Source organism: Pithys albifrons, chromosome Z, assembly GCF_047495875.1.
Source record: "Pithys albifrons albifrons isolate INPA30051 chromosome Z, PitAlb_v1, whole genome shotgun sequence".
Classification (NCBI taxonomy): Eukaryota; Metazoa; Chordata; class Aves; order Passeriformes; family Thamnophilidae; genus Pithys; species Pithys albifrons.
Window position 1 is genome coordinate 59,973,912 of NC_092497.1, and position 288,358 is coordinate 60,262,269.

The 288,358-nt window shown below is 37.6% G+C and overlaps 1 protein-coding gene across 1 annotated transcript; it reads left to right on the forward strand.

The window, feature by feature from the left end:
- The first annotated feature begins 10,804 nt into the window (after positions 1 to 10,804).
- On the forward strand, positions 10,805 to 128,632 carry MAN2A1 (mannosidase alpha class 2A member 1). Its single transcript, XM_071580285.1, has 22 exons — positions 10,805 to 11,088; positions 23,317 to 23,577; positions 33,329 to 33,473; positions 36,849 to 37,020; positions 38,667 to 38,794; positions 40,347 to 40,520; positions 41,458 to 41,644; positions 47,042 to 47,219; positions 51,042 to 51,244; positions 63,422 to 63,607; positions 64,961 to 65,075; positions 71,773 to 71,840; positions 89,216 to 89,381; positions 91,231 to 91,461; positions 91,575 to 91,697; positions 98,837 to 98,951; positions 101,311 to 101,444; positions 102,470 to 102,611; positions 105,320 to 105,453; positions 119,466 to 119,660; positions 124,708 to 124,818; positions 125,666 to 128,632. Exons 1-22 carry the CDS (start codon positions 10,954 to 10,956, stop codon positions 125,816 to 125,818), a joined length of 3,456 nt encoding a protein of 1,151 aa, XP_071436386.1. The 5' UTR covers positions 10,805 to 10,953; the 3' UTR covers positions 125,819 to 128,632.
- Positions 128,633 to 288,358: the final 159,726 nt, after the last annotated feature.

Sequence of the window (288,358 nt, forward strand, 5' to 3'; positions counted from 1 at the left end):
CACCTATTTTTGAGGTCCCGGTATGCCTGATGTATATATTCATGCTCATCTGCTCCTTTTCACTTGTTGAACTACTCTAAAGGACAAGTGTTGTCACCTCTGTTTTCAAGCAAGATTCACAATTTCTGCTAAGATGTTCCAGCAACAAGACAAACATAGCTATGGAAGAGGAAATCAACACAAAATCCTTGAAACTGATAGCCTTTCTGCAAGGCACTGATCTTGATCCTAATAACAAAGTCAAAGGTTCATACCTTCAGCATTTGATTTCAGTGAAGAGACTTATGAGGTATCCCTCTGTGATGACAAGCATGAGCAGGCAAATTATATGCAATTCTTATAAATGCAAAGAATAAAATTATACAATGTGAATTTCTGTGAGCAGATCAGACATCTGTGTTCTTCTCATCACGTCACAGAGTGCCAACAGAATCTTGTGCTTTGCTGACACTGGCAATGTGGTCATGGAGCAGACATGGTCATATTGACAAGCATGTGATTGCTTGTGATGAAGATAGCATGCTGTGAAGATAAAAAGCTATAGAAGTCAATTCTCTGCTTGTTGCCTTCAACCCAGAGCAGAATGGGAGATAATTTCCTCCTCCTCATTCATGTATTTTTTCTCACAGCAGAAAGAAAGAGATGAAAGGGCTAAGGAGGTAGTTAATCATTGACTGAAGAAAGACAGCATCACCAATAGAAAAGGAAAGATACAATGCCAGCATGTTATCATAACTACTGAGTGATTCCTGCTTAATGCCTCGTGATAATAGTCTGAGGACCACTTGAGTTGAGGACAGTTGTAGTACATTTCTGTTAGCACTTGCTTCCAATCTTCTGTGCTGTGGTGGTGAAGGACACTGCATTTATTCAATCTTTATATGACAGAGGACAATGATTTCTCAGGAATCTCAGCGTCGTTCCTTATTTAATGAGGGAAACCAAAATTCAGTAACAAGAACACTTATGTATCCTCTCCTTTAAAATCACTAGCGAATATCAACCACATATTACAGAAAAACAGTGATAAATATGTTGCGGTCTTGTAGAATTTATAAAAATGGGCAATGAGGTAGAAAACAGATATCTGATTAATGCCCTTCTGATGGAGAAGTTTCACGGCTAGCTTAACATTATTAGTAAGCTTATTTAAGCCTATCTTTTCTGAAGGGTAAAATAAGCTAATAATGCCACTATTGTGAAAAATAGTGCCTGTCCTTTATTAAATTACTGCAAATCAAAGAAGAAGGAGAAAAATGATAGGAAACAAAGCCTTACTTCCTCTACTGTCAACAGAACAGCTGTTCTTCTTCCTGCTACCTTTCCCTTTTTGCTTTCAAAGTAAAACTCTAAAATACTGTAGCTGTGGAACACCATGTGACAAAATTCTTCCACAGGAATTGTGGGGACATCTTCACCAGAACTGTATAAATAATGTTACAATCTTCCTTTGTTTTTCTTTCTAAATTGTGACATGAAGTAGTGGAGCAATGCAATCAAGTATTATGCCTACCTGCTATGTAGGTCATGTACAGCAACAGTCTTGTAAGCTTGTTGCAAAATGTTCCAGTTTGCAAAGAATTTGTTTGGTTTGTTTTTCTGTTTCTTCTTGAGGTAACACTTCAGCATCCCACAGAGTTCTTGCCCAGGGGTATTGCTGCCCAGTAGCCCCTAGCAGGACATCTATCTCCTTGCTGACAGAGCTGGATATGTGACAAAACAGTTTAAACTCAAAAAATGGGCTTCTGGGAGGAAGTTGCAAGGTATTTGACAAGGTAATGGGTATTCTTTCTGTTTTCCAGTATCAAGCAGCATTCTCATCTTGTTAAAGTTTTTTTTGGGTTTGTTTTTCTGTATATTTTTTCTTCAGATGTTCATTACTTTATAATGCACACACAAATACACATATTTACTGCAAAATTTTCTGTTGAAATACCAACCAGTTAAGCAGTGTCAAGGCTCCCAATACCTCCTTCAAGTCCAAACAACCCAGAGCAGCAAACACTGAATGTGGAAAGCACTTCTCTTCTATAGGGGCACCTTAGGGAAGATGGGAACATGTTGTTTATTACTATCCTTAATGTAATATTGTAAGCATTATTTAGTTAGGATTAATCTTTAGCATGTTTTTGAAATACATATGGGACATCATAAAAGCTAGACATTTTAGAGATTTCTAGGGCAATTTTCAGTTGAATTGAAAAGAGATCAAAGGAAAAAGTAGGAATCGAAATGTCATCTGAAAGCACACCATACTTTTTTTTTCCTCTGCAATTTGAAAGTTTATTTGCAATAGGCAGTAGCCAACAATAGACATGCAAATTTTGTTCCATACTGTCAACATTATTTCAAGAAAAGCAAGTTTGTAAACATATGTTGTGATTTAATTAGTTTGTACCCCAAAATTAGAAATACATAGTGAAGTTACAGTAAAATACCCTTACAAACAAAGATCTAGAACTTCCATAGACATTAACAGTTATTTTCTATTAAGGTGGGACATGAATTCACACGTTCCAAGGCATCACTTCAAAATACGGTAAAATATTCACTATTAAATGGAGTTCTGGGTCATCTTGTCTCTTTAGGCCATTTCTGTATAATGTGAGAGAGTTGGGGCTATGTTCAAGTTCTTCCTTACAGCACATGGTTTAAAACTGGTGGATTCAAAACACGCATAAGAACATTAGTGAACTTCCAAAATAGTTATCTTTTTTTCTGCCCCAGGTAAATGTTCAAAAAGAGTGAAACATGTCTCTAAGGTAATCTTTTCATGAGTATAGGTGACTGATAATTGATTAATTTTTTATACTTTAGAGGTTAACTCAAGTGATCAAGATTGTATTTTAAACAAATATTTCACAGCAAAACACAAGTTGACTTTGGTTGACATTTATTTCTATTGCTAGACTTACAGACTTTCTGAAGTAGACAGTAAAAATTCTGTACTTGTAACAGCTCTTTTTAACAAGTGAAATTTTTACTACCCTGATGAATGTTTTTGTAATTGTTTCCTTTTTAATATTCATCAATATTAGTTAATTAAAAATATAAACTGATATTCCTATTAACCTTATTACAACATATTGGAGACATTGCTCTTTGATTTGATATTACTAATGCAGAATTTTATCTCTACCCATTAGTTGTTGCTTTATTTTCATTACACTATGTCTGCCCTTAAATATTTGCAGTTCACAGAATGGTTCCACAGCTGTGGATAATTCTGAGAATAATACTATATTTTTTAATTAAACACTTCCTTTATTTTTTTTTTCTAGAGAGGGAACTTAGTACATTTGTGATACTTGGAGATGCAGAAAACTGACTACACCTGATTCAGAGTTGTAACTGTAGTATTACATAATAGTTCTGATCACTGTGTTGAGAATGGAATGACTCTGGAAGAAGCCCCCAAAATTTCTGTTCCACAATGTTCAGACTTTATTTAGCTCAGCCTATGCATTACTTTTAAAGCCAGTGCTTCACTGTTTACAGTAGAAGCTTCTCCCTCTGTGCTTCATCCGTGCTTTGCACTGAAACAGTTTTTATTTTAAGAACAAAATACATGTGTAGCTGATACATTGTTCATTTTTTTCTTGTGTATTTATTCTATTTTTTAAGGATATGACTACATATTACAGAGTATACAAATAAAAACCACATATCCAATAGTATTCAGCAAAGAAAGAAAGCATTCTTTCACTTTGTAAAAATACATTGACACATTGCATAATGAGTAGATTCATCATGAATGAACAGCCTTGTCCAATAATAATTTTTTTGTTGTTTGGCATTTAACATTTTGATTTGAGCATTCCTTGTTATAGAATGGCATATTATTAGACTGTAATAACCTCAGGAAGCTTTCATAACACACATTGAGCCAGACTCAACAACATGTGACTTGGTACACCTTACTTCAAAGATCTTTTTGGTATTTGTCATTCCATGCTCATTAAATTAACATTTGTTGGAAAGCTCTTTGCCCTTTAGAATCCAGCTGTTTTGACTCAGCCCATCTATGGTTTGAGCAGAACTGCTTAGTTCAAATTCGTCCAGCTAGTGGGAAAACTGGTCATCCATTAGCAAAAATCAATTTAGTGGTTGAGGAAAGCATCCTTTATACAGGTTAAGACATACGGTTCATGAAAAACCTTGGAAAATAGTGTCAGAGAGCACTTGGCAAGAGGGATCATACAGTCCTCAACTGACTGGTAAGAATGGTTAGCACTGTTGTTTGCAGAAAAACAAAAGGTCTTCCATGGGTTTGAAATAGAGATTTGTAAATCTGAATGGACATGCATTCTGCACTGTTTCAGTCTATGCTTTTGCTGGTTATTGCAACCTGCAGTAGATTAATATAGTGGGTTGCTTAGCCTATCAGGATAACAGAACAGAAGCAATCAACTGCCAGTTTCTACACTGGTTTTCTGCATACATACAGCTTCAACATTCTGATTTTAAAAGAGAAGCATCACACCCCTTTGCCCTCTCTAAATGAGGTATTGTCAAATAAAGACATAAATTGTAAACATACATTTAAAACAATGCACTCCAAAAGCAGCTGGAGGCAAGTTCTGTATGTTAGAGAGTATACACATACATATATATATACACAAGTACCTTATAAAAATCAACTTTCTGCAGCAAATCAGCTCTAAAAATGTAAGAGATCCAGCTAATTGCTTGATGCTTCACTCTGTTTCAAGATCTATACTGGGTCAATGCAGCCTAATTCTTAAGCCATGAACATTTAACATAAAGTTATATATAAAAACCAAGGAAATAAATTCAATGGAGGTGAAAGGAATGTCTTATTTTCCTTCACTAGTTACTAATATTTTAGAGAAGAATGACCTGACTGCTTGGAAAGTGGATTGATTTTTTGCAGTCTGGAGCCTTACACCTTCAATAAATGCAAAGAGTGGCAAGTACTGCAGCATGATACTAATAGTAGGCAATGAGGCACTGCTAAACCATTTCCTGGTTGATTTTTCATTTGTATTTAAATAGAAGTGATTGATCTGACATTGAAGAAACATAAAAATTAAGTGGGCTTAATATTACATCTTTGTCAAATGTAGGTTATTGCATCCAGAACTTCAAAAGCTACTGACGCGTAAAACAAAAAGGGAGTGTATGCTCAGACAAGCTAAATTTCTTAAAAAAATGAAAGTAAGAATTGTTCCTCCTTTTGACCACTTGTACCAAATCTAATTCCTAAGAATACATATGCTTAACACTGGTGGAAAAATAAAAATCTTGGAGGTCCTCTGCATCATAGTGCAACACATATATACATATATGCATGTGCTATTACCTCTGTTGTTTTTGCACTATTAAAAAACACTCACTACCCCACCCTCCACCACCACCGCCCCCCAAAAAAAAGAGAAAGGAAAAAGAAAACAAAAAATTGGTATACAACAGAACTTCAGAAAAAATAAATCTGAACAACCAGAGCTGTTTTTGAGTGTGTAACAAGAACACTGAGTTCCATTTCCAATAAGAAATATCTCAGGCAAGCTAAAAATGTTCTAGTCCTCTGTACCATACTCAGAAATATAACTACCCACCAAACGCAGTGCATTATGGATTTAAGAAACTGTCTCCCTTTCTTAAATTGCAACTGTTACTACAAAGGATGGATTTATAAGCTTTATAAGCCTTTGAATGAAGCAAATGATAAAAATCAGTTTCTTGGAGATGAAATGCAAAGCTTGCTAAATTCCTATGTTCCTTCAAAATTTCTGAGGATAGCTACAGTTTTCAAATAAGCAGCTATTGATAATTTGTTGTCCAATCCAATAATAATGATTTTATATCATGATGATACACTTACAATACCAAAACAGTCAAACTTGAACTGGAAATATTGTAGTTCTTTTGTCTTTGATAGCACGCATACCAGATTTATTGATGATAGACTAAAAGTATCAATCTTAGACCACATAAAATGAGTGTTTCATTCTACAGAAGATACATTCTTATGTATCAGCTATTAAAAATTAGAAGTTTACAGTGTACCTGAGACAACAACCAGCATGTTTCTAAATAGCTAATAATATCTAATCTTAAGCATTGCCTGAAAAAATTCTCTAACCACAAGAACAAGAAGAGTTGCAAAATCAAATACAGAGAAACCAACATGAACAGGTCAATTTGTAGATTGTGACACACTTACAAAAGCAACCTGCATTTGTCCCCTCAGGCAAATATACATTATAACACAGCTTTAAAGTGTAAGACCAGGTACTACTCTCCCTTTGACCCCTGGTTTATTTAGACTGCTATGACTGAAACTATTATGACTTAAAATATGGTTTTACTGTAATCGTACATTATGACCTCTCATACTACTCCATATCCAACACTGAAACAGTGAAGTGACACGAGAATTGTTAATTTCCTTACAGTTTAAAAAAAAAACCAAATCACAGTTCAATAAAACATTACAGTTTTATGTGTAAAAGATCCTTGTAAGAAAACAGATGAACTGGTTTTTGCTTTCATTAGCAAACACAGGTTCTGTATATTTCTACAATGTAGATCACCTATATCTTGAGAAGAAACCTAAAAGCAAAGAATCCTTAGGAGCTCTCTGTAAGTTTTTCAGTTCATATGACTTAATATCACTCAGAAATCCTCTAACAGAGGGGAGAACAGGGTCTCCTTGTCTGTGACAACACTTGCTCACTTAGCCACCTGATAACTAATGTCCTTGTGTGGTACCCTCTTCTGTCTAAAGCCATTCCCCCTTGTCCTATCACTACATGTCTTTTTGATAACTTCATCTCCAGCTCTCTTGTAGAGCCTCTTTAGGTACTGGAAGGCTTCTGTAAGGTTTCCTTGAAGCCTTCTCTTCCCCAGGCCAATACCAACCCCTGATGAACACCGCAGGCCTCCACCTGGGCATGGAGCCATGGGCTAGAACTCTTTGAGTGTGATCATTCATCTGATCCAGTTTAGGATGTCATGTGGGATAGTATCAAAAGTTTTGCACAAGTCCAGGTGAATGACGTAATTTGCTCTTTCCTTGTTGATCAGTGCTGCAACCCAATTGTAAAAGGACACTAAATTTGTTTTCCACATGCCTCAGCATACTTTTAAGGAGGATCTGCTCCATGATCTTGTTGGGCAGTGAAGTGAGACTGACTGGCCTGTAGTTCCCTGGGTCTTTCTCACTTCCCCCTTTTCAAAATGAGGTTTACATTTCCACTTTTCCAGTCAGTGGGAACTTCACTGGACCACTGTGACTTTTCAAATATGATGGGTAGTGGCTTAGGCATTTCCTCAGCCAGATCCCTCAGGACCTGTGGATGCACCTCATTAGGTCCATTGTCCTTGTGCATCTTCAGTTTCCTTGGACATTATTGGACCTGATCTTCACCTACAGTGGGTAGTTCTTTACTCTATCTATGTCTGTGTCTTGGTTTGAGATAAGCAACTGCCAACTCCCCCAAGCACAGAGAGAAAAGCCTCCCTCCTAACACCAGGGAAAGGGAGGAAAAGAGAGGGGAAAGAAAAAAAAACACTTCAAACCGCATTTGTACTAAACCTACATATATTTTTCACAGAAAGAAAGAGACATTTAGAAGAGAGTACAAATATACACTCACACAAGTCTGCAACAACAAGTTCCCCACCTCAACTTCTTAACGAACACACAAACTTTACTGTCTTAACTACACATTACTTAAGAAGAAGCTTATTCCCCAGGGAGACAAACCCAAGCAGAAAGGAGAGACCCAGAACAACATATTTTACTTTCCTGAGGTACCCTGTGAGCCAGCGGTGGGCCTGGTCCTCTCCATCCCCCCTGGGGCACCATCGTGCGTCCTCCCAAGAGGAGGGCTGAGAAGCGACTGCCTTAACCACTCCCACACAGGTTCCTACTTCCCTGGAGATGATGTCATAATGTGGTATGGAATACAAAATTACTGGCTACAAGAGGTCAGCTGTTAGCTCAGCCCAGCTCAAGTCAGCTGACAGCTTCGGCCTAGTCTGAACTCCAGAGCCCAAATTTAGGCCCACCTAGGTGACCCATAACAGTCTGCCTTTACCCTCTGTGACTCAGGCAGTGTAGCTGAGCTCTTGCCAGTAAAGACTGAGGAAAAAAAGGTATTTAAGTACCTCAGTCTTCTCTATGTCCCACATCCCCCATTTACTCTTGGAGAGTGGCCACATTTACCCTACACTCCTTTCACCACTGACATACCTGTAGAAGCTTTTGTTTTTGCCCTTGAAGTCCCTGGCTAAGTTTAATACTAGCAGTGCTTTAGCTTTCTTAGCCTGGTCCCTGGCTGCTCAGATAAATTCTCTGTATTCCTCCCCAGATACCTGTCCTTCCACCATTTGCAGGCTTCCTTTTTGTGTTTTATTCAGAACATTTTAGGGTTTTATTCAGAACCATCTTGCTTCTTGTCCAGAAATTCATCCATGCAGGTCTCCTCCTGCTCCTGCATTTTTGCTGAGTTCCTCCTTGTTGTAATGCATTGCTTATGAGTTTGGAAGACGTGATCCTTGACTATTAGCTAGCTGTTTCGTGCTCCTCCTCTGTCCAGGGCTTTACTCCATGGTAGTAGATGAATATCCCATGAAGTAGATTCCTGAAGTGGCCAAATCAGTTCTTCTGCAGTTCATTGCAGTGAACTTACTGTGCTACCCCCTCATTGTCCCAAGGATCTTAAGGACCATTTCATGATCATTTCACCCTGGGCTACCCTTGAGCTTCACATTCCCCACCAGCCCCTGCTTGTTGGTGAGAATAAGGTCCAACACAGCATGTCTCCTCACTGGCTTCTCTATCACTTGGAGAAGGAAGTACTCATCAACACATTCCAGGAAATTCCTAGATTGCCTGTGCCCTGCTGTGTTGCTCCTCTAAGAGATGTTGGGGTGGTTGAAGTCCCCCGTGAAGACCAGGGCTTGTGAACATGGGTGTGTTCCTGTCTGTCTGTGGAGGGACTCCTCTGCTTGGTCTTCCTGGTTGGGAGGCCTGGAGCAGACCTCCACTATAATGCCACCTGTCACTGTCCTCCCTTCAATCCTGACCCATAAATCTTTGATCAGCTCCTCATCTCATCCCCAGGTGGAACTCCATATACTCCAACAGGACAAGACATCCATTTGCACAGAGGCATTTAAGTTGCAAAGGAACTTACTGGCTTGAGTGGCTGGAATTCCTTTGTGCTGCCCTTCAGGTGTTCTCTGGCTGGCCTGTGATCCCTCTCCAGGCCCTGGGCATCTCTTGCTGGCCCTGGCATCAACTGGTATGATATGGATGGACTAAGGTTCCTCTCCCCTTGGCAACCTCAGTAGTTCTTAACATCCATACTCAGTGATTGCAGCGGTTTTGTACTGCCCTTCAAAGACAGATTACCACACTTCAGTTTTTTGTCCAGTGGGAGAAATGGAAGACATTATGAATATTCAAATACTCAAGTATGTTCTGTAAGATATTCAAAGACACTCCAAACTTTGGAAGACTTAGGAATAATATAAGCTTTTTGGCTCCTGAAAAAGTCTACTAAATTTTGGTACACGTTTGTGTACTATTACAGTTTTAACTTTTTTTTAGAGAAGAGAATGATTTTCGTGGAAAATAAAAATACAGTAGCAATGCTAACACACATACATCCTGACTTTAAGGCATAAAAGTATGTCTAAATGACAGGCATTAAAAAAGAAGCACACACAGTGGTAGAACATGATTCCATGATGAGCCAGGAAATACTGGGCAGGAGCAGATGACAGGCATGATTACATCTGTAAGAATTAGAATCTAAAAGCTACAAAACAGAGAAGTAATGCAACTTGAAGGACCGTCCTGCTCCACCAGTGACCTATTCCTGCATCCCATGCGATGCTTTCCATGAAGACTGATACTTATTTATACACAGAAAAACCTGACCCAAACTGGACCTTGTCAGGGGCTCACAAACGAGCTTAATGCTGTTAGCGAGCAATCGGGTTCGCTTATGGGAAGGTGCTACGAGGTTTTGTTGAACAACGCGGATGTCGGAGGTCGCTCGGTGCCGGGGGTCGCCGCGCTCTCCGCACTCCCCATCTTTCTGCTCCGGCCACAGCAAGGCCCGGCCAGAACGGCGGAGTTCCACGGGAGCCCTCCCGCTCCCCCCTCATCCTGCTCTCTTCCCGCGGCCGAGGCTGCCACACACCGACCGCCGACGGGGCGGCGGCGACAGCGGAGCGCGGCGCCTCCGCGCGGCCGCACCGCCCGGGCGGAGGAGGCAGCGCCGGAGCGGCCCCGCCGCGCCGAGCCGGGGTGGGCAGCGGGACTCCCCCTCCTCCTCCTCCTCGCTCTCCCCGGGGCCAGCGGGAGGGGCGGTGGCCGAGGCTCCCGCGGGGTTGGAGCGCTGGGGCGGGCGGGGGCGGAGCGGCGCCCGTGACGCGAAGCTCCGGCGGCGGCGGCGGGGTCGGCGCGGGCGGGCGGGGGCTCGCTCGGCGCGGAGCTTGTGCGCGGCGGCCCCGGCGGCAGCGGCGCTCCGGCGGCGGGAGGAGGTGCCGGACCCCGAGGAGGAGCGGGGCGGCCGCGGAGGCGGCCGGGGGGCGGAGGAGGAAGAGAAGGAGGAGGAAGAAGGGAGAAGGGAACAGCGCCTCTTGGTCGGCCCCGCAGCGCCGCTGCCACCACTTCCCCGCTGGGCGCGATCCTGCCGGGGAAGTCGATCCACTCCGGAAACTCTCGGCTCTCCTCTCACCGCGCCGGAGAGGTCTCTCCGCGGCTACTCGCCCCGGCGCGGCGGGCGGGGGAGAGGGGGGCAGGCGGGGGGCAACTTCTCGCACTTCTCCGGAGGAGGGTTCGGGCCGCCCCGCCGCGGGGGCAGAACTTTCGCCCCCGGGCGCGGGGCGGGGAGCGCGGCCCGGGTGCGCCCGCCGCGGCGGGAGAAGCGCGGGGGAGGCGACGGCGGGGCCGGCCCGGCGACCGCGAACATGAAGCTGAGCCGGCAGTTCACGGTGTTCGGCAGCGCGGTCTTCTGCGTGGTGATCTTCTCCCTCTACCTGATGCTGGACCGCGGCCACTTCGACCACCCGAAGAGCCCCCGGCGGGAGGGCACCTTCCCCAAGGTGAGCCGGGCGGCGGCCGGGGCGGGGCAGGGGGTGGCGGCGGTGCCGCCGCCGGGGCTCTCTGCTCTCCCCGCCGGGGTTCGCGGAGAGCGGCGGGGATGAGACTGAGCGGCTGCGGGGCCGCCGGGGCGGGGGAGGGGAGCGGAGCTGCCTCCGGGCGGCGCTGCCGCCGGCTCGGCCCGGCTGGGGGCTGAGCGGGGCTCTGCCGCGCTGAACGGCGCTGTGCGGGGCACAGCCCGAGCAGTGGGGCTGTGCGGGGCCGTGCGGGGCCGAGTGGGGCTCGCCCCGGGCGGGACGAAGCGGCGGCCGGGCGAGCTCCCCGGAGGCAGCGGAGCGGGAGCGGGTGCGGGGCTCGCCCCGCAGTGTGGGAGCTGAGGCTGTGCACGTGTAGGAGCTGACAGGGAGAACTGGGAACCTGAGGGTAAACCTCAGGTGTGGCAACAACAGGTAGGTTTAGGGAAATGCTGACTTTGCCGCTGTTCCCCGTTCCTCTAATCTGCACTTTGGAGCCGTAACCGGCTGACCTGACTGCGCCGCGTGGTTAAAAGACGCAGTTCTTCACTTTCCTCTGTTGTCTGTGTGATGGAGAAATTTAAAAGCTGTGCATTGTGGTTGTGCTCTAATAAGAGATGTTTGCCCCTGACAAGAAACGTGTGTTTCAGAAAGGACGTGGTATGTGGTACAGAATGGCAGAATACTGCTGGGTATAAACAGCTGTGTGTTCTTACAGTAGTGGACAACAAAGCCCGCAACATAGAAAATGAAATTGTAACCTATTTACGCTTACACAGTACTTATTTTTATTGGACACAAACCAAAAGGAAATTTATTTTAGTACTTCAGTAAGACTTGAAGTGAATAGAGGAACTCCAAATGCTTATTTAAAAAGTAAGTTATGTCTCCCTTAGAACCACTATTATTTCATTTAATGCAAAAGTAAGTATTGATACCATTTTGTTAATGGTAAAGATAAAAACCGTGATTTCAATGGGAAGAAAGGGAGCAGATCTGTTCTGCTATTATTCCTTCAAGTTACAGTTCAGAGGTCAGCCACTAGTTTTTGCAGGAGTGAAGAGAACAGGAAAGAAGCTTAGGAGAAGAAAGCAAGACAAGGCTGGCTACAGCAGCTGTGGCTGTTGAAAATGTAACTCCAGCAGGTGAGTAATGCCACGTGTTACACTTGTAATAGCAAAGTACAAGTGCTGCTTTGGTGATATGGTCAGTATCTTATGTAAAGAAATCACTTAATGTGCCATTATTCCACTAGGTGAATTTAAACCAGGTGAAGTATAGAACTGTAAAGCTCATCCATTGGTGTTTGGTGTTTTTTTATTTTTTTTTATTTTTTTTAATGTTAGATTTTAGTTTGAAATACTTAAGTGAACAAGACAGATTTGTTAGACACGTTTTGTTTTCCATTGTCGGTGTCTTGCATTTGAAGTTCTTGTGTGTAACCTACAATGTGATTGTGATTTGAGGGGTAACATGGTCTTTTTTTCTTGTGAGTAAGGGTATGGGATCTTAATCTGTTTGCAGGCCTCTTCCTTCTGTATGATCTAGTCGGTCAGATAAAACATTTCTCCTTCATCCTCCTACCTTCCCTCAGTCTTCTAGAACAGTCTGTTAGTGTTCACAGACTTGACTTTTCCATGTCTAAATTTCTTTGAGGCTTCTGATTCTCATTGGACAATTTTCTGCCTATCACTACTCCTTCCTTTGGGTGTGCAGTTACCTTTTCCTTTCTTACTGCTTTATCCTTCAAGGAAGTTACAGACGAATTTGATATGATTTTGTCACTTGCTTTTGCTACTCATATGGTAGAAACTTTTCACTTTGTTCAACTATGAAATCTCTAAAAACCTGGCAAATGCTTTCAGAGTCTTATACTATCAGTGTAAATTAAATACAAAAAGTGGAATAGAAGTGGAAGAGAAGCCTCCAGAAACAGCTTCAAAACTACTACCTCAGATGACAAAAAGTTGTGTCAGAGCAGTGTTGCCAAAGCTTAGAGTACTGTAAGAGAAACTAGCCACATATGTGAAACCTTCAGGCTGTTTTTGTTTGTGATAAACTATTGTAGGAGTTCGTAGATTTAAGAAGGTATTCTGGTGTCTAATGGCAAAGGTCAGATTTTTTTTTTGCGTAGAAAGAGGAAGTAAGTATTTTTTTTCTTTTTAAATATATGTTGTTGATTTACTTCATACCCCCTTCTGTTCTGGCAACGTGTTGATTTCTCAGCTTTGCTGTTCATTTGTGCAGTTCTGGTTACAAGACACGTCACCTTTCATGTCCCGACAGTTGCATATTGATTAGTTTCTTCTTCCTGACCTACACTGAGCTTGCACTAAGCTCAGAGAAAAGAAATGGCTACTTCTGGAAGGAGCCTCCTGTTTACCTTTATAAGCATTTGCTGTTTGGGTATTGTATTTGATTTCTACCAGGATTAGTGATGGGATTTTTCGACTGGTAGTGCCTGTTAGTCTGCATTCACCTCAAGTGTCATGGTACCTAGTGCTGGTAGTAAAATAAATTACTAGAATTGCTGCTTCTTTTTCATGTCCATGTTTTCTTTCAGACAAGATACCTTCATTAAGGTAGTATACATCATATTCAGTTGTGTGAACCTGTCTTCTTTCAGGCTAATCATTGTAGGCTGGTGTAGTCAAGAGTTGTCCTTACAGAACTTGCTTGCCTGTCTGAGAGTTCAGGTAGTTATTCAGGCTTGGGACACAGCAGAGACATTGTGCCTTTCTCAGTACTTGGTTGCAAAAGCTGGCATCAGTAGTCAGTTTTGCAATAGGTTTTTTTCCACACCTATCCATGGTGAGGTGGCGTTGAGGCAACTGTAATAGACCTTGAGCTACAGTGATTTATAGCCTTGTCATCACTGGTGGTGGATTTAAATCATAAAACAAGAAGATCTGTATGTTGCCATAGAATGGAAGTCCTTGTTAATTTGGTGAAGAATATGTACTTATAATACATGGAGATCAGACTTGCAGACTTACTGACCTCTCCTCTTGAATTCCAGCATCTATCTTCATGAATCCTGCTTGTTTGTCAGGCTTATATTATTCTTATGATGGCCATATCATAAGCTCTGTCTTTCTGAGTCTGTTCCTAGCCGCAGACACATCTCAATATGATGTGTCCTTGTGTCTTTTTTTCAGGCTAGGAACCATGTTATAACATTGCACAGGGATGAGCTTAAGGTGCAGGACCGGCCTTAGGTGCATTTTAGGTTATTATTGTACCAGTTGTCAGTAGAAATCATTGTGTAAGATTCTTCTAGTGGAATGTAGTGGAAAAATGGTGGAGTGTGTTGTTTATGTCTGCAGTAAGACAGAATTTTCTGAGAAATTTTGTGTGGTTGTAGAGTGGACCAAGGCTGAAAGTGATGCTTAGTCCTGTGACATCTGCTGTGCAGCAAGTGTCAGCCACAAGTGATTTGTGGGCCAAATTGATAACTACTAAGTGAAAACTACATTCAAATAGAGTTTAAAGTGTAAGTCTGTAAGCAGCTTATATTGAAGAACTTTTGTAACTGTATACAGAGGAATACCAAATACTGATAGGCCCATATTGATCTATTCTGGATTTTGGACTCACACAGAAAAAAAGAATCGTTAGCCTAATGGCTTGGTTTTTTAACTGACTTTACTTTGACTTAGTTGTGCCTATCTGTGAAAACTGTTTGTTTAGAGACTGTTTTGGAATATTTCTTTTGATTCTACTTTCATATCTAAACATGCTTGGCACATATTAAGAGTCCAATTAAAAAAAACAAAGTTAAGTGGAGGATTTATAAGAGAATCTTGCTTCAGAAATATATGGTCCTTTTGACATGAAAGTTAATTTTTAGTTAATTTTATGGCTAAGCAAGGCAAACCAGCAGCACATTGCAGCATTCTCTGTTACTACCTGACAGGTATTGCTTTGAACTCAAGCTTTTTCCCCTAACAGCTTTCCCTTGGCCTGGTTTAGCTTTCATGGGATGTATCTCCTCACTGTGTGTAGGGTTGTTTCTGGGAGTAACATTGTTTGAAAGTCGAGTCCACCATTATTCTGGTAGATAACTGGATCAGTAACAAGTGATTGCTTTATTTTATCTTTCTTTTCTTTAAACTTTGTTGAAAGGCAAAACACAAACATACAGCAACTTGCCTGCTTACTATTTTCTTTTGGGTAAGCAATTGTTTAAGAAGAAGCAATTGTTATTTAAAGAAGATCTTTCTCTTTGCCCCCTCTGTGTTTTTTTCTCCACCTCCTTCTGTGATCACCATTATTTAAAGCTTACTCTGATCTCATGTGCTAACAGCTTTTATGGACTCACTAATTGTGCTGCATGGAACTGAGGTGATTCAGTACAGTTCCTGTAAAAGCAGCTGGCTTGGTATGTATTTTCCTCTTTTTTTTTTTTTTGTTTGGTTTGGTTTGGTTTTTGTTTTGTCTGTTTTTTTTTGTTTTGTTTGCTTGTTTTTGTCTGTTTGTTTGGTTTTGTGTTTGGTTTTGTTTCCCAGAGTCCCTCCAGCAAAGCATTAAGTGTTCTGGCTCTTGGTAGTACTTCTTCAATGGATTCATGCTTTCAAGGCATCTAAACAATGTATCAAATACTTCCGCATAAATTGCACCACGGGTGATTGTTGCTGTGCAGAGTGTTACTGTATCTGAGCTTGCCAGTAATTTGACAACAGTACCTCTTGGCCAAGATGTGAAGCACAGAAGGGTGGAGCAGCAATAGCAGGAAATTAGGACCAAATACATGGCACAAACACCAGCAGTCCTTTGATTTGTGTGTTGAACAAAGGCGCCTTGTGAACTTCATTCTGGAGTACTGCTGAGGTAGCACTTCCCCTACTGTAAGAAGTTCTGCCTTCAGTCAGCCCTCTGTAGCTGCATTGTCAGCTCTTGCTTGGTGGGTACCATGGCCATGAATACCCTATAAACACCTTTTCCAGCTAGAGTTTTACTATGTGCATTGCTATAGTGAAGTAACTGGAATCAATGGCTCACATGGACACGCTTTGATGCTGCATGTTCTTAGTAACTGGTGTGTTTTTGTCAGGTCATTTGGGAGCTTTCTGACCCAAGTTGTATAACAAAGAGCAGGACTTCTGTTTGAGGAACTATTGGAAGCAGCATAGTCAGGCATTTAGGAAGTGTTCATTTTACTCTAAAATGTAGTGATAATTAACTTATGCTTAATTTTGAAGCTGTAATTTTTTGACTTCTGAGCCCTGAGAAATTGTGGTCATGGTGACTTTTATTAGCCTTCTTATGAGTTTTATATCAGTGGAGATTCAATGTTAAGTAAAGAAATCCAGAGAGGGAATTGTCATTTTCCTGGATTTGAAAGATGTTGGCTGATTTAAAAAAAAAACAACAAACAAAGCCCTATTAACAACACTTAGTAAGTTCACAGTCTAAAAGCCTTTAATGTCACCTAAATGATCTTGAGTGTGAAATAATGAAAATTTAGGATTAATTCTGCTGAGCTTGTACTACATTGCAAAGGAGAAGCAGCCGTCTTTGTGAACTTATTTACAGGTCAGTAACAATTCTTTGTTTTCCTAATGTTCACAGAGCAGAGTATTTGTTTTTGTTGCTTGCACATTTTGTGTAAAGTTCTGGCTAAGTAGCAGTCAAGCAGAAGGTAATAGCCTCCTTCAATTACAGTCTTTAAATCTGGTGCAAAATGTTGAGCAAAATGTATTCTACAGAATAGTAGCACTAACTATAGTTGAGCACTTCCTTCTGCTACCTAGAGTCAGTGCCTAACTTAACTGTATAAACTAAATGGAGAGAGGTTTTCTAGTTAGTTCTTACTTGAGCTTTTATTTTCTAACATATTACTTTGTTTTGACTTGCTTAAATGAAAATAACCATTATTAAAATGCTCATACTCTTAATGGCATGTAAACTATGTTTCAGTCTTGTACTACTACCCATTTAAATAAGGATTTGGCATAGAGTAGGGAGTGGAATCAAAAAGGAAAGGAACATGAAATGTATCAGTCACAGTGGTATTGGACATTTTTCAGCTTAATTGACTTTGAACTGAATATTTCTTGATTTCTCTCCATCATCCTTTCCTTTCTCCTTGCCTTTAGATCACTGATACTGGTGGCAAAGCTAGTCCCTAACAACATGACTTATGTTTGTCTATCTAAATTACAGGAAACTTAAATCTAGTATAATAATACATTAAACATTTGTGTTATTGCTGCCTCTGGTAAAACAAGTGTGGAAGTCCATCATCTTAAAATCTATTTATCAGTCTGTTGCATTTTTGAATCAAAATTTTCCTAATTTTTTAAGAGAATATACTTTTGTTTTGTAGTTAGTTAATTCAGTAGAGTTCCAGTGTCTTGGTAAAGTGAGCTTCTTTTGAATTATAGTTTAAAGGTAGGAAATTACTAACAAGATTACTTCTGTACTTTTTGTTGTCACAAATGCACATCAGCCTTCTGCCCAAATCAGTAAAGTCTTCAGACCTTGAATTGTCCTTTTAACTGATGCAAAGTATGCTTGCTTTTTGTTCTATACTATACCTTGCAAGTTGAATACCTGCTGAAACAGTGGGTTCAAATATTAAGCTTTGATGCTACACAAGGTTGCGTTTTTAACTTTTACCTGCTTGTTTTTCCTGTGCAGAAGGTGACCTTTTAATTCTATATTTAGTATGTTCTGTTCACTCTACAGTGCTCTGATAGTGCATGCTTTCTGGTCTTACCATCTTGATATGCTGGCATCCCTTCAGAGGATTATATCAAGACGTTAGCAGAGTTAGTACATGATTTCTAAAGATGTACCTGGATATAGTCATTGCCAAGACTAGTGCAAAAAACTATTAAGAGGACTGCCATTCAGTGCAGCCAGAAAATGAGACTGAGTCCAGTTTCCTCACTGTCTACTGTAGTAAATGTGTTTAGGCAACAATCTTGAATCCACATGCTGTGGAGAGCTCTGTTTGTTGCAGTACTCTGCTTTCTTCACCACGGTTCATTGGTGCACCAGAGCCTCTTACACAGGATGCTTCCAGCTGCTTTGTGGTCTCCTGCTTGTTCATGTGGGTGAGGAAGAAAATCGACTCTCTGGTTTGGAACCAAGCACTCGGTGGTTGGTGGCTGAGTCTGTATACAAATAACCAAATTCCAGCTGATGTAACATTAGAAGTCTCTAATGTGGATTTCTTCTCTGCCACCCTGTGAGATCTCCTGTCATCCTCCCTCTTCAATTATTTGAGCTATCTGTCTTTTTCCTGATGAAATGATTTTTAGTGGCCTGTTGGAAAGACACTGCATTTAGAGAAGGAGTGAGGGTTCACTCAGGAAATGAAAGTTACAACTAACGTCTTTTCTACACTTATGATGTTTAGATGGGAGAAACTATCCAGTCTCCACTTCCCCAAAATAAAACACTCCGTGTCTCCTTGTGTTGCTGGACTTCCCTTGTGTGCTGAGTGGCAGCATGCTCCTCTCTGGAGAGTCTTTGCTGCAGCTCAGACTGGTGTCAGAAGCCAGGAGAGGACAAGCAGAGGGCAGTGGCAGAGCAGACTGCGTTGGAGTATTTGGGGCATGAAAACTCCTGAAGGGTTCAGACTGACTGAAGCATAAGGAACTGTTTATGTAGCTGGCTCATGTGGTGGTAGTGGCAGGTTTCTCAGCACAGCTAACAGGTATGGACAGTTTTTGTTCCAAATGGGAGGAGAGTGTGCTAATTTGTGCTGCCCTCACATGGAAGGATTTTGTTGGTTGAGTCCAAGCCTCTGTTACCACAGAGTTGGCTCCTGTGATGCCATTTTTCTACTAATAAAGCTGCAGCTACTTCCAGCACTGTTGGGTTTGCTGATACTTTTCACTTCTTGTAGAAATACTTCCTTTGCTGAGAATTGACAGGAGGATTGCCTTTCTTGCTTTTTGGTTTGCACACTCATCAATATATAAAGACAGAGAGAAATGAAAGAACCTTACACCAAAGTATTTATAAACTGTTAATTGGTTGTCTAGTGATTCACAGAACTTTACATTTAATTTCCTTATATTAAAACAAATGTGTAGATTAACAGAGCATTCTTTAATGTTGTTCACCCTTACTCAGACAGGGTACCTCCAATTTTCCTTTCCATTAGGCAGTTCTCAAAGTCTTGTATCAGGATTGCTTCTTTTCTGAGAAGACTTGTTGCTGTAAAGTCAGGGATAGGTTTGCTGACGTTTATGAATTGTGCAGCTAGCCCAGCTTTTACTACCCAGTATTTACAAAGCCATGTAGAAAACAAAATTTCAGACAGTACTTGTTAAGTTAAAATTGGTATATCTCTGCTCAGTTAAAAAAAATCTCCTTGTTCGGCTCCAAATGTGTGAAAAAGTGGAAAGCTTAATTTAAAACAAAACACTGGAAGATGATTTTCATAATGGAGAGGATCTGTGTGTTTTATTTTTTAATTAGGCCTATTTAGTGTCCCCTGTAACATGCTTTTAATCTGTTTTACTGGTAAGTCAACATCTGTTACTAGCAATTAATAAGATGAAAGAGCTTTAGAGTAACTTCACTGTTTGGTACTGTTTGGCCTTGACATTTGAAATAAGGCAGTTACCTTTCTTTAAAAATGTTGACACTGAATTCATTTTCATATGTTAAAATTATTGTTTTGAAGAGTTGTAGTGTTTTCCTGGTTTAGCTCATATTTTATAATTACTTTACTGTTGAATCAGCAATATTTATTTAAAATGAGTAAGGTGAAAAGATGAATGTGCAATGAAAGCAAACCTCATTTTTGCGTAATTTGGATCCATGAGAAATTTTCATCTTGAGAATGGTTTCCTGACATTAATTGTTCTCATACTGAGTAAAGACTGGGATCCATTTCTAGTCTGTGACTGTTGTTTTTAAAAGTTAATTCTCATGGATGTGGCATTTCACAACAAAAATTGAAAGTACTTTGATGATCTCAAAAATTTGGTTGCCTGTCTGTTTTAACTTGAGCACTGCATGAGGTCACAGTTACATGTTCTTAACTGTAGCTTTTTATTTCATGTTTTGTATTCAAGAGGGAGTTAGCACATGAGAAGTTGAAATGCTTTCAGAGAGAGGCATGAGGTATCTCATAGTCTTCAAAAAGAAAGCAGGTTGTTCTTTGTGAATAGCCTCTGTTAAGTTCCAGTTGGGAGGACTTTGTCAGAAGTTCTTTCTCCAAATAACAGAAGATCTACCTCCAAAGTTAAAATAACAAGCTTTAATAGACTTATGAAATAAGTGTCCTAGGTAGGCTTGGACCTTGCAATTTATAGGTTATTGCTGGATGTATGTAGCAACATGCGAAGTCATTGTTGTTTGAAGGTCATCTGGGAACAAATCACTATTTTTAGACAGGGAACTTGATTTCCAAAGAAAATGGTTGAACTTGTTGCAGATGTTTGAAGGTTTAAAGTGTAATAAGTTAATTGAAAGGTCTGTCTAAAGATATGAAATAGGACATGACCTCCAAATTGGAAGTTTATATCTCTCTTCTAGAGATTGGCAGTATATGGCAGTGGATCAATCTGAACACACATTTGGTGAGATTTTTAATTTTTTATTTGGTTGGTTGTTTTTTTTAAGTTGGTTTTGTTTTTTTTTTTTTTTTTTTGGTTTTTTTTTTTTTTTTTTTTTTGTTTCCTCTCAAGTCTGTTACTGTTCTGGGGAGACTATCATTGGTTAGATGATACAAGTAAGATTGGTGTTGTAATATATGACCAGGTAGTGGACAGACTATTGCTAAGCAATACAAAATTTTTTAAGAAAGGTAAAGTATTTCTACATATAGATGAATAAGAATATAAATTTTAAGCAGGTGTCTGATTTTATAGTTGTAGAGACAGTGTATATAATGGTGAGATAGGTGTGAACAGTATTTCATCTGCACACTTGGTAACTTCAAACTACAGTCATGTGCAGGGAAGCAGGTAATAATTTGTGTAGATGGCAGCTGTACTGTAGCTTCCTTGGAATCTACAGACAGACTTATGTTGGGCAGCCTGTAAAGCCTCTGTCAATTATTGTTTTATATACGTTATTTTTAGAGTGAGTGGTATATTAGGCTGCTAGTTTTCTGTGTAGAGAAACTTTTCATACTTTCAAAACATCACAGACATTGGAAGGGAAAACACTAATTTTATGCAGAAATATGCACACAGTATTTTTAACGTAGCATTTGAAAGATTTCAATCTGGTTGTTTCTTTTGTACCACCAGGGGGCATGGGACTACAGTCTGTTCGTTTCTGTATTTTGCTTTTCTGTTTTTTCTTTTTTTTTTTTCTGTCCAGTATCCCATCATCTGTCGCACATTGATTTCTTGTTTTTTTTTCTTAGTTCATCTGTTTTGTAAGTTTGTATCATTTATCTTTAAACTGCTGGGATTCTAGGAATTTGGCCCAAGATCTCAATTGTCTTAATGTGGTTTTGTTGTCAAAATATATGTCTGCCTTTGGGAAAGTAATAGTTGTCTGACTGTGTTGCATTTTAAAATCTCTTTCTGCTTTCAGGATGTGTCAATCTAAGAAACAAAAATAGCAACAGGGTAGTGGGTCAGCTCTTTACACAGCCCATAAAATGAGAGCACAACCTTACCACCATGTTAAAAAACCCTAAAACTTATTGTCTGCAAAATTACAAAGAACATTCATAAAAGAAAGAATCAGAGGTAGAGTTACCCTAAAAGGTAGAATTATCCTAAAAGGTAGAATTATAGAAATGGCAGTTTGGGACCCAAAAGGCTGACAGGTGTCCCTTGGTAAGGGGTGTCTTTTTATTCTTACAGGCTTCTCAAAGTGAAAAGAATTTAAAAGAATGTACACATCAGTGTAGAAAGGAGTCTTAATCCTTTGCAAACTACAGTTGCTGAAAAGGAAAATGCAAATACTTGCAAGTGAATTATTGTTAAAATGGAAAAAAGTGTCATGTAGAGGTGTTGTTTCTAATATTATACCATAGTCCTCAGAAAATAAGGCATTGGTGCTAGGAGAAAGTCATTAAAGTTGTAAGTCACAGAGTAGCTGTCTACTGAATCAGTGTTACTTGTGTTGAATGTAGTGGTAAAATGTAAATGCCTGAATCTGCAGCAGCTTTTGTTTTAACAACAGCTCTTGGCAAAAATGCCTAATCAAACATTACATATTTTGGTGTGTGACCACAATTTTACTGATAGGAAGTGATTGTTCTTTTCTTCTCTTATAATTTCTTATTATTGTTTATTAAAGTCATTATGTGGAAATAAACAAATTGCTGTTTAAGATGAAATATCCTTAAAATAATGGTAAATAATTTAGCCATTGGTGATTCTGTAAAAGCTAACTCATGCCTGAAGAAAAGCGTACCTCAAATAATTTGGAAGGAGTGGCTTCTGCCATGAGAAGGCAGTAGTATTTGGAGGTATCTTGTTCAGCTATGCTGCCTCCTGTGTTCCAGAAATGCAGTGACTAGAGGCTATTAAATTGCTCTGTGGAATCTGTCTCTCCTTCCCAGTTGCTTCTTTCAGTTCACGCTGATGTTGTTCTGCAGGCTTCCTCTGGCAATGCACTCTAGATTCATCTACACAATCCTGTTGTTTGGCAGTTGGGGATGACCTCCTGACTAAAAATGCTATTAGCTTTATCTCTCTCTTACAGGATTTTCTTGATGTCTGTAATGCTCCAGTTATACAGATTATTCCCTTGATCAGGCTGTTAAGGCATCTTTTATTCACACTAAGTGCTTTTGTTTATTTCTCTCTCACTGAAAGCAAGAACCTTGTTATATATTGAAATACTGTTTTACTTGTACAGGAAAATCCTAAAATGTTTATGTCCTGTTAATCCTATCATGATGTGACTGACTTGTAAAAACTGCCTTTCTGTTCAATGTTCTGATAAATTAAAAGATCAGATTTTTGCAAATCTGTGACAGATATAAAAGAAATTGATGTAGGTATAATTGCTTCTTGAAACAGTGTGACGTTTAAAGAGTATTTTTACATCTGTGATTAAATCTTATGATGTGAATTCAAGTTCATAGAGGAAATGTATCTTTTACTCTTGCCCCTTATATAGCAATGGAAAATTTTGTATGTTGGGTGAATTCCTTATTAGTTTGTCTTTATATAAGATCACATGCTATTGTGAAATTGTTCTTTTTTTTTAATTTTGTCAAGAATTTGTCTGAGAAATAATTAAACTTTAAATTTTACCTTTTTTTTCCCCCTCTCCTTCCAGGGCCAGCTTTCAATATTGCAAGAAAAAATAGATCACTTAGAACGCCTGTTGGCAGAAAATAATGAGATTATTTCAAACATACGAGATTCTGTGATCAATCTCAGTGAATCTGTAAAGGATGGTCAGAAAAATCCAGAGGCTATAAACTTCAGTCAAGGATCTGTTTCTGAGCTCTTTCCTTCTGCTTCGGTTTTGTTTGCAGTTGATTCTGAGGATTGTTTGTTTGCTTCAAAGAGTGGAAGTCATGGTTCAGGTGTACAGGTAAGCAATACGTCTTTCTGTCTTATTCTGCTGGAGTCCCAGCTGCCATTATCTTTTATGTCTGAAAATGTCAAATTACAGCTAAAAGCTTGGTACTAAGATCCTAATTTAAGACCTAATAGAGTTGTTCAAGTGACTGTTGTGTTTAACAGATGTTATGAAACTGTTCCTTTTCACCTTTCTAAAAAGTTGTCTAGAAATTGAATAATGATTATGAAGAGCCAAGTTGAAAAAGCTTGAAAGTTCTTAAAATTCAAATAAAGGGATTTTACTGAGATTATTGTCCTATCAGTTCTTTGGAAATAATTTGAGAGTCTCATTCAGTTTCTCCAAATTTTTCTAAAACTGATGAAAAGCAAACTAGAAACAGTGGATAATATTGATTTAAATAGGTTTTACTTTTTAGGACTATATGTGTAGAGTCTTGATGGAGAAGTAAAAAGTGTTCAAGAGTTAATAATTTAAAAAAAAATCTTGGATCCCGTGTTCCCTTTTGAATGTCCTTTCTGTGCTTCCGCATTCCTGTGTGTCTCTAGTTTGTATAGGGATTTTGATCAGAAAGAAGGAACAATTACCATGTTGACTGGCTGCCATGAATGGGGAGATTAAAGTTTTTAAAGTCAGATACTTCAAGTTGAATTTATTTTTCTTTCTGGTGATGCTTGTGAGTTCATGGACTCATATATATTCAGTTTTAATGGAGTGATTCAGGAGCACTGAGAATACCCTGTGAAGTTTGTGATCTGCACTGTTTTTGTGAATCTAGTGGGAGTACTATAAATATTCATAGTACTCTAAAGTAAAGATTAAATTTTGAAGTCCAGCTTTCTCATTTTAGAATTTAAAGTACTTCTATTGCAGGAGAAAGACCAGACTTCAGAAGAATAAGTACACCTATTAGAACAATTGTAACCTCTGATGTATCATGCTTAGTGCCTTTCAACTCTTCAGGGATAGGCAACACCTTAATACGTCTTTTACAGAGAATGTAGACTTTTTAAAGGCAATATCTGAATATCTGTTCCTGTTTCTAATGTCCATTAAGACTGCTGTGCAGGGAAGTGAAGCATGTGGATCTACAATTGCAAAGGTTCAAGTTAGTGGATTGTTAACAGATTATTCATCATACAGTTTGTTACCATACTAAGTGATGTGTTTTTTATGTGCACTAAGCATCAGTTCTAGTAAACGAGAATCATGAATATGTTGTCTTAAGTTCTTGGACATGTTAACTTGTTATGAGTGGGAAGTAAAGACATTTTTTCTTAAACTGTTCTGGTGTTTTGCTTCACAATTGCAGAATGTCAGAACTGCACCTATTACCTGTTAATGTGCCTGCTACTTACCTAATGGGAGGCTGTAGTGGCTAAATTGCTTTTGGATAATTTTCTTTACTTTTAAGGTTATTTGCATGTACTTAAGAAGCAAATGTATTGTTTCTCTGTTCACACTTTCTTTTCTTCCTTTCACGGGGAAGGAGGGCTCTAATGATCTCCATGTCTTTGCATTAGTACCCTGTACTCAGCAGGTTGTCCACTGTCATCACTAAGTCTCTTTAATAGATTCTGTGTACAGCTTCTCATCCTATGAGTCTGACCTGCATCTCAGTTATGGAATCTGAGACAATGAATTTAGCAGAATTCCTATTGCACCACATTAATGAGCTGATCTAAATAACTGTATTTGAATATGGTATTACTATTTAATCCTTTGCCAGCCCTGATGGATTCTGTATATTCAGTTACTGTTTATCGGAGACATCTTGAATAGTTTTTTTTGAGCATTTTAAAAAAAAATTGAATTCTAAACCAGCTTGTAAGTGTTAATTGCCTGCTATTTGTAAATGTTAAGTTAAACCTACAGATTTGGACATTACTTTTCCCATGTTTGTCGCTTAAGGGGATGTATGAGAGACTAGAAAGTAATAAGTGCTAATATAGGTGAGAGATAGTGTTTGGATAAAAATAACTTTAGAGAACGAAGGGAAAATGATCTTTACTGAATAAATTATGGAAGTTCATTACAGTCTGCCACAATGGAGAAAGGATTGTGAGAAGGCATTCAAATAGGGATTAATAAACTTTGATATTTCAGTGAGAAATATTACTAAGATTTGCTGCTCAAAGAGATGTAATTTCTTTTAATAAAACATGAGACCAAGAGATTCTTGGATGGGGCAGTGAAAAGACTTGTTTTTCATGGAGGAATTTTGAATCAAGAAATTGTATGCTTACTACTTGTGATTTTGTAAGTAGGTAGGAAGTTGTCATACTAGAAACTGAAATAACACTGACTTGAGGGTGCTATAATTCAAATCAAATAAAAGACTAATGTGTACTTTTTTTCAAAGTATAAATAATGGAGACAGGTAATAAACCCAACAAAATGAAGAACACTTGATTAAATATGAATATGACCTGATGCTTTTTTAGTTCAGTAGTTCAAGTGTTTGGCACTTGTACTCAGAGAAGAGAGAATTCTCAACAGCCACTGTGCTGAGCTGGCCTGTCTTTTATGTAATACAGTGAGGTGTCTCCTGTCTTGTCCTCTTCAACTACTGAAGCATCTAACGTTGGGCTTAGTAATGTTGCTACTTTTACAAGTGAGACATGAATCACTCTTTAAAAAGGTGGTCTGAAGAGCTACAAACTATGCATTTATTTCTTCTGTACAATAGTTTAGTGTTCACTGGGGTAAATATTGTGATGTTTGTACAAGACTTATATTAGTTCACCAGTTTGAGTCCCTGAGTATAGAGAAAGATTAAGCCCACATAGGAAAAAAAAAAGATAACTGATAAGTTTTCAGGTATTTTAATGAAAAGTTTGTAACAACATGACTGTCTTCTGAAGCAACCACAATAAAGACAGGCAGCATCCTTTTAGAATTTCTGTTTCTGTTTTCACAAAATCCTTGCTTTCTGTACCAGTATTTTATATTTAGGCCATGAAACTAATACATCCATGAAATACTTTCTTTAACCATTTTTCTTTCTACTGACTAGGGACTTGGAACTTAGTCTTCAATTGCAGTCATGTAATTTGAGTGCTGGTGTAGTTTGTAATTAATCCTTTGCACAATTCATACTGATGATGGTGTTGTATGAAAGATGAAAATGACTTCTGTCTTTTGGATTTCTTGTCATAAATGTAGTGATTTCAGCTTGATCTGGCTTTAGTTTATTACAGTGGAAGTTTTTGATCTTTTTTTCCTAGGCTTTCTTTAACTGCTTCTGATTAACATTTGAATCACAAAATGACTGAATTTTTGAGGTTGGGAGGGATCTCTGGAGGGCACGTGGTCCAAACCCCAGCTCAAGCAGGGTCACCTATAGTTGAGTGCCCAGGATCACCTTTGGGTGACTTTTGACTATCTCTAAGGATGGAGATTGCACAGCCTCTCTGGGCAGCCTCTGCTTGGTCACCCTCACAGGGAAAAAGTATTCCCTGATGTTCAGGAGGAAACTCCTGTGTTTCAGTTTGTGCCCATTGCCTCTAGTTCCACCACTGAGCACCACTGGAAAAAACCTGGCTCTGCCTTCACATTGGTAAGATCCTCCCAAGCCTTCTGTAGGCTAAACTGTTTCATCTCTCTTAGTCTTACCTCCTGTGAGAGCTGTCCCAGTTCCTTCATCATCTTAGTAGCCCTTTCCAGTGGGTCCATGTCACTTGTGCTTGGAAACTTGGGACTGGACACGGTTGGGAATGGCCTCATGACTGCTGAGTAGATGGGAAGGCTCACCTCCCTAGACCTGTTGTCAAAACTCATTAGTGCAGCCCAGGATGCTATTGGCCTTCTTTGTTATAGCAAGGAAAAAAGGGCACATTTGTGTCTCATGTTGAATTTGGCATCCACTCAGACTTTGGTAATTTTCTGTGAAGCTGTTTTCCACCTTCCAATGTATCAAGGATGAGGCTATTCAGACCATAGTTTTCTATGTGCTTCTTCTTGCCATTCTTGAAGAAAGGAATGATGTTACTTTTCTCCAGTCTTTGGGCACTTTCCCTAATCACCATGTTCATTCTGAGACTCTTAAGTGTGGCCTCATAGTGCCAACAGCCAGTTCTTTTGGGTGCATTCCACCAGGGTCCACGCACTTAGGGATGTCCAATTTTTTAAAGTATTTCCTGACCTGGCCCTCTTTTAAGAAAGGACACATCTTCCTCATTCCACTTCTTTCCCTTGGTCTATGACACCCAGGATTCATGAAGGCCAGTCTTGCTAGTAAAGACTGAGGCAAAGAAGGCATTCAGTGCCTCAGGCTTTTCCCTGTCCTGTGTCACCAGGTCCCTTGTCTCATTCAGCAGCAGGCCCTGGCATTGCTTTTTGTCACCTGTCTACTCTGGATGCTCAGACACTATTTTTGTATTCCTCCCTGTATTGGGTTTGTGTGGCTATGCTTTGGTGTGGGTGGGGGCTACAGGGGTGGCTTCTCTAAGAAACTGCCAGAAGCTTCCCCCATGTCCAACAGAGCCAGTGTCAGCTGGCTCCAGGAGGGATCCACTGCTGCCAAGGCTGAGCCAATCACAATTGTAGTAACACAACTGGGATAACAGATTTAAGATGGGGAAAAGAAGAGGCTGCGTAGAAGTGATGGCAGCCAGAGAAGAATGGAATGAGGAGATGTGAGAAAAAGAGCCCTGGAGACATCCAGGTCAGTGGAGAAGCAGGGAGAGGAGGTGCTCCCAGAGCAGACGTTCCCCAGCATCCCTTTGTGCAGAGGCTGCTGTGCCCCTGCAGCCCAAAGAGGTCCATGATGGAGCAGGGATACACCTGCAGCCCATGGAGGACCCAACACTGGAGCAGGTGGATATCTGAAGGAAGGCTGTGAATCTGTGGGAAGCCTGCACTGGAAGAGTCTCCTGGCAGGACCTGTGACCCTGTGGAGAGAGGAGCCCACTCTGGAGCAGCTTTCCTGGTAGGACTGGTGACCCTGTAGGGGACCCATGCTAGAGCAGCCTGTGCCTGGAGGACTGTATTCCATGGAAAGGACCCATGCTGGAGCAATTTGTGAACAACTGTTGCCCATGGGAAAACTCACATTGAAGAAGTTTGTGAAGGACTGTCTCATGTGGGAGACACCCCATGCTGGAGCAGGGGAAGGACTTCTCTCTGGGAAGGAAGGGGATGCAGAAAAAATATGTAATGAACTGACTGTAATCCCCGTTCCCATCTGTGTCCCTGTGCTGCTGAGAGGAGGAGGTAGAGAATTAGTGATGAAGTTAAGCCCTTGGAAGGAGAGATGGGGTGGGGAAGGTGTTTTAAAGATTTACTTCTCATTATCTTACTCTTGATTTTGATTAGTAATAAATTAAACTAATTTCCCTAAGTCAAGTCTGCTGTGCCTGTGATCATAATCAGTGAGTGATCTCTCTTTGTCCTTATCTTGGCTCACATGTCTGTCATTAAATTTTCTCTCCCTTGTCTGGTTGCAGAGGAAAGTGATATAGTAGGTCCATTTCCTATCTGGCTCTCACATGAGCTGTGTCAGGAAGTTCTCTTTGACACACTTGAGGAATCTCCTAGACTGATTTGTCTCCACTGTATTGTCTTTCCAGCAGACATGTGGAAACTTGAAGTCCCCCATGAAAACAGTGGCTGGCAATTGTGAGACTTCTACTTGGAGAATGCTTTATCTGCCTCTTTGTCCTGCCTGTGGGATGTGTAACAGACTGTCACCACAGTAGTCAGTTTTTCTTGGCCTTCCCATTGATACTTGCCCATAAACACTCAATGACATTGCCATCATCATAAAGCTCTAGACAATCAAAACACTCACTCACCTACAGGGCTATGCCACTGCTTTTGCTTCCTTGCCTATCCCTTTTTGAAAGGTTATAGCCATCCATTGTAGCACTCCAGTGGAGTAAGTCATCCCACCATATTTCTGTGACAGCAACTAGGCCATAGTTTTTCAATGGCTTCTGCCTCTCCTGTTTGTTTCCTCTACTTTGTGCAGTGGTGTAGATGCATTTCAGTTGGGCTATTGTTCCTGCCACCTTTTTGTAGGGAGAAGTCCTAATTGCTGTGTGACCATTCTTTTATACTCCTGTGGTTTCCACCATAGCACTAACTCTCGTATCTTTGCTGTCACATGGATCTCCATCCTCTGCTCCACTGAGATTGCAGACTGAAGGATCTCATGAGCACACCATCCCTCAAACTTTGGAGTGCTGCGTGCAGGTTAGCAAGCCTGGGTTTATCCCTTTCCAACTTCAAATCCACAGGCAGAGCTCAATGCACAGCAGCTGCTCTCTCACATAAAGGCTAATGCTCTCCTCTTTGTCTTTCTGGCCTGTCTGTCCTTAAGGTCTTAAGTCCCTCCATTGCAGCTTTACAGTCATTAGTCATCCCACCATGTCTCCATTATCCCAACGAGAACATAGGCTTGCAGCTGCACAGAGCTCTCTAACTCATCATGTTTATTCCCTGTGATGTGGTGCTTTAGTGTACTTCAGAGAGGCACCCCAGCATGCAGATTTCCCAGAAGGGATTTTGGGGATTTCTCTGTAATTGTGCCTTGTAGACACTTCCTTGCCTACCTACAAACATTGGAGGTGACCCTATTTAAGCCCTGTTTTGTGGATTTCTTAAAGTATTATATCTTTTTAAACTCCTTTCATGTCACATCATTCCTGACCATTGTTCCCTCACAGGGCTGCTGGTATCTCACTCTGTCCCCCTTTATTCTTAGCCAGAATCTGTCCTTGATAGGTCAGCTGTCCTTCTGGCAAAGGTACCTCTGTGCACTTAGTGAGTTTGAACCTTATCTCTCTTAAGCAGACACACATCTGCAAAGAGGTTGTCATCATCATCAAACCCTAAAACCTGTTTCAAACACCAGCTCTGAGGCCAATTATTAAACTATACAATCAGTGTTCTCTTTTAACAGCCATACCACTCACTGGTGGGGTAGACAAGAACACCGCCTGGGCCTCTGTGACCCTGATAACTATCCGCAGAACTCTGCAGTCACTTTTGATGCAGTCTGGGTTGTCTCTGACAGTATCATTGGTACTCACATGGAAGAACAACAAGGGATAGTAGTCATCGAGTTAGATGAGCTTTAACAGTTCCTCTGTAGTATTAAGGACCCAGGCTTCTGTCAGGCACTAAAAATCTGTACATTGTGGGCCAGGTCATTGAAGCAGTTATTTCAGACAACTCCATGATGAAGATTCTAAGACCTATTTTTTGAATTGCAGTTTCCATCTCGAGCTCATGATCGTATAAGCATTGAGATAACTGTAAGTTTATAGATGTTAGGGGAAAAACTGTATGTTATGAACTGTAAAAATGGTATCTTGCAGGTTCCAGAAAGTTTCTTGTTGAATTCAGGCTCCATCCCTGAGGAAACCTCATAGGAATGTGTGGAATTCCATGAATTATTGCTTATTAAATAAATGTGTTTTCATGGTTGAAATGTCCAAAAAGTTTATGAGTCTAAGGTCATTCATTTTTAACTAGCAAATTTACAGAATATGCACTTAAATTTTCTTCAGAATGTTGCATTGCAGAGAAAAATGATTCCTCATCAAACTCATATTTCAGAAACTACCATGTTTAGAAAATGTATAATAACAGCATAACGTTGTATATATTTATAAATGTAATGATATATAATTTAGGTTACCTATTATATGGTGTATATTATTTATATAATATATAAATTAGCCTCAAATAGTGTATTTAGAAACTATGCTTTAGGCTAATTTCAACATAACCCTTAACTGGGCCCTTTAGGCTGACAGTACAGAATGCACATATCTGCAAGTATTTTACCTGTGTTTTCCATAAATCAACGATGTCTAAAGATTTTTTATTATTGTTTCAAGGTAGAAGGAGTGGAGTTTTACCTTGTATGTGTGTATGTGTAAAAATTCCCACTTTTTATTTTGCCATTTTGATTTTAGTGCAGGGATTTTTTTAAAAATATCAGTGAAGTTTGTGAAGAGTACATGATGAATGTATATTTTATAGACTCTTCTATAGTGTTCCTAGAGGTGAGGGTGGAATGCAGTGGGTGCAGATGTCCAGGTGTTGGCAGTGAGGGGCTCCAGGGGTGAGGAGTGAGTGGCCAGTGCTGCCCTGTGCCAGACACATCTGTTCTAATCAGCTCCAAAATAGACCCAACACAAGATTCAGCCAAGTCCTTCATCAGCAAAGGGTGGTGCTGCCTCTGGGAGAATGTTTTAAGAAGAGGGAAAATGCTGTGTGTCAATGTGGTATCAGGTTAGAAAAAGAGAAGGAACCAACCCTACGAACACCAAGGTCCTTGATGAAGGAAGCACTGAAGGTTTTCCAGTTACTGGAGCAGGTAGGGGAGACCACAATGGACCAAGTATTTTTCTGAAGCCTGTGGAGGGCCCATCCCAAGGCAGGTAGATATTTTCACAAGGGTCTTTCATAGAGGACCTACAGTGGAGAAGTTCCTGAAGTACTGTAGCTTGTGGAAGGGACCCCATAAAGGAGCTGGAAAAAATGTGAGGAGGAAGGAATGACTGAGAGTAAACAATCGGGACTGACCTCTCACTATCCAATTCTATTTTAATTGGCAATAAATTAATTTAATGTTCCCAAAGTCAGGTCTGTTTTTCCTGTCATAATAATTGGTAAGTGATCTCCCTAGTTTTATCTTCACACTTCATATTTTAATGTTATTGCTCTCTGTGTCCTGTTGGTGAGGAAGAGTGAGAAAGCAGCTGGGTGGTGGCCAAAGTCAACCATCACAAGGACTTAACTTCTTTAGTCAGATTTGTTTCAGATGTCTGTAGTTTTTTCAAGTTTCCTAGCAGGACAGAAACCAGCTCACCACTGGAAAGTTTTAACTCTTGTAGTGTTCAAGTAGTAAAGGACTCATACAGGCTTTTTTGTGGAGAGAAATTGTTGTAGAGAGCTTGTCAGGTATACAATTGAGTTCTTACATGAGATTAGATCTAATTAAAATTTAGTTTTTAAACTAGAATTTTGGGAAAAGGCTTTTCCAATGACAGTTCATGCTCATATCTTCCCTTCTTTCTTAAAAGCAGAAAAGAACATTAAAAAGAAAACCCCCAAAACCCCACACTAGTAGACTCTCTTTGAAGCTATGTGGTGTTCTCTAAATTTCCTAGAAACTTGTTAAAGTATCTCTAGATCTGCTTAATTTACCTCTAACCTTCTTATTTGCATAGACAAGTGAAATATATCCCTTCTTGTACAGTTACTGTACTGGGCAAACGTAAATATAGAAGGAGACTTGCTATAGCAATTGGCAACAGTTATGAATGTTTTTTCTCTTAGGGGTTTCTTTCAGTACCCTTTTGTAAGCTTGACTTTTGCCTTAATCTCTCTCATGCTGTTCTTCCTTCTTAATGCTTGCTTATTGCTTGTTTTCTTCATTTTCTGTATACCTGTTTAGTGTACTGTGCTATTCTGTGTAATCCTCTTCATACCCTCCTGCCCAATGCCATTGTGAGCTGCCATAATTTTTGTGTTTTAAGGCCCTTAATCCTACTGTTTGTCTAATCAATTTCAGCTTCCTCAGAAACGAGCCTGCCAAATGCTCCTCTTCCTGCCAGCTGTGTCTTGGGTGTCCTAGTGTGACTTGAAACTTGCTCTCATTTGTCAGTTTTCTATTCATTTGGCACGTTATCTCTCCGGTAATGAACAAGCTGATCCCTTTTTGTGGAAAACAGCTTTGGTTTTTGATAGCAGAACTGTTTTTGTGAATTGGTGTTTTGTAATCCTTGATTTTTTATTTTTTTCTTAGATGCTGGATGTCTATGACATTCTTCCTTTTGATAATCCAGATGGTGGCGTTTGGAAACAAGGATTCGATATCACATACAATGAAAATGAATGGGACAGTGAACCTCTTCAAGTTTTTGTTGTGCCTCACTCCCATAATGACCCAGGTAATATTTTGACTGTAATAATTTGAGTATCTGGATGCTCATGAATTAGGAAATATATTGCCATTTTTGGTAAGATTTGCGTTTTTTTGAAGCATCCTAGTTAGTATGTTGGATTTAAGTCTAATGAGCCAGTTAAACAGGAGTAGAATTAAAGTACCATTGATTTCAAATGACAACTGTTATGGTACAAGTTGTACATCTACCTATGTGTTAACCAGAGTAGAACTTCAGTCTTGAAATGGAAAGGTAATAGGAATTTTCTGTGTTCATCTTTCTGGTAACCTGTTTAGTTTATTCATTGCTGCATTAAATATAGCCTGTTCTTACTGTGACTTTTTGGACTGCCGCAGATATGTAACCCTTAGCCTGCACTAAAGAAGTGTGCTTTTGGAAGATGTGACAGTGGCAAATCTGAAGTTTTTGACTGTAACACTTCCCTTATGTGCACACCCCCAAACTCCTGTGGGATAATATACACTCTAGGTTTAAACAGAAATCTAGGTATACCTACATAATTTCACTTCTTCTGCCCAAATGGATGTTAACTATGTAATAAATAAAATGGAGAAATGTTCCTTTGTTTTGACATTACTGTAAGATTTACCAAAAAGCAGTGAGTTATACTGCTGCAGTATAGTCCTGGTATATGTATACTGAACATCAGAAGCTGCTGACACTAGTTGTTATTGTAGAAAGCCACAATTTCAGTGATATTAAATTTTGCTACTATGTATCTCTCTAACAATGTAATTTGTTGTTTGAAGTGGATGTAAGTAAAGATGTGGTTGTTTGAACATAAGTGGCTTTTATTTGGGCATATCTAGCATTTTCAAAGCAAATGAACACTGGAATGTGAAGGTACTGCATTGTCCAGTTATGACAGCTGAATTAACAAAGTATGGATATAGTAAAAATATTCAAAGAAAAGAATCATAGTATTTACTTTGATCTACCTATCAATAGAACTATCTTGAAACCTGTGTCCATTTATTTTTTCTCTGGCTGTAATTCCCAAAGTTTCCTAGAAAGAATCAACTCTGTATAGGCACTTAATGAATCCAAAGGGATCCCTAAGGAATATACAGAACTTCTCATTATCTTTTTACTGCTTCACACTAGAGAACAATTGCCTGGTGTCACATTTGTCCTTTGGGAGTGACTTGAAAGACCATGTGCCCTGTGTAGGCTCAGGTAACTTTTCAGGAGCATGAGACTCGTGAGCTTCAGGGGAATGTCCTGAGGAAAGGAGAAAACTTCACTAGTGTCTATTCCAGTCATGAGGTTCTGTAGGAGCTCAGTGTTATGACACTGATTCTTTCATTTTTTTATATTTTGTTTCTACCAGTACCTTTTCTATAGGTTCTAGTAATTTCATTTTTTAAAAATTACTTTATTTTAATTTTATTTACACAGCTTCTGTAACTGTCTTCCAAAACCAGAATACATTTGGCTGGTTTCCTTCAGGGTCCCTGGTCTGTCTCATTAGCACCCATACAGAATTTACCAGTTTCTATTGCCATTATGGAAGGACTCTTTGGAGCTAACCTTTAGCTTTCTGACCTCCAGTGTTCTCCTTTCTTCTTCACATCTAGCTTTGAGTCATGCCTCCTACAATCAGCTGTGGTAGATTTTCAAACTTCTGCACTGAGTGCCTTAATAGTGTTTGGTTTGTCCTAGACCATCAGTTCTACCTCCCAAAAGGGGCCCATTGAATGTACATTCTGAGGAATTTGAGAAATTTGAGTTTACTGAACCTCTTCTCACATCAAGAATATTGCTCTGTAGGGGAAACTGGACAGGCTGGATCTATGGACCAAGGCCAGTTGTATGAGATTCAAGAAGGCCAAGTGCTGGGTCCTGCCCTTGGGTCACAACAACCCCCTGCAGTGCTACAGGGTGGGATAAGAGTGGCTGCAAAACTGCACTGAGGAAAAAGACCTGGAGATGCTGGTCAGCAGCAGCTGAACACAAGCCAACAGTGCTCAGGTGGCCAAGAAGTCCAAGGGCATTCTGGTTTGGATTAGAAATAGTGTGGCCAGCAGGACCAGGGCAGTGACTGCCCTGTGCTGGGCACTGGTGAGGTCACACCTCAAGTTCTGTGTCCATTTCTGGGCCCCTCACTGCAAGGAAGACACTGAGGTGCTGGAGCATGTCCAGAGAAGGGCAACAGAGTCGGGAAGGGTCTGGATCACCAATCTGACAAGGAGTGGCTGCTTTTGAAAGATAATATTCAGCTATGACCCAAGGGGTGCAAAGACACTTCCAGCATCTACTTCTCTGTTGGTGGTGATGATTTTGGTAATGACTCCTCATTAAATAATTTAAGAATTGAGACTTGCAAGTTTTGTAATATGTGTCTACCAGATGAGAGTATTTTATTGCTGAATGTGGTGGTTACAAACCTAGTATAAGCAGCACTTACATGTTATTAAAAGTGACTAGAGTAGATTTTTATCTAGCCTCTCCACCCATGTGAAAGTTTATGGGCACACATGTCAGGACTAAATACTACTTTTTAACACTTCAGTAATTGTTGGTAATGTTGGTAACTTTGCCTTACTAACACTCACATTAACCACTTTTTATTATTTAAGACAGTCTCCATTTTTCAATTATAAATCTGTGTAGCATTATGAAGTTAATTACAGTGTTAAGATAAAAGAAAAATTAAGCATAAAACTTTGGTGCTGTTAATACATCACAGAGTTTCAGGTTTGTTTTCTGTTGGCCAGATCTGGATATGCTTTTCATGTGACATCTTAGTTTTTCCTGACATTTTTGTAACACAAATTGTTTAGACTGTTGTCTGACCCACTGAAATGTAAGAAATAGGTAACTCGGAAGTTTTTCTTGACATGATGAATTAAAGATATCAGAGGCTTATTTCTCAATATTTCTGGCTTATTTATCAATATTTCTTTTTATTTTGGGAATAGGACTTGGGCTGGGAAGATGGTCTATTAGTAGAAGCTACAGTCCTTTTGATATGAGAGAGAAGGAACCCTAATGGAACTTCTCAAGGAAGATCAATTTGCTGTTGTGTACATTTTCCTTTTCAACTACTTAATTTGTCCTTAAATTAAATACAGAAAAAAGAAAAGCCATGATTGTTTGAGTCCATGGAGTCTGTTGGTCCAACTTTTATTTTACAAAGTAGAAAACTTAATAATTCATATATTCATAAATCTAGGAAATAAAAAATCTAAATTTTTTATAAGGAAGCTCCTGGAAAGTTTAACACTTCAAGCTGTCCACAACACATAAAGTTCAGTTTTTTAAGAAAAGACTTCAGTCAACTTTTTGTGGGGAGTGGGAAGAAGACAGTTTTCTGAGGCTGGTGAATGCAACTTAAATTGCCTATTTTCTTTTTCTTAGGTTGGCTGAAGACTTTTGATGATTACTTTAGAGATCAGACACAGCATATTTTAAATAACATGGTTATAAAACTGCAAGAAGACAACCGAAGGAAGTTTATATGGTCTGAGATTTCTTACTTTTCAAAATGGTGGGATGGAATAGATAGCCAAAAAAAGGATGCTGTTAAAAGGTTTGGACACTGAACTATATCTTATCTTCCATGTATCATGTTCTGAGACTTTGTGTACTTGTCTACACTGTAAGCTTGAGATTTTGCTTGCTGAGAAGCAGAATTGCTAGAATAATCAACTACTTCAGTTCTGACATTTTGGCCTTGGCTTGGTTTTTTCCCAGTTACAAAATAGAAATCTGTTCAGAGAAGTGAAAACAAATTATTGAGTTGCATGAAATTTAACTAAATGTTTCTGTGTACAGCCATGAAAATATCATTCAAGTTGTAATGGAGTTGTGATGACAGACTTTATTTGAAGTCATATTAAAGTATTGGCAAAGGAAGACATAAAATCTTTCATGTTAGCTATTTATATATGTTTTTTTCCCTTCAGTTATAACAATTATGTTAACAATTATGAAATGCTTTTTTTGTGTTTTTAAATATGTGGGTTTCTTATAAACATTCAGCTGCTTTAAGAGTAAAGTAGTACATACTCTAAACCCTTGTCCTTCTTAGTTATTTTGAATATCACAAGTCAAAGTGTAATATAGAAGCAAAAGGTTTGCCTTGACATTGAGATAAGAAAGCAGGTGTTTGGATTTTTTTCGTTGTTTTTACTTTTTACTTTGCTTAAAGGCAGGATCCAACAATTCTTAGGTCATCTTTGTGATGTCCTGCTTCACATGCCTTGCTTCAAGTTGCATGTGTTGCAGGATATGTTAAGTCTGTTAGATCTTCACAGCTGCAAATGTTAGGTAATGCTAGAAATCTGGGAATTATGTAGGAAACTATCTGGGTAAAATTTAATGTACAATTCATGAGTATTATAGCACAGCTGCTGAGTTTTTGACATTAAAAAGATTCCTTGTAGCACAATAAACAGTAAATGATAGTCAGTGGGGAACTGTCCTCTCTTTGGAGGAATCAGGGATTGGTTAAGCTTCTCTGTGACTTAGAGAAGTGCACTGGAGGATTTTGTATGTTTCTCATTACTCTTTTGCATATTATATATGATGTGATAGGTTTTGGTAAGTTTTCTGTATTTCTTTCTTGAGTTCATTAAAGATTGATATGCTGGTGTACAATGTAAGTGCTCAAACTGTAAGGACAGCCTAATGTTGGGAGTGTGATCATTATGTTCATTAACAATAGAGACTGGATGATCCTGTGATCAGTTTCAAGAGGGCATTTTAATGAGTGAGATAGTGTGCAGCCTTTGTAGACACAATAAACCTCAAAGATCTATCAGCTTTCTAAAACTCTAAAAAGAATGTTAGATCAAAGTTGGGGAGATAACAGTAGTGCATGAAATATTCAATGTTGAGGCATCTTGCTCCATTTGCCTTCAGTTCCATGGCACATACATTTTTATTTTCATAATCGTTGCAGGAAACAGCCTTCTTCCTGATTTAAAAAAAAGGTCTAATATGACATATGCAGTAGAGCTGGTTTTCATTGCATAGAGGCATTAAAATGTCAATGTTCAACCATTCATTATTCCCCATTTGATTAAAGAAGTGTATTGCAGTGATGGAAGTAGCACAAGCAATTTAGATTTTGGTGTCACTTCACTGGTAAATACCTTCTGGGTGTACAGAAATTGATTTTTAAGAGTGTCTTTTCATATGGAATGTTCTGAACAAAATTCACATATTTTTCAGGTTAATAAAAGATGGACAATTTGAAATAGTAACAGGAGGATGGGTCATGTCTGATGAAGCCTCTTCTCATTATTTTTCTATAATTGACCAACTGATAGAAGGACATCAGTGGCTAGAAAAGAATCTGGGTATGTATATGGTTCTAAAATTTAACTACGTTAATACAGGAGGTCAATTAGAAAATAGCTTCCTCCCCTCCGTTTTTGAGGTGCTTAGAAGGCTCTCTTTATTCTGCTTTCCTGAAACACTAAATCAGACTACTTGCTGGAGGCCATAAGATTGAGTCCAGTATTTGCAATTCCTGTTTGCAGATAGATCTTCCTGCACAAAGTGAATTTGAACAATGTTGTGTCGTAACATTTTGTCTTGATCAGTGTAAGATGTGCATGGTATATTGGCATAACAAAATATTAACATTAGGTTATGCTGATTTATAGATCCCATTCCAAGTATCAGAAACAGTTTCCAGTTGCTATTTCAGTCTTTTGAAAGTCATGATAAAGGTGTTAAAATGAGTAAAAATTTTATATTTCTTTCATATGTTTGGATTTGTTCTTCAGTCTTCCTTATTCATTGGGTTTTCTTATGTAAAGGTTTCAAAGAAATAAATACAAAATTAAGATGTCGCAGTAGTATTCATTAGCTTCTCTTATGTAGAGCTTTCAAAAAAAGTGAATATGAAATTTAGATGTAGTAGTAGTAGTTATAAAACCTAAACTGATTGTAATGTTAGAATTGGTTGTTCTTTGAAAAATAAAAAGGCTGCTATAGCAACTTTGAGAAATTACTGACTGCAGTTGTATTGGCTGAACTGTTTTGCTGGCTTTGGGATTTTTTTTTGTTCTATAAGCAGAGATAAACCTTTTATATATAGAAAATATTTGTACAGTGATTTTAATAATAGGTTAAAGTTATTTCATGCAATTAACTGAAATTATTTTGGAAGGCTGTTTCACTGTTTTTCTTAGATTGCAATTTCCATAAACACAGCTTGACATGATTGGGTTGGGGAGGAAAGACCTAATAAAAGGGTAATACATTCCTTACTGGTTTTTTTTTGAAAGACAGCAAAAAGTTCCAGTTGAAGAACAAGTTGAACAAGAGATAGATGTATCTTCTTTATTTACTAGGATGAAGTTAATTGAGAAGAGAGTATTAATCTACATGATTCTATTGATCACCAAACTAATAAATCAAGAGAAAAGCCAATTCTGAAGGCAAAAAAGACTAATCTTATTTAAATAACAGTTAAAGTTCAGCAAGCTACAGCATCAATCCATCCACATCTGTTCATTTTCCTTCAGCTTTCTTTTTCAGTTGTAACATCTGTAAGCTGGTTGAAGTGAATAAGGAGATATATTTCATTATGATTCCAAGTAAAGGTGTTTGATGCACATTTGAAATAGTGTATCAACAAGAAGTACTAATCTTAAGGTTTTTTATGTAGTTAGACAGAAAGCTTTGCTTATAAGATACTTGATTTGGTTTTTTTGTTTATTCATTTATCTGTGTAATTCTATCTTGTTACTTCCAGGGTGTGTTCTGCTGGAGGCTTAAAACTTTACTGCATAGCTTCTTGGAAATATTATCTTTAGTGCTCTGATTTGAATTACTGGTAAAGCTTTGTTTGGGTGAAAAATAAAACTTTCTTCACTTTTTTATTTTTAATTTTGCCTCCAGGGGTAAAACCAAAGTATGGTTGGGCAGTTGATCCTTTCGGGCATTCACCAACAATGGCTTACCTTCTGAAACGCACAGGATTTTCCAATATGCTTATACAAAGAGTTCATTATTCAGTTAAAAAGCATTTTGCATCGCAAAGGACACTAGAATTTTTTTGGAGACAGAACTGGGGTATGTATTTTTCATTTATATCAATTTATTTTGTTAATTTACCCAGGTAAAATAAGAAGAGAATTTGAATAAATACTGTGGAAGTTTTTACAAAACAGGCTTAGGAGGAGTAAGTTTAAACTTGAAAATTTGAAACATGCTGTTCTGAATTAAAAAAAAAAAAGCCTTTCATCTTTCATCTAGCTTAACTTTGGGGGATATATTTTCCATTATTTTTGTTTTTTTCTCTTTTTTTTAAGAATAACAGAAAGGGAATGAGAATACCTGTGAGGTGGAAAGGTGTTAAAACGGTGTTATTGCCATTGTTCCTCCGATCTTCTTATTCAGTCACTTTCATTTGTGCATTTACTTTCCCTTATTTCCATTTTCTCATGTTCCTTGCATGTATGCAGAGAAAAAGGAGTGGAAAACTGTTTTCTCTTTTCCCTTGTTTTCTTCCTCCTTCTCCTTTATTTCCATCTATTTGGAACTAGTGTGTAGGAGAGGGAACATGACAAATAATACAAGAGTTGTCTTAATGAGGTAGCAACAGTAGGGTAATTAACTTTTTTATTGTTTTTTTCCTTTGTTTTTTGGGTTTTATTTTTTCAATTGTTGTTTTGATTCGCTCTAAGTATGAAAGATGTGTTTTGTTACCTCTAAAATTCTGAAAATCAGTTTTATCTGGGTAAAAAACCCCTAACATTTTGTTCCCATCTTTCCTGATCACCTGGTGTTTGATTAGAACATTCCAGTCTTGGTTGAATCTGTTTTTACCCTCTGTGTATAAGGTATATATGAAGGTACACTCAAGATATGGATATTCAAAATAAGAAACTGTCTTGCTCTGATGCTTTTAGCATTTCTTGAATTAAGAACATGGAGCTAACTAATTTAGTTTTGACTTTAAATATGAGAGGGTTTATTTTAAAGGTATACTCTATGTATTTAATTCCAGATTTGGGATCCAGTACAGATATTCTTTGTCATATGATGCCTTTCTATAGCTATGATATTCCTCATACCTGTGGTCCGGATCCCAAAATCTGCTGCCAGTTTGATTTCAAACGACTTCCCGGAGGAAGAATAAGTTGTCCTTGGAGAGTTCCACCAGAAGCCATTCATGCTGGAAATGTTCAACACAGGTAGAGTTTTTACATATTTCTCAAGTGAATAATTGTTAAAAAAACATAATTGTTGTGGCCAAAGATGGTATCTAGAATAGCTTCATTAATTTATATAGTTCTGTTGTGGTTTGGCAGCACTGCTACAAACAGCTGCTCCCTCACTGGCTGCATGGTGAGTTTATCATAGAGAATTGGAAGGGCAGAAGTGAGAATATTCATGGCATGAGATAAACACAGTTTAATAGGTAAAGCAAAATCTGCAAGTAGAAGCAAAGCAAACCAAAACAAGGAATTAATTCCCTGCATGCCATGGGCAGGCAGATGTTCAACCAGTGACTTGGGAAGACAAACACCATCACTCCAAATGTCCCCTCCTTCCATGAGCTTTGTATGTTGAGCATGACATCTCAAGTTACTGGATATTCCTTTGGTCCACTGGGGGTCACTGTGTCCCACTCCCTATCTCCTTGTGCACCCTGAACCTATTTGTTAGTGGGGTGGGGTGAGAAGCAGAAAAGAATTTGGCTCAGTGCATGCGCTGCTCAGCAGTGCCTAAAACATCTTTGTATTGCCAGCCCTGTTATCAATGCAGATGCAAATCACAGCCCCATACCAGTTACTGTGAAATTAACCCTCCCCAGCCAAAAACCAGTACAAGTTCTTAAAATAAGCTTGTCATAGGTAAATAATACCTATTACCTAATGTAGTGTTTGCTCTGTAGTTCAGAACATAATTCTCTGTGAAATTTGAAGAAAGGTTATAGTTAAGGAAGATGCATTTTTTAAAAATTTTCTCTTCTTGATACATGAGTCAGTCTCTGAGTGACAGCCAGAACATTGTCATCTGTTTAGCAGAACGTGGTCATCTGGTTGTAGTCATGTTACTGGTTTACTGTAGTTTCTGTGAATTTTATGAACAGTAATCTGTTTCCTGCAAGTGAGACACTTCAGGGGCAGTATAGCATAGAGTGCTCTAACTACAAACAGGGGGATATTTCCTGCAGTATATCCTTGAAAACTTGGCAATCTGTGACCTTGGTTTCTGAAGTGCACACCTTAAGTCAGTCTGAGTCCTATGTCTTAGGTGTCCGTGATGGGAAATCCTATTAGCCTTGGTTTTAGTTTTCAAATAGAAAACCCTGTGCTGTTGTGCCACAGTGAAGAATCAAGTTTAGGGTTTTATAAAAACTATTTTTCAATTTTGGGAGGAGGGGGGGACAAAATAAAAAGAAGAAAAAGAAAAGAAAAGGTAGCTAGAATTGCAAATTTTTTTCCAGAAAATGTTTGTATTCTGTGGTTCTGTAGCTATCTTCAGGCCTTCAAATTATTCCAAATTTCCAGATTTAGCAATCTGGTTAGGTGCTTACAATTAGTGAAAATTTCTGAGTATAATAGACATTTCAAGGATAATGGGGTGGTTTTTGGCTCTTGGTGCTCGAGTTTTAAAGAGATGATAAAATGATGATGCATTGATTGTCTACTTGTCAAGTATACATCTCTTTTTTTTGAGTATAAATTTTGAAAAGCATCATGAAAACTTCACTGTATCATTAAAATTCAATTATAAAATGTTATTGAAGATAAAACCAAAATAAAACAGCATACATTAAAATTGTCATATTTTAAGGCAGAAATTGGAACGATGATAGAAAAAATAATTTAAAAAGAAATCCAGAAATGAAAGCTGACAGTGACAGGAGAAAAGTAAAAGAATCATTATGGAACATCCAGTGCCTATCAAATATAAAGGAAAGTTTATATGTCTTTAAATCAAAGATGTAAAAAGAAAAAGGCTGTCTATCCCAATTAACTGGGACAGATATTTGCAGAAGAGTAACAACTACTTTAACAAATAGCTGAAACATAGAGGCTATAAATGTAATATAGAGAGCCTGCTTAGAATAGTTTTTTAAGGGGCTTGTTTTTTTAATTAGATCTTATTTTATCCTTAGGCTTTCTATAAGCAACCTTTGCATAACAATTGAAATTAGATCTTGCAAAAGAAATGGTTCTTTCACATGTCAAAGGATATAAAAAATAAGATAAATGGGGCAGATTTGGAGTGAACATATGAGCAAGTTGAAGAGATTGTCATCTCAATATGGTTCTCTGAAACTTAATCTTTTGCATCAGTTTTTGATAGATAAAAACAGTTTTGGTGTCTAACAGAGTTGAAACAGCAGTATGCTGATACCTCAGGGAAAAGTAAAAGTAACACATTATCTTTGAGCTGGAAACCTGGATTATTTGCATTTGGAACACTGGAACCACACTTCTAGTGTATCGTTTCAAATAAATCCACTGAAATATAGGAAGTAATGTTTTGGTGGAGAATGCTGAAATGCCACTTCTATTTTATGAAAAAAGTTGGAATATTGTAGAGAACCAAAAACTTCATTAATCTGTCCTCTTTAATAAAACACTTTACAGTTGTTATGATGAGGAGAGGTATGACTTCCAGATGTAATTGGAAAATTTATCTCCACATCATAAGCTTTCAAAGGTTAAAGGTTTGTAGAACACTAATTAATCTGTCTCTCATCTCTGATTGCTTTAAGACTGAAAAAATACAGGAGATCTACACTACATGGATTTGAAAAACGTTGATTAAATTAGAGACTAGGTTTAGATTGCTATCCCTTCTTCAATTGCTAAAATTAATAAAACTGAGATCTTGAATACTCATCTGGGACTGCTGCTTTTAATTTCAATGCTATTATGGCCTTACGTATACATTGAAGAGATATTGAATTGAAAACTGCAGGGTAGTAGTTGCTGGATTTTTCATTGCCTTGCCACTTAAGTTGTGACTTGGTAGGAAGAAATGAAGCAGCAGCCTGAGAACCTGCACTTGTTTAATTACACTTTGTAACAGCAAAGATTACTATTGCACTTGCCGTGATTTGCAGCTGTATCCTTGTCCATATACTTGAATGCTGAAGATTTTCACACCACAAATTAAAAAAAAAGCTGTTGGTTTTTGTCTGGTCATTTTTAACTTCGCCCTGCAGTCCCTGTCCCTTGAATGGGAATCAGATGTTTTGTTAGTGGAAGCACAGTTTGTTTTGATGTCTGTCTGTCTCTCTCCAGTGCATGGAAATACAAAATAATTTTTCTAGCTGTGGTACTTGCCAATGAGTGAATCCCTGGTGAAGCCATAACCATGTCAAACCTGTCACACAGGACATGCCATAGCTGCTCAGAACTTCTAGTGGTTCCCACAGACTCTGGGTGGCTCTTGCTCCTCCTTCTTTGACACAGGAAGGGGCAAAACCAGCCATATTGTTTTGATATGTATTAGACCAAATGCTTGAACTTTTTGCATTAAAAGAACACACCTGTAACACATAGGGGTTTTCTTTGTTTGTGAAAGGTCTCAAGCATTCACTGATAATCTGAAAGCCTGGAAACAAAAAGTTTATCATCGCTGATCTCCTGCTTGGTTTTCAAATTTTCACTCAGGAAGGCAGGATAAACATATATCAAAATGTATCTAATGCTGTTTCACTGGGGAACAGTAAAGGTAAAAAACCAGTGAGAGTCAGTGGAATATTTATTTTTTCCTAGAAGTGTTTTTCATCTTTGATGAATTCTGTCTGGGACTTTCTGCTGACTCTTTCACTCCTTTCTGAAGTAAAGATTTAGGAAGTTATTTGAGAGAAACTTAAGAAGCTATGCCTGACTTGAGACATCTAACTTTTCTTTGGTGTTTTTGCAATTGAAATTGGTTTGCAATTGTGGGAAGGTCCGCTGCCCCCTTAAAAACATCTAATAAGATAACTCATAGATATGAGTAGAAAGGGAGAACAGCAATACTGATGAATTTTTGAAGGAGATTTGTAAAGAAAATAGAGGAGGACTTTGAAGAGAGATGTCAAAGTCAAGTATCTTCTTAACTGTAACCTGTATTTTTCAAGAGGCTCAAAAATAAAGTATATTTTCAATGATAGACTGCATGTGGAAAGTCTTAGACTGGTCTGGCAGAAAGCATTGTGAAGTCTTGTGTTGTGTCAATTGTTCTGGTAGCTTTGTGGTGACGGAATCTTTGTGTTTAAATCTGCAACCTGTTCAAAGATGGAAAGTATTGATCTGAGAACAAATACTTGGTAATCTGAACTAAAAATCAAGTAATAGAGGGGGACCAGAGGAAGCCACTTGTCTGGTAAATTCTGGTGTCAGTAGAACACTGTATATTTCTAACTAAGTTTAGTGTTGTGGCCCCTTTCTCACTCCAGAATACAGGGAGACCTTGTGTTTATTCAGTACTTCTGTAATCTGTTAAATAACTAAGCCTGTTCAAAGAAATATGCCTTTCAAATATATTTGGCTAGAATTTCTGCTTTATATAGCAAATCTTCAAGAGCATAAATTGAAACCTGATTTTGCTAGAGCATCCATAAAAAACTCCTGTAGAAGCAAAGAAACTTACTGGAATCTGGATTTTACTGTTTTGTCTTTAAAACATTGTATTGCTCTTTTCTTAAATGTGTTACTAAGGTTTGTATTTCTTAAGAAAATTATTTACATCATTTCCATTAGAGGGGGCCAGCATCTGAAGATGTTAATAGTAATTGTGAATTGGTGGAGGGGGAGTAGGGGAAGTGAATATTAGACTTGTGACTTAATTTATGGTTGCTTAATGACAGAACTGATAGTTTACCCAAGAGTTAGTAGATGGCAAAGAATAATTCTGCATTTTTTCCTGTGTGTACATGTGTGAGTATTTTTGTTTGGTTGGTTTTTGTCTGCGATTTTTATTTGTTTGGGGGCTTTTTGTTTGGTTGGTTTTTTAGAGGTGAAAACCAGTGGGTTTATTTTTTAGGGACTTAAGATTAAAGAGGGCTGGTTTAAGACATAAGAAGCTGGCTGATGGGGAGAACACTGATTTTTGGCAGTAAACTTCCTCCAGGATTTTTTTTTGTTGTTGTTACTTGCAAGGCTGGAGTTCCTCAGAGATTAATTTATGGGCAATTTTTCTGTCAAGGACGTGAAGACGTGAAGCAAAGTATCAAAGCAAATTACCGGAGGGGATGAGAAGAGCTTTCTTATTATTGAGCATAAGGGCTGGAGAGGATTAGGATTGTTATCTAAATATGAAGCAGGTAAACATAATTTGAACCGTGGGTTAGTTTTGGCACGGAAACAAGTTGATCCAGACTGCCCTACTGTTTGAGATGGAACTTGATAAACTTATTGAAGGATTTAATTAGCACAGTGTTTGCAACAATAGTAGGTTGAATATGGTGTCCCTGTGGGGAGAATTGCATCCTGCTTTTTGTTACCAAATGTGATAGAGTTTTGTGTCTTGTTTATGGTCACCCAAATTCACAACTTCATATATAAGAATTTTTTTGCCAAATGCTGACTTTTCTTCTTCTGTTTTCTGAATTGCTCTTTCTTTTTTCTCTCCTCAAGGGCTTGGATTATTTTAGATCAATACAGAAAGAAGTCAAAGCTTTTCCGTACTAAAGTTGTGTTGGCTCCACTAGGGGATGATTTCCGCTATGTTGAGAGCTCAGAATGGGATCAGCAGTACCAGAATTATCAGAAGCTCTTTGATTATATGAATTCTCGTCCTGAGTGGCATGTTAAGGTAAATAGAACACATTTTCTGGTTTGTGGAGAAAACAGTATTTCCCAGTATTCTGAGAGTCTTCATGGAAAAAGAATTATAGTTGGGTTTGGTTTTTTCCCAATTGTGAAGCTTTATATCTTATTTACTGCCGATTAATTTGTCTTGTTAGATTACATTTTTTACCTTTCCTATCTTCTCTCCCCCCAAAATAAAACTTTTCCATTAATATTGAATTGAAAACTATAAATAGTTCCCAAATCAGAGGAATTTAGAGAACAGCTATTAGGTTTGATTGCTTTCTTAGTACTCTTTTTTTCACAGGCTTCAGGCATTGTTGTTTGAGGCTATTAGGCTTTGTTACTTAAAACTATTGCATTTTCTAATTAGAAGTTCAAGTAAAAGTTTCTACTCTTTTTGGGTCCTCTTGGATTTATGTCCCAAAACAAACAAACAAAAAATCCTAAGAAGTGCTATTTCTCTCTCATTTTTTGTGGGGGGTTAGTTGTGGGTTTTGTTGTTGTTTTTTTCTTTCTTGTATGTTGTCTGTGCGTTAGGGTTTTTTTAATGTTTGTTTTAGTTTGTTTACTTTTTTATTCTAAATTGATGTCATTTATCTTTGAAAATATGAGCTTAAATGGAGAACTTTCACAGTTTTCACTCTTCTGCACTTTCCCTAGTGGAAAGTAACTCCACAGGCAAGTAACAGATCATGCTCAGCTTCGTAAGAACAAAGATTATATAGAGGAAGAATTCACATTTCTCCTTAAGTGCTGAAATGCCTAGGATATTACTACTTACACAAGGGACTGCCTACTCTGCCTTTCTGATCCTACAAGAGATTTACTGTTTCAGAGAGCTCTTTAAGGTTTTTATCTAGTCGATAGGTCTGTTGGCATTGAGATTCTCCTGCCAGCAACTATTCTATAGTTGTAAAAGTATGTAGTAAAAGATACCTATTTTGCTCTTGGGGAGTTCAGTCTCCCATTCTGAGACCTCCTTTACATCTGTTATACATAAATTAATCTGAGTCCTTTTGTATGCCAGTAGAGGTGTCTGCCAGATTATTTCAATGTTTCCATTCACCTGGCTTTGATGCTTGCTCTGCTGAGGTTTTATTTCTCTGATGTAATGTAGCCTGCAGAAGTGAGATCACCTGTGCCTGACTTTTCTTGGTGCATAAAATCATCGAATCATAGAGTCGACTGGGTTGGAAAAGCCCTCCGAGATCATCAAGTCCAACCCTTGGTCGAACTCCAGTCCCTTTACCAGATCATGGCACTCAGTGCCACGGCCAATCTCAGGTTAAAAACCTCCAGGGATGGGGAATCCACCCCCCTCTCTGGGCAGCCCATTCCAATGCCTGATTACTCTGGAAAGATTTTTTTTCTGATATTCAACTTAATTTTCCCCTGGCAGAGCTTGAGCTCATGCCCCCTTGTCCTATTGCTGAGTGCCTGATTTTGTTTTCCACTGGATTCTTTCTTGTAGATTCCTGAGATAGTGAGGGCAAAGACCAAGTGTCCTAGAAATTCCTGATAAGACAAGGTTTACTAATGATGTGATTTCTCAGGCAACATTTATCTTTCTCTGCTTTACTGCCATTTGAAGTGGCAAGTTGTGATAGAGTACCTACCTAACAGATACTTGGATGTTCTGAATCATTTTGAAGTGAAACTGTTTTGGTTTTTTACTTAATGAAAAGGTGTGTCTTTATTGTCACAATGATAGTACTTATATTGCAAGTCACTTTTAAAAGATTTTTGCCAAATGCTTTGTTTTGTTGTGAATTATAACGTGCTACATGTATACTTGTTAAAAAATAATAATAATAGGAAAGAAGTGTGCCCAGGTGGCCAAGAAGGCCATTGGGATCCTGTCCTGTATGAAAAATAGCGTAGCCAGCAGGACCGGGGCAGTGACCCTCCCCCTGTACTCTGCGTTGGTGAGGCCACACCTTGAGTACTGTGTTCAGTTCTGGGCCCCTCAGTTCAGAAAGGATATTGAGGTGCTGGAACGGGTCCAGAGAAGAGCAACAAGGCTGGTGAAGGGACTGGAGCACAAGCCCTATGGGGAGAGGCTGAGGGAGCTGGGGTTGTTTAGCCTGGAGAAGAGGAGGCTCAGAGGTGACCTCAGCACTGTCTAGAACTACCTGAAGGAAAGTTCTGGCCAGGTGGAGGTTGGTCTCTTCTCCCAGGCACTCAGCAATAGGACATGGGGGCACAGGCTCAAGCTCTGCCAGGGGAAATTGAAGTTGGGGATCAGAAAATAATTCTTTGGAGAGAGAGTGCTCAGGCATTGGAATGGGCTGCCCAGAGAGGTGGTGGATTCACCATCCCTAGAGATTTTTAAATGCAGATTGGCCGTGGCACTGAGTGCCATGATCTGGTAAATGGACTAGAGTTGGACCAAGGGTTGGACTTGATGATCTCGGAGGTCTTTTCCAACCCAATCGATTCTATGATTCTAAGTGACTTGATATAAATTTGAATTATCATCACTTTAGTTTGTTTTCAGGATTCTTTCAAGAATCTAATCTTCTCTGCTGCTTCAACTTCTATTAAATTTGTTTTTTCACTTTCATTCAAAATCCAGTTTACCATCTATGCCTTCTGTAACAACATCTTTCAATACTAGCAACACTGACATCAGTCCCTTTCACTTTTTAATTTTCCTTTTATTTTTTTTTGTGCCCTTCAAACTTTCAGGTGTCATCTTTTGACCTACCCTGCAAAGTTCTGCTATTGTTTTGTCTGAGCATTTTTTTAAAAAAGAGGCAAAGATAATAAATTTTTTTTGTACTCCCACATGTTACATCTCTAAACACAATTTATTTTTACATAGTTAAATAAAAAAAACAAACTAAACAAACAGCTTCTGAAGGCAAATACTAATTTTTTCAAATCAGCACTTCTCTTGAGTTAGGCAAGATCTGCAGCACAAGAAAGTTAATTTTGAAGACCCAGGATTAAGACAACTATACTCTTGTTATATTGCATTAAGTTTCTTACTTAGTCCAGACAGCTACTTAGGTGATAGTGAGGTATGAGTTAGTTCATGTATTAGAGACTTACTCAGGAGACATGAAAGAATGCTTCACTCACTTCTTGACATTTAACTAGTATTTAAGATACTTATTTATACTTTAAAGAAGAAAAAAGCCATCATATTTCATGAATCATAGAATGGCTTTTGGTTGGAGAGGACCTTTAAAGGTCATCTAGTTCAACTCCCCTGTAATTAATAGGGACATCTTCAATTAGACCAGATTTCTCAGAGTCCCATTCAATCCAATCTTGAGTGTTTCCAATGATGGGCCGTCAACATCCTCGGGCACCTTGAGTGTATAACTAATCTTGTATTAAAAGATGTCTTCTTTGTATCTATTCTGAATCTATCCTCTTTTTGTTAAAAACCAGTATGTCTTGTCCTAGCACAAAAGGTCCTACTAAAAAGCCTGTCCCCATCTTTCCTATAAGCCCCCTTTAAGTACTGAAAGGCTGCAGTACAGTCTCCTCAGAGCCTTTCTCCTCTCCAGGCTGAATAACCCCAACTATTTCAGCTTTTTCTTGTAGGAATCATTTTTGTGACTCTTTTCTGTACTTGCTCCAGCTGGTCCACATCTTTCATGTACTGAGTTGAAATGCTTTTGCAAGAGCTGTCGAGCTTGTCTGAAAAGTGTGCAGGGAAACTTTAAAGTTCTTTAGGACAGGATATCTGCTATAATTGTGATGGAAGAGTGGCATATTTCTGAAATGTATATTAAACCAACCGCATGCATTCTCAGTGTATTTCTAAATGAAGAAAATGGAACTTGTTACAATCATTTTAATTTTCATTCAGGCCCAGTTTGGAACTTTATCAGATTACTTTGAAGCTCTGCGTAAAGAAAGCAATTTGGGTGAAAAGAGCAGCAATTCATTTTTTCCTGTCTTAAGTGGAGACTTCTTCACCTATGCAGACAGGGATCATCATTACTGGAGTGGATACTTTACATCACGACCCTTCTATAAGCGCTTGGATAGAGTCCTGGAATCCTACATACGGTAAATTGTGCTGTCCACTACATTAATAACATATTTCTTGACACAAAGGAGAGATGAATTTGTAAGTACTTGTCATGGTGTAACATCAGCCAGCAACCCAACTCCACAAAGCCACTCCTTCACTCCCCCACGAGTGGGATCAGGGAGAGAGAGAATTGGAAGCGTAAAAACTGGTGAACTCGTGGGTTGAGATACAGATAATTTAATAGGGGAAGCAAAAGCAACGCAGAGAAGCAAAACAAAACAAGGAGGTAATTCCCTGCTTGCCATGGGCAGGCAGGTGTTCCGCCATCTCCATCATGTGTAACAGTGACTTGGGAAGCCTAAGCACGTCACTCCAAATGGCCCTTCCTTCTTCTTCCCCCCACTTTGTGCACTAAGCATGATGCCACATGGTCTGGAATATCCCTTTGGCCTGTTGGGGTCACCTGTCCCAGCTGTGTGTTGTCCCAGCCTCCCATGCACCCCCATTCTCCTCTCCAGAGTGGCAGTGTGGAAACAGAAAAGGCCTTGGCTCTGTGTAAGCCCTGCTCAGCAATAAGAAAAACATCTCTATATGATCAACCCTGTGCTCAGCACAAATCCAAAACACAGCCCCATGCCATTCACTGTGAAGAAAATCAGCCAAAACCAGAACCATACTCTCTAACTCTATTGGACAGATGGAAAAGTGATTTTGAAATGCACTCTATAAGTTTAGTTTCAGTAAGAATAGCCTAAATGACCCCCAAATGCAGGGCTTGTTACAAAGATTAGTTGATGTATCTATTTTATTAGTAAATCCACAGAAATGCAGTGGTATTTTTTCCTTCCAAGCAAATAAGTTGTTCTAAAATACTATTGAAGTGATCCGCAAGTCCTGTTTCCATCCTTGTGATTAATTTTTCCATGGTATTTTTGAGCCATTTTGAGTGTATGTATATACATGTGTATGCGTACATTTGTGGGAGGACTGCACCATGAGCAGGAGGTTAGTACCTGTGTGTGTTTGTGTGTGTTCTTTACCAAGGACAAATACTTTCAAATTCCAGTAATATCAGAATTAAGTAGTGTCGCAGTCTTGGTGGCTGGGAAGGGACTAGACCAGCGACGGGGGTTCGCAGACCGTCTGCTGAGCTGTCGATCGCAGGTTCCCAGGCCCCAGGTAAGGTTTGAAACAAACACCTAGGAGGCCAGGGATGGTCTGAGCTGATCTACTTTATTAACAGAACAAGGGATTGATATAACCTCGGGTAGGGAATGTTCTGGAAAGGGGGCGGAGTTAGGGCGGAGCATGCAAATCCACTACATACTACTGGGTGAAGGAACTGAAGGGGTGTGAACTGGGGACAGGCAGGATCGGGACCGCCCCTTGGAAGGAGCTGACCAATAGTAGCTACACCTGTTGTGACAGCTCCTGCCTGCCGCGGGGGGAAACTGCTAGAACAAGAGAGAGGCAGTAACAGGCAAAGTCCTTGGTATAGGGATATGGTCTGGGTCAGGAATGGTCCTCCTGGACCTTCCACACGTCGAATTCGGTCCGACGATCCCTTGCCCTCCTCCATTCCTGCATGTTCATGTACTCGCCATCTCCAACTTCTCCTTTTTTGTTTTGTATTTTGCTGGAAAAAACTTTCCTTATGATCAGATTCTTTGCGAAGGATAAGGAGTAGGTAAAGGCTGAGGAAAGGCATATGAGCACTACTTGTTTAAGCCAATTTGGCATGAATGGGATTTGGACGCTTTCGAATATATCCTTGGAATAGAAATTTGAGGGGGCTCGAGCTGCTGAGAGGAGATTTTTAAGCTCTGCAACATTGTAAAAAGCAAATTTGGTTCTTTCTTGGAGTTTATCGAATTCTAAACAACATAGATTGGGCTTCTCCGAGCAACCAATCATGCGGACTAACATGAAATAATCGACGGCTGCTCGGTAGTTCAGTGAGCCGGGGGTGTTTAAGGCGGCTTTGGTTAATACACCGGTAATTGGATCGACATACTTATCAATGAGCCCATACGACTTTCCAGCGAAAGAAAGGTTAATGAAGCAGTCTAAAAGGTTAAGATCAAAGGTGGTGTTAATTGAAAGAAGGGACACTAGCGTGGACTTCAGATTGTTTGGGTCCGGATCATCGTTAACGCGCTTGGGCATGGTAGGGGTGGCAGGGTCGAGGAGGACCAGCCTGCCGATAGTACATGGACCCCCTACTGGCAGTGATGGAAAGCCTGTCCAAGCGCGGTCGCCACAGATTAGGAACCAACCTTTTGGGAGACTTTTGGGTTTGGCGAAGCTATGAGACTTTAGATGTTCTCTGTACCAGTGGTGTGGGCACCAGAAGGATACGTTGCGATAAGCGGGTGAGTCAGGGGTTAGTGTATTGTTAATTGTGGCAGAGGTCTTGCGGAAAGAAAAGCAAGCGTTTGCTTTGGGAGAACCTAAAATTTTTATTTTGACGGGCTCCAAGTCTGCTGGAGACAGGAAGTAATAGTCGTTGTATAATCGGCGGACTTTGGAGCTGTCAGGGAGAGCGGTTAAGTGCGATTTTAGGGGATCATCTACATTGGTGTTAGTGAGACAAACCTTGCCAGAATTCATAACTTCGGAGAGTTCTGCCCAGATATTACCTCTAAGGGCTGTTTTTGGTGGTGAATTGGGGAGAGATGAAGGAGATGGGATGGGGCGATGTTCAGCGGGCGAGATGAGGCTTAGGATGATAAGAATTGTGCAGGGGTCCGTTAAGGAGATGAAGGTGGCGGCAGCGATGAGGGCGAAGGGTCTTGAAAGACTTTTATTCTCCTGGAGGGCACCCATTTCGTTCCGGAGTCTGTTAAAACACAAGCATAACCCTTTCCCCATGTTATTAGGGGAAGGGGGCCCTCCCACTTGTCCGTTTCCAGGTTCTTATACATGACTTTAGGTTTATTTTCGACCATGTTATGGTTCTCAGCGAAATGCTTTTGGGTAGGGGTCAGATTTCCTTCTTGGCGGTTCAGGAGATTAAGGACGTACAATGCCTTAGCTAATTTTTCTTGGGGCGATAAGGATGCGGTACTCTTCTCTTGTTTTTTCAACATGTTTTTTAAGGTTTGATGAGCACTTTCCACTATCGCTTGCCCCGTAGGATTGTGAGGAATCCCAGTGATGTGTTTGATGCCCCACTGTTGGAAAAAAGCCTGCATGTTGGTCGATATATAAGCAGGGCCATTATCTGTTTTTATTTGCGCTGGCACTCCCATGAACGCAAAGGCTGCAGTTAGGTGCCTTTGAACATCCTTACTTTTTTCCCCCGTGTGGGCAGGCACCATCATCAATTTGGAAAAAGTGTCAATTGACACATGAATGTACTTTAGCCGGCCGAATTGAGGTATATGAGTGACGTCTGTCTGCCACAGCTGTAATAGCCTCAGCCCCTCTAGGATTAACTCCTAAGGGCTGAAGGGGGGAAACTTTCTGGCACTCGGGGCAACTTTTAATAATTTCTTTGGCTTGATTCTGTTCTAGTTCAGCAGGAGGGACCAGCTAACCCTGTGTGGGGGTGATCAAAGCTGTGTATTCTACCCCCTCTATTCATTCCCCAAGGTCAATGGGCCATTAGCAGCAGCTGCCCAGGGAGCCATTATCACTTCACACCCAGCCTGAGGGGGGCGGAGCTGCTAATGGGCCATCAACAGTTCAACACCCCCTGGCTCCCAGAGTTAATCACCCATTGTGTGAGTCCCCGCCCAGGGGGAGGGACTGAGTGCTCCCTGAGGGTACATAAGTGGTGGGTAAGAAGACCTTGGGAACTTCTCGTCGGATCCAGAGCAGCAGCAGGACCTCGACAGCAGGAGATCACTGCTCTCGCCCAGACCACAGCCCTCGCCTGCACCAACAGGTTTTTCTTTTCCTTTTGCTCCGGACTTGGGGGAACCACAGGGGTCTCAGCACAAGGGCAAACAAACCCCCTTGGGTTTGTGCCCCAGGACACTGGGTTATACTGCTGGGGTTTTGTGAGCTGAAAGCAATCTCCCTGGTGTGTCAGTGTTGTTATTGTAATATTATTATTAAATTTTAGGTCTGACTTATAATCTCTCTCGTGGTGAGTTCATTTCCCCTGCTGGTTCACCTTCAAACCAGCACAATTCTGAGTGAGGTGGAATTGTTTCTGCAGCGATTTTGCGCTTTGGTGGAGAAACTCATGGGAGGCGCGCGCTTGCTGCAACAAGTTAGGGACAACAGACACACCTGCCAAAATGTCAGCTTGGCGGTTTCCTTCGGCTACAGGACCAGGGAGAGTGGAATGAGAGCAGGTGTGGACAATGAAATAGGCGTGCTCTCTCTGGCCAATTAACGTTATCAATGTCCGAAATAGGGTAAATAACTGTTTATTGCGTAATTTTTTCAGGTAGGAGCGTTCTGCTCTCTTAACAACTCCTACTACATAGGCCGAATCACTGACGACGTTCAGGGCCTGGTTGGAAAAGATGGTGAAGGCTCTGACCATTCCTGAGAGTTCTACTACCTGAGAAGAGCCTGCGGTGACGTGGCAATCGTGGCACCACTCACCTTTGACTTTCCATGCCACCACAGCTTTGCCTGTTTTTCCCGACCCGTCGGTGAACACGGTGACGGCGCCGGGAACAGGGGTCAAAGACCGCATAGTTTTTAGTTCTACGGGGATGAATTTAAGTTTTTGCATAATTTTCTTACCCAGAAGGGAGAATTGTACCTGGCCCTTAAAGTCCTGCACTGCCAGTTGGAAATCTGTGGAAAAAAGGAACATATGGTCATAATTCTCTGCTGTAATGGGAATAAAGATGACGTAGGGGTCTTGGCCTGCCATTTCCCAACACCGCGTCCTAGCTCTGACAATGACTTTGCTTAGCATTTCAGGGAAGGTAACTAAGGTTTTAGGAAAGCAGTGTGGGAGAAAGACCCATTCCCATATTATCACTTCATCGTGTTGTGGTTCAATTTGCCCTAGGATGGCAAAGGGCTGTTTGAGACCATTCAGTACAACCAGAACAGGCGGGACACCTACCAGCTTCCTTTGAGATTGCATTTTTGAGATCTTTTGTTCCACAATTTGGAGGGCTTCCTGGGCTTCTTTTGTTAAGGAGCGAGGGGAGTCAAGGTCAGGCTCCCCTTGTAACAGATCGAATAGTGGGCTTAGTTCATCGGTTGTGATGCCTAATTGTGGCCGAATCCAATTGATATTGCCTAATAATTTTTGCATGTCATTTAGTGTTTTGATATTGTGGTCAATTTTAATTTTTTGTGGGGTTATAGAAGAATGGGATAGTTTCCAGCCTAGGTAATGCCACGGGGAATCCCATTGGATTTTTTCTGGTGCTATCTCAAAATGGAAGGCCTGCAGAGCTGCTGTGACCAAATTGAGGACTCGAATTACATCATTTTTGGATTCAGCACAAATTAAAATGTCATCCATGTAATGGTATATAATAACTGCAGGATTTTGGAGCCGAATCGGGGATAGGATCCTTGCAACATAAATTTGGCAAAGTGTGGGCGAGTTTTTCATGCCCTGCGGCAAAACCTTCCACGCAAACCTCTTATGGGGTTCCCCGGCATTTCTAGTTGGGATTGAAAAAGCGAACTTGTCCACATCCTCCGGGTGCAAGGGGATTTGGAAAAAGCAATCTTTAATGTCAATGATCACTATTGGCCGATTTTTAGGAAGCATGGATAGTGCCGGCATACCTGGTTGTACTGAGCCCATAGATTCCATAACGCTATTGATTTTGCGGAGGTCATGCAATAGCCGCCACTTGCCGGATGCTTTTTTGATGACAAAGATGGGGGAGTTCCGTGGACTGGTCGATGGGGTGATGTGTCCTAATTTCAACTGTTCTTTTACTAGCACTTCCAATTGATGCAGCTTTTCATCTGGAAGTGGCCACTGGTCTACCCAGATAGGTTTTTGAGTTAGCCAATTAAGTTTGGGTAGCAGCTGCTCACTAGTGGCCAATGTTAAAAATTTGTCCTTAATTTGGCACCCCACTGCCCCAGTATGTCTCTCCCCCATAGCGTCATTGGCAGTGGCAAAATTAACGGCCTGCAAGAGGCCCCATTATTATCTGAGTCGGTGACGGTTAAGACATGTCGACTTTGCAGTGGTTTTTGCGTCCCCCCCACCCCAGTCACGCTTAGAACTGTCTCCTCCTTTGGCCAGCCATCAGGCCAGTCCTTAGCTGCGATGATGGTGATATCTGCTCCTGTGTCAAGTAGCCCTTCGACTTTCATTCGCCCCAGGGGCGAGGCTACGACCACGAACAACAGAGGCTGACTGTCCGTCAGGGCCGTGGACCAGTTGACGGCCTTCACTGCTAGTTGCTGGTGCTGCAGTTGAGAGATCGGGAGAACGACAGCAACCGGATCTGAGGAAGAGACTTCAACTGGGGGAAGAAGAACTCGGAGGGACAAAGTCAGTTCACTAATATTAAAGTTATCGCCTTTGTTGGATAAAACAAGTTCCGATTGGGCAATAATACCCCTGTGGGAGGCTTCCGTGGCCGGCTGTAGCAGGTACTCCTCCCCTTTTATTAACGGCTGCTTGGGTGTTACCTTTATTGTACACTCCTCTCCCTTTAAGATGACATAAGGATCACTGGGGTGCAATGTGATGCAGCGAGCCTGGTCTAATGTAAGCTCGGCTCCGAGTGAGCCCGTTGGAGGTGCGCTGGGGAGGTACTTACTATCGTCGCGCCCCTCCTGGCGCTCGATGGGGAGTTTTCCTGCTCACTGCCCTCTTCGCGTTGTACGGGGGGGTTACTAAACGTGACCTGCTTCCGGTATTGACTTTTTGGCGATTTTGGGGGAAGCGGGTCACCGTTGAGATCCGTTACCGATCTACATAAGGAGGTCCAATGTTTCCCCTTCCCGCAACGCTGACAGTTGTATTTAGGTAGGGTCTTTGGTGAGGGTGGCGGTTGATTGTTTGGACAGTGTCTTTCTAGGTGCCCTTCCTTACCGCAGTTAAAACAGCGGCCCTTGACCGCGCAAGCCATCAGTTCCAGGTCCTTTTTTGTGTAGTCCACATTGCGGCACGCTTCTATCATTTCTAGCAATGTGGGGCTCCTTAGGGGCCAGAGGATCCTCCGGCACTCTTCATTAGCCTTTTTAACCACTAACAATTTAAAAAGCACGTCTTGGGCTTTGGGGTCGCTGACTTGCTTAGTGACTGCCTCCTTTAGTCAGGACGCGAAGTCATAAAAGGGCTCCTTCGGGCCTTGGAAAATTAGAGCATAGGATGGTGTGTTTGTGCTGGTTTGTGCCACCTTTTTAATTGCTTCAAACGCCAGCTCGGCTGTTTTGTGAAGGACAGGCAGGGGAGTCATGGCCTGCTTGGCATTGGTGATATAAGCTCCCTCCCCATACATTTGGTCTATAGCCTTCTCATGTGTTAGGTCCCTTGGAATAGGGATGAAGTCCCCTTCTTTGACGTGTTTTCTGATCAATGCCTTCCACTCCGCCTCAAAGGCCGAGTACTGGAGGGAGGGCAGCCAGGCGCTCGTTGCCTGCCTGATGTCATTCGGGGTAAGGTCGAACGCCTGGAAGAAGGACTCCAAGAGGCTAAGGGTGTATGGGGAGCCGAGGTCATGCTCAACAATAGCCTTTTTGATGTCTTTAAGCACTGGATAGGAAATAGGCCTCCACTGTGGCGGCCTACCTCCTTCTATGTGCACTGGAAAGGCCTTAAGCATATCTAGGTCTCCCGCCTGGGTCGCCTGCTCATGTACGGCCTTCCACGCCTTCTCCTGCGCCTCAATGATGTTGTGGACCACCTCTACTTGGGTAGTTGTGGAGGCGGAGAGAGCGTGGACGGTGTCGGAGGCCCTGATGTTAAAGGTGTTTGGCCGGGGCGTTGAAGTGTCCGGCATGTGAGTACAGTCACAGTCCGGAGTGTGTCCTTCGGGACTAGTGAGGGGAGAGGTATATAATTTCCCTTCACTGTCCATCTCAGAACGACCCTCGCCTACCGGTGTTATTGGGGCAGGCGGGTGTGCGCACTTTGGAGGCTGCGTTGTCACTCGGGTGATATGGCGGCACTCCTGTGATGTTTTAACAGACAACTGTCTGTGCGCTACGGATTGCCGTAGGGCCTGTGGCCTGGCCAGAGCCTCAGGCCTACATGGCTTCTCCGGAGCTGGAGCACTGGGCAGATCGGGCAGATCACGGCTACATGGAGGCTTTGGTAGTAGTGGCGGGTAGGCCTCCATCGAGTGGGTCTCGGGCCTAGCGGCATGGGTGCGGCCATGTTGTCTCAGGTGGGCGGAGCTAGAAGGTTGGGTGGAGGCGTGGCCACCAGGTGAGGGCGGGGCCATGACGCCATGAGGGGTGTGGCTTTTAGGCGGTGCTTCTGGGGGCGTGTATTCGGGCGGTCCCTCCCAAAGTCCTCCATCACTGCCTCCGCTCATAGCTCCCCCCTCAGTGTCCCACGCCACAAGATGTTTTGCGCCGCCGCCATATTCGCCGCGTGGCATGCAGTGTCCCCCCACCGCCATGTCGTCCTTCTTCATGACCTTGGGCTCCCCGTAGTTAGTATGGGAGGACGAAGACCTCGAGACACCATCTTGTGCCCGGGCCGAGTTGACAGTTGGATTGCTAAGTCCAGTCTTTTGGCGGTCTTGGAGTAACATATAGACCAGCCTCCATGCGATAAGCGCTTTCGCCGCCATTTTATCGCACTTCTTCTCTGCTCTCCAAAGGGTTGCCCCCAAATTGTCCCAGTGTTCTAGATTTAACTCCTCTGGGATCTGACATTGATGGCTGTTAATCCATGTAGCTAAGGCCTTCAAGGAGGCTTTATCATACTTATGGCCTTGATACTCGATCACTGCTCTTATTTTCTTGTAAACTGGGCGCTCGGATTTTCCAAGAGCAGAGCCCATGTTGTTGATGGAGAGCGCAGAGTATTCCGGGGAATTGGAGACGGGGTTAGGAGGGGAAGGGGCTACCCCGACAGCTCACCTCTCTCGCCGGTCGCCTGCTTCAGCGATGAGGAGGGGCCTATGCCCAGTCTCTGTCGGGGGAGACTGCCGGACCGCAGTGTCTCAGATACTCCCGCGGCTATCACCGACGCGGGACAGTTGCGAGCCAATCTAGAACGACAGGCCCAGCCGACAGGTCCCGGGTTTCGGCACCATCTGTCGCAGTCTTGGTGGCTAGGAAGGGACCAGACCAGCGACGGGGGTTCGCAGACCGTCTGCTGAGCTGTCAATCGCAGGTTCCCAGGCCCCAGGTAAGGTTTGAAACAAACACCTAGGAGGCCAGGGATGGTCTGAGCTGATCTACTTTATTAACAGAACAAGGGATTGATATAACCTCAGGTAGGGAATGTTCTGGAAAGGGGGCGGAGTTAGGGCGGAGCATGCAAATCCGCTACATACTACTGGGTGAAGGAACTGAAGGGGTGTGAACTGGGGACAGGCAGGATCGGGACCGCCCCTTGGAAGGAGCTGGCCAATAGTAGCTACACCTGTTGTGACAGCTCCTGCCTGCCGCGGGGGGAAACTGCTAGAACAAGAGAGAGGCAGTAACAGGCAAAGTCCTTGGTATAGGGATATGGTCTGGGTCAGGAATGGTCCTCCTGGACCTTCCACACGTCGAATTCGGTCCGACGATCCCTTGCCCTCCTCCATTCCTGCATGTTCATGTACTCGCCATCTCCAACAAAGCAGTACTTCACTGCTACTTAATAGCCAGGAAATAGTGTTCAGCCTCAGTGTTTAATAGAATAACTAACATTTTAGACAACAAAGGAGTTGGTTGTTCAGGATTTTCCTGTTTTAAAAAAGTTTTAGGTATGTGTATTAAAGAAGTCCTTGTAATCTTAAGTATTTTATAATGGAGATCGACATAACTCCTGATTTGAGATATAATTGATTTTTTAATTTTAATTGAGAGATGGAGGTATTGAAGTAGTTTAAAGGATGATAAAATCAGTGACCAGAAAAGTCTGTTTAGAGGAATGAAAAGATACCAAGGACAACAGCACAGCTGGGGACAAGTTCGGAACACATTCTGTTTTTTTTATTCTTTCCTGATGAAAACATGGGGAAAATTACAGTCAATTTGCAAAAAAACCCCAAACTGTTGAAGTAATTCTGAAGCAGGACAAATGATGCAGTGATACTTTGAGCTATACAGATGGATAGAAATTACTACATCTTGAAGTTTAGAAACTTGGAAAAATTATTCATTTATGTTACGTATGAAGTGGACCTAAACATAGCCTACTGTAGGCTTTGAGCAACCAGTGGTGCAGATTTGGGTCTATTTGCAGTGTCCCATCAGGGAGAGAGAGTGAAAAAATACAACAAAGTGGAAAATTCATTGAAACTATTTCAGGTAATCTGCAGTAGTTTGAAATAGAGATGAGAAAGTTAAGGCTTTATACAGCTTTTATGGAAAGTATCAGAGAGATTCTTACCTATCAGTTGAAGTGTTCACTAGTACAATGTTGTATTTCTCCGTGCCTGTCATCTTTGACCATTGAAACATTCTAATATTTAGAATAATATTGAGACTTGAAAGGATTATTCTTTATCTGAGAGACTTCCCTATTAATAAAAAAGCAAAAATTAAATCCATGTTATTGGTGAGATGGAAAATCCAACCTGTAGATTGAGGACTATAATTTTTTTTGTTCTCTTTTTTACAACTGTTGTTAGGTTAGTGTTTAGGAGCTAACTCAAATTTTGTAAAAAAGGTGAAATGCTTTTAGAGAGGGTCTATTCACTAGATGAATGTGCATTTGCTGCCTTTTCTTTCAACTAAATATTCCCATTTGCTTTTCAAATTAAGCTGCAATAGAAAAAAGTAGGAGGGATTCATAGATGTAGGAATTTCTACTGAATAGCATACAAATCACAGTGATTAAACTAAAGTGTCCAAGTAGTTGAAAAGAAAAGAATTCTGGCTTTCTATCACCTTGATTTTGTGAGCAGTTACCTAACATGTAAGACCAAAATCTTATCCTATTCCTCAAATACTGACAATACGAAAATAGATTATGATGTTACATGTACAATGTGCATTTCAGTTTAGTTGGATATGTGCTAGTTGCAGTGTTTTCATAATTGTCACCTATGTGTTGCACAAAGAGACTGAACTGAAACCAAAGGTATTTTTCATGTTAACAATTAATAGTGTGAACAAAAAATTGCATATGTTTATAAAATTTGTTGTTCTACCTAATTAAAAATTGAACACATGAACTCACTGGCGGCTTGGATAAATGTACAAGTTAACATATTCTCATCTTTCTGTTGGTTTATTTTTTAAAATTTTATTTATATGCCTGCAAGTTAGCATTACAAGAACAAAGGTTATTTTTCTTTCTTTGCTTTTTATAACATTAACCTGTATCATCTTTGTTTCTTCAAATGCTTGAAAAATCTTCATTAATCTCAAGTAAATTTTAAAAAGGATTTCAGACGTACAAAAGTAGAACTGCAACATTTTAGGAAAAGAAGATAGGAAAAAGAGTAGACAGATGTTTTCCTAGAATTTCTGCAGGCATTTTGATTAGTCAAATAATCATAATCACTGGCAATTATGGGGATATTTTTTGTAAAATAAATTTAGTTTCTTATAAAGCATGTGTGAATGTAGTGGTAATATTTTAGTGCTAGGCTTTTGCATCAGTGTGGAAGAGATGGGCTCTGAATTCTGTTCCGTCTAAGGGATTTTGGATCCAGTGTTGTTGCCATTCAGGTGAATGTGTAGTAGGTGCCTGAAGTGCTGAAGTCCTTAGAATAATTTAGTTTGCTTAAAATGTAAAAGGCAGAATAGATTTATATACTCTACTGATTAATATATTTACTCAAGACAATTTCATTTGATTAAAAAGTTGCTTTTTGAAGTGGAAATTGTACATTTCCTCTAAGGCAGTGTATCCATACTGTGACATTTTAAGACCAGATCTTTACACCTCACACATTTGTGAAAATGGTATGTTAGTTTGTACTGTCATATTTTTATTTTAAAGGTCTATTTTCCATCACAGAAGCCTTGGAGGAAGCTACTGAGTGAAGCTCAAAACAGGCTAAAATGTTCAGGATCAAGGTTTAAAGCGATAATGGAACTAGGCATGAGGAAAGAAATAAAACATCAGTTTATTGTTTAGGTAAAATGTGTGTTGCTTTTTACGTTTTAGCACTGTGTAAATACTTGATTATTCTTTGCAATTACAGGGCAGCTGAAATTCTCTACACCTTGGCTTTGGTACAGTCGAGTAAATCTGAGAAGGTGAATGTATTTCCTTCAGTGGATAACTATAAATTGCTGACAGAAGCCCGGAGGAACCTTGGACTCTTCCAGCATCATGATGCTATTACAGGAACAGCCAAAGATTGGGTAGTTGTGGATTATGGCACTAGGTAATTAATTATAAATATATAAACCTAAATCTTAATTTCCATTTGCTGTTTTAGAACAGAAGTGTTTATTTCAGAGATACAGATTTGATATAGGAACATACTCAGTACTGAAAGTGTATTGATGCTCTGCAGAAGTGGATCTGCTTCCCATGCTCTTCATTTATGAAATATTTTATTTAATGCTCTAAGCAAGAATTTGGAGTTTAAACAAAATCTTGGAGATTTCAGAAGAGGTCAGGTAGATGCAATACCAAGCTTTCTTTAATAACAGCAGTTATTTTTTGCAGTAACAATTATATAGGATATTATTTTTGTGTCTCTTAAGCAATGATCAAGAATATGTGCTTATTTAAGGGTATATTCCTTGGAAAATCCCACACTCCAACCTATCTTTCTTCAGTGTGGGAAATCTTTTTCATGTTGACAATCTTCTACTTGTCTATTTTTGTTTATTGTTGTTATAGCTGGTGGGTAGTTGCTTTCTCAGTATTGACAAATTACTCTTGATAGCTCCTTCATAGAATTTTTTCGAATAAGATTGTTTGATATATGGATGTCTGTATGTACATGCTTTAATTATGGTTTCTTCAGTATGATTTGTTCAGTTTGATTGAAGTAGGTGATGGTAGACAGTTAACAGTACAATATTTTCATTAAATAATAATTGTTTTAAATGCATCTAAAATACTTTTTCTTGTCTTAATCTATTTCATGACAAGTATTTTTAATTTCCATAAATTCTTAATCTCTTAAAGCATAGGTATAATCAAAATGCCAGCATGTGCAATGGACTTGCTTATTAGAGAGTAAAATAAAGGGGTTTTTTCACTTTACTAATAAAATTAGCCAGCTCTCTGTATTTAAGAATTGGTAAGCCGTGTGTGTTGAAGCAATGGAAAACATAGTAACAATTTAAATTTTTGTTTCTGATGTTTTCTTTTAATCCTCTGTAAATGTAATCTTGACTTTGTGACCGTCATTTCAGCCTTTGCTCCACTATAGAAACTGGCAATCAAACATAAATCACAAACTTTCCTAAGATTAGCATTTTGAAAAAGTATTTGAAACAGTATTCCAAGGGTATGCCTTTATAGTATAACAGCCATTAGATGTACCTCATTTTCAGTATACCAGGCAGGAATATAATGAAATTCAGAATATTTCTGCATTTTTCAGTCTGGTCACCCATTGCAATTAGCTGGTCTTGTTTCACGCTATATTGATATTAAAAATTACATTTATTTTTCTGCAGCTCATGTTGTTGAGTTCTTTGATTTTTTTTTCTAAATTTTGGTGCTACCATATTGAATAAAAGCAACTGAAAACTAATTAAGACTTTAAATGTTTTAACAGACTTTTCCATTCAATAATGAATGTGAAGAAAGTGATAATTGATTCTGCTCATATTCTTGTCCTAAAGGATAAAAGTGCTTATAATTATGATACATCAACTCCATTCCTGAAGATGGTGAGCTGTCTTTCATAATTTTTTCTGACAATTAAATGTGATCTTTGTCTTTTCAATACAGTTTGAGTGGCCTGGGAAAAGTCAGAACTAAATTTGCAGCTAATGCCTTCTCAAAAATCTTCTACTTATCATTGTTTGTATTAATTGAAGATATAAGAAAGCAAAAAGTGAACATTTCAGCAGTTACTGCTGAGAAGAAACCCATGCATCTAAAGCAAAGGTGCTTAGTTTGTTCCACTTTGTGAATTAGATATTAAAACTAGGTGTTCTAATTTTCTTGTGAGCATAAATTTGTTGATGACTTTGATGATATGCATTTGTCAGTGAATATATAAAAGTGTGCTGTTCTGTAATTTGATTGTACTAGTAACTTGAGAAATATGGGAAGAAGAAAATTCCCATCCCAAGTGAAAGTCTAAGCTGAATTTGCAAGACCAGGTCTAGACAAAACCTATGCTTTTTGTCCTTAGCTGAAATTATTTGAAACAGGAAAACAGGAATGTTCAATGAAATGGATTATAAAGTCAATTAGCAGCATTTCCCCATATTTCTTTTTGAGAACCTGTTTTACAGTGAAGAGCACCTTGAAGGAACACTTACGTTGAGTTACTCTTCCAGTCACATGTATATACAAAAAATTGGTAGAATAGTTCTTTATACTTTTTATGAGTTTTGTACCCCTCCCCACCTCCCCCCAAAAATTATATATCTATCTATAGCTATATATATATATATATATATATGCATGCTGCATGTGTGTGCTATGTGGTGTGTGCCACAAATACATCCTTTTCCTCCTGCTTGGAAGGCTACCAAAATGAATGTGCATCTTCCGAAAGTAAGAATATTTTTAGGTCGTTCATGGAATGAAGTTTTTACTTCAGCTCTGAGTTATATTGGATGATGTCACAATGCTGCATTTTACTAAACTTTCGTTGATCCTCTTCTTTATGAATCTGAATGTAATACCATTGCATTTTAGAAGTACTAATTGCTGTTTAAACTGTATATTGCCTAGGAGAGTACTAAGTCAAACCTATCATCACCATTGTGAAAGCAGAAATTAAAATGAAAGTTCTAATTTCAATGAGTTTATTCTATATATGTAAAACAAAAAAAATGAGGTGATTACAAAAATAGATTATGATTTATCTGTATGACAAACAGTATCTGCAGCATATCATAAATCTAATGGCCCTGCAGTACACTGCATATCAAACTAAAGGGTTTTAGTGTGAGATTTGCAAACTTCTAATGGGAGACCTTCAGTATGTTTCCAAAAGCCTTTGCAAATCTTGAGCAAGTTGAAAGTTCAAAGGCACTTGTTTGGAAATACAGAATTGTGGTATTTGGTAGCTGATGGAAGCTGACACCTAGAATTGTTCAGAGATGGACATTGAGAATGAATGTCAAGAGATTTGAGAAAGACAAATGATGAAGACTTTGGGATTGAAAATGGCTATTGTTTTTGAGGAGGGAAGAAGGAAAAAAGCACAAAGAGGAACAGATCGAGAGATTGTAGCAGCAGCATTTCAGAAGGTAGTAGGTACAACTTGAAGAAGGTTTATCATCTTTGTGCCAAAAAAGAGGAAGCTGTAAATATGACATAAAGGAAGGATTCTAGAATGGCATTGCTTGCACTTTTTCTGCTATTTTTAAGTATTAGTTACATGCAAAAGCATTACAGTTTTCTCAGTTGATGATTTAATACTTTGTACTGCATGTGTTAAGTTTATCAGACTCTACATTAGTAAACAAATGAATCATTTGGAAGGCAATACACTGAAAAAGAGAAGAAACTTAGAGATCCCAGAACAATCCAACCAATAGGATAAGATCGCAACTGAAAACTTAAAGCTGTGCAACCATTCCTGTACATTAGTCTTACTTCTTAATGTGCAGAAAAAGTTTTCATATAAGTGACCATAGCTGGATGTGTAAAATATGATTTTAAGGATGTTTTATGGAACTGAGAACTTTGCACTTCAGTTTTAAAGTCTATAGTGGTCACCATTACATGAACTAGAAGAAATGCACTGTGCATCAACAGCTTTGCTGTTCTCTTACACCAGTGCAATAGTGACAACAGTGTCTTTGTTCTACTTTTTCTCAGTGGAAGTGAGCTCTGGTTCATGTTGTGTTTAAAAAAAGAGGGAAATCAGTGAAAAGTAAGAACTCCTTAATCATCATCATCATGGCTAGGCTTCGCGAACGAAGATTTGAGAAGAGCACTACCCACGCTTGCTGCAAGCGTGCTGGTGGCTAAAAAGGCCGATACGGGATAGGCAGGTCTGGTCACAAAAGGCACAGCGGAACGTCTCCCTGGGTGACATTGGCAAGGAACGGTTCTTTCTGCGTTGTCTTTTCTCCTCCAGACTGACTCTCTCCGTGCATTCTCAAAGGAAGCAGCAGCGTCGTGAATGGTGTGTCTCCATGAATCCCGATTGGAGGCCAGAGTGGACCATTGGTGGCAGTCAATATGGCCAAGGCTGAGGTGTTGTTTCAGGGAGTCCTTGTATCTCTTCTTCGGGGCTCCTCTCTTGTGGCAGCCAGTGGCGAGTTCACCATAGAGCACAATCTTTGGGAGGCGGTGATCCTCCATCCTGGAGACGTGCCCGGCCCAGCGCAGCTGCGTTCTCATCAGCATGGCCTCGATACTGCTGACCCCTGCCTGTTCAAGAACAGACACATTGGTCACGTAATCAGACCAGTGGATGTTTAGGATTGAACGAAGGCAGCACTGATGGAAGCGTTCGAGAAGCTGCAGGTGGTGGCGGTAGATGACCCATGATTCAGACCCATATAAAAGAGTAGACAGTACAATGGCTCTGTAGGCACTGATCTTTGTACTTTTCTTCAGGTGTTTATTGGACCAGACTCTTTTATGGAGTTTTCCGAAGGCTTTGTATGCCTTTGCTAGCCTGTTGTCTATTTCTTTGTCGATCTTACCGTCTGAGGAAATGATGCTTCCCAGATAGGTGAACTGCTGGACTGACTTAAGCTCTGAATTGCCTATGGTGATGTGAGGATGATGGAAGACTTCTTGAGGTGCAGGTTGGTAGAGAACTTCCGTCTTCCTCAGGCTGACTTCCAGCCCAAAAAGCTCTGCAGCCTCTGCAAAGCAGGATGTTAAGCGCTGCAGAGCTGCTTCTGTGTGAGCAACGAGGGCGGCATCATCAGCAAAAAGCAGCTCACAGACGAGGTGATTCAGGGTCTTGGTGTTGGCCTTCAGTCACCTTAGGTTGAATAGGCTTCCATCGGTACGATATCGGATGTAGATGCTGCGGCTCTTTGGAGCATCATGCTGAAGAAGATTGTGAATAGAGTTGGTACAAGAAGGCAACCTTGTTTCACACCATTGGTTATTGGAAAGGGCTCAGAGAGTGCATCGCCATATCTGACTTGTCAACACTGATCCTCATGTAGCAGAATGATCATTTTGAGGAACTTGGGGGGCCATCCTAAACGTTCCAAGATCTGCCACAGGCCTTTTCTGCTCACAGTGTCGAAAGCTTTGGTGAGGTCAACGAAGGTTACATAGAGACTACACTTCTCTTGCAGTTGTCTGAGAACAAACACCAGGTCTGTGGTGCTCCTGTTGGCTCTGAAACCACACTGGCTTTCAGGTAGAAGATCTTCTGCAATAGTGGGTACTGATCTGTTCAGAAGTATTCTTGCAAGGATTTTACCAGCAATGGAGAGCAAAGTAATACCTCGGTAATTTGAGCAGTCTGATTTTTCTCCTTTCTTCTTGTACAGGGTGATAATGACTGCATCATGGAGATCTGGTGGTAGTTCCCCTTTTTCCCAGCAACGCACAACAAGCTCGTGGAATTTGGCATGGAGTGCTTGACCTCCATGCTTCCAGATTTCAGGTGGAATTCCATCAACCCCAGCTGCCTTGCCAGTTTTCACCTGTTGTATGGCCTTGAGTATCTCTCCCATAGTAGGGGTTGCATCCAATTCATTTTTCACTGGTTGTTGTGTAATGTGCTGAATTGCTGAGCCTTGGACTACACGGTTGGCACTGAAGAGAGTCTGAAAGTGCTCAGACCATCGGTTCAGGATAGAGGTTTTATCTGTTAGAAGCAGTTGACCATCTGCACTGAGTAGGGGGCTTTGAACCTGGTGTGTGGGTCCGTACACTGCTTTCAGGGCCTCATAGAATCCTCTTTGGTCACCCAAATCTGCGCATAGTTGTGTCTTTTCTGCTAGGTCGAGCCACCATTTGTTCTGGATGTCTCGAAGTTTCTGTTGGAGCTTGCTGCATGCAAGACGAAAGGCGGCTTTTTTTATATGGTAAGATGCCTGAGTAGGTGTGCTTGGTGAGCAGTTCTCTTCTTCTTCAGCAATTCCTGGATCTCTTGATTGTTCTCATCAAACCAGTCTTTGTTTTTCTTGGAGGAGAACCCTAGGGACTCTTCAGAGGACTGCAGGATGCAACTTTTAATATGTTGCCACAGTGCTTCAGGAGAAGGATCTATGGGATTATCTTTAAGTCTAGTTTGAAGGTTTACCTTGAAGCTGTCTCTCACTGTGGCTGTTTGAAGATTGCTGACTTGGAGCCTCCTCCTTGGAATGCCGCCTCTCTTAGGTTTGGGCTTGAAGTGGAGGTTAAGTTTGCAGCGCACAAGGCGGTGGTCTGTTTGACATTCTGCACTGGGCATCACTCGAGTATGACGGACATCACTGACATTTCTCTGTTGCACCAAGACCTAGTCAATGAGATGCCAGTGCTTGGATCGAGGATGCATCCAGGTTGTCTTCAGGCTGTCTTTCTGTTGAAAGATAGTGTTGGTGATGGTGAGCTGCTATTCTGCACAAAACTCTAGCAGGAGGCGTCCACTGTCATTGCAGCTTCCAACGCCATGCTTGCCCAGGACTCCTTTCCAGGCTTCAGAATTCTTACCTACTCTGGCATTGAAGTCACCAAGGATTATGATCTTATCATCTGCAGAAATCTTTTGGGTGAGGCAGCGCAGGTCGGTGTAGAATTTGTCTTTTTCTGCTGGGTCAGCTTGGAGAGTTGGGGCATATACGCTAAAAAGAAGCACATGTTGCTTGTTGTGTAGAGGGAGGCGTAAGGACATAATGCGATCAGAATGACCTGTCGGCAGGTTTGGAGGCAATGGAGTTTTTAATCATGAAGCCAACTCCTGAAAGGTGTCTTTCGGTTTTGAGTTTGCCTGACCAGTAGAGTGTGTAGCCAGCACCATGTTCTTTAAGGCTGCCTTCCTCATGAAGACGAACTTCACTGAGAGCAGCAATGTCAATGTTGAGCCGTGACCGTTCGTGGGCAATTAGAGCAGAATGACGCTTAGGACGTCCACTATCCCCAGTATCAAGCATGGTTCTGATGTTCCAACATGCTAGTGTTAGTTTGAGCACACCTTTGCAGGCAGGTGTATGCCTTTGAAATCTCTTTGTTTTTGTTTGACCGCATGGAAGATGCCGGTTGGCCGCGGTTATCCAACCGGGTGTGGAGATGAGCTTTGTTTAGGCCACCTTTGCTAGGCCCCTCTCTGTGTGGAGTAAGCAGTGCTGTCCCTAGAAAAGGCTGCTTGGTCATTTCAGGATGCTACCGCAAGAGACTGTCATCTCTGGGATCAAGTCTCTAATGACCCATATCCTGAACCACCTGCATGCAGGGTTGGGTCTGCGGCTTCCAGCTGCTTCCTATCACCTGCCGTTTTCGACCCTCACCTGTCGCTACAGGGCTTTGCAATGTGGGTGAACCCTTTGAGCCTGCGCAATGGATTTTTTAGGTGAGGCACAGCGTGCGCAGAACTGGCCCCACCCTTTACTCCTAAGGTTCATCTGCCACGGCCTAGCGAGCTTGGACGGTGACAGCGAATACCTCAGGACGTAGGTTTGGTTAGAGTATCCTTCTCTTAGATGGATGACCTTACAGGGCTAAACGAGGTCCATCTGCCCGGGTTTGGGGTTGGAGTTGTCCTTCTCTTAGGATGGTTGCCAGATGGCTAGCGAGCCCATCCTGCCCGTGGACATACTTTGTCTGACCCTTCAGCTGAGACCTGTCTGGCATGGGAGACCCTACCGGCGGCACAAACCACCTCCAGCATAGCTCTCAACCTCATGAGGGCACGCAAGCTTCTCCCCCGCGACAAGGGGGTGTCCCCGGAGAAGAAACTCCTTAATACTGTGAAACAATTTTTCACGTGACTTATGTCACATAAAATTCATACCACAGCCCAAATTATGTTTTCTTGAAATTTTTCTCTGTGTACAATATAAGGTAACAATGGTAGAAGAGTAGACAGTGTATCCTGGTGATAAATACACAGGACCGTGCTGTTTCAGAGTCAGCCTTTAGCAATGGAAAATTAATAAAAGTTATATAAATATTGGCAAAATTTGAAGGAAGTTGGTGATTATGAAGTCTTGTATGCAAAAATGAAAAGAAAGGGGTAAAAATTTGGTAATGGACTCAAATAAAACCTTTATTGAAAACAAATCTTTCTCAATGAATTGCACAAAGTGAGCTTCTTTCTTTTACAATCTGAAGTGCTTCATATATGAAGTTTTGTGGTTCGTCTTCCTGAGTAATGTGCTAAAATAGGCTTTAGTTTACAGTTTTGTTAACATAGTTTTCTACTTCACAAAATTAATAAAATAGAGCTCGTATATTGTCCATTTAAGTGTATTCAAAAACAAATTCAAAGATGTTCTCTTGTAGGATGATGTTCAGGCTTCCCAGGATTCTTTGCCTCACAAGACAGTTATAAAGCTGACTTTGCAACCAAGGTAAATAATTTATATGTTACTTGGTGTCTAACTATGTGTATGTTTTCACCACATAATAGGTAGTTTTTGACGCCATTACCTTCTTTGGTTTGTTGTTGTTTTTGTTTTGTTTTGTTTTTTATTTCTTTATTTTCCCTCAAAAATAGAGGTAAAAGTTAAAAAAAATAGTCTGGGATATTATGCTAATACTATTATGTCTAATTGAAAGAGGACACAGCATGTTAAAGATTTAGGCATTTCTCACATACCACAACTGAAGCAAGGATTTTGTTTCTATGTGCTTTCAGAACATTGTAATACTAAATAAATTATACTTGAGAGAGGCAGTAGAAAATTTTAATTAAACAGGATTTCAGGTGCTGCAATTGGCACTGTTAGCAAAATCTTCAGTTTTTATAAGGCCTAAAGGTCACAGTTTATAAATAGTCTTTAAAATTCAAGTTAAAGTTAAACTACAGCAACGTCTTCTCTTAACTCCAACTTTCTATTATATTAGGAAGGCTTTTTTTTTGTTTATATGTGATTGAAACTGGCATCCTGCTATTCCCATGAACATTCAGTGTCCAGTCTGAAAAAATTTAGACATTCATTAAAAGTTTATTAATCCCTATAAAGTAAGAGATATGGGTGTGAGAGCTGCTGTGGGTAAATCAAGTAATACAAAGTTTTTGCTTACAGAACAGAAGATTGAAGATTCATTTTAAAAGCATTGAACGCTATTTTTGCTGATGTTGGTATTTAATTTCTTTAGTTCTAGCAAGTGGCAAGCTGATAAAACTTACTTGCCTAATTCATGAAAGTGTCCAACTATTCAGACTAACTGCTACTGTTAAAAAATTCTAATTAAGTCTTTGGAAAAGTGAATAAAGTTTGGTCCTTGTGAGCTTTTGGATGAAGCTGGTTTCAGTTCTCTAGCACTAAGTGCACATAATCTGTGTATATGTAGTTTTAATATAAGCTTCTCTCTAGAGCATAATCTATTTTACTAGGACTTTTATTGTAGTGCTAGAGAGATGCTAATAGATTGTCTTAAACTTGTCCAAAGTGGCAAAGGACTCAGGTGCTTGGATATTTATTTAACTAAAATATTTTAGCTTTTTCAAAATTATCCCCTCATGTTTCTTCACTGGAAGAGGATTGTATATATAAACATTTGGCTGGAGGCAAATTATAGTGCACTTTCTTTGCCATTTGAGGATAGCTTTATTTCTTTTGCTCTCCTTGCCTAGGTTAGCAGATGAAATTTTCCCCTTTCATCCCCTGATATGCCTTTTGTTTGCATCCACTGTTGCACTTATCTCTCTGCATAATATACTGAGTAAGTTTCCCCCTTTTTGGTGTTTATTCATTTCAAGCATTTGCTTTTTCTTTCCTTTTTTTTTTTTTTCCCTCTTGTACATTAAATAGATACACTTGACATAAAATTAATATTACTGTAGCAGCCTTTTCCTGTTGTTCTCTAAACCAATCTTAACTTAGTAAGAAGATAACAATGATAGAAAATTGCTACTTTAGCCTTGTCTGGTATTATGATAATACCCTACAGTAATATAAGATCTGGTGGATGTCCCAAGAACTGTGTAATCAGAAATACACAGGAAGGAATAAAGAGGGGAGAAAAGTGAGGGAGAAGGAGTGGAGAAATATTGTAAGAGAGTATTGATACTGTTGACTGAAACCTTGTTTCTTTTTGTGGTGATTTCCTTTTTGGAAACACTTTGAAAGTAACGCTTAAGTGTACACTACTTCATGTTTCCTTTATTGTTAAAATTTTCATTTGAATATCTGTTTGTTAAACTGCTTTCTTTTATAAAAATGAGTCTATTTAGACTTCTAATGTTATCTCTGGTTGTAGTCTGAATCTCCAGTAACATTATTACCATTGGGAAAAGTGGTATGTAAGCTGACACTGTACCTTTTGCTTAAATTTGGTATGTGATTTTTATGACTGCGCATCTGAGTTTTCTAGTAGCATTTTGTGTAAAATGTTGCAGTAAAAGCTTAAAATCTATTATTAAGGATTACAGTGCTTAAACTTCAAAGTTTGAGAATTCTAACAAAGAAACTGATTTTTCATTTAAAATTTTGAAGCATCAGCGGATTGAAAATACTGATTTTCATAAAGACTTTATTATTTGCTTATCTTCTGTTCATAATAGTCTTTATTGTTCATGTGTGTGTAAATGACTCGATGATCTTGGAGGTCTTTTCCAACCCAATCGATTCTATGATTCTATGATTCTATGATTCTAATTGAATTTCTAGATTTCTTTCTGTTAGTGTGTTCTAATATATCATTATATCACATAGACATTAAGTCAATGTAACTGGCAAGATGTTACTTTTCTTTAATTGGCTATTTAGCTTCTGGTATTTTTTGCATTCCATGTCAAGATTTTTAAATATAGCTGTATTGTAAATTGGATATTCTTATAAAAGTTTTCATTCATTTCATCATCTGTCATTTTAGAGGAACATTACTAGTGGAAAGCTCATAAGATAATGACTTTTTAAAATCTGATTAATTACTCAATCTTTTTTTTTCTTCTTATTTTACTGACTGCAAATGTAACACACCTTTCTACAAGAAAGCAGTTTGTAGTGTGTTTTTGCCTCTTTCAAACAGCCTTCCTTTTTGGTGTTTTTCAGTTAAATGTTCTGTCACTGCTCATGAAAGTTGTAGTCAGTAGTGAAAACTGATCTGAGAGACTGTACAGGAGAGCTAGTAAACTTGGATGATGTGGAAAAAAAAAGAAAACAGAAAAATAATCTTTCAGTCTTTGTTTTTCTTGTATGAAGTATCTCCATATTGTTGTGTAGTTGAGAAGTATCTTTTAAACTGCTTCTGAGTAGGTGCCACTTGTAATATATTTGATATTGTTTCTGCCCCCTCCTGAGCATCTCTTCTCTGTAGTGCTGTGTCGCCATATTTTTATGAATCTTTAGTTTTATTTTAAAAGTTGTGTTAATGCCAATGAAATAGGTATGCTGAGTATTTTAAATCTTACTGTGACTCGTACCTAAGAAAAACTAAGTGGTCTTCTGATCAGTCTTTTTAATACTGAAATTAGAGAGTCTTTAATTGCACTAAATCCCTTTAAACTGATAAATGAAGTTGCATGCTTTTATAAAACATTTTTAATCTTAGCTAAAAACCAAAGCTTTCACAAGACAATATCCAACTGGGTGTGGGAGTACTTCTGTCTTGTTCTAAAATGTAAAACTACTGCATGTTTTGGAGACAAAACCCATGAGCGTGCTGATAAATTGGATGCTGATTCATAATTATGTGAATGCCCAATCCTTTATTATAATAGTTTTTTAGGAGTAGTTTGCCAGAGTTTATACTTCTGAAATGGCAAGAGTTGCACTCACTGAACTTGGGTGTCTGGGGTGTGTTGAATCTCTTGTCATCCAGTTTAGGTGTCAGCAGCAGGTAAAGGGTATGTTGACAGTGTGAGTGAGATTTTAGATCTAGTTCTATCTACATTGTTTCCTGAAGACATCATTGTAGGGGAACGTGATACACAACCAAATAACTGAATTGACTCGGATTTTGTAGTAGTGTTGGGCATAACTTGGTGAACCTAAGAGTGGAAAAACCTAATAGCAAACATGCTTTCCTTTTTTTTTTCCCTTTTTCCTTCCTCTTTTTTGCTTTAACTTCTGTATCTTCATGTACCTGACTGGTAAGTGTAGTACTGAGCTCCACTGCACTTGATAATCGTGGTGTAAGGCATCCTATCTGAACTGACAATACTGTGATATTGAAAGTTGTTTTAAAATCACTGACTCAGGGTTATTTTTAGTGCTAACCCAACGATTCACATAATTTTCCCACTAATAACGTCTGTCAGCTAGTCTTTGAGGATAAATGTGGTATAATACCCTTCTTATCAGATTAGTTTAATAGCTTAGCAGGCACAATTTCCACAAGTTGAAATGTTTAGGTTTCCTGGGGTGTTAATTATGAGGAGGGTGCACTTTAATTAATAATTTCTTCAAAGATCTGTCAAAGCACCAATCAGTTTATTGATATCCACCTTATAAAAGAAAGTTTCCTATTTTCAATTAGAGGATACAAAATCATCTGGGCTATTATCCTTAATTTGATGCCTATGAGCAGGTTTTGACATAAAGTTGTAATTAATGTTTCAGTGATCTTTTTTGAAAAAGAAAATCCTGATTTAAGATTTGTCAAGCTCCTTGTCTTTTCAAAAATTGGCTTGGCAGGGGTCCCCATGCTTTCTCAACACAGCACTATAATGTAGACTGTAAAGCTGTGTTACTAAGTTTAGTGTGTGATAAAGAATAATGTACAAAAGTAAAAAATTCTTGGCAGAGCTGTGTCCATGGTTGGATGATGACAGCAAGGGTAATGTGTCTGAGAAGGAAAATTTTTCGGTGTGAAGTGCCATAACTGTGTCTTTTTGAGCTTAGAAAGTGACTGGATGAGGGTAATACTCTCATTTGGTAACTTTAGGTTCGGTGGTGATTTTTTCATTGGTTTTTTTTTTTTTTGGCCCATGTTGCCTTTGTTGGTACAATCAATCTAAACTTAAGTTACAAGGAAACGGCACTCCAACAGCATTTGACATTTTAATAATATACATTTTAATTCTTTTCAGGCTTGCATGATTTCTTAGGCATACATATTCCTAGCTATATTCTGAAACAGCTGAAAACAACAGATAGATGAAACAAGAGTATTTTCAATTGCCAATGAGGTAGAAAAAAAGTTTAAGGAAAACGAGAAAGAATACAGTAACATTTAAGATGAGTTCAGAAATATTTGTGGCAATTCATACATTCTTAAAATGCACATTGTTCCCCAGAGGAAAAAACATCTCAAAAAAGCAAGCAAACAAATGAACCCTAACCAAACAAATAGTTTTAGTTTTTCATTGTATGAAATAGTGATAGCAATATGCACAGCCTTGTTATATTTTTGTTAAAGTGAAACCTCTGTATTAGTGTCTTTAAGGAAGATGGATAGAATGAATGGTCATTCATTCAAGCCTTAACACTCTCTCCTTTTGCTGTGCTTAATTAAGCACTTATATTAAACACATGTTTAATATAAATGTTAATAAAGTTAAAAAAATCAGAAAACACCTTTAAAATTTTGTGCGAATAGCCTGCACTTTTAGGTTCCAATATTTTGGCTGCTTTGGTTGAATACAGCCTAACGACTTTTTTGGAATTACTTTAAAGTGTTAATCTTGGTGTTCAGCTGCCTGATTAATTTACTAGATTTCAGTTGACCTGTAACTGCCATGAACATGTTCTGCTTGTAGTAAACTCAAGGTCATTCTGACTAAATTGAAAGCGTATTTAAAATGCATTCTTGATTTTCTGATGGAAGAGCTTTTGCAAAGACAGTGAAATGCTTGGCTGACTCAGGATAATTCAGACATCTGAATCAAGAAACATCAGTTAATGTGAACTTGGATATTTCAGTAAAACTGATTCTGGTAAAAGTGGTGACTTCAAAATGAACAGAACTAAAAGCATGATGCATTCATTCTGTGTTGTAGGTGGAGTTTACCTGTCCAGCTCTCTTTATAACCAAATCCAGCACACCCTCCACTGACAGTGTCTAATGAGACAGGAACTGAGGGATATGGAAGAGTTCACAGCACATTAATCTCTTTATTCCTGCTCTTTCTTTAAAGTCACAACAGTTTTTCAGAGGCTTCCATATTTACTCTGGAAGTTTTCTGCTTTTTGTGTGAACTATACTACATGCAGACTTATCTGAGAACTGACTCTAGGCACTGGTAGTTGACATTACTCTAAAAGACTATCTGTGAACTCCAGAAACAAAATAAATAAGCCAAGAAATCAGTGCATATTTGGATGTAAGGGGCAGCTTTTTTGAAACAGAACCAAGGTACATTTTTTGAGTTATTATAAATTGTCATTATGAAGGTGAAAAAGGTAGCTTTAATTTGCAATTCATTGTACTCCAAAGCTTTTTGTGGAATTAATCTTTATTTTTCAGAACTCAGTTTTTGAATGTTACTCTTCTGAATTCAAATTATTCTAAAGATTGTTAAATTTCAAACTTTTAATCATTACTTTGCAGTGTATAGAAATTCTTATAAATCGACCTTCTTTTAGTTTTTAGTCTTATTGTTGATGAACCAATGACAGGCTATTCTAAATGTTTTCATTTTCTGACTGTCTTTGAAATTGCCATTGGAAAATTAAACAAGTAAATAAGTTCATAGTTTGTAGCATTTGTAGAATCTTTGCAGTTTTTCAAAACTACACAACTTTTGGCTTTTCGTTCCAATGCACAGAATATCAGCAGTTTTTTGTTGGGATCTGCAGTACCAGTGCAGTCAGATCATGAAGGTGTTTGATGCTTCAGTTGCTATAAAAAATTACAGCATTAAAATGAAATATGACATTTAGGTCTTACAGAAATTTCTGGTTTCCTCTGAGAACACTGCAATGGAAGTATCATATGAAACACAGAAAAAATAGATTAACTAAACATACTTTAAAGGAAAGAAAAAAAAACAACCCTGAGTTTCTTTTCAGGAAAAAAAAAGTTACCATTCTGAAAGAATATGCTAGCAAATAACTGAATACAACTGAAAGATCCATATTGTATGCATATACTTGTTGAAGCTGTTTTGGAAGTAGAAAATACACATTTTCAGTTTTAGTACATTTGTGTATTATTTCTTTTTTTTCCAGGCACTGGCCCCCACTTCAGCCTTTTTACTGGAGTTACTTTGAGGCAATATTGTAGTTAGTCCAAGGCTTTCAAGGCATAGACTGAAGTGATATGGAATACTTAAAAGTCTTTCTGCTCTTCTGAACCAGATCTTTTTTCCCTTCTAAATGCAGATTTATAAAGCCTGCACTACAAGAGGAACAAGGAAAGGATTTTAGTGAAGGTACTTCCTGATCCTGAAAAAGTCAGGGGGCTTCAAGCCCATCCTGGACCTCAGAACATCTCACAACTTTGTGGTAAAAGACAAATTTAAAATAGTGCCTTTGGACTTAATCCTTTTATCCTTAATTGGAGAGTAGTTATGTGCTCCAGATTAGGATATGTGTGCCACTACTATCCATCTAAATCATAGGAAGTATATGTATCTGGCATATGTAGTAGGTACATAACATTTAAAAGTCTTGTCTGAGGTTGATGTTGATTTTTTTGTGTTTCCAAAATTTATAGTTCTTGCTGTGCTATTGTCTGTGTTTATTGTGATTGCTGTTTCCTTGAGGGTGTTCCATGGCTTGTTCTTGAGAAAGCTACACAAAGGTCCTGTTCCTGTGAGAGTGAAGGGATGGATTATGTGCCTATTGTCTGCCTAATTCTGTGCCTTTTGCATGACCAATGGATATTATAAAGATTTATCTGTAGGGTTATACAAAAGAGAATTGATAGGAATGCATGTGCGTGAGTTCTCTCACCTTCACTAATTAGTTTAAAGTTCAGCTTTAGGTTTGTCATTAGGAAGGATAATCCCAGAGTGGTTCTGAAACATCAAGCTAAGATAATGGAGCTTTTTTTAAGCATAGGATCATTGGTTTTATTTATTTGTATGTTAATCCAGACTGTTAGCCACTACTGCCTTTAGAAAGAATACTTAATTTTAACATAGCTTTATTTCTAAACTATACATTTAACTTCCTTCTCAAAGGCTATTATAGTCATAACATTATTCTACATTGTGTTAGCTGGAACTCTAATGAATTCTTGTGGATTTACTTATTTATTGATAGTATCTCTTTTTTATTTCTTGATGTCACCAGTCTGGTATTGAAATGAAAAGCTTATCTCTGGATAATAGATTCTGTTTCCACCTTTTTATACCTTATTAAAGCAGCCCAAATTTATATTGTGCACTTGTAGTTTCAGGTTGAGATCAACTTCCTACTAATTCTTCTGCAGGATATTTTTCATAACCTGCAAAAGATGTCTTATTTTAGGAGGATGAAAAAAATCTTAGTATTTCTTCATATATGATAATATTTTATTATATGTATTCAAGATTAATATTCCACTCCATAGTAAAGAATTTAATTGGATTACAATTTGCTCCTTAGATGTAAATTGATTTTTTTTTCTTGCTACATCTGTGACAGTATTGATGAATTTACAAGAAGCTTATATGGATTCGATGCAGGGGAACATATTACCATTATTTATTTTATCTAGTTAGATAAGCTGATAAATCTCCTTAGACTTTATCCAGTTAATGAAAAGCCCCTTGGGAAGGTATTGGAATCTTCTTTTGGGGTAAACCTGCTTTTCTCTGGCTAAATAGGGAACTGTTCTCTATAACTTGATTTTTATTAAACCACTCATATTCCCATTGCCTCAAGTTTTGTGTTTACATTTGGCACTATATCTGAGAGTGTAGCTCTTCAATTGTAAGTTTTTCCTCACAAAAGACTTCTATATTTAATAAAATATCTAGGATTGTATAGTTATGAATGCTAATGGTTTCAGTATCTGCTGTATCTCAGGGGAGGTCTTCATTAAAGCTGCAGCACTTATTGAAATATTTATTATTGAAAATATTGAAATATTTTAATATAATTAGATGTGTTGATTCAGTTTAAAGTACAATTGCACTGGAGTTTCATTTGTTGCTTTGACCTTAACTTTGTGCTACCTTCACTCAGTTAGTAGGCAGACTTGCTGACTGCCTAGCTGTTTTTTAAATGCCCATTGATAAATGCTGGACATCACATATTATTCAAATTAAATCCTTTGGTATCTGGGTACAGTGGATTTTTTTTTTTAATTATGCAAAGTGAGGCCAAATACAATCAAGGAATCCTTTAGGTCAGATAACAAAATCACAAGTTTCCTTTTCTATCACTCGTGCTAGTAGAGTAGAATGTAAATAGATTGTAAAATCTGAAATCATACTGGTAACAACCGCTCTATAGGATTGTTTTTAAAACTATCTTAGTAAACTGTACAAATTATTACATAGTCAAAGAATGAAATGAAGCAGGCAAGTGGAAGAATTATATGTTGACTAACCAAATAGACAGTAGTGAAGCAGAAGACAAGGCATTAGAGAAGATCGGACTGAGTGTTACTTGTATGGTATCAAAAGCAATTTTGCTTTTGGATGATTTAAATGGAAATGTTCTGTGTGAGATACAGCTGAACAGTGTGTTATTCAGAGTGATGAAGAAGAGTGATAAAAATATGCTATCTAGTTTCAGAAAACATACTTTGAGAGATAAGACTTGGAAAGGGTTAACAGGAAAACAAGAGTACTAAGTCAAAGAAAACAAACAAAGAGAGATTGACAAAGCATCATCTGTTTAGTTTGAAAAGACAATAATGAGGAAGATAAACCTGTAAATACATACAGGTTTATTACAGAGTCATATTGTACTTGCAATGGAAAAAAGAAGACATACATAGGGAAAAGTTTTAAAGTAATAAAAAATTTTATTGTATTTTAGCAATAAAATTTTGCTTCAGCTACACAACAATATAATCAGTTTTGGATCTTTTCAAGAACAGTGATTGCAGCATTTGTCAAAGTTTTTTCTACTGAATTCTCATTTTGGTTAAGAGACCAAGCTACAACAACCCTCTAGTCCAGTGGGGTTTTTGTTCATATCTAGATTTTTCTTTCTCTCTTCAATTAAGTCTTGAGAGTCACAGCAAACCAGAATATTTTGTAGTACCTGGCATGACCTAAGATTATAGGTTAGTCTGTTTCATACACAGTCTTCTGTTTGACTAAATGGAATAAGAGAGAAAAGTGGACTGGTTTAAGGCATAAAGGACCTTCCAGTGATATGAAATACTGCCTGATGTTTATATGGGGACTAGTTGCTCTAAGGAGAGAACATCTCTTAGAGTTGCTGTCTCTAATGCACAGGCACAACAATTTGCACTCCATTTATTGTACAGGCAAACAGAATTTCCTGTTTAGGATAAAAAGGGATTTTTCCTCTGACAAATGTTATTTTGTCACTTGGTAGATCTGCTATAAAAGGTAGAATGCTTTATGTATCACTTTTGATAAGAGAGTTGTCTGACTACTGGATATTTTAACTGTTTTGTGCTTTAAATGTTTGCAGAGTAATGCTTGGGAGGTTTTGAAGAGGGCTTTTGTTTGTGGGGTTTTTTTTCAGTACTGTGGATAGGCAGATTTCTGATGAGATGAGGATTCTTGAGTAGTGTAATAACTATGTAGATTAGTAGCAGCAGATCAGTTCTGTATGGGAATGCAAAGAAATTTCCCAATACTGGAATATCCTGCTTTTGCCCTCTGCCTCCACACCCCTCCATCACCTTCTCCCCCAGAAGTTCTACCTCTAAAAAAAAAAATCCTAAATCCCTAACATCATATTTCTGTAAATTAGTTGGTATGGTTTGACATGGAAGTGTATTTTCCCTTCTGTAAAAAAATAACCAACACAAAGCTCTGATGCAAAATGATCCCATCTAATGGGTATTACTGATTTTATTCCCTTGTGGAATATGAACTAGGAAGAAAGTAGTTTTTATATTATTGGACAAGTATCCATGCATATATCTTCAAAAATACATTAAGTAATTCCTCAAGGGACTTTTTATGACAAAATTAACTGGCAAATTGATTTAGACACTTTTTGTTTCCTTCTTTATCTTAAGGTTTGCCATTATTAAAAGAAGATTGTGGGCCACATGTCACTGATAATAGTTCAACGTACACAGAGACACAGAGCTCAGTGTTTTGAATAGCATAATAGGAAAAGTATTACTTGGATGAAATAATGAGAACCTTTTACATTTCAGAAATAAATATTCATGTTTCAGAGAGGGAAATCTGGATAGTTTAAATACCTTCAGAGACAAATTTTCGTTAAAACAAGCAGGAATCAGACTTGAATATGTTTCAGAAAGTGGATTTGTCATGATTTTCATGCAAGAGGGCTTGAATGACTTTGTCCAAAACCTTATCTGTTACCTAACTTTCTTACTAATTGAGTTTTGAATAAGACTGAGAATTGTGTTGAAATGCAGTGAAATGTACAGTTTCTGAAGCTCAATTTGGTAACTGATAGAAGAGTTTTAGCAAAAAATCATTAATGTGCTGTCGAGGAGAAGTGTCACAGTCATGAACCTGCACAGTTGGCTTCTGATGAAACCTGTTCCTAATGGAATATTGAGAACAGAACATGGACTGAGATACTGGAAAATGTCTAATTTCTGTATAACCAGAAGGTCAGTATGAATCCTGAATCCCTTATTTAAGAAAAGTATAGTAAATTGTATATATGACATTTATTTTCAGGAGAATTATTTTATAGTCTCTATCTATCTTTAGGAATTCATAGCAGATAGGCATGCAAAATGAATGAGTGGATCTGTACTTAAAATCTCATGTTAACCATACTTTTGACTGAGGAGGCCTTGACTCTTATGTGAGGGACCATAAGAACTTTGAGGAGAGCTGGGTAACTTAACATAAGGTGGGGTTTTTTGCTTAGTATTTTGAGTATATTGGGTAAATATTCATCAGAATTTTCAAGAATTGTTATGGTTAGATTTTATTCAGTTTTCCCCCATGGCTCTCTAAAACAAGGGGAGAGCTTTTTAAATAACAGGAGAGGAATTTTTGTGGGGTTTTTTGGTTTTATTTTGTATTAAAAAATTGAGGAAAATAGGTATCTACATGTTTTCTTGGACTTCAATGGAGGAATCATGAAAGCCTTTTCTTCAGGGGATGTTGTACATATTTGCAATGCATAGATAAATACCTTGTTTAAATAGATGGCCTTTGTTCTCTTCTTTCCATATACCTCCATCCCCAAAGACATGGACCACCCCAGGCCTGTGTATGTCAATTCATAGCATTTTTTTAGGATTCTAGATTTCTTGGACTTTTTGGGATTTTTTTGTTAAGCTTATGACATATGTCAGAAGTCACATAATTCAGATTTTTTAATGGTATTTTTGGAAGCTGCCGTGGCATGCAGTGCTTTCTGCCCTGTAAATACTAAGCCCTAGTTTGTTTCCACCTCATAGACATCAGTGTTCAGTAATTAAATGTTACTACTTATTGATTCTTCTCACATACTGCAAAGTAATTTTTCTTGCAATTTTGAGATACAGAACACTTTTGATTTTCTTTTTAACATCCAAGTGATTTTTTTTGTCTTTTTAGAGAATTGCAGATTTGTTTACAATTCTAAAATATTAATCTATCAAAGTCCACCTACTGCCAAAATCTCAGAATACATTTCTAGCTGAATTCTGGTTTCTAACTCTAGTTATTTTGGTGACCCTTAACATGTGTAGTTACTTCAATTCCTTTTCTCAGTAGCTTAGAGCATTGTAATGTGTTTCATTACTCCCCCTCATGACATTTCAGAATTTATGTGCATCTGTTTTATTTCTTTCATTCTTCAGTGGAAGACCATTGATATTCTGTGTCATTTGGCTTCATGGCTTGTACCTTTTCTCAGTTTTGGTTGTACTTGTTGCATTCTTATTCTCACCAGTTAGATGTTTTTCAGCTTAGCCTCTATAGAAGGGTGAAAGAAACTATTCAGCTTTGAATGTCTTGTTCATGTAACTGCATTAAAATTGTGCATATGACTCCAGTGAACCAATTCTGATGACAGCATTTATCATGTGAAGTGCTCCAATCTGTCTTGGGGGTTGTTGTCAGAGAAACTTTAGTAAAATTGGTCAGTCTGAGCTAAGCGTTCCTCAAGGCTTTGATTCTCAAAGCATATTTGAATAAAGGTCCTCCACAGAGCAATGAAAGCTGTTGTCTTTAGTTGTGAGATGAATCCAAGTGTCTTAAAGGAATGATCTGAAAAAGCCTTTGTCACTGATGATCCTCTGACTTTTACTGGTAGTGAGTTGTGATTTCTCACATTATTTGAATGCATCCCTTGTGAAGGCAGCATAGAATGAACTTGGAAAGAAAGTGGTTTTTGTGTTGCAGGTGTTACCAGTAAATATGTATGTCAATGCATATGCCCATATGTTTATGCACATCAGTGAAATCTTTTAAAATGCTGAAACTTTTAAGTTTAAGAAAAAATACTCTTCTAGTAAGCAAAGATTAAAGTTTTTAGGGATCAGAGTTATCTTTATTTGTATTTTTGCCCATAAATAAAGCTACACCAGTTTATGTGTTTTCTTGATAATTTAATGAAGAAAGTATTTGAAATAACAGGAAGTGGCTGTTTCTGACTTGGGCTGAAAATGTCCCACAGTAAGTTAAAGCTTTTACTACAGGAAAGACTCGTCAAAATATTCTTTGGTACTTGAAGGTATGCTTTTAATAGCATTTATTAATGGTATATGGTAGGTTATCTGGGTAGAGTGGTCCTGTTTGTATGACTAAGAGACCTTTGTTCTGAGTTTGAGACACCCAGAAAAGTATGGGATAAAAAAAATTCAAGGTATATCTTTTCAAAAGTATCTGAAAAACAGGTGTCAGGATTTGTTTCCTGAATTTGCAGATATTTACAATGAATCTAATTTAGGATTAAGAGCTCAAATCTGCACCCATTTCTCATTTTTGATGGGCTGAGAGCAGCAAACTCCTGCTCCCTGTGCACAGATGAAATAACATGGTCTCTGTGTGAGTAAACTTGTTGTGATTTTACCTTTTGAAAGTTACATTTTTTTCTTTTGTGTCAGTACATTTTATAATAAAATAGTTTCAGAATTCTTAGATTACGTGAATAAATGAAGGAAATCGTGGCTGACACTCAACCAGAATGGAGCATCTAGAGTAAAATATTTCAGATAAAATTTTTGATATGTACTTTACCAATAAACATTAACACCCACCCACTCCCCTTTACCTGGATGAAAGATATGAACTTTAATATTTTACTTGGTGCTACTGCCATAGACCTGTGATCTGAATAATGAAAGGAAAATATTTGCTTGCTGTTTCTGAAAGATAATAATAGTCATGTTTTTGCCTTAAAAATGGGATAGAAAACCTTTTAACATCACCAAGTTGCTTCTCTGTGTAATGTAACTGCAATGCATTGGGCAATCATACTCAACTTTTTTGTAAGACATTCTTTGCTATGATGCAGCTTGAGTGAGGTGTAGCTCTTCTGTTTCATATAAAATTTAAAATTGTTTTAGTGGGATGTTATTTAAAGGTGGGGATTGAATGGTACTCCAGAAATAATGTGATTTAATTACATTAGTTAGTGCTTTTGTATGTACATAAGAATTATATCTTACTTAGTATAAACACTTCAGTCCTGCAGGAATGATAGCTCAAAATGAAATATTAGCATCTAGGCAAAATTCCTGCATTTCAAGTGCTGAAGATCTGCCCTGTCATTACTAGCTTCATCTCACTGCCTTATTGCTCTATACACACATAATGCAGTGATTCAAGAAGGTATAACACGTCTTTATCTTGGCACAACAAGGACTTTGTTTTATTCAAATTAAAAAAATAAATAAATGTAGTCTGGTGAAATATAATAATAACATGGCAGTTCCTAAGGTCTTTTGTCATAGGTGAATTTGTCATGCAACTAATTAAAGTTGTGAAACATGTTTATATCTGTGGGAAGGTGAACAAGGTTCCTGGAAATATTTTCGTACTAATACACTTTTGCTTGGCAGATAATTTGAATTTAATGAGGATGTGCATCATTACTTAAAATTTATTATATGCATAGGCTCACATTTTACTTGGAGGCATAAGAATTGAGGAATTCCATTGTATAAACAAATTGAATAAATTTTTTGTGATATCTGTTGATGGGAGAGAATAAGGATTTATTTTGAGGTTTGGTGTTGGATCACCTCGTAATCTGTATTGTTTCTGACAGTTTCTTCTTTGACAATATATGAGAAGTCCTTAAAAATTGTCTTATTAATTTTATAATTTTTTCTCTTCCTACTTTCTGATTGGTGAGATTGAAAGCAACGTTGGTTTAGTTAGGTTTTGACTCCACAAATGTTATTTAAACAATGACAGCAAGAAGAACAACAAAACCCCCTATTAACATTAACCAAAACATTTCATTTAAAATCTTACCCCTAAAGAAGGCAATCTCCAGTTAAGGAGGAGTGTAAAATTACCTACCCGTATTGGAGAGGCTCTCAGAAAGTCTTGCACAAGTTCTTAAAGACTCTGAAAGCTGACACAGAATATGGTTATTTATTACATTATCTGGTAATAAAGGAGTCTTCAACATGAAACAGGGTGGAAGAGACATACCAAAGCACTTTTTGTTATGGCTACAAATATACGTTGAAAATTGTTGTTGTGCTTAGAAGTCAGATTCAACAATACTTCATCACAGGGATCTAAGGAGTTAAAAGGGAAATAATTTTTATAGGAAGATCATTCTATATATGGCAAGTCATCCAAAGATTCCTGATATAAAAAGCTAATATAGCCTCTGATTTTTTGTTTATTCAACTAATGAGAAATTTGAGTTGACCTTTCATTTCCTACTGATTGTGAGGTAATAGAGCAGCAGTGAAGTGCTGTGAAATTTACCAGCCCAAGTTTGACACTGGAAAAAAGTAAAGCCAGTGAAAGATAAGGAGGAAACAGTGGCCTGCTTAGGATTCTATGTATCTGTAGACCAAAACTTCTTTTGCTAAAATTAGGGAAGCGTTGCAAAATAATCAAAAAGCAGAATGGAAAAAAAGTAGTCAGGATTTTTCAGGACTACGGAGAAAAAGGAAGGATTTTCTTTGTTTATCTGTATTGCATTGTTGGTATAGTTGTACGTTAATTGAAGTCTGATGTTACAGCAACACTGTGTGGCAGTCCTCAGTCTCAGAATAAGAAGTTAGATATGTACTTCCTTATTACCTCCAAACAGTTTGCTGCTGTTCCTCTTCCCTGAAGTTTTGCTGTTTCTTTATTTCCAAAGGGTCATCTCAGCAGTTTTGTCCACTGCCTGCCAGAGTTTATGGTATGAGGGACACTTTACTCTCCTCTGACATGTATGTGAAGGAGGGCTGCCCTCAGTCTGTACACAGCTAATGTTGGGAAAGAGAAAAGGGTTTAGCTATGTAAGCAACTTGTTCACAGGACCTTAGTGCAGTGCAGGATAGCGGATAATGGAGCACAGAACATCTAAACGTGCAGGTAAGGAACCTGGAATAGTTACAATCAGCATGTGAGATTATGGAAAGAGGCTCAGCCACAGGTCAAAGACCTGAGTGGCAGAAAGAGATTTGTAGTTTGGGTGAAAGGAGACAATTCTATGCGAAGTGGTTTGATCTGTGAGGGCGGTAATTGAATTTGAAGATTAAGATGAGAAAGCAAAGGAAAGAAAACCACTGACAAACCCCTGAGGAATCCACAAAGAAAATGGAGCAGAGAATGAGGAAGAAATGCTGAAGGAGTGATTTGATAAATAAAAAATGGGTATCATGAAAACTGCTGGAAGATGCTCATGAAGTAAATTGTGCTTCACAGTGGGAAGGATCAAGGAGACAGAATATTGGTTCTGCTGTATATAGATAAGAAGTTATGGGAAATTTTGACTAGAGCATTTCATGCTATTAAAAACTTTAAATAAAGGGTGACATGAACAGAGGGAAACTTCAGGGAACAGTTGTAAATAGTGCATCCTTTGAGCTTACTAAAAAAAGGCATGAAGTACAATGATAGTCCTACAGATGGATGAGGCACAAATGCAAATGTAACTTTATTTTTCTGTACTCAAAATGTAAGAACCTGTATTAATAACTAAAAAATATATAAGCTAGTAAAGTCACACGATTCAGGTCAGGACTTTTTTTAGTTAATAAAATAATATGTGTTCAAATGGATGAAAAGGCATAAGATTACCTAAAAATATAGTTATTCCATATGTACCTGATAAGAAGATATGCAAACAGTTGCCATAGTTGGTAAATTATGGCTTAAATAATTTTGTACTTTATCTTATAGAAAAGAGAAACTGGCTCCTTTAATGAATACATGTCATATATATATATATATGTACAGCAAGTTTTGTTCATTATTTCATTGTTTCTAAACTATGTTAAAGGGAAGGCAGTTGTGGATAAGAATTTAATAGTTCAGCCTGAAAAATACATTTAAAATGCCCTTAAGTATCGTGATTGTTCTTGCAACTTTAATAGAAATACTTTAGTAGTAAAGGTGGGAAATTAATGTATTTTTTGTAAGGTATTTTCAAAATTTCTTGGAGAAATAATAGTGTTAAGAAAAGAAGATCTACAAAGAATTGATGTTAAATATCCATCGTTTCCTTGCTATGTTTTGTATATTTATTTGTTGTGGTATGTACCTGTTGTTCTAATGTTGTTTTAATGCTCTGTATGTAAAATTTATGTGCAGTAATATTAAACCTGAAGGAGGAAGCTCGGTTGCCAAAAGATAATTTAGTAAAAATGTTTTTTTCAGATACCTTCTGATATATAATCCTACAGACCAAGAGCGATTTTCAGTGGTTTCAGTCAATGTGAATTCACCCAAAGTTAAACTGTTGTCTCCTTTGGGAAAACCTGTTACTGTCCAGATTAGTGCTGTTTGGGATGGAGCAACTACAGTATCACATGAAGCATATCAGGTACACTACTTTAAGTAAATTAAAGCATTTAAGTTTTTTTCTTTTTTTTTTTTTTTTTGGCAGATATTGTAGCTTCATAGTTGAAGAAAATAGAAGGCATATTTCATGTATTGGCAGTTCTGTCTTCAGTAGACAGTGGCATTAATTCAGTCATCTTAAGTAAAAATGAATAATTTAAAAATCAACCTAAGTATTTAACATTAGTGTTTCTAAAAGTGGTAAGTTAGTAAACCTTTGTGATATGAAATATTCTATTTAAAGGATGAGTTTTGGCTGCATGAACAGAAAATCCTGGATGCCTATCTTTCCCCCTAACTTTCTGAGGCTGCATCTTTCTTCAAGTGATAGTCTATAGCTGCAGTCTGTATGTTCTTAAGCTGGATGGTCTTGTAAGTGCAATGATTTAAGGACTTAGATTCAGGGTTTTTTTTCTTTTCTATACTTGAGCTCGACATGTCTTTGTGTCCACCCTTTGTTTTTTGTTTGAAGCAAATGTTCTGAGAATTATTTGAGTCATACATCATTATATAAGATTGTCCTCAATAACCCCACCACACATCACAAATTAATTTTGTTAAATTCTTAGTGACACAGTAGTAGTGTGTTATTGTAATAATAATGTATTACTTTCAGGCTTACATTCTGATTCCTTTTGACGTAGGAACTTCTTTCAGGGTAATATGCCTGTGAAGATCATTCAATAAGTGTCTCTCAGTTGTGTGATAAATATTGGGGGTAAACCCTGTTAAGCAGCTAGACCCCACACAGCCACTCACTCACTGACCCAGTGGGACAGGGGAGAGAATTGGACAGGTAATGGTGAGAAAATTCATGGTTGAGATAAAGATAGTCTAACTGATAAAGCACAAGCTGTGCACACAAGAAATAAAGCAGATTCTTTCACTTTATCCTGTGAGCAGTAGGTGTTCACCCATCTCCAGGAAAACAGGGCTCCATTACTCATAGCGGTGACTTAGGAAGTGCCATCACTGAATGTCCCACCCTTCCTCTTTCTTCCCACAGTTTTTATTGCTGAGTGTGATGCCACATGGCCTGGGTTATACCTTTTGTCAGTGGGGGCCCACTGCCCTGCCTGTGTCCCCTCCAAACTCCTTGTGCACACCCAGCCTGAACATGGGAGAAGCAGAAAGGGCTAATGCTGCATAAGCACTGCTCAGCAGCTTCCACTGTCATCAATGTGGTTAATACTAAAATCAAGCACCATATGTCCTACTAGGAAGAAATTTAAGTCTATCCCAGCCCAAACCAGCACAATAATTAACACTGTTACTGTCTGAAGAAGAGGAAATAAAATAACTTTTCTGGACCTCAAATTCTAAGTAAATTGCTTTGGAGATACACATGGCCTATTACTCTTCTCTACAGAGTATAGCTTTTAAATAACTAAAGATTAAAAATGAGACACTTGCCTTGTATTTAATTATTTAAATTTGTGCATTTTTAAATGTAAATTTTGAATTGAAGTGGTGACCTCAGTGTGCACTTGACACAGAACACATATATCTCTGAAGAACAGCAAATATGCTCAGAACTGCACATCACAGCTAATATTATTTCTCAGCAAGATTCAAAATCATTATTGCATAAATATAATGGTGATCTTGATGCCAAGCAAATTAGTGATGCAAGTGTTTTTGTTAATTCTTCTTAACATTCAGCTATTAATTTTGGAATGTCATTTGTAATTTCATATTCATTTGTGTACTGTGGGAAAAATTCAGCCAACCTAAAATTATTCCAGAAAATGGGATTACTCTGAGCATGAATTCAGTATAAAAAGTTGTTATTTTGCTATTTTTAATGATGGCTTCTTATTTGCTCCCAACAGATATCTTTTGTGGCACATCTACCACCTCTTGGGATTGGAGTTTACCAGCTTTTGGAGGATGAGAGTTCAGAAGCAGTTTTAGCTGACTATAATATATACATAAGGAACAGTAGGCAGGAGAAGCCAGACAGACTTTTCAAGATAAAAGAGATGGAGAATTCTGCAGATAATATAGTCTTAGAAAATGCATACATGAAACTGTGGTTTTCAGGAATGTCTGGATTACTGGAGGTGTGTTGCATTTTATTTCAAAACACAACATTTTACTTTTTTTGAAAACTTCTGTGCTTATTCATGGAAAACGAAGTGTGTCAACTATTTCAAACTTGAATCTGTCCTTTTAGAAAATAAATACCAAAGAAGATGGTAAAAATCATCAGATGAAGGTGGAGTTTGCTTGGTATGGAACTACAAGTAACCGAGATAAAAGTGGAGCTTATCTCTTCTTGCCAGATGGAGATGCTAAGGTAAACCCTCTGTTTATAAAGAGATTATAATCTTTAAGAACCTGAAACATTCTGCAAATAGAGATTGGAAAAGCCGGTTTTCCCTAAAACTGAAGAAAAAGCTATATGGATAGATGTAATGGCATCAGTTATTGAAGTGATTGGCAGGAGTTCATACTTTATAACGCCAGATCAGGCTAAAAATACATTAGAAATCTGAAAATGTAACAATATGGAGAATATTTATGTTTCACCAAAAAGTTAAATTGCAACCCTTGCAAGTAATCCAGTGAGATGTGACCATTAATTATAATAAAATAAGTCACTTTCCATGGTGAAAATGTATAGGACATACTGATTCATTTCTGATTCTTCACTTTTCTGATTTTTAGTATTTCTTTCATTATGAATGAGGAGCTTCTGTTTCAGAGCACAGTACTTTTCAAGCTGATATTAGCATATTTAGTTTAAAATAGTAATTAAGAGCCTGAGTCCCAATTGGTGAATGTAAAGACAGAGTAGCAAGCAACTGTTCTGATTCAGTTGCCTAAGGGTATCTGTATTTTTAGCTGTGTAGTTATTGAAGGGCAACAGCATACTCCTATTACTTTTGAAATTGGGAATTCAGAAAGTGTTCTTACACTGACTTAATTACCATACGGAATCTATTATACCCTTTTTGTAACTGGAAAGGTGATATTTCAGAAAGGAAATGATAAAACAATCAACATTTATGAAGCTAGCTAGTTTGCAGCATATTTCTTCTGCTGAGTTTCTCCTGTGAAAACCTAAGTTGCATACATAAGGCAGACTGGGAGTTCTATGTTTATCACTTCAGGAAAAAAGCAAGAGTAATCATTCTAGGGGGTTTTTGAGAGGGAAGGGGAGTTGGGCTTTTTTTTTCCTTTCACACATTTTCATACATTTTGAGGTCTGTGAGTTGACAGTTTAAAACTATTAGTTCCATAATTGTCTACTTTGGATATATTCAACAGGTTCACTTATTCTTAATTTTATATGCCAGTGGTTTTGATCTGCAAATACCTGAAAAATACCAGTTATGGATTTTAATTTTTACCTTTCACCAGCTGAATGTTCATATTTTAACTAATTTCATTATATATTCTAATTCATCTTTTGCTTGTAAAAACAGTAATCACTAAATCTAACATTTATCCAATTTTAACTGCACTATAAAGCTGTTTGCTTTAAAAAGAAATCTGCATAAATCCAGGTAGCAAAATCCTATGGTTTAAACAAAAAAGGTCTTCATATGTCTGCAAGCACAGTTAGAGAAGAAAAATTAAATTAAAGTACATTTTTAGTTAACATTAAAAAGGGTGGTGTTCAGCTTTTGTAACATTTTATACAATATAAATGAAATCATGATGCTCCTGAAAATTCTGCTTCATTAATGTTATGCTTCACCATAAGGCTCATTTGGCTTGCATTTTAATAACACTAATTAAGTCATCCCACTGGGAATAACAACATAATTCTGTAGTAGTTTCTAAAAGAGTTTGAACTAATGCTTTCTGTCTTAGAAGAAACACCATCTGTTCAGGGTTCTCACTGTGATATGGATTGACTAACATTTTCTAAGTCCTTGTTTGAATTGGCAATGGGATAGATTACAGGCAGCTTTCTTCATTTCTGGCTAGGTGTTTTATTTTTCATTTTTCTTATCCAGCTCATCCTATGTATTACTGCAAAATTTGCAAAGAATGATTGGTTTTTATATTGGACTATTTTCCTTCAGTATGACTACGGTTATATGTTGTCTTTTGCCTTGTTAACTGATTAGTTTGTCATCTTATAAGTATTTTGCTTACTTTATTTTCAGTTCTGCAATAATCAGGAATTATTTTTCTTCATCTAGTTTAATCATCTGTCTAACTATAGTACTTATAGTGCCTTTTTGGTATTGGGTTCTGCCAGTTTAATTTTGGAAACTTGGAGCTGTATCATGCTAGGTTTGCAGGTCAGAACAATTGACATATACAGGGCATTTCTTCTCATCAGTAGGGTTTTATGAGTAGATTTTTTCTGCAGGTGATGGTCTGTGTAAGAGACTGTACACAAATCTAAACTTTCAAGAGTTTAATTTACCATCCTTATGGCTGGTTTGAAAGGATGACCTGATGTCCTGCAAGAAGTGTATTCTTGCTAAAAAGTGTTAAGCCTCTAGTACCAGCCCTGAGCTGGACATCAGCAGAGACCTGGGTTAGTGACTGATTTGCAGAGTATTAAATAGAAACATTGAACACTAATACCTTTTTGTCATTGCTCTGGAAAGGATTGCTGGACTTCAGGCTATATGACACCATGGCAATCGTTGCCACTGGGTTGTCGCACAGAGTGTTGCAGTGGGGTGATCTGACCCTCCCATCTCCAAAGTGTGAAAAACCAGTTCAGTAGCACTGTCAATCAGGACAGCAGTGCAAAGTCCAGAACAGTGATACAGAGCAAACACTCTGTGCTGCAGCTCTAGAGATAGGACAGTCCTCCTACCATGCCTTTGTATTTTCTGCAGAACAGAACAAAAGGAAAGCACCAGGGAGAAAGGCATCATCTTAGGTTTTTTTAGCTGGCAGTGCTGCTTAACTGATTAACAGTGTTATCAAGGTGTGGAAGGAAGGGATTTCCTTGGACCTCACAACAAATCTAAATGAAAGCATCCTGTCTATGGAGGGAAAACATGGTTTTATCTCTTGTGATTTTGTGAAACGTGGCCAACTTGTGTATCTGTAGAGCTGGGGGGAAAAAAGCAAACAGTATTCAATAAACTTTGTAACAGTCAAATGTCTATATTTTCTTCTGTGTATTCAAGATGAGTTTCATATCATTCAAGCCCTGTTTCATATCAATAGGGAATAGAGCAAAGCAGTTTTTTTCCACAGTTGGATGCTAAATATTTGTGGGATCAATGTGAGTAGTTGATTTTTTGGTTTTACAAATAATTCAATTTCAAATTCAGTATCAAAGTGATGGTTTTTTGTAGACCCAGGAAATTTTGATTTTCCCTCAGGCAGCTGGGTCTGTGATTCTACAAATGTTCTAGCTCCCATAGATACTTATGTACTAACAGATTATGTAAGAAAAGAGAATATTTTTCCCCTGCAGAATCTCCAGCACTATAGCTAAAATACATGAGATTACCCCAGTCTAATCTCAAATCCTGCCACATGAAGAGTAATCTCCTATTGAGAAAACACTTTTCCTGAATGTTTTGCCTTGAGTTCTTTTTTATAATCTCAGACCTATCAAAGACAATTTACCTGTGCTGGAAAACTTTCCCCTGGGCATAGTTTATTTGATATCCACACCACAGTGTGCTGCACAACCAGAAATTTCCTGGCCACATTAAGAGGGTTGGTAGTGCTTTACTTGACTACAAGGGGAAAGGCTTACTGCTCATGCATCACACTTTCAGGCTGCAATATGAAATGCCATCCTCTATGCAAGCCAGTAAATCTTAGGGTGAAGATCTCTGTCCAGTGATCTCCACCCCTTGGCAACTGCTTTGATTATTTAAATATATCCTGGGGTATTATTTTGGTCCAAGTATTCTCCCTTAAAATTTCTAGCTTCTTTCTCTCCAGCACCCCTGCCCCCTTTCTTTCAAAGGAAGGTTGTCATATTTCTTTTGGATATGACTACAGAAAAATGGTTTCTGGACCTTTGACCCATATTTCTGTTATCCTGTTTCTGAAAAATACTGCTTTCCAGGCTCAACAAAACCTGCCTCAGCAGGTTGCTTAATCTTTTACAGTGGAGTTCATTCCAGTGGAGCTGATGGAAACAGATTTTACCACAACTATTTAAGTCTATAGAAAGTGGAGTTTTTAGACTAACCACTGGATATGAGACCAAAACGTTTTTATTCCCAATTTAAGGTGTGAGTAATCACAGATTTCTTCATGTTGGAAGGTCATTTAGTTTAAGCTTGTTTTCAAAACGGACTCAATACTGAATTCAGACCATGGATTTGTCAAATTGGTTTTGCAAATAACTCTGTCCATGTTTGTTCTTTCCACACTGCCTCTTAGTCAAACTTTCACATCAAATGTACCTCTGTATTTCAGATCTAGGACCATTTCACAGGCTTGTGCATCTTACCAAGGATCTTTACAATTATACTAGAATATCAGCACATTCAATACATAAAGATGTTTTCCTGCTTAGAAGCATGATTCATTGAAATGTTCTTGGTGAGACAAACCTGGGCAATTATCTCTTTATAGGTTCTGTACTCAGGATGTCTGATAGTGACTATCAACAAATCACTTTCTAGGATTAGTGTTTTTCTAAGCACTAAATATGAATTACGAGGCTTCCCTGTTCTGTCAGTACTGTATTTTCCCATGTTTTTCCTGTTTACCCAACAGTCATCCTTGAGAATTTGACTATACATCATATTGCCACTCTTTGTATCAGTGAGAACTTGTCTGATCCGCAGGATAGCATCTGCCTTTGTAAGTCACCTTCCTCGTCTGTACCTTTTCCTAGCACTGTGTCTGCTTGCAAACTCATTCTGATACATTTCTCTCAATGCATGTGCTAGTGAAATGAAGAGTTACTATTTTTAAAAAATAACCAGTTGCAGGCAATATCTGTAAAGTGATAATTCCTTTTCTGTCGCCTCATCTTTCTGTATTATTCAGAATAGTATGTGTGGTTGCCTTTATCTTCAGAAGAGGAGTGATTTTGGCTACGTGTGCAGCTTTGAGACTGGTGTGTGAACTTACTTTTTGTGGCAATAGCCCAAAATACAAGAGCTGTTAAATCCATCTCATTGCAGCTTTCTATGTATTTTGATGGATGTTGTCAATTTCATCATCATGTTTTGTACTGAAAAGCTCAATGGAAAAGAGTTCCTTCAAGTGTTATATTTTTTTTAATTTTATTTTGTGAGGTGGTTGTGGTTTTTTGTTTTGTTTTGTTTTTTTTCCACTTGTTTTTTGAAATTACTTCAGGTAATTCTTTTTGTAAGTGCACAGCCTTTTACATTCCTTTGTCATTCATCCAGCATCACTCCATTTTGCTTGTTGGCTTCAGGGAGAACCCTAGTGAAAAATAGTCTTGCAAACAACAGAAATAGGACCATAAGATACGTGTTACTTCAGGCTGCTGTTTATATAAGTAATATTCTCCTAAGTAAACTGCTGAGGGTATTTGCTTGTCCTGAAGACCACATCTTTCTTGGTTCATTTTCTGAGAGTTCTTTTAGCTGCTCTTTCAGTCCTGCATTGCTAACTTGAGTATCTTAATGTTGCAGGTAGGATTTTGAAGGTTTGATCCCCCCTCCCCTCCCTCCCTTCTGGTCAGTAATCTCACCCTTCTATGGGATTTTTAAAGTTCAGAAGCATGTAGTCACAGATTCAGTGAGTTTGTCTTCTCTGCCTATGTGTGATAGAAAAACAGATAGCTATCTTTTTTGCCAAAGGGGGAAAATTCAGTCCACAGCTATGGATCTTGTCAATTTTTCATGGAAATAAGAGAATCCAAAAGCCCACTCAAATTCTAACCTAGGATCTGGTCTTCAAATTTCTTTTATCTCAGCATCTTAGTTCAACTGTCTTATATGCCCTCTGAATACTATACTCCTCTTGTGTTTCTCAGCTAAGCAAATGGACTTTGCATAATACATAACATTAGTCTGTCTTATTGACAAGGTGAGACCCCATGGAAGTATTCCATAATTTTTTAATGTAGACCATCAACTCCAAAACACTCTTTTGGGGTTTTGTATTGATGAACTGTATAAGATGATCGGTAGTAAAAAAACCTCTCCCTAAACTGGACCATCTTGTCAAAGTGTAAGCAACTATGATTCCTCTTCGAAATTCCTGTACAAAGTATTCCTGTAGCTGATAGCTGCAGAGTTGCTTCTTGAAGCACTGGCAAAGCTTTTATTAAACAGTATTCTGTCTGAAGCTCTAAGAATAAATATGTGAATAGAAAAGGTAGGCTTTTAGTCTCTGAAAGTCTCTTTCATTTCTTCTTTTGTGGAATACTTCTTGAAATCTTCTCTGTAAATATACATACAGTTATATGCTTAAAGAATATTGAATGATATTTCCCTGTACTTGTTCTTCTCTGACATATTGTGTCTGTATGTATGTAAGCTTGATTTCTACTTTTCCTCAAGGTACATTTGATCTTTGGTTTTGTTGCTTGAAGAAAGGAGCATGCTCTGTCCTTGTGAAATTGGTACATACAGTAGGAAGACAGTCACCCTCAGAGCTTTCTGCTTAGATTCCTCTGAATAACTAGCTTTTCGAGCATTTGGCATGAGGTTTTCTTTGAGTGAAGTCTTTATTTTTAGCTGTTTCCCTGTAGTAGTAGTTGCATGTGTTGTATTTTCATTTTTGTCTTTCTACACATTCAATATTTAACCGATTTTTGCCTTTCATCTGTTTCCATCTGGTGTATACAGTTTAGTTTGGAATTGACTGGTTTTAAAAAACATCATCATTTGCCTAGCTAAACCCCAAATACCCTGACTACGCAGAAGAATAATTTTCTTCATCTCTTTGATTTGACTATGGATATGCAAAATTTATCCTAGTTTTTGGGAGACTTTAGTAATAAGCCACTGTGCTTGTTGACATTTCTTAACGCTTCTGAGCCGTACTCTGCATTCCAGGGAGCAACATTGGCACCTGTAGTTGCCTCTGCAAGGAAAAAGCTTTCACTTTCAAAAGGACATGTAAATTGATCCACAAGACAGCATAGAGGCAGCTTTCCTTGTGCAGTGTGTACTACTGATATAGTAAATTGTTAGCAATTATGAAAGTACAGTATTTGATTACTGGTTAGCAATTATAATTTTGCTAGCCTAAAAGCTCAGTCCAGATGTATGCAATATTAATACTTTAGTGTGCTTGACTGTAGACATTGTATCCATTAATCCTCATAAAATACTTCTGAGATATGTAAAGAGACAGCCTGATTTTAGCTAAAGAAAAAGTGAGACTCCAGGGTGAAGCTGCTGAATTTGAGATTGAGAGTAATCTTTTAATTTTCAGTCTTTAGACATGAACAGTTAAAAAAAGTAAAACGCTATTTAATATTTGTTAAATACTTTCATTTATTGACATGACATTTATGCAAAACTTCCAAAATACTTATTATGACTTTCTATTTTCTTTTTGCAGCCTTACATTTTTACAGATCCACCTACTATAAGAGTTGCTCATGGAAGGATTTTCTCAGAAGTTGTTTGTTTCTTTCACCATGTGACACATACCATGCGACTGTACAAAGTCCAGGGTAAGAGTTGTGAAATTCTGCTTCTCTTGACAATTTTTAATGACTCCAGTCTTATCTGCCTCTTTAATGTTTAAATGTACTTCTGAACTAGTGCAGAATTCATCATACTGAACTCTCTATGAGTCCAGTGCATCATGATTCCTCTCTGAATATCATGCTAGTCATTAAGTCATGGTATACTTAAAACTCAACGAATTTCTTGAAGATACCTCTCCAAACCTTACTGAGTCATCTGAATGCTGTAAGTAACTGTAGATTTTGAAAACAAGGAAAAAAAAATAGAAATATTTTGGAGGTGATAATTGCCAGGTTGCCACAAATGTGGAAAGTTACTTTGCTATGTGAACATCAATAAATTAGGCTTCTCAGCAAAAAGGAAACTTATATAGGAGGACATTTATTATAGTGAATGTGAGGGATAAATCCTGAAAAGTTTTTTTTTTTGGATGGAGTGATGTCGTTATTTTAACGTGGATTTTTTCAATAGTACTTCCTTTCCTTTAATTTGCTAGTAAATGCCCACTAGAAGTATTACACTTGCATCTCACAGAAAATGAATTGTCAGTGAAAATCACTTTCTTGCCAATTCTTTGAATTTACTTGAGAGTGCACTGTCTAGGTTTTTTTTTTTTTTTTTGGTTGGTTGATTTTTTTCCTAACAATTCTTAATTCATCACAATGTTTCAGTACTGACACCATTACATATCCAGTCATCATGCATGGTGAAGTCCTGTACCATGCATACAGCTTTTAAAAGAAAAGTTATGTAAAATATATTTTACATATTTTCTGTTTCATTTTTAGTGTGTTTTCATTTTTAATTTCTTCATAGGAATTTTTGTTTTTCAAAGTCTAAAATTTGTTAACTTTGCATTGTTGTTTTGCTGAGATCTGCTTCCTGGGCTTTGTAAGGCATTATTTATATAGCATTACTTCAATTAAAATATTTTGAAGCCTTACTAGATATGTACACTAACAAAGTATGTGGAAAGAAATCGATATGTGTATGTTTATAAAAATACATTTCATTTTCAAGTAGAGACCTGATCTCCTTTTGTAACCTACCCTGTGTGGCAGGAGATAGTAAACCTGATTGTGTGGCTAATCCAGCTGTTGGACACCACTTCAGAGTCCTGCAGCTTCTTCAGCAATTTTAGTAAAACACTGCTTTTACCACTTTTGGCTTTAGAATTTTTGATTTTCAGCAGAAAATACTCTAGGTTCACACCTCTGTTCAGTAATTGACCACTGATCAATTTGTAACTTCTGCTGCCATTGGTATCTGGTTTTGATATCAGTATGATTTTTTTGGTTCCTTTTATCAGAAGTTTATGTTTTATTATCTTCATAATTACATTTTTGTATTAATTCAAATTATGTAGTAGAAAAAAGCTGAAAGTAATTTGGAATCTGGTAATCTAAAAATTCTAAGCTAAAGTACTTCATCCATGCTCATGTTTTTATATTCCTGCTTTAAATAGTTGGAAGATCTATGACTGAGAGCACCAAAAGTGGAGCGTATAAATCTGTTTTTTCCAGACTAGGTTTGGAAGAATAGAAGTAATTACCTGAAATGAATGTTTTTCATTTAACACTGTAGTATAATAACCATTGGTAAATGTTAACATTTTAACAGTTACTGGTACTGCTGCAAGTGGCATTCAGATTTTAAAACAGATGAGATAAAAAAACCCTGTCTCTGTTCTGCTTGGTGGAATTTTTTCACAGTTGTTAGTCCCATTAGACTTACAGAAATGATGGAAATGATCGTGCTGAATGATGGTATGATTCCACTGCAAACTGTGTCTTGCATTGCTTGAAAAGGTCAGATGAGTATTAAAGATGTTTAATTTTCAGTACAAGGCACTGTAGAAAAAAAACAACCAACAACTTCACTGAACAATTTGTTGGTATCTTCAGACACCTAATGCTTATTTTAATAAATAGGAATCTTTTCCCTGTCAAAAAAGTTTTGTCCTGATTGTAGTCATACCAGCATAGTTTCTTAATTCACTGTCCTTAAGGAAGATACTCCTTTAGATTAGAACATCTGCTCACAGTTTCCTGCTCTGTCAAACAGACCTATCTGTTTGATAACTTCTTTCTTGTTTGTGAAGGGTGAAGCCCCCTTTAAGAGTAATGGGGAGAAGTCAATGACAAGGTCCTAGTCCAGCATATTACCTGATGTTAAACACAGCACTGAACTGGCTTCCAATATCTGGTTAGGTATTACAGAAAACCAAAACTAGAAGTGCAAAACTAAAACTTTGTCTTCTGGGGCATAGTCATTCTGATCTATGTGGCAATTGAAAAGATTTTAAATGCAGTGACAGGTTTTAAATGCATCTTTTTCTTGTAGGTTTGGAAGGACAGTCTCTTGAAGTTTCCAATATTGTGGACATTAGAGGAGAATATAATCGTGAACTTGCAATGAGAATTTCATCTGACATAAACAGTCAAAATAGATTCTATAGTGATCTTAATGGATTTCAGGTAATTATCTATTAATTATAAAAGCCTAGGGTGTCGGGTTTTGATTGTTTCAATACCTCTGAATGTAAAGATCTTGAGTCATAGTAATCAAACTCTCATTTTAAACTGCACTAATAATTTAAAGGAAGAAATGCATCTGCTATAAAACTGGTGTAGACCAGATGAAGAAGTAACTGCTTTCAAGGAGATTGTTGAATATTCCTTTATATCCTTGCTTGTACATCTCCATGCCTTCTTTCCCTCTACCATGTCTAATTAATTAGAGCCCCTTTCAATAGCACAATGATAGATGTGCGTAAGGACCAGCAACTCAGACCTAGGTAACAGCTGCTTGGTGTGCACTTGGAAATAAGTGATGTATTTTTGGATGTCTTATATGTGTTCTATTGGTAATGCATCTGATGAAATATAGTATGGCTATTGTCTTAACTTGAACCCTACAGCACACACAAAAGACAGAAAAAAATAATTTTTCCTTACCTTCCTTCCTTGCTAAAAGTAGTTTTGCTGGAAGTATATTGAAAACCATGCCTGCTGAGTAAGAGGCTGCTGTTTTTCCAGTTACTGTGTAGTACTGCATTTTGCTGGAGACAGAGAATATCTAAACATCATTTTAATATGACTACTCATTTGTCATGTACCATTTAAGAATTTGACTAGCACTTTATTAAGTTCCCATTATAAACCAACAATTCCTTTTCTGCTACCTTGAATCTATTCACTCCTTTCTCTCTAGAGGAGAGAAAATTTTCTCTTGTTCACTGTGATTATTCCTTTTGGTAGGTTCTCTTGATGGATCTTTCACATTTTTTTAAATATTCTTTGATCTAAAAGTACACGGAAGTTATCATTTCCAAAGTGGTAATTGTAGCCTCAAATCTCCAAAAAGCTAAATAATACAGTTGAGTGAGTGCTTTCATGGTGGTTGTTCTTCTAAAGCACATGGAATAAATGTCTAAAAATGTCTTTGACATTTAAATGCATAAAAAGAATGTACTTTATTGAAGCTTGTGTTCATATTGCAGATCCAGCCCAGACTGACAATGAGCAAGTTGCCTATTCAAGCAAATATCTATCCTATGACTACAATGGCTTATATACAAGATGTTGGTGTTCGTTTGACACTTCATTCAGCTCAGTCTCTAGGTGTTGCAAGCTTGAAAAATGGTAAATATAAGATGATAAATATAAAAGCCAATCCTTCATGATTTTTTTGAAATAGTTCAGAGATTACCAAACCTACCTACAGGCATTTGAAGAAAGGAAATAAGTTTCTCTAACTCTGAGAAGTTTTGGAATATGTCCATAAGAGAGAAGGGAGACCTTGTTCTGGCATGAGATCCTTTCATCTTCAGTGAAGGACCTGTCTCAAACTAAAGGAAGAGGAAAGAGATTGCAAAAAAGATAAAAAGGGCAATAAGTCCTCAGAACCAGGTATTTTTCACCCAAGAACTCTGAAGGAACTCGAGGATGAAACAGGAAAACTAAAGGGTTTGTTCCTTTTTGTACTGCCCTGGTAGAAGAGAACTTAAGAAAGAGTCTGATAATTTTTTTTTCTTCTGTTTTTTTGCTCTAGGATAGACTGCACTAATCCTAAGGTATATGCAGTACAGCCTAACTTCCCTTTCTAGGAAAAACAACAGTAGCTTTTTTGAAGATTAGTGTTAGTGAAATAAAGGATAAATATGACCCTGGGTAAGAGTCAACATACTTCTGAAGCTAAATCATACGTCACAAATTTAATGGAGTACTTTGAAAGGGCTGATTAATATATTGACAAGAAAAATCAATTCGTATTAGGAATTCCAAACGGGACACAGTCTTGTCCCTCGGAGCAGAGAAGGATATGATGAATGGCATGGAATGTTGAAAGCAGAGGCCATTTATTCAGACTATACTGCTAGCAGAATGGGAAGGTATTCAAAATAAAGCTAGAAATAGTGGGTAAAATAAGGTGTATAACTCATAATTTTAGGTGTATAATTCCTTACTGCAATATGTATTGTCAGTTTATATAGTTTCGAAAAACAATGGAATGAGCACTCAGAAGAAAAAAGTCCATCAGAAACTGCACCAAAACCTACTTCCCACTTTCTTTTAAGAAAAATGTAGCAAATACTTTGTTCTGATAGAAGGTGAGTAATATGCTGGATTGGTGGCAGTATTAGCAAACCTAATTTATTTTAGGTCAAGAAGTTCCCACTGACCTGTACAGTGATGCTTTAATAAAGCCACAGTGGAAAATACCAGCCTTTTGTACCAACACCAGTGGATAGAAGACCCAAAGCACATTTTTTCATGCTTCCCCTTGCTAAAAACCAAATTCCTATTGGCCTGATCTCATGAATGAACTTGACACCACCAAATGTTGGTATGTATTCATTATATACCTATTGGAGACTAAATTAGTGTGCAGAGGCTCTGTCACTTCATAACAGTGTCTGCATTTGTTCTTTAAAAATCTCTGCATCACAGAATAATGCACCATCTAAGTCCACAGACACCCCTACTCTCTCTCATCAAGTCAGGGAAGTTAAGGCTAGTGCTGTTTGACGTTTTGCGGTGAAGCATCAAGAAGAAACTGACTTTCTGTGAGCACTTGTTTCAAATCTGTCAGAGGACATTAGAGGCTTTTCACCTACTCCAGTTAAATAAAAGAGCAAAAGATGTATCCCATACCTGGTCATGGCATTTATTTCTTAACCATGTCACTCTTTGACAAACTCTATTATGTCACTCAAGGATAAGATAAAACAACATCAAATGTTTACTCAGTGCCCACCAAAAAAAAAAAGATACTTGTCTGTCTTGTTATCATTAAATAATATTTTATTAAATTACTGAGTTTACTGCCTTAGTCCTGAGGGCATGTTGGTTTCCTTAAAAAAAAAAAAAACCAAACAAACAAAAATTGAGCTGAAAGTTCAGTGGTTGCTTAATGTTGTATTCTTCATGATATTTCTTCTGAAGGCCCTTCAGGAACTCAAAAGGATCTTGGAAGAAAATTCAAAAATATTCCAGTTTAGGCAAGCCCCCTCAGTAGCTCTGTATATGTGACTGACACAGTGTATCTCAAAGTATAACCCACTGTCTCAGATTTATATGAACAGTACCTTAGTTCAAAATAGAAGTTTGTTTCTTGCTCATTGGCAGCTGACCTCTCTCCTGGATAAACAAAATCTGATTTTACTTGAGGGAAGGATAGGACAAGTATTTAAGAAACTCAGATAAGTATTTGTAGGACCTTGCAGTATAAAAAAAACTGCCTTACTAAGCTGCCTTTTCTAGAAGCTTATATTGTGCATTTCTTATTCAGGATACAAGTACTTCAGTCTTCCAGTTTTATTTAGGAAAAACGTATTCTTGTTTGAAGATTCAGGGTGCAAAAACCATAGCAGCCTGAATTACATGCTCTGAGCTGGTTTCTCTCTGGAGATACGTACTTGAAAAGATGTGGACTTCATTGTCCGTATGCTATTTTTGATTTAACATCATGTTTAAAGAGCTTAAAGAGTATGGCACTGCTGCAGTTCATATAAATGCACAACTTCATACTCTGTGCTTATGTAGTGCCAAGTTCCTTCCTACTCTCACAAGTGAAACTTTACAAAAAGTGATTGTGAGTGTTTATATATTCCTGTTGACTGTCTGTTTTACCTTCTGCCTTCACCTGTGAAACAAAAGCAACAAAAGAGAAAAGTGTATTTGGGAGGTTTTCATAATCAGTCCTAACCACATTGATCCGCTCTCACTGTTCCATACTCAAGAAATATTAATTTTTTCTAAATAAGTTACATGTCAGTGCAGTTTTCTTATGTTCAGTAGAACCATTGCATACTCTCTTTTCTAGTATAATCCTCGTACTGCTTTTTCAGGTCAGTTGGAAGTGATCATGGATCGGCGACTTATGCAGGATGACAACCGTGGCCTCGGACAAGGTGTTCAAGATAACAAGATTACAGCTAATATCTTCCGACTTCTGTTGGAAAGAAGACTTGGAACAGATGTGGTAGGATTTTTTTTGCTAATTAAGATACAAATATTTATTTCTGTTGCAACAACAATGAATTCAGTAAAGAAATGAGTTTTGTCTTCTTGCTTGTATGTTGTCTTTGTAAAGACTTCACCTTTCATGATTCCTCACACAAATCCTGCAGCATCTACTGTCTCACTCACACTCCATGAGTTTGGTACCCTTTGTGTCTTCTTTTTTTTTTTAATTATTTTTTTATTGAGCATGCCTTTAAAAAATTGCTAATTAGCATGAGTTCTGCTTCTTAACAGTGTTAACTGAATCTGAACAAATGTTGACAAGTAAATTCAGTTGAATGGGTAAAAAGAGGAAACCTCTTATAAATTTAATTTTCTTAGGAAATAAGATTTAAGTGGAAATATTTAGGTGCCAGACATAGGAACCTTATCAGTTCATTACAAGTCTAGGAAAATTCAGACCTTGTATTGTAAGGGCTTTTTTACACTTGCACAGATCATCTCAGTTTGCCTTTTTGTGTCTTATTCTTTTGAACAACTTCATTTTTCTTTCAGTTCTTTGTGTTTTCTCTTTTTTTTTTTCCCAATGGTTTTTGAGAAAGGCAAAGCAAGACATACATCTTCATACTGAGGCAGTAGAATTGTGATGACAGCACTGAGTATATTTTAAAATCATTGCATAGCTAAAGATGAGAAGTTGTATACTGAGCTGCTGCTGAATATGCAGATAAATTGGACTTAATTCTGGTTTATAATGGATATCATTAACCACAGTGAGAGGATGATAATATCAAGCTTTAAGCTAATTTTCAACACTTAATGATTGACAGTGGGTTTTTTTGCGTTGTACGTGCCATTATGATTTTCTGGTTCCTCATCATGTATAACACGGGCTGCATATTAACTGCATTTGTCAGTCAGGTGTGCAACTATCCATGCTTAGCTCAGTTCAGCAGCAGTTTAGGTTTGACTACAGTGAGCATTGCACCGATTAGTCTGGGTACCCAGGCTAATTTGTGTTGTATTAAATTAGAATATGAAGCTGGTAAGTAAGAATTACTGGACATGTAAATCTATGTTTACACTAGCAAATAATTTGAACAATAGAAGCAGATCAAATCAGTTAGTGACATGTTACTTACATTGACACCGTGTGCGGTTTTGGTATTTTCCACAGAACTATAAAATAACTCACTAAAAGGTACCTCCTGAAGTCTTCCAGTCTCTGCTCAAAACAGGTCTATTTTTGTGTCAGAATAGACATAAAAGATTGTCATCCATTCAGAGCATAACTGAGATGTGATGGGTTAGAGCGTGTTTGGTGCCGTACCTCCAGGGAAGCTTCTTGGTTACTTCCTTCTAAGAGAAAACTAGTCCATACACTCTGAGACTCCTCTGGAGACCAGTGCCAGTGAAGTTGGCCATAGGTTTAATTTCAGAACAGCTCAGCTACTTCAAATGAAAAGGCTCCATTGGAAAATATTTTGAGGTTACCTCAGTTAGAATAAAGGCAGCCTAAAGCAACAGTGGGATTTTGGAATTAATGAAACATTTGTATGTGTCTTTGCATATGTTTGCCAATTTGTTTGGGATACCAGGCAGGCATCATCTTAGGAGAATAACAATGTATTTCCCTTTTGTTGTTAAAATTTCCTACAGTTCTTTATTTCCTACAGTTCTGAAAGATAGAACCTTTCAAAGCGAAAGGGGCAGTTACCTGCTACAATCATAAATTTCTGAGGTGTTTTGGATACCTGTGTTACAGCATCTGCCTTTCCACATAACTTTTCATGCTGAGCTTGTAATGGTTTTAAAGGGCTTTAGGGACAGTTCTTGTACAGTCTTTCAGGGACTTGAGAAGACATGGAATCAGAGCTATGGGGGAGTAGGAGCAACCAAAGATCAGCTGTTGTCACAGCTGATACTGTGTGGACAACACCCAGGAGCCAAGCAAGATGTTTCAAGGAAACATTTTCTTTCTGGTGTTATGTTTGGAATTTCCCTTTTTTATATTAAGATTGTTCTAGAATTTTGTCTTCTAAAACTTATCTGAACATTGGTAACATTTTCTGATTCATGTTACTGTTTCATATGTTTTTAAGTAAGGAAGTGTCATAGGCCCCCTTCTGTTTTGTTACATGTACAAACATATTTTTCTTTGTACAATACTGCATTGTTACTCAGAAGGTAGTTGTTATAATAGCTTAAAAATAGCCATGTCAGAAAAATTACGATGAAAATATATGCAGTTTATGTATGTAATCAGCTACACTGTGACTCATACCCTGACCCTGATTTTGTTGTCATGCCCTATTTTATTATTGACTTGAGGAACCATGAAAGCCACTGGAGGAGAAACTTTTGATCATTTGACGTCTTTGCCAGTACAAGATTTTCCTAATGCGTATTCCAAAATAATTCATTCTATCTTTTTTTTCCTAAAACAATTCTGAAGAACAGGATGTTTTCTGATCTTTGGGAAACTTCCCCATAAAAGGAGAGTATGTGAATTGTTAAGATATGCAGTTCCTTAAAATTAGTTAAAATAAATGTACATCACTGGTGAAATTACTGTGGAGGCTTTTGTTTATGAGAGTATCAACTAAAACTTTCTTTTCACTTATATCTCTGAAATATTTCTCCACCTTGAACAGTAAATTTTTTTGACAGAGTCAAACCACATGAATGTCCTGAAGTGTAAGACTTACGTGTTCAGCAGGTAGATAGAGTGGAATTCTTAATAATTGCTAACATAGTCTATATTCTAATAGGTTCCTAATGCTACCTGGCTTTTGGCTCTTGAATTCTAGCTCATCTAATGAGTCATAAATACTTATTCTGATATTGCCACTGTTCAAAAGTCTTCAGATTGATGTGTTTTGCTGAAGATTTTTTGGATTTCTGTTTGTGGGGATTTTTGCATAGGAGGGTTTGGAGAGAAGAGGTGTTTGGGGTTTTTGTTTCTCTGTTTGTTTGGATGTTGTTTCTTCTTTCCCCAAGCTGGATACTGCTAAAGATTTATTCAGAATGACAGTATTGTTCATTAAGTAAGCTGTGTATGTAGTAAGAACTAGACAAATCTCATTTGATTTGACATTATATTCACTTCACTTATTGATAATTGTGTCCCGTAGGCTTCAGATATTTTTATTGTGGTTTTGGTACAATTTCTACATAGGTGTTTTTCTCCTACTAGATGTAACCAATTCTGCTTCTATGTTCATTTTGTCCTTGCAACCACTTTTTGACTCTGAATATCTCTTTCAATTCTCTTCTAATAGTAAGTCTTCTTTTTCCTCAGATTGTTGAGCAAGAACTGAATGCATTTCATTTTTAAATTGAAGGGATTAATATTTAGTGGAGAATGAAACTGAGTACAGTTATCAGTACTTGCCTGTCAAAACAGTAAATACTTCTTTTTGAAAATACAGACTACCTTACATTTTTTTAAGTTTTGGAAAGATAATCATTAATATCTTTTTTACCTTCTGGCCCACAGTGTGTTATATCAGCATAAGAATATGAAAGAAATAGAATTTGTAGGAAGTGCTAATGTGTCTTTTTTCATCAATGATGTAGATGGAGAAAAGTTCCCACACCAGGCACACACTTTCTTCTTCAGATTGCTATCTCATACCTTGCCTTGACTTGCTAAATTTATATGACTGGATTCCTAACCTTTGCTAAAGCAGAGCCAAGATTCAGTGGCTGAAATACTTGCTGTGGTTTGAGGGAGGTTGTTCAGAGAAACAATGATACATGCAGTCAATAAAAGCACAAATATGTCAGAGTTACAATTTAATAACAATATTACAATAAATGCAATGGCACAAAGAGAAAAACTGGTTTTACCCCACAAAACCCCAGAAGTACAACCCAGCAGCCTGGGGCACAAGCACAAAGGGATTTGTTAGCCCTTGTGCTGAACCCTACGTGGTTCCCCTAAGTTCAAAGTAAAAGTCCAAAGTGGAAAACCTGCTGGTGCAGGTGAGAGTCACAGTCTGGTGGAGAGTGGTGGTCGCAATCTCGTTGAAAGTGGTGGTCTCCTGTCGAGGTGTTGGTCCTTCTCTCAATCCGACAAGTGACTCCTAAGGTCTTCTTACCCCAAGATATGTACCCCCAGTTCCAGGTGGGAGCACCCAGTCCCTCCCCCAGGGCAGAGAGTCACACAATGGGTGATCTGACTCTGTGGTCATGGGATATTTTGGAATCATTGATGACCCCTTATCAGACACACCTCCTCAGGCTGGGTGTGGAGGTGCTAACGATTTCCTGGAGGGGAGTTATCACAGCTCCTCTCTCACAGGCTTCTTTCACTCCCAGCTCACACCCTGAGGGTTCAGGTGTGCCCTGGGCAGCTGCTGTGAATGGTCCATTGTTCTTGGGAAATGAATAGAGAGTGTGGAATACACAGCTTTGATCACCCTCACACTGTGATAAACTGGTCCCACCTGCTGAACTAGGACAGGGAAATAATCAAACTCTCTTTTTCCCACCATCTACAACTACTCTCTTTTTCTTTGTGTCTGTCAGTATCGGCCTTCTCTGAAAAGGTATGGTTTGTGATACAGCAATTTCTGTCTGGTTGTTGTGTAGCATTTGCCACTTCCTTGGTATGCATATTTGTAATGCATGCCCATGTTTCATGTGGTAGCTGTACACTGTGCATTGCTATGCTATGTGTAACCACACCTTAACAAACATAATTAACCTGATAGTTCAAAAAAGCAGAAAGTTGACATTGGCTTAATTATTACCATTTAGAAACGTTTTCAAGCCCATGTGTGATAAGCTCAGGTGTTTCTAGTATCACTTTTAGTTGTAATTACCACAGTGAACTCGTCAAACACATACGAAATCTTGAATGTTAAAGTTGTGGTGTTTTATGGTGGCCAGAGCATTTAGAAAAAAAAAATCCACACACAAAAAAGGCATTTTCTTCTTCTTGTCACACAGGACACAATGCATCTTCTTTAGAGACTTACCATGTATATTTAGTAAGGGGCAAACTCTAATTTCTTACTTCGTTTCAAGGTAGGAATGTCCTACTACATTTAATTACTGTTACTGCTACTACTATATAGGTCATACTGTATTTCTTGTGCAGAAACTTTGTGTCTGCTACTCAAGAATAATGTTTCCATGTCTTATTTATGTAGAAATAGTATCTCCTTTCAGGCAACCACTGTCCTTGCTTTTAGGTCAAGGTATTTTACAGCATAATTTCCTTCAAATACTGTTTTTTTTTTTTCATAATGCCATGACAAAGATGTGTTGCAGAGAGATATTAAAAAAGACTGATTTGTCTGCAAGCTCCATTCATGTGTCACTGTACAAAACTATTGGGACTGAACATTCTCATCCTGTAAAAAAGCAGCAGCCATTTGTAGCTGGCTCATGGCTCAAGAAGGTGATACAGAGGACTGCCTTCCCCAGCTTCTGGACTTTCAGCTATTTCTCTTTTCTGTTGTTTTTCATGTAATTATGTGTTTCAGTAGTACGCAGAGTATTCTGGTTTGGTCTCTCCACTTTTAGCTCCTATAATTCACCAAAGCCAGAGGGTAGACCTCTTTGTGGTCTTTTTTGAGCTTATCTGAGCTGGTGTAGTATGAGGCCTGAAATTTAAACTTTTCAGTATCACTACTTCTAGGAAGACCTACTCATTCCTGCTGCAAGCTCTGGCAGTAGGGCAGAATCCTCCCTAAAGGAGGAAGTCTCCAAGTCCCCCTTCTTCTGCTTCTTCTATTCTCAAATGGAATAACTCTCAAGGAACAATCTCCTTGCATATAGATCAAGTTGTTTTCATCAGCAGCAAGAACTTTACATGATGAACAGACTTCCAATTCCCTCTGCAGGCCAAAAATTAGCAGATACTATTGTGCAGTTTCTCTCTTTATGATCAGTTTTCCTACCTACTTCCTCGTCAAAACTCCAGAAAATTTCCAGTCACTCTTTTCTGCCATCATTGGGAACAGGGTAAGTTCTTCCCAGTCATCAGGGAAAATGTAGCTCCATGTCCCTTCCACAGAGATAGCATGGGGTGTTTATTTAGACATTAAGTCCCTCCTCCTTTGCAATTAGTAAGTAAACAATGTAAGAAGAATTAGAAGTAAAATTGATGAGAGAGTCTGTAAATGAATTACAAAATACATTTATTGTCAAGGAAAGCATGTTATACTATCTGATTTTCTGATTGCTTTCATCCAACTATATTGATGGCTGCATATTTATCAAACTCAGTAATTATGTTGATGTGATGTGACTAGATACTTTGCCACCTGCACTCTTTCACAGACCAGCAAGTACCTGTTCTCTGAATGATCTCTTTATGGAACATGATTTTTATTATGGCATCTGATTAAAGACTGACCATATTAAATGCAAGGACCTGACAGTCACCAAAGGAGCAGTGGAGCACTGAATGCTTCTGAGACCATCAAAGGGAGAAAATTAGGTTGTTTCTGGTGTGAAACCCAACAAGATGGATCAGCAGAAATTACCTTAGGATGAGAGACTTTTGGAATTTTTTTTTCTAAAAACAAAAGGCTTGTTATGGGATGCTCAGTGGAAGTGACACAGGAGGGAAAGGAGGATTGAGGAGTAATAGGTGGGAGAAGTTAGGGGTAAAAGGAGCATAAAAGGGTCTGATCGGGCCCAGTGCTTGATCATCACAGCCCATCCTGTATTATTAAATCTCTTTTCTGTGCAAGTGCCCAACCACTTCTGAATCTGTGTGAGCCATTAACCAACATCAGGTAGGACTAGGAGACAAGCAGAACAGGAGAGGTCTGTGTGACAGCCACTGGAGAGAGAGAGTGAGAGAGACACCATTGTACTGGCTCCAGCTGCTGGCAAGATTTCTATTTTCTGTGTGTGCATGTAAACAGCTAGCAAAAGGCAAGCTGACAGTTTAGGGACAGGCACCTGAAAGAATGTGAAGTCTGAGCTGATGAACCATTAGGAGGCCTAAGGCCCAGGCCTGGATCTCAGATGGGCTAAAAGTCCATGCTGATTTTTGAGGGATCAGTGGTTGTAAGTGTTGTTATGAATCAAGAAAGTGAAGATTGTTAGTCAGAGAACTCAAGACCTGATCACCTGGCGGGCACAATCAGGTTTGGATTGTCTGTTTTGGTTGGGTTACCTCAGTGCTCTGATTACATGGGTGCTGGCAAAGGTGTTGCTCTCTGTGTTTCCATACATGCCTAAGGGAAATAATGCTCTGCATTTCTCCTGACTGATGTGGAAGTAGCAGAACCACAGCAGGATCTCATCTATCAGCCTGAGATGAGAGGACTTCCCTGGCATTGGAGGCTGCTATATTGGGCACTAGAAGAGCAGGAAGAATTCCAGCTGTGGATCCAAATTTCCCTGGATTTGGTTATCTGTGGCAGTTCCAGGTGTCTGCATCTGCAGTCTTAGTGCCATGCCAGCTAAGAATCCACAGTCAGTACAGAAATTCTGTTGTGCTTTTGGTCAGCAAAGTAACCCATAGCCATGTGGGTAATTTAAGGTGCCTCAGAATTTTAACTTTTTCTCCAGGAACCCCTTTTACCCAGTGTGGCAGACATGCATTTCCAGCACCACAGCCTCCAAGTCAATTGATAGAAAATTTGCCATTCCCTGAGGTAAAGACATAATATCACCTTTACTCTGCTCAGATGAGTCTTTCTTTGCTGGCCACTTCAACAGCTATTAAAAGATCCTGAGCATTCCAGATCATCATTCTCAATACAGGACTTGAAACATATTATCCCCCTCCTCCCCCCAAAAAAGGCTTTGATGTGCAAAAATGTACCATAACTGATGGATATTTCACTGTTGACAAAAATTGATAGATTAACAACTCCAACCTTAGATTTATGGAGTTTTGCCCCCCAGCATTTCAGGAAAGCCTGATGCTCTGGTATAGCAGAAAATAATCTGGCATCAGTATTCTTGTTTATAGTCTTTCTATGATTTCAGGGTAGCTGGCTGTTCAGTTCTCACATTTGTGGCTCTTACTGCAACTTAGTCTACCCTAAGAGTCTAACTCGTTGCAGAGGATGTGGGGTTTTTTCAGAGGTTACCTAAAGATTGCTCTGCTGAAGAATATTGTGAAGCTTTGATGTCTTAGATGTTCTGAATCTCACTGCTTAAAGATCTTCCTATAACCTTTTTCAATTTCCATACAAAATTCTCCCTGCAAACACTAGCAATTTTCACAACCACCTGAAGTGATGGTCAGTGTTTTCTTTGATGGGTGCTTGCGTTAATATTGCACTCTGAGGCACTGAAAAGGAATTATTCAGCTCAGAAGAACTAGTTGAATTTTCATCAGTGACTAATTGCTATTTGTTCATCATGGGTGTAACACCCATTGTCTAACATCCTTACCCTTTCTGTCTCAAACTCACAAAGAGTTTTTACAGGCACACAAAAGTCTAACTCCAGGTATCAGCCTCAGAAGAAAGGGAATGATTCATCCATATCAGGAGGACTTTCAGAACTTTTCAGAGTTTGATTATTGTTTTTGTATTACACCATGCACCTGTGAATGAATTTAAAGCAAGTGCATCTGATTTTCCCTTGGTGACTCAACAGTCAGGCAGTCTTGCATGTAAAACCTGTAGCTACATTAAAACCATTTACTGCTTGATGTCAATTTAATGAACCTGACTAGTGTATAGAATGTTGTGCAATTTTCTCACTCTCTTCATCCTTAGAGACTCCTTCCTCAAGTGGGGAGAGCTGTAGTGGAGAATTCAAGTTATTTGCATTTTTGGAAAAATATATGTAATTTTAAAGCTTAGGCATGTCCTCTTACCTGTCACTTATATTTTTTGTATTGTAAAACTGAAATTCACATCATCAGTGATTTTGTCTATTTGTTTCTCACCTATGAACATCTAGCACAGTTTTACAGAATCAGTTTCTCACGCAGAAGCAGCATCTTATGAAATGTGCTAATTTGTACAACCTTTGACTTACACAGAAAGAAACAAATTTTTCTTTCCACATTTGTCTTTGGGATTCTTTGCTTCACCTTATTTGTTGTTGTTAGTTGCTAGTTTATAATTAAGAGATATTTAAAAATATTGTCTCCGTAGCTTTTGAGACTAAAGATTTTGGGGACTAAAGTTTTGAAAAGGCTTTTCACTCCACAGATTAGTTTTTTCAGTCCAGAAACATTCTTCTTTGAAAAGTGCTGCCTCTTGGTTTTCTGAACCTGTGAGAGAGAAAGTTGGTAAAAATGGTTTCTTCACACAGTATGAGAGAGAAGGAGAGGCTTTTTCCTTTTCAGAAATAATCTAAGTGGTTTTGTACCGGACTATTCTGCCTTCAGGCAGAATTCTGTCTGATTCCAGGTTTTATTTGAATGAGCTTATACCAAAGTCAGCATCCACATTTCAGCATGATTGATCAGGTAGTTCAGATGCCAGCGGGGGTTTGCTCTTATAATTAAATTTCTTTTGTGAATTTTTTATAGCAGAGAAAAGTCTAGAGGATGAGAAAATAGTCAGGATATGTGATTTGAGGTACTGTCTGCCTCAGTTTCTGTCCTTAATTTTATATGGGAAATTTAGGCTTGTCTTTGTTGAAAAGTTCACTGTTTCACTGTTAGCTCAATTGATGTCCAATTATCAACTGCTTCAGCTTTATTTTGTTCTCTACAGTATTTTCCATTTTTTGTCTGTTTAATTACTAAATGACTTCCAAAGAGTTTAATTAGTGGTTTTCTCCCCTAATAAAGGGCATCAGTTTCTCAATTTAAACTCTTACCAGAAAACCCTCTGAGTCCTTTCTTGGAGGGAGAGCCACTTTTTTACACAAGCAGATCATGATAGGACAAAGAGGAACAGTTTAAACTAAAAGAGGGGGACTTTAAATTGAAAATTAGGAAGAAATCTTAAAGAATAAGGAGGCACTGAAACAGTTTGACTGGAGCAGTGATGCCCCAAACCTGGAAGTGTTCAAGGCAAGTTTGGACAGGGCCCTGTGTAATCTCATCTGTCAATGGCAGGGGGTTGGAACTAGATGACTTTGAACCATCCTTCCCAATCCAACACTTCCTATTATTTCTGTGATTATCAGTAAAGTAGCTCGTTTGTGGTATAAGGGCATTTTTTATGGATGAGGCTAATGTTATACTGGAGTATGGTTTGTTTTTCCTCAAAACTGAAAGCTTAGAATTATTTGCCTTACTCTTGATGACAAGGAAGGGCCCTAAATCGTTTGTTTACCTCTACTGCATAGTCATTCAAGGGGTTGTATTTCAACACAGACTGTTTCCAGTTGGATAAATGTATATGAGTGTACTGTAAGGTAGTTTAAAAGGCAGTATTTGTTTCTATTAGAGCTCACGGAGCCAGCACATCATGATCTGGCATTCATCAGATTCTTGCCAGTACTTAATGTTTGTAAGGCTCCCAGAGGGGCTCCATTCACACTTTGAGTGATAAATGCTGTCACTGAAGTTGAGGATTTAATGTCACTTTTGAGAGAGCAGTACTTCAATTACATAGAGACTGTGGATCTACATCTTCTGACCTAGCATCAACAGGGTAGTGCTGAAAGTCAACCACATAGCAAAGGTGTTTATAGAGTAATTTTTCTTCCAAATACATTGTTTGTATGTGCAATCCCTTCTCACCTCTCTTTCCCAAGAGTCCTGTTTAAATTTTGGATCACTGGATTGAGAAGGGAAAGATGTGATCCAGTCCTTTCACTACCGTGATGTACCTGGGGGAGTGTGTGATTTGAAGTGTCCCTTCTCTGTCTTCTGTGATAGCATTGTCTTCACAGTGTTTGCAAAACCCATTCTCTTTTGGTCCCCTGGCACCTTTTGACACCTTCTGTACCCTCCATTCCCATTGGTATTACATAGATTCTGTGAATGACTGCACTTCTGTTTGTGCAATCATCCAAAACTGGCTGTCTTTCCAGATGTGGGAATACAAGATTCAAGGTAAAATCTCCACCTAAGTCTTAGTTTCAAAGTGGATAATGCATACGGACAATGTTTATGCTCATGATAAAACATCTAGACCTACTGGGAGCAGAAATGAACCAAGTTGAATCAACTCTGGTTCTAGAATTTGCCAGAGTCTTTCAAGGCTGTGTTTCTCAGTTATTCCCAGAACCTGGGAGTTGAGGAGCCAGTCTTTGTGATTCTGCTATGGGTTATGTGAGAATTTTGTCCCACTGCCCATATTCACTCCTACCCACCTTCTTATTCAAAGTTTTCCGTGGCTTTTCTTCCATCATTCCTGAATTCTCAATGGCAATGCAGCCTACTGTATCTTTATATTAAAACCACCTTTTTTACTCTCATTGCTTCTGTTAGTCTTAGATAAGGTTCAGTTTTGAAGATTGACTTTCCCTGTGCTATCCTTTCCTCAGACAAGGCTGAGTTTTCATGTTTACCATGGATGATCTTTTACTTTCATGTCAGACAATATGCAAAGTTGTCTCCCATTTTTTCTTACACTTTGAATCTCTGGGGTTTGGGCAAAATTTTGACTTATGGATGTCATACTTGTGTTTCTGTACACAGTATTTTTCTGTACATGGAACAGAAGCTTTCAGTAAGATATCATGTCTCCTCATCTCAAATGACCTTGGTGGCATTTTCTGAGGAACATCTGTTTCTGAAATTATGAAGACATCTAAAGGAGCTCAGTTTGTTTTCAGCAAGCACTTTCTTTCAGGCATAAAGTTGCACTTAAGAGAATGATTTTTCAATCACTCTTCTCATAACAAACTATGGCCTTTCTCTAAATATTTGGGATATCTTACTGTTAGGATTTGCGTGTAAGTAAAACAATTTTTAAAAAAGACAAGAGAAAGCAAAATGTTGTTTTTGAAAAGGCTCACCCCTCTTCCTCTTTCCATCTCCTTGGAACTCCTTAAATGTGAGAAATCTGGAGTTGAGGGAAACTGTGCTGGATATGGGATGTGCAGTGCTTCCTTGGGTATGTTAGCAGTGTATGTTAGGCAGAGATTGAAAGTAGAGGAGGAAATGGCTGAACATGATTTCTGTTTAGGCAAAATTGCTGATCTAAAATGTATATGAATACACATTGTTTAAAAGTGCGTCTGAAAAACTTGAATAACTGTTGTTGCTGGATGATAGTTTTGTCTTCTGCATATTCTCAGGTAACATGACTGGAACTAGGAACCATTTGCAAGGGCTTTTCCTGTATATTTTGTTTAAAATATTGCAATAGGATGAATATATTACTTTTCTGATTTATGTGTGATTTGTGAGATATTTTGGGAGATATCTTTTTAAGTTCCCAGATGCAAGCAATCAACTCATTTTACAGGGGAAAAAAAAAGGTAGAGTAATAATAATAAGAGAAATGACAATAAAAATATTTTAACTGACATCATGGGAACATCTGTGGCAGCAGAGTGAACAGTGTTCCTCTTGGGGTGAAAAAGAGAATTATTTGAAAGGACATGGATATGTACATTTTCCCTCTAGGTAGAGCATGCAGGCAGTCACTTGAAGACTTTCAGATTTAGTTGTATGTAGAACGATCTTGCTCATACTGTAATTGAAAAAGAAGAAAATCCTGACAGCAAAGTTGACCAGTGATGCTGAATTTTCCCAGATAAGTAAAAAAAATCAAGGCTAACTGAGAAATCAGAAGACTCAGAACTGATTAAAGATGCTGTAAAATGGCAGATGGAATTCAATGTAAATAAATGTAGTGAGGCACATGGAGGAGCAGTCCTCTACAATGAACAACTATTATAATTTCTGGAAAGTAATTTGTGGGTCAGAATAGATGGTTAAAAATACTAGCCTTGATGATTAGTAGCTACCAAAAAGGCAAAGTGTTAGTCATTACTAAGAAAAGCATCAACAATAAAATAGAAATTGCCATCTTGCATCGATTCAGCTCTGGCATATTTTCAATTGCTACACTGTCAGCTGTATTTAATGCTGCTGGAGAGGTAAAAATAAATATGCATACATGCATACACACCCCAAAACAGAAATTACTGTTACAGTTGTCTATTAAAAGCTGGAAAATAATCCTCCCTTTTGCTTTATGTAGCCTCCCATTTGTTTTTTATTTCTATTTTTTCAGCCTATCATAAAATGTAAGTTTAATACAACAATGCTTAAGATACTATGCTTTCAGTAACCTTTCTGTAAAGTTTTCATTAAATATCACCTCTTTAACTATAAACAAGCAGGGATTTATCTGACTGAGCATGCAAGGAAAAAATAAGAGCAAAAGAAGTTTTCCCTCATCTTATACTCTTATCTTCACTGACATTCTAAAATAGAAATTGCCTTTTCAAACTTCGTTTTCTTTCCTTGCCTTCCATGGAGCTTTAACCAGTTGTTGTGAAAATGTAGGATTTAATAGTTTCAGGTTTGTAAAGCGGCTTCTGCAGCCATGTAAAAGCACTGCAAATACAAAATTTGAGAAAGTACAAAATTTGTGAAATCTTGAGGTGGAGTCTCTTCAGTTCCTTCTGGCATGAAATTGAAATAAAGCTTCCAAAAGAAATCTTTCACAATGCGGACAAAGATGCTAATTGTTATTTCTTCCAGTAAACAGTTTGAAGAAGATATATTTAGAATAGAAAGAAGGATTTAGGATGCAAGTTAGAAGAAGTAAGAAATACAGGTCAGAAAATCAATGTGGCAAAGGAAACCTACAAAAGACTGGCTGTTTCTCTATATTCAAATAGATACTGAATAAATATGAGCAACTTGCTGAAGTAATAGCTAGTTTCTTTCTCTAAAGTACATTGTTTATACATCAGGGCCTAACATAGAAACATGAGCAATAGCATACAATGAGGTGTCATCTAATTATAATTTTGAAAGATGTACTAATGGTTTTTAAAAATAGGAAGTATAGCAAGTAATAGAGGAAAATTAGTGGATGATCAAAAGTTTCCAAAAGTAATTAAACGGGAAGTCTAAAAATTTTTTATGCAATGAATGAATTCATATATAAAGTAAGTGGGTTTCAAAATTCAGACATAATAACATCTTAACTGGATTCATTCTTTTGTATTTTGCAGAGTGAAGAGAAGACATCAGTCAGTTTTCCATCACTTCTTAGCCATATGACTTCTCTTTTCTTAAACCATCCTGTAATTCCAATGACAACAAATGCAGATTCAGGTGTCCCAGAGATGATAAATACTTTTTCTCCACTCATGTCATCCATGCCTTGTGACATGCATATAGTCAATTTGAGGACAATCCAATCAAAGGTAAGGTCAAACCACTGCTTTTGTGAGCATACATATGATACAGCTTATTAATATAGCCAAGTAATTTGTCCGTGGGAAGTAATTTGTGGGAGGTTTTTGTGATATGATAAACTGCAGTATGATTACTAGCTTTTGTTAATTCTGCATGAACTAGAGACTTGTGCAAGGATTTTTTTTTTCACAACATATTAATATCCATAGTGCACTATTCTGTCTCTGGTGGGGACACATTTCAATGTGTTTCAAAAGTTTAAGAGAGAACAGTTGATATATTTCAGTCTTTCCTGTATGAGAAGAATTGAATTTTCCTGTATTAGAAGAATTGAATTGACAGTCATTAAACTTTGTTGTGTGTGTTTTTTTAATAATGGCTATAGTTTTAAACCCAACTTGTATTGTTAAAATACTTCTAAGCTTAATTGCAAGACCTAGTTTAATTTTTCTGATATCCTCATGTAATGGTTGGATCCTGTGACATCATTCTCTGGTAGGTATACAAAAAACTAACCCCCCAAAAAAAAGGTACAAAAGAAACTCAAACAAAAAAGCCTCTTCTGTACTCAATATTTTTTATCTTGCAAAGGACGGAAAGGTATGTAACCACCATAATTTAATTTTTTGTTTCATAGACTGAAGCACTGGATTTGGTTTTGCATCCTTCTCCTGGCAAATGTTCTATAAATTCAGTTTTTCAACACTTTTTAAAACATGGATATGTTAACTTGGTGCTGTATTGCACTGTCACTTACCATGCTATTTCCCCAATGAAATCCCTTTTCAATTCTGCCATACTTATATAGTTACAAACTGCTTGCCCCTTCTGCTTTAGAGTCTCCATGGTGGCTGAGGTAAAACTACCCATCTGTATTAACATCAAACTCTATTCCCTTCATTTATTCTTTGTTGTAAGTCTTAATCCTTATTTTAGAACTTAAAGATTTTGTTTTCTTCCTCATACTTTCTCTGTTCGTAGTTCAATCTCACATAAACTCCTTCAGTTGTGACAAAATTCCTATTTTGAATTTCAAAATGGAGTAACTCTTGATTTTGCAGGTCTTATGCCCTTGAACAGTTTGGAGAAAACCTTATATTGAATTAAATCTTCACATATAGTCTACGTTTCACACTTCACTGTGAGGATTTTCATTTGCCTTAGTCAGCTTAGCAACACGTTTGCTTCAACATATCAGTTTCAGGGGCAGACCTCCATGAACACATGTTCCCTGTCCCTTTCTGAAGCCTAAACTTCCTTCCCTTGTCTGTATCATCTGGTTATGAACCCTCTGAAAAGAAAGGCTGGCTCTGTGTCTGCCTTTTGAGTTCAGTGTTGCTGCTTATAGGTGAATTCCATGCCTTTTTTCTGGGTTATATTGGTCCCACTATCCCAGCTGGTATAAGATGGATAAGGCTATGATCTCTTCCTTGTCTACAACCGTCTATTTCATTGATTACTGATTGACAGCTCTTGAGCCTGCAGCATTACTTTGTCCACTGTAAAGTGAATAATTGCGGTTGTCATAGGATTGGAGCATTTCCTTATAGATACAGAACAGTTCTACCCCACAGCAAAAAATAGTGCTGTGCTTTGCAAATAATTTTGCAAATCTGTCCTCACTTTCTGCTTTCTTTTTCTGTCTTCCAAGAATATGAATGACAAGTGTCATAATTCTGGCTATTTGATAAAATCAATTTTTTGTCCAGAAATACAGACTTCTCAATTGCTTTTACTGTTGAAGTTTTCTATAATCCTTTGCAATTTCACATAAAAGGGTACCAAATTAAAATAAATTATTGTTAAGGTTTAAGGTAGAAATCAGAAAAAATGTTGCTATTGTAAGATGTCTGAGCTTGTCATAGAAGAGCCCAATACCATATGAATGTGCCATCTAAAGAATTTTTCTAATAGAACTTCAATTTTTTAGAAGTTTGACACAGATACTACCTGGTGGAATAAACTGGGCCCAAGTTTTAAAACTGAGAACATTTGTCATTTTATACTAAAAATAAATACATGATTTTGTCCCTTTACCTTAAAATTTTCAATGTATATCTGTTAGCTTATAGTAATTGGATTTAAAAAGAGTTTAAATGTTTTTTCTTTCTATTCAAAATTTTAGCAGCATTGACTTGAGATATTGCTTATGAGAAAGGCTAGCAATTTTATTTTTTTTATCTATCTAAAAGCCTGATGAGGCGCTGCATATCAATTCTCAGAGATCAAAATCAAATCAAACTTTGGCAGCTTTTCAAAGAATGCTAGTCAGAGATTTGATAGTACAGTGGTTAGGGATTTTATTTGTCATAAAACAGTGCTGTGAATTTTTACAAGGTTAAGAATGTTGTTATTTGTTGAAAATTGAGGAATTTGTTACTTAGGTGTATTTGATGTAAATTGAGTTCATCCTTGCTCAGACACTCCTTAGGCTGGCATGTACTTAGTCTAATTTACCTGGAGATGATAGAAGAAAAGGTAAGTTGATGTGGAGGCTGTGGAAACTTGGTCTTAAACATGCTTTGATGATGGATTAGAAATCTTTATTTTTTACACATGGTTGCAATGTGCATGATAAAAGGTTGAGTACTATACCATAGACGTTTATACCTACAAAACCCTTTTTCTCAAGTTGTTGTTAATTGTTTGTTACCCTTCTGTTTTAAATCTTTTGAATCTTAATTAAGATAATATTTAATTTTAAAAATTTGAGAGGTTACATATTCATATCATTATTTGAAATGCATACATGCATTTGTTATGCAGATTAGTAAAAGATAATTTAACTGTAATAGAGGAAGTGTTAATACCCATTACTGGCTTGTCATTTTTAACATTAATTTGCCCCACAGGAAGTCAGGCTTTTCGGTATGAATTTTTATGTTTCACTAATCTGATGTTTAGGCAGACAGTATTATTTTGTATGCATAAAAATACCTACTTTTAAGTGCAACACTGTCAACTCAGTGACAATGAAAACCAAGTCAGGTGTCTCATTGTAAGAGAGGGAAAGTAATTTTGTCACATCATCATGATTATCTTACTTCATGTAGAAAGTGGTACTACTGTTCCAATTAACAGGGTAAGACCTTGTTTAAACCTCAGTGCTATTAAATACTTGAAACTTGTTTTAATATCATGACTGTAGACACCAGTCATTAATTAAAAACTTGATTTTAGGTGTTTATAAGCTAGTGTTAATGAAATGTTCTCAGACTGAGTTTTAGTCAAGGTTTGTAAACCATGCAGTTTTTGACAGTCAGTGTTTTACTGAACAGTAGCTCCTTTCAATTCCAAACACTAATGAATAAACTTTTTACTATTTTTAATGAGAAACTTACACCCACTAAGTTTATCAACTTACCATTGTTTTGTTATCTGAATGAGTACTTAATATTGTGAATTTGTTGTACTTTGAATCTCTATCATGCAGGGTTTCAAAAAAGCTGGTTCAGGCTGATCCAAGACCCTCTTTATGAGAAAAAAATTAGGTGGAAAGCCTATTAGATCAAGTCCTCTCATGTGGTACACCTTATCATGAAGTGTCTAATTAATGCCCATTGGCATATGTTTCCCAAGCAATAGATACTTACTGGTGTAGCAGAAATGAAGCTAACTCATTGCAGAGGTTTTTATAAAAAAGCACCAATACAACAAGTAAACCAGAAATAAAAAAGAGGAAACAGCCTGAATAACTGGCATGGCTTTGGATAGAACCATCTTTTTTATGCCCTTACTATATTTCTAATAAGATGTAGAGCTGAAGAATGTAAAACGACAATGAACTAAGAAATGAATTCATTATACTAGATAAATGGCTATGGTGAGTGTTGCAATAGAGCTACAAGAAAGATATTGAGGTGCTGGAGTGAGTCCAGAGAAGGAGATGAAGCTGATAAAAGGTGTGGAGCAGCTGAGGGTGCTGGTGGTGTTTACCCTGGAGAAAAGGAGGCCCAAGGGAGGACTGTAGTGCTCTATAAAACTACCTGCAAGGAGGGTTGTAGGAGAAGGTTGTGGATCTCTTCCACCAAGATAGGACAAGAGCAAATGGCCTCAAGTTGTGCCAGAGAAGGTTTAGATTGAGTATTGAGAAAAGAACTTTTCATGGGAAGGGTGTTCAAGCCCTGGAAAAGGCTGCCCAGAGGAGTGGTGGAGTCATCAGCCCCGGAGGTGTTTAAGACATGCTTGGGGACATGATTTAGGGGTAGACATGGCACAGCTACATCAGTGCTAAGACTTAGATTTCTGAGGATGTTTTCCATGCTAATCAATTCTGTGATTCTATGAAGGACATCTTGTGATGTGCTGCTCATGTGATATGAAGTTGGCAAATGGGCACGTTCATCTATAATGTGAAGAATTTCTTTGCTGTTAACTCCTCTGCTGTGCAACAGTGGTTTTCTACATTTTAGTGTAAAAGAAAAGTGTTCCATCCAGTTCTAGGCTATCACTCTGTTTTGAACATGCCAAAACAAGATTCTGATTTGAGACATTTTAGGCTCTCATTGTGACCATTTGTGCTATGTGGTGGTTTTAGCTACTTGGTCCAAACTAGGAAGTTGAGACTGTTGGTTACTCTTGAGTCACTCTTTGATGTCTTTTGAGGCTCAAGGACACAGTTTTCTGTACAACTTAAGCTGAGTTAGGGAGCATCTTTGCAACATGAAAGCTTATTCAACATAGTATTTAAAACTGACTATTGTAATTAACATTATTTCTGTTTCACTTTTAGTTTTGCTGCAAAATTTTTGTGAAAAACCAATCAATACAACTGTGATAGCTATTCTTCGATTCTGAGCCTGTATATATGCATCTATTGAGCTTTAAACTCAACAGCTTACATTTATATTCTGAATACATTGAATGTTTCAACTCGTTGCAGTTTAGTTCTTTCTATATTTAGTCTTATAAAATTCAAAAAAGCCCATGACAGTTGAATCTTTTTTTAAGGTATAAGTGCCTCTATCACTGTACAATAATGATAATTTTAAGAGGTCCTAAAATGCCTTTCTATCTGCTACTTTTTGAGTAATCTTTTACCTTATTTATTTGCAGGTAGATGTTGATCCATCTGATGAAGCTGCTCTGATTCTTCACAGGAAGGGATTTGACTGTAGATTTTCAAACAGAGACACAGGGCTGCTCTGCTCCACTACTCAGGGAAAGGTATGCTGATATTTTATGGTCAGCTTATTTTTCAAATATTGCAGAAACATTGATACTAAATCAAATTGTAGATGAAATCTAGGTATTTATTCATCAAGAGTGACGCTTTCAGATAATAGTAAGTTTACCTTGAAAGCTGCTTTCCATTTGTAAAAGTTTTGGATCTGGGGGTGTGTGGGAATGATGATGTAAGCATCAACAAGTAAACTAGTTTTAATCTTATTACCATCCTGTAAATGAGTATTTCTCAGATAATTTTTAGTAGTATTTTAGAGCTCTGTGAAGCAAAAGGACTCAAATTACATATTCGGAAGTGTATCTTTTGAATATCATTAATAAATCCACAAGTTTTGTGACTGTTGCTTTGTCTACCCATGCTCTTTTAAATGACCTGCACCAGTGCAAATATCTAAGTATTTTAAGATTGCTATAGAATTGATGTGATGTGTAAAACTATGAAATAGAAATAACTTTTTTTCTGAAGATTATAGAGGGTGTGAGGAATTATTAATCTGTAGAAATTGTGTAATAAAATTTTAAAATAGGTTTGGGATTTTCTTCAGGCAGAAGAGTGAATATTGTTTTGATGAGAAACAAGAAGAGTTTAAATCCAAATATTTCTAATAGTTTTAATATATTGATTTAATTTCCTTTTAAATGTACACAGTGGATACTGCCTTAAAAGAGCTAAATTAGTGTGTAGTATTTGATCTATAGTACTTAAAAATATTCATAGTCTTTGGTGAGAGAATTGTTGTGCTTGTTCCTGTAAGGAGATGTATAATTTTAGGATATATACTGCCTATTCTAAATATAGTTCTTTTTTCTTTTTATTTTCCCCCTGCAGATAAAGGTGCATAAACTCTTTAGCAAATTCAGAGTGAAAAGTCTTACACCCACATCTTTATCTTTGATGCATTCACCTCCAGATGCCAGAAATATAAGTGAAATAAATATGAGTTCTATGGAGATAAATACGTTCCGGATTCGGCTAAAATGAACTCATGCTTTAATACTCAGACAGAGATGAAGAGTCTGCAATTATATCTCCTCTGAGTTTCATGTGCAATAAGAAGCACATCAATATTGTTCCAGCTTCTGGATACTGTGAGAAAAAAATGCATTCTGTAATTTTTTTTTGACCAACACAGTGAAAAGCCATGTTGCAAGCAACTTTTTTGTTTGTTCAGGTTTTGGTTTTCTCCCCCATAAAATAGGAATATCAGTATAAGTTAATATGAGTGAAGAAATTCTAAGAATGTTAACCTCTCAACAGATTCAATCTCAGGTTAAATGCTCACTAATGATGTTTTTGGTGTTTTAATTTTCATAAAGAGGGGATTGGATTTTAAACAACCTTACTTTGCTGATTCTTGATGAATTTATGTACGAATAACTCAGTGTAGAAAGTCCTGATGCAGCTTGGAAATGAAATAGGATAAAATGTTCTTGTGTAGTAGCTAATGTCCAAATATTTACAATCATTTACATAAATGACAGTGATCTCAATTTATTCCACAATTAATTTCAATTTATTCAACATAAAGGGGATTATTAATTGTGGTAAAATGAAAGCCTGCAGTACTTGTGATAAGTGATGGTAGATTTTAATACTTCTACCATTCACCTGAGTTATGTAAATAGGAAAACACGAACCTACAAAGTAATTTTGCAATGGAAATGTTTAATAAAGCTCCCATTTTGTTACTTGACACACTGGGATATGTGCAATTATTCCATTACCATGAGGAGAATTGTCCATAATTATCATGAAGACAAGATTTTTTATAAAATTCATTTAGATATCGATGTTCTCTGAAATGAGTTTTCTATTTCAAGATTACCATATCAAAATAAATGTGCCTTATTTTTTGATATGTCTTGTTAAAACTTTGGTGTCTATGTTAATGTTTTTGGGGAAAAAGTAGTTTATATAATACTTAAGCTGTGTATCTCCTATTTGACAATGCTGGCCACACTCTGATCTATGTACTCCTGCACCAAGTTTGTGCTATCTTATTCTGAACATTTTGACTATTTGAATGTATTAATATGATGTCATAACCTGAAACACAGACAAAAAAAAATTACCATAGAAGCTAAATTCAGCTGCTTTCAAGAAAATTGCAACTTGATGCAGAGAGTTGATAGTAAGCAAGACATAGTTTGCAAACCCATCAAAACATGTGCGTGCATGTCACAGATTGTGGTGACCTGTTAATTCAGAATCATGTGCCTATATTTTAAACATTTTTCAAACTTGCAACCTCAGTTACATTGCCAGTGTTCATGTTACTGAAGAATGGAGACTTAACTTCTTGCTTTGTCACATATTAATTCATGTTTAGTACTTAAGCCATCCAAGTGTGAAAAATATTTCCCTAAGTAGAGCTGCTGTTTACAGTTAATATATATAAACATTCACTTCAGTATGATCCCATTTTCTAGTCTTCATTTATTTTCATGACTCATTCTTCTATTTCTCGCTTATGCTTTACTTTTCCATACATTGTTGCATATCTTCAATACTAATGCATGAAAAGTCATCATAACTGCTAAAAAGATGTGGTAGCTCTAATATTGCCTCCTGCATTGAATTTCATCATTCATGTTCCACAATTGTATCAAATATCAAAGTCTATCAAATTTTATCATGTAGCTACTGGCTATCTTAAAAGAAAATGAAAGTCACACTTATTTCCTGCATTGTCACAGGTTGGATCTCTGTTGAGATTGTATAGATTTTCCTACTTAATTCAATCTGCTGTGTGTTTTGTAATAATGGGAATACTTAGTAGGATCTGTTGCAAGTTACATCAAGAATATGAGAACAACTAATCACAAATAGAAGAATCAGATGGATCCAATAAAGTGGATGTTTTCATGCAATAAACATGTACTGTAACTTTTCTTAGATATAGTATTTGAAAATAGTATTTTTTGTTGAAAGTCAAAGCTTGGTAGACTTTCCAACAGAAATTTCTCATGACGTTAATTTTGTTGCATCTTCAGAATTAAAATTTTAAAGGGACTTATGTTCTGTGCAACAAAACGTTCAAAATACTATTTCAGTTTTGTTAGGCGGAAAAGTAAAATTTTGATGCAATAAAATTTTAAAGTATTTTGCCTCTTGGAATTGCTTCAAAAGATTCTTCATATAGCATTTGATCTTTTCTTTTATCCTTAGCTGTACAATCATGATGCCTGAATCTTTCTTAACCAGCAGATTTAATCTTTGTTCATTTATTTTTCATTTTTTGTGTAACAACAGCTTTTAATTCAGGATCCTTTTCTGAAATCCTTAACAAAGTCAAAACTCCGGTCAAAGTCTCACAGTAAATTTTGCTGTAATTTGCTCAGAATATGTCTGTCAGTGAGGCTGGGGTTTTGGGTTGCTAGTTTGGAATTTTGTTATTTGATTTTTTGTTGTTTTTTCCCCCCAACAAATCTTAATGAATTCTTATGCTGCATTTTGGTGAATTGGCCATCTAATTCCATTGTATTATTTCTGGGTGGTTTTTTTTGTTTTTAGAGCTAATGTGTTTATAACTACTGGTTAAGAGAGCCAAGCATCCTTACCTTTCTGTATGATTTTAAGGACAATGTTGTGTAATTACTTTCCATACCAGAGTTGTACCTCTACTGATTACTTTTTCTTTTAATTTTTTTTTTTAATTGTCTTTGGTTCACTTGCTCATACTGTCTGAAACAAACAGATTTCAGCTGAAAGTTTTTGATATTTTCTCTTGGAAGGTTTTATATCTTATGGGGATATGTAAAATAAGATCTCTAATAAAAGGTAATGTTATTGTGAGATGTGGCCAGTGTCATTAATGCCTTGGCTGTAGCAAATTTAAATTTTAAAAAATATTAATAAAAAAAGGAGATAGAAACAACAAAAATTACTTTATTTGAGAAGGTTCATGTATCAGTAGCTTTTGGGATTGACATCTATAGTGAGAGGAACTCTTAATGAAAGATTCAATCTATTCCACAGCCACCAAACTGAAGAGGACAGATGCCAACTTCAGCATATAAACCTGTGATGCTGCACATTGTGCAAAGGAAATGGGTAGCTCTTTTGCAAAAGAAATCTTGCACTGACTTAGCAGAAAATAGTAGAAGCTGTAAAATTCTAGATTTTTTTTTTTAATTTGAATTAGTATTTATATTTGAAGCAGTTAGGAGTAATGGAATGGAAGCTATTCTTGTAAATTAACAATCACACCATTAGACGATGACAAGTCAAAATAACAGTTCAGCTGTAATTAGATTGAACACTTTTAAATAAATAATGTAATGCTAAGATAATATCCTGTAGCTGCATATGGCAAGTTGAGCAGGCGTGAATGCTTCACGATTTTGCTTCCCAAAGTGCTGATGGAGCTTGAGCATAATGACTTGCAAAGGCAATAAAATACAACTTTTAGTCAGTGCCTGAAGCTATTAGATTTTGGACTGGATAGTCTTAACTATAAATATAGAAGAATACCTATGCACATACCGTGTAAATCTCTATAATTTTAAAGCTCTTCTATTTCCATAGAAAAGATGAAAGTCTATAGCAAAACTGTAGCAGGTAAAAAAGGTATGAATCCAATTTAAAGCGCCCCTTCACCATTTTATGGTCATCCTATTTTAGAATTGATACCAACATGACCATGTGGAGGAAACATGTTCCAGTAGTTTCAGTAACCAATAATGTATTTTTTGCTCTTTGAAATGATATAAACTATATCTGATGTATGCCTGTCCATTGTTTTAAAACCGATTGCCAGATCTCTCTACAATCTTTACTGATAGTGACACTATTGCTCAGATTCAGTACGTTATCTGACTTGCAATGAGTTATATATATATATATATATATATGTGTGTGTGTGTGTGTGTGTGTGTGAACAGAGATTCAGTTTGTTGTCCTTTTTATTTTAGGATAACTACTCTGTCATAATACTGCAAATTTCAAAAATCAGCCAAAGGTATTAATTTTGTCTTCTAAAAGAGGGAAAATACAAAAATAATATATTGCCTAGAATAAGCTCAGGTCAATGGAAAACCATGGGGATTTTCAGACAGTGTTCTTAGTGACAAAAAATTTCTGTGTCTCAAATTTCTCTGTAAATTATAGTATTAAACTGGGGACCTGTCAGTGTTTCAATATACAGATTTTATGAACTAATAGGTATTTAAAGTTTATATTGCATTGCCTAACCTTTGTATGCCAGAATTTCAATGGAGCATCAGGAATTATTTCCATTACTTTTCTTCCTTTAAATAAATTATTTAATAGCACCAAAATTAATGAGAAAATAGTTAAATAAACAAAGTATCCATCATGTATGTAAACTTGTGCTATTTGGACTGTAAAGGCAAGGGTATTTTTGATTGTACATTTCGGAGCTTCAGGTTTTCAATATAACATAGTCTTTCTAATATGCAGTGTTTGTTAATGCGATGCCCTTTGACTGACAATACAAAAATCATTGTTTTGGGTATCTAGAGTAAAGTGGAGACTTTAATACCAGGTTTACCTCCACCACCTCTCCCTGTGAGTCATACACATCCACCATACAGTAAAGCATGTGCCTTTGTCCCTCTCAAATCATTACCTGCAACGTAACTTGTCGTCTTCTCAAATAGCTAGCTAATCTATTTTTAATTCTATCTTACTCCTTTTATACTGCTTTCTCCTTTCTTAGTATGCCATCTAAATGTGTAGGCATTTGTAGGCTCCAGCATGTTCGCAACCTTCCAGCCCTGCCCAGTGTGAACTACAGAGCTTTCTGGACTCAGGCTACCTCCAGTCAGCCAAAACATAAGTTCTGCTGGAATCTTAAGAATTACAGGTTTTAAATTTACATCAGTGAGCGTGCAAATAGTACACATGCCCTACTTTCTTGCCATAACTCTCTCACATCCCTAACTTGCTCTTTGGAAATACGCAGCTTTGTTTGTCTGAAAATCCACTTGAACAGGTTTCAGTGCCGTTCTTCCTTTTTCTCTTCCTCAGTTTCATGATACAACACAGTTTTCATTTCAGGACCTTTCAGTTGTCCACAAGTTTATCTGTAACCCACCTTCCAGAAGTCCTGTCTGTCTTGATTGGGTAATAATAAAGGCTTTTTGATTATGCCCACTATTATGGCTTTGGCTACTAAGGACCCTGTAAAATTAACCTGTTCACATTAGTGACAAACAAAAAGCTGGGGCTCTTCTGCATGGAGAAGGCTCAGAGGGATCTTGTCAGTTCATATAAATACATGAAGGTAGGAGGCACAGAGGACACAGCCAGGCTCTTTCCAGTGGTGTCCAGTGACAGAGATGACAGAAACTCACTAGAACATAGGAGGTTCCTCCTGAACATCAGGGAACACTTTTTTACTGTGAGGGTGACCAAGCACTTGCACAGGTTGTACATGGTCACCGTTCAATCTTCATCCTTTGCTATACTCAAAAGCTGTCTGGGCATGCTCCAGGGCACCTGGGTCTAGGAGGTCATCCCAACCACATTCTGTGGTGCTACAGATTCTGTTCTCATGAAGGGAAAAGAAGGTTTCATTAAATAACAAGAACTTGTATGAGATTGAGATGTGTGGTTGAAGATTGGAGACCAGTGATGATGCCTGAAAATTGAAAGAACAACTTTTACCTAAGATGTTCTTCCCAGATGTCTCTGCAGCACTGAACATTTCCAGGAAAATAAAAAAAACCAACCAAACAAACAAAAAAAACCAAAACCACAAAATACCAAAACCAAAAAAAAACCAGAAAACCAAAAACCACCCAGAAATTGGCAGGTTTCAAGATTCATTTGGACTTACAACTTAAAATGCCTAATGGAAACAAAATAGATCCTAAATAAGCCATGTCTGAATCACTTGCAGCGATGCAGACACACAACTTGGCAAACAGAAGATGACCTTTTTACACAAAACACTTAAATAATAATTGTGAAAAGAAGTATTACCTGTGTTCTCTATGTTCTGAATTATTTAAACAATAACTCAATTCAAGCTAAAATATATTAGACAGTATGAGTTTTATGGAAGCAATTCAGACAGACAGTGATTGTATTGAAAGATTGTATTACAGCTGTTGCAAACATTCTTAATGGAGCATGCTAGTAAAAATCCTTCACCCAGATAAAGAGATAAGGTTACCACACCAAAAGGGATTTGTCTGTTTTGTCAGTGACAAAATCAGTCCCATTGCTTTTTCTTGTATCTTGGTAAATGGAATTGACTTGCTTGGCTAGCAGACATGAGAAAGAACCTGTGAAAGCTCAAATATAACTGTAAGGCAAACTTATTCAAATGATTTTGACACAAGAATCCAGAATCTATTCACCTAATTGGTCTCCACATAGACAAAATGAGTTGTGAATTTTCATTCATCAAATATTGGACCTTTGATAGATAAGCCAAGATGCTAATAATTACATTGAGCTGAGTTTTAATATAGGTAATGAATGTGTAATTGCTGCTAGAAAAGGTACATTATGATTTGAGTTTGTGGATGTTAAAGGTATGGTCCGTGCAAAACTGATGATTTGCAGACTGTTAATAGCATTCCAGAGAGAGTATGTGAGGTGTAGCTGAAACGTGAAATGTATAGTTTGGAAGATTTTAGCCATTAAAGCTTCTGCAGATATGGATCAGAAATGGAACCCTGTTAATTTTCTCAGTGTTTTTCACAATTCCCAGGTGGTAGGAGAGTATTATATTTTTAATATATAAAATGTGAAACAGTGGATCAAGAAGTGCTGCTTAAGAAGGAAAAGAATTCCCTTTTTGATGCTTAAAAACATTAATTGATGATGACAACATACATTTAACTGGGAAGAACAAAAGAGCTCTTCAAGTGCACTCTTCTAAATCCAAGAAAAAATACATGCTTACGGTTCACTGACCTAATGAGAGTCTGGTAGAGACAAAACTGTGAAGCAGGCACCACCTAAGTAAACATATAAGAGCCAAAAAAAAGAAGATATGTTGACATATCATTCCTCAGGGCTTTGTTAAAATCTGTGTGAAATATTAGAGCAGTCCTTCTCACATTCCTGTGTTTCAATTAAAAACACCAAGCAAACTCCTCCTTCACCACCCCCAACACGTATATTTTATCCAGACTCTAAGAATATAATTTTTTTTAAATTGACAATATAAGGTCTATCAAATTCCAGTTCTCTTTTATATTGCAAACTGTGACCAAAATATGGGCTTTATTGTATTTCTAGTCATGCTGTTTTCCAGTTGGCACTGCCTGAGTCATTAGGTGCCCAAAGCCTTGTGACTATGGTGACAGGCAGAAATTTGGATATGTAGATCCCAGGCTAATAGGTTTGAAAAGGTGCTGTCTGTGTCGTGATGGGAGGTGTGGGACTCTGGGTGGTAGGATGGGAGTTTACAGTTCCTTTAAAAATGAAAACAGTCACTAATTCAATGCTACTCTACATTTGGACTAAGTTGGAAACTGAGATTAAAAGAATTTTTATCAATTGACACAGTAGCTTGGCACCAGTGTCAGGTTTAGTTTTCTATTCTACTCTTGGCTTCAAAAGTAAGTACTGGCAAATGGAAGGTAATCCAAAGGGCAGAGGGGAAACCTTTATGTGGTAATGCCAGAGCTGTGATAATACAAAGCGATTTCTCTTGTCTTAAATAATGCTTCAAACCTTGTCTGAAGGTGGTTGCTTGTTTGCTTAAAGAAGTATCTTGGTACATATCACAGTCTTTGAACAAGAATAAAGTTTCCATTGGCTTGTGAACACACAGCCTTGTCTATATGAACAAATGTGAAGAAATGTGAATGATTAAAAAAAATTAATTCATTTTAGCCATGCAATCAACAAGGAGAAATTTCCATGGACAGAAAGAAAGTGAGAAAGCTCAAAACTGGATAATTTCCCAGACAGCCATAGATGAAGGGACTTTTATTGGACTTTGGTCTATTACACATCACCTGCTTGTGGATTTGCCAGTTTTTTGAAAAGCGTTTATGGATTGGAGAAGAAACACCAATGTATATTGTAGTGGTCCAAGCTGGAAAATCATGGTAGTTGTTCATACACTCATCTACCTATTTTCTCTTTCACACTGTACATAGGTTTGGGAACATAGAATTTTTTCAAGGCTGATGTCCACATTACAAAATAAAAATAATAATTAAAAAAAAAGAAAATTAAAAAAAGGTAAAAGCTACTCTAGGAACTTATTGAGGAAATCAATATATATTTTCCTTACTGTTTATATTGCTGTTACTATGGGAGAAAGTATGCAGTTACTTCAGAGAACTTTGGTCTAATCTAATGAACAAGTAACCACTTGCTAATCAGCAAATCTGAAATTCTGCTGCATTCATTTTGAATTCAGTCTTTGCTGACTCACTCCTCTTTTGGAAAATAGCAATTTAATTCCTGTGAAAAAGATTTGCTTTGCTCTGGAACATGAGATTTATATCCATGTTCTAATGACTAGAAGAAATAGAAATATTTGATTTTTATAAGATAAAGAGGCAATGAAGTAGATTTATGGAACTGGAAATACAACAGGTGAAATATACTTCACCTTGAAATCCACGATGAATTGTTGCTAGGCTGTGAGAGAATCCTTGAATGTCAAAGGTAAAGTATCTGACAGGAGAGAGGTGATGACCAGGTGATCAGAGCATGCTCCAATGCTTATGAGTGGAAGAGGAATGTTCTATTATTATGTCATTATTTTAAATTGTTGGACATTCTCCAGTTCTAAAAATTCAGTCAAGGTGAGAGAATTAAACTGAGGAAAGGGAAATTTGGCAGTGGAAAATGTGCAGGTGATTTGACTTGAGTGAGCATCGAACCAAGACCAACAAACTGGGAGAGGAACAAAGTACATTTCTGTTAACATATCTGACTTTAAATAGGACAACAGGACTGGAACTTAGCAAATAAAAAGAAAAGTTTATAGTGAATGCACATTTTTACATATGTTGGAGACCAAAGATAAATGTGTAGTTTCTTGGCAAGATATTTGGAATCTAAAAATTCATACTATTTTAGGAAACATTCAGTCTTCTATAGATATGGAAGGGACAGTGGGGATTGGCATGATGACTTCTGTAAGTTAATGATGTAAAGATGAGATCAGTAAATAGCATCTGGTTGGCAAACAGCAACTTTTCTCATGGCTGGACAGCAGCAGACAACATACAAAACTCTTGTTTGGAGATCTTGGAAAGCACAAATGGATTTCTGTCATTTGAGCAGTGTATGGATCCTGCCAACTCACACTGATAACTGTTTCAGTTTTGAGTAGAGAAAATGTGACTATAACTTCTCACAAACAAAATGGAGAAGCCCTTTACAAAAAGGAGTTATTTGATTTGTTTCATTCTGAGAAGAACAAGCATTGCAAGCTTATCTGAAAAAGGGAGATAAAAGCCTATAGCTACTCTGATCCATGTAGCAAAACATTGCTTAAGTTGAATGTAGATCTCAAGGGTTTATCTGAATGTCTTCATTAAAGTCTGATTAAAGAGGCAATATATAAGGCCAATGCTACTGGAACCTGAGGAAATGCCACAAAAATTTGTACTGCGAATTCAAACAGAAGAGATATAAAAAGCAGATTTCAAAATACATAGTCTTTCCCAGTTTTACTTTGAATGATGGCTTACACTTGTGGCTGAAGACAGAAAGAGCTTGGGCCAGTCTCCATCAGATATTTGAACATTTCATTATGATTGAAGATATAAGTTTTGGTTTTGCCATCAAATTCCCATAGAAATAATTTAATTAGATATATGGTTTGAAGTTGCTGGAATTTGTAAAATTAGAACTGAAATCTTGAACATGTCTCTCTATGATATAAGGGACCAATGCATAAGGCAAAGGATGTGTTTTGATGTGTCTGTATCAGGCTTTGCAAAACCCAGAAGTATTAAAAGCATTTGGTAGTCTCATGCAGGAGTGTACTCAACGTTTGCAACCACACAGACCAGTGTGAAAAGACAAACTGTAGCCACAGAAGGCTAGTTTCTCTGTTGGTTTTCTGCTTTCAAAGAGAGTAAATAGGTCTTCTTCAGAGTGACTCAGAGAATTGTTTTCTTAGGTGCACTGACACATTGCCTGCACAGCCCTTTCTCATATTTATGTAGAGGATTTATAGGGATATTAATCTTTTGAGGCTCAGCTTTATGTGTTATGTATCAAGAGATCAAACAGGTTGGACACAGCAGTCTTTGAGTCAAAAGCGTATCTAAAAATAAATAAACAATTTTTTTAAAAAATAAATAATTAGGAAAAGGATAAAACAGGATATAAAGACAAAAGGCAAAAAGATATTTTTTGAAGACTGTGATCTAGCAATTTAGTGTCAGTGAGAACTGTTAAGATCAATCTAGGATATGTTCTGTGTTGCCTAATTTTATGTATGTACCTTTCCCCACAGAAGGTGAGCTGCAGCTGGAAATTGTTGCAATGACTTCTTCCTCTGTTTGTGAGCACAGCTTTCATCTTGCAGCAGAACAGGACCACAGTTTTTTATTCAACACTTGGTGTAATTAAACCATGGGAGCATTTCACTGATCCTCACCTGAGGATAGTAATTGGAGTAACTATCACCTGCATAAAGCCAGAGCTGTGCTTTACACCAAAACACCACGTTCCCTTTGGGCAGTTGGTTGGTTGTTTGGTACTGGAAGCAAAATGCTCCTTGTGAGATTTGGTGACTGAAGAGCTGATAGGTGGTGATAAGGATCCCTGTCACTCTTTGTGGAGTTTCTTTCTCTGGGACAGAATTCCGGCAGATTTGCTTACACATAATGCACATGTGCAGAAGTAGACACGGCCAAGGGTGACCAATACCACAGAGGAGATGGAGAGGAAGCTTCCCTCTTTGGAGTGCAGTAGAGGCCACAGCAGTGGTGGCAGGCAGGCAGGTGATACTCAGGCTCTGGAAAGCAGATTGCTGGGTTTGAAGCTCATTTATCAACTAGTTCCCACTGACTTACTGAGGAACCAAAGATTTGCCATAACGTGATGCCTCCGGGTTTTTTGGTTTTGGTTTTTGTTTGTTTGGTTTTTTTTTTCATTTTTAAGATTTTAGAAGTATTTGCAACTGTAGTAAAATGAAGATTTAGTGTGTTAATATTTCTAACAGCTTAAGTTCAATGTTTATGTATTCTAACCCCTATCCGATATCCATGTCAAAATTCCATTAGTTATTTAGACTTCTTTTCAATGTAGAAAGCTTAATAATATCTTAAATCTTGTGCTGCAAGTCATAAACGTAGGCCAACAACCTCGAAACCAGAACACTTGAAAACATCCGTGTGCTGAGGTAGATGAAAACGATGAAACGAGGGTCCCACTCTCCCCCAGACCCAAATCCTGACAGGGTATGCCAGAGGGGAGACGGGGCTGGACCAAGAGATGTGTGAATAGGGGATTAGGTGGACAATATTGTAAAAACCATGGAAATCGGAGTTTGAGAGGTGTATCATCATGTCTTATCTTATCCTACACTAACTTAGCTCGGAGTCCTGCTTTCTGGGATCTCTCAATGCATCAAGACAACAGTTAGAATTTACACAGTTGGGATGGAAGGCTGGTAAAGCTGCGTCATTGTTGAAATTAGGGGGGAAATTCACTTTGTTTTATAAAGTGTGTAACTCCCATGAGCAAAGAAACAACTCAAGAGTTCTAGTTTTTAAATTAAAGCACTTTCTTTCTAATAATTTCTGAGTATTTAATGTGTTATATATTCAACATTTAGTTCTTGAAACTATTTATTGCATTCTGCAAATATTGATTATAGTACAGGATCATTGGATCTGAACTCTACTAAAAGCCTTTTCAAATGTATGGAATCTTCTTTTAAAATAAAAAATGGAAAGAACACAGTTAAAAATCATGTAGCTATTAGATTATTCAGTGAAGTGATTAGAGTGCTGTTTTTTTTTAATTTATGACTTTGTGTGGGGACAAAGGCTTTTTTCTTTGTGCTTGTGTGGGTATTTTGAGTTTCAGGCAATAATTTTATTTAGCACGTACTCTGAAAAACAATATTTTCTCACTGAAAAATAGAGATACAACTCTTCATAGTGGATGATTATTGGGGAAAAAACTTTGAAATATTTGATTCTTATATAATACCTGTACACTGATCCAGATTCTAAAAAGTAATATTATCTTTAGATTAATTAGTGAACAAGTCAATTTAAATATTTTTTCCTTGAAATTAATCTATAATTTAGATATTGAATCAAAGAATATTGCACCTCCAATATAGATTTATATTATTTTCACCTATGTAGTAGAATATAGAAAACAGGAGCATTCCCATCTGATTCCTGTTGCCATGGCAATGGCTTTGGTCTCTGTTGTGTGCTTGGAAGGGCTTTCTTTCTTTCTCCAAGTCTGATGCTCTGCTTCCTCCAAATTCCTTACATGAAGAAAGATAAGATAAGACTAATAGAAGACTAACAGCAAACAAGATAAGAAAAGTTGTGTGATTGTAAGTATGCCTTCAAATACAATTGAGGAAAAGTTAGTGCAAGATTTCTTTAAATATAGGCCCACGCATGGGCTAAGCTTGTCTGGCTACACATCTCTGCTTTTGTAAGAAAGCGAATACAGCTCACAGGAGAATGTGAGAATTTTTATATGGTTTTCACTGTAATTTAGGATGTGATGAGGTTTATGTCTGAAGTCAGCAGGTGTCATTTACATTCCTGAGGCTTCAAAGTCAGTGTCCTAGTGTGGACACTTCTGGCAACAGAGAGATTTGCTATTCCATCTGATTTTGTACATTGTTCTGTATTTAAACCTTCATGTTCAACCCCACAAGTAATCTTCTAGAGCAGTGGCTCTAGAAAAAACATGTATTGAATTATTCCCTTGTTAGTTACTCCAGGGTTCTAAATGCAATTGTGAGTTTAGGACAGAAAGTGTCAATGTTTCTACTTCATTGTCTTAAGAGTCTTTACTTCAATGTCCTCTCCCTTTAGCAAGTAATGTAACATTTCACTGGCAAAAATATGAGTCTTCTTAATAGAGCATTCAGCACATTCAGTACAATATTACAGCCATTTCAGCAGCAAATAACAAGAATTCTTGCAGATATGGACCACATCCACATCTTGCTTGTTGCAAATTATTCTACTAGTATTCATGCGGCTGGTTTTCCAATTTCTTATCATTTGGCAAAACTTTCCTGAGAAAGCTGCACAGGTTGAACCACCTATGTAAAACATTTTCACCTAATTTAGGTATAAAGCCTTCTAGAAATCATTTTAAGGTTTAAGAATAATAATCAATGCTTGCAGCTATAACAAGATGTTGGGTTCACAAAGACAGTATGTACTATAAAAGCAACACCATTAACCTTCTGTTCACATCCAGCAAAAACAGAAGAATCTGTTTTCCAAATCAATTTAATATTGTTGTATCTGGCTGCCTAGATGTAAAAATGCAGGTAAAATTCATAATTTTCAATAATAAAGCCAGAAAGGCCTTATGTGTTGTGATCATAGCCACTTGCGTTATAGCAAGTCAGTTCTGGTTTGAAGGAAGTTGAGAGCATTTGGCACATTCATTTCAGTGTGCTGCAAATATCTCTGTCATTTTTTGTTCTGGATAAATAGTATGTTGGGATGACTAGTTATAATTTTCTCTCCAAAATTAAGTCTGATATAATCTGTTACAAACTATGGAATGGGAACATGGTGCCCCTCAAATAAATGAGATGCAGACAGTGTTGCTCTTTAGGAGGGTTTTCTTGGCTTCTTCTAAGTTTAGAACATATTTGTTATCTTTCACAGCTCCCGTTCTTTCAAGACGATGCATTCTGCATTACTGACTTTGCTGCATGCAGTGTAAAACTGCTTGTGTGCTGACATTGACAACTGTGCTGGAGATTGCAGGTCATTATGCAAGTGGCCTGGGGAGATTATGTCTGCTTTTCCTAATCCTAAAGGGCATACACCATGTAGGTTTTTTGTGAGAAGCCTCAGATCACTTTTCTGAGGCCTCCTTCAGTTTGATATTCACATCAGTCAGTAATAAGCATAAATCAGAAATGTTCACCTATTTCTACCAATACTTTGAGATTTCAGGATTCTCTAGCTGAAGATTGAAAGGACTGTCCAAACTGGTCTTGAAAGAGATATCTGGTCTTGAATTTTCTCTCCATACACCTGCTGGATTTTCTAGGGATTCAGAGATGGCTACTCTTAACTTTGAGGATTGTAGGGGTAAATAAGTTGTAACCCCCTACAATTCATTTTAGCAATGTCATAAACCTAATTCTCATTATTCATGCTGCTTTTCTGTGTGCTTCATAGTGAGTTTAATTCTGCTAATCTCCCTTATGAGTACTAAAAGAAATCACACTATAAAACTGATGTGGCAGTTTCCCAAGAAATACATTTTAGCGAGACACTAGTATCTTTCAATCAAGTCATTCTGTTATGTGTTAGATCCAGGATATATCTTCAGAGTTTATGAGGAAGTAATTTTTCATACAATTATTACCACTTATTTAATAACATTCTTATACAGTTATTAATTTATAGTAAGATAAACAAGATAACAGAAATGCCACACTTAGGGGAAATTGGCTTCCAATAAACCACTAGTGTTGGAAGAAAAGCTGTTAGTCTGTGAATAAGGTTCCTTCTATACAGATCAATAAAATATCACCCCTATTCCAGTACACAATCCTCTCACATCTCTTTCAGCCTTTCTGGTACCAGAAAGTCAACTATAAAGAACTTGGAAAGCACTGATGATTTTTCAGATTCAACTTACTCTTGTTTTTCTTAGAAAATCCAACCTTTTAAAAGCAGAATAGCTTATGACTCTTCAGACCCACATGTATGTTAATATGTATTGCAAACCTGATATTTTTTATCTTCTTTGTAAGTAACATCTATTAATATTAAGCTGTTAGACAGTGGAGCTTTAATTTTTTGTCAGTGCAAGTTAGAATATTATCTATTGTAGACGACAAACCACATCTGTTCCTTAGTTGGGAATACACAGGGTTGTTTTAGGGTTGCAGGGGAAAAGGGATAATATAACAAACAAATGTGCATATGTAGCATAACTGTGGGAGGCATTCTGGCTCAAATGGCTAGGCCAGAGAGCCAAATTTGCAAATTTTCCTACATCTAGATGAATATTCAAATGAGACCCTTGTCTCATGAATATTTTCCTGGAATTGAAGTTTAAAAATATGTAAAATTGAAAAATATATAAAAATGCCTGTGTGTTCCCAATTTGTTTTGTCTTGTGGCTGTTGTAAACAATGAAATATGAAAAGTTATGTGAGCTGCGTTGGAAACTGCAGCCTGTTGTATGGCTTTCAGGAAAGTTTTTATTCAATACTGAGATATTACTGAAAACTCTGTTCTATGACAATTTGTGCTAGCCAACAGGGTGGCGATGGATGATTATAGTAAGTAATATATAGATTAAAAAATGAATATAAACTAAAATAAATTTATATACGCATTATACTTGCATGTATTTACCATGAGACTCTGTTCTTCAGCAGCCCAAGCTCACCTAGACTATCATCTATATTGTGTGTAAATTTAGTTCATGTGTCATGGATTGCTTTTTTACCAGCTATCTAATTTAGATAGAATGTGTGTGTAATAGGTTCCTGAATGTCTGCATCTGGGACGATGATGGAAACTGATGATGGCATATTAAGACGGATAATGGGTAATTCTGGTATTTTCTATTAGGCTGGTGAGTTGGGTTTTCCTGCCATAGGTAAAAGTGACAAAATATGGTTAATCTCTGGTGTCAAAGGGATTCCACCCAGAAAGGCCTAGGGCTCATCACATACCTTTGTTGTTCAGTCTGATAGTCTGCTTAAGTTGTGGTGAAAATGTTAATTCTCTAATTCACTAAAAGCTGTATGATTCATTCCAGTGGTGTTCTCTAATGTTACTATTGAACACAGTTGATCCTGACTTGTTGGGGCATGACTAGCACCCAAAAGTGAGCTACTACTTATCAGCCTGGTATCAGCTGCCTAGATGGCTAATCCGTTTTATCCTACAGAGCATGTATAATATTGTCCCCTGTGACATCCTTCAGTTCTCCTTACGTGTTTGTTTGGAACACTTTGTGTCATCAGTATTACAGCTGCTGTCACACTTCTTATGCTTTCTTCAGGTTTTCCAAATTCTTAAATGTTAATTCTTGGCTTTTTCTTCCACAGTTTCCTACTTGGCACTAGTCTCTCACAATAGATTAATATCAATAAGATCAAGCTGTTGAAGAGATGCTAGTTAGCATCAGTAAATGAATGTTCTTTTTGTCACAAAAACTCTCCTCCTGAAAATTGTTTAAGAGTCTGAGAGCAATCCATATCTCCTAAAAAAATGTGGTTTAAAACCAGTCAGTCATGGCTACTCTATCTAGGAGGTTTTGAGATCTTTCACAGTGTGAATATACCCAGAGATTGTCACTCAAAGCAAGACAAAGAATGACTGCTCTCTCTTTAGAAATATTTACAATACATCCATTCATACCATACCTTTCTCCCTCCCAGTCCTGACTTCAGATTCTTGGACTGAGGAACTGACTGGGAGATCTACCCATTTTCTTTTCTGTATACATTGAAAATAGCAGGAGGCCTTGATTGGTCCAGTATGAGGGTGTAAAAGTCTCTGCTGAACAACATCAGTACACTTGTACTTACAGCACAAATGTGTATAAATGGATACCTATACAATGTATGGCTTATTTCAAAGGTACAAAGACTTTAAGAGATAAACTGTTGTATACATATATCTATCCTCCTATTCCCTGGAAGTCTTACCATCTTCAGATCTTCCAAAAGGTGTTTGTGCATTTGTCTAGTCTGTTATGAAAGCTGCCACAGCAGCTAATCTCTATTCCTCTAAAAAACAAAAAAGTATTGCAGTAGTCTTTCTGTTCTATTACACACCACCTTAGTCCTGTCAAAGGATTTTTTGTTAGCTCTTTATTTCTAATGATATGTGAAGAAATTATTCTGCTTTCTTCTCACTTCCCCCTCCCCCCCCCTCGCCTCCCCCCCCGATTCTTTTGACCTCTGTGTCTATTTGTCATTAGACTAAACCTGTATGTTCTAAAAGAAAACAGTCTGATAGCACATTAATCATATTCAGAAATTATTACAGGGTAGTTCTATTCCTGTTTGATTCGTGACTGGTTATTTCTGAGTTCATCTTTTTAGACTCATAAATAAGAAATAGTACTTTTCTATGATTGATCTATAACTTAGCAAAATGTATCTGCTAATGTTTTTGTAGGCATCTAGTTAGTAATTAGTCCTAGGAAAAGATTTGAAAGAAAAGAGAGAGCAATACCTTATCTATCGTATGAAACATTCATTAGTTTTCCCAAAGGCTTACTGCATAATTCATGTCAATATTTGCATCACATGGTGAACAGAGAGACTGCAAAGCTAATGGTTGTTATGAGGTACACTTACTTCTCTGTATGCAGATTAAAGTTTAATTGAATTGATCTCTTCTGATTGTCATATTTGAAAGATTTTAATTTCAACTAGGTTTTGTTGTTTAAGGAGTTCTCTGGATTGTCTTGGAGGGAAAAACAACCTTCCCTCATTTTTCTGATGTGATGTTTGTCCTGTGGTATCAAATCTTTCTGACTTGACTGTTTGCTTTTTTTCAGTGGCTTCAGGCCTGCATGAAGATGAGAATCCTGTTGATATTTCCACAGTCTTTGGATGTCTTGAGACTAGTCTTTTCTGTGAAATAATTCTGGTGTTTGCTGGAACACTTTGTCCAGATTTTAACTAATCTTTCAACAATGTCAGTAGACCTGATATTTCAGTATCTTCTCTTAAACATATCCTCTCTATTGGCATGTAAATAACATGTCTTTAATTTTGAACACATATATCTACTATAATTTTTTCTCGATTCTTAAAGGTTTTTATTCTTTAGGCACCACACACACTATTGAGGATTAGACATTTCAATCTATATACCAGAAGTAGGACAAATGGACTGAGCAAGGAATTTCAGAATAGGGAAAGCTATATATATGCACAAAATTATGGGCTCCAAATTAGCTATTACTGAAACAATTGCTTGTAGTTCTCTGAAAATATCAAATCCAGTGCTCAACAGCAGGCAAGAATAAAATCACAGCAGTGGGCTTTATTGTTAGGAGAGACAAGGGAAAAAAACGAAAACCACTCCAGACATATCAGAAAATACTGTCGAGAATTTGCACAAATGAACAGCCTCTGTGTTGAATGTTGTCTCAAGTTTTAATTATTTCATCTTTAAAAGAATACAGTAGAAGTACTAAAAATAATAGATGCCTAAAAGGGATGATTAAAGTGGCTTCCATATGAGGAAAGAGTGAAAAACTGGGACTCTGCAACACAAAATAGAAAATGATGAAGTAGCTTCAGACAGTGGTTAGAGATTCAGAAAGGAATCCGGTGGCTGTTAAAAACAAAAGCCTTGGCAAACCAGCAGCTATGGAAATCTCTAAACAATTTATTATTGAAAGTCAGGAGAGCATCCTGAAGTAGTGGTCTTTTAAAAAATAGCACATTGACCACTGTTTGGTATACTACATACATTCAAAGACTGACCAATCTGATCAATTATTATGCAAGACTGTTTACACAAGTTGTATATTATGTATTTCTCTTCCTAGACCACCGTATGACAATTCTTATCAATATCACCAATTCATGCAGAATTATGCAGAATAATTCTCAGGCAACAATCTACTGGAGTAGTGGTTGTAGGAAAATAGATACAGTTCAGATATAAGGATAAAAATTTATAAATGAACATAATGTCTCTTGTATATAAAAAGTGCATGTGGTCTCTCTGCATCACTATTAAAATACATTCTAATGACTCAATAGGTGAATCACGAACAAAACTTTTTTGTTCCTTAGAGAGCTATAGACTTTTAAAACATGTACAATACAGTATAATATTATCAGAGAATCATAAAATGGTCTCGGTTGGAAGGGACTCTAAATTATCACCTAGTTCTAACCCTCCTGCCAAGGGCAAGGATGCCATGCACTAAATCAGGTTGCTCAGAGCACCGTACCACCTGGCCTCAAGCCCTTTCAGGGTATCCATAGCTTTTCTGTGTATGCTATTACAGTTCTTCATCACCCTCTCCCTCTGCTGGCAAAAACTTAGGAGAAGTTGTATAGAATAACCAACCTGTGTATCATGTCAGCCAAGCTCAACCAACTGCCCAATTTGGAATAAATGCGTGAAATTGTTTCCAGAACAGAAGTATGAGTCCAGGCACCTCTGAATTTTTGGTTTAAAGAAAATAAAATACCTGAAAAATACAGAGAAAGAAAGACATGGTTATTTTCAAAGCCTCAAAGGGAAGAAGCTGTAACTCTTTTTTTCCTCTCCTGTTTCTCATTATTCATAATTTTAAACTTGGAAGCTTGGAAATCATCATCTGAAAACCTAGAAAGCATGTCCTCAGAGTTCCCCCAAAGTCTTAATAGGCAGCTTAATGGATGTAAATTTTGGCAACAGAGGCTGTTTAGACTGTAACACAGGATTTCTTCTCTGTTCTTTTGCTTGGCATAAATGTCTTCTCTGAGGTTGCTTTTGGGTCACAAAGCAGGATACCTACACCGTTTATTCCCTTGTGGCCTGAAATCCGTGCATGTTCCCATTCCTCAGCTGGCGCAACTGGTATGGAACCCAGGATAACTAAGTAACTGAATTTAATCACATGATAAAGATATCTGGTCATGTCAAGATGAGGACAGAAAGACACCCTTGGGAAAGTGAATGATATGGAAGAGGCTGCAACATTCCCAGGATATTTACCAGCCTTCACAAAATAGTCATCAGGTTTGTGTCCTGCTCTCTTTCCATGTGCATGGGTGCTTGGGAAGAGCAGGCATTGAGTAGGCCAAAAGCCAAACTCTTTTGGCAGCAGCAGAATATGATATAATGAAAAGAAATCCATATGGCTTTTTATGTATTTTAGTTGGAATGTAGCCATGACCTGATAAAACTGGAATATGTGGCACTGGCACATTGCAACATACTCCTACTCTGTTTGCTAAGGGCCTTGACAAAAATATTTAAATACCACTTTAAAAATTCCCTATTTGCCTTTCTCCAGAACACTAGTTCTTCTTTCATCAGAGCTCTTCGCCATCTCCCTTTTAGGCAGTTCTTCAAACATTTTGTAAATTCACATATTAATTTTCCATGCTTACTAACATAGTGTATTTTCTGGCTGTTTAGTCTCATCCATCATGTATGCTTATACACCTATATTTATTTTTCTGTTGTCAAGCAATGAGAAGATCTTCTTTGTTGTATGTTAAGCCACAAGACTCCTATGATACCTGAGCACACATGTCAAGGGATTTAGCTAAACTTAGTATGACTTGTTAGTAATCACTAAAAAAATGTAAAAAATCAAGTAAAAAAATTGAAAAGAAAAAACATCACCCCCCTCTTTTATTTAAATGAGAAGAAATTCACATATTATAGTTCATTAGAGTTAATGAAATTATCTACTTGCCACAATATAGTCAAGATTAGGGACTGAGAAATCAGAAGCTCAATGCTCACAGTATTTGAATTATTCTGTGCGTAAACCTTAGTGAACAGAATTTAATCTCTTCCATCCTCCTGCTGGCACATGATACTCTGCTGTGTCTTGGGGCACAAAACAAAGCTGGCACAGGAGAGAGGTGGATTCCAGTGAAATTCCACTTCATCTAGTGAAACAAATCCATAACATCTGCAAATGCAAAGAAAATTATACAAATGACTGAAATTATCCTAGTAGACTTGAAGGGATTCAGATAATGCAGATCTGGGGGAAAAATAATTTTAAAATCAGTGTAATAGGTCTGAACTTAAGCTGTTTCTTAGTCACTGTTGTGGCAGCTGTGTTATTAGCTCTACAAGTGGTCAGCAATCTATATTTGTGCTGAAGCCTCTGTGTAGTTGGTTTTGTAATAGGAATTTTATATTGTTTATATGATTACTTTCACCTTTACCCTTCATTCTAATTTACAACTCCAAGAGACTGAACATGATTTTTGTGTTTGATAACCCTTTTACTAAACATTGGTTGAAAATCAGTGGAAGGTAAATGCAAAAGCTGCAACTATGTTTTGAATGAATATATAGGTGTGACCTGTGCTTTAGAAAGCAAAATTCCCTTAGAAAAATGTAGGTCTTGAACTTGGGCACTAACAATGGATGAATTTCATCACATAAGCCCTGGAGGGGAACTTCAGGTACCTTTTGAGTAAGGTATTGTGTTACTTGATTAAAATGTAACTCCTGTAGCAAATAAACAGATTACAGGCCTTTACATCTATGCTTTTGTGTGCCTTCTACAGAGAAATAATCCTTTGTTGTTGGTTTTCTATCCCTTTTTGCTTGAAGCTTAAACCTTCCAACCCAAGTAGTATGTTTTAACCTACTGTAATGCTGTAAGTGGAAAACAATTCCTACAACCACCCAGGAAAAATTATGTATGGATGGAGATGTTTGTTTAGGTTTCTTTTATTCACAGGACACAGAGTAGAGGTCTGCATGTTTATAAATAAAACTGACTTCTGTGTACTGCTGAGGAGAAGCAGAACAGCTGCCATACGGGTTTTGAAAATATCACCATTTGATAAATGTGCAATATAAGCACATGACTTCAACAAAATTAACTTTAATTTTCCCAATACAAGAAAAGAATAAGTTCAAGACTGGTTATACATTGAACGATCAATTCATAGAGTCTAATTCAAAAAGGGAAGACCTAGTAAATGAAAGTCATACAAAAAAGAAAATAGATTAGTCTTTATATTAATGTTTCTGTTCAATATCATTCAAATATTTGTCGTTCATTTAATAAAGAACTGCGAATCCCAGTTTGAAATTCATGGAATAATAAATGGCTTTATGATAAACACTAAACACAAAAAATATCTTTTTTGTGCACATATGTATAAATACAAAAAGATGTAAGTATAAGCAATACCATGCCAGAACCTTCTCAGATTTTGCTGGTAGTTATGCATTTTGTGCTGAAAAGAGTGCCTGGAAAATTGGGGGATCCTTCTATACACAAATGGATGTCTTAAAATCAGAGTGCAAGACTCTAAACTGAATGGTTTTGTAAGAGGAATGTGTAGGAGGCTAGTTGACTCTTAGCTTACAAAAAGAATGATCTTTTTTATTAAGAGTTAGACAAACTGTATTTATTCCAAGGTTTGAAGAGAAAAGCAGTTTATGTTCTGCTCCAATTCACACAATCTAATTTAAAATTAGAATCCTAACTCTAAAAGTTTACCAATATTTTGTGGAAGAAGGTAAAAAATCTATTTAAAAAGCAAAGATGTTTTACATTAAATAATGTGCTTGCACAAAAAAATTAACATAGATTTTTACAGAGAAATTTGCTTAAAGAAACCACTAAAACTAGGTACTTCTCATGGGTTATTTCATAAGATCAGATATATTGCCTGATAAGAACATACAAACCTATTTTTACACATTTTGTGAAAAAGAGTTTCTTTAGCAGAGAGTCGGTGACTTTCTAAATCCCAAAATAATGGTGATTTAGAAAGGTACTGTGGTACACTCAATCAAATTTCACTGATTTTAGCTTGACATATAAGCAATAATCTGGAATCTACAGGCAAGCTTCACAGATTTCACAGAATATTCTGAGTTGGAAGGAACCAACAAAGGTCATTGACTTCAACTCTTGCATGAATGGCCCAAACAAAGATTGAATGCACAACCCTGGTGTTACTAACACCAGGCTCTAACTGACTGAGCTATTTTCATTTACTTGTACCATAATTTAAAAAGGATATAATCGTCCCTGGATCTCTGTTAATGAAATGACTCATTATAGATAAGATATCTATCTTCTTATTTCTACAAGCATTAGAAATACAGAAATACAGTGAAAAAGACTTCTTGAGAAAGAATATTCTTTATGCTGATTCAGCAGTCTAGATAATACAGAATTGTTTTCCTGCCTATCACCTTCTAATCTGGAAAGAAGCATATAATTTGTATTTATTTTTATTTAATCACAGTTGTTTATCGTGGTTTGTTTTTAAAAGCTGTTCATTTTTATTATGTATTCAAAATCAAAGAATGAGAGATGAAAGAGATCATGCTCTGCAGAGAAACATATTGGAAGACATAAAGGCATATAAAACAATCTACTGACACAGATAAAGCAGCAGCTTGATGAAATCCATAACTCTGAAGTGAATCAAATATTCTTTTTGTGAAGTCTTTCTAACAAAGCATCAGGACACTAACTCTTCCAGTCCTACATTTGCATTGCTTTGGGGAAGGAAATTAGCCAGCTGAAAAGACTGAAGCTACTGAGCACAGTGATGCTGTGCAAGCATTCACTGCTTCACCTGAGGGAACTCTTAGAAATGCAGTTGCTCATTACAGTATTTGCAGGCCACACATGGCTTGCAAGGTGATGCTGGTGGCTGAGAGCAGATTAATGTAATAACTGGTAATAATGAAGGTGATGGAAGAGGAGACAGAGATGAAGATCTGTCTATGCAGGGACTCAGTGAGCAGAGCAGCAGGGACTGTAGGTTTGTCTGAAGCTTTGGTTCTGTTGTGTCTCTTCCGCCCTTACAAGCAGTTCTTCCCTCCATCCTAAGCTTGCACTCACTGCACTGCAAGGAAGAAAGCTGGCTCTGCTGTGGTTACTTTCCTGCTCTGAGGGGCCTGCATGTAGCACCAAGTGTTTTCACTGGGACCCTAGTGATAACGAGTATAAATCACCTGGGACAGCATCAGGCATCGAGAGAGAGATGTGGGGGCAATAGCCATCAAAGGCGAGCTCAGAGTGCTGCCTCAGTCCTTCCCCTGACACATCTTCTCTTCATTAATGTACTGATGTGGGTTGCTAATGTCCCAAGTGAGATACTTCTATGCTGCACCCTGCAGGGAAGAAGCATGGGAAGTTTCTGAAACTTACAGGGCACAGCACTGTGTAGGTGTAGGTGTGATAGGTGTAGCACCTGCTGGAATCACTGCCTGAACATGGCAGTTAGCTCTTCACTATCCATTTCAAAGTTACAGAATCTCTACCACAGGCAAGGGTCCTGGCTGCATCCACAGCTGGGCAGAAATTTTCATCTTGGCTTCAGACATGAAGCATAGCCCACAGAGGATAAACACCAGAAACACTGGATGCTGCTGAATCCCACAGGGCAAAAAATTAACAAAAATAAGAAAATGCCAGAATGAAAGGCTGAAGAGGTCAATAACCAAAAAAGTGGAGAGAGGGTGAAAAATTTCTGATGAAGCACTCTGTATTTGCCAGAATGAAATTTTCTTTTGATTATTAGCCATATTTCTACCAAAGGGGTAAATGTGACACATTTGATGGGCACAGCAATTAAACAGGAAGCTGGCTGAAGCCACAGAAAAAATTTAAGGAGTATTTTTAATTTTATGTAACAGAAAGTTCTTTCAGGGTGTAGTATTTAAAAATAACGAAACTACGAAAAGCCAGTGATATTTTTTGCGAATTAAAAAAATTATCAGTAACCTAGAAAGAGGGGTAGACCTTGATTAGGTTTGGAAAAAAAGAACAGGGGGAGGAGGAAGGGAGTGAAAGAAAAAACCAACAAATTGGACAGGCATCAGAAACAGTCCAGACCAAAACAAAGTATATAAAATGTGGGCACAACTCCACAACTCCAAGGCTACAAAAATGTTTTAAATAAATACATAAATCTGAAATAGCTCATACAAATGAAACTAATTTAGAAAGACAGGGCTGAGATCTGGAGCGCTCCAACAATTGCTCAGGAGGATATTGGTGCCAAGGCAATGATCAGCATGTATTTAAATTTTGCAAGAAATATAATTACATCATGTTGCAAGAGTTTGTAAGAGCCTCCATAATATGCACATAATTGATAAAAGTGCCAATAGCACCAAAAATTGTCCATAATAAACCAGAAAGAAAATAGATTATTGAATGATTTTTAAACTAGACAAAATAGTGCATTGCCAGAAGTAGTACTTATTGGTATTAACAATGAAAACAGGCATGGATATTGCACAGACAACTCTATAAAACAAAGTATACCTAGAGAAAAAAAATCTACCCCAGGAATAGAGAGCTTAGGAGTAGCACAGAGTACAGTTGTTGCCATCAGTAATATTTTTGCTCCAGCAAATATCTCTTGGAGTAATATGGTTCCTAAGAAGTGTGCCTAATCTAGCTGCTAGCACAGTAATCTGAGAATGCTACTCTCAACTGGGAATATTAAATGAAAACCTTAGCACAAAATAAAGGAATCAGAAGTTAGCTGAGGAAGCAGCAGTGGTCAGGAACAACGCCAGGAAGAACAATTTCAGTTGTCTACACATTACTCTAAAGGGAGTATTAGCATAATCTTCTTTTCAGGAGTGGGAAAACTGCTGCTCAGAACTGTAGACCCTTTATCTGTGTGTGAGGCAAGCAACAGAAATGAAGCATCTTAAATGCAGAGGAACTCTCTGAATACATAAGCCTTTAAGTCTATACGGGAGGCAAGCACTACCCAAAATGGAACAAAAATCTCAAACTATTACTGCCAGCAGGGGAATTGGAGACTGGCACTCTTACACTTCTTTATTCCTTCCCCTAGAGAAAGTGGAAAAGGTTAGTTATTGTTGGGTTTTCCATCTTTATAGGTTGAAAAAGATTTTTAAAATCAATGAATACAATAGCATTCAACACATAAGCTGTTTTCAACCACTTCATTTAAATCCCATTTCTCTCTCTGAAAATTCTTCCTAGTCTATGGTGTGTCATTTATTGTAAATATTATGATTAAAACATCAGAAAAAGTACAAGACACCTGTGAGTAGCTGTAGCTCTTCTGGCATATGCGAGGAATATAGTGGAGAAAAGTCCAAATATAATACCGGTTAACTTGTTTAGTAAAAACCAAGCACAAGCATGAGCTTGGAGTCTCAAAGACTAAGGTACTGCTCTGGGGGAGACCTCAAAGAAAACATTATACCTTTTAGCATTGGGACGCTGCAAAAGTATATTCTGGGGTATGTTGCAAGCTGGAGAGGAGAAGATGGTGTGTTTTAATTTTTTAATATCATTTCCTTTGAGAAAAGGACAGACGTTCATTAAGTGTTATGGAATAATTTATGAAAAATGATAAATGGAGGTGTTTAGTAATGGGAAATTCTGAGAAATACTGAGATTTTTTATTTGAGCCTTAGATTAACAGTGTTGAGATTTTTAAAAGTTGTTATAGTTAATTGGTCCAGGTCAAGTGAAAGCCAACATTAGTGCCACTGGAATAGGAATTGTCCTCTATAGTAAAGCAAATATAAATTTATTTAATTTACATTTTTGTGTGAAAATATTCCCATGCTCAAGAAGGTACCAGTGACTGGGAGAAGATGAAGCACAACTCACTGTCCACACAAGTCATCACATCAGTTGGTCAGTCCAGCAGTGGTGAAGTTCACACCTATGTGTTACTTCAGCTACCAAATGAAACTCAGAAACACAGGACATCAGTGAACAGTGTCATATCTGATTCCCTTTGAGAGTGGGAAAAAGCTTATTTTGCCAGAAATCACTTTCAGAAATGTCTATAGGAACTGGAATAATCTTAGCCAGTGAAACCATAACCTGGAATCATGTGGAAGCAGGACAGAGACAAATTCTTCTCTGGATGTGGAACACAACCATTCCAGTGAAATAAGACACATATTGCTCTGTGTTCAAAATACACTGCACATGAATCTTTGCAGCCAGGATCAAGGTGACTGACACACTTTGGGATATATATAGATATCGATGTTAGAACTAAACCAGGCAATTTTTGAAGCAATGTAGGGAGAAGCAGACTCATAGATTTCGGGATGAAGAGAGTCATATCTTGAGCATGTCACTCAAATTACTGACAGGTTTGCACTGAGAGGAAAAACCTTTTAACACAATGAAGTAGATTGTGACTTGTATGGGCATGCCTCCATGTACTTCAATCCCATCTTCAAATTCAGAGTGGGCATAGGATAAGTGGATAATGCTATAAAGGCATCAAGTGAAAGCACCTTGTTCAAGGTAAAGGAAATTGTAAGAAAAACCTGAACAAATAAAAGCAGTAGGGTGACTCGAGAAGGTATTAGGGTCTGGATGTAGGTAGGATCACAAAGTGTAATGATTTAAAAGGAATAGGAAGGCAGAACGAAATGTTTTGTAGGAAAAAAGCTAGTGCAAACTTCAAAAAGACATGGTCAAATCAGGTTTTTGCTGTACAAGGGAGCTTTTTTTTTTAATGTGGAATTGAAGGAAACAAGTATAGATAACCACATGAGCTCTTAATAACAGGACTGTGACCAAGCTGCGTAGTGTGAAAAACTGCCTGTGAACTTTCTTTGGACACAATCAGTTCATTCAAAATCCTTTGTCTAAAAGCCTGTAGGTTTCCATAAAATGAGAAGATCTCTACAATAAAAATATTTGACTTTTTACTTTACAAGAATTTCTTCCTTTGTCCTAACTGAAAAGACAAGATGGGTCCAGGACTTTATTGGTGTGTAATAATGAGTAAAAAAGAATAAAGTGCCCATTTCAGGCTTTTGCAATACTGTTAAAATGAAGAATTCATAGTGGAATACTATCGAACGGAGTAAGGTCAAGGGTTTAAAGCTTTCAGTAATCTCAAAAGAGTCCAAAATTTTATCCACCCCTTCCCCTGGTTGCTTGACATTTTAATGGTGAAAAAGCTATATCTAGTTTCCAGGTGCATATTCTAGAGGGGAAGAAATGATATATTAGTTTTATCAAAGTAATAGTCAAGCTTATGAAGAGCACAGCTTCTTAGTGAATGTACACAATATTGTACAGAAAAGCCCAGAGAAATAAGAAGCTGTTGTATAAATCAAAAGGAAAACTGGGCCAGGGTATTTTGACAATAATTACAGTTATCAGTACAGGACACAACAATTTGAAGTGAAACCTTCTGAAGGGATCAGAATCCTGTTTATAACCCTTCTTTCAAAAGCTTATGTATACATAATTGCAATGTGTTTCTTTCTCCATTTGAATGGATGTTAAACAGTAAAGCTTTGAAAAACAAAATTTCTGTACATGGCTTAAATTCATCCATACTCATTAGATGCTCAATTAGGTGAAACAAACTTTTCATCATATGCCAGAGGTTTAATTTAATTTGCTCAGGATAAGCATTTAACCATATCCATAAAGCTCTGCTATTTTTTTTTTTTAAATTGCCTCAAGGTAGTGAAGCAAAACCTGTTAAATAATGGAAAGCCACATGCAGACTAAAATTCAACTTTATTATAGATCTAAGGGCATTTACTTGAGGTATTTCTATAAAAAAGAAAAAAAAAATTGTTAAATTCCAGGCTATACAATTGCTCATTGATGTAAACTGTCATCAATATTAGGGTAGTTTAACCTTCCATTTGCACTGTGGTGTGTACTTTGGTTGTATTTTAATATTTCAGGAAGAATGATATCTGTAAGTGAATGAGTAAGAGGAATCTTTCCAGTAATTTAAAATCAAAGATTGACAAATGCTTCCTTACAAAGGGACAGATATTCAGTTCTGCTCCCTGAAGGCAGGAGGAGAATTTTTTTAGAAATGGAATGCTTTCAATAACATGACTTACGTTTGTATGCAGTATCAAGACTGATGAATTAAACCAAATTTTGATAAGAAGCCTTGTTAAACTAAAGCAGGCAACTTACCTGCTCTTGGGTTTTTTTTTGCTTCCCTTGGAACTAAAACCAGGTTAGAAAAAGAGAGAAAAGCAGTAGCATATACAGTCAGTAGACTGTTCCTATCTGAAAGAAAGCATCAAAATTCAACAATTTGTCATGTGATTCTACAACAATGCTAATAAGATCTTATTTTTCTAAATACTTGGAAATCTTGGCTACTTCATTTTATGTCCTCCTATGAAAATATTGTATCAAAATGAGTTATCACTGATGAATTTAGATCAGCTACAAATTATAGAAAAAGAAGACACAAGTTAATTTCAAATGCTAGGTCAGTGGATAACTACTCTTCTGGTGCCAAATATATTGGGTCTAGCCAAGATAGAATGAATTTTCCCCACAACAACCATCACAGTGCTGTGATTTGTATTTGTAGCTGGCCACACAAAACAACCAAGGTTTCATATCTGTACACTAGCTTACCTCTTTGCCAAAAGACCTACTTAAGGCAATGCCACACATTTACAGATGTCCATGGAAGACTCTTTCATCTGACTGATATCCAGGGTTAGACAAGTTAAACTAGTTTTGGCAAACTCTTTTTGACCAATATAACCTCAATAACCTCAGAAGCAGCATGGTATTTACTTGTTTGAAGTTTCTGCCATTAAGTGACTTGCAGTTCCTCTAACAGGGTTTTGATGATTTACTGTCTAAAAAGTCAGCTTCACTTCAGTCATGATTAACACAACACAAATTTTCTTGCCCCAACCACTGAGGTACTGGTTGTAACACAGGCAATCAAGAAAGTGACCTAGTTCCAGCCTATACACCATGGGCAGAATCATCTTTCACTAGATCAAGTTGCTCAAAAACATGCTCAATGTGACTTTGAACAATTCCAGTGAATGGCATCCACAGCTTCTATGGGCAACCTGTTTCAGTGTCTCACTGCCTTTCTCATAAAACATTTCTTATTTTTATGTAAAACTATTCTACTTCCATTTTAAACCTTTACCCATTCTTCTGCCACCATAGGCCTTGATAAAAAGCCTCTTTATGCCTTTCCTATAAGCCCCATGAAATAGAAGCATCTAAGAGCAGAATAGAGAAGTACAATCTCTTCCCTCACCCTGCTGGCCATGATTCTTTTAATGCACATTGTGAGAAAATTGACTTTCTGGTCTGCAAGTGCACATTGCCGGCTCAGGTTTTGCTTTTTATCCATCACTATGCCCAAGTCCTCCCCTGCAGGACTTATCTCCACAATTTCAACCGCCACCCAGGATTGCCCCAAACCAGGTGCAGCATTTTGCACTGGGCCTTTGTAAACTTCATGTGGTTCACAGAGAACCAGTGCTCCAATCTGCCAAGGTCTCTCTTCCCTCAAGAACATCAGCTGCATGACTCAACTTCTTGTCATCCATGACCGTGTTGAAAGTGCACTCAATCCCACTATCTATGTCATCAATGAAGTTAGGAAACACTATTCATCCCACTACAGTATAAAGAGGGAAAGCTGGCAGGGGAATGCCACTCAGGGATTGGCTGGGTGGCGGTTTGGTGGTGAACACTTGCTGATGTCAAATGGCAGCAGATTTTGAATAAAATTCATTATGTTTCCAAAGAAGAGCAATAAAGTTGTTGAAGGGTCTGGAGCACAGGTTATAAGATGAGCAGCTGAGAGAGCTGGAGCTGTTCATCCTGAACAAAAGGAGTCTCAGGGAGACCTTATCATTCTCTGCAACAGCCTAAAAGAAGGTTGTAGCAAGATGGGTCTCTTCTCCCAAGTCACAAGCGACAATACAAGAGCATACAGCCTCAAGTTGCACCGGATGAGGTTCAGATTGGATATCAGGCAAAATTTCTTCATGGCGGTGGTGGTCAAACACTGGAACAGACTGCCCAGGGAAGAGGTGGAGTCATCATTCCTGGAGGTATTCATGAGACCCATAGATGTGGCACATGGACTTGCCAGTATTAGGTTTATGGCTGGAATTTGATTTTAAAGGTCTTTTCCAATCTAAAGGATTCTATGATCCCATCATTCTATGCTATATATGTAATAATCAGCCATGGGAGATCACTGACTTACAATGTTGTCCCTTTCTTTTTTCCCCCCTGAAGGCTGGAAAATATTCAGGCCATTAATTACATTTGTAGCCATAGTTAACGTAATTATGTAGGGGTAATCAAGCTTCTTGCTTCAGGGTGTAAACTAATTACCACAAGGGACATGTGCATTTCATGGATGGCACTTCAAATTTGGAGAGTGCATATAAAGCTCTTCCTCTTCTTTTCAGAGGCAATGTTAATCACTAAGTGGAACAGAAACTGACTTTTCTTGTGCGAAAGATCTTTATTGCATGTAAATTACATGAAAGCATGGTCATTGCTACTGCTGAATAAATGAAACAGTACCATCATCTGTAGAATCTGGGTATTTTATTCTAATGCAGGAGGGAAAGAAAGCTGATAAAGTGAACAATTCTAATGGTCTAGTGCTCTATAAACCTCTTACCATAACTTAATTGATGCCTTATCAACTTTAAATCTCTTATGAATGTGGAAATCTGTGCTTTCCATACTGAACTGAGAAGGGATTTTGTCAATGTGAGGCAACACTTTTCTGCCAAACACTGCATGTTTGCACCCTTGATAGTAAAACATTGCAAGGTCAGGCACTTTTTACAGAGGTCAGTTTAGGTACATACAGTCTTTTCTGGTGTAATGTCATATCATATTTTAGGGACCTTTTCAGAGTAAATGAAGAGCTATGAAAACAGTCTATTCTGTAAAGAAACTATTTCTTGCAGAATATAAGGAACCAAAAGGGTTGCTTGTCTATTTGAAATGACGATGACGATGATGATGATGATGATGATGATGATGATGATGATGATAACCTTTTGTTTGTCTCAAGAGGCTTTCTAATATCTCATTCTTTCTCTGTGTTCTTTGTTTACAGACATCAACTTTTAAGGGTTTGACTTCCTAGGAACTGAGCAATATTAAACAACATACTCATGTATCTTGTTTTCTACTAGTAGTATAGTATTTCAGAAGGATGAAAATTAAAACATCATCAAAGGAGTAAATAGCCTGTGAAATGACAGTGATCAGAACTCATGGAATGGTTAAAGAGTAAAAAATGGGACTGAGAACTGCATTTAGGATTTTTATGAAAAATAATAGAAATCACTAAACATCTCTTTATATCCATGTCCTCTGCAAAACAAAAAGTTCACATTTATTATGTTCATGAATTTCAGTTGATCGGTGTTTATTGGTGGCCTGAGACATACTAATTGAAAATGTTGTGTATGCAAAAAGTGTATGTTGTTATAAAAGGTCATCAGAAGTAATTTCAAGATGCATATTAAATTTGCAATGAAAAACGAAATTATGTGCCTCTCTGAGATGAGAGAAGAACCCCGTTTCCAGGAAAAGTAATGGAAATTAATAAACTTGATGGCTGCAAGTTACCCAGCAGGTGACACTGTTATAATCATTATTCCCAAAGAAGATACTCAATAAGATTCACCATTCTTCCTGTTTGAAAAGTAATTGCTAAGATTCTGTCTGTCAAAAGTCATTATAGGGTGCCAAAGCCTTAATGCATGTATGGTTTTTAATTGAGCTTTAACTCTAATTGCCTTGGCAAGCTTTAAAAAGCTTTAACAAGCAGCTTAAATAAGTTCAACAGAGAGATAAAGCCAGAGCCTTAGCTCCAATCACAGAAGACTCAGAGAGACAGGACCTAAAGCATCCACAGAGCTGCACTCTCAGTCTTTCTTGAATGGGAGACCAGAGTAAGTTTGTCAGCAAAGCAGATCCTTGATTAGATCTCAAAAACACAACAAATTCATTTAATGTTACAAGGACAAATATCACATGCCACACGTATAGAAGTCGTATGCCTCTGCTAACAATGTCAAAGTAAGACGTTTGAAGATAATCACCTGGCTGGTGTTTGAAGCATCTGTTCTTGTGAGCAATTACTCAAGTCCAGACAGACACTGGAATCAATGAGTCCCTTATGTCTAAAAAAGACCTACTGTTTTAAGTGCATAGAAACATCCATCTCCTCTAAAAAATTGATCTGATTCACAAAATGGTACTTACGAAAAGGGCAGAAATAACATCCCTTACACTTATCTTCAGAGGAACAGACCCCATTTATGATGCTGAACTTGATTCTTCTGCCTGGTCACAGACACTCCACAGGCTTGTCAGACCATTCAGCATTTTCATGGTTTCCATCTGAATTACTTATTCTTCTGTTTACACAAAATCATAAAAATTCTTCTGCAAAAGTCATTGTCATGCTTGCTTTCTCATGTATAAGGGTTGGACAGTAGATTAATGAACTATTTCTACTTTACCAGTAATTGAGACTTAGAAGCAACCCAAAATAATTGCTTTAGTTTTCTTTGATCTTTCATAGAGAATTACAACCATTTGCCTTGCCTATCAATGAATTACTCACTGATCATTCTGAAAAAGCTCTTTGAAAGATTCAGCAACCTTTAATAATCCAGAATTGAGAGAGCAGAGGTTTTCCTGTACCTAAATTCCTTTAGCTTCTTTCCAGTAAAAATACCAAGACAACTACCTCATTGTGAAGTTCTTAACACATGATGAAGGGTTTTGAAAATATTTCATATCACACAGGTTTTCTGTTTCTGAGTATTCCATGCTATTTCCTAAGTGACATAAAAATAATAAGGTTACAATTCCAAGTTTGAGTCCTATAATTAGATAAGTTTCCAGAGTGTTATGATCTCACCAAATTGTGTAACTCTTATCTAGTGACCTGTATCTGTTACTGTGATGGTGTAGAGACTCAGCGTTTGAGGTTTAGACCATAGTAACTTTGTGGAAAATGCTTGGTCAAGCAGTGTGCATTAAATGTTGAAGCAGGTATGCAGACTCATAAAATATTGCTCCAGAGTCAGTGGTGTGCAAAGCTGAGGTCAATATCATGCATTTCATTGCAAAAATTCAGTGTGCTGGGGAGGTCAGTTGAACATGCCAATACATATGGAGATTCCAAGTATTGCAAAGCACAATCCAATCTTCCACTTTGTTGGCTTAAACTCCATGGTTAAAAAGAGCTGTGCAATTCATCCCATCTTACTTTTGGAGGAAAAGGTGATAAGCTTTGCAAAACTTTCTTATGCTCCTAGGTTTCTTTTTAATATGCATTGCACACAAATTTTAACAGGGTTGCTGCTGACCTATGATTCTTTCTTCATCAAAGGGTGATCAGAATTCAATACTGTCAACTTCTAAGAGACAAGCTCTTAGGCCCAGAAATGTGCATATAAATAAAAACTGTGCTATTTCAGCTCCACAGTTAATGAAAGAAAAAAAAATGGCCTGTATTTTCTCTAGGGATAATTAAGTCTCACAACATATTTATGCCAAGATTTAGGTGCTATTTGAAATAATAAGAAATCACCCAACAACTACTAGTGAGCCTTTGCCCATATCCAACAAGTTAATTTATTGTTTGTAGTCTTTCTTTCTATATCCTCTACAGGAAAAAAAGACAGGTTTATTTAAGAGAAATGTAAAGTTAAAAAAAATCTGCTGTCTTGAAGAGCAAGTAATATTGCTGACATATATTGTGAGAATGTTTATTTATATTGATGTGACCATAGTGACCATGAAATAATAGAATTTTCAGTCGTCAGGGATGTAAGGAGAGCCACCATTAAAACCTCTACTCTGGACTTCCAGAGGGCAGATTTTGGCCTAATCAAAAAACTGATTCAGAGCCTGGGAAACAACTCTGAAAGGCAAGGGGGTCCAGGAGGATTGGACATGTTTTAAGAAGGAAATTTTGAGTGCACAGCAACAGGCTGTCCCAGTGTACCGAAAGGCCAGCCAGAGGGGAAGACAGCCAGCTTGGTTAAATAGGGAGATTCTGAAAGAAATCAGGGATAAAAAGAAAGTTTACAGACTATGGAAAAAAGGGCTGGCTACTTCTGAAGAATTTAGAGACAGAGCTAGGTCATGCAGGAAAAAGATTAGGGAAAGAAAAGTGGAATTTGAAGTAAATTTGGCTATTTCAGTTAGGGATAACAAAAAGTCCTTTTATAAATACATTAATAACAAAAGGAGGGGCAAGGAAAACCTCCATTCTCTGTTGGACTTGGAGGGAAATATAGTTAAGGAAGATGAGGAGAAGGCTGAGGTACTTAACACCTACTTTGCCTCAGTTTTCACCAGTAAGACAGGTGGCCCTCAAGACAACTGGCCTCTGGAGCTGGTAGACAGGGAGAGGGAGCTGAATACCCCTCCTGTATTCCAGGAGGAAATAGTTACTGACTTACTGAGCCAGCTGGATCCTAACAAGTCTATGGGACCAGATGGGATCCATCCCAGGGTGATGATGGAGCTGGCAGAAGAGCTTGCCAAACCGCTCTCCATCATCTTCCAACAGTCCTGGCTCTCTGGGGAGGTCCCAGATGATTGGAGGTTGGCGAATGTCACCCCAATCCACAAAAAGGACTGCAAGCAGGACTCTGGCAACTACAGGCCTGTCAGCCTGACCTCTGTGCCTGGCAGGGTTATGGAGCAGTTCATCCTGAGTGCAATCACACAGCACCTTCAGGATGGACAAGGGATTAGACCCAGCCAGCATGGGTTTAGGAGGGCCAGGTCCTGTCTGACCAACCTGATCTCTTTTTACGATCAGGTGACCCACCTGGTGGATGAGGGGAAGGCTGTGGATGTGGTCTATCTGGACTTCAGCAAGGCCTTTGCTACTGTCTCCCATAATATACTCCTGAAAAAGCTGGTAGCCCATGGCCTGGACAAGTGTACCCTCTCCTGGATTAAGAGCTGGCTGGAGGGTCGGGCCCAGAGAGTGCTGGTGAACGGAGCTGCATCCAGCTGGTGGCCAGTCACCAGTGGTGTTCCCCAGGGGTCTGTGTTGGGTCCAGTCCTGTTTAACATCTTTATTGATGATTTAGATGAGGGGATTGAGTCCATCATCAGCAAATTTGCTGATGACACCGAGTTGGGAGGGAGTGTTGACCTGCTGGAAGGCAGAAGGGCTCTGCAGAGGGATCTGGATAGACTTGAGAGATGGGCTGATTCCAATGGGATGAAGTTCAACAAGGCCAAGTGCCGGGTCCTGCACTTTGGCCACAACAACCCCCTGCAGCGCTCCAGGCTGGGCACAGAGTGGCTGGAGAGCAGCCAGGCAGAAAGGGACCTTGGGATACTAATTAACAGGAAGCTCAGCATGAGCCAACAGTGTGCCCAGGTGGCCAAGAAGGCCAATGGGATCCTGGCCTGTATCAAAAATATCATGGTCAGCAAGCCCAGGGCAGTGATCCTTTCCCTGTACTCTGCGTTGGTGAGGCCACACCTTGAGTATTGTGTTCAGTTCTGGGCCCCTCAGTTCAGAAAGGATATTGAGGTGCTGGAGTGGGTCCAGAGAAGAGCAACAAGGCTGGTGAAGGGACTGGAGCACAGGCCCTATGGGGAGAGGCTGAGGGAGCTGGGGTTGTTTAGCCTGGAGAAGAGGAGGCTCAGAGGTGACCTCATCCCTGCCTAGAACTCCCTGAAGGGAAGTTCTAGCCAGGTGGGGGCTGGTCTCTTCTCCCAGGCACTCAGCAATAGGACAAGGGGGCATGGGCTTAAGCTCTGCCAGGGGAAATTTAAGTTGGACATCAGAAAAAAATTCTTTGCAGAGAGAGTAATCAGGCATTGGAATGGGCTGCCCAGAGAGGTGGTGGATTCACCATCCCTGGAGAATTTTAAATGCAGATTGGCCGTGGCACTGAGTGCCATGATCTGGTAAAGGGACTGGAGTTGGACCAAGGGTTGGACTCGATGATCTCAGAGGTCTTTTCCAACCCAATCAATTCTATGATTCTATGTATGTCCACCTCATATGATAATTTTCAGAAATGCTATTTTATATTCATTACATGTATTACCACATTGCTCAGGAAGTTCTTCCATCATCCAGAAAGAGAAGGGGTAAGGAGAAACTAGGGGGAAAATGAATCTGACCTAGAGGAGGCTACAGTGGTTAAAGGATTTCCATGGTAAGGGCAAGAGCAGAGCACAAGAAGGGCCAATTAGGTAGCGACTAGTACTGTGGGTCTTCTAATGGGTGAGAGATGAACAGGAGCTGTGGAAAGAGAAACATGAAGCACTTTGAGATTCAGTCATCATACTGAAGAGTTTCAAAGAAAAGGAAGGATGAGCTGAGAACAGAAAAGTCACGGATGATATACGACAGAAAGTCAAAGAAATGTTAAAAACTGAAAGATTATTATAAAAAGCTGCAGCAAAGACTGGTAAATTAAAGCCTTATGAAGACTGTGATTGAATAATAGATTTTTTGGATGTATTTAGATACAAGACTCCTGATTATTTTAAGAGGATGAGGCAATGTGCAGATCACAGGACAGACTGATCATTGACTTGAAGGTTGGCATCATCATAGATGAATTCAACAGACTATTAGGGAAGTCAAAAGTCCAGGAAACTGTAGAGCTTAGCTCCAGAAAACATGTTGAAGGCTAGGACAGGAGAACAAGTGGAGGAAAGTGACTTTGAGACTGCTGTTCTAAAGAGGAGAGAAGCTCCCAAGCCACAGGTGACTAGGTGCGGAAAGAGAGGAAGATGCTCAGTGTCTGAATTATTCTTTTTATGAAAAAATTGAGGTCACCCATGTGACACAGTGATCCAGGAATGGAAGTAGCAAAGGGGGGTAAACTTAAAGGTAATGAATGCCTCAGTCCTTCAGAAATAGCAATTAAGAATCATGTTAGAGATGGAGCATGCACTCCAGAAACTCAGAGAGAAGGGCACAGGGCAAAACGTAAAAGGGATGAAACAAATGAATATGTGGACTTCATGGAGAAGGGATATTGTGGCAGTAAGCACAGATGGAATAAATTCAGTTTTGGGACAGTACCACCGCAGATGATGAGTAAGAGCCATAGGAAGGTGTGCAGGTGGTGCCTGTAACCTGTTAGTGTTTGAAAAGGGAAACTGGAATGCAGGGGAGAAAAGGAATTGTGACCTTTGAAGGCAGCAAGGATCAAAAAGAGAAAGAGAAAAATGGAGCTAATGGTGAAAGACTAGTGAGAAGCATGGGTGAACTGCAGAGAATATTTAAATAACACTCTGAGGAGCATTTTAAAAATGCTATAAAGTCAGCATCTGTGGAAGCTTAGCATTCTCTTACTATCCTCATCCAGGCAGCTAATGTCTTGTTCCATGCTGTTGAAGTCATCTCTCTCCTTCCAGTGTTACAGCATGTACTCTTGCAATTGCTTCTTAATCTTTCTCAGGTTTAGCTTGTTACATAATGCTTAATGTCATGCATCTTTGCAATGTAAAATTTCTTTTGGACCTGGATTTTGAGAATGCAAAGATGCATAACATATCATAAACTAAATAAAAACTTAAGTTTCTCATTTTCTGTTTAATTCTTGTTCTCAGAAATCTGGTTTTATGAGGTATTTTTAACAGATGATCTAGAAAACTATGTCCTTGGGGATTCAGGGAAAGATAATCATTATATCGGGATATTTGACAGCTACTTTCACTTTAGTCTGCAAATTCTGTTAAATTTTTTTTTGTACACTTTTTCTAGAACCCAGAGTAAATCTAAGCTTTCAAGATTTAGTTTGAAGGTGTGGGTTTAAATTAAGAAGTTCTGCTTTCCTTTATTCTGAATTGTTTTCCTTTATTTTTTTCTTCTTTATTTTTCTCATGGTGCACAGACTTCATCATTCCTGAATATGTAAGAAACCAGAATTGGCTATTTTTCACCACATTCAGGTTATCATACCGACATCACTATGCAAATGACTAAGGTAAAATAAAATAATTAAGATATGAAGCTACATAAAATAAGTTTTTGGTTAACTGTGCTCATCTTACCTCGTATACCATTTTTGCAGGGAATCATTTTAATAAACTGTGCAATAAATGTACTATAAATTGAGCATGATAATAACACTCTTTGGCTTTGAAAGCATTGGCAGGATGACGGCAGTCTACATCTTCACCTGTTGATGCTTTAGGCAGTGGATGCCTTTTGGGTGTGACTGTGAAGGACAGTATTAGAGAGCACAGTGTTCCAGCTGCCATTCAGTGCCTAATGGACTGGCAGCATCGCACTGCAGAGTGTTCATGAGCTTTGGAACTGTCTTGATCTGAAGGGACTACACAACTTGTTTCTGAAGTCAGTTTATACCACATTCACCCAGGAGTTTCTGTGACATGCTGCTTACCATGATACAGACATACCCTTAGGTCTATACAGGCAAAATATTTTCCTTCTGTATTTAATTTCTAAATGTAGCTGGAGCTGCGAGAAATGAGGCACAAAACCTCCTCCAGGGTAGTGGCTGGACTATTTTTTATTTTTGTGACCTTGGAGCAATCTGAGGCTCTGAATCTCAAAGCTCTGCTTTCCTCAGTTATTTTTGTTATTTGGCCTCTGCTACTGCAGTTCCTAAAAATGTTCACATTTACAAGGGGCCAGTAACCACCTAGAAGTCATGATAAGCTGAGCTTGCAAAAGGCAGGATCCTAAACTCCAGATGCCCAGTGCATAGTTACCCTCTAACTTTTATAGGGCATTTGGTAAGTTAAATTTCACATCCATTTTGACTTCAGATAGTTTTCAGTTAATAAAGCAGATTTCCAAAGTACCTTATGTAATATTGGTCATGTCACACACTAATATTTAAGTTTTTTATCAAAAAATCTTTGCAACTTAGCAGCCTAGATCCTTGGAGTTCTGTATGAAGAAACTGATTCATTGACACAGCAGTAGAAGTGAAATTCCTTGTTTTGTAGAGCTATTACGTAGAAACAACAAGAGTATATAGAATATTAATTTCAAATAGTGAATTAACACTCTGGGTAACAGGTTGTTTAATTTAATGGTGGCCCAGAAATCATCATTAAGGTGTGTTCCAATTTTAGTTTCAAATATATCACCATACAGCTTTCAGTCTATGTTTTACACTCACGCTTCTGCATTTCTCTGAACTGCATTTTTAATGAAGACTGAGGAAAAAGAGAGTCTTTTAAATGCACTTTACAGGCTTTCATACCTATCTGAATGTCTCAAACCCACATATTAGGCACCACCAAATCTTACACTATTCATACAGAAAATGAATTATCAAAAATGTTAATGAATGGCCCCAGTGTGAACACTGTGATGTTTTGTCGTATTGTGGATGTAGTTTTTTCACATTTAATAAGCTGTATAAGAAGACTTGAATAGTACATAGTAGGAAGTCTAAAAAGTCATACTTTTTGTTGCAGAGAGTCTAACATAAAGCTCACTAAGCAAAATGAGCCTTTCTACTGTTTTCAGTGAGGTTTAGATGAAGCTTCATGACAACAGTATATTTTGAAGCTATGATTGCTTTTTCTTTATGAAGAATGAGAGATACACAATAATGAATTACTCTCTTGAATGCTAGTGCTATATTTAAATAGAGGGTTATTATTGCTACCTGTACTAACTGATTCTTTCTCCCTTCTCATTCAAATAAATTGATTTGTTTTATTACACCATCCATAGAAAAACAGAGTTAAATCTTGCTAATCCTGGTATTATTCTTGTTTAGGTTTTTCTGCTTACTTCATGTGCCCTTCAACATTTTTACCCAATCTGAGATAAGCTCTTGTACCTCAGACTGTATTTCCTCCTCAGAAGATCAAGAAACCTGTGGATTCTCTCTGAGAAAAGAGAATGCAGAGGAAGAACACTGGAAAACCTGGGAAGCCTGGGGCTAGCACAGTATTCTCGCCATGTATTCCCTGAGCCTGCAGTCTGTAACAGAGGAGCACAGATGTCAAGGTTATCCCTGATGGCTGCCCTGTAATGCAGGCACACAGGAGTGCAGTGTGAATGAGCTCTGTAACCACTGGTGACTGCAGGGGCAGCCAGCTCATCAAGAAATGACCTGCTGCACACACAGCTCATGATAGCCTTTGCTAACAGCTGCCTTCATCAGAGAGCAGGGAGAGTGCACACAGCAGCACCTGCAATCAGGAGCTCCTTTTGTGGGAGGGGAAGGAGCAATGTGAGTGTTCCACGTTCAGCAGCTGTGAAACGTGATTGTGTGACTATGCCAGCACAGAAGGAAAGTGTGGTGACCATGAAACCCATGAAGACCAGGCTGTGCGACTGCATGTGGAGCTGGAGCAGGTCTAGATGTGAGGTCTGAAGTCAAGATCTGGGCAGGGGAGAATCTGTTGAGTCATTTACAAGGAGGTTATTTGTGTGGGTGTGTAAGCACATGAAGACAGAGAGATTTGACAGCATGCAGAAAATGAATCGTAGGTAAAGACAGAATTAAAGAGGATCCACAGTAGAGGCAGTTGAGTATAATTCACTGTGTATGACAGCACAGCTGGGCACATCCTCTCTGTGTCCCTTCAGAGTGCCAGCTGCAAGAAAGGCCATCTGGAGCACCTATTTATATTGAGATTCACCAACATCAATGGCAAAACAGCTGGCTGCATCTGGGCTCTGGGTGTAACTTTTAAAGAAATCCTGTGGTCCTCTTTCAGTCAAAGGTGCTCCCACATGTGTCTTTATTAAAGTTGTAGTAAGGGTTACACTGCTGTCAGTAAAATTTCTGTCATATTTCTAAGCTGGGTAATTTCCTTTTTAAGCCACTATACCTTTGAGAGACTTCCCATTAAAGTGAGAGCTCAGCATCAGGATCTAAGCTGTATCCTGTACTAACAACCAAACCTGATCAATACCTTCACAATTTAAGAAGGTCTTATAGCTACAGTTCCCAGAGATCTTGTGTTAGGAAAACACCATAGAGCACAATCCATTCAAAAGGCAAGCAATCTTTATAAGCTTCTTGCAAGGGTGATTTAGCTACATCCAAAGAAAGTGTAAAAGCTATTGGAAGCAGAGATAGCCTGGCTGCCTCTTTGGAGTCAGAAATTTAACAATGCCTCATGGGATCCTTTCCAACTTGTCCCTAAGTGAAACTAGCAGCCCAATTTTGTTTTCATTGAAGTCAGTGAGTAAAGAAACACTGCCTAAATTTGTCAGCATGCAAGGGGCAGGTTTCAGAATAGTCCAGATAGTCTGTCCTTTAAGTTTGTTGTCTTTTGACATCTTCCCTCAGAGTCTCCTGGCAACAGTGGCACTTCTGACAAACAAAAGCCACAGAGACGCTGCTTTATCCCATCAGAATGACAATGACTTTCCATTCCAGTATTTGTTCAAACAGTTTTTAAGTATGTGAGGTACTCCAGGTGAGATAAAATTTGGTCCTGAGAAATATATTAGAGGATTTTTTGAACATGCAGCAGAGCAACATTTGTACAAGTGGAATGGACTAAACAAGCGTCATTTTTGAAATGCTTTGCTCGTAACCTCAATTCAGGTTTTTTCAAGTAGATAGCTTTGGCTGTACTGGACAGGTGTGTCTTATATAAAACATAAAATTTGCAGAATGACATTCTTTGGTGGTCAAGAAGTTGCTACTTTTCAAAACATTACATTTAAAGTAAAACACTGCTCTTGCCTAATGCATTCACATCTACAGTGACAAAGACATTCAGGCATCTGAATTTTCTTCACAAAGCTTTTATACATTCTTTTAAGAGTAGTCATAGGTAGTCCAATAGAAGGGCACAGCAAAACAGTGAAGTGCCCTCTACCACTCTGCATACTATGGCTCTATGAGATAAACAAAGGAACAGTCTAGGACTCATGTAATTGCTTTTGCAACCTTCATTATCTTTAATCTAAACAACCGACAGCAATAAAAAGAGGAAAGATGCATTTCAAACTGTGTATTCAGCCATATTCAGAGCCGAATGTCATTGGAGGAATATATTTACCCCAGTCCTTGTTATCATGCTCTTAACTGATCTGACTATTACAGAACATGTTGTGGCACATCAATATATTAAAATGACCACTACCAGAAAGGCCAAATATAAAGTGTGCAATGCCAGCACCGGATTGCCCATAGGGGCACCATTTTCCTATCTACTCCCAACAATTTTCCCTTGAAATTTCACTTCCCTACCAATTAAAAACAAAAGAAAACACGAGTCTAGATGGCACTCCAGGTACACCCTGAAACATGCTTGTGCAGAGATCCTCCTTGTAATACTGGCTGTGCTGCACAGACCCTGATCACCCCCAAGGCAGTTTACTCAACTGAAATGCACTGTGCTGGACAGATGTTGCCAGGAGGCATTGGCAGCTGTTTGAGAGACTCCATGAAAAATGGCTCATTTACCACTTTAACATCCAAGTTAGAGGGCAGTGAGCAAGCAAGAAGGAAGATGTTCCTATACCTATGGCTGCATTACATCTTCCTAGAAGGGTCCCAGCTTAAGGGGGGGCTGTTGGATGTCAGCTGCCCATCCCCCAGCCCAAAGGGCAGCAATGACTGATACAATTTTGTAGGTGAGAAAGAAAATTAGATGGCAATAGTGAAAGGAATTTTTCCTAACTGCAGTGTGTGCAGTTTATTCACTAACACAGCAAATCCTTTGTGAATTCACTGCCTGCTTCTTCAGTTTAAATCTACTGTACATTCACTTGATTTAAAAAGATTGGTTTTGGTCTTACTTTAAAGTTGTGGTACTTACGCATGACTTGGGTATGAATGAGGTGAATGAATTCATTACTGAGAAGCAAGATTAAGTTCTGCAGCTGTTCAGCCTGGGGACCTTGTTCAAAGCACGGCCAGAGTGACTGAAAAATCCTTCAGTGAATGAGGCAGTTTTAGACTGTAGTGCAACACAGCAAGTAGCATTAGAAATGTTATATTGGAAAAGAAATTAAAATGACTTGCTTACACACATTATCTGCAGAATAAAGATTTTTAAGAGGGCTGCTCTGCAGGTAGGTAATGATAGTGTATGGATTGTCCCTACAGCTGCTTGACCTTGAGGGTGTTCATTTGTGTCTTGAGTGCAGCTGTAATGTTCACAGCTAGTATTCACAACCAAGATGTCAAAGGAGCTTTACAAATTTTGGATCAAATACAGGATGTTTGCTGTGGCAGAGAACAAAGTGAGGAGAAGAATATCTCCTTTCTTCATGTTTGACATTTTACCTCGTGCTCTTTCACAGATGATCTTTCAGGTATGCTCAGAAATTCTGGGACTTTTTTGCTTTGTAGTAGTTTAAATGCATACCATATAATACTGTGAATGCAAGCTAAGTGGTAGATACTTTTCTTATATTGCTGAGCAGGTTTCTTACTGCCTGTTTAGGCAGTCAGTTTTATCACTGTTTAAGACATGACTGTGCAGTAATTTGATATTTATCCCTTCCAGCTTTCAGAGTTCATTGAACTGTCATGTTATATGTACAAACCATAATGGCAGGGGAGAATGCACTGTTAGAGTATAGATCATATAATATGGTAGTAGTGTGTATGGATTTGTGTTTCAAATATAACTGAGATACTAAACAGTATAGATAATATCCCTTGTCATAAAGGGCTTACCAATTTAAAAATGACTTATCAAGAAATGCAATTGTGTGAACAGTGGCCCACAGGACTAAAACTTGTGTCACGAGTCTGCAGGTATGAGTTGGAAGAGAATTGAAATTCCAGTCAAATAATATCTGAGAGTCCAAACCACAGGGAGAAGAAATGATGAAGAAAAAAAAAAGTAGAGAAAGGGAATTCCAACAGAGGAAAAAACCAAAGAGATGAGGCAGGTCTTCTGTGACACAGACCACAGCAGAAAAACTATGCAACTTTTGTGGGTGTAAGTTAGTATTAGAAATTAAGGATGCTTTTGATGCTCTGGTTGTTTTCCAAAAAGAAAGACAACATTCAAGAGTGATTTCTTGTCCTTTCTGAAGAGTGACTATTTTGCTTGGAGGAATTTCTCACCTATATGCCAGAATGTAATCTAGTAGCATGGCTTACTTGCAACTGTAAAATGTCTTAAAACTTCATCTAACTATTCCCATATGTCTTTTTCATATACACTTCTTCATGTTTATGTTGGGTAACTGAGTATAGTAGCATGTGCCAGCCATAGTTTCTCTTGATCTTTGTGTGATTTTAATCTCATACATTCAAATCCACCTCTCTGAAACCATAACAGCCTCAAGCACAGACTGAAACAAAGCTAGTAGGTATGCCAGTAAGACTTTCAGGTTGTATGGTGGTTATTGCTTGCGTCTTTCCCTACAACAAAAGAAACAAAATCCTTTACTTTCCAGTGAACTACAAGCAACTCAGTCTTTGCATTGTTTACTTGCAATAAAAATGAAAAAAAAAAAAAGAAAACAAACCAAAACCAAAAACCCTGAAGCAGTGGGCGTATCCACTTCACTTTGTGCAGCCATCCACTCTGTACAGACTGCTCTTCTGCCAGGGTTCCTATGAACTCCCTGCAACTCCAGTTTCAAGAGGTCTGAAAGAAGTTCTTATACACTTCCCTAGAGGACTCCTTGTACTCGGCAAAATGTAATGAAAATCACAAAGCTTCATCTGAAACAATTAAAGGTCAATACACATTTTTCAAATAAATCGTGTTCCTAGTGCATTATTAACTTCTGAATTTACCAATAAGTGTTCCCTTGTATATTTATTCTTATGTAGCTTGAATAATTTTCTTCTTAAACCAAAATAATTCATGATGAATCTTCAGCATGAAAGAAGCTGTAGTAGAATTATAAACACCTATATTAATGAATTTTATGTAACACTGTGTGCTGGGCAAACAATAGTAGTGTGTTGTTTGTTTGTTTTTCTTTTTAAATTTAATTTCATATTTGCTAGAACATTTCTGCAGTCTAAGCTATAACATGGTTGAAATTGTGTTTCAAAACTATTAGCTGCAGATTTCACAGCCATTTCTATAATTCAACTTGACAAACAGAACATAATAACACCTCTGCAATGAGGTGCCAGATGACTCCTGCACGCAACCTAGTGTTTTCAGGCATGACCACATCAAGATTTACAGATCTACTCTGGACCTTTTCACCCTTGAAATGCGTGTGTGTGCATGTGCATGTGTGCGTGCACGCGTGTGTGTGCATCTCTGTGCATCTGGGTGTCTGTATGTGTATGTGTACGTACACTTAATGTCTCGCTGAATTGCAGAAGACAACATTTGCAAAGGAAATTATGTAAGCCAAGATCATCAAATCATAACCACCTCTCTTTAAACCTTTTTTAAAGAATCACAAAAGGCCTCTCTGCTTTGCCTCTCCATACACAGAAGTAATCAAGAGTGTGTTTAAAACCTAAACAAGTGCATTTGCAGTGACAGGAAGAGAAGGAAACAGCAATGCTCCTAATTTTACATGATTCCAAATACTTGCCCAGATCAGAGTTGCAGAGTCACGTTGCTGCTGATCATTCTGTCATTCTAGCCTAAGGTATACAAATATCTCCAGTGGTAGATGTGAAGAAATTTAAATTGGTTCATGTTACTGGCATGCTCATTTCTTGTCCCTCAAGAACTAATTTTGGGTTGGCAATAATCTGCAGAAAAATCATATGACTGATCTTTGGTTTTAAAAATGAACAGCAACGCATACTCTTTCTGATTTAGGACTTTAATGCATTTATTTTTTAAAATATATCAGGACTGTTGTGAAATACACTTTCTTAGTCTTTGTGAAATTCTGTCACACCTCCCCCATCTCCCCAAGTGGTTAGATTGATAGTAGTTCTTCTTGAGTTCAGGATTAACCTTAAGGGAGTTTGGAATTCTGTGGGCAGACATACAATTATAGAAGACATTTTTACTTTATCTTAGGTTCTAAGCTATGCATGATTCTCCTTCTGTACTGACAGTGTCTCTGAACTTTGTTTCAGAAGCATACATCAGTATATTATGCCGAGATCATTGGCAAAAATATTCACCCCAGGTTGGCTTCTAAAATTCCTGTGGAGTCCAGTAACCAGATCCTTATGGGATACTCTTTGGTTTCGTTTGCTTCCCTACAGGCAAACATTCATTCCTTTATTCTTGTACTAATTCCCAACTTTTTCACTGGAAATACTAACTAACTACATGGCATTGTGACAAATATCCACTGAATCCCAAATATAAGAGATCTAGAGCATTTTCTTTGTCCAGAATACTAATTAATTTTATCTGTGAAAAAATGATTGATGAGACAACCTGTCATTCTACCCCTGTTGCATGTTTAGTCCATTTTCAACTTATCCCTGTTTTTTTGAGGAAAGACTAATTTGAGCTCTAACAATTACAGGGACTGTACTCCCATCTAAAAGAGTTGTTTTCCCAACTCCTTCCTCTTGTCCATTATAATGCTTCTTTTCTGAACTTATATTAATATTCTATTGAGCCATGTTCTAGTTTTCAGATTGATGGTACCTTTCTCTGGATGAAAGATTCATTGTAAATTCTCACTGCTTGATATGTAGTTTCATTTCCCAGCTCTTTCAGAATTCTGGAATAAAAAAGAATCCTGATCCCTAGTGGAAAAACAAAACAAAACAAATCCTACATAATTTATTTGTGCTTTTGTTTATGCATTAAAAGTTATTATGTGTCTTTAATTCAGGGCAATTACTCATTGCTGGAATTGTACCTGCTTTATGCTGTCATATTTTTCTCTTGTAATTTCCTAAAATTGGAAGTCAACATGAATTTTAGTCTTTTTACTAATAGTAACAACCCCCCAAAAATATTGTTTTTGTTTATTGGCTGACTTCCAAGGTTTCTGACATAGTTTCAGGCAGCAACACTATACAGGGTGATCTGAAGCCACTGACCCTTCAAACCTAATGAACTTTATACCTGTCTTGGTTTGAGATAAGCAACTGCCAACCCCCCCAAGCACAGAGAGAAAAGCCTCCCTCCTAACACCAGGGAAAGGGAGGAAAAGAGAGGGGAAAGAAAAAAAAACACTTCAAACTGCATTTATACTAAATCTACATATATTTTTCACAGAAAGAAAGAGACAATTAGAAGAGAGTACAAATATACACTCACACAAGTCTACAACAACAAGTTCCCCACGTCAACTTCTTAACAAACACACAAATTCTACTGTCCTAACTACACATTACTTAAGAAGAAGCTTATTCCCCAGGGAGACAAACCCAAGCAGAAAGGAGAGACCCAGAACAACACATTTTACTTTCCTGAGGTACCCTGTGAGCCAGTGGTGGGCCTGGTCCTCTCCATCCCCCCTGGGGCACCATCGTGCGTCCTCCCCAGAGGAGGGCTGAGAAGCGACTGCCTTAACCACTCCCACACTGGTTCCTGCTTCCCTGGAGATGATGTCATAATGTGGTATGGAATACAAACTTACTGGCTAGAAGAGGTCAGCTGTTAGCTCAGTCCAGCTCAAGTCAGCTGACAGCTTCGGCCTAGTCCACACTTCAGAGCCCAAATCTAGGCCCACCTAGGTGAACCCATAACAATACCTGTCTGTTCATTCTGTGCTTTCTGTCTCTTCAGTTTTTCTTTTTTAATTATAGGAATAAGGTATGCAGGGGAATCTATTTTAATTTCTTATAACAGGTTTAGCTGAACGTGACCATCCATTAAGTCGCTCCTATTATATAATTAAAACAAAAAAAACCCAGACCTGAGTGCCATTGTTCTCTGTGGTAGCAAATCCTATGAAAATAAGTGCACTGATACAGATTTATTATCATTACTACCACTAACAGGACAGAATTGTTGGTCTTTGTTTAGAGATTAACCACACAGACCCATAAAAAAGTATGTAAGAAAAATTGAATAACCACTCCAGGTTAGGATATTTTAATCTAAGGATTTCCAGACAACTGGATTTTATTCACATGCAGGAATAAAAGGAGTGAAAAGCTTCTCATAAAAAAAAAAGAGAAACACACTTCACAACCTATTTCAGTGATGGTTTCTCGAACATTTTTCATTTGAACAATTCTCATTATACATATTTTGCATATAAATATATAAGAATATATTTAAATGTGCTTTCTGGGTGCACAATCCTATATATTGTCATTTACATGTATTCAGCAACCAACAGGTTACAGAATCCTTGCTCATTTAATCAGGACTCACAGACAAGTAGCTCAAGAGAGGCATTGAGGAGCCCCCTGCAGTAGCTCCTGCATGTTTCCTTGAGTGCAGGTGCTTCTTTGAGCCCTGGGCCGGCCAGGTCCCCCTGCACACAGCTCTTCAGGATGTGTCAGAGGTGGGCTGGCAGGGCAGAACGAGACAAAGAGTTCAGTACCACCTATTGCAGGCTGGGAAAGCAAGGAGATAGGACTAATACCTGCTTGTGTTGAGCATAGGAGACAGTTAGGGGAAAGCTGTTGTGAATTTGGGAGAAAAACAGGACACATAATCGGGATGTGTGGAGGGACATAGAACCATAGAATCGATTGGGTTGGAAAAGACCTCTGAGATCATCAAGTCCAATCCCTGGTCCAACTCCAGTCCCTTTACCAGATCATGGCACTCAGTGCCACGGCCAATCTCAGTTTAAAAACCTCCACAGATGGGGAATCCACCCCCTCTCTGGGCAGCCCATTCCAATGCCTGATTACTCTTTCTGGAAATAATTTTTTTCTGATATCCACCTTAATTTCCCCTGGCAGAGCTTGAGCCTGTGCCCCCTTGTCCTATTGCTGAGTGCCTGGGAGAAGAGACCAACCCCCACCTGGCCAGAACTTCCCTTCAGGGAGTTCTAGGCAGGGATGAGGTCACCTCTGAGCCTCCTCTTCTCCAGGCTATACACCCCCAGCTCCCTCAGCCTCTCCCCACAGCACTTGTGCTCCAGTCCCTTCTCCAGCCTCGTTGCTCTTCTCTGGCCCCGCTCCAGCCCCTCAAGATCTTTCCTGAACTGAGGGGCCCAGAACTGAACACAACACTCAAGGTGTGGCCTCCCCAACACAGAGTATGGGGGAAGGGTCACTTCCCAGGTCCTGCTGGCCATGCTATTTTTCATACAGGACAGGATCCCATTGGTTTCTTGGCCACCTGGGCACACTGTAGGCTCATGTTGAGCTTTCTGTCAATTAGTATCCCCAGGTCCCTTTCTGCCTGGCTGCTCTCCAGCCACTGTGTCCTCACCTTGGAGTGCTGCAGGGGGTTGTTGTGGCCAAATGCATTCCTTCTTTTTGGATGGGCCTGAGCACACCCAGGTACTGCAGCTCCAGCTTGCCAAGGCTGATGCTGCTGTCTTGAAAATTAGCTTTGGGAATCATTATGTTATAGTAAGAATGAGTATTAAGTTACTTTGCATTCTGGCAGTTGTGCTTTAAGGAAAGCATGAATTTAAGGTAGATGAATATGGAAAATCCACAAGCTGTTCAGCATTTTGCTATAGATCAGTGCATCCCAGTTTTTGAGACAGACTGCCAGATTAGTCACCAGTTTGCAACAGAGGATCCGCAGAATTGAACTCCACCCTGGGAAACAGCCTAGCTCAAGATAGACAACACTACAACCACTTCTAGTTAGTGTTGTCTCTGTGCATTCCTCTTCTCTGAGCACTAAAACTGGCAACTTCTTTACAACTGATAGAATGATGGAAATTCTATTGTATTGTGAGTTGTATGAAACAGAATGCTGCAAAGTGAGCAATGACTCTAGTAAACATATGTTAAAATGGCTGATAGTTCCTTAAAAGATGGGATTTCCTGACTGGTCAGAAGCTTGTTAAAATTATCAGTGTTTCATAGACTAAATGAAGGGTTGTATTGAGCAGGCTTCTGCCAGAGAATATTCTGGGTCATGTACTAGTCAGTGTTTTTATTATTATGTAAATAATTAAAGTTATTGCATTTGTTAGCAGTGCCAATAGAGGAGGGACAGTAGGACCCTGGAAGAATTCAAAATAATCTCATCACAGAGGAGCCAAGTCACTCCTCGTTCCAAAAGCCATGAGATGTGAACACTCCTTGACTGCCCAGTGCAGTGGGTAGTTATATTACAGTGACTACCTTGCCTTCAGTTATTTAATGAAAACTTCCCATGTGTAAAGTTCAAGGCAGGGAGACTTTTAAGAAACTGTGGTGTAATACTTACAGAGGAAGTCAACATGCATTTTATCATGGGTTTTACAAATGTCTCTTTTTAGGAAAAGAAACAGTAATTTACAAACTCATGAGATTCAGTCTTTAGTTATATACATTTTGCTTAATGGGACTTGTAGCATAGTTTAAGTTGTATTTGTCCTGTGGTCCTGTGAGACATTTGTAGAAAAAGCCAAAGACAGAAGTGTTGGCTGGGTTATACTCATGAGAATAGTACCACCCTCTGCATGCCCCAAACAGAAATTAAAGCAGGAATAGGATAAGGCATCTCTAATGCCCTAAAGACAGTTGAAAGTTCACCTTCTCTTGCTCGATATTGAAGAGGATCTAGTTGTGGCTTAATGGTAAGAAGGAGTGTGCAGTTGCTTTCTCATAGATGAGGAATAAATTCTTTTCCTCTCTTGAATAAGAAAGCTCTTAAAGACCAAATCTTATGCAGGATAGAAAAGTGCTAGGATCTGTCAGGCCTGCCTGGAAATGGCCATTTCATTTACCATTTTGATATACTTTAAAAGCTGTTTCATAGTTTCCTTCATACCTTTCAAGTTATTAGAAAGTCAATTTAAAGTTCTTGTAGCTGCAAAGGAACTTTATGCAATATTGGGACTCTGAGAAATTTACTTTATCATACCCAGGAGAAGCTTGCCCAAAAGCAATGGTTCCTGTGTTCCAGATGCATAGGTTTTCTGCCAGAAGAAAGGATATTTTCAGTAGGCTAAGGTAATTTGTTTTCTGCTCTTTGCTGGTAAACCCCTGTAGCCCTGCTACTCTCAGATTCTTCACAGCCAACTGCATGTGATAAGGAAGGATCTCTGTGTGGAGACTTGAACCATGAAGTCAGAAGCAGCCAGAAGGCAGGAATGGGTGGCCATGGGGCTGGACAGTGCATGGATAGGGGGTGTGGAGATTACAGCATTGGGTTTGGCTAGTTAAACACCTGTGGAGTAGAGATATTGGTTTGTCTCCTAAACAGAGTTAACCAAGCTTTCATTGTACAAGGGTCTCAAGAAAATAAATAAATTCACTCACTCATAAATTTAGATATTTAGTGCTGATTGCTCTAAAGGAGCCCAAAGGGAAACTAGTAATTCTATCTTCAGAGCAGGGCTTGAATAATGTTATAACTACATGAAAACAATGAGGAAAAAATTAAAATATTGAACAGCCACTTTTGAAGTAAGTACCATCCATGCTGTGTAGTGAATAAATCAGGGATCCCCATGAAAAAGATGGTATGTGATCATATGCTTAAACTCTGTCTTGCTTTATATTCATTGTAGTGGCATGAGCTCTGTGCAGAATGTTGTAATCTAATTACCTTTCTTCTTGCATTTCTTTAATTATTAGCATGGCTTTGAAGTAGCAGGTCCCTATGGGATGGGCAACTGAGAAGCTGTGGAGGCTGCCCTTACAGTCACTCTCTGCCTCAAGCGTGGCCCTGTCCATAGCACTGAACTCTGTGTCAAATGTGCATCTGAAGGACAAGTTTCAAGAGAAAAGAAGGAATTGCCAAAAGTATTCAAGGAAAATGAAGAAAATGTGGTAAAGTAGGAAGGTATAAAATCCATATATTACACATTTTGAACTAGTGAAGAACATTTCTGTATTTCATGCTGCATAATACAGTTGTTTTTGTTTAACCTCAGCCACCAACTAAGCTCCACACAGCCACTAACTTACACCTCCCTCTAGAGGGACGGGGGAGAAAAATTAGGGGAGAAAAGGAAAATACATGAGCTGAGAAACAGACAGTTTAAGCGTTTAAAGCAAAAGCCACACATGCAAGAAAAGCAAAATAAAGAACTCATTCAGCCTGTCCCTTGGGCAGGCAGGTGTTCAGTCCTCTCCAGAACAGCAGGGCTCCATCACACATATTGGTGACTTGAGAGACAATGCCACCACTCCATATGTTTTCCCCTTCCTTCTTCTTCTTTCTCAGCTTTCTATACTGAGCAAGACACCATATGGTCTGGAATATCCCTTTGGTCAGTTGGGGTCAGTGTTCCTGGCTGTGTCCCCTCCTAACTCCTTGTGTATCCCCCTCCTGCCTGCTGCTGAGTGAGAGGTAGAAAAGGCCTTGGCTCTGAGCAAGCCTTGCTCAGCAATAACTAAGACAACACTGTGTTATCAACACTGTTTCCAGCACAAATCCAAAACACAGCCCCATATTAGCTACTATGAAGAAAATTACCTCAGCCACAAACAGCACAATAGTCTGTTGCATCACAGTAATATGTGAATGAGAATGATACAGTACTGTTATCATTTAATAGATCAAGTGCACTAATGTCACTGCTTATACGTAGGTACTGAAACAAATGCACTTTGAAATGAACTGAATTAATCAACAGATCACCCCTCTATGTGACTTTCACAGGAAGTCAGATCAGTTCCTTGCATGCAAGCAGGTGCGGTAACAGAGTACCAAGGAGGGGAGCTTAGTATGCAAACAGCTGCTGTTCTGCTTCTGCCTAAGTGCGAAAACATGATGGCTTCAACAAGCTGTTAGTAACTCTGTGTATGTGCTGTGTAATGTGTTATGCAAATTCACTCCTTCAAACATTAATTTGAGGTCAGTCTGGAAAAATGCCAATATTCTTATAGTTAGTTGAGAGAAAACGCTCTTTGATAAGGTTAGCTGCTAATTTTGTTAATTTATTACTGCAACCCATAATAAGCCATTTGATCTTGTAATTGCAAATACTGATTTTCTTACACTTTAATCACTTCAATCTTTATTAAAATTTGTACCAGCCTGTTCAGTCAATAATTGAACAAACAAAAGCCTTCACTCAAGTTTACGGCATCATTTTCTTCCTTGTGTAACTGCTACCAAATAGTGGCCAGCTGGGCTTGTGGGGCTGAATGCCCAGAGTTTTCAGGAATGACAGAGCCAAACAATGCTGTATAGGCTGAGAACAAGCAATGTTATGAAGACTTGGACTTGAAATGGCACACCACATATTCATATTTGGAAACCAGGAAGCGCCATTATCTCTGCTGAGATCTGATCATGACTGAACTGGTAGATAAGGTAAGGTGCTTGTCTGGAAAAGGTATAAACTTGTGGTTTGGCTGTTCATAGTGGAGTGATGAGTCTTGAAAAAGTCAGACAATATACAGATCACAAAGCATTTCAACTGGCTTTTACAGTTACACAACATTGCACATGAACTGGTTCTGCCCGGAGGGCCCTTTTCTTTGTGATTAATCAACTTATTAAGAAATACACTCTCAGCATGTTGGAAGACTAAAACCAGCATGAAAGAGCAATGTGTATTTTTCCACTTTTTTTTTTTTTTTTGTAGCTACAGGCTGTTGGCTTTGCTAGACTCTGCAATATTGTCACTTAACTTATCGTCACTTGTTATTGGTAGTGTGGGGATTTTTTTGTTGTACTGCCTTATGCAAATTAATTAAGACATGAATCCAGGGCCAATCTAGTCTTTGTTAAGGAAAGATTTCCTGGTTTGGGAAGAGGCAGACTAGAGGACCCTGTAGGAAAACTATAGGAAAATATCTGAATGCAATGCCTTTTTCTGGTTTTAGGAAAGACATGCCATGGATGAAGCAAATTCCATCTTAGGCTGTGTTTATCCTGCTATACTTGAAGGTCAAAAACATCAAAGATTTGAAGGCTCAGGTAGTGATGGTAATTTAAGAGCCGTTAAAGGAAAGGAAAGGGGATGTTTTCTCATCTCATACAAATCTTTTGTCAGCAAACCCCTGCATGCAATGTGGCCAGTCATACATACTGGTCATTTACTAGCGAAAAAAACATTCGTGTAGAGTCTGCAGCTTCACAGAATGACAAAACTATTAAAGAACAGGATTCTACCATCCGAATGATTTGTGAGAACGCAACTGAGAGTCGTGCAGTCAGAACAGTTAATTTTCAATGAGAATCCTCCACTCCAATTTATATTTAAACAATTATTTATGGCAGAATAAATGCTGAACACCTTCAGTTGTGAATACCCTGAGAAATTGTGTCTACTTTTGAAAATAAATGCTGTCTTTACAAACTATGCATGCAATTAAGTTGTCTTCCTTCTTTATGCTTTCTCCATGTGGCTCTTCACAAGGTAGAACTCAACTAATAACTCTTTCAGTCTCAATATCTTTCTCCAACCTATTGGTTTTTTTCCTTCCCACTACACATCTCTCTCCAGACTTTTCCTTCCTTGCTGCCCCCTCTGCTGCCATTTTCATCATGTTTTTGCCTAGTTAGTTGCACCATGTTAGTTGCACCATGTTTTTCTGGCATGACTTTCCCTCTTCTGTCCTCTCTATTATAGGTGTTAGCCTCATTATGAGGAAAAGTATAACCAGAAATTTATCAGACTGTTAAGCTGAGGAGAGACAATCAGATTAGTATCTTTAAGTTTTGATGGTTAAGCTTGTCCAAACTTAAGCAATTATAAATAGGTTTCATTGACTACATCCCTAGAATCCAGTTGTACTTGTGTGAAAAGACGAAAATTGAAATTCTGTTCTTGGTTATATAAGATACATTCACTGTATGACAAAAAAGAAATACTGAAAGTCAGTAGCAGTTGTAATAAATTATTTATTATGATAGTCTCAGAGATTTTGAATTATGAATACAAACCCTCTTTAATTATCAAAAAAGGTATATAGAGCCCTAAAAAGATTGTGTTGGAGTTGCTGATGATGTGAAACACAAAAAAACCAACATAAAGCACTGATCCTTCTGTGTTCAAGCCCAATTTAATGTTTTGCACTGTATCTCCTTTGTTAAGAGTTGCTTGGTATATGACTTAAATAAGATTATGTAAACATTTTAACCTTAGTATTGCCATACCTATTCACATTCACATATTTGCAACACAGTATCTATTCTTGTGTTGTGGATATTTACAATATGAGCTGACTGAAATTTTGAATCTTTGGTGCCCATGAAGTTCTGCTAGATCAACATTTGTTTCCATCTTGAAATGGGCGTTAAATGTTTGATGTATTAGAACTTTGTATTTTCATCTTACAATAAATAATTTTGAAATATAAATTGTCCTTGAGGAGCTGCAAGGGAAGAAACAAATATAGTAATAGAAAATTCTGTACCTGTTCTATTAATTTCTGCAGCTGGTTTTGAGATATAGTCAAAGATACTAGCCATCCATGCAGTACTTTAGTAAAAAGAAAAGAAACAACTACTTTTCAATAAAATTACTTATCCAGATTTGTAGTCATTAGGCAAAAAACTTTAGAAAAATATGAAAAAGACCATACTGAGAAACTAGTCTGGGAAAAAATTTTGTTTTGTATTACCTCCCAAAAAGTTCAACCTTTTTTTCTCTCTAAAATTATTTAATAAAAAGCAAATAACACTTTGGTGGTAAATAAAGTTCTGTGCAACACTCTTCTCCATTCTTAAAAAAAGAGAATATGTTCATTTTTTCCTTAGATGCTTGGGAATAATGAATATAACTTTCTTATGTTCATTAAACTCTAATTTTTCAATATATGAGTATACCTCTGGAATAATTTATATTGATGTTTGTTTACCTCTGTGGAAGAAAAACATAAATGTGCCCAAATTTATTATTTGAGATCTAGTCAGCACTTTCTCAGATAATCATTCCCAATTTGAGAAGTACAGACTTTCTGTTTCCAATTTTGCATATGGAATGTAGAACATTCTGCAAAGCTCCTGATCGATATTTGATGGCTACTAATTTTCAGTTAAGTCATCCTGGATGTACAAGAAATTTTAATTTTTTAAATTTTTAAATTTTTTTTCTGAATTTTTCAAAAGCATCACAGTTTCACTAGCACAAATATTCAAGGAAACTTTAAAAAAATGAGCTTGAATATTACAATAAAACTGATTCCAATGTGCAAAGTAGTGGTTTTATGTTGAGGTTTACGCAAGTAATTATTATATAAGTTCTTCCACTAAGAAACAGGCAGTATAATGTCTGCACTAATAATGAGCAAAACTATACAATTTAAGTGGTTTAAACAATGTGCTAACCAGAAATTATTAGCTCACTGTGTTCACCATTCATTTTGGATAATGGATGTCTGAGAACACTGTTAGTTATTAGGGGCCAATTTGCAAATAAACAGGAAAATTTGCCAAATAAATTGTTCATTATGAATCATTTGCTATGTTTTCCTTAGGTGTGCATCTGGGTTCAATAAATCTGTTCTTTGAAAGTCCCTGAACTCAGACTACCAGTCTGCTTTTATTTTGGAGAGTTCAGACTTAGTATTTCCTCAATATAGATTTTATAAAAATAGAAAGATGTTTCACCTCCTAGCAAAAGTAAGTATCCAGACGATGTGTAACCATTATTTAGCAGTAGTTTATAAGGAGCAATGTTTATATTCTGATATGAAGACATGTGAAACATTTAATAGAATCACAGGTTTTCATGGCTTACAGTATGGACTCATTTGAATTGGTACTCTTTTTTGTTGAGATATTTTAATGAAGTATATAACATATAATTATATAGTAATTCTACTGGAGCATGAGTCTGATGAGGAGCAGTTGAGGGAGCTGGGAGTGTTTAGCTTGGAGAAAAGGAGGTTCAGGGGAGACCTTGTCACTTTCTACAACTCCCTAACAGGAGGTTGTAGTCAGGTGGGAGTTGGTCTGTCCTATCAGGTAATATGTGGCAGAGCATAGGAATTGGCCTCACCTTGCACCAGGGAAGGTTTAGCTTGGATATTAGGCAATTGTTTTTTTCATTGAATGGTTAGTCAAGCATTGAAAGAGGCTTCCAAGGGAAGCGATGGAAGCACCATCCCTAGAAGTGTTCAAAAAACACATAAATATGGTTTATGCTCAGGGGTACAGTTTCAGGTGAACATGGAAGTGCTGGATTAATAGTTGGACTTGAGGATCTTACTGTTCTTTTCCAACTTCAATGACTCTATGATCCTGTGAAATAGTATATAAACACTACTTTTCAAGGTCAACTTAGTACTTTTCTTTGCAGTTTTTTTCCTGCAGCGTACCTTGCTCTCACTGGAAAAACTTCTAGGAAAGTTTTGAAAAGTTAAGATCTTAAGATCTCAACAGAAGTGCCCTAGTGCTATAGACTTCAACTTGGTCTATGTTGCAAAAATCACAGATGCTGGTTCAGTGACTTTTTTAACCTGTAAGATTGAATACCATTTCTATCACACTGACAGAAATATATGCTGTTAGTTCAACAAGGGATGTGAAATTTATAACTTAAGGAACTCTTCCAAGCTTGAAAGGTTAGTGGTCTGAAAAAAATACGCATTTACATAATTTTAGTTTGTGCAGTCATTTTTTAAAAGTTCTATGTTTTTGCTCTCAAAATTATCTGTATTAATATTTAGAAGGCAGATGACAAAGTTATTTACACAAAGTCTTGTGGTTTTCTCGCTATTTTAGGGGAAACAAAATTGGCTAAAGAGTTACCAGCAAATTCAGAATTCAGTTTGTTGTAACACTTAAAATAATGGCTTGTTTTAGCTGAAATTTTTCCTTTCCCCCATGCCTCCATCCAAATGACATACATCAATATTTACTGCTGTATTCTTATCTAGTCCTATGGTTAAAAGGTCTTTGTCTACAACCAAACCACAAACCAAACAAAAAACTCCCCCAAAAAGCCAAACCAAAAAATAGAATTTCTTATCATATTAGTTTTCTGTAATTTGAATTCTCATTCTGGAATGTTCACTTTCTTTTATTTGAAACTACAATATTTCAGTAGTGCCGCAAGGAATAATTGATTCATATTCTGCTTTTCACATTTTGGGAAATAAAACAACATAGTAACTAGTTTCTGAGGGCAACATTTTTTAACATTTCACTGAAGTATCATAGAAAAAACCTTTTAGGTAAATAAAATGGAAATAAATGCATGCTATTTAATCTAAAAGCATTGATTAAGAAGGTACTGAAAATGCTGCTTCCAATTGACTTCTGTTGAATAGTTACATTGGAAGAAGAGGTTTGTTGTTTTTAATGTGTTTTTTGTTTGTGGGATTTTTGGTTCTTGGGGAGGGGGGTTCTTGGGGAGGGGGGTGGTTTGTTTTTTTGTTTGTTTGGTTTCGGGTTCCCCCCCTCCCCGCGGCCCCCCCTCCCCCCAACGCCCCCCCCCCCCAATGCAAGACATTTTTACCACTTTTTTTTTTTTTTGTAAAATAGATTAGAGTGATCCAGTTAAATTTTATATAGTAAGCCAAAATGCAAAATAAAAATGTAATAAATATAAAATCTGAAAGCTAAGAAGGGTAACACTCTCAATATGGCACTCTCTTAATATGGGAATATTCTGACATTTTCAGATTCTTTCTGAAAAATCATATTATGTCAACCTTAAGTGTATACATATTACAAATTATACGATTATATATCAAATTAAATATTTGAAATCGTCCATCTGAAAAATATAATGCAAATACCATGAAGTGTTACATAGATATTACAAAGATTGTTACAGGCAATCTGATTGTACAAGATTACCTTTGTGTGGTTGAGCAGCTTCATTATATCATATTAAATTAGTATTTCTGCTATCAATTCTTTCTTTTTGAAGAATCAGCAAATGCACTTCTTCTAGTTTCTTTATTTTATGGTAAACCTCATAAAGCAGAAAGACTTTCCAGGTACAAGTGCTGGAGGTTGGGAGTTTGCTCTGTAAGGCATGATGGCCATGCTAATATTAGTATTACACTGGACATATAAAAGACCAGTGTCTTCTGTCTCCTGTATCTTCTGTCTCCAATGTTTGTGTATGCCAAAAAAAAAAAAAAAAAAAAAGGACAATAGCTACCTGAAAGTCTACCATATTAGGATTTTTCCTAGGAAGCCAATTCCAAATATAATTGTTTTTGTAATGTTAGCAGCTGTAGGATATCAGGATTTTAATTTACCAGGGGAAATAACTACTCAACCATGCAGTGTATCTGACATTGACATGATGCTGGTATGATTTATGAGGTGATTACTTTGACTCAATAGCTGGTACAGTCATTGTAATTCACCAAAAGGTGACTGATTTGATGTACAGTGCTTGTAACTAAAAATTTAAATTATTTTTTAGTTGCTTTGCTAGGTTTGAGAGAGCATCCACATAGCTAAAAGGTGAGTATCTCTGGAACAGATGACTACTCCAAAGGTGGAATGAACTTTCACAGTGTGACCTCTGCACAAAATGTTTGGTCTGATAAGTGTATTCAAGATTTACCTTAAAATAGTTTGTATTGCTGTTTGGTGTTTAGTGCTGGCCAACCCCAGACAATAACCTAAACCTGAAGCATATATTAGAAATCTACTATTTCAACTCCAGCAGTAATACAATAGTGATGATTTCTACCATAAAAATCACTGTTAAACAGGCAATCTGGAGTTTTATTCTATCTGTTGTTTCTGTAGCTAAAATGTTCACATTATATACTAAATGAGGTTGATTTCCAGACTGACAACACTGCAAATTTGGTCAGGTTTATGCCATCATTGTTTTTCATCTTGAACATCTTTGCTCATAACAGGAGGACAAATAAAAGTCCACGTGAAACTGTGCTGCCCCATAGACTCCTGTTCTCCACTATGCTCACACCAAATACAAAGAATTTGTCAAAGGGTCTTTAATTTTGTTTTGTTTTTCAAACAATCAAGAAATGTAAACAACTGGAATTTCTCCATGCAGTGTTGCTTTATCTATAACTGTACAAAACAACTTTGAAGTTAAACACATTATTACTTACAGGTCTTAGTTTGGGTGCCTCATTTGACATGCATTCTTTGAAATATAGTCCTATGCCTTGACCTTAAGTGCAGTATCTGTGGGAGTCACTTAAATTCCTGACTTTGACAAATAGGCAGATTTTGATTTCACATCAAAGTTACTTTGAGTTAAATCATCTGGCAGAGTGGAGTAAATAATTGAGTAGTGCTATTCTGAATTTATATTTGTTTATCTGGGAAGACTGCTAATATCTAATGTGAGAATGTGATAATTTAGTGTTTAGTTTCATGTTTTAGATTTGTACAAAACTCCACATTCCTTCAGTCATTAGTATTAATAAAAATTAATTGCTTTTTTTTGCCTTCCACACCTTTTCTTTTATGTCTTTTAGGAGTATTTTTCCCGTTATAGGATCCTTTTCCTCCTACTGAATATATGCATGTATCAAGAGAGACTTTACTCTTCACATTTAATTTCCTTTGATTTGCACAACTCTGCATAGTGTGTGAAAAAGCTCTTCTACCATCTTTTTAAAATATGAATTTAGTGCTTGTGAATAGATCAATACCCTCAGAGGCTGAAATGTTCTTTCTGTTCAGTAAAAACATACAGAAAAATGCAGAAAGGGTTTAAATTTTTGCCTGACTTCCTTGTGGAACTCAAGAAAGGTCTGAAATTGGAATCTCTAAATAAGAGTCTTTTATGTTCATTGAGATTTAGGAGTGAGTGTTGGATCTACTAAGGAAAGTATATTTATGTAGCATGGATGTAGTAACTGCATGGCAAATTCATTTCTGTTCAGGCTGCTAAGCAGCTTTCTCATGGTCCAAATCTATGAGTTACCACTGAATTAAGCTAAATTTGAAGAATTAAATGGTGATGCAGAGCATCCAGTGTCATGACTCATTCATTTTCTACTTATGAAAACTTGGACATGTGGATGATTCAGTATTTTTATAAAGTAGAATTGCAAGTAAACTGTTTTCATTACTTTACTAAGGCTTATCTGTTTAGATTCAAAAATAAGATCTAGGAGCCTTCACATTCATACACTATACAAACATGTGGAAAAAACACAGCAAGTTTTTATGTGATTTAGTAGTCTGTTCTGTTTTTAAGACTTGTTTAGGATCATAAAATTATTTAGCTCAGAAAGGATGTCTGTGGGTCCCACCTAGCCAATGCAAAACAGTGATAATTTTCATTTTAGAAGACGTTGTTCCTGACCTTAGACAATGGAATTTTGAAAAACATCAAAGAGTGGTTCCACAACCTCTCTGAGCAATGTGTTCCTGCACTTACCTGCTCTTTCTGTGGATATTTCTCCCTTGGTTTGCATTTGCATTACTGTAATTTTTGCGTGGGCACTTCTAGTCACAGTTTGTCTCAGTAACACCCTATTCAGTAGCTGATAAAATTGATCTCAGGTTCTTGGTCTCTAAGCTGGCTTCGTCAGCCTCTTTGTACTTCAGATAGACAAAAAGCGCTTATGATTTAAGGTCAAACCACAAAGAGTTGAAGGGAATCTTACTTGGTATCTCAGTAGTACATTTTTATTTATTCATTTATTTATTTATGTATTTATTTTTTGTAATGTAGACAAATGGCTTTTTAAATTTAGCCTAAAAATTGCAGACTTGCTTTGTGGTTTGAATAATTTTTAAGCTACTATCCCGCAACACTGTAAATGAGTATGAGGTAAAGTGACAGGATAGGAGGTGAGAAATAGCAGAAATATTTCCACAGCTAAAGAAGCTATATGTGCACCTAGAAGCATAATATTGAACCATTTAAAAGAATTTTCCCTTGTTCCCTGATGTACCTGTCATTTGAAATTATCTTATTTATTGTCTGTGGTTTTAATGTGCCATTTTAAAAATGGAGGGAAAAAAGGCAAAAATCAATGTTCACATTTTAAATGGATTCCTGCTTGCATAAGCTGTGGAAAAAAATAGAAGAAGATCTGTCATTCTAAAGGCAGCATTAATCCTGCCAGTATTTGTAGAGGGCTGCTATCCATAAATGTGTGTGGAATAGATAGTCTAATTACTTCATTCATGGTTGCAGGATATGCATTCTCTTTCCTGGTGACAGCAAACTTCATGCTGTTTCCTATTCACTGTATTTCTTGAAGAACAGTGCTGCATATCAATCACAGAAGAATCTGCTTGCATTAAACATTTCTTGCTCTTTTCCTGTGACAAGTCATTTATTGTCATCTTTGACAGTGTTTGTGTCTGTGTCATGTTGCCCAGAATCTTTTTCTTATAATTCAATAGTGTTTGAGCACTTGTCACTTTTAAATGCGCTGTTTAACCCTCACACTGGCATTGTCCAAAGTGACAGCCAAACATTTTCTTAGAGGGACCTGAAGAGTTTTTAAGCCCTAATTAAGGTTATTATCAGTCGTCTGTATGTGTGTATGTTACTTGTGACTGGTCATGTGTCTTTGTCCATTAGGAAATAATTGATGATGTTCCTGCTTTAGGAAAGAAAGGTGAAGATAGAATAGCTATGTAGAATACAGAGATATTTTAAAATAAATGTGCATATGCAGCAGTAGCAGGAGAATGTCTGATGTGTAAGATGTATTTTTATAATAAAAAAGCCAAAGCATATGTGATAAAGCAGCTTAACTTTATTAATTCAACCCAGGGTTTAATTCCTCATATATTTTCACTAGAGGTTCTTCTTGCTTTGTTTTGTTTTCTTTTTCAGTTGGAGGTAACTCCCAGTTCCTGGGTTTTTTTTTAGGTTTAAGTAGTCCTTTTATTCTAGCTTTCTTCTCTCGTACAGAGATTTATACTTTCTGTCCAGTTTAGGTGCAAATACAGTCATGCCACAAATACGGAGATAAGGATTGTCCACAGAGATGAAAGAACATTCTGGCAATAAAGGTATAATCCTCTATTTTATGAGCTAATGGAGATATTTATTTTTGCTTATTCTAACACTTAAGTCACAATAATTCTCTGAAAGTATCTTTATTGTTCTTGCAATTTTAGTTTGTGTTTCTTCTTGATTTTTGAAGTGCTTTTTCCCCTAGGTGATATTTCTATATTTTTTTCCTTCTTCTCACTTCTGTTTCTCTTCTTTTTCATCCTTCTTTTCCAAGGTATATCACCTCTGTGTTTCTATGATTTATTTCATACATATTTTTTCCTCTTTCCCAGTGTATGATTGTCCACTTTGTGTAACCAAGGGGACAACACAAGCACTTGTCCTGCTGCCTTTTCTCATGTCCCCACATCTGTAGGGAACAAGCAGAAAGGAAAGGTAATTTTAACTCCCACATGTTTAGATTCCCATTCGTCTCTTATATAAAACATCATTGGCATCCACTCCTTCTTTCAGTCTCAAGAAAGAGAAAAATTGTGTACTTTTTCTGAGCATCTCAGAACACACAATAGTGCTTTTATTAAGAAGTTTGCTGGAGGTTGGGTTTCATTTGTTTGCTTGTGGGGTTTTGTTTGTTTGGGTGGGTTTTTTGTTTTTGTTGGGGTTTTTGCATTTTTTTTTTGGTGGGCTTTTAGAGTTGTATTCTTTGGTACACTGCAAAAACTACTACAAAATTCTACCCACTCACTCCACGATAGTGCTTATCCTACTGGATTAACATTTAATTTACTTCATTTGTGGCTCACCTCTTGTGAATTGAATATATGTGTTCATATGAATTGAATATATATATTAGTGAGCCCAAGGAAACTATTTGTTGAGAAGAAATATTTTCAAGACAGAAAAGGGTTTTCTTCTCTCAGGTTGGTACTTTTACTGCTAGTGATGTTCATTCAGGACTTGAGTATTCCTTCATACTTGCTTTTTTGTTATGTACAAGTTTCCCACTGGTTCCATATGTCCAAGCAGTCAGCCTAATACTCTCACAAAAAAAGTGGTGAAGCAACATCTGATAGCTTGACTGTGAGGCTCATTTTTGTAATTTCTTCCTGGAATCATGAAGTCTGCAATACTACAGGTTGTCCAGAATGGAATAGTATGTTTGTTCTTTCTTTGTGCAATTTTGAACACATAATGCTTGATTAGTTTTATTTTATCTGACAGTGGAGTGGCAGACTGATATTACAGCACCTCTGTGGGTTTTAAAAGCCTTTTTTATGAAACAGCATGAGGCCATATTTAAGACTCATTTCTTCCTTGCTAATGGAGACACCACATCATATACCTCTTAAATGTACCTTCTACATCAGTGTGTGAGAGACCCTTGGCTAGATTGTGCCTTAGAATGTGAAGCCCAGTCACTGTTACATATAATTCATGGTCTGTGTTCCTCATTTTCAGAAAAACAGCTAAATTACTGTGTTTTAACTTATGCTCAAACAGCCACAGGAAGCTCTGCAATTTTTATTTATTCTCCATATGCTTCCTTGATCACTTTAGGGTATTTTTTTTTGTTTTAATGCTGACATTTATCGGTGTGTTTCAGTTTTCTACGGAGCCAAAGCATGCAAGCAGTTTTATGGAAACAGAGGCATTGTTACCTGGGAAAGTAATCAATAACACATTTAATTTTTTATATATTTTGTCAACCTCATACTAATGTACTGTGTTTGCATTAACTATTCTTCTGGTTGTCTCCTTTCAATACTTTCTCTGATCATCGACTGGCCTGTTGCAATCCTTGGTACTTGATGCTGTGTTACTTTAAATCTGCTGGAAAATAGTTACTTCTGCCTTTTCTTCTGTACAAGTACTCTGGCTACTGCAGAACATCCACACCAAAACAGCTTGATTAGGCCTTATCTAGGTGACAACATGAGTATTTTGAAGGCAAATACTTTCTTATTTGCACAAAGAAATATCAAACCCTTTGGAAGAACCTGTGGATCTCACAGTGCCACTGAATTCTGCTATGCCTGGCAACATTTTGATAGGTTTTGCCTGCTGTGGCTGAAGACACTTAGTGATATGAAGACGCTCATCAATCTGGTGGAAACAGTGGCTTTTCAGCTGTTTGAGGTTCTGCTTGCTTCGAGAATGAAGGATCATAAACAGAAGAAAACCAGCAACCTCTCTCATCTTATGTTAAAATTCAGATACCTCACACTGGGTGATTGTCACTGTCTATCCATCTTCTCGTATCACTCAGGATTTTTTAGATTTCTGTCATATTCCCTCAAGGTCCTCTATTCTTCTAAAAAGTCTGTGCTGTCTTGGCTGTTGCTTAAAAGGAAACTGTTCTATGCTTTTAGATAAAATACCAAGGAAATTTGAGTGCTTTCCAGTTCTGCCATATCCTTTCTGAGATAAAGAGACCAGTACTGCAGATAGTACTCATAATTCATATGCAATGTGAATTCATGTAGTAAAGTAGTTGTGTTCTCTACCTTGTTCGCTAGTGCTTTCTTGAAGTTTGATTGGCTTGACTGTTCTCTTTTGTTTTATTTTTACTGACCACCAAAAAGATTATCATACTACTCAAGAGTAAGGTCTTGGGGATAATTGGACAATTCAGAACAATTATATCTTCACATGTGGAAATCTTCCCCCCACACAACACCTGCCTAGTTTTACATTTGGTCACATTCAATCCCTTTCACCATTTTTTATAGATTTCTTGGTCATGCATCAGTACAGCTCAATCGATCCTCATCCCTATGATGCTGAACAGCAGAGCTGACAGCAGACTTTCCCATTCCATTCCATCCCCCCCTTTTTAGGACACATGCAAAAATGTTGGACAGCCGCCTATACCTGTGGAACTGATAACCTCCTTCCTTTTCAATAATTAACAATTTTAAATTGCTTTTCTGTTTCCTGTTGTTTTAATTTCTTTGTTTGTTTGTTTTTTGTGCAAGAATCTTCCCTTTTGTACCACAGTTGCTTACTTTGCTAAAAAGTCAGATATTGTGATCACAGGTCCACAATATAAGGACCTTCCATGGGAATATTCAGAGTTTCCTCCCAGAAGGCAAATGTGAAGATTTCCTTTGACCTCACATTTATGTATGTTTACTTGGCAAAGAGTATTTAGACTTCATTTCTATTACCCAGGACTCTCATTTTCAGCCTCAAGAAAGGTACGTAAGTCCATGAAGAAAACAAGATTTCACACATGTATTAATCCTTCATATTTTCTCTTGGATTCCTCTTTTGCATTCCTGAACCAACCCCCTCATTACACCCATTCTATGTGTAAGAATTTTTATTTACTAAAGTAATTTTCATTTGTTCCAGTTCCTGACCTAAATATCTATTAGTCTTTCCAGTCCTGAATATCACAACACCTAAGGCCCTTTATTGATGCCTGTGTTGGGAGTTCAGAACATAAGATTTTGCCATACAATAGGGTTTCATCAGTTGAAGGGTACAAAAATAGAAAGATATCAATCAATAGCTGGATATTCTGACTGATCAGAGAATAACTGTGAACTGTCAACAGGAAGTAGCTTTGAAAAAGGCAAGTATGGCCCTAAGATGATGGGAGAAGAATTCTTAGAGAATAGAAAACTATTAATGTATCAATGCTGTTGTTTAGGCTTGAGTGAGAGGTTTCTCTGGGTTCCATGTTAAAAACCAAATAAATAAAGGTTAGGCTGATGTCAAAGAAGGTTTCTTGGAAAGTTGGAATAGTAATAATTAGGTTTCTTAACTTTAGAAGAGCTCACTTTGTTTAGCCTACTGGTATCCAGGCATGGATGACATCAAAGACTTAATCCTAGAGAGGAAATATATTTACACTGTAAGATAAAGGGGGTAAGCAGGCCATGAATTAATATTAGATATTACATGAAGCTGCTCAGTAATTAGATGCCTCCACTGCTAGAGTGCCTTCCACTGTGGACCATGTTGCACCCTGGTCCTGAATGCTCAATTTTAACTGGGTGTTATACTTCAATTTTAGACTCCAAGAGATTGCATTCACAGGAACTCTTGTAAAGCCCTTGGTCCTTTGGTACCTTGAGTTAATATCTGGTGAATAACAACATATTTTTCTCTAAGAGATTTTTTAAATTTGGTGGAAAAAAAAAGGAGTTTACAGAAATAAACATGCAACTTCACAGAAGCATTACAACAGATCAACAGGATTAATAAGCATTGCTATAGTAAGAAACTTTTGTTACAGCCAGCAAACACAGGTGAAGACTTTGACAAGATGACTGTATTTCTGCGTGCTTTCTTGTATTTTGTTTTGCCAAGAGCTGAGAATTGTGACTGGTAGACTTAGGTTAGCACAATACCTGTAGTAGCTCTAGCCAGGACTCTCTAATATGAAGCTCTGATAAGATCACATCTTGCATGGTTTTTTAGCTAGTTTTGGCCCTGCCTGGCTAAGTGTGTTTTGTAGGAGATCTGGGCAGTCAAAACACGCACACATAAAAGCCTTGTAAGTCATTTCTGCAAGAAGTTCATTCAGTGGTGTTCTTTCGGAATCCAAACAGTAATTGTGTAAAACAGGGCAAAGCCCATTTTGATGAAAAATTAAAAATTTTATTGCCAGTAGTTTTCTTTCTCCATGGAGCATGCAATTGCTGCTACAAAGGATTTTGACATTTTACAATGTAAATTTTGATAGTTGAAGCTTGTCAGGGTTTTATAGATAAAGACTGATCTCTTCCAATCTTTTATATACAGTGTATATAAATTTTTGTGGTGTTAGAGTTATTTTGTAAAAAAGCAATTAAAATTTTGGGGGCCTTGCCTTTGACAGAATGCAAGATCACTGAGGCCATTTGTAGCTGACCCTCTTCGGTTTAGTTGTCTGAATACCTGACTCAGACTGACTAATTCTGTGAGGATGCAGCAAAAAAGCTGTCATAAAGGAACTGCCCTTGTTTTTTCTGATCTCTTACTTCTGAAAGGTACTTAGTGCCTTATAAATATTAACTAAATCATAGTAATAAAACAGATTTGTTATTTATAGCATGTCTTTATTTTTTGTCATGCATAATTTAGTATCTTTTAGCATGAATGTAATTGCTAGACTTTAGCAAATATAATTGATATTGAGCTTAAAGGATGGGAAGAAACATCTGTGTTCTAGTCTCTCGACTTCTGTAATGTCTCTATTGCTGCCATATGGTAAGATTTAAATAATAAACATGATCACAGTATGAAATGTATGGCATATAGTCTACGCTAATCCAGTTTTATAGTACTTTTCAAAGATTCTCATTGGTTAGACACTCTTTGGATCTGCTAGTCTGTATCTTCTTAATTGAACATCTTCATATCACAGAAGGGAAAACAGATTTGTAAGGAACAACAGCTCTCCATGCTTACCTATCACTAAGTCTCTACACCAAAACCAGATTTTTTTTTTACAATAGTTAGATAGAAAGTTTACTTCCTATACAACTTAATTTAAATGCTCTTCTGTACCTGCCAGAGTTACCTTCTTTATATACAGCATATAAAACTACTATATTGTCATTTAGCAGTCTATATGGAATCTGCTAGCTCAAACTGGTTGTAACACTCACCTTTTTCCAGAAGCATTTTTTTTGTCAGTTGCTTTGACTGAGATGAGGACTGCCTTTTCATTGCTATGAAAAACATTTCATTGCTTTTTTCCTAGTGAACTTTACCCATAGGTTGAAAGTTGTTGTAAAGTCTAGATAGGGTAATGATTTTGAAAACAGGAGAATCAAAACTACAAGAAAATTTTTTATAGAGTTATAGAATGGTTTGGGTTAAAAGGGACCTTAATGATCATACTTGATCCTTTTTTCTATGTCATTAATGAACATATTAAATATCACTGGTCCCAACAAAGACCCCTGGTAGGCACCACTGGTCACTGACATCCATTGGGACTCTAAGCCATTGACCACTGCCCTTCGATGTGACCATCCAACCACTTTCTTATCCATCTAACTGTCGACCCATCAAGTCCATCTGTCTCCTATTCAGAGAGGGGGATGTTGTGGGGGACCTTGTCAAGGGTTTATACTGGTCCAGATAATCTGTTGCCCTTCCCTTGTCCACCAATGCAGTCACTCCATCACAGAAGGCCACCAGGCTGGTCAGGCAGGGCTTGCACTTGCTGCAGCTGTGCTGGCTGTCCCAAATCACCCCTCTGTCCTCCATGTGTCTTAGCACAGCTTCCAGGAGGATCTGTTCCATGATCTTTCCAGGCACAGAGGTGAAGCTGACAGGTCAGGTTTCCCAGGGTTCCCCTTTCAACACTTCTTAAAGATGGGTACAATGTTTCCCCGTTTCCAGTCACTTAGGACTTCACCTGACTGCCACGATTTTTCATGTATCATGGAGAGTGGCTTGGCAACTACATCATCCAACTCCCTCAGGACTCTGGGATACATCTCATCAGCTCACATGGACTTACATATTTTCACATTCCTCAAGTGGTCATGAACTCATTCCCCATCCTACTGTCCAACCACTTGAGAGTTTGGGAAGAGAGGTTGCCAGTGAAAACTGAGGCATGAAAGTTGTTTAGTACCTCAGCCTTCTCCTCACCCATTGCTACCAATATACCAGCATTGTTTATCAACAGGGATAAACCTTCCTTGACATTTCTCTTCTGCTTAACAGACCTGTAGAAGCCCTTCCTGTTATTCTTTATGTCCCTCACCACGTTTAGTTCCAGCTTTACCCTGGCCTTCTTCACCCCGCCTTGCACAACTGTACTTTGTCTCTATACACTTCCCAGGTCACCTGTTTTTGCTTCCACTCCTGTGCATTTTCTTGTTTGTCTTCAGTTCAACCATCGGGTCATGACTCAGCCATGCCAATCTCCAACTTTCTTGCTCCCAGGGATTGCTAGCTGTTGCACTCTATGGAAGAATCCTCAAATATCTGCCAGGTCTGTTCAACTCCCTTGTCCCAAAGGGCATTCTCCTAGGGGATCCCACTGACTGTGTCCCTGAAGAGCTGGAAGTGTGCTTTCCTAAAGTCCAGGGTCCAGGCTTTACTCCTTCCCTGACCCATATCCCTCAGGACTGTGAACTCCACCAGTGCATGGTCACTGCAGCCCAGGCTGCCTCCAGTCTTGATGTCACTGATCAGTTCTCTTGCTTTGGTGACCATCAGATCCAGTATTGGATCCCTTCTGGTCTGGCAATCTGTTACCTGGCTCAAGAAGTTGTCCTCCATGCACTGCAGGAGTCTCCTGGATGACCTACAGCTAGCTGTGCTACTTTCCTAGCAGATATTGGGGTGGATGAAGCTCTCCTAGCATGACAAGAGCCTACAAGTGTGATGACTCCAGTAATTGTAGCAAGAAGGCATTGTCAACTGCCTGCCCTTGGCTAGCCAGTCTGTAGCAGACATTGACCACGAGGCTCCCTTTGGTCCCTCACTCTCTGACTCTTACCCGCAGGCTTTTCACCTGCTCATGACTGTTCTTCAGAGGCAGCTCTTCATACTCAATCCACCCCTTGGAGGGAAAGCCCTCTGCCTCTCCTTCCTCTGTCATTCCTTCTGAACAGCCTGTATCCATCAATAGCACAAGTCCAGCCATGGGACTCATCCCCAAAAGTTTCAGTAATGGCAGGTGGAAGCTCTCTAGCAGCACAGTGGCTTCCAAATCCTCCTGTTTACTGCCCATGCTGTTTACATTGGTGTGGAGGCACCTCAGCTGCACTGTCATCCAAGTCACCTTCCTAGAGGAACACCTCTTAATTCCCTTAGATAATTTTATTTGGTTGGCTTTTATTATGAGTCTTTGGCTCATCTCCATAAGACTGCAAGTGTGTCCCACTGTGGCTACGTATAATAATAAGTAGCTTTACTTTAATTTATGACCTAAATTCCACAGAAAATCTATATAAAAAGAGACTTGTATCAGTAACATGACCTCACCAGAGTGAGCCCTCGTACCAGTAAGATAAATGCTTGTTATAAGTGGTTGTCCATTATCTTAGAATTTAACCATTTACTGTATTCCAGCAATAAATACCTCTCTACATTTTTTTTCCACAGAATTTATTGTAATGAGTTTCAAATTCTATATGAAGTTATGAATCCTACCCAATGGAATATGAAATAAGACTTTTTAAAAGTCTTCAATCATAAATTATAAGACTAAAATTGCATAAAATTCCTCAGAGAATTCTGAGTTTACTCATGCATTACATGGTATAAATACAGGGAATTAAATACTTTGTTCTTTTAATCTATAAAATTTTCCTGATTGTTGCCTCACAGGAAAAACTGAACACAGCTTCATTTTTAAGCTTCTGTTATGCTTGTAGTATAAGAATTGAAGAAAATCTTCACTTTTTTGCCACTAATTATTCTTGAAGAAGGTCTTCAAGAAAAAGATACTAATTTCTTACTAATTTTAAACTTCTCATCCAGTAAAGGTTAGCAGAACACAAACCTGTTTTATACTCAATACAGTCCAGACTTACATAATTTTTCCCTCAGGTTCACTTAGTTTTAAATGACTACATTCACTGACTGACTTGAAAAAATGCAGTCACTGTCATATTGAAAAAGTGTTAAATACAAATAATAGATATCAGAACATTTCAAAAAGGATAATTTGAATTCAAGCTATAAGTAAAGGATTAGATCTATTTTCCTCATTCAGAGCCACTAAGTTGAGATGAGTTACTGAAATCTTGCTTTGGATTTGTTCAGTCTTATTTATTCTTCTTCTGTGCCTGATAAGAACGTGAGTACAATACAAAATTATTGAGACAAATTGCCTAATGAGTAAGCACTCAATCAATTCTATTGCACTTGTATTATCTTGTTTGCAATTGTTACCTGTAACATTGTATGACAAATAACAATACTGATCTAATGAATGAGAAGAAGTATTATCTACGAAACAACACTTGATCAACAAAGAAACAAATTTGTAATCAAGCCTGAAGTGTCTTTTCTTTTTAAAAAAATTCATCTTTTTTCTCCTTCAGAACAGAAACTCAACATGCAATTGGTTCTGTTCTCAGATGATAGACCACAGTAGGTTTAGTGAGAAAGGAGTGCTCTGGATGAGGGTCAAAGCTGATCCTGCTACCCCTGTTATTTTGTGAATCAAACCTGCCTTCAGTTTTGAACAAATGTTTTGCACATATCTTACAAAAGTTAGCTATTTCTCTAATTCTCTGAGTATTGTGGACACTGACTATCTTGAGATCTCTGTGACAGAGAATCTGCCTGTGATACAACATCAGTCTGAGGGTGGATAATTTATAATAGTGTTTTTCCACCAAAGCACCTGCAGCTGGAAAGCACATCAAGCAACACGGCAATTTCCCACCTGCTGATTTCATACCAGTAAAGAAGTTTGGAAGGCAGAGGTCCTTGCTAGTCTTAGATACTTGACAGTAACATCACATGTGTACTGACTGTTTTAAATTACAGGTGTCTTCTGCTCAAAATAGATGATTGAATTCCATAAATAAAGGTACTTCATATAATCACATGCAGTTTTAAGAGACCACCACCTAGGGGTCACTTTTATTCTTGGTGGGGCTTACTATTCGTACGACATATGCATTGTGAAAGACCTTGTCTGTGAATATATAGAAAAATAATTGTTGCCTCGTCTTAGGCATATTACCTAGTTGTATTGTTGTCTTTTTTGACAGTGTTGCATTTCCTTACTAGTGTTATGGAAAATACCTAGTCATTGTCTCCACAATTTCATTGTAGAGGTGTTGATGACTGTGATTCTGTTGACCTCTTCTGTACATTGAGGTCTTTGAATAGCAACTTGATTTATTTCCTTTTCCACAACCAAATGATACTAGTGATACTAGTCAAGGAAAGTTAAAATTGCTCACATGTTTTCAAGAAAGTGCATCTTCTTCATAAAACTGTTTTGCTTTTTAATATCACTAGTGTTTCTTTCTGTACACAGCAGACGCATGCACTTAAAAATTTTTATGGCAATACTTTGGGGTTATGAGGAACAACAAAACAAGCAAGAAGGAATTAAGGTCTTCAAATCACAGTTTTTACATCTATTACATATTTCCCAGTTTTATGCACCTGGTCATGTGCATGTTCAGCTATCCAGGAAACAAAAAAGGTGCCAAAAATAAAAACTAAACATAGATCTATAAATAAGATAAGCTGGTTAAATGTCCAGCAGGACATACTGTCTGAAACTGACAGAAACTTGTCTTCTCATAGTTTTTCTAGAGGCTTAGGAATTTAAACATCAACTTGAAGACCAGCCTGTGAATCTTCAAGTTACATGCTACTTGTTTTTAACCATATGGACCTGAAAGCTTCAAATCCATCAAATATACATGTGCATCTAAGTATCTCTGAGTAAATCAGAAAATGCAAATATCTCAGAAAAAAATTAGTTTTCTTGTTCATCTATTTATTACAATATTAAAAATTTTCAGATTTACACTTTCTTAATTTCTAAGTTAGTCACATGATAAAACTAGATAGAGTTTGGATTTTAAAAGAATTAGAAGTAATTGCTAGAGGAACACACACAAAAAGCTGACTAAAGGAACCTGAATTAAAGAACATTTGCAGGTGAGAAAACCAAAGAGACTAAAAATTAAGTACATGACTGGGAAGAACTAGGGAAAGATTTTCTCCAATGTTTACTGCTGTCTTGGTTGCTAGTGTTTGAGAAAATATTTAAATCTCTATATTTTTGTGTTTTAGCAAGACTGGTAAAGAGGAAGCTAGAAGAAATGCAGTTCTTATAAGGAGTAACATATGGTGATGGAATAAATTTACTGAGCTCTTTGTAGTAAAAACTGGTAGCAAATGTAAGAAGTGTGTATCTTTGGTCTGAAGAAAAATGCATTTTTTGTGAAAACAATTGAAGTCCAAGTTTCTGGTGTTGGGGTAGTTTCCATGGCTAGATGACAGCTGTAGAACTGTAGCTGGTTGCCTTAAAGGTGTAGATTTTGAAAAAACAGCGTCCCCAGGAAAGTGTTTTGAACCAATTTTACACTGAGGTTTTGAAACCCTAATAAGAAGGGAATTCAGGCTCTGTGTAACATTATTTGAAATGCCATTTATTGAAGCTAAGGAGAGAGAGGAAAGTGTAGGTAACATTACAGCCCGTTAGATGCTGGGAATGCCACATCAGGAGGCACCAAATGGAGATCCATTCAGGGCACAACATAATGTGCTGATCCCATAGAGGTACATTTACCCCTTTTTGGTCCTTTGAGCTCTTAGAGGTTTTTCCTGCTATTGACTGAACTTTTTTTTTTAATGGAATCATGCATTTATAGAGAGATATTCAAATCAGAAAAAAATTAGGTTTGATTTGGTTTGGTTTTTACATACATATATGTGAAAACATGGTGCTTATATATAATTGTCTTTCTCTTGAGACTGTAGCCATAATTACATAGCTTTAGTCTCTGTATGGAGGCAAGAAAAACCCATTACATTAATAAAGGTGATTGCTAGTGTGTCAGCCTATATAGTGCTGTAGGAACATCACCTAAATAAAGCAGAAATGATGGCATAATGAAGATGAATTACAAGAGATCAGAAACACCCTTTTTCTTTAGAAGAATACCTTAGACATACATTAACTTGTACTCATGTTTGTTTGCAAGCTTTTAATTTCTTGCTAAAGACATGCTGAGTGTCTGGAAATTTCTACACATTAGTCTAGAGCTCTGACTCTTTCCTTCAGAGTTCTGGGCATAACATTTTTTATATCTGAAAGCCAAACCCTAATTTGTGCAATTTAACCTGAACTGCACATGAAAATAGTGCAGGACACTAGAAAAGTGAAGGAAATTTTAGCACTCTTTTGGCTTAAAATAATTGTTTTCCAAAACTTTTTGAGTCTTGGGGTTTTTTTTATTATTCAGCAAAAAAGAATGCACTTTGTCAACTTGAATTTTTCACTTGGAAAACCTTACTTTCCTTATACAATTGTCTCCTAATACACCTTTATCTTCCTCTTCCTATCACAGCTTACAATTAATGTGGTTCTCTACTTTACAAAAAGCAGATAGCACAAACACTATCCAAACAACTCTGGGAATAACCTTCATTTTCTCTGCTGTTATTGTAAAAAACAATTGGTGTATCTTCATACTTGCAGTTTTTGTGAATTTAGACAAATACAGTTGCAGTTCTGCCTTTGTTAGCCGTACACTGGTAGTCTTAAGTTCCATCATATTTCTGCTACAGAGTGCTCAACCTGTTGTGCAATGCACAGGACATATCGGTATAGCACTGTGGCAGGACAGTGCACTTGCCTTACACAAATTGCCGTTGATTTTCAACTTTATAAGGGCTCAGGATATTCTGAGACATACGTGCCTAACCCATACTGTGAGAGTGCCTCAACACTTTTTTTAGTAGGTGCAAGCTGATATAAAACAGTATAGCTTTTAGGTTTTCAGTCTAACCTTGGTATGGGGCCATGCTCCTTCCTTCGGCTGCTGTGAGTGAAAAGGCAAGGTAAGTGGTGCTTGCCTTGCAGCCACCCACACTGAGGCACCAGTGACAGTGACTGCTCTTTCGTGTTTCAGCCCTATACATCACCCTAAGGAGGATCAAGGCACTGCTGATGGATGGGGATGCCTCCCAGACTATGATGTGCAGGTCCTGTTCAGCCTGATTGCATTCTGAACTAGGCTGTGTCCCCAGTAAACTGGTGATTTTTATGCCTAGCTTTGATAATTTTTTTCTCTTTGTCCTTCAGAAATGGACTAGTCACTTACCATAGCAAAGACAGCCTCAGTGTTTTCCAAGGCTCCAATGATGGCAGTTTTTAGGTGTGTGTTCCTACTGGTGTGTGTTCCTACCTACCACGTATGTTGCTGTGAACAAAGACAATTCCCTTTATTGTTAAAGACCAACAGAGTTTTTTGATGTTGAGGTTGGGTGCTTGTTTTCATCTTGTGTGGGTTTTTTAACCTTTGAGGTTTCTTTTGATTTTTATTGGCTTTTTTTTTGTTTTTTAACCCAAGCTTTTTGTACTGCTTCTACATCTCAAGCCTTACACTTTGAGAAAGAGTGTTTAAGCTCTTATTTTTAAGGTAAGAGCATGAAACTAAAGATTGTGTGGAGGTAATGCAACAAAGATTTTAAAGTTCAGAATTATCAGAAGCTTTTTGCTTCTGACAGTGTGAAGTGTGGCATTTGGAGTAGATGCATTATTTAGTTTATCTGAAAGGTCTGAAGAGTTTAAATTTGGGGCACTAAAAACTACCAGGCTGACTGAAAGCCAGGTTTGGTTTGGAATTTTTGTCTTTCTTTCTCCTTCCCCCCCCCAATTTTGATGGACTGGTATTGTCACAAAGACCTGCAGATTATTTTCTGCAGGGTTTGACTCTAAGCAAGACAACTTAAAAATCCTCAGCCATACACACACTCAGGTTCTGTTTTATTGTTGCCTCTATCAGGGGAGGCAGGTAGAAAAGTACATCCTTCTAACATAGCAAAAGAACTATGAACCATCATTTCCCTTACTATTGCCTTCACAAACATAGTGAAGAAGAGAGAGAGGAATCTGAATTCTGCAGGATCCTGCAAGTGAACAGATGAGCAGGTGAGCATTTCCCCAAATGGCTGAGAGTCCTGCCGTACTATTTATAACTACAAAGTAAACATTGCAATAATTTTATGACAAGCATATTAAAACACAGATGAAGGCATTTCTCTCAACAGCTTCATCAGGTTTGGGATTTTTCAAATCTCTGCATTGAAATGCTGATTGTCCAAACAAGCAGGAGATATGGTTCATGTGCTGTAGGTGGGGATTTTTTATCTACATTTTCATGCATCTTTAGATATTAAAATAGCAAAATATACTACTTTAAAAACAGGAAGTGATTTGACAGCTCTACTTTCTTCTGCTACTCAGCAGTGTTGGCATTGCAGCATTTGCTGGCATGTCTTTGGAATTTAAATTTCTGTTTTCACTGAATCTCCTTACTTAATAAAAGACACAGAATTTACATCTTCAGAAACAGTTGAGGATTGAACAGTCTGTTCCCTGGGGCATGCCTTTACTATTAGGGAGCTATGTCTGCAATGCAACATGCCAAGGATGCAGGAATAAAGATTGATATATATGGAGGAGCTATATGATGGCTTGTGCTCTCTGGAGGGAGGTCTCAAGCCATTCAAATTTGCAGCCTGTCAGTGCTTGTTGGCAGATGGAGATACTCAGGCACACTGAGGTCTCAGAAATACGAAATTTTGAGTGATTACTCACTGGTGTTCCTTTTGTAACTATCCAGAAGATAATTTTCCTGCTGCCTTTTCAAATGCAAGTCATTCTTCCATTTCAGAACAAAAGCAAACAAATTAACCCTCTGGGACCTAAGAACAAGGCAAACCAGATGTTATTTCTCATAAGATTATGTGTTTAATTCCCATATGAGTATCTTCTATCACATCATAATGGTAACAACCTAAAAAGGCAAGAAGGGACACTAGGGCTTGGTACTTTTCTTGGCTGTTGTCCTGTCTGTTACTTGTATTGAGCAAGACCAATACGTCAATGCTTGGTAGCTGCCTGAGATAAAATACCATTGCTTCTAACGAAAGACTTATTCTGAAGTTTCACTTTCTACTGTTGTAATGCATCTACCATGAGAATAACAATTATAAATACTAGGAAACTGGGGAAAATAATATGGTTAGACTTCTGGTTTGGTTCCTATCTGTCATTATGCTGCATGATGTCATTTTAAAAATGAATAAGGCAGAAAAATGATATCAAAGGAAGGTTAGACTTTCACTGCTTAAATACTAGGAAAAAAAAAGATGGGAAACACAGTATATACCAGTGTTCTTTTACAGGCTTAGCCACTAAAGTCTTACTACAAGAGTGTGAATGCTGTTGCTAGCGAAAAATGGTTTTGTGAGTCTCTTACATAATGTCATTAATATCTTGGTTTGAAGTATCTTAATATCTTGCAGCTTATGCCTCTGATAGCTAAAGCCTTTACTTAGAGCACTGTTGTGAAACAAAGGAAGTAAAAGGTTGGTTTAGAGGTAATGAAAAAGCTACAACAAAAGTAAGTAGGTTGCAATGTGATTGCTGTTAGCTGATACTGCTTTGGCTCCTTTTATTCTGAAATATTTTGAATTTAAGACATTTTTATTGACAAACCATATCCATAGGACACGTGGGAGGAGGGGATCAGTAGAAGGAATTGGACTGGAAGATTTTGTGGTACTGAGATAACAGATTAGATGAAACTACTTCTATCTTATTTCCAAATTCATAATGGTTTATACATTTTAGATGTGTTCAAAGCTATGCAATGTAGAAATGTGTGGTCAAAAGCATGCATACAACCTTCTCAGGATTTTGTTTTCCTAGAAATTGAACCTATAAAGGAGTGTTTTATTATTCTAATCTCTCATGTGTTACCTAAATTCCTCACTCATACTACGTTTTCTGTACTGGTATCAGGAGTCTTGGATTAATTATTATGAAAAAATAAACATAATGAATTGTAACAAATGAGTTAAAATACCTTTTAGAAGAGAACTAAATTATTAAATAAAACAACTGGTGGGCATAGTCTTCCCTTAAAGCCTGGCAAGATGCAAGAAAATGTCCAGCTATTATGCCAATCAGAGCCATTTCACACAAACAGTACTTTACAATCAAAGGATACATAAGGCTGTCAAGCCATAAAAAGGAGTGATACATGCAAAAAAATGCCATACACTTAAAATGAATTTAGTGATAAAATTGATGATGTTCAAATGCTGATAATCTACCTGATTTGGGACTAATGAAAAGTCTTGCGCAGGCGTACTTGCCATGATTTGATTGATTGTTCTAAAAAGGGAGTATAGGACAATTCTAAAGTCTCCTTGGGCTCCCTTTACAAGTCTATCATTGCCTTTCTAAGAGAAGATGGTTAGAGTAATTCAGTAACAGACTCAGTCTCAGTGATAATGCTGCATAAATGCAATTTGTTATTTCAGCAAAAATATTTGTGTGCACATATACATTAAAAATAGCGTAATTTTGAGTGAATAAATAATGACTATTTATCTTCCTCATAAAGTGGATGCTTAATAACCTTGTTTCTAGACAAAGGGATGGCAGCAAAACTTACTTATGATAGATAAAGATATACTAGCATGACTTCAGAATTGATTTTAGTGGATTTTAGAGAATGTTACTGGAAGCTTTAATATTTGTCTTCATGTGAAGCTATAAGAATCTCACTCACCTGCAGGATTAGAAAATATAGCTAACATAAAATAACGTAATTGCATTATATTATGAATATGTAAGAAAGAGTTGAATTAAAAAGTGAACTTCACATTTATGTTGGAGAACATGACAAGTTGGGCACGTGTATAGGACACAAGCTAAATTTTTATGGATAGACAATTCTTTATACAGTTAATTTTAACTGTAAACACAACATTCAAATGAATACAAATTTAATTTGTCCCAAAATTGTGTAAAAGGCAAACTCTGCCTCTACCAGTTTGATGAAAAACTGCACTATCTGAGAATGTGTTCCTGTGCCTGCCCCTAAATTGACAAAAATGGCTGGGTAATTCAGTTAAATTTTCTGTGCCTGAGTTTATCTGCATACAAAATAAATAATATCAATCACTGAGAAAATGGTTTAAAGCTGCCCTTATATTCATGTTTGAACAGGATTGAAGCCACTACTCAAATAGCTCATGATGGAGCTGTAAAACTCTGTCAGTTCACGTACATACATCCTATCTACACATTTTTGGTCCCTAGAATATTCTGGCCAGAGCTGAAGCACTACAAATAGATGTGTTACCCATCTTCTGAAGTGCTGCAGACCAAGTACATTCAAAAGAAAACACATGGTAAGTTACCACTTATGTTCAAACAGAGCAGTGTTGGTGGGCTTATATTACTATCCCCCACTTTGATGTGTACAGCATTATGAGCAGAGGCTGATACTGCCTCAAACCTTGTCCTTGTCCATTGCTATGCATTCTAGAACTGTAGGATCTTGAGCAGGGAGGCTCAGAGGTTTTTCAAACTACACAACAAGATGAGTAGGTCACCAGGTGCTGAATTATTGTGCCTAAAGTTCTGCAATATTTACAAGTTAGATGATATTTTCTCCCCAGATGGTGTTATTGGATCCATGTAATATTTCCTTCTTTACAACTTTTTTATAATTTGTGAAGATTTGAAGAGGTCACTTCTCCAGGCATGACCAAGGCAGTGTGAAATCCGCCAAAGATGGCGCCGTATTACTAGCAAATCAAAAAGTACTATGAAGTGAGGCAACATCAGTTTCTTGGTGCATTTTTGGGCATGTATTCTATAAAGTCTTTTGTAATTGAAAGCTATCTATAGATTCACTTTCTTGATCATTGAATGAAATCATCCACAAACTAACTGAAAGACATTTGGCCGCTGAGCTGTTGTACACTATACACTTTCATTTCTTACTCACTGAAATCTATCTATACTTTTCTGAGAGTATGAAAATCACTAGTTTGCTCATGGGCCTTTAGTTAAGGTGAGATTTATTTTTTTAGTCTGCATTGTTTTTACTGACTTTGGTTTTGATAGAAACCATCAGTATGCAAGACTGTAAGATAGGGATCCAAGAACCAAGATCCAAGCACATTGACCAATGTCAGCAACTGAATACAGAGATTTTGAATTGAGTGATTTGACAGACATTATCTAGGCATACTGTGTAGTAGAAGGAGGGTTAAAATCCAATTTTGTGTAGCAATATTTTACAGCCTTACCTTTGGCTGACAGATCTTAAGGCCAAAACAGATCATTGACCATCTAGTCACATATGCCCTGCATATTACAGGACATTATATTTCTCTTCAGTGACTCAAGACTAAGGACATTTTCTGGAAAGATGCCTAATTTTGTCTTGAGAACACAAGTAATGAAGAATACATAATTCCCTTTGGGAGTTTGTCCCAGCTGTTGATCACCTACAACTGTTAAACTGTTTATCTTAATTCTATTTTGAAATTTCCTGTCTTCCATTTCTAATCACTGGGTTCTGTGTTTCCCTGCTAGATTAAAGACTTATTCAGTACCTTGTGAGGGAGCGTATACACTGCAATCAAGCTGTCTGCCAGCCAGTTTTAGTTTGGTTTTGTTTTTTATTTATTTTTTTTAGCTAAAATAAACAGACTGATATTTTTAAGTGGTCGCTCACCTGAATTTTCTGCAGCCTGGAATAATTTTGCAGCATATTTTCTGTAACTTCTCCATTTTTTTCAGTGATGTTTTAAAACTGAACTGTGAGCAGTATGCAGAACAGGAGGCAGTTTGCCAGTATCAATCTCACCAATAGTACCTAGAGGTGGAAAACCACCACTGCTTTTCATTGCTGCCTCTCTTTTCTTGATCCTTCTAGGTTTCCATAAACCATGTTGTCTCTGTATTTTAGTGGGAATTAATTTTTATTTGTTTTTCTGTAATGATCATGAATTTCCTTTTCAGATTTTGTGCTATCATAAAATACTTTCCCATTGTACAACATGATTTTGGATTTGGTGATGGAGAAGGAATGGAATTTTTGATCCTCTGTAAAAAATTCATTGTATTTCCATTCCAGCTTTGGTCTCCTTGGCCTCACATCTATCTACTAAGTTTGTGTTGGCTTCATGGGCTTCTTCTGTGGTAAAATAATACATATTCCTGATTTATACTTAGAAACATGGGGTTTTACACTATTCATTTCTAGAAACATCCAGGTTTAACAGTAAATCTTTATTGTAGGTTGTTTTCACAACTAATCACTTATCTAATTATCTGTCTTTTCAATATATGTTTTATTACATTGTATAGCATTAATTTGCTAATTAAAGGATAAGAGATATTTGGTCAAAAGCCTCATAAAATTTTTGTTTATGCGATAAACTCACCAAATAAAGTTCTAATCTCACCAAAGACTGAATCTGATTTGATTTACAAGAGCTTTTTTTCCACATGGATGGTATCAGTTGACCTTGATCATATTATTTTCATTTAGCTTTTGCATGTTATATTTCCATACTAACTTTTCTATGTCTCTTCCTAGTATGATATTATTGTAGTTTTGATGTAAATTCTCTCCCTGCCACTAACTTCCCATGCCATCAGTTAAGAACAGTTATCCTTCTTATATCCATTTTCTAAGTAAAGTTTCTTTTTTTCTTAAATTTAATAAAGTCACGTGACTATTGTGGAAGAATACTCTCCTCTGGTTTTTTTGGTAAATATTTTGGTTTCTTCCCTCAAACTAAGACAGATATAATTACCCATTAGAGGAATTTTACATTTTCTGAATCCTTTACAGTGTTTTAAATATGCTAACTAATATAATACTAGCTAAGAAAAACCCAAAAACTCCTCCAACCCATTTGCTAAAAATGTATGTATAAAGTTGCACAGGCCTGTTCATGTAAAACTACATAACTCTAATAGATTCTCTTTAAAACTGTCTCATTATTGATAGATTTAATTTGATCCCTGTAACATGATAGTTAAGTATTATTAAGTATTGTGTTTCTTTTAGAATCCTGAGCAGAAGTATTGCCTTTTTTTCTGTATCAATATTTACAATTCATTATATGTTTTGTTAGAGTATCCCTGGCATTTCTTTATTTCTTGTATACCTCAAAAGGTCATTGTTTTTTTTCTGATGTGATTTCAGCCACTGTTTTTCCCCCACATGTCTTATCTTCGCATGCAAGTGCATTTCCTATTTACTTTTCTCTCTTATGTTTTTCTGCCACATTTTTCATCTTTCAGTCCTTACCACTGCTTTTATGAGTTCAGTCTTCCTTATTCACTACAACAAAATCTTAATCCTGTAACAGAAGAAACTGGTGCTCTACAGGTCAGTTTTGTTCATTGTGCAGTTGAATTCAGCAACAGGTCTGATCCATCTGTATTCTGATGTGTAATGCAGGAGTGCAAAAAATTGTATGAAGTTTGCTCAGATCACACTACTTCTGACTTTCATTTCTTGATGGGAAATGCAGTTTTACTTGTTTGGTGGTTTTAAGAAAACTAAAACGGAAAAAAAACTTTTAAATGTATTTCTGGAGTTCATAGTGACACAGAAATAAGCCATCAGAAGGATTAGGACCTGTTCATGTCTCCAGAAGGATGTGTAGCAGAGCTGGAGGGAAGCTGGAGTGCAGTACATATGCTTAGTTCTTCAGGCCACAGAAAGCCTGATCACACTGCACAGCTGAGATATGGAAAATGCAGTCTGACTCTTCACCCATAATATTTCCATGCTTTTATCAGATATAATTTATGACATGCTAATAATAGACTTTAGGAATCTAGATGTCTGTTCCAGGACACAGTCTTCCATTAGATTTTGGAAATGTACTTTAGTGAGTCAATCTCTGGCTTCCTGGTCTGTCTTTCTCACAAAAGCTTCTCATTATCTCTGATCTAAAGTGTAGGTGGGGGTTTGATTGCATGCTGGCAGGGGTGGGAGCAAGAGCACACAGGAGCTGCAGTCCATCAGGACCACAACAGACTATGGCAGAGGAGAGCAGGAGGTTTTCTGCTTGGGTAGGGTCTTGAAGATTTGTTTGTTGACAGTCTTTGAAAAATCCTCGACAGTCTCTCTCTCACTTGTCACCCTAGATTTCTTAAGTATTTCTAAGCTTTGTTTTCTTATTTTATTTCCCGTCTGTCAGAGGAAGAGAAAGGAGGAATGAAAAAAAAAACAAACCAAAACCAAAACCAAAAACCAAAACCAACCAAAAAACAACAACAGCAAAAACCCCCCAAACTAAAGCAAAGGACTAAGCCTGTTATAGTTCAGATTTGCTTTTTCAACATTCTTAGTGAAAGCATTCTAAGACTTTAAAATATTAGCAGAGAGAAGGAGGTATTTCCATAAAGTCTTTCTTTGAATAAAAGGCCTAAACGAGCCAAAGCTTACCCCTCTTTGTATGAAAATAGAATTGTCATGACAGTACCAGTCTTGTTTTAAGTTTGCAAACCACGGCAGCAGATACCATACAGTTTCTTTAGCCATTAATATTATTGCCCTATAATTTAACCAAAATATTCTGATTTTATTTAGATATGATAAGTATTGCAAAAAATTGAGCTTAGAAGACAAATGCCTGTTACTTTGTTTATACCAATGCTCTGTTAGTAGCTTGTAAGTCACTTATTGCATAGCAGTCTGACAAGTGTGATTTTGTGATAAGTACGTAAAAGACAATCTAATCTGTAAGGTTCTTGTTTGCTAACAAACTAATACTAAGAAATTTTAAAATACATATTTTGGACAAGGAATGAAAATCACGAGATCATGCATTATATAGTATCTCATGATCTGTAGAGATACACTGCAGTTGTTCTTGCCCTTAAGAAAATTCCTCTTAAAATGCTTAAATTTACCATTACAAGACTAGATTTCAAAAGCATTTAGTATCACCATAATAGAACTGACTGAAATGCATAAATTTGGTAGCTGCCTATTTCACATCTTATACTTCACTGGTAGCTTATGTACCAAGATACTTTTGAAACTGATACATCATTAGTCATTCAAATACTTCTGAATGCCTGCCTCATAAACACTTAAAAGCAACAAGTTGAACATCAGACTGTGTATGAATATGTCTTTCAGCGCTTTAGAAAATATTTATTTCAGATTTTTAAAGTTTAAACAATTAAGAAGAGCACAAACTCATGAGCCACTGAAATAGACCATCAAGAAAAATTAAGAGCTCTATGAACTATGACAAAAGATTTAACACACATTAATGTATTTTTAATTAACAGTATTTCTTGGCTGAGACTTTAGATATCAATTTAAGAAAAAAATGGCTTCATTTTATAAAATTATAGAAGTCTTTGTAATGCAAATTCAGATTGTGATATTTAGTAATAATAATGGAGATAACATTTCCAAACCTAGGGAGTGAATACATCTGTGTATCTACATGCACATGGATTTTTTGTAAACATTCAACACACACATGTGATGAATTGGGTGTGTCATGCAAGATACAAGGCAAATTTTAGTATCCTAATAAGAAGGGTGGGTGAGCGAGGAACTGAATGGAAGTTCTGACAGTTTGCAGGAAGAAAGTTTCTTTTTCTTTCCCCTTTCTGTTTCAAATGTAATTGCCACCTTTTCCCAGCTTCCTTCTTACTTCCCTTCCATCATGCAGACTCCCTCTTTCTCCCACCAATATTTTTGCACTGCCTCTTCTACAATGACTTGATGATATGAAAATTGATAAGACTGAAGGAGTAAGAAATGTGAAAATTAAAGAGTGCCTCACATATTAGTGAAGCCAAAGAGTAGTCAGCACATATTGCAGCCCTCTTAGTAGGCAAAAGAAGTGGTGCTCTTGGAGATGGCACAGGGACTACTCCTTGGGCAAGGGAGGCTCTTTCCAGGCATGCAGTTGTATCTCTCTGTCCTGAAAGGTATTTATTCAGCCTGCAGTTCCATTTGCCTGCATTTAAAACCTTCTCCACTGATGTTTTTAATTTTCAGATATTTTAAATATCATCAAATCTCCTGTAACTTTTTACTGGTCTCCTCTACGATGCCAGTACCTGATTTCATGTTTTGCAGTGCTTATGGTTTCCATAGGATCACATGTTGTCCAGAAATCTCTAGGTGTAGAAAATGGCCACAGTTGAGAAAAAAGAAGACATCTTATGGGTTTGTCATAGTGAGGGATTATATGTGATTTTAGAATCGCAATGGATAATGCATCTCAGCGTTTGTCTGACCCTTTAAAAAACTGATCTGCTTATCGATCCAGAGTTGCAACTGTTTCTATTGTTTATGCTTTTCTTTGTCAGCTCCTACTTTTTCCAGTTAAGAAAAAAAAAGCCAAAAAACCACAAACCACCAAACAAACAAAAAGAAAAAACTCAACAACTTGTCACATAATAAATTGAAGCCAAATAAAGGTTTAGAGACATATAGATAGCTAATTTTGCAATGTTAGTAAGTAGTAAAAGACAGAATTACTTTTCCATGGTGCCCTTAAAATGTTTGCTTAAATTTTTTAGGCACAGCTTAGTGTGTTCTGAAAATCTTATTTCATATAACATTTCCTTAGGTATGTTTTGTATAATAAACTTGTCAAACATTGTAATGCATAATAATGGTTCATTCCCCTTCATTATTCTGTAAGTACTACTTTTGCCCACAGAGATGTACAATTTTTACAAAAATCATTAAAAGATATCTATTCAAATAAATACTGGAAATATGTAATTGCTTTTTTATTGTTTCCAGTGCATTTATTTTAATAGTAAACAAAATTGTGCAACAGAGGGAAAAAGGCATATTCTTGTAATTAATCATAGCTATGTCAGAAAAGTGTATACAGGACTAAAAAAAAAAAAAGAAGAAAGAAAAAACAGACAAACAGAGAAGACAGCCTACCTATAAGTTCTTTTGTATCTGTGGACCTGAAGTGAACAGAATAAATAAATTAAAGGGAAAAACTAATCTGAGATATGCTTCTGAAGTCAATGCCTGAGTGAGACAGAATCTACCTCAGTTTTATTTCTTTTCTCTCCACATAGCAATATGAACTTCAGATCAGAGACTAGTGCTGTCTTAAAGATGATTTTAAATAAAACATTGCACTGATGAGCAGGCAGAACAGTCCTCAACACTTCTTCTTTTAAGCCACTAACCCAGTGACTGAGGAAGGTATCTCACCTGGCAGTATCACAGGTCAGAAAAAAACTAACTCAGGAGTCTGAAGCAGACAATTCTCATGGTGATTTTCTCTATGCATTTGACTGATCTCTCTTAGGGAAGCATTATTCCCTCAATATTTATAATATTGTATATGTGTATGCAACAGAACACAGACCTCCTCAGAGCCATTTTCTTCTAGAAATTACAAATAAATATAATCAAGACTGTGATCAAAATGATGTAGAAGAAACAGTCTTAGGTTTGACTTGTGTATGTCTTTGTTTCCTGTGCATATAAATTTGAGTCAGGCATTATCAGTCATTGTCTTTTCATCCTCCTGGAGCATGAGAGGGTGAAGTACTCCCATGAGGAAAATGTAGATGGGAAACTTATTCCACAGGTCCTCATTAGGGCAAGAACCTCAAGGCAATTGCTACATTGCTGTTGTCCCCTGGATTCATGGAGCAGTGTGTTATGGCCAATTAATCTGTCTATTCTTGACACTTTTTGTTCTGCTACCAGCCTGCTCCCATCTTGTGAGATTCCCTCTGCAGAGTTCAGGAGAGCACATACACTTTCTTCATGCTCAGGAAGTCTTTGGCTTAAATAGCACCAAGTTCATTATGTGAACTCCTTCTGTTATCTTATGAATCCTCAACATACTCTCCAGCTCTCCCTGCGGAGATTTTATTGCTACAGCTGTGTGCTTCTGTGATTAAATAAACAAGTTCACCTATCACTTTAATTGCAAGTTCATCCTACAGGTTATTATTTATTCTGAATGGAGAAACCATTCAGATTTGATAAGGCTGAAGCACAAGCTGAGGGCAGTCTATTGTAAGCAGTGGAGGAGGAAGCTGGGAGGCAAAGGAACCATTTTTCCTGTAATCACTGATTAGACTGTCTTGTGCATCAGTCTCTGAAACACTAAGTGAAAGCTGACTGGCTATTCCTTTGTCTTTTTAATCCTCACTTATGGCTAGCAGAACTTAAAATTTGTAACCTTTTAGCCAGACCCCAGTAATGTCAATATGAATTCTGGTGCTTCTGAAAATCTGGAGATGAGCTGGTTATTTTGTTAGTTGATTCAATTTTGCCACATCACATGTCAATCTCTTGAAAATGTCTTTGGTCTTTTAAATCATAATGCACACTGCAATGACTAAACAGTACTGCATCCCAGAAAGACAGCTGCAGGCCTACAGCTATGTTTTAAAGGGCATTTCACATTCCCTGTGTTTACAGTTAATTACAGGAAGACTTACCAGTTCAAATTCTGCCTTTAATGTGAACCCATTTGAAATTCTGATTTGGAAGGAGACCCTTTGAGGAAGACAATCAGTCAGACAAACTCAGTGCCAAGACTGTCACTGCATATAAAATTAATCCCTTCATTGGTCATGAAGTTTAACTGAGTTAGAAAAAATGATAAGCATTGTACTAAACAGCAAACCTCATGACAATTTAAAAATACTTTGTTATATAATTTCTTAGGGTAAATTTTGCAGTCTTTTTCTAAGGTAAATCTCTATCTTGTTCATTAAGGTTTTAGGAAAATTGGTCTCTTTATGTTAGGCTTGCCATTTCAGTAATATGTTCCAGATATATTTAAGCATATACTTAGATAAAACCCAATGAAAATGTAAACATTTGTGTTTATGCCTTGACTTTTAAAGAAAAGAGCAGTGGCGCAGGATGAATGAAGAGCTGCTCTACTTTTCATAAGCTGCCTCCAGGCTTAACAACTTTTTAGGGAAAAACAGCTGCCTGTGTGTCCTTTGGCGCCATCAGTCAGTGTGGGGCAGCAAGAAGAACCCTGATGTATTTTGACTGTCTGTGTTTTACCACCTCTATGAAACCACAACAAAACTAAGCTCCCAGTATTGCGCAGTATGTGAACAGCTTTGAATCCCCTTAACCCATGAGCAACAAAACTGCAAGCTGTCAAACACTACGTTCTCTCAAAACTGGGCTCAACCTCATGCACATAACGCTTGATCATTGTCGCCCCTTGTGTCCAACCACAGCACTGCAACTTGTTCAGATCCACAGTTCTCTAGTTGTGTCTGTCAGGCTTGGCATCCAATAGCCTCTGACAGCCCTCCTTACTCACTAGAGTGACACTCAGTTCATATCCATTTAATTTTCCATGCATCCCAGTCAGCGAGGCAGACATGAACAGACACTCTTGTGAAAAATCTCATGTATTGTAATCCGAAATGGGAATAAAAGTTATAAATCCTGAGCCATAAAAAAAGTGTAAGTCTAAGAACTGCTTAGGTATACCTAATGATAATAAACATTACTGATTTTTTGATAATCAGTTGTTCCTTAAGTAAGATGTATTTCCTTTTACCCAGGAATGTCCTATCAGATATATGACTTCAGGTATAAAGCATGAGACACAGCAGCATCACTGTGTCTCTCTTTAGAAACACTTTGCTGTCTTCACCAGAGAAAACATGCAAGCTGTTTGGCATCTTCAGTGGCTTTGAAGCAGTTCATGAAACTGTATTCAAAGCCAAAGATGAGATATGCCTTTTGGTCTGAACACCATCAGTGGGAAGGAGACATGCAGATGCTCTGAAAACCAAGTAACCACATGCTCCAGCATGCAAGGCATAGCTACACTTATCTCACAGTGCAGCTTTAATGAATTCCAGCAGCTTCAGCTGTATGAGAGGGCAGAGCAGGCACCACTAGCCCATTGCATAGAGCTTCCATCTCTCTTAAAATATGCTGTAGTTGAATGTCAAGTATGACCACTTTGTGACCAGATACACACAAAATAATTTCAGCTGAAGCACAGGTAAAGTACATACAAGTTGTCATAAGAAAAACATGAATTATATATACTGTAAATACTTGGTGCAAATACATGAATATAAAGCTCTCAGTGTCCTAATAATTTGAAATAGCAAAAAAATAATAGTTATGTGCCTGTTATTCACTGTTCTAATCTGATCTGGGATAGTTAATGTGTTAAAAATTGAGCAACAATTATCAGAAAAAAACAATCACCCATTTGGGTGTAGTTATTCAATTCTAGTAATAATCACTGGGTATTTTTAATGCTCTAAGAAATGCACCATATCTGAAGTTTTGTGTCATTCTCAATTTGACTATGCCCAGGGGAGGGTGGGAAGGGGAGGAACACTGAAAAGGATGTTTGCATAAATGATCTCATTTGTGCACTAGGACATTGCTTGACATAGTCATCATGCCCATGACAAGTAGATTATATTGATTTTTGGCAATCCTCTCTCTGATGAAAGTATTTTGACACTTTGAAAATTCATCATCAGCATAGGCAGGAGTTATCTGTAGTTTGTCTGTGCCATATATATTTTAATTTTAAGACTTTGTGGATGTATGTGTTACCATGTGAATTGACTCCTGCTAATTGACCCTGATGAACACAGAAAAAGTTAAGAGATCAATAATGTTTAGATACTTATCTGCCTGCCACAATCTGTGCTGTATTTGAGAAGATAGTATTTCCAAGACATTCTTTTAACTAGCAAGAAAACTGTCAAAGAAGATAAACTATCTGTAAATCAGAAAATAGCTTCTTTCCCACTGTCTTATCAAACAACACCATATAGTCTAGAAATATGTACTTGCTGAATTACTAATAGGAAGATTTTTATGTATCTGACTAGAAGTTATGACACTTGATTTGGATAAACGTGTTGAAAAAAACTTTGCCTCCTAGAAATAAAGTATGTGGGAGTGAAATATTTAGTACTATTTTTGTCAGATGTATGAGAATACATAGGAGAAAATTACTGAAATTCAGGTGTTACCCTAACAAAATTAAACAATGAAGTGTGGAGCATAAACAGAACATAGAACTTGGAAGAGATGTCAGTGTCATCAGAAGCTTAAATACACAATTTCAAGCTCAGCTGAGAATATCAGTGAGACATCTTAAAGGTTAATCAAATACTTGCAAGAAAGTTAGTCAATATTTCAGTAATGTTGAACTTCAGATTATATTGGTATTGGTAGTTAACTGGGATGTGGCAACATGGGTTGCATGGCTCAGTATGTGGCACTGGCAGTTAAGAAAAATTCTGCAGGATCATGGCTCTCATCTCCAAACAGCTGGAGCTCATTGCTGACTTGGTGCATTACACTTAAGGGCTACGAGAAACCAAAAAGCAGAGATCATTGTCTGATCACAAAATCAGGCTGCAGAACACTGCTAATACGAAATTTTTGTTGGAATGATCCCTGGCATGTGCTAGTCCCTCAGCTTTACACAGGAACTGTCTGTTAGCTGTTACACATCCAAACTCTGTTGTGGGGAGTCCTAAAGGCTTAACAATATGGCTAAACATGGCTCAGCCCTGTTTCACTTACTGGTATAGATGTCACAAACCCTACAGAGCACTTTCTGGATTTTGGCTCTAATTTCTGGATTTTACTATCAATTAAAAGGTGTTGCCATTTTATTAAAAGCTGAGTAAAACCAGAACTGCAGTTTTGAATCCTGCTTAGTAGAAGAGAAATGTTTTCCCTGATGTTCTGCCTGCAGTGCAGGCTAATTCTGCCCCACAATTCACCCTTTGCACTTTCGGATTTTGTTGTCAAGATAGGTGGTGTACCACAGGCGTGCTCAGCAGTCTTGATCCCTTTGTGCTGTCCTAAGACACATCCTTGCTGCCTATCAGGAAACAGCTGGGTGAGTGCTGTTCCCCGTTCTCAGGGACAGTGTTCTCCGAGACACAACAGAGCAGACTTGCTCTGCAGCCATGAGCTAGCCAAGATACACACATGCAGACTGGGACTGGGAAGTGCATGTCTCTCAAAAGAGGCAGACTCTATTCTCAGGTCTGTGAGTCCACTCTGATAAGCTCCTAGATGTCATGTTCAAAGGAATAATATAATGATTCAGTGAGATGCCACTGCTAGTTCCTATGTTTCCAATAGAACTAAAAAATAGAGAGAAAAAAAAAGAAAAATCTTATAGACAGCATATTGAATATTTTTCTTATGCAAAAATAAAAATACAGCCAATATTACTGCAACTAACTCTCTAAATGTTGCATTTTATCTGTCACAAACTAGATTTGAGATATGACATCAAATTCATAGAAAAGTGTAGAGAAGTTTAAATGTCTTGAACAAAGGATGTTCAAGTTTTCAAAGCTACCTAATAAAATGATAAAGAAGGTAAATTCTCCCCTAAGTGTTTTGTAACTCTAGTTGGGCACAAAATAAATTATTATATTTTCCTGTGTTTGTTCACATGTTGATATATAATACATACATAATGCATTCTGTAACAGTTGCCTGCATTTTTGATCTAATATATATGTGTGATAGCTAATATGAAAACTTAATGAATTGTTTTTATTGACTAAAAAAACCCAACCAATTGGCACAGACATATTTTTCTTCCAGTTACAATTTTCTGTTCAAAGAATGATCTCTCTTAACATAAAAAACACATGCCCTGCAAACCTGCATTATTTAGTGCTCTCCATCCTTCAATGTATTATTGTACTTTCAATAACATACCTGAGGACATAATCCAACACAAAAGTAGCAAAGGAGACCCCTCCTCCCTGGTCTAAAATTTTACATAAAATATACTCATTATTTGCAGTTGTTATTTTAAGAATAATGAACTGCGAAGACTAGTTTCAGGTAAAGAACTGGTGTTGTTGCTGTAAGGTTAAACCAGAGCAAAACAAAACACAAAGGAATCATATTTCAACTTTCATCTAGGAATATATTCTGTATGTACATTCTTTTTGTAGATGGTAAGTAAATCTAAATGAAAGTTTAAGAATATGCCTAAGTATAATACTTACAACACATTCAAACCAATGTAATTTGACAATCAGTATCAAATATTTAAAATCCCACCTTCTACTGTATTTAGTACTGCCAATTACTATTTTGGATAATAGAAAACAGCTAAATTGAAAAAATTGAATGCAACTCCAGAATGTGATGTTAAATGGAAGAACAATGCTTATAACAGATGCTTAAACAGCTGTTATTTTTCCTGCATGAACATAAATTACAAGATAATTTGACTTCAAATCAGTAAACACCTCCCATACTTGAAGTTACATCATTGATTCCAAGCATATAAAGTACAAAAAGCAATAAGTATTCATATCCCTGCAGGAAAAATAACCCAGTAACCTCACAAACTACTGTTATCAGTTTAGCATCTAAAACAAATATTTGCTGGAAGTAATATTGCTTGCTAGTTATTTTTCAGAATATTATTTTAAAGGCATAAATAACTCAGAGGCAGAGCAATATGGTTATCACTCAAATTAATATTGTACATATCAAACTTAATTTGATATTTTACATAGATTTATACACTTATTTTTTAAAAAATTATGCTTAGGGTAGATTGAGAAGGGGCTCTGGGGACTTTTGGATTTTTTCCCTCTGTTCCTGTGCTTATTTGAACATTTTCTTCTTGTTTACGTACTGACAGCAAAGCTTAATTTATTCAGGGAAGAAACACCTTAATTTTTATTCAATGCAACTTAAGCAATATTGAAAATATCTCAGACTTTAAAGGTAATTTGTTTCTGTGTTTCTTCTGAAATTGAAACCTGTCACGGAATGAAAAGCTCTAAAATTCCTACTGATGAATGAAAAGTCAAAAGCACATCAGAGTCTTGTACACATGCAGAAATCATTCACGTGTAGCAAACTAAACATCATTATTATTCCTTTCTGGTAATGATATTATATTTTCTAAATGTAAGTCAAGGGATTAAACAACTCTATACAGATATGTTGATTTTACTGTCAGTTTTACCTTCTGAAGAATAGAAAATATAGAAAATTCTCTCTGTTTTACAATCACTACATTGTGTACCAAAGCTTTTTCATACTTTCTGGCAGTTTATAGTAACAGAAATATATCAGTGAGCAGTGGAAAGCCTCAGCATTAAAATCTTTCATACTCCACTGGAATCAATTACTTGGTCTCACTAACCATTAAGACTTCTGTTTACCCATTCATGCCCACAGGATGCAGGATTTTAGGAGTCAAGCCCCATATACTTTTATAGCTGTACATGGATATGTTACACCTACATATGTTATCTTTAAGACTCCAGATAACATACAGATGGGGACTATTCTTGTAATCTTTCTTTGTCTTCCATTGTCTTACTGCATAGTGATAGACCCGTTATTTTACATTGAAAAAGTAGACTAAAATCCACAAGACCAATGTTATTTTAGTGGATATCATAAAGACTTATATAGCGGGTGAGACTTATAGGGAGAAATATTTTATTAGAAACAGCAATATGTCCAGAAGAAAGTACAGTCTTTTAGATGCAAAAACACTTTGCAAGTCTAAAACAGAAAAATTCAAGTATTGCTGCCACAGTGGTTGTTGTTGCTATTGCTGTTGCAAAAAAGATTACTAGTTCATCCAAGAGGGAGAACTGTATTGTACAAAATATTTTAAAGTATTATGTCTGAGATCATACTTAAAAAAAAAAAAAGGAAGAGAATACTTCTCTGAGATCATGCTTTTACAAAAAAAAAAAAAAAAAAAGAAGAGAGTACTTGTATTTCTTTAGGTTTTTCAGTAAGAAAAGTCACTTTTTCACCAAATAATCATCTCTGTATTGTTAAGTTACTGTTGTGCATTAAAAATTTTTTTAGTAGGAGGGTGACGAGAACATTGATACATACAGACAACATGGTAAACAATCAAAGCTAAATATTTTTATGTTATTTTTATTGAATATATATACTATGATAGCTATTATCTGCTCAAGTCAGAATTGTTGTCATGCTGAGCCAGCTGCTGGTCAAACAGAATACCCTGCTCACCTAAGCTTAGAAGTGCAACAGCAACTAGATATTCTGAGATAACATTGGTTCATATAGAGCCCAGGTTTCAGCAACAATATGGGAATAGCTTCCTTCCTGCATCGGCATCTTCCTCACTTGTAGTAGCGTGGAGGAAACCCAGAGCCCACTGAATTCAAAATATTAGTAAGTTGATGACTTGGTTTTATTCTATTCTCTTTATTGAACTGTACAGGTTGAAGATGAATAATGCTGGATGCAACTTTGACTATGTCACTTTGCCACATGAGTACAACATCTGTTAGTACCAGAAGAACTGATCATGACAGGAACATCATGTCCCTTCTGCCTTTGGACCTAATTAGAACAGACCCAGCAATGGTTTACACACAGTAGTTGATGACTGTCTTCTGAGGGAAACTGAAGATCCTGTATGCCAACCACACCCAACCCACAAGGAAGTTTGTGGTCTCCCCAGGAAGGGGCCTGGGTAAAGGATATTACCAGTACACTTCCTGGACTAATTCAACCCACTATTACCCACTGCTGGTTGGGCAGGTCAGCTCTGATGAGTCTGATGACACAAGTACCACCATAACCAAAAATGACTTCCAGGCACTTGGCCACCTGGTTGAAGGGACAAGAGCACAGATGTTGTTCTCCCCAAATTCTTTTGCAGTAGGAAAGAACAGTGGAAGGAACAGGAAAAGCTCTCTCATCAACAAGTGGCTTAAAGACTGGTACTGTTGGTGGAATTTTGGGTTTGTTGATCAGGGGACAGCTTATACAGCACCAGATCTACTGGAGACAGATGAGATTCACCTGTCTCCAAGGGGAAAAAGGATTCTAGCCCTTGAGCTGGTAGGGATGATTGAGAGGACTTTAAACTAGATTTGAAGAGGGAAGGGAATGAGACCAGGTTCAGCAGAGATGAGCCTAGGGTGGTATGCCTGAGTTAGGGGCCAAATCAGCAGCCCAGCTGAAGTAAAGCTACACCAATGAACACAATATGGGTGGCAAAAAGGAGGAGCTGGAAGCCATTGTGCAGCAGGAAAGCTATGATGTAGTTGCCATCATGGAAACAGGGTGGGGTAACTGGCATGACTGAAGTGCTGCAAGGAATGGTTATAAACTCTTCAGAAGGGATACACGAGAAAGGAGAGCTGGAGGGTGGTGTTTCTGTGCATTAAGGAAGTGTCTTGACTGTATAGAGCTCAAGGAAAGTGATGTTAAGGCTGAGTGCCTATGGGTAAGAATCAGGGGGAAGGCAAATAAGGTAAATATCATGGTGGGAATCTGTTACAGACTACCCAAACAGGAGGTGGATGAAGGAGGGCCAACCAAACCCCCATTCTGTATTGGATGTGGGGGGAACAGTCACCAATGATGAGGCAAAAGCTGGGGTACTTAACACCTTTTTTGCTTCAATCTTCAAGAGTAAAGCCTGTAATCCTCAGGTCAGCTGACTTCCTAGGCTGGCAGACAGGGACAGAGAACAAAAAGGACCCAGTGTAATCCAGGAGGAGGTAGTTAGTGATGTGCTGTGCCACTAAGATCCTCATGAGTCTATGGGATCAGATGGGATTCATCCAATGGTGCTGAGGATGCTGGTAGAAGAACTTGCCAAGCCATGCTCTATCATTTATGATCAGTCCTGTCTAACCAGCGAGATCCCAGATGGCCCACAGGAAGGGTTAGAAGGAGGATCTGGGGAACTACAAGCCTGACAGCCTAATCTTGGTGCCTGGCAAAGTCATGGAACAGATCATATTGAGTGTGTTCACACAGCATATACAGGACAACCAATGGATTGGGCACAGCCAGCTCAGATATGGGAAAGACATCCTGCTTGACAAACCTGATCCACTTTTATGACCAAGTGACCTGCCTAGAGGATGAAGCTGTCATTGTGTCTACCTGGACTTCAGCAAAGCCTTTGATGCCATCTCTCATGGCATTCTCCTGGAAAAGCTGGCAGCCCACAGCTTGGACAGGTTCACTCTGTGCTTGGTGAAGCACTGGATGATGGCTGTGCCCAGAAGCATGTTGAACGGAGCTGCATCCAGTTGGCAGCCAGTCACTAGTGGTGTTCCCAGAGATCAGTGTTGCATCAAGTCCTATTCAATATCTGTGTTGATGATCTGGGTGGGGGAAACAAATCCAGCCTTAGTATGTTCACAGACAGCACCAAGTTGAGTGGGAGTGCTGATCTGCTGAAGGGAAGGAGGGCTCTGCAGAGGGACCTGTGCAGGCTGGGCAGATGGGCCAAGGCCACCTGGGTAAGGTTCAACAAGACCAAGTGCTGGGTCCTGAACTTTGGCCACAAAAGCCCATGCAGGCTGGGGGCAGAGGGGTTGGAAAGCATCTGGTGGAAAAGAACCTGGAGGTGCTGTTTGACAGTGGCTGAACATGAACCAGCAGGGCTCAAGAAGGCCAAGGGCATCCTGGCCTGTTTCAGGAATAGTGTGGCCAGCAGGATGAGGGAGGATATTCTTCCCCTGTACCTGGCACTGGTGAGACCAAGGCTTGAGTCCTGTGTCCAGTTTTGGACCCCTCAATTCAAGATGGACGTTGTGGTCCAGAAGTGAGTCCAGATGAGGGCAATGAAGCTGGTGAAGAGTGAAGCACAAGCCCTGATAGAGCTGTAGCTGTTTAGCCTGGAGAAAAAGAGGCTCAGGGGAGACCTTATCACTCTCTACAACTACCTGATGGAGGTTGTAGCCAGTTAGTCTCTTCTCCCAGGCAACCAGTGACAGGACAAGAGGACATAATCTCAAGCTCAGCCAGGGAAGGTTTGAGTCAGACACTGGGGGGAATTACTTCAAAGAAAGGGTAATTATACATTGGAAGGGACTGTCCAGGGAAATGATGGAATCACCAACCCTGGAGGTGTTTAAGAAAAGACTGGACTTGCTATGGCATATTTGGCATGGTGGTGTTTAGTCATAGGTGAGACTTGATGACCTCAGAGGTCTTTTCCAACCTAATCCATTCTGTGATTCTAGAGGATCACTATGGGTCTCTGAAATATCCAGAACAATATCACTCCTCGTTAGTTTTATTTATTCTTAGTTGTTCTGATAATCATTTTAGAAGCTCCATTCCGACAATTCGAAGTAGTTAACTGCAATAAATTAGTTTTCATGAAAGTGGTCCTCACATTGCTGTCACTTTGTTTGTCAAGCATAATTGCCTGGGAAAAGATGAATGAAATTATTAAGAGCTCCTTCTGCTTGAAATTATGATTCTCTGCAGTCATGAGATGTACCCACTTTCAGATTACTTAAAATAGAAGTATGAAGTTATGACAGAACCATGCTGATCCACTTACCAAGTATCGGTAAATATGAAGTAGGGTTTTTTTATTGTTAACATGAGCACTACTGACACAGTGTTCTAGGCATGCCTTTCTTTTCTCTATTTACTGAGATCCTACTCTTGCAAAACAATGCAAAAAGACCTCACCAATACATTGCATATTTACTGCAAATGAGTACCTGTCTGTAGGGAATACCCATTCATTATGCTAGTTCCATCAAAGCCCAGCCTCTTGGTCCACTGAGACTTATTCTTTGGTCTCTTCTATGCCTCTTCAAATCTTCAAGGTAGTATTTTGCTGTGAGCAAAGTGGATTGGAAAGAAAAAATGAATCTGAAAAAGCTAACTGGAGAAAAATATTTCCAGTTTACTTTTGTAAAGTTAAAAAAGAATAAAAAAAGTTGCATTTTTATTGAAAAGAAAAAATAAAAAGGCAGCTCAGTTTTTTTAGAAATGCAACAGTTTTTTATACTCTTAGATATTTCATTGATTTGCAGATCTGTTCCAAGCATTCACTCTGTGAAACAAACCATAAAGGTGTTAGAAGTACAGTGAAGAAGCAGAAAATCTAAAAGGACAGAAAATGCTTCAAAGTGGGCCATTTACAGCCTGCCCACCTGCTCAGGAGGGAAATTGACTAAACCTGTGATCTGTGTTTCTTGTAGTTTTATTTTCAATTTCAAGGAGGATTCTGAAGAATTAGACTTTCACCTATCTGAACAACAATAACAACAAAAAGAGGCATTTTACAGTTGTATTTTTTGTTTCTACTATAATGGCACCTAGATGTGAGAATCAGATTGGGATTCCTTGTAGCTGCTGGGCATGTATATCACTAAAGCAAACCTTAGAGTGGTAAAGAACTTAATACTCCAGTAAAAGTCAAGCCAGTATTATGCATAAACTACTAATCATGGGAGACAAATGGAACAGAAATTAGTTATGGATACGGTTTGCAGCTAAAGTTTTCATTTATCTTAATTCTGTTTTAATCAGTAACAAGAAGCAAGAATTCAAAAAACACAGGTGAAAAGAAAAGCAACTGGCCCCAGTCAAACTAAGGGCCCATCCAGCACAGTATCCTGTTTCAGAGAGTACCAAATCACTTATGAATGGGGAAGAGAATAAGGAACAGCTGTAAAATGCTATCCCAGAGTACTCTTCTGGTCGTCAGTAATTCAAGTTTCTGATGTGGTGTAATGGTGTTAATAGACTGTGGTGGATTATTCTTTCATAAACTTCTCAGGTTTATATTTTGTCACATGTTAGATTGTATCATCCAAACTATTTTGAAGCAAGGAATTTCACATAGGTGCTATCTATCCTGCATAGTGAAAAGAACTGTTGTCACAAGGAGACTTGAAAGAGAGTAATGTGTTGTAGAATGGTGTGAAACAGGCAAATGAGTGGGGAAGACTGGTCACAGTCTCTATTGGCATAGCAGTTTGCAGGATCAATCAGACTGTGAGGAGGTGGTAGCAAAACACACACTTGCATTGACTGACTGCAAAGCTTTCTACATCTCTGCATTCCGGCAGCAGGGTTAAACTCAAGGGGGTTTTGTTGCTGCTTTATACATATGGCATTGCTACAAAATGAGGAGGAGATGTAGGAAGAGTACTGCAGCTCCAGTGACTGCACCTGGTGTTATCTGAGCTATAACATGTCCCTCTCTGGAGTTTGTAATTTCAGATCTAGCTGTGGCTGACTCAGTCACTTTGCAACTCTGTGACTCTTAGGCGGAAAGAATCTGTGGAGAAACTTTGACCTCTGGCAAAACTTCTATTTCTATCATCTCTGCAGCTTTTGTTGTAGCTGACAAAAAAGTATTCTGGGCAAAAGGGCGAGTGGAAACACTTCCTGTGGTCAGATTTCTTTCTGTTTACAGTTTTCACCAAGCAGAAGTATACATGTGCTGTTTTACCCACAGGTCTGGTTAAAGCATGCAACATGTTTAAAATGGTTACACAATGATTTAATTCTTGAAGTCAGACAAGGTAAAAAGATAGTAAGATGGGGATCTTTCCTGACAGCTGCAGAAACCACCAGCACTCTCTCCTTGTTCCGCTTTACAGCACTATCCATTATTGTCAGCATCATTGTCATAGCTGGGATGTGACTACCTTTTTCTGCTAAAAGATTTAATTTGTGATCTAAAACATTCCTAATAAGCTTAGTGCACATTCCAAGGGAATGGGAGACAGCAGGCTTAATACTGTATGGTGCTTTTCACGCGCTGCAGGCATGGAAAGCTCTCAGCATGGTTTATGATCAAGGTCAGTGAATGCAAGTAAACTCATTAAAGCATTTATGGGGGGCCTGGATAGATTAGATGCTCTTACTGACCTCTGCACTATACTTTCATTCCTCTGCAGATAAATAAATAAAAAGGCTTCATTGGAACCAGATATTTTCAGTGTGAGTATTGTTATCAACATAATAATAGCGTATCTGCATACCTTAGTTCTTATATTTTGCATTCTTTGTGTCTTGTTAGGAAAACACATTTACTGCTTTTTAAAATGTATCTACAGAATGCATATGCAGTCTTGTATTTCCTGAATCCAGTGGCACCTATGCTCTTGATATCTCACCACTCATAAATATATGCAGCAGACATACTTTTATCCATTTTCTTTGAATAAAATCATGTGGTGACATGGGGAAAGGTTTATGGCTGAGGATTGGTGGCTTGTTTTCTTTTTTATATTTTTTTATTTTGTCTTCTTTCTGTTAATTTTAACTTCATTATTAAGTTGAATTGTAATGATGTTTAAAACCCTAGGGGCAAAGATTTTTATTTGATTTTTTCTGATAGATGAAAAAAAAAGGATGTTAGGATTTGCAATCTCATATTCCATACTCCTGAGCTTGCATTTTTAATGTGCCTTTCAAACTAAAATCGATTTTTTCTCTTTCTTTTAAAATAAAAAATACATATTTTATGAAAAAAATGAATACTTTTGATTTTTTTAAAATTGGTTGATCAGCCTTCACATCTAAGATGATGAGAAAAAGAGTCTCTTCTGACTACTGATAAAAATCTGCACTATTTCACACTTACTTTTATTTTTTTTAAAGAAGATAGAATGCACAGTGTCTGTGCAAAACCTTTCAGAGTTAATTATTTTAACTCCTACATTTCTGAGTTACTCTCTTCTTTATGTAATGGAAACCACCATTTCTAGGGTAATCCAAACTACATGCATTTGTAGAGTCCACTGAGATAAATGCAAAAAGCTCACTTGAAGAGGATGGAGAGAACGAGAGATGTTCAGATCTAACTTTGTATCAGTTAGAATTAAAGTTATTTTATGGCTATCTCAATCACAGAACCATAGAATATGTTGAATTGGAACGGACTCATCATGATCATCAAGTCCAACTACTGGCTCTGCACAGGACAGCCCAAGAATCACACCATGTGACTGAAAGTGTAGTCCAAACGTTTCTTGAACTCTGTCAAGCTCTGTGCTGTGACCATTGTCCTGGGGAGCCTGTCCAGTGCCCAACCACCCTCTGAGTGAAAAACCCTTTTCCTGATGTCCAACTTAAACCTCCCCCTACTCAGCTTAATTTGTCATTTCCTCGAGTCCTGTTACTGGTCATGAGAGTAAAGAGATAAGTCCATATCCCTTCTCTTCCCCACTCGAGGAAGTTGGACCTGCAATGAGGTGTCTCTTAAGTCTGCTTTTCTTCAGTTGAACATGCCAAGTACCCTCAGCTGCTCCTCACATTCTTCCCCTCAAGGCCCTTCACCATCTTTGTTGCTCTCCTTTGCATGTTCTCTAATAGTTTAATCTTTGTTACATTGTAGTGCCCAAAACTGCCTCAATATTCCAGGTGAGGCCTTTCCAGTGCAGAGCAGAGTGGGACAATCCCCTCCCTCCACCAGCTGGTGATACTGTTCCTGATGCTCCCAGGACATGGTTGGCCTTCCTGGCTGCCAGTGGATGACTCGCATACACTGTTGACTCAATAGTATTGATAATCTCTTATCTGAATATCTGTATGAATCTATAAACACTTGAACTTGTGGCTTTGTGTGATAATTTGATATAATGGGGAGATAGTTGCATGATTTTTTCTGTAAGGAAAGATACAGGCTGAGAGAATGCGGATTTTCAGCCTATAGAAGAAAAGGTTTCCAGGTGACCTAATTGCCCCTGTAAGTACCTGAAGGGAGCCCACAAGATGGAGAGGGACTTTTTACAAAAGCAACGGGGCAAGGGGGAATGGCTTCAAATTGAAAGAGTAAGTGTAGATTAGAGAGTAGGAAAGAAAATCTTTACTGTGAGGATGTTGAGGCAGAGAATTGGAAGAGGTTTCTAGGAGTAGTCATAGATTCCCCATCCCTGGACGTGTCCAAGGCTATGTTAAATGGGACTCTGGGCAACCTGGTCTAGTGGAAGGTGTCCCTCCTCACAGCAAGGGATTGGAACTGGATGACCTTTAAGGACCCTTCCAAACCGAACCATTCTATCATATGAGTTGTTCCTTTTTTATCTGTATTAAACTGTGACTTGTGAAGTTTGAGCATCTGCTCCTCCCTCACTTGGTTAAAATCCATGTTCTTCCCTTTCTAGTCTAATTATTAGCAAATTACTAATAATAATTGTAGAACAGGCAGCAAACATGCAAAGACAGTTGCAGCCTGAAAGCTTGCTGGTCAAACACTCATAATTCAATAAGAAGTGCTGGAGAAGAAGAACTGAGTGCTTGCTTAATAATGAGTTAACTGAGGAGAGCACTGTATGTGTTAGGAAAAGGCACTCTGGAACCTTTCACAAACTGCAGCTCCTCCCTCAGCAACAAAATTACCAAAATTGTTGTCAAAGTCAGGAGGAGGGCAGAGAAACTGAGCAGTCTTCCCGAGTAAAGCCAAAATCTTAAGATTAGTACCCCTGCTTCATGTAGGAGAATACTTTTTAAGTGACTTGAGGTCACTCAAGAAGTTAGAACTCTGGATTATTTTTCTAGAGGTTTCAAGATACAATCTCCAGAGATCCTTTCATCTTGGCAGTCTTTACTTTTTTATTGTTATGACTATTCAGCAATGACATTTTGTGTTTACTTCAGCTGCAGTATATGTTAAACTCACCTAGCAACCTTAATTCATAGTGACCAAAAAATCATGCATTACAACAGTTTGCAACAAAAGTCACAGATGTGTGCTTAGACATCAGGTTGGATCTAGTCTGTGGAAACACAGAATTTGCAGTGGAAGATTCAGCCCATTTAGCTACCTATTTCAACCAGTTCCATGTCCTTTTGCAATAATGGGTCAATGTCAAAAGCAGAGAGATATTTTGACCACTTTTTCTGGGTCTGCTGAAAGCTGAGTTTATAGCACCTTTTCAAAAGAGTTTGCAGAGACAATCTTAGTAAACAAATACTTATAAATGTATGCTTACATGAAAGCATAATTACCATGTTATTCTTACTAATGCCACCTGTAAATTTGGCTTCATCTTTTACCTCCTCTATAAAATATGATTTCTGTATGCCTTCCAAGTAGACTTTTAGCAAGAAGAATTGTGTATTAAATGTTTTGGCAATTCCTTAAGGTTGTATATAAATGATAAAGGAAAACATGATAAAGGAAATACAGAGTTATACCTGCCAATATAGGTTTATCTCCCTCTTCTGTTGAAATATCTCTGTGGCTAACAAAGACACACAGTTTGTAGTCTACTCAAAGAACAGGTTCTTAACTTCACTGAAATATCCAAAATTCCTATTCTGAAATTAGTTTCTGATTTGGATAAAACTTGTCAAAACGATGATATTGCTATGGGACCATTGTCATGAACTGGTATTTTGTTGACTGAATAGTAAAAAGAAACTTGTTGAATTATTCGTTTGGAATAATATTCATTTAGTGTTGTCCCATTCCTAGAGAAAAAATTCTACACATCATATCAGTCACAGTTACTGTGAATGTAACAGCTATTGGCCAACAAAATAGACCACAACATACAGCTGATTTAGGTATTCTAGATGAATGTGGTAGGATTCAGGGACTTCCATGGTTGTCTAGACTTTCACAAATAAAGAATAAAATGATTGAACAAATCAAATAACTTTAAGATCTACTACAGTTCAGAGAAATCTTGACTGATTTCTTTTTAAACCATGTGATTAAAGGTATAGAAAGTAAGGACATCTCTACTAATTTATCTGGGAACAGACAGAAGAATGGCCACTAATACAAAATTTCAAATGAGAAGACAGTGTCACCTCAGTTCCTAAGCTCACACATGCTGTGCTTTGAATCTGTCTTAAAATTCCTCTTCCCAAGTCTCAATTCTGTGAAAATTAAGTTCTGGAAGGTAAAATGAAGCTGCAGTGTGACTTGGCAAGCTCACCACCTGGGGTGTGTGCTCAAGACTGTTCAGCACAATGCCCTCCAGCTTGGACTGAGAAAATTTACCTGCTTAAATTATGTATGTAGAATACACATGCAGAAGACCTTGTGTGTAGGTACATTTGCCTCACACAACTTCTCACATGACTTCTGTTTTGTCTTCAGCATGGCTAGAAAAGGGAAATTAATTTGCTTTTTCCCCTTCAGCATAATTTTGGAAGTTACCAGAACTGAATGCAAAATCCTATCTGCCTGGGGGAAGGTAAGGAGGACTTTTAAACTTCAACCAAGAATACGGCCCTAAGTGTAAGGATCCTGTTCCATGGTCTTTTCCATGCTGGCTTTACCTCTGTCAAACAGCTTGTGATGGAGGGTTTTCCAACAGCAAATGATTCATGGACACTCCGTATTAAGGCTGTAAAGAAAAATAACAAAGCCAAATAAATGTAGGCAAGGGTCACTGTGTTTAGACACATTCTAAGATGAATTTACTACCTTTAGAACTATTAATACAGCCCAGAAAAGAATTGTGTAGGAACTTTTAGTGAATTAGAGAGAAGAGTATTCCTGAGACACTTGAGATTTTGCTGTCAACAGAAACCAAACTGGGATGAGTTTTGAAGGTGAAAGAATAAAAATATTTTTGGGCTGCTTGTTTGTCTTGTCATGCTAGAAACTGAGTTAACAAGGGAAATCAACATTAATGTGGTGGTTTGTTTTATTTGTCATTTAAAATTTAAGTCTTGCTATGTTTTTCAAGCAGGAGTTGTTTCTCTTTTTGCCACCGAAATTTTTTCTGGGTGCCCAACTTGTTATATGTGGAAAGAATTAAAAAAAAAAGTGATTGCTAATAAGATGGCTGGGAATTCAATCTTTAACTATCTGCTGGACTGTGCCCTCCAGCTGCTTGTTACTACCCCTCTGCTTTGGGCTTTTGTTCATACAGCTGTGCTAACAGAGTGCTTTTTAGTCTACTCCATGGAAATACCAGCACAGCTAATAGGTTTGACCTGACTTGATTGATATGACCTGAGTCAGACTAAAGCATGCACCAGCTACTCAGTTAACAGAATTTTTGGGGCAGTAAACTTCAGAAGAACTGTATGAAATATGAGGAGTGTCCCTACCTACAGCTGAGGAGGTTGGAACTGGATGATCTTTAATCTCCCTTCCAACCCAAACCATTCTATAATTCATTTCATGACAGTGTTAGAATATCATAAGTCACTGCAGCTGGATCTAGAAGAAAACCTCTGGCTACAGAATTTGTGATTAAAGAAAACTGAAATTTTGAACATAGCATGTGATATTTTTAATGTTGTTTAACATAAAGACCACTGATATGAATACTGCTTGACCCTCTCTGATAAGCAGACCAGAAGTAAACAAACACCACCATCACTTGCTGACTCCTTGCTTTATCATACTCTATGTGAATAAAAAGAGTACGTTGTCAAATATTTCCAAAGTAGAATAAATAAGGAAAATGAGAATAGGGAGAAGGTTGTTAAAGCCTTACGTCCACTCTAAGAAAGCCAGACTAGAGTCCTAGTCCTACTGTTAACTGAAAGCTAGCTAACATTATTCCAATTTACGAAAAGCATGTGAGGGAAGACCCTTGGATTCTAAACACAGTACACAGAAAAATTACAGAGGCTGAAGGGCAACCTCATCACTCACTGCAGCTTCCTGAGGAGGGAAAGTGGAGAGGGAAATGCTGGTCTCTTCTGCCTGGGATCCAGCAACAGAATACATGAAAACAGTCCAAAGCTGCACTAAGAAAGGTTCAAATGACATTGGGAAGCATTTCTTTACCCATAGTCAACCACTGGAACAGGATTTCTAGAGAAATAGTCAATGTCTGATGTCTGTCAGTGTTTAAGAGGCATTTGGTCAATGTCCTTAATAACACACTTTTACTTTTGGTGAGCCTTGAATTGGTCAGGCAGCTGTAATAGATGATTGTTGTAGATCCCTGTAATGGTTTTGATCCATAGTTTCCTCAGTAACTAGGTGTAACTAAGGAAGCAGACATCACAAGTATTCCACACGTGTTTTCCACGTAACAGAGGAGGAGTTTAGTTTTTCCTTCTTCCAGGGAGCTGGGTGTGAGAGAAGCCTGGATGGTCCCCTTAAATTAAAATATTCTAGTTTAGTCTAATCTAGTCTATCTCACTCCATTCTATTCTATCTATATTCAAAAAGAGGGCTTTTATTCCCAGTGAGAGTGTGATTTTTGCCCAGTTACAGTTTAAAAAATATTGTTGACATTTTAATTTTTTAAGATAAGCTACTGATAGTGTTCTTCAAGCATATTGCACTTCTTACTAGCATATTTATCATGCCTATGCTTTGCCTGTAAAGACTCCAGAGTGTGTCCACTTTATAAACCTCTTTCTTTGCCATCGTTAGAACAGGAACTTGGGTGTAATGTGACATCTTCTCTTTGATATACAGTAGGTGAAATGTGCATAAAACCAGCAGCTAGAGAACTTGTTAAGCCTACTGCTTCTCTCAGCCTTTTCTTATTCTTCTTGCTGCTCTTGTAGCCATAGTGGTCCTTTAAGATTTTAAGTTGCAACAAAATAACGTGTGAGGTTTTCAATAAAAATAAACGAGTTGGGTTTCTCCCAGAGACATCAGCTTTTCAAGTTTTGCTTTATCACCTGTTCCACTGGTATTTTTATCTTACCAGGGATGACATACCTGTGCAGGCTTTTCTTTTTATTCCCTCTTATATTTCAAAGCTTTTTTCCTGTCTCAGACCTGACACTGACAATCCTTTTGTGTTTTCCTTGGTGCCTCAGAGGCTTAATGGTCCAGCACAGTAGCTGAACCTTTAGAAATTTCTTCTGTACCTCGCAGAGAGGCTTCAGTAAGGGCCACAGAGCTGTCACAATGAAAAGTGAGAGACCCCTGTGGTTAAACATTCTCTAGAACTTTTGTTTCTAAAAGTGACAGCAGGATGGGTAAATGGGTTTCTTTCAACCACAACAATGCCTTACAGATGAACATGGTCTTCTTGAGGTCACAGAGTGGGGTGAAGCTGTTCAAGGAAGTTAACTAATTCCCCTTATTCTACTACAGGAGATTTGTTTGTTGAAGGGCTTGATAGTTAACAACTTGAAAAAAATCAATTGTTGGCAAGCCTATTAATGTTAAATACTTAAACATCTTGTAGAAACATGCAATTTAAACACAATTAAACTTTTATTGAGTGTCAAATATCAGTGAATGACTGATGAAGCATTCATTAATTCGGTAGAAATTTTGGGGCTACTGTGATTTTAGCAATGAACTGAAAACTCACTACAAATAAAATGGGGATTTTGAGGCATTTCAAAGGCAATTTTCCATACAGTTTGCTGTGAGTTAAACAGTCTTATATTGAAATTAATTTAGGGCCTACTCCTCCAAATATTGCTATGAATAATCTGCTGGCTGTAATAGGTCTATTCAAAAAGATATGTGCTCCTTGCAACCGTAAAGCTTTGCAAGTTATGGACATTTATCATCTTGAAAAGTCCTCTAACCCTTGCAGATTTCTCACCTCTAAGAAAGATTATTTGAATTTTTTCTTACATGATATTGTGATGTTTCTTTCATTATTTTGGAGAAGTCTGTTTTGTATAAGCTTAGCTGTTGATGTTTTCACATCATTGTTCATTTAAAATACTTCCATTTTTTTATTATTGTCTAATTTATACCCTTTATTCTTAAAACACATTCACATTACAAATTTACATTGTACATAACAGATACAGGGGGATAGCTTACAATTTTGAAGGAGAAGAAGAGATGCTTTGTTTCTCTGTTATGGATTGTGCTTGATAACCCCTTGTGCTGCTCTGAACTATCAGTAGTTAATAGGTGAATGGCACAATAGTGGCCAATTAAAATGTTTGCAGTGTCTTATCTAAAGGAGTAGCTAATCACTCATGGTGAGTAAATCAAATGGAAACACGTCTTGGATAAATCTGATGTAATGGATCTCTGCTTAGAAACTATTTCCTGTCCATATCTTTCCCTCTCTCAGCAAATTGAAGAGCAGTTTCTAAAATCTTTGCCTCCACCTTTATTCTCTACACTGATCAAGCAAGTTGAGAGGAATTGGAAGGTAACACTGTGTGTGACAGAAGTGAGGACCTCTGAATTCTGCACTCAATGGCAATGTAAGGCCCACAGAAGTCCTGATGGAAAACAATTAAAAATGATTGACTGAAGAATTTTCTCACCACGTCTGCAAGCTGGGGATATAACTTATGAGAGTGCAGTGTTATTTCTTTCAGCAGATTCACAAATGGAGTCATGTAGATTGATATTTTGGCTATTGAAAAGCTGCATAGTAACAGGCATCAGTAGAGACAAAACACATTTTCCAAGACTGATTTGAACACTGAGCGGCAATCAACATTCTGCATGTAGGGACTGCAAATAATTGTCATCTTCAGAGAAACAAATGAACACTGAAGGATTTGACAGATAGGTAGCTGTATGCATTCAGAAGCACAGAGAGCTGTCAGAAGAGGAAAGACGGGATTTTGACAGATTTGGTGAGCATCTTGTACTGATTGCAGCTGATCTGTTTGGCCCCTAAGATGCATTTCATGTTTTGTCTGAGCAGCTTGACATACCTACAACTTTGGAGAGATTTTCTTGTTCTTTTATTGTTATTTGAAAATTGCTGTCATACCTTTGGGATCCAGTCCATGTGTTGTAAACCAGCTGAAGTGTGAAGTCATATAGGGAAAGCTGGTGAAGCAGATCTATTTTCTGTCCACTACTAAATATTGTTGAGAGTTTTTGAAAGTGCCTACTGGCAGTACAGGTGAGAGAAACCTGAATGTTCAAGTCGCTGATGTAGTTTCTTGATGATCAACTGGGACATTACCACAGAGGCTCTCACATTACATATGACTAGTAAGTTGGCAAGGTTTTACTCAAACTCTTGTCTAGGACACTTTGGACTGCAGAGGAATTAAATACCTAACCAGTGCTTATCTCTCTGATCTACCAATAATAGTAAAATATATTTTAGGCCAAAATTTTGAAAACCAGCTGCTTGGTATTTAGAAACCTGTCTGGATTCACTATTCTTGAGCGGTGACGCTGGCAGGCCAATGCAGTTTGACTTTGCCCACACAAATCCTATCACATGCAAATGATACTGCCAGGAAACTGCATGGGCAATCTTATGTGATGACAGGGTGGGACTGGCTTGAAAAGCTTTCAAATTGTAATCCAGAGTGACACTAGATCAAGATAAGTTCTTGAGTCCTGAGGGTTCTTCTTTTATGGTTTTATGTATTTCCAATGGCAAGAAGCTTTTAGTAGCACAGCTTTATAAACACTTACACTCAAGGGGATTTTATCAAAGCTGTACTCAGGCAGTGAAGCTGTCACAATAATGCCTGCCTCCTCCATTAAAAAAAAAAAAAGAAAAGAAAAGAAAAAGAAAAAAAGGTTTAGGGGGACAATTGTAACAGAATCCCCACAAAAACTAATAAAAAATCTGGTTGTGTTTTTGGGTTTTTTACACATTGATAATAGGAAATAGACTTGACATTCTGTATAGCCAAAGGCAGATAAAATATAAGAAAAAAGGATCAAGACAGCAAAAAAGTGAAATGAATTCTTTACACCCCTATTTCACCTTAAAAGTCTTTGGTTTCAGCTCCAGAACCAGGGTTTTGTGGGGATTTTTATTTTTACGCAGATATATTGGGATATCAAACAGTTTCGAATTGAACTGATGAAAAAAACATCTTTGAGTAAGTCACCAAAATTCATAGCAAAAAATTCACAGAAATTCATTAAGAATTTAAGGGAGCTCAAAACTCAAATAGCTGAGCCAGTAAGTTCTAATATGTAGTCTCATGATTAAAGCTGCATTAGTGTCACAGAATTAGAAGATGTTTAGTGCAATGCCAGTTTTTGAGAAAGGCTCCAGGAGATGTCATGGTAATGACAGGCCACTTGTACAAAAAACATTGCTAGGCACTCTTCTGAAAAAAACCCCGCTGTCATTCATATGAAAAAGTAGTAGACATTAACTAAGAGTTAAGCAGCTTTTGCTTTGAAAAACTGCTGTAGTTCTTTGAAGAAGACTGTAAGCATATGCACAAGGGACAAGCATGACAAGTTGATATGCTCTGCTTGGATTACTAAAAGTTATTTGACAAGGTCTCTTCTCAAAAGGTCCTAGAGCAATTCAGCTGTCATGGCATAAAGGGGAAGGCCATCACATTTTTAAATGACTGACTTAGGCCACCACATTTTTAAATGACTGATGGAAATCAGAGAGTTTGAATAAATGGTCAGTATTCTCAAAGGGGGAAGGCTGGCAGTAGAACCTCACAGTATATGCACTGGGTCAACTTTGTCCACAAGTGATCAGGGAAATGGATGAACAGGAAGAAGACAAAGTTTACTGTCAACAGTAATGAGGTAAATAAAAAGGCTGTGAAGATCTCTGCAGGGAATGGGTAATAAAATGGCAAATTATGTTTCCAAATGATAAACAGAGGAGGACAAACAGTGTGTGGGGAATTATTAGGAAAAAAATAGGCAGATCAATGTCATACGAGTTTATAAAGCTATAACACAACCATGCCTTGAAAACTCTCCATGGTATTTGTTCACTCTTCTAAGAAGAAGCAAAATAAATGAAAAGAACTACACACACAAAGAGTCTACAGAAGACCCAAAGGTATGTAATTGTTTCTGTAAGAGAAGTGATAAGAACTGAGTAAAGATCTTCCTTGCGAAGCTGATGGAAAAGGGTAACTAAGGGTATTTTAAAACAAACACATAAAATCATAAGTGTAATTGTAGCAAGCATATATGCATTATAATTTGGAGAGTTTCTTTCCCTTGCTTTTTTGTACAAGAACCTGCCAGAATAGGTTGACTTCATCATACATCAGACCTAAAACAGTTAGGTATGCGAAGTTGGGGGACACCCCCCGGATGGGGCAATCCCAGTCCTGGGGAGAGACAATGCCTGTGCTTAACTCATCATAGAACAAAAGCCTCCGGGGAACACAGGAGAGGACAAGGGAAAGGTGGTGGCAACGCTGTAGGAAGGTGATAACGACGCAGGCAGAGGGGATACAGAAAACTTTCTGAACTAAAAACCGTATAGAGAAATGCATAACTTTAAAACTTCAACAACAAGTCTCTCATGTATGTGGCAAGTAAAATTCAGGGCGTTTCCCCAGTGCTGTACTCCTCTGGGGTCCACATCCGAGTTTGCTCTTTCCATGTCTCAGTCTCGTCTGTTTCCCACAGTTAGGCAGAGGAGGCTCTCCATAGAGTGCATAGTTAATCTGATGCACATGTGGGCTCAAGGGAAAACTGGAAAAGTTTGTTAAAGAGAAACTACTAATTCATTTTTAAGAGAAGGACAACCTTTTTATTCACAAGTGACCTAACTGCGATTTTTAGGGTGTTAGGAGAACTGATTCATGTTTGTTCTCTACTCTAGATCTTTGTTGGCTACCACTGGACACAAGACCACCCTGAACTGGAGTGGTATGTATTGCTCTCAAATTTGTTAAATTCCTTGATTCTGGAGAGTAACTAAACAATACAGCCTCAAATACAATATGGAGGGCAATTGATTTACTCTCTTTTAGATATATTTTGTGGCAGGACATTTCGCATATTCAAGAAAGTCATACGGGGGAATTGTTCCCCTTTTGTTTACCATACCATTTAAACTAGAAGAGCCAGTTGGTTAAGTTTAGTGTGTCAGTTATCAGTCTTTGTGTTAAGTTAGTCTCTCAGAAAAATAATAAATCATGCAGTGAAATTCCCTTCAAAGTTTAGGAAAAAGAAGTAGTACAAAACCTAGGTGAAGTCTTTAAGAGATGTTAATAGAGTATGTCATGTACACAGAAAAAAACAGAAAACATTTATGAGAGCTCAGAAAACAAAAAGCTTCCCAGTAGCCAGAAAAGCAGGAAAGGGCAGGAGTAGCAGTGCAAGCTGACTTCCATGCTGTCTGTTCAATTTCCTAAAGGCACGGTCGTATGTAATCTGCAATTTATCTACCTAAAAATTATAGATGGAACACATTAGACATCCACTGGGACTGCTGAGAAAGGAGTCTGGCCCAGTCATCATAGTTATCCATGCAAACAGTAGCTGTCACACAAGATTAGATTACCTGTCAGAAGGGTCTGATGAATTATCATCTGATTACAGCTCCATATTTACATCTTACCCAGAACACTGCTTACCTATGCATAAATACTAGAGGCATACTATTTGTTGCATATGAAATTGGTACGAATGGAATCATCATATAATTACATGTTTAAAACATTTTAAATATTGTTTTAAATTTGAAATAACTTGTTGTTTGGTCAAATGCAAAAACAGCTTCTTAATGAACCTTGAGATTTGGATTACTCAGCTGCTACATGCAAATTTATAGTTAGATCTGATTGGAAAACAGTCCATAGTTCCTCTTCACTTTTATGAAAGAAAAGCTTTCTGATATTTACAATTTATTGACACAAACATTTGGACGTTTTCTTCAAAACCTGAGAAAAAGTTCCTGATAATATTTTTAAATAAAATGTTAAAAATACTAAAATGAAAGTGGGCCGAGTGGCATTTTAAACTCTAAACATTTTCAGTGCCATGCTTTTGAACATCACTGCTCACTGCTTATTTCCTGTGAACAAGCATTGATTCAGTCCTTGCCAACTGTTCTGTAACAACAGAATAAGAATTCATAGTGCAGAAAAATGTGAACCAGATAGGAAAGACATGGCCCAGTTTTCATAAAATCAGCATACCTATCAAATATATGTGTGTGTATTTGAAAATTAAAGGGAAACTTATGTTTTCCTATTTCTGAATATTAGGAGCAAGATTTATAGCTTATGGATATTACAGGACCATTTATTGGGATATAGAGGATCCTGCAACATAATTAAACTCTCCACATTTGTTTTATAGTAATGGCACTTGTATGAACAAATTGAAGAGTTATGTGTTATCTGATGTCTTTGTACATCCAAGTTCCTAATCTGAGTGTACAGACATTTAAACAGAGACACCAATATCTCCTCTACAAGATTCATGGATTTAATACATTCGCATGAATTTTTGCAGTACAAGAGAAGGACATTTGCCTTGTGATTAAATCTACTCCTATATGTTTCAATGACTAAGGAGGTCAGAGGCTGGCTCTGTGGTATGTCTGCCTAGGGAGAGTACTAACAGAGAAAGGCTTCTTGGAGAGATATTTTCTTCCTTTTTCACAGGGCTAGGAGTGGTTGTGATTTAGAATACTTTTGCTGGAACTTAGATGAGGAGGTCTTCCTGTGCCTGTCATGGTGTAACGTCTTATTCTCTGAATGCCAGACTTCTGGAAGAGCTCTTTCCAGTATCTCTGGAGGATGGCATTTCAAAAAATTGGATTTTTGCACAGAGGAGAACTGTTCTGGCCTGTTTTTTTAGAAAGTGAGACTGAGGAGCACATAAAAAAATGCAATCTCAATAGCTGGCAGATCGATCCTTGACTGAATGTGTCTCCCAGGGACTCTGTGAGTATAAAATTGCCATCAGAGTGTGTGGCGGGGTGGGAGAAAGCCCTGACAGGACATCTCAAATGCCAGTTTTCAGGACTGCAGACAGCATCCTCCCTCCTGCAAAATTAGTCATCTGAAATACACATTTCAGCTAGACATGGAGGCTCATGGGGCTCTTGACTTTGGGAGCTTGGATTCCCTGGAGAGCCCAGTTGGGAGCTCTTCTGCATGTCCAGGCTTCATTGCAGCCCTAAGGGCCCAATGGCTGCGATAGGAGAAAGCAGGCAGGCATCTTGTGGAAGTTTGCTGAAAATAAAGTGACTCTGTGAAACCTTCTGGGTTCAGCGTTTCTCCATTTTTCAGTGAAAAACTGTTCACTTGAAAATTTCCTGACTAGCTTTTTCTGGAGGCTGTAGTTTGAGTGGTTTAGACAGGTATTATGAGAAATGACAAGAGATCATAGGGCTGAAATTGGTAAAGAAAAACTACTAATGGAAGAACAGCTGAACAAAGAATTTAAATAATGTTTTCCATGTTCTGGTTAGGTGTTTGGTTTGCTTTTTTTTTTTAAGATGGTGTAATTTATGTTCTTTTTTGTATTTTCAGGCATGCAACTCTAAATCATGTCTCATGGCTGCAAAGCAGACAAGCAACATAATTGACATTATAGATCACAGCTCATTTTGTGAATGTCTTCTTTTTAGTCAGGCAAGATTTTGGGGCTGAATAGTACACATTTACATAATATTATTAGCTGTTTATATTTTTAAAAGCTGGGTTAAAGGAAATCGTATTTCCAAAATAGTATGAAATTGCAATCAGGAGTTTATATAAAAGTACAGGCATGAGTATGAACATAATGGAAAACATTGTTAGAAGGCTGCGCGCAGAACCAGCCATACGGTGCCTTTGGGGATTTGTGGCAGAATTTCCTTTGTAAACACTGGCCTGCATGTTTTGATATCAGATGGCCCGAATGCTTTCTCAACCATGTGGTGGGAGTCAGAGATGCTCAATTAAAAAAATAGAGAGAGATCTGGATACCTGGACAGACATCTCTCTTTGAAAATTTGTGGTTAGGTATGTTGTCTACTTAGAAGCTAAAGTTTTGAATCCATGCGGAGTAATTACAACCATTTTGAAGGAAAAATAACTTCAAGCTGTCTTGCTTGGAAAAGATTCAGAATAGTTGATAATTACCTTAAAATAGTTAATCTATTGCAGGTGTGCATATTCTTGAACATATTTACTTTACTCAGCAGAGTTCATACAGCTTATAAGAACTGTTGGCTCAGAGCTTGCAGGCTCCAGCTCTAACATGGGTTAACAGCATGAGTTTTATTATGAGCTTTCTTGGCAGCAAGCAGGTAAAAGCAAAACTTCAAACCCATTTTCCTTTGTTGGGAGAACCCCCTAAAGGAATTCAGAGAAAATGGTGCTGTCTGTCTGACACAGTTACAGTCAGCCAGCAGTCTAGTGTCTCAGCAAGTAGTACTGCAGTCCCTCAGTAATTTATGTACTTCATGCCTCGAGGGCTATAAAATAATCTGTATGATATACAGCAATAGCTGAGTTGTTAAACAAAAGGATTGAATGCATTTAACACATGCAGGGGTTGATATGGGTTGTGTGTCACCTATGCAGTACCTATGAAACAGGAAATGCAGAGCAGTGCTTTTGTGAGGAAAGGTTTGGATACCATTTTTCCTAAAATCTTCCACATTATCTGACTTTGGAAAATATGCCACAATACAGAGTCTGTACTCTTTTAAAACAGGGTTAAGTTCCAACTAATAATATATAAGTAAAGTATTACCTGAGTTTAAAAAAAAAGTCTATATGACTCTACATGTCTTTTGACCTATATATGGTAACATGGCTGAAAAGGAAAGGAGCTGACTGTTAAAGGCTTTGTGGCTGGCAGAATAACCAACCTCAGTTCTGCCACTAGTCCATGAAATTGTGGCAGGGCCATCACGACAGTTTCCTAGAAATGCTGAACATGCTGTGGGGCTGGGCACGCTTAGGTATCAGCAGAGCAGCCTGAGGATGAGAGCTGAGGAGACTGCCTTTCTTCTCAGCAATACATAACTCTGATCACTTTCACAATCTTTATATAAAGGCCAGGGCAAGGCTCCAGAAAAGCTGAGGGTGCAGAGCACACTCAGAGGTGCTGAGAAGGTACTTGGTCTTCAGTTTCCATGATCTATAGGTAGGTGAGATTGGGAAGGCATGAGCCCAGCTGACCAGTATGCACTCTGATCTCAGCTCTTACACATTACATAATTGATACACATAATATGCATTGAATTCAAGCTGCAGCTAAAAAGGTGGATGGAAATATGATGGATTCAATGTCCAATGTGCTAAAACTGGCATTTACCTTGGTAGTGAAATATAACCTGGGCTGACCAGTGCTATGTTCAGTAGCCTCTAGTGGCCAGGCTCTTGCAAGAGCTCAATTTACTTTGAAGCTGCTCTTTTCTCAGCAGAGTCTTCAAGAAAGGAAGACAGCAGCAGTGTCGTTTCTTCAATAGACAATTCTTTAGGGGGATGACCTTAAGCAACAGGAGAAACAAAAAACCAAAACATACTGCTTTTTATGTGTCCAGTTTCTCCCTAGATAATGTACATGCTTGCTCTACTGCATTGCGCTGCATTCTGCACCATTATAAAGGGCTTATTTGTAGTTGTCAATGTCTTTTGTGCAGTGATGGGTTCCTCTGAAAATTCATAACTACATAAGGGTTTCTCTAGACTGATTTTTGTAAAACATAGTTTTGAAAAATAGAGGCTCAACTATATAAAGAAAAATTACAGAAGTATTTTTAGATGACTAATAATGCTGCACAAATTTTACACAGAGGATAGAGCTGAGACTGTGTAAAACTTTTTGAGAATATTCATGTCAAAAGCAAAACACTGTTAAAGAGACATGTAGAACTTTTTAACCTAGATACTTCACAGAGTGTATGTCTGTGTATATTTGCCTATGTGTTTCCTATTTCTCATTATTTTCTCTTGTTATAAAGCTCATTCTTCTCCCACGGTTTCTACTGAATTTATGAAAAGCCATTGAAGTTACACACTATTTTCTCTAGTCCACTCAAGACTAGCCCGGAGACACGAGAAGTCATGGTCTGATAGTTCATTGTCATTTGCTTAACTCCATGCCTAAAATTGTAGACTGGAGGTCTCACTTATTGTACAAGTTTACACAGAAGTATACCCATCCCCTATATTTGCCTGCTGGTGGAGACATCTAGCTTTTCTCCTAATAAAGTGGTATCAGAAGATGAACAGTTCCATTAGGGGAATGTTCTCCTGCATTTAATTAACTTTACTGAAGCCACAGTAAAGTGCTGAACTCATGTGACCTTAACATCTCTGGTGTGCAGAGAGGCTTGTTCTGAGCTAACTAGTTATCTCCACACAGTGCCATGTATTCAGCCAGACTAACTATAATCTACCGTTGATTGATGTATAGTGGGATACACCTTCCTGACATTTTTCAGCTAATGACCTGCTTGTGAAATAAGAAACATCTTATGATTCTCCTTACCTTACACCTCTTCTCCTTTTCTGACTCTGAAGAGCTTTGCTTATATTTCTCTGGGTTGTACTTAACTGTGAACTTTTGAGAAATGAACTTTGCAATTTTAAAAATTGAAAAGACAAGACTTTCAGAACAGGAGTGTAAAATATCCTGTTCCTTATCATCTTCTTCTTTGTGAAAACAGAATACTTAGGAATTTTGAAAATCTATCCACTTTACCTAAGTTTATCATTTGTGCTAACATAGAGACTGATTCACCTATACTCACTGGTTGAGTTTATACATAGATTTGTCTTGAAAGTTCTTTTATACTTATTTGAAAGAGGAAGATTTTCATTTTAACTGTGAAGTTGTATTGATGGTTTAATTTGCTGTCAATAAAATCATAGAACATGAATATGTGTTTTAGAGCCATTGGGACAAATCTTGGTAGAAACTTACTAGGTTTTCTAGATTTCTCCCACTAAACAGACATCATTCTGTCAAATCTAGTTAGGTCTCTTGAGGCAGAAAATAATTTTTAAAAAATCAGCTATATTTATGGCGGATCCATAAATCTGTGTCTTGTTCACCAATGGCAATGAAAATAGATATGAGACACTTAAAAACTTTGAGTTTGAAAATTCAAAATTAAAACTTTTAGATATTTCCAAAAGGAAAATATTTTTAATCTTTCTATTTTTTTTCACAGAACTTTGCGTCAAATATAACTGTGCTGGTTTAAAGGTAAACCAGCAGGAAAAATGAACCCAACACAAATGAGATTATAAGTCAGACTTACAATTTAATAACTATATTACAATAAATGCAATGGCACAAAGAGTAATTGGTTTAAACCCACAAAACCCAGAAGTATAACCCAGCACCATGGGACACAAAAACAATGCGGTTTGTTAACCCCTGTACTGAGACCCACGTGGTTCCCTCAAGTCCAAAGCAAAAGGAAGTGAAGAACCTGTTGGTGCAGGTGATGTTTGTTGTCTGGTCAAGAGTGGTGGTCACAGTCCAGTTGAGAGTGGTGGTTTCTTTCTGTTGAGGTTCTGATCCTCCTCTAGATCCAATGAGTGGTCCCCTGAGGTCTTCAAACCCCAAGATTATGTACCCTCCTGCCCAGGCAGGAGCACCCAGTACCTCCCCCAGGGCAGAGAGTTACACAGTGGGTGATCTGACTCTGTGAGTCATGCGGTATTCTTGAAATCATTGATGGCCCATGAGCAGACATGACCCCTCAGGCTGGGTGTGGAGGTGCCAACGACTTCCTGGAGGGAAGTTATCACAGCTCTTATCTCACAGGCTTCTTTCACACTCAGCTCACAGCCCAAGGGGTCAGGTGTGTCCTGGGCAACTGCTGCAAATGGTCCATAGTTAACAGTTCTTCGAAAATGACTTAGAGGGTTTAGAATATACAGGTTTGGTCACACCCACACAGTGATAAACTGGTCCCACCTGCTGACCTAGGACAATAACCAATGTTTACCTTTTGCATAATTTCCCAAGACAGCTTGAACTACCTTTCATGAATGTCAGTTACACAGAACACTTTCATAAATGTTGCCTATCTAATGTATTTCTGGGTGCAGAAACCCCCAGATTGCAAAGTAAGGTGTATGGAAGTGTCACTGGAGATCATGTTCTTAGAGGGAAAGTACATCTGGGACGAGTGTGTGATGAAACAAATTACAACAAAGAGAAGCAATAAAAAGAAAGTTGAGCAGTGGCAGGTTAGAATATGAGAAGCAGAAAGAAACTATCAGATGCAGGAGCTTAGACTTGTTTTGAAACAAGAGAGTGAAAAAAGGTGGTTTCTGACAAAGCTTGTTTGTTTGAATGCCCCTGCCTAACCCACCAAGAAGGTTAAAGCAGTTTTGCAGAGCTCAAAGATTTACACTGTCCACTTTAACTCTCTTCTAACATCCACATTTGAAAGAACATAGTTTCGCAGAAAAATCTGTACATAGAATTAATAATATGATGTCCTTAGTGGTACTGGGTTAGATTCTTTATTCTGTTGTGTTTTGAAAATTAATATTGTGATAGTTCAAATCAACAAAAGAGGTTTTGCTCTCACTATTCCATGAAGCTGTGAGGATATTGGTCTGTAATCATTAGAGTATTGTTTATGATGATGTAATTTAAAATGGTCACTAATGCCCTAGGATTTGATAGGAGCAACAGTAAAGCCTAATTTTCTTTTCTACAAAAGTGTTCCACATATTTATGGCTTTGTGATCATCTTTAGGAAGCACCACTGGACTGTTGTCATTTCTATTAAAAGGGTCAAGAGTAGAAATAGGGAAGGCAGTACTTGACTTCAAATGATTTTGTGCTAGTTTCTGTTTTTTAAATGTCTTCAAGGGCAACAGTTTGTAAGAAGGTGGCTACTTCTGGCTGAACAAGACTCTGTAGGAACCCACTGTTAGACTTCTGAAAATGTAAGCCAAGGTTTCTCTCCTCATAGTTTCCTTTTCCCGGTGTGGATCACTTAGAACTTGCCTCCTCTGAAGAATCCTTTCACAGTTGTAATACATGGGTGCCATGCCTGATGTAAAGTACAAATAAGGCTTTTTCATGATCCTTTACATAAGAGCAAGAACTCCTTACTTTAATTTGCAATGAATAAATTCTTGTATAATGAAACTTCTAGTTCAGAACTAATGCCAAAGCTTATTGATTTTGTCTTCAAACATTCCCAGGTACATAACTATTGCTGGGATAAAACATATTCTGAAGTATTTTTTAATTTCTGTTGTTGTCTCTAATTGACATTGTGTCACTCTGTCTCCTGCTTTGCCTCCAACATTCTTTATTTCAGGCTGCCTGAAGTGTGTCACTGTAAGAAGTTCTTTTTGACCTTGGACATATTTTCAGTTTATGTGAAATGTAAATTGCTACTTTCAATTGCTACTTTCTCAGAGGGAAATATGCTTTTATGAGTACCTTTTGTAGGCCTTGATTCTCTGTTTGGCATACCATCCAGAAAACGTCATACAAAATGTTTTGAGCTAAATGAGGAGCATCTGCAGCTTTGAAACAAGGGTTAGATGTGTGGGTTATGAAATAAAAATCAGTTACCAATGATATGCAAATGGAAAATTGTTCATAGCTTCCTTTGAATTTTGGTAAAACACATGAGTACTTGTCTGTAGCCTCTTCAAATGTATTCAAATGTTTTCTGGCTATAAGGACAAGACTGTGATAGTTTCATACGGACTGTGGATAAGGTGTTACCTCACAGGTAATCTGATTGAAGTAATGAACCAAGGTAAAGACAATATGGTTCTTAATCACCAGAGGCTCTTCAGGAGATCTCCAGGATGCTTCTGACAGAATACTATTTTGTTTTGGGTTTTTTTTTCTACATATACTGGGGGACATTATACCACAGAAAACCTGTGAAAAGTGCATCTCCATTATATGCTCAGTCCTTCTATTACCATGATGTATGGTAAGAATATGAATGCAGCACCACATTGAATGTGATTATCCTTGCTTACACAGCTTCTTAAATGAATCTGAGCTAATGTTGACACTTAGAAAACAACTGTCTCACCATTATTTCCACATCACAACATCGTCCTAAAAGAATCTGTCATTACTACAAAAAGTCAAAGTTTAACACTGCTGACCTGTGTCTCATCTGTTCAAGTGTTTGTATATTCTTTCACTCTGCTTCAACTCATTGTTATTTACCTCTTTTCCTACTATTTTTGTTTTGCCCACACATTGTTTTGAGAAAGATGTGTCCCTCTGCTGGGTGTTGTGCTTTGAAAAGTTTCAATAGCTATTCAGTTATCCAGCAATGCACAGACTCTCCATTTCTATTTAATTAAATAACAGATAGAAAGGCTAAATAAATGAAGATCAGAAATAGAATTTGAAACAGAGGCCAGATATTAAATGAAGCAAGTCTAGAGGAGACTGCCTTGTAGAAGGAAGGTGTGGATGTCTTTACAAAATATGCATGGTACTGTTTGTGCCTTTTTCACCTTTAAAGCTTCTTGTCATTGGGGAAAGTTACCCTTTCATTCAGTTTTGCCTGCTACACTGAAGACTGGGGAAGGCATTCTTAAAATATTCAACAAAATGCACAGCCACTCAAGCTGCATTACCCACTGCATGCTTGCTTTGACTTTATCATTATTGAAGGGAAAAACATTTTCTTTTCCCATTGTAATTTTATAAGAAAGCTAATTGGTTTTGCCCTATAAGGAAAAGAAGACGTCAGATTACTTCTTTCCCTGTGGAAAAAAAAATAAATTTAATTATAAATCTGATATTGTCACTCAGGAGAAGATAAAACTAAATCTGTCATCTTGGATGACTGCTTTCCTGTCACACATGAAAGGAAGTGAGAGAGAGAAAAAGCTGTCTATTTGCTCAGCAGTAGTCCATTTGAGAAGACAAAAGAAGAACTCAGCTTCAGAAAAGACACGTCAAACAGCAGTGCCAGGAGGCATTTTCAAGCATCCCAGATGAAAGAAAAGGGAGACCCCAAACTGATGTAGGCAACATTGCCACAAGCACAATTAATACAGTTGAATCAATACTAGAGAAATGTACCTTCAGGCCTCAGTTGCTCAAAAGATCTGAACGACGAGGAAGGTTCTCCATTGGGAACAAAAGCATGGCTTATCAAAATTTCAGTATAAGCATTACAGTCAAGTCCTTCCATTTGCTGTATTTTCAAGTTTTGCTGCTCTCACATGAAGATTTCTTTTAGCATTAACCAAGAAATCCAGCTGCAGATCAGAATATACTTAGCAATGTCTTCACCTCCCATAGTCAACTTTATTTTTCACTCAGATCTGTAAATGAATGGGAAAGTCTTTATTTTGTAGTTAATGCATGGAATACTCACCATGACTAAACCTCTAGCAAAAATTAATTCTTTCATACAAAATATACTCATTATTTCAGGATTTTAGTAGAATACACCTCTGAGGCTCAAACATAGAAAGGTGCAAAATTTTGTTATTGCTTCCATAATAAGCTAAATATTTGGGGAATTAATGTATTTTTAAAATGATTTTTCTTTTTAAGCATAAACAAAATAGGTAATACTATGCAACACTCTAATCTGTGCTCATCCAGGAAATCTTAGTGCCTTGCTTTTGTGATTTCCTAGAAGAGATTTTATCGAGCAATATTCACTGCTCAGAGCTTAAAAAAAGAATGGAAGCCTCATCTAGGGCGAAACTGCACTGTGGAAAGATTTTGAAAACCTGTCTCAGTCTGAGCAATTCTGGAGGCAAAGGCAAAAAAATGCCCCACTAAATGTTTTTGAATCTAGGAATACAGTTGCCTTTGATGAAGTTGCTAAGAACCCTTGCAGATTTCTAAGAACCAGAGAAATTTTGAAGGTTTCCTGTTGAAAATAACTTATAGAAAATGTGTATTCAGGGAATGTGCATTCATGGAAACGTGGAATATATGTTTATGCTGTAAAATTACTTCCATGTGTGGCAAGCCATAGTATTGCTTAGAGAAACAAATAGTTTCATAAAATATAATAGAAATTAAAGGTGAAAAATACCTCATTAGATTATTTTCTCAGTGCCCTTCCAGTGGTATGGTTTTAGACAACTGTATACTGTTTGAGTGTCCTGAATGACTATCAGCAATTTCGTACCTTTGATAACAATGCTTTTCCTTAAAAATTCAATTTTGTATGAGCTATAGCATTCTAAGCAGTAGTGTTTTTCTGTGAAATACTAAGTTTCTTTAATCTTCTTAGATGATAATAATAACTAGCCTTTCAACTTTGTGCCTTATATCTTCACTCAAGCTTTGAAAGTAAGTTTTCCCCCAAAGGTGCCACCAGAATATCTGTATTTTATTTTTTCATACATTTCTAAAGCAACAATTACTAGCATCTTCACACACAAACTTATCCCACATAGGAATTCTCTTAAAGTGGTAGTGGAGCTTGGCAACCTCTCCTGCACATCACAATCTCTTAATAAAAAATATCAGACAACAACCCTTGTTAAGAAAATGTTATACTGGAAGACCGAAGATATACCTTGCTTTGAAAAAGATAAAATAAATGTGAGTTAGGAAAGACTAAGCCTTTTAACTTCAGGAGGAAGTCACTGCTATAGAACTTTCCATTACATTAATATGACAGAAATATATATATACACACAAACACACACATATATACATACATATATATATTTCTGCATAATACAAAGTTCTGTAGCAGTTCTTCTTAAAAGTGGTGCATATGTATATCCACACATGTGCCTATATGTTTACATCCTTACAAAGAGCCATCTGATCTCACTCTGCCTTTGTGGATGCAGACAGGAAATTGCAAGTTATTAGTAAGGTGTCTAGTCCTCCAACCATCCAGGATTTTGAAAAATAAATTTTAAAAATGTATATAATTATGTAGGCATATAAATGAAGGTTGGGCCTTGGGTTGGGTACCTGAGTAGGCAAACCTCTATTGTAAGCAGTGACCAGCTATATTTTCTGCTGCAAGGAGCAGCACAATGATCAGGAATCTGGTAGGCAGCTATTGGGTTGATTTTTAAGATAATTTCAATCATAGTACAGTTCAGAAATCTACCTTGGCTATGGTACAGGTGATGTTTGAGCTCTGGAATGATTCTAGCACAGACTTTTGTTCAGCAGAAAAATGCCATGACTGCCTTCGGTCTTTTCAGCCTTTATGTCTCTTTCAGAGCCAAATGGATTTTACAGACAGTACCTATCTGTAAGTGAGCAAGTGAAAAGTCTCATTCCAGTCATGCAGCCAGACTGGAACAATGCAAACAGTTCATCACCTCTTTTGTATTGCAGCTCCTTGATGTGCTTTCCAAGTGACAAGAATCTGTGTGCTCCAGTGGTAATCAGTGGTAATTTGAGTATTTTGAAGTATTGAAAATTATTGCCAGTGGAAAGAGGATACTCAACTAGGAAGGCTCCTGACATAGTGTAGGAGAGTCTAGGGTTTGCTGCCTGGTGACTCATAGGCACTTGAAGTCTTCTTTTTGCCTCCAAACTAAAACAGTTTTGGTTTTTCTCCTGAAGTCCTCTCAACCTGTGTCACCTAATCAGGTCTCTACTTTTAGAGAGGCATGGGGGACAAATGGCCTCTTGATTTCTCCTGTTCTCATACTGTTGCTTCTTGGTTTTTCCTGTCCTCATCCTGCAGATTTATTTTCACAGGGGAAATAAAAATGCAGATAATATTTGGGACTTGCTGCAGATTCATATGTACCATGTGGAAGACCAGAGTAGAAGTACAATCCAGTGTCCTTCCTGGTTTTGAGTTCTGTGAATCTTATTTTCCACTGAAATAAACACAAACATATATCTACAAGCAAAAAGAAGTTGTGACATCTGTGCAGAAGTTTCAAAAAAATTATTTGGTCAAAGTTAGTACACAATTATAAATAACAGAGGAAAACTTTGTTCCTGCCAGGGGTATCACTGTTGCCAGTGTCAATCAGGTGTGAGTATACACAAAGTCACTGGAACTCACCCAGCATGAGACAAAACAAATTAAATCAGAACTGAGACTGCAAGTTAAGTGATCAGTTAAGGTATAGATAATAACTGTTGCCAGTTTATTGTGGATTCTGAGTTTGGTCACTCAAATTTAGGCTTCTGTTCTTCAACAGTAGACAAGAGACTGAAAAGCTGATACTGGTTTCTGAAAATCCTTTCATACTGTCAAAAGTATCAATTACATGCAATAAAGATCATGATAACCCTTGTCAGATGTCTGCAGTTCCATGTATTTGAGGAATAAACCTGATTTCCCAGGTTTTTGCTTACCCCTTCCTTGTAAAGGTGCTTTGTTAATGGCCTTCATCACATTTCCTCATTCTGTAGGCATCTATGTCGAGCAATTAGTTAGGTCACTGTGCAATGTAGAAACAATGAAAAAATCCACTTGTGATAGTCTTCACAGATTGTTAATAAAAGAAGAGGAATCAAGTAACATTTCCCTCTGCATAAAAAAAGAGAAAAAAATATTAAACCCCCACCAACCAACCACCCAGCCCACCAACCAACCAAAAAATCCCTCACACAACCCCCCCAGAAATGACAGAAAAAATGCCAACAGAACACTACTACTCAATTTATGAGGCAGATTAAAAATTGTGTAATATTATTTCACTTGTGTCTGAAGAGCTTTCTATTTTCACTTATGACATCCTCAATAAAGCATGTTATTGTTATTTCTTCTTTGGGAGCCTGAATACATTGTGGCTAAAGACATTCAGCAAAAGCCAAGTAGGTGCTATAATTCAGTTTGTCTTTGTGATACAACTCCTACTCTAAGTATTTAACATGGTGCATATATTTTTAGGACACAAAATCTATCTTTGTCTCCATTTTATGCTTCTTTTATTGTAAGGGTTAAAGATTTATTCTAAAAGGGATTGTTTGCTTTAGGCAATTTATCCCACAGAACTCAGCTTAATGTGTTATTTGTGAAGCATGGAACTGTTCAACCTATACAGTACCATTAAATCAGGTGTGCATGTAGACTGTGAGAAGTAGCAAGCAACAAAAGGTCTTTTGTGTGCTATTAAAGCATCAATGTGAGTTTAACACCCCACAACCTGTTTTCATGTTGATATTGAAAATTTTTTGTAGGACAAAAGGGAGAAAATTTGGGTAGCATTTCCGTCCCTGCACCCCCAATACAATTGAACTTCAGAGTTTTGATTACACAGAAAGACCTGTGCTGCTTGTGAATGAGATAGTCTACAGACATGATCAAGTTCAATACTAAGATACCGTCTTGGATACCAGAAGGATTCCAGCCCTTTTACCACTGTGCTGTGCCCAAGATACTGGGTCTTTTTGAAACATCTTATGTATCTCTTGTATTATAATTAGCACATCAGCAGTTAGCTAAGACATCTTCAACAGCTTCAGCACATAATTTATGTATCTTCCAGTGCATTTTGGCTAACAGATTTCAGGTTCTTTAAACAAGAAAGAAATCAGTTTGTTTGAAATAGCTTATGATAAAGTTGAGGTTTACTTCTGATATCCTTGCCCTCATATCATCATTCACATGTGAGGAAAGTGCCTGCTGCCATTCTGACATATTGATGTATAATTTCACCAAGTATGCAAATCTGCATCTGACTCCAAGCTCAGTGATGTTGTTGTCAAACCTGATTGATGGAATGCCATCCAGAGTGACCTTGACAAGACCAAGAAGTGGGCCCATGGCAATCTCATGAGGTTTTAGAAGTCCAGGTGCTGCAGCAGCACCTGGGTCAGGGAAACCCTGGTGTCAGCACAGGCTGGGGGATGAACTGATCAAGAGCAGGAGTGAGAAGGACTTGGGGGAGCTGGTGGGTGAGAGGCTGGACATGAGCTATCCATGGGCACTCACAGCCCAGAGAGCCAAGTGTGTCCTGGGCTGCATCCAAAGCAGAGTGGGCAGCAGGTCCAGGGAGGGGATTCTGCCCCTCTGCTCTGCTCTGGTGAGACCCACCTGCAGTGCTGCCTCCGCCTCTGGGGTCTAGAGAAGGCACTAAGTTGATTAGAGTGATGGAGAGCCCGTCTTATGAGAAAAGGCTGAGATAATTGGAATTGTTCAGCCTGGAAAGGAGAGGCTTTTAGGTGACGCAGTAGTGACCTTCCAGTACCTGAAGAGAGTCCACAGAAAAATGGAGAGGGACTTTTTGCAAGGGCATGTAGTGACAGGACAGGGAAGAATGGGTTTCATACTGAAAGTGAGTAGGTTTAGGTTAGATATTAGAAAAAAGTTCTCTACTGTGAGAGTGGTGGGGTGCTGGAACTGGTTCCCCAGAGAAGCTGCAGCTGCCTCATCCCTGGAAGCATTTAAATCCAGGCTGGGTACAGATCTGAACAACAAGATCTAGTGACAAGGCGTACCTGTCCACAGTGAGGGTGTTGAAACTACATCTTTCAGTCCCCTCCAATCCAGACCATTCTATGATTTTATATTTCTATGGCTGACACTGTAAGACACACAGCATGGGGGGAGCCAGTGCCAAGACCCTCTCCTGAAACTTACTGAGTTATATTGTCCTTTCTGACTTTACCAACATTATTCTACCTTTATGCTATTAAAAAAAAAAAGAAAAAGAAAAAGTACCTCAAACTTCTTAGGAAAACAAAAGTCCTTCTCAAAATTAATTTCAAGGGAGTGCATAATTACTATTACTAAGGCAGGAGTAATCTCACAGTTTAATTATTATGCTTATGCCATGTGACATTGCACAATGACACAATTCATGTCAGGATTAAATAATTGGTTTGATAAAGAAGGGTTTTTATTGGAATTATATTGGACTGAGACATTTTCCTTCTAGAGTTAAAAGGCAGGAGATAAACAAAGGCTGACTGTTTTACCTCAATCCAAAATGAAACTAGTTTATCTCATAGAGTAAACAGAATCTAATTTGAAGCTTATTTCTTTGCTTCATGTTGAAACATAGTAGGCTGGCTATATGGGCTAAGTAATTTTATTTTGTGTTATTAAACTGATGCTATTATAGTCAGCTAGTAGTCACTCAGCAATAGAGACATTTCTCCATGCCGTTATGTTTAGATTTAGCTTTTCTGACCTTTATAGGCTATATAACAGAGAGAGAAAGCTTGAGAGACATATCTTACTGTGTCAGACAATATATACAGTAAAGACAAGCTGCAAAGAGCCCATGGTTTCATAACATAAATCTCTTTTGCCTCAGCCACATTGGAAGTGTTCAGTAATTCACAGGAACAACCTTTAATTTACTGTTTTCCCTGGATACCACTGAGGGCTGGTAGGAGGGAAAAAACTCATTACAAAGAGTATCTGTTCTCTATTGGAGAGCAAAGATGAGAAGCAAAGGATGCCAAGGATTGGCTATCACTTCTCAGTTGCTTATCATCTTGAAAACTGAGCTTGAATCTCTTTGTAAATAATAATTTAAGGATATGTTAGCAATTTCTTTTATTTTGTAGTAGGAATGAAACAAAATCTGAGACGTGGTTAAATTATTTTAAACTGCTAGAGCTTGTCTTAATATCAGCAAGCTTGGAGGATATACTTATTCCCTGATAAGATAAAATGCCTCATTCTGCTCAGGTTCTGAGTTACCTCTATAAGTTACAAATAACGTTTTGGAGGATAAAAGATAATTTGCAAAGCTTTGTCATGAGTCTTGGGAATTTTGTTTGTTTTCTTTCTTTGTGCATCAGAAGAGTTGCTTATATTTCTTAGATGGAAAGAAGGAAGGGAACGTGTAAAATTATAAAATGTGGAGCAAATGAGAAGAAAAGAAACTGCAGAGTTTTTTCTTGTGTCAAAAAATTGTATTATTTATTTTGCATTTGCTAGTTCTGCTATGGCAAGGTTCTTTCTTTCAGTGCATCAGGTGTATTTTACATTATTCGGTAGGTGCAGGCATGGTTGCCAGTGTCAAAATCCTGAGCTTTTTGATGTCATTAGCCAATGAATATCAGTCATCTTATGGCTGCTTCAGTTGCTCTAGGTTTCATAAGCTCTACTGAAAGAAACATACAACCATAAGAGAGGAATTTGCACAGGATGAATAAAGACAGCAGCAGCTGAAATCATACTGTTTCAGACCATGACTTCTGATTTCCCAGAGACCCATTCACAGCACAATGCACTTCCTCAAATAGAAAGTCATATCTCAGTTCTTAAGAAGAAAGATCTTCCTAAACAAATGCTTAGCATGATGTTTCAGGGGCATTTTGTGAGTTCCCAGAGTGTTGCAGATAACAGACACTTGAAGAAAAACATCAAATAGTGTATTTGTGATCCCTAAGTCATCTGAAAAGGACATTAGAATTGGACAGGAGTGTATAGAATAGAGAGAGGTGAAATAGCAAGCAATATCTGAGACAGTCTTGCTCTGATCTTTCTCTCACATTAAGAAGTGTAGCTTCAAAATCATCATATTTTTTTCTGTTATTAAAGGAGTCTCTTTTTTATTAAAAAGTATAGAGACAATTCACTGAACACTTTAGCAGAGGAAATCTTTAGAAAATTACTTGAATTTGAAGGTCTGAAATACAAAATTTTGAAATTTATCTCCTTTAAGTTAATAATGTGTTAAAATTTCACTAGTACTGTACAAATTTCACAGTTAGCAGAGTTAACAAAGCTTTTGTTTTATACACTGTTGGTGATATTCTTATCCCAATACTTGACAATTTCATTTTGTGCTTTTAACATATGTAATCAGTTTTATTTCACTAACATTTATTTTCAGTATATTTGAATAAAATTTTATTTAATTCAAATATCTACTCTTTCAATTACTGCTAACATTGGAAGGAGTCGTTAAACCACCACCCTGTTTCTGAGTTCTTTTGTCTTTGTGAAAATTTTATTGGTGTGGCCTTACTACAACTTTTAACACTGTTGCCATTATAACTGTCACTAGATGTGCTAGCAGAGGATTCAAGTACAATTTCAGTTTGTGTTTAATATTTCCAAGACTCATATGGTAACTTGCTTTGTCTATAATTAAATGAAAATGGAGAACTCCACATGGTGTGAACAACAGTTTGAGGTTGTTACATGTTTTAACAGACAAATGGGCACTGAGGCAATGTTTTCCATATTAGAGTGCTTACACTTTTTCAGAAACCAAAAGTATATTTAATTACCAAACCATAGTTATTATTGTTACTGTTGTTTTTACCATTATTTAGAAGATTCTTGCACTATAAGTGAAATTACATGTGGGCTAACATGTGGTATCACTGTTTACTTGGCTTTGGATGAAATGAATAACATGTTCAAGCCTCATGGAAGTATTCTCTGACTTTCACAGTACCTTTTTCTGACTGATTCAAAAATTCGGGATCACATGCTGCAACACACAATCTTATCTTTCTTCCTCTTCAGAGGATTTGAAATTGGTAACAGGTTTTGTTGAGTCACGCTGGGGAAAGCTGCTGCCTACAGTGGGCATACAATCATAGAATCACTGAAGCTGGAAAAGAACCTTAAGATCATTAAGCCCAACCATTAACCCAGCACTGCCAAGTCCACCACTAAACCAAGTCCCTCACACCACATCTATGGGTCTTTTAAATACCCCCAAGGACACTGATTCAACCACTTCACTGAGCATCATCCTGTTCCAGTGTTTGACAAACCTTTAGGTGAGGAAGTTTTTTCTAGTAGTCAATCTAAACCTCCGCTGTCATTCAGGCAGGTCACATACACACACACCCTTCCTGTTGCTATTACTGGCATAGAGTCAAATGCGTTATTCCTTCCATGCTACTATCCTGAGGAAATGTGAGGAGGCCTCCTAAATGACATGTGCTAGCTCTTTGAGCTGCCAATGTCTTTTGTACACACAATGTTGGACATAAAGTTTCTTTCTTGTTCTTTGAGTGCATTACCGTTTTTCTGACATTTTTCTGTTGAGGGCAATGTTATCTGAACAGTGTGTGTCATTTTCCCATGTCATATAGGTAGGTAGGCTTGAAGAGGTGGAGACAGAAGAGGGAACTGTTGTGAAGCAATGTAGTGGAGAGAAGACTTGCATCTCTCTGGCAAATGTCAGCTTTAAGCAAATGTGTATCATTATGAGTGTGCTGGTCTATGTTAGCACAATGCCACAGTGTCATCCTGTCTTGTGTCACTGACATCTTCTTAGCGTAATATATTTATGTAAGTGGATAAAATTAGAACTGCCATTAGTAGCAAATTGGGATTGCCTTGATTTGCATTTTTAAAATCTTTTTTATGTATGTCATGCAGTTTATTATTCCTTCTATAAATGACATTAAAAGTAATGAACAAAATTTTATCATCAATAATATGATACTAGGTTTATCATAATTGCTATGTTGTTGCAATGCTGAGAAGAAATGTTTTAAAAAGTAGAATTCTATTATTACATTGTAAAATCATATTAAATGTATCTATACAAATAAATCGCATTTCTTAATAAGAAAGCATCTTTTGAACTATTCTCAGTTCCTGTTTACTTCTATTATAATACAGGAATAATAATAGGAACCAAGCACTGTAGAGTTTCCAGAGGTTATTACCTTTCATTAAAAGCTATATGTATAAGTAGAGAATTCTAATAAATGAAATTTGCTAAGAAGCCTTTTAGGTATCATTAAAAAAAACCCAAAAAACTGGGATGGCTGCCTAGGCAGGAAGAGATAAAATCTATAAATTGGTCAGTATCTTAATGTTTCTCCCATGTGCTGAATTCTGTAATGATAAAAAATTTCCTTTCTGTCTAGTGGTGTTGCAGGCACACATTTGAGAGCTGAGTCATTGAAGATGTGGCCTCATACTCACTACACATGTGGTGTCAGATGCAGGTCCATCAGAGCTTCTTTGAGCATCCACCTCAGTGGAAAACACACACAGTAGGATGCAGCACAGTGTCACAGCTCCCCTCTTGCCCCCAGTCCCTGTGCACCAGACTCATCTGGCTGATGGATCTGTGGTCCTTTGACTCACTTTCTCTACTCTATTGGGTCCTAGTAGAGACAGAGGCTGCCCTGGTGTGAAAAGAATACAAGGACCAAGGATGCTGTTACAATGAAATGTGGGATGTGAACAACTAGGTGAGATCCATGCATATTAAGTCAGGTTTGACACATCTGAATTTATGGTAAGGAAAGGACTATAAATCCCTACAATGTAATCCCCATCCTGTTCCTCAGACAGAAGGTCTTTTTTTGTTGTTCACTGACTGTGGGTTTGATGCATGCAGATATTTAAAAAAATGTGCAGGCATATGTGAGTCTGCAACTAATGGCCATGTAGAATCTGACAGAAATTTTCCATCAAATGTCTAGTTAAATGAAGACTATTACATTCATTGTATCTTTCTTCTGCTAATGGAAGATGGCTATTTTTATCCAATGATACATAGTGCTCCTGTCTTATGCTGTTGTTGTTTTTAGAGTCTTCAGTAAAAAACAAATTTTAAAAATTTAAATTAAGATCCCCATAGACAGCTCAGTATTACCCTGGGAGATATGACATGAAAGCTTGTGGTGCAAAGTGTGATCCTCAAGACAAAATATTTAGTTTGCTCCTGATCTTGTCTTAAAATCTAACTTGATTCAATTGGCAGATTTTACTATGTTAGAAATAACTTTTGGCAAAGTTTCAGTACTATTATAGTAACTGCATGAGGTCTGCAGAGATAAGAGCAGTAAGACTTCAGTTTATGACTGTGCATGGGCTTTTCTGTAATATGCAATTGCATTCACATATTTCTCCTCTACAGTTTTTCAGGCCACATTTCCAGGGTAGAAAATACATGTCATACTATTAAAGACTTTGTTTTGTTTATTGATTTTTCAGTTTGCTCCTAATCCTGCTGAAACACACTGATAACTGTGCTCTACACCTGACCCTTCTAGAAGTGGTTGAGCCCCTCTCCAGTTCTGCAAATGATAAATACATAAACATGCTACAATATAGATTTTAACTCCAAACCCCACCTTTTGCAGGTTTTTAATTTAGATTTATTGAGAAGGTGACTTAGAATCTCTCCCATCACCTGAAGTCCAACACTTGTATGGAATGAGTTGGTGGCCTCATGATGTGCTAGCCCTGAGCAGTGACAAGCATGGCTAAGATCCCCAAGGTTGCCTAAACAGGCTTGCTTTAGGACTCATGTCCTGCTTTTTAGTGAATTACTGAGGCTTGTCTTTGTTAGGCTCCATTACACTCCAAGAATACGCCTTCAGCATTTGCACTCATGCAAATGTAATGTTACTACTCCATATAGATTCTGGAAGAAAAGTTCAGAGAGTGATAGCCCCAGACTAGCCATTGTGCAGAAAATTAACTCTGCCCCAGCAAAAACCAGCTCAGAGGCAAACTCATTTGTAGAAATCTGAAGTAAAACACGAAAAAATCTTGCAATGTTAGCAGCCCTGTCGTTAGGAACACTTGAAACATTAAGAAAGTAGGGGTAGAACATCACAAGATGCAGTTGAACTTATTTAACTCATTTTTTGGTTCCATATAACTGATTTGTATGTTTCAGCCTGGATTTTCAGTTTTCTCTTTGAATTAATTTAATAGCCATTCCACTATTAAATTAAGCATATGAATGTCAGCGTTTCATAGATTTCTCTTTTCTGTGGAGTGGGAATGAAAGTTTTGTTGAGAAATGATCTTGGGCTTTAAAAAACAGGGTTTGATGCTGTAAGGATAGCTTCAATGCAACAGAACTGATTTCCTTATGTTAAAGAGGTATCACATAACTATGCAAGCAAATATTTTTAAGTAACTGAGAACATTTACACCATACTAAGTATATGTGCATGATCATTGATATTTTGGATATGAAGATTTCAAATACTTATTTTTATATAAACAGTAGAGTCCTGTTGTGACAAAAAATACAGTTAGATTGCAATTTACATTATTAATGCAATTGAGACAGTTGAAAGAAATACCCATTCAAGCTTGACATTAGATATAAAATTCACTGCATTATTTGGAAGTCTAATGTTATCCTCTGTAGGTTTTGTGTATGTATGAATGCTAATGTTAACTTACATTCAACAAGACGGCGCTTAGAGTGTCATAAATATGCCAGCTCATTTAATTGTTGTTTTAAACAACTGCTGTCCAAAATCTCTAGTAGATTCTAAAATTTTATTTCTGTGATCAAAGCCATAAAAAAGACAAACACAAAAAGCCAGCTAGAACTTTACTGCCAGTGTTACCTGCAGTGTAAATTTCTTCTATGTTGAAAAGAAGATACTCTAAGTTTTTCAGTAGTCTGAACTCAACAGTTTAATCATGGTTTTTGTCTTATTCCTTGGCTATCATAGTTGTTAGAAAAGTGGATATAGAGTACTTTTCCTTGTTATAAAACTCACACAAACCAAGATCAAGCAAAAATATGAAACATTTTGGTGTATCTCACACTGCTTCTTGTCTTTTGCTACCAACAATGATATGTACTGTGTTTGAAAATATATAGTTAGAATTTCAGATGTTGTTGCAACCTCCCCAAAATCTTCTGGTGGATCAAAACCAAGAATGAATTTTCAGGTGCTTTGATACTGGGTGTAATTGAAATATCTAAACTAATTTGCTATAATAAGTTGTAAGCAAAGGATATATAAGCATATAATTTGCTATGATAAGTTGTATGTGTGGGAAGAGGAACTACTGATGTTGTTGTGAAGCATGTGAACCCTTACAGAGCTCTAATGACAATGATGAAGAACAGAAAAACCATTCAGCAGAGGCCCTTTGGGCTGCAGTGTCAGCAGAACTCCATCTTTTCTCAAAACCAATGAAGAATTTCTTTGCTAATACCTAATTAATGCCCTCTTCCATTAGCTATTTGTCACTGATCATATAGATATAGAATCTAAAAACGATTGTGGTCATCTCTTGCATTTCTCCCTCTCTCTCTTTTTTTTGTTGTTCAGGTTCTGTGACCCGCCAACTGCCAGAGACAGGTTTTTTCCCAAAGTTGGAGCCTCAGCTGCAAGTAAGATTTGCTAAGATAAATTTCAACTGTAGAGGCAAATACCCAAATCTTTGTAGATGCATTCTTCACAAATATTTCTCAATGTTTGAAGCAGTAAAGGATAAGATATGGAAAACTGTTGCTGTCTGCAATTGCTGCTGTCATTTCAAGGCAGGATTGATGGTTTCTTTTGCAAGAGATTCAAATCTAAGACAGGCACTGCACAGAAAGTCAAGCAGCTGCCTACTGCTGGTTATGACCCTGAAATGCAGCCATGAGCGCATGTCAAAGCTGTTTTGCCTGTGCAAGCCATTTATTTTTTTCACAGGACAAATAAAATATTGGAACAGAAAATAACTTTGGATATGGAAATAGGTTCTTTTGTATCAATTGATAAGTCTCATGCAATTTTGACAGTAAGGGCTACAGTGTACAAACAAGTTGTGCTTTGGCAAAAATGAAGGTAATTAGTAGGATTAGGAAAACCCACCTTATTCAATGAAAGATATGAAAAGTTAAATCTTTAACAAAGTTTATAAACTATGGTTTACTACTACGCAGTTTTCTACGCAATGTTCATTCTTCAGCAGCCAATAGTTTTCTGTCCTTTCTATTTCATATACTGTTTTCTGCTAAGTTCTTTCAGAAAAGACCAGTAGTTGGATACCAAGGTTTCTCTATTTGGCCTCTGTGCTACAGATACCTGGAATTCTTCAGAGGTGTTTTTTCTAATGCTCTGACCTGGAAATGAACAAATTGTGGTCTCTGTTTAGAAAGTAAGAAAGCAAGAAAGCATTACTGTATGGGAAACAAATTAAGAGTGTATAGTCTAAGAGAGGAACCTTGATTATTAGCTATGGCTCACATGTTATTTAGATAAGAAAAACTAAGTGGGAGCAATCTGAACCACACACAAAATGACAATGCCAGCATCTCACTCTGTCATCTGTTTTCTTTCTTTAAGCAATCTGGAGGACTGATGTGAGAAAAGAAGAATTCAGCATGAATATCTTTTTCTGTATTTCCCCAGGGAAGAACTGAAATCATATTCTTTGATACTGAGACAAAAACTGCAACGCTGTATTCAAATTCATCCCAAGATGGTGTGAAAATATGTGAGTTTCAATATAGTGCCTCACATAATCCTTTCCCATCTGGAGAAACCGATCCTAAAAAATGTATTGCCAGTTACCTTCACCTGGGCAGCACTCACCAGAGGCAATTTTCAGAACCTCTAATTCACTGGGAAATGTATTGAAAGAGTGCATCAATTTGTTTCACTGGTAAGCAGAGGCCATTTACTGGAATCTGTTTGTGCTTTTAAGTTTCCATTTCCTCACTTTAGGTAGTTCATAATTTCTGGCCTGCAAGCACAGTTTGTAGTAATGGAAACTAATAAAAGACTGAACTGAGCCTTGCTATTCAGTATGACTGCATTAGATGGGTTATTCAGTTAGATGTTTGACAAAAAAGGCTAAAAATAATGTGAGGTAGACAGTTTCCTTCCTGTTTTGCTCTTGTGTTCAATAATAATGTTCCTTAAGCATAGAATCATGATTAGAAAGTTCCCTTTTATACATATGAGAAAGCAAGCTGCAGAAAACTAAGTGCATATAGAATATTCAGAAGAGAGAGAAAGACAGTGCTGGAGGGGAGAGAATTTTTGTGGTGTCATTTGGGAAGACTGCTAAAAAAATAAAGTTTCATAAAATAACATGCAAGAATTTGAGTAAAATAAGCTTTCCAAGCTTACCAGGCTAATGAAAAGAAAAAAGGCTAGAAAGCCTGTGCTATTTAGCACTCCCTGTGGAGTGCATCATGCATCCACTGTGCAAATTCATAACAGGAGAATCAGTAAACTCTCTCTTCCAGCAGCATTATATCATAATACAATAACCTGATAGCTGCTAAGAAATGGACCCTAATTCTTTGGACTGCAGTTCACAGCTGCTCTAACCAGGTTTGTGATTTCTTCTACAGTGCTTGACATTCTTGGAAAGTCTCTACTTCTCCCCTGCTGTACACATTACCCATGGCCACTACAGCACTCAAATTCCATGTTTAAAGGCAGGACTTCCTTTCTGATAAAAATTTCTTGCACTTCACTTTGTCACTTGTATTCTGTTGTCAGTAGAGGATTGAAAACCCAGCCACTAACTTCAGTAAAAATCAAATGCCTTGCATCCTCTTAATTGTAGAACAACCTTAAAGAAAAAGATCATTTTTAAAAACAAAGTTCGGGTTTTTTATGAAGTACGCACTACCGTTATAGAAGTAAATGAAAGTATTTATATTTTTTTTAACAGATCCCTACTTCTGTTTAAGCCTTCCCCTACAGTTTCTTGAAAATATGCTCTGTTCAACAGGCAGCAAAGTGTGCCTGGTGTGAGTCATTAATATGATGATGCTTACCTTTTCTCTTTTGTTCTGGTATGTCTAAAAGCTTTAGCTGTGTAAGTCCAAGTTGTTAAATTGAAAGGAAATGTCATGAGTTTGGGCTGGGTTTTTGGAAAAATATATTCCCTTTATATGTGCATGTGTGTGTTTTCATTTTCAAAATTTCAGAATTATAATTCCTAACTCCTGCTTGTTTCTATCAGTCTTCCTTTCCCTTTCTCTTGATTTTTTTGTAGTGGAACCTAGATGCCTGTTCCTTCTCATCCACGGCACCTCTGCCTTCAAGTTCACATATTTTAGTTTTGGTTTGTTTGCAGATTCTAGGTGAGATAAACTGAAGGAGATGAGGAACACAGGACTTATATAGTTCACATGGTTTAGGCTTTCAGGTTTTTAACCAGAAACATGTTTTATTGGATCTGCCCTAACACTTTAGAGGTAGTGATGGACACCTCTATAAACCAAAGTGTGACCTCAGTCTCCTAGGTATTCATCTGAATCACTATTGGTAGAGTCATAAAATTACTTAGTATTTATAATGCTATAAATAACTGAATGTAGCTATTATTTATTGCCTACCTGTGTGTTGTTCCATGGTGGCATTGTTGTGGTAATTTAGGAGAAATACAATGTAGTCATTCTTAGATTTATTTATTTTCTTTTACTAGTGACCTTTGTGGTCATATCTTATCTTTCTCTACTTCCTGGGATATTGACTATGTTAACTCTATACTCATGTACCTCATCCTCTGACCCTGTCAGGCCTCTTCCTTGAAATGAGAAAGCAAGAACTGATTTAAGACTTATGTTTAATGACGAAAAATGGATTCCTGCCTCTTGATTTCTTTATAAGATGCAGTCAGAAAATGTAAGGATCAGTGTAATAACAGGGGCATTGAATTTCATGTAGCTGAAGTTACAATTTTTGGTGTAATATATAATTAAGTTTGTTAGAAAAATGTTTAAATACATCTTTAACTTTAGTCACTGTCTTCAGAAATGGAATATTTAGTTTTACTTTAAAAATTTAACTTAAAGTTAGAATCTTCCTCTCTGTCACAACAGTTCTATCATACATTCTTGGGCAAGATAATGAAGCTTTAGGTATTCAAACAATTTCTTCATTGTTCATACATGCGCTCTGGCATCTCACATTCCTAAACAGGTACAACCTTTCAATATGAAAAATATAGGATTTTCATTGGTAGCCTTCCTAAAGATGTGAAAGATGGTACAGTGGCAATATATTATGCATAAACTGAAAGAAGTTGCTCTGTTACTGGACAGGGAGACATGAGATTTTGTTACATGTGAGCAAAAGTCATGACTGAACTGTCATGCATGCAGTAAAAGTTCAAAATCTGGTGTATTTACATATAATTAAAATTCTTGGATGTTATTCTATAACTTTATGTATATGTGGCCATTAATAGGGAAATGTGCAAATGCAATATCATGGGGACATTAATGATTTAATTCCTTGAGTCTGTATTTCAAATATATGCAGATAGTCCACCAAGACAGAGACCAGTAAGAGCCAGGGCCTTGAGTACTCAAATTTCTTTCCAACACAACATATCCCAGTGTTATAATGTGCCCTTAAAACCTTATCTCCTGTTTTGTAATAATTGTGATATGCAACTCAACTGTGTATTAGGGTAGCTAATATTTGTGGGGATAAGATTCTTCATTGTCTTCTCTGTATAACCTGGCTTCAGCCTTGGACAGTTTAAGTTATCCCAGCAGGATCTTTGCAGCTGGAAAAGCTCTTCATTAGCTTTGCTCCACTGCTCAGCTCCAGTGAGCCCCCAGTGCACCAGCCTGAATTCTGCCTCACCTTATGGTGATCTTTGATATCTGTACATCAGTTTCTTCCTTGACATCTGCAGTATCAGAGAAGAAAGTATGCACGGTCACCTCTTTGGTTTACTGTTTTGTAAAAACCTGTGACAGATAAGGCTCAATAGTGTTTGGATAACTAAGAGAGAATTCAAAAACCTCTCTAGTGGAGATAATCCAGGAAATTTAACCACTGACTGAAGGTATTAGGCAAAGTTGTTTTCCCACCTGCATCTTTGACTTGGGAGTCCTGCTTTCCAGATGCATGAAATCATCACTGGACTGTACTATCCCTATTCTAGATGAGCGTTATGCAGATAAAGAGCTCCTTCTGAAGTAAAGAGGGTTGTCTACATGTGGGAGATAGTGGTCTATCTATGTGTAACTTGCATATATAAAATAGCTTAATTTTTAAAGCACCTCAATTTCAAAATAACTTTTTGTTATGAAACCTCTTTAGTTATAAAGGGTTATTAAAAGTGTGTTATTTTGTGTCTTAGAAATATGCATCTCTGTATAACTTGTGTAACTACCACAACTTGTATTATTATTGTGGGTTCATATTATGATTCCATGTACCTTCTGTACATGTTCACAGACACAAACACAGAAAAATGCTTCAAACATTCAGTTCTTCATCTCTGTGTTTCAGCTGACTTTGATGCTGATGAGTGTAAACTCTCCAGTAGTGTGGATCAACCTATTAACAAGTTTTATTGAAATTTCCAGAAAGAAATTTCCTTCCTTCTTGGGGGTTTAATACTTAGAATATAGAACTTTTTTCACGGAAGTGAGGGACAAAATCTATACAGCTGGCCTTGTGCCTGAAAGACATTCCCAGAGGTTTGCCAAGATGTTTCCATGTGTTTCAATCAATCGAGCAAGAGGTATTGTGTTTGACTTGTGCCAAGTCCAAATAAAATGAGATTTCATCAAGTTTCATTGCTGCATGTCCATAATTCTTAGCCTTAGTTGCTCTTTTTCTTCAGTTCTTAAGCTCTGATGCAGTTATGCTACTCTTCATGCTGAAAACTACATTTCTTTGCAGAAGCCACCACTGATGTCTGCTGTGATTTTGTTACTGAAGTATTTTACTTTTGGAATGTAAAAATGTCAGTAAAAGAAAGATGGATACAAGCTTCTACCACAGGGATTGTCAACACAGAAAAGAGAAGAAATTCACTATTCTTACATATAACTGTGCTTTTGTACTTGAGCGTTATGGAAAAGTGTCAGATTGCTTTAGATTTCATAATCTCTGTTAGAAATGAGAATTCCTATGTGAATGAAAGGGCATCACACTGGATGTCCACAAAAGAGACTTTCTTGAAGAAAAACAATAGGGGAACAACTGCAGTGCTGCAGTCAAGGAAAACCTTAATGTCTTTCAAAAAAAGAGTTTCTCCAGGAAGCAATGTCATGCCAACTTACTCATTTCACTGTAAAAGAGGATATAATTGTGTCTTAACTCCAAACTACTTGCTTGTGATGTATTTATAACCTATGTATGACCTATGCCTCTTGGTTTACCTGCTGAATACATACCATTGTACTTACAAAATATTCACACATTTCTGTTCTGATGATGCTATTCAAGGAAAGTTTATCGATCAGTTTTAGAATCACAAAAAGAAAATGCTCAGGGCAGAACTGGAAACATTTCTATTGTGATGTTATCTGTTTTCATCATTCTCCTTTATGCTGTCTACAAATCACATCAGCCTCCTAAACGGCCAGAAGTTGTATCATAGAATGCATACTTTTCATGGTGTATATGTCATTGAGGCACAAGTTTGGTTAGACTACTCTGACTAGTGGTTTTATTCCAATCAGAGCTCTGTTGACCAAAATCTGGCTTGCTGTTTGGGGAGAAGTAGCTGGAAAAGATCAAAGAATAAAAATTAATGTCATACAGAGGTGTGGATGAGCTACTACTTATACACTGGGACAGTCAGTTCTGTTCTTCAGGTGATCATGTTTTATTCTGAATGCACAACAGGTTAATGCTTATTACCTGGCCCTCCCCATGCAAGGTTTCATCCAGATGAAGAAGTGCTTCAGGGTAGGGATTTTTCCATCATGAGAAACACAACTATTCCCTTATTTTTCACATTTTTTAGGAAGTCCATGAAAGACACAAGATTGTGTCCAATAGATATTTGGAAGGGGTTTTTTTCTGAATTTGAATTTTTTTTTCTGGGAGAGCATAACACTAAGGATAAGCAGGCATCCTTTAGGATTCTTTAAGAACCTAATTACCATTCCTTGTGAATCTGGAGATGTGTTTATAAAGTAATTCTGTTTCCTGGGGATTGGTTGTTGAATATATTTGCACAGAAATAGGATTCTTTTGAGAATGTTCATTTTTATTGTTTTGATTCTAACTACAAAGATAAGTACAGATAATCTCATCTATTTAAATCATCTGCTTCTTTTTGAAATAATTTGCTGTAATATTGTCTAAATGAGCCTTTTAAAGCAGGTGTTGTGCATACTCTTGGGTACTAGTGTCTTTCAGTTCTGAGGAAATTTATTCATAAATGTATTCACCTACTTCTTGTGAGTGAAACAGGAATAAACCTGCAGGCACTCAATGGGTCCTGATTTAGATGATGAGAATGAGCAGTGGTACTTAATATACCATACTCTTTGACACAACATGTTCTTTGCACAGCCATCTTCTATCACCACTACAAGGATTGGAGGGTAAAGGAAACATCAGTGCTATGCAGGTTGAGTTACAACATTTGTACTTGTGATGTGGTAGGTGGAATTTGATCTTGCCCCTCCTCTGCTCCCTATATCTAATTCAAAGCATTTAGATAATTTTATGCTTTACATTTTTCACATATTGCTTCCAGTAATTACACTAAAATGGCCACTAGGAGGGAGAAGAAAAAAACCCAAAACTTCCATGTGCCTGTACTTAAACACCTCAGATTGTAACCACTGATCCTAAAATAAGCTTTCTAGTTATGACATCTGGCTTTCAGCCAAAGTGGGTGTTTTTCCTTTGCCTGAAATAAATAAAGATTAATTTAGTTGATCAAAGTCCTTTGGAGCCCTTGTCTGGAAAAGCATCAAATGTGTTTGGGTTCTTTTTTGAAAGCCAACAGCTTTCAAAAGACAGCAGATTTTTGAGGACAAGAAGGCACACCACCAATGATATGGCTGTTGTGGTGTGTAGTCTCTGTAGTACCATTGGGTTTTATAACTCCCAGGAGGGTCTTGAACTGTAGGCCACTCAGTTTTATGAAACTTCCAGGTTGCTTTCTTCCTCAGTTCTTAGGATGTCTTATATCTTAGTGGAGGAACAATGTTTCATGGATTATTTGACTAAAAGAGAAGAAGTTGAGTTTTTCTTTTTTTCCCTTTTTTTTAAACTCTATATCAATTAACAGGACTCAAAACCCTTCATTATTATTTTTTCATAATATTGACAAGCACAATCTATCCTGCTCCTTTCCCCTTTCAGTATTTATGGTTTGTCTGAAAAAGTCATGGCCTGCAATCATAGATTCCCTTGTGCTGGAAACAGGAAACAGCTGGCCAGCTGCAGTGTGAGTAGTGATAACACTTCCAGGAAGTTTTTTGTAGTAGGAATTGTTCCCTTTAGGTCTCTTTCAGACTGAAAAGGGACAAGGTATGGGAATCACCCAGGACAGCCACCTACCATTGCCATATTGAGGTCAATAGTCCCAGTTTCAAAGAGAATGAGGAAGGTCATTTTTGAATGAATGAATGAATGAATGAATGAATGAATGAATGAATGAATGAATGAAGCTGTTTGTTAACTGTTTTGTTCTCATGTTGCTGGAGCTGACTAGATATCATTCAAAACCTTATCTTGGAAATATGAAATATGGCTGGATTTCCATGTGTTTATTTTAGTAATGCCTCATGTATACTTTCTAAACATAACTAAAAGTGGGTCAGAAGTTGTCTTAGTTCTCTTGTGTTTCCCATTAATAACAATGAAAGCACTCAATGAGATTCTATCCCCTTTACTGCAAATATAAATAACATTTGACAAAATTGTAATTAAATCCTTTAATTCTGTAAGCTGATGGAATAGGACAAACATTAGTTGTTTGTGTGAAAAATCTCACTGAGCAGATTCATGGAAATAAAAGCCATTGGCGTCAGAGCCAAGATATGGGCACCTCTTTATCATCACAGCCATTCAGCCCAGTCCACCCATGATGCTTATGTGAGCCATGTTCTCCTTTGTGGGATCTGTGCTAGTCTACCTAGACAACACAAGGGTCAGTGGGATCTGAGGGAAAAATACTCTGCTTTTTTCATGTCATCAGAAAGTTAATAGAGATCAGCTGAAACAGCATAATTTTCTGAACCAATATTTTTCCCCTGATAAGTAGTAGTGGCCCTTAGAACTGCTAGGACAAACCTGGGAAGACTCGGAGAGGTCATTTAGGACTCATAAAAGCCATTAACTGAAGTGCATGAAGCATTGCTTATAACTAAATTTTATTTCACAAAATAAGCAAACACACAATCCTTAAAGATGTAATTGCAAGACATTGGCTCCTCTTCTCAGAACACTTCAGTTTCTAATTTTAACAGCAGGGAATGTCCTCAAGGTATGAAGGGGTGATAATCAAGTGAAGTGGGCAATTTGTAAAGACCAGAAGAAGCACTTGCTAATTCCCCTGCATTAAATGTGGAGGAGACTTTATAGCCGTGTGGCTCATTCAGCTTTATGGAAATACAAATATTACTCCTTTTTCTTTTGGGACAGAAACTAGTAATTTTGATTAATAAAGATGCCTAATCACTGCATTTTCTGAGCTGGGTTCCAATAGTTTTAATATCACTGAACCCTACAGAATTACATCTTAAAAAATTACATTGTATCATAAAGAGGGATTTCATCTCTCTCCTGCATAATCAATATTATGAATTCCTATTGATTTTGGTTTTCTATGATCTGCCAGCTATGATTAATATTTTATCAAGGAATAGTTGAGTCCCCTTTAATCATTTGTATAGGTATGTATCTGACTAGCTCAGTAATCAGAATCTTCAATTTTTAATGAAGTAGAAATTAGTAATAAAGGTAAATGGATGTAAATTCTCATGATAAGAATTTAATAATTCTTTTTTGATAACAAATAGACATTGTATTCAGATAAGCACATTGAATTGTACCATATAATGGCATATGTGAAAGGGAGGACTCCATGTTTCTCATGCTTCTGACTCTAAAACACGAACAACATGGCTTGGTACAACTGAAAATATTGCCTCTCCCTGTTCTCTCCACTTGCAGTCAGACATCTGAGATGTTTGTGCAGACCCTGACAGTGTTTTAACATAAAGTGGTGCTTCATCCTGAAGGAATGAGGTGCAACTTTCTCCAGTTTCTCAGTGGAGTCACTAGTGGCTCAGCAATCACCATATGGAAGCTGAGACAAGTGATTATGGCAGTAACCTGAGCACACATCTGAACCTGTATCAGCTCTGCTTCAATCTATCTCATAGCTAAAATCTTAATAAAGGGTAAAGATTGTTTTTAGCTCTTTAGCAGCAGCTCAGAAATCCTCAGTTATCTCTAGGTATGAGAAAATAATCAGAACAGTGATAGACTGAAGTTCTTTCAGAGTATCTCTGACTATCACTTTTAATATCTCTTTGTCTAGATTGGGATGCCCCTTGAGTTTCACTATCTGCTCCTTCTTAACGATAATCCTTTTTTAAATTACGCAGCTCCCTTACAGTTAGGACTGTGTGCTGGATTTGCCCTTTGTTTTGTGTAAGGCTAGAAAAGATAATCTCTTGGATATTAACGTCTCATTTGGGTCTGTCAGGGAAACCATTTAACTAGCTATTATGCATAGAACTCATTAGGGAATTAGCTATTTATGTATTAGTGAAGTGACTTTGTTACCTATTAAAATCTAAAAATCCACTAATAAGAGGTGTGATCTGTTCCTGAAAATAAATTTCTGACAATACAGCCAAAAGAAAAAATATGAAAACACTACTCATACATTTTTAGGAATTCACATTTTATCTTATTTGTTATTTTTGTACTTTGATAAGCTAATCCCTGCTGTCCATTCAAATGAGTACACCAGATGAGGAAGCATGCCAGTAATTTAACATCCTTAATTAAGGAGTATTAGGCTGAGTTTATTGTATTTTGTCACATGATTTGAGTTAGAAATTGCACATTTATCAGCCACAGCAAAGTGATTGGCCAGGTATAAGAGTAGTTTAAAATATGCCTACAAAAGAGCTTCAGAATGAATCCTCATTTTGTGAGTATGGTTATTTTCACTCGAAAATGACCAATACAACATACACTGTAATTAAGGGAACAGTCATTAGACATTTACAATGCACTCTGCAAAATGCATTACTAAAAATTTCTAAAGGCTTTGTGTCTTTTTCCAGACACATTTCACAGGACTATTTCTACATGTTCATGGTGCAAAGAAGGGGGATGGTCCAGTAGACAGAATTTATGATTCCATTAGATCTATTATTTCTCCCCACTTTGCATAAATGCAGTTTTAAAGGTTTGACAAAAAGGAAGAATTTGTATGAACCTGTATTTTCTGACAAAATCTAATTTTTTTATTATTGTTTGCAATCTAAAGCCATAATGATCATTTAGCCAGAACTCTTTCAGGATAAAAGGCTCACTAAAAGCTTCAGGTATAAAAAATTCTCCTGTGTGAGACTGAGTCTTGCCGAGAAAAGCCTGGTACAGCTCCTAATAGCTCTGCCATGCTGTCAGACATTTCTCTTTTACTCAATGTGCTTCATGGCCTCTTGCAGCCCGCAGGGACCTCAATTTGTGTTCCTTCTCTGAAGCTGTGATTGTCACACTTGCAGCAAGTGCAGACACAGAGTATGGTACTGTGGTAATTGGTTAAGTCAGCATAGAGTGTATATTCTCTTGTCAGCAGGCACTACCAGCCTAACATTTAAGTAGCAGCACAGAGACATATATTAATCTTTCATTTGCTTATTCATCATGATTTTCTCAATTAACATGTGCAGTAGGCCCCAGCAGTTGTGACTAGAGTGGGCCTTCATAGCAATTTCCTGCACTAGAAAAATATGATTATGAAATTTTCTGAGTTTTGGCTTCATACTGTTGCAAATGCTTAAGTATTTCTAGTAGCAGTGAGCCTTGAATCCAAATACATTTATGTTCTAGGATGGTAAAATTGTAAGAATTTCAGGATGATATCTCCTTGACAGTTGTGGAAGTTCAAAATATTCTTCCATCCATATTTTTTGCTCTTTCACTATAGTGTTTCTCTCAGTGCTGTGTGACAAATATCTACCACGGTTTAATTCACCTTGCAGCCACTGGTCATGTCCTCTTCAACACTGGGAACTTATTACATACAAAGCTAAAAGAGATGCATACCAAGATATGGGTAAAAGAGCAGAAAGATTAATTCAGTTACTAGAATCTCTGTCTGACCACAGGAGGGCAGGATTTAGGAGGAAACTGTGGTGTCTTAAGATCAGAGAAGATGAAACGAGAAAATATTCTGATGCTACACTGTGATTCAAATATTATCTTGACTGAAATATTAGAAAATATCCCAATACACACATTTTCAAATATCCACAGCATGTCTGCCTGGCCTCACCAGGCCACATCAACTGCATTTGAAGTTCAACACCCCAACATTAGAGAATGCTCAGGAGCAGAGTAATGCTGTATTTGACAGCATGTTGCACAGATCTTTGTAGTTATCAGGATTATGTGTAAGTACCAAGAGCAATCTTCTCATTCCTACCTTTTCAAGGTCAAGGAAATAATGCAAGAACTCTTGCCTTGTAGATGTAAATCTCCAAATGGGTTAATAAGAGATGATGTATTTTTACTCCTTTTCAGATTAAGCAGATAGCACTGGTATCTTCAATATGAGAAGCAAGATCAGTCAGTTCCCCCCTCAAAGAGTAGTGACCTGACTGCATGAGCGCTCCTTCTCTCTTCCCCTTTCTAGTAGTGTTGAAAAAACTATTTTAGTCACTGGCTTAAGGTCATCCATGTGTTCAAGCACTGGCTGAAGCTGTCAAACCAGGCCTCTTACCTGCCACATGCTATGTGAGAGCAGTGCCTCTGTGTCTCTCCTGTCAGGAAAGACACAACAGCTGCCATTCCTCAGACCCGGAGGTATGTGAGTGCTCCTTCTTCCTTTCAGTCTCTGTGAAGAGATGAACAACTCAGCTTAAAGTCACAGTGTTTTGGTCTGAGATAAAGGGAAGAATTCTATCCTGTTTGCTGCTAAGGTGCAGTGATTAACAGCAACAAGGCTGTGTGCTCCAGTCTAGCACAAAATCCTGCTCATTTGAGATTAACATGCCTGAATATGCACTGAAAGGGAGAGAAACAGAAGAAGAAGCACTGACAGTTGGAGTCAGCAGAGAGGCAGTTTGAGAAACTACTGCCCCTCAACTGCAGGTACTGGCCTCTACTGCTGGTGCCTGGCTGCAGCAGCATGAATTGATTATAGCAGATGCTTGCCCCTCAACTGTGAGAGTGAATTTGGTGTGACCTCAGCTACCTTCTTGTGGGGCATAGCTCCAGATTATTCACACTGCATCTTTCTAGATTGCTCATGACTGAATTTTCTTCTAATCCAAGCATGTGATTGCTTGGTGTTGCTGCTTCAGCTCCCAGCCCTCTTTTGTAGGAGAACAGCAAAATGGGGACAGAAAATAAAAAGTGAAGAAATTGGAAGGGTCTAGATTGGAACTTATCCTCTGAAAGACCACCTGTGCTATGAACAACATCCTTAGGAGGAAGTCAGATCTTATTAATGACCAGAAATTATTTTCTGTAGCTGAGAGACCAAAAAGGAACATTATAGTTTTTTGACTCATTCTTTTTGATGCTTTAGCACTGCACAAGGAGCCAGCCATGAGTTATCTTCTGCCAGCTTGTAAAATCTAAACAAAAAACCCAATTCAAACCCAAGTAATAGCCAATGGACTATCTACCAGTCTCCTGCCTCTGAACATATATATATATATATGAACTTAAGACCCAAATTAAAATTTAAATGTTTCCACTTTTCTTATGGTGAACTAAAGAAGTAGTAAAAGGCTTGGACAGAAAAGACAACTTTAAACTGAGAGTAGTCATATTATTACTGAAAATGCATAAGAGTTACTACAGATCCCAGCAGTATTTTGCTGTGGAGATTTTTGTAATCTGTGGACTACTTTGAATGCTTCAAAGCCATAGTCTAATGAAAAATCTGGTAAAATTATCAACTGGCATACATTGCCAAACTTCACACTGTGATTAATCTGAAGATTTTCAATCATTGTAGAAAACTAATATATGGTATGTAAATTACTGGGAAACTGAGCAAAGAATCTTGCTGTGAACACTTAGTCGACAGTAGCTTTGCCAAAACCTAAAGAGATTTTAATACCAGTACCTATTGCAGAGCTGGACAAGTAACTCTGCATACAGAACAGAAAAAGTATGAAAAGGGAAAGGAAAAAACAACTCTGGCAAGGTAACTGTGCAAACACAAGGCAAAAGAGACAAATAGAAGAATAGAATCAGAGAATCTTTTCAGTTGGAAAAGACCCTTAAGATCTGAACCTAACACTGCCAATCCACTGTTAAGCTATGACCTTAAGTAAACGCCACATCAACACCTCCCAGACTATGACTCAACTATTTCCATGGGCAGCCTGTTCCAAAGCTTGGCAACCCTCTCAGTGAAGAAATTTTTTATAATACTCAATCTAAACATCTGTTACAGGGTGGATTCAGAAGGATTCTGGGTTGAAACCAGACACTGTTTAAAATTCAAGCAAACAGCTTTTATTGCAGAGAAATAACAAACAAAAGACAAATTGGAAAAGGAAAGAAACAAATCTCAAGACAACTCCTACTTACTCATGTATTACTTGTCATTACTGGACATACCCACCCCAAAGTGCTGCTGCATCCTTGGGCTTTGGTAGACTCAACACATTTAGCAGGTGTCCCTGCAGGAGGCAACATTGTCCTTGGTGTCACCACACACACCTCCTTGGAGCAGGAATGATCAAATTTTATACACTTTGTTTGTGAGCAGCACACACCCAGATAGAGGCCTCCAGTCCCTCTCCCCATTTTGAAACTGGAAATTCCCCTGCATCTGCATGGTCCGTATCAAGGGTCTCCCTTTTTGAGTTGGTGGTCATTACTTCCTCATCTTCTTTCTCTTTTCTCCTTCCTGTGTCCTTGACTGGCTGTCAACAAGCAGCCAAGCTACAAACAGTCTCAGTGTATACAAGATGTTTCTCCTTCAAGGCCAAAGTCCCAATTAAAAGCTCTTGTTTCCTATAACTCTCAGGCAGCAAGGCCAAAAATGAACCAAAATAATAGCATCTCATCACATCCAAATACAATGTCCCATGGAGAAAAATGTAATTGGAAAAATATGACAAATGCCATTGTATTCAATAATTACATCAAGAAAAATAAATGTACAAAGATCCTCATACAGGAAGAAAAACAAATCAGTGACTGGGAAGACAAAATCTTGGGTGTCTGTGGCATAAATACAGTGCAGAAATATAAAAGTAAATGATTTATAAAACTCAAATGAGGGCTAGATGCAAAGACAGAATTTGTTCTCATAGAAGCAGTATCAACTTAAAGTTGCATAATCTTCTCTAGGCAACCTGTGACAATGCCTCACCACCCTCACAGTAAATAATTTCCTGCTCATATCTGATCTAAATCTACCTTTTTCAGTCTAAATCCATTCCCCCTTGTGCTATCTCTACATGCCCTTGTAAAAAGTGCCTCTCCAGCTCTCTTGTAGCCCTTTTATGTACTGAAAGGCCTCAATGAGATCTCCCTGGAGCCTTCTCTTCTCCAGGCTGAACAACCCCAACTCATTGTCATAAGAGAGGTGCTCCAGCCTCAGATCATCTTTGTGGGCTTCCTTGGGATTTGCTTCAGCAGGTCAGTGTTTTTCTTATGTTGGCTTGCCAGGCTATGAGTGCACATTGCTGGCCCATGTTGAGCTTCTCATCAACCAACATCCTCAAATGCTTCTTCCTAGGGCTGCTTTCTGTCCATTCCCTGTCCAGCTTGTGTTTGTATTGTTCTTAGGGTTGTCCCAAGCCACATGCAGGACCTTGCAACCTGGTCTTGTTGAACTTCATGAGGTTCACACAGACCCCCTCTCAGGCCTATCAAGGTGACTCTGGATGACATCCCTCCAGTCTGTTGATTGCAACACACAGCTTATGTAATAAACTTATTAGAATGGTGCTTAGCCTTTCCACTCAGTCACAGAAACCCCCAAGAATTTAGCTATGCCACTGTATCACAATAAGTCCAACAGTAAAGCCTTTCTGATTGTTAAAATCAGTAATGCTACTGAAGAAAGTTTTAAAAAGGAAATAAAATGTATGACATAACCAGTCATGTCTGAGATAATATGCAGTTTCACAGACGGTATTGTCATAATTCTTGATGAGAAGATGTGGCCTGTGGTCCCAAAAATATCAGTCAGCAGTAATGAGAAAAATAACCAAGAAAAATGAAACAGGCAAGGTGCAGAGCCTGTAACAACTAACAAGCTAAGCCTCTGACAATTAAAATCTTGGTGGCTTAAATATCAGACTAATTCTGTGTGTTGAATAATAGCAAATTATACGTATCAAACAGACATAGCTACATTCAAACACCATTGAGAATGAATGATAGAGAATGTTATTTCAGTATTCAAGAACAGACAACCTGGAGGGGGTCCAAAGAAGGGCCACAAAAATAATCAAAGAGGTGGAGAACATGTCCTACAAGGAAAGATTGAAAGAAGACTTGGGAGAGCCTCATTCCAGTATTCTAGTACTTAAGGCACAGCTACAGAAAACCCAGAGCTTCTCTTTTCACAAGTTATATTGGGACAGGTTTCAATTTGATACAAGAGTTTTTTTTTTTTTCCAATGAGAATGATTTTTAACTGGAACAACTTCCCTGAGGATGTGGTAGAGTCCCCACTGCTCAAGATTTTCAAGCCGTAATTGGACAGGGTGCCAGATAATCTCATCTAGACCCTCTTTCCTATGAAAGGTTGGACCAGGTGATTTTTCAAAACACCTTCCAACGTGGACTGCTCTGTGAGTTAATGATTCTGTGATAGTATTGTAGACGCAATGTATAGACCTGTGTAAACAGGAAAAGAAATAAAAGCAGAAGTGGAGGATGCTGGTATGTCCATCTGATGAACTTTGGTTAGTGTGACAAAAAAAGAACATGGTTAAGGATTGGGTAAATAGTGTGCCACTGAACCTTCAAAATATCACCTCATGAGGTTACTCAGCATTAGGAGAACTGCTTTTTGTTAAAATAAGCCATGCCAAACAGTTTACAAACATAAATAGTCTACAAGGTGTAAATAAGACACGAGGCACTGTAAGGCAAAAGAGCAATCCTTTCAAAGGAAAATCTATTTACTTCCAATTTAGTTAGATGAATCTAATAACATTAAAACAAAAATATAAATGTAATAATAGAATCGGAAGTACACATGCAAGTTATGATAATCATATTGAATTTTATTCTCTTGTGTAAATATGATAGAAGGCAAGTGAAAAGTAATAGCTTTTCAGTCAAAGTAAATGCCAGGTCTGGAATGAAAAGAAGTTTCATGAGTCACTAGCTAGAAATGTTATGCCAGGATAGGGTAATAATGCATTGCATGTTGCACTGCCCAGGCTCACACTCTCCTTTAATGTTTTTACACTGAGTAAGGAATCCTTTTGTAGCAGGTCAGATTTGTACCTCAATTAATTTGAAATTTTGCTTTCTATTGAAAACCAGAAAAAGGAGAGTGGTGTACTCTACAGACAATAACAACTTCAGAGCGAAAAATGGTGGCATAACAGACAAGAAGAGCAATGGAGGGAGAAAATGTTAGTTTAATGTTTTTACACTGAGTAAGGAATCCTTTTGTAGCAGGTCAGATTTGTACCTCAATTAATTTGAAATTTTGCTTTCTATTGAAAACCAGAAAAAGGAGAGTGGTGTACTCTACAGACAATAACAACTTCAGAGCGAAAAATGGTGGCATAACAGACAAGAAGAGCAATGGAGGGAGAAAATGTTAGTAGTGCAGAAAGCTTACACAAAGCAAACCACAGTTTTGCAGAATGTAGTCTAGTACTGAGTGTTTTCCAAATATAAGGTAGGTTATGTTAAAGTTTTCTCTCCTGAGATTTCTAATCCTCCTTGCGGGGCCTTCTAGAGGAGACTTTACATAACCTGTCTTCCCCTGCATAACTTAGTAAATGTATTAGGCTGCAAATAAGTAATGTGTCTTAGTGTGCTTATTATCTAATACTTGCAAAATTGATTAAGACATAACACTTGACAGCATGCCCAAGTAAGAAAGTTGTTTGCTAATATTTTTTTCTGTATGTTTTAAACAACTTTAACCAGAGAAAAACACAAGCCTGAGGGCCCTATAAGGAATCCTTTTTATCATTTTTTATAATAAAACAATGTATGTCTTTATATTGGCAAGACACCCTGCCTCACTGCAATTCACCCCAAAGCACAGCAAAAATTTTACGTTTTCACCAGACAAAGCCTGACATTATAAATAGCTGTTGTGCTGGCTCTTCATAATGAGAGGGATTTTTTTACCTACAAATGGTGACTTTTAAGGATTCAAAGGTTCTTAACTTCTGAAAATCATCTAACACGTAAATAGATATAAATCTCCATGTGTTCCTCATAGGGAGAATTCTTATATTATCCTGGGTGATGCTCCAAGTGCCCTATCTTAGTCTTTTCTAAACCTGCTTCTTTGATCTGTTTGGACTTGAATTAGGGAGTATGTCTGGATAACAGTGCATTTGAAAGTTTTCCCCGTTGCAAAGCAGTATTACATACTTAGCAACTTGGATACAGAGCTATTCTTCAAGTTGTTTTCTGTTGTATAAGGATTGGGCAGGCAACAGGCTTAGTGATGAGTATAACCTATTTTCTTTGTGATGGGAATCATATGATTAAGATAAACTAATTCTATAAGGAGTTGGTTGTAAACTTAACATTTTGTAAAGGCTGAGTTAGCACTGAATTAGTGGCAGAGACACCATGAAGATAATTTCAGTACATGTTCCTTGTCACTTTTCACTTTGTTTATACATCTTTCTGAAGACAATCCTGGCAGTTGATAATATCTCTTAGGGACTAGCACCAACAACACAACAGGGAGCTCTTGGTATTAAGATATTAATTCTTTGTTTCTATTTAAAATAATAACTTGTGTATCATGCTGGAAATATGCAGGGGTTTATTGCCACATGTATTGTAACTCTCTTCAAAGTAACCTGTATTATTCTGTCAGTTTTAATGTGGCGAATGCTTCACATTCAAATGCAAGCATATAAATTGCCAGGAATTAGAATTTTCCTAGGAGCTCTCAGTGGAAAATTGTCTTTAAATTTCAAGATTATGCTCTGTTCAGTATACCACTCTTCAATGACTATCATGGAATGAGAGCTAGCCAAAGCAAAAAAACGCTTGTTTTCCCACCATTTATCCGTCTAATTCTTACTTATCTTCAATGATCTATTGGAGTGGAGCAACAATAAAGCCTTAAGTCTTTCAGTGTATCTAGACTTTAGTGAATCTGGCTACAGCAGCATGATCTTGAATAGCAAGGCTCAGCACAAGGGTTAGACAACCTTTATGTTTGATGTTATGGAATTTGCAGGCAGATCATTCCCAAAGGATACTATTTTCCCTAGAAAAGACAGGAAGCCTTTCCTGAACGGGATGACATTATTCTCCTGGATGGTAAATATGGAAATAGTTTCCTGAGAAGTTAGTTCAGTTGTAAGACTGAAGCCACAGGTAATGAGTGTCATTGTTGTGAAAGGTAAACTCTCTCAATCGATTAAGTTACTTCCCCTGGGTTTAATCAATAAAAAATACACATTCTTTCTACAAATAATGAACAAGCTTATCCTGCTTTCATGGAAACTATCAGATTTTTATTGAAGTTCAAGATCAATCACAGCCTGTAAGATGGGGCAATTCCACTGCAGTCTCATTGATTGTCAGAAGGCAGGTTCACCACATCCGAGCTGATTTGCCTGTTGGCTACAGGAATTAAAACACCTGCTTAGTGTAAACTTTGTAGCTAATTATTTTGTCCCACTGAGGACTTCTTGTGTGCTACTTTCTGGTGAGTCACGAAAGCATCAAAACATCACACTGCATACCTATCTGATAGAAGAAAGGGGCATCTGAGCACTGCACATCTAAAAATCCAATACAGTTCTGGTGAATATTTGCATTTTAAAGAGAAATTTCTAAGTGTAGATGAGAAACACTTGATCCTTTTGTTCACTTACTAGGTAGTATATAGATAAAATCTTTGTGGCGACAAGAAATATTGGTCTCTAGATGAATTTTTATTTGTCACTTGGTTATGACTCCTAAATTATAGCATATTTGCTATTTGTTTCTATTTTATGTTTATACATTTTCCTTTTGGTGTTCATACACTTATCAGTTACTGCTTGTTGAGGCTACACAAAAATGAAAAGCAATGATGAATATAAATTTGTGTGTTCAAAATTGCAAAATATTGGCTACATCTACATTTCTTCCAACCTTGATAGGGTCTGGATAGTCATCTCATGACATTTAAATTGCATTACATTGGTATTATAAAATACATATCATGTGGGATAATTGTTTTGTCAAAGTTTTAGGATTGCTAGAGTGAAAGCTGAACATTTCAGTATTGTGACAGGGAAAATAATAATCAGCTTTAACACCACTTCTCTATGTGGGTTTTTTTTGTCATGCTCTCTGATCCCATCATTATTTTGTAACACACTACGGACAGATATCTGTTGATGAGTCACACCTCCCAAATTACCAGGAATTTCACATCAGCTCAGTCATTTGCTGCCTACATTCAGAATTGAAATGACATTCACATGCATGCCTGCTTGTTTTCAAGCACTCCTGCCCCAAGATACCTCAAATCAATCATTGTCCCTACTTACCATAGGATGGACAGTTGCTCAAGCTCTGAAATATTCCAGTGATTAGGTGGGATCATATGTCTCTGTGGAAAAAGAACAAGAGGGCAGAAATCTCTAAAGGTGCCTTATCTGCTAAATATATTCAGGACAATCTGTTATACACAGGGTTCTGGGCATCAAACAGAGCAGGCACCATCACTTCCACAGCTGGAAGAGGAGTCTGGGTTCCTCTGATTTTACTATAATATTAAAATAATCTAGCTGGAGCCCTCTGTCGTCTTCATGTGGGAGGGTAAGAAAGGAATTTACCTTTGAATCTCTTCAATATTTTGCACACCAGTCTCTGGACTGTACTACCATTAGGCTGAGGCACTCAGCAAAAAGGTGCACATGAATCATGGGATTCAGTGACAAAGGAGCAAAGATTCCTGACCCTCTGCCCTTTTTCTGGGGAGTCCCCAGCCATCAGGTTTCTGGGATTTGGTGCACAATGTCACTGCTATTTACTCAATTTTGTTACAAGACTGTAATATTTCCCCAGAATAGGAAGCAGAGTTTCTCTTTCCACCAGACTTCAGTGTCCGAAGCTTTCTTACTTACCATATCCTTATTGCACTGACACCTTCTTCCACATCGAGTCTAAAGAGATTCTTTGCACCGAGCACATTTACTCAGACTCACCTTGCTTTGCTTCCTTCCAATGTCAAAGTATCATTAGCCTTCATATGTATTGACCAAATGTTAACTCAGTTTTTAAAGTTTTATTTGAGAGAATTATATTTAGTTTAGTCAGAATGAACCATCTATCAGTATATGAGAGAGAATAGAGAGAAGACATCTATCAAAAAGGTTATAAATTCCTACCATCTCTAAATGAGTAGTGTGAAAAGAAAGCATTTACAGACTGACATAACCTTGAAATAATGGAATCTCTCCTTGAAGATGCTATCTGGAAATATGCTGTGTCCACTTCTGGTCTCAATGACAAGAGGCTCTCCAAGCTAGATATGGAGTTTTAGCACATGCACATCCTCAAAGAAATTGTCTGAAACACATCTAATTTAGTATCTCAAGAAAAAAAAATTCCACATAGAATCCTATTGACAATTTTTTATGACAAATTTCACATTGAAGTAGTCATGATTTGCCACTCTCTAATTTCACATTTTGCTGTATACAAAAATCAGACATATTTTAAAATATGATCATGTTTTCCTGGTACCAATGCATGAAGTGAAGAAATAATATGTGATCTCCCAAATACCCAAGTTTAGAGGTAGATGGAGCAATCTTTAATAGTAAAGTACAATATGATGCCCCACTGCACTGAGCCATTTCAGGTAAATACTGTATCTTGTTAGGTATCTGATTGTCGTAGAATTATAGAGAGGTCTGGGTTGAAGAGACCTTTAAAGTTCATCAAGAAAAATCCCCTGCCATATTCAGAGACATCTTCAACTAGATCAAATTGCTCAGAGTCCTGTCCAATAAGACCTTTAATGTTTCCAGTGATTTCACAGATAATTTCACAGTTAATTTTCACCGAATATTCTGAGTTGGAAGGGACCCACAAGGATCATTAGTCCAACTCTTAAGTGAACAGGAATTCAACCCACAACCTTGGTGCTTTTAGCATCATGCTTTCCTGCCTTTTCCCTGGGCAATCTGTGCCACTGTTTCATCACCCTCACAGTTAAAAAGTCTTCCTTATATCTAATCTGAATCTACCTACTTTTAGCTTAAAACCATTACTCCTTGTCCTATCATGACAGGTTCTGCTAAAGAGTTTGTTCCCATCTCTCTTTTAAGCCCTCTTCCTGTACTAAAAGGTCCTGTCCCCTATGGAATGTGCAGAGCAATACTGTACAGTACTTCTCACGTTCAACTCACGGGTACAGTTCTAACTACTGGAGAGAAGGAATGGCCCACTTTATAATCTTACCCTGCTTCTGTGTTTTATTGCCCAGTGAATGCTAGAGGAGTTTTGATAGGAATACTAACAGTCGTTTTTACAAGAAGCTTATGAATCTTCTTCTCCCCACTGAAACTATACTGAATAGTGATAAAAGCAGGTATAATCCAGCCATCAATTTCTACATTCACTCTCTCTGTCTCTCTGGGAAAGACTACACATTTCTGTTGGTATATGCCTTTGATGTTATGATTTCATTTTTCATCACCCTTAGTAGCTTTGACTAATTCAGTTAAGGTCCATTGTCCCAGGAAAAAGAAATACTGTTACATAAAATATTATGGTTTCTCCCTGAAGAAAGCTAATAAATTCACATTGATGTTCAGTGGAAGTCTAGATCTTTAAACAGGCTAATTCCAAATTCACCCCAAAGATCCATTTTCAGATGAAGGGTTCAGGTTTGAAATTAAGCTAGAGCCACAGTGAAATTCCAGGAATAACATATTCAGCTGAAGTCAGCTAATGCTTTTCACTTCTCAGAGCTGTTCACAAGTTTCCTTGTGGGTTTCTGGCTTCACCTTTATTGTCCACTGGCTTTCTTTCTGATAGTGTATAAAAAATGTCAGAAACTGAACAGCCAATAAAAACAGAAGTTATAGAGAAATCTTGTAAACTCTCCATTGGCATTTTATGCCTTAATCTCAAGGAAGATTGCTTGGCACTTTCACCAGTAGTGTATTGAATTTAGCACAGTGAATTATAAAAAGTCATCCTATTGTTCCAATTACTTGCAGCTAAACATAGCCATAGAAGGGGGAAGAGAACCTACGGCAAAAATAACTTTCTCCTTCTTCATACATATCACTCCACCTTATCCCACTGCACCAAATTCTGCTCATTACCAAACACTCATCAGAATTCTCAGTTCTATAGTTTGTGATTTATTCTTCTCCTTAGCATACTTGGGTTCTACACTTTAGCACTCACAAGATTATAGCTTTTTGCTGTTGGCTTTGGCAAAAGTTGTTTGCACAGAGACGGAATTTTTTATGCTGCTACAGAAAAAGAGCTTTGCTCTGTGAACAGAGAATGGTCTAATTTGTGGAGATGTTTAACTTTCCTGGAAGCTTGTTGTACAGTAGTGGCCTTAAGAAAAACCTTCACAGACAAGTTTTACTACTCTAGAAGAAGTTTCCATTGTGCATGAGAAGTCCTTTCAGTCCTCCACACATGACATAAGAACTCATATCATCATGTTCCAAAGACTTTGTTTCAGAAAATAGTTTGGAAGCTATTGTGATATTTGCACAAGACAATCTTTCATGAAGTAGATGCCATTGCTACTGATCCTGACTTTCTTCTCAGAGAAGTACACTCTAAATATAAAATATGAATATGTATTGTGGAGAAATAATGGATCCCATCTGGAGATATTAAACTCCTGTTACACAAATTTTATCCCTGCTCCTAAGCCAAACAGGTTAGTCAGTAACTTCTTTATAATCCTCTTTACAATCCTGGGCAGATTACCTTTTAGTTTCTACCAGTCCTCCCTGAATTTTTATGTATTTTCTTCTTTTAATTCTCTTAAAAAATGAGTCTGTGATTCAAATTCTTTTTTCCCCCTTCAGATCTCAGTAGAAAAAATAATCAGACCTCTAGATGTCCCAAATATGCTTACATATTTAGAAATCTTGTGAAAAAAATGATAAATAAACAGCCATTCTCTATATTCTAAAGAAAGAAAGGGAAGGAAAAAAAAAGCTCAGAAAATCAAAACATCCTCAATGTCTGATTTTAATCAAGGTACAAAATTGAATGAAATGGAATTAGAAAACATTAGTAGCTTACTTTAGATGTAAACCCGTAAATTCATCTTGAATGTACAAATCAAAAATTTACTTCAGCATTGAAAGCCATTACCATACAGACAGTGTTTGATTTCATCCAGGTGGTGTGCAGAATCAACAATTGGATAGTAACTATGGTGTAAAGTTCTGCGATAATCTATGTTTCCTCAGGGCACAAACTTCCAAACATGGTAGCACTGGTTGAAAAGGATACATTGCCTGACTGGCTGAATCCAGTGCTTTTTATGGGCAGGTTCTGGAGTCTAACTTTCAAGATAAACCTGTTCTTGTCTGTGAGAAATCTCTTAAATTGAGTACTGTTCTTACTGGGTGAATGCCAGGAAAGTAAATGAAACCAATAAATATAGCCACGGTAGAACACATCCAGGCTTCCAAACATTAAAAATGACATACAATTCATACACAATCTGTCTACTGTAATAACTTCTAATTAGGTACTATATCTTTTTTCACTGTTAGGTTTCATGAATTTCTGTATGGTATCAAAGCTGGGAAAATTCCAGTATCCTCTGCCAAATTTCTTCGGGATGAGCCTACTGCATTAAATTAACAAGCTTTCATAAGAACAGAGTAAAATTACATTTTTTTTCCTAATATATTTTTAAAGTCTGACTGCATCAGTAGCCTTCATATCTAATGCTAATGAGAGATGATGAATAATTGCTAAAACAACTGCCAATTGAAGTCAGCTTGGCAGATTGATTGGTAAAATTAGCATTAGTATAGTGCTATGAAGCAATACTAGTACAATCGAAAGGATTTCCTGTTAGGAATGCATGCTACTATTGGTCTCTTTCAGAGATACACCTGAAAGATAGCTGGAGAAATGTTTCTATTGTCCTCTGCTCCCACTTCTACAAATCCAAATTCTAGCAAATTCACGTGGTGTGCAGTATTATCCAATTTTGTTCAGGGGTGGAGTAGAACTGGAACTGTGGGAGATCTTGGATGTTCCTTTACAGGCATGAATGCTCTGAATTCTATATTTCTTGACTCTTAACCAAGTGTGTTTCTCATCTGGTAGTTTTCCTGGGCATCTGAATGAACATGTTGATGCTTGTGCTATCATTACCACTGATCTGCTGTCTATAGAAGAGATTAAATAGAATTTAGTCTCACAGACCAAATACTTCTGGCATTCAGGTAGGATGTATACTGAGCTTTGTCCTATGCAGCTAATGGCTTGGTATTTGGACTCTTCTGCAGTCAAGGGCAATATGTGTGGAATAATGTTACATTTTTTAATTTCTTTTTCAGATACATTAAAGCTATAGGTTATATGACAAATAATACTTACAGTATTTCATCCTGGCTGTTTCACATAAAACTAAAAGCCATAAATACTTTCAATCCTTTATCCAGAGTGATTTTGACAGGAGAAGAATCTCATGATGGTGGTTATTAAAAGTAAAAATCTGATAATTCATTGTTTATGATAAGGGTTTGTATAACAAACATAAATTAATGCCTTTAATATTTCTTAAGATATTAGCTAGAGTATTTTATTTCTCAGTTTGTTTTTCAATGAAAATGAAAACCCAAGTTTTTCACGGAGTGATAGTAATTCCTCCACACTCACTGCTGAAGAGAAATGTTTAACACCCTTCCAGCTTTCCTTCAGAAAACAGAATTCTCTTCTTTAGCTCATAGAAATAAAGACCACCTATTATCTAAGGAATTTGTTCGAGATTGGGTATAAGTATATTCCTCCAACTTTCATTAGCTATCAGCAGGACAAATATTCCTGTTCTTCCTCTGTTTTCCAATTTAGGACTTTATTTGAAATTTATATTTTCATTTGCAGAGTTTGCACTTTCACACCTGCTTAATTAAAACTATTGGAGAAAGTGGTCCATTAGACAACAGTTCCAGCACAAATGTTAACAGTGGGAATATCTTGTTCTGCCAAGGCAGTCGTGTGGACTCAGCATTCAGTGGGAGAAAACATATTTGTCTCCATGCCTTTATCTGTATGACAAATTCAGAAATCAATCACTGAAAAGGCTTAAATAGTGTTTCAGCTTATTGCTCATAAGTGGTGTTTCTGTGGAGAGTTCAGTGGTCTTCAATTTTACTTATTAATTTATTGTAGGATGATAATCTACATTACATGAAAATTGTTTTCTTTCAAGTATTTCAAAATCAGATGTTTTAGGAAATAAGACCCATTTTGTGGAACTTCCTATTCACACTTGGGTCTTCTGCCAAGATCTTTAACTTGCCTGCTGAATTCCTTGAGTGAAATGTTTTTCTGTAGCTTTACTGTTGTTACATATTCTCATTTTATTTCTGAGTCTGGGTGTTACTCAGTAAGCAGTCAGTGCCAACAAGTACAAAAGATGGCAATCTTTTCTAGTGTCAAAGACTCAGGATTCAGTGACACAAGCTTCAGTGGAATGTAACAGCCAAGTTCCACTTGGACTCTTGAAGTAGTTTTCCAGGAAAACTGACTGCCAGCATTGCATGCTGAATAGATAGTCCTAAAATTAAGTCAGTTCTGCTGAAGAAGTTTGTATGCATTTGCACCAAAACTTTTAAAATTAGATATTGCAGTTCTGGTATTGCTGATGCTTTTCATACAAATATTTCAGGCTTTAAGCACAAACAATCTGTAGTTGAACTGCTGAACTGTCTCTCTAAACTCCTGTGAGACTTCCCAGCTCTAGGGGTTGAGAGGTCAGAGTGGTTTGAGGTGTGATATATTTTCAGTTGAGATGAGACAAAAAATAAGTAGCTGAATGCTAATTCAGGCCATCATCATTAATTAGGACATCAAGACTGAAATGAAGTCTTCACTCTGGAAATAAGCACTCATGTTCGAAGTAGAATTACCTTATTTAAATAATTAAAAGGAGGATCAATTTTAATCAAAGTTGATATTGAGTATTGCATATGAAAATTACTACTTTTGCACTTTAAATTTTCATGTTACCATGGAAATGAGCAATTCCAGTCCTCTGAGATGTGTTGCATCTGTCTGGCAATATTTCTTTAGAATGGAAACTATGAATTAATAGCTGCTTATAGCTGACTGCATATCTAATGCCCTCCATGCAGATGAGAAGTCAGATATCTGTTTTCTCAGATATAGTTCAGAATAAGTTTAAAATAACTTCTGATTTCAAATATTTTTATTTTTTCTGGGTTACTGAGGCTAATAATTTACATTTTTTTAGAAATTAAAGAATGAAAACCTGGGCAAATTCTTTGTTTCAGAGAGGATAGTTATTAGCTAGGTTAAATTGTAATAGTGTGGTTTAATTTTAATTTTTTAAGCTTCTGTGAGGAAAATTGTTTTGATGTTTTAATCACAGACGTGTCAATATGAAACAAAGAACAGTTCGTGGATTTTTTGAGAGATATGCATTCATACACAGGCATTTACACATCCTGAAGCACAGCTGAGATCAGAAAATGAATTCAAAACTCTTTATCAGGTTTACAGTG

Excerpts from the sequence above, each read along its gene's own strand:
- MAN2A1 (XM_071580285.1), top strand. The coding sequence starts at position 10,954 with ATGAAGCTGAGCCGGCAGTTCACGGTGTTCGGCAGCGCGGTCTTCTGC. Across the intron at positions 51,245-63,421 it reads GTCCTGGAATCCTACATACG|GGCAGCTGAAATTCTCTACA; the intron begins GTAAATTGTGCT and ends TTGCAATTACAG. Across the intron at positions 124,819-125,665 it reads GCTCCACTACTCAGGGAAAG|ATAAAGGTGCATAAACTCTT; the intron begins GTATGCTGATAT and ends TTCCCCCTGCAG.